The following is a 268490-nucleotide window of genomic DNA, read 5'->3' as shown; positions in this document are numbered from 1 at the left end:
AGGGCACTGTGCATACTTTCCGCACTCTGGACACACGACACCCTCATACTCATGTTCATACATCCACACTTACACACACACCGCATACTCTCCCAACTCCACACACTGTGCAGTCCCCATGTTCCACACACCTAGGGTCACACACGACTCCACACTCACGTTCACACACCCACATTCCTTACACATCCACACCCTATTCATAAAGGCAAACTCTGCACACACCCAAGTTCCACACATAAAGCTCTCCACACTCAGGTTTACACGCTCATACACATCTGCAGTCTGACACATACGTGCCCAATACTTTCCAAACTCCACGTACATTGTGCACACTCTGCGTATCCCACACAGACGGTTTCACACACACAACATTCTCCACATCACATTGCACATATACATTCCTTACACAATCTCTCTCTCTCTCTCTCTCTCTCTCTCTCTCTCTCTCTCTCTCTCTCACACACACACACACACACACACACGAAAAGAGCCTCATGATGCTTTGATCTTCATTAAAATACAAATGTTATAATGATGTAAATGAAGCACGAGAAAAAAAATTCACTTGCCATCCCACTGCTATTTCAAGTAGTTATTTTCATTTTAATTTTTGTCTTTCTCAGTGTTTTCTCTTTTCTAAATTTCTAAGAAGCTGAATTTATTTATTTATTTATTCCTTGTGGGGAAGAGACCTGGGAAACAAGTCTGGTTTTGTTTTTGAAACACCATCTTGCTATGTTGCTCAGGCTGCTCTGGAACTCTTGGGCTCAAGCAATCCTCCTGTTGCAGTCTCCCCAGCAGCTGGGATTACAGGAGCATATCACTAGGGAATAAGCCTTCAATATTTCAATGTCATTTTGGAGTACTGAAGGGTGGTTCATTTCCTAAGCCATACCGTTGGCTGCTCAGGGTTGGTTTGCAGGAATTAACAATGGGAGGGTCATGTATGTTTTGCTCAAAAATTTAAGTATAGAAAGCAATAATAAGCCTTTTAAGAAAACTCAAATGCTAAGGTGAAAAAGTGAATGTCTTATCTCCTCAAGCAATAGGAATCCACTTAGTTATTATCTCACTCGCCTGTTTGTGCCTCCTGCTTCCTAACTGAATTTGGAAGAAGTATTTAACATAAAAGTTTAAAAAATGCTCATGAAAATTGAAAGAGAAAAGGAATGGGAGGGGTAGGAAGAAGAGAGGGAAAGAGGAAATACTGGAGAATGATATTGGCCAAATAATATTGTTATGTGTGCATATGCCAAATATATAACAACAGATTCTACCATCATGTACAACTATAATGCATCAATAAAATATGTAGGGCTGGGGATGTGGCTCAAGCTGTAGCGAGCTCGCCTGGCATACGAGCGGCCCGGGTTCGATCCTCAGCACCACATACAAACAAAGATGTTGTGTCCACCAATAACTAAATAAATAAATAAATATTTAAAAAAAATAAAATATGTAAATTTAAAAATACTTATGAAGATAAAAAGTTTTAAAACTATGACAAATAAAACTTAATAATGAAAATGTGATGTTTATCCCCTAAATCGTATTACTTTGTGTTTAAAGCAATTTTAAAATAAAAACATCCTGAAATTTTGTAGGAAAGTTCAAGTTTTAAGTCAAGAAAGACTCAAAACTTTTCCCTTGGGTATCTATAGACAAGACAATTTTTAAGTTGCCATAAAACAATGTTACGTAAGACCAAGTATCAGAGGTTTTACTTTAGTAGTTTTGATAAACAAAAGGAAGAAGGGAAATAACTAATATTTTGAATGTTTTCTAGGTATCAGCTTTATTTTCTTATGAAAATCCTACAAGGTGAGTATTATATCCATTCCACAGATAAAAAGACTAAGATTCTGAGAGATGGAGTAATTTACTAATGACACATGAACCTAGACTTTTAATTAATTCTATCTGACTTCAAAGCCCTTTTCCTTTCTACTACCACATTTGCTGCTCAGAGTTGTTTTTGGCAGAGTCTCTGGCCAGGGTGGTGATAGGATTCTTGTCAGTCTCTGGAAAGACTGTGCCTAATCCACAGGCCCACACAACTGGCTGATGGGATTCTTGCCAGTCTCCAGGTGCCCAATACACCATCCCACAAACCCGGCTAAGCCTATCTAAATCAAAACAGCCCCCGAAACAGAACAAAACCTTCTTGGTCACAACTAGGCCACTCTTTCTAAAATGGCTCACTCTTCCAAAATTTAACTGTGACCACTAACAGGAAAGGAAATTTAAATGATCTACTTTCCATATCCAAATAATTCCTCCCACCTCCAGAGAGCCTCTCCCTCATCCTCTCCATATTGTCTGTTCGTCTCACTCCTAATGGCTCTCACCTCTCTTCTCTCTTCTGTCTGCCCTAAATCAAATCCAGACCAACCCCGGGGGCACTAATCCACAGCTGGAGCTCCCCTGTCTCCCCTCCACCCTCCCATCTCTCTCCAACTTAGCCAACCTCCTGCCGTAGACCACTCTGCACCACATCCCTCAGGCCTTGATTCCACAGGGTCTGATCTTGTCAACTTTCTTTCCCTTGTTTTTTTTTGGGGGGGGGTGGCGGGGGGGGGAGGAGTGTTCATTGATTGAACTCAGGGGCATTCGACCACTGAGCCACATCCCCAGCCCTATTTTGTATTTTATTTAGAGACAGGGTCTCACTGAGTTGCTTAGTGCTTTGCTTTTTGCTGAGGCTGGCTTTGAACTCGAAATCTTCCTGTCTCAGCGTCCTCAGCCGCTGGGATTACAGACGGGCACTACTGTGCCTGGCTACCTTCCCTTACTTTTGATTCCTCTAGCAGAGTTCAAATTTGTCAAGGCCAGACCCTGTGCCTTCTGTGTCTTTTATTTTCCTGAGGGTCTAGTTTCCAGTTGGAGATATGGTAGTGGTCAAAATTTAAGAACTCTGATTCAGTCAAAGACTGTGCTGTCCACTTCTACACAGTCAGAAGGTCCACCACTTCTGTACACAGACTCATACTACTGCTCAAATGCATGTGTTCATTTCAAATGAGGCCATGGTCATTATTACCTTCTGTTCACACTAGCACAGACCATAATGTGTTTGGCCTCAATTTTGCACTGTCCCAGTTAAGGCAGCCCTTGCTTTACCCAGAATTCTGAAGCAGGTCAAGCTGGTCTCCTGAGCCCTTCAACTAGCCTTATCCCAACTCAGAGTCCATCCTGGAATCTTATCTGTCTACATTCTGTGTCCACTTTCCCACCCCACATCTCTCAGTCTCTCCTTACCTGTTGGACTTTACCCTAGAGGAGGCTTCCTGCAGCAGAGAGAGCCAGTGCTGAGTAAGGACCCCATGACCATTGCTCCTTTCCTTCTCCCTATCCAAATGCCAGTCTTGCAGGAATCTACCATACTTTGCAAAGCTGGCATTATGGAGATGTGTTTAAGAGGGGTTGAAGGTGTCCCCTGCAAAGTTCATGTGTTGGAAACTTAATCCCCAGATTCATATGTTAATGGTATTTGGAGGTGAGATCTTTGGGAGGTAATTAGGATCAGATGAGGTCATGGGAGTGGAGTCCCCATGATGACATTAATATCATTATAAGAAGAGGAAGAAGGACCTGGGTTGGCACACTTGCCCTATCTTGCTATATGATGCCCCCTGCCGTGTTATGATGCAGCAAAAAAGCCCTCCCCAGATATTGAGCAGGTGTTGGTTCTAATGCTCTTGGATTTTCCAGCCTCCAGAACTATGAGCTAAATAAATTTCTATTTTTTACAAATTACTTGATCTCGGGTATTTTGTTATAGCAACAGAAAGCAGACTAAAAGGGGAGAACAGCAGTCTCTTGTTCTGTCCGAAGGTCTGTTGTCTAGGCTGGTGACAGTGCCTGGATTAGGTGTGGGCATCTGACAAATTATTCTTTCTGAGACATGAAAGGAAGTGTTCTCGGAGCTTCTGAGAAAAGTTTCCTTGCTTTTAAGATAAACACAGGCCCTTTGTGGATTCAACAATGCCTGGTTTTGCTGCAACCATTTTGTGACCAAGAGGGAAACTATGATGGCAGAGCAGATAGATAATGTCACTAAGGCCCTGTGTTGTCCAACCCCTGGATATCTTCTTGTTTAAGTCACTTGAAGTTTGTTTCTTTCTTAGTTTCCATTGGAAGTATTCTGATACAGGGTGAGAATGGCTGAACAAAGAATTGGGAACTTAATCCATGTGGACTAAGATCCACTATGTACTAACATTTGAATGTGTCCCTGAATTTCATTCTCATTCCAACCCTATGTAAAAGCTATGACTGATGATGAAGCAGACTCATAGTGGGTAAGAAACTTGTTTGTGACCACAGGGATTTGAACCCAGGCTAATCCAAGGGTGCCCCTGCAACTCCTACTGTGCTGTCTCACCAGCTTTGTATAAAAACATTTGTTGAATAAATATCAAAATGAACTTACTCATTCTGCATTTTACCGCCTTAGGATGACTGAAAATATCTACCAAGCCAGTGTCACCTGTTTCCTATCATCAGGAGTCGAAGTTTGAGCACTCCTACCCACTACGTCTTGGTATTGGGGTCACCAAGGAAAACAGCACAGTGAAACCCTGGAAGGAACATCACCTTACTCACAGAGAGAACAAGATCCGCTTCAGTGGTGGACAGTGACCCCCATGGCCAGAGGGTCCCTCCAAGGAGCCCATGCAGGGCAGTTGGTCTGCACACAGCCCTCTGTGCTGTAGCAGCAGGATCCTCTCCCCTTCCTGTGGGTACAGATAGAGTAGTGGGGTTGGCCAGGTGCCACATCACTACAGGGACAGACAATTCCCCTGTGAGGTGACAAGCCCGGCACAGGCTGTAAGGACTCTTTTTTCTTGGTAAGGAGGTGTCTCAGGCCTGTTCTCATGGGGCTGATTAGGGATGGAGACTCTGCAGCGTGAGGCTGCCTATTATAGTCTGGGTCTTGAATGTCATCCGAAGACTAATGTGTTGAAGGCTTGATCCCCAGGGCAGCAAGTCAGAGGTGGGGCTTTGGGGAAGTGATTGGCTCATGAAAGCTGCAGCTCTGATCTCATCAATGGATTAATCCATTGATAGGTTCGTAACTGAATGGACTATTGGCAGTGGTGGAAACCATAAGAGGTGGGGTGTAGTTGGAAGAAATATGTCCCTGGGGGCAGGCCCTGGAAGGAGATCTCTTGTCCCCAGCTCCTTCCTCTATCACTGCCTTCCGGTTGCTCCCAGGTGACTAGCTTTGCTCTGCTACATCCTTCCACCACGATGCTCTGCCTCACCACAGATACATACTAGGTCCAAAAGCAATGAATCAACTGACCATGGATGGAAACCTGTGAAGCAGTGTGAGTCAGAACAAATCTTTCCTTCATAAATGGATTTTTTCCAGGTGTTTTATTAGAGCTTTTTTGTTTTATTACACTTTTCCAACAGTGTCCCTCAGAATTAAATGGATTCCTGACAGGGTGCTAAAAGAAGGGGATGAACACTAAATCCAAGGGGCACCACAGAGATTTTGATCATTACCTTTTATAGGCAGCATCCCTATTTTGTTGTCTACTTGGTGAAAATTCCTAAGGTAGACATGTTAATCAAGTAAAATTTATAAATCCAGAATAATAGAAAGAAGAGAATAAAGCAGAAGATAAAAATGACCTATAATGCAACTTTTGTAGTTGCCCTTGGCTGAAATATACCCCCAATCTTTTTCTAAGCACATAACAACATAATTGGTATTATGTATTCTGTTTTTTTCTCCTCCTCCTCCTCCTCCTCTTTCTTCATTTTTACAAAACCTGATAATGTGAGCATTTCCCCTGGCATTAAAAATTCTTTGAAAATCATTTTAATGGTTGCATTTAAAATTCAGTACATTATAATTTATTCAGCCTTTCTCTTTTTAAAAGACCTTTAAGCTGATTTTTGTTTTTGCTATTAAAAATAAAACTAGAATAATTAGTCTATATTTAAATGTTATTCACATTTTTGATTATTCCTCTAGTGTATATTCTATAATCACCGTCAAAACATACGAACCTTGTGAAGACTCTTGATTCATATTTACAAATTGCTTTCCACAATTGCAAGGCACAGTCTTATACTTTCATCAGGGTGGGTTAAAATATTGTTTGGAGTTTTTCCAAATGTTTCCAATGACATTTTGTAGGCAGCTGTTTGTATGCACTTAGCATCCTATTTATCTGTTTGCTTATTTATACTCCTGACAAATAATATTTAAAGCCTCTTTTAAAAATAGAATAAAACAGGGAAAGAATAAAATAAGAAATACAGAAAAGGGGACAAAGAGAAGTTGATATTAGGAAAGATAACACAAAACTGGGAGTGAGGAGAACCAACATGGAGGCAGAAGAAACAGCAACAAGACTCCAGGCTTTGCGGCAGCTGCTAAGACAAAGAAGGGACTTGACCATTTTTGTGGCTCATGGGATCAAAATTCTCCAGTCACATGAGAAAAGTTCAACTATCACACAGAGAACTGAAACTTGGAGCAATTCACAGCCTCTCAATTATCTCTCTTTGTGGCAAACACATCAGTAAATTTCACAGAACTATTTTGGGAACATTTCTTTACTTAGGCCAACATCAAACGAATTCAGGAAACTCAAGATAGTGTAGGTATAGCACTGCTGGTCTGGCTTCCAGAAGAATGGATGCATAGATTCTTAGGTGTTTCCTGCTATGGTTTGAAGATTTATGTTCCTTCAAAATTTGAAATGTAATCCCAGTGCAATCATTTGAAAGGTGGGATCTTTTAGGAGGTAATTAGGTCAGAGGGTAGAGTCCTCATGAATGCCATCAGTGCCCTATAAAAGATCCCCAAAGGAGCTTGTTTGCCCTTTCCACCATATGAGAACATAGTGAGAAGATGCCACTTATGAACCAGAGAATGAGTCTTTACCAGAAGCTGAATCTGTTGATGTCTTGATTGCAGATGTCCCAGCCTCTACAATAATAAGAAATAAATTTCTATTGTTTATAACTCACCTGGTTTATAATACTTTGTTATATCTGCCCAAATGGATTGACAGAGTTCCCATTGAAGCATCAAGTGGATGAGTTTGAGGTTCATTCTTTAGCTGGTAACAGAATACCATTGGTTTAGGTGTGGAATTAATTCATGTAATTTATACAAACCATAGAACTGGGAATGGGATTGATCCTCTCTTATAAAATTTGAGTAGCCTGATATTAGCTAAAGTGGGAGACCCCCCACACCTAACCAAGAAGAAGAGCCCAGGACAAACCCAAGGCAGATGTCAGTGAGGCTTGGTGAAGATGAAATGCTTGACTAAAGGACATCAAGTGATCATTTGGTCAGAACTTTGCATCTGAGCTGGGTTCTGTCATAGGTTGGGTGGCCCCAGTAGCAATCCATCCTACGATGGAACTTGGACTTGTGGGATCTAGTCTGAGCAGGATCAGAGGGCACAAGCATGCACAAATCACCTCTACTCTTGCTGCACAGGGAATCCCTGAGGGCCACATAATGAAGAAGGGAAATCTCGAGCATGGCTTATGGTCCACCTGTCAAAATGAGGATACTCATATGGGTGAAAGCTGAAAATGCATGGTGGCCACACTATAATTCTACTCAGGGACAGCTTGACAAAGAGAACTTCGGGTAAACAACATGATCATCTACTTTCTAGGGAAAGGGAAATGGCCCAAGGTTAGACTATATGTGACTGAGAATATATGAGAATGGCTTGACTTGTGGTCATATCCCAGGAAAGAGAGAAGCTGGAGACTAGAGAGAAGAACTTCAGCATAGAGTCCTGTGGATGCACTTATAGGAGTGGGTTTTAAAGCATAAAGATCTTTGCACTGCACATTAATACTCAATGAAGACCACTTACTACAAGGGAGGCATTAAACCACCAGACCAAATGACTTACCTAGTTGATATCAACCAGCCTCTGTGATTGGCTTCCCCAATCCTGGGCACATGAGTGATCCAGTCATGGCAGCAGGGATGAAGGTCATGGACTGATCCAATAGCATGGATTTCACGGTCCAAGTCTGATCTAGCTACTGTGACTACTAAATGTTTTAACTGCCAAAGTCAGGGACCCATACTGAGTCTCCAGTCAGCTGGTCACTTGGTGGCAAGCTGATTACATTAGACACTTTCCTAGAGAGTAGAATCCAGCAAGTTATTTTGACAGGAATAGATACATATTCCATGTACGAATTTGTCATTCCCTCCTGTGGGAACTCAGCCAGCACCACTATTCAGGACCTTAGGGAATATTTGTTCTGCTAGCACAGAATCCAGGCATTATGTCAGAATAAGATACCCACTTTCCAGCACAGTGGGCTCATGGCCAGAGCATCAATAGGACCTATCTCATTACCAAAAGCTGACAACCACTAAAGAGTTGGAGTGACCTGTGGAAGGCATAGCTATAATATCAACTTGGAGAGAGATTTTATAAGCATGGGGAATCATCTTCCAGGATCCAATATATAGTTTAAATCAAAGATGTTTCTAGGGCATTATGTCAACATAGGAAGAATACATAGTTCTGCAGACTAGTAGGAAGCAGGGGTAATTCTACTTACTATTACTCTCAGTGATCCATTTGTGTTTCCTATCCCTGTAACTAAAGGCTCTGCTAGTTCAGAAGTCCTGGTTCCCAAAGGAAGAACACATCCCCTAAGGGATACAGCAATAGTGCTATTGAACTATAACCCATGGTTTCTTCCTGGCCACTTTGGGAATCTGTGTTCATGTAAAAAGTCACTATGGTTTGAATATGGTTTGTCTTCCCAAAACTCATGCTGTAATCTCCATTGGGAGGTATTAAGAGAATGGAAAATTAATTCAACTATGTCTAGAAGTGTGGTCTCTGAAAGGTGATTAGCATTAGATGAGGTCATAGGGTGGTGGGTACCATGATTGAATCCTCGTGGTTTTAGAAGAAGAAAGCAAGAGACCAGAAGAGACAAATATACACATGTGCTCCTGCCATTGCATCCACCATGAAGTAACACAACCAAGGAGGGGTGGGACCCTTGAAAGGGCATGTGCCATGTTGTTTAAACTTTCAGTGAGATAGATAGATAGATAGATAAGTGGATTAATACAGAAGGCGAATCTGCATCTGACCTTGATCACTTGAGGAGGTACGTTGCTGTTGCACACTGGAGTCAGTATGTATCTGTGTGGAGCTCTATTTGGATCCTCTATTAGGACTCCTTTCAGTAATCTCTTAACTATGATTGATGGTAATTGGACAAAGAAAGAAGCTCCATCCTGAGAAGCACATGGTAACCAGGGTCAGACCCCTCAGGGGTGGGAATCTGAGTCATTCTATCAATTAAGCCTTCAAGATGGGCAGAACTATAAGCTGGTAAGAAGAATTTGGAACAGATAGTGGAGGAGCAAGATCATGAGGATCCCTTGCAGCCCCAAGACCAGTAGCAGCAGCAAGTACTTCTTAGGGCCCTCAGGAAGAGGGGCCCCTTAGAATCCTGGAGGCGCTGCTCTTAGCACTTGTACGGAGTGGTCCTAAATGTGGAAGGGGATGAATTTGGCCGTATTGTCTTTTGAAGGAAATATCACTCAACCACATACATACTATTGGCAGGTAATTGCCAGATATTAGCCTCTTCTAGGATTACATAGACTCCTAAGTGTCACCTCACCCAAGGTCATGCTATCTTCTGAAGGCCCATATCTAACGACTGATTGACATGGAAGTATAAAGACCCAGCCTTCTTGCCCCTCCATACCCAACCCATTCTGAAGGGTCATTCTAATTCCAGATTGAAAGAATGAACAAGGCTTGTCATTGGAGCAAATGCCTGTTTATTGAGGAACAGCTCTGCATATTTATAGAACCAGGGATGGTTTGACAGTTGGCATGGGGTGCTTTTTGATTGGAGGGTAAGGATCAGGTGAGCCAGCAAGGCTAGTCTAATTGGTGGGTAGGATCAAGTGAGCCAGCAGGGCTATGATTTGTGGGTGAGGATCATGTGAGCCAGCAGGGCTCTGATTGGTGGGTAAGGATCATTTGAGCCAGCAGGACTCTGATTGATGGGTAAGGATCATGTGAGCCCTTTGGACGGCTCTTCTTGGGGGATGGGGAAGTTAGTCTTTGGAGCCTGGGCGACTCCCAACACAGATACCTACTGGGCTTTCATCTTCTGCAACGTCTTCCAATGCCCAATCCTGCCTCCTCGTCCTCTGTACAATATGAAGTGCAAAAACAAGCTTGAATAAATGAACTGCCTGCTAAACTATACATCAGAGTCTGTTTGCCAGGGAACCTATCCTACAGCAACTTCTTTCCAGTAACCAAACAAATGTCTCAAGTATAGGCCTGGCTGTGTACTAGATCCACATGTTTTAAGTGTTCTTTCATAGAAATGACTATTTAGAACCCTATGTGCATATGTGATTACATGACCTGTGTAACTCTATATCATGTCCAACCAGACAAATGAGAAGTTATACTCCATTTGTATATGATGTGTCAAAATGCATCCAACTATCATGCATAACTAATTAGAACATATAAAAAATATTTTAAAAAGAAAAAGAAATGACTGTTAGAATTGAATGCTTAAATAAACAATTTTTTATACATCAGAGCCTACCTCATGACTCTAATGAGATATTCAAAATAATTTTGGACATTTTAACTTCCTTAATAACAGAAATATATGCCCTTTGAGAGGGCCAAGGTGTCACAGAACCAGGAAAGCTAATTGTTCTGTACTGTGAGCCATAAGACTTGGGCACAGTGCTGTCACTGGGCTCCTGCACTGAAAGCGAGCATAACTCAGAAGCTATAGAGAACACCAAATCTTCAGACTGTGGTGTTAATTTTATGTGTCAATTTGGCTGGGAAACAGTAGACCGTTAATTGGCCAAATATTATTCTACATGTTTCTGTAAAGGTCTATCTTAAATGAGATTAACATTTAATTAAGTAGACTTTGAATAAAGCTGTTTATCCTCCATAATGTGGATGGGCCTCATTCAATCACATGAAGGTTTTAATAGAAAAAAAATATTGACATCCCCAGAAGAAGAGAGACTTCTGCCAGCAGACAGCCTTTCAACTTGAACTAAGACACTGACTTCCCTGGGTCTCTAGCCCGCTGCTTACCCTGCAGATTTTGGAACAATTGTGTGAGCCAATTCCTTAAAATAAGCCTCTCTCTATACACAAATTATTGTTTATGTTTCTCTGGAGCACTCAAATAGGCCCACACCATGAAACTTCTCAGAGTCAGCTGTTTTATGTTCAACTCAAGGAAGAGAAGAGCAGAGCTATTCTAAGTCACAAATGCCTGGCCTTCCCAACCCTGGATGAGATTCGCGTCTAAAACCATGATATTTGTCCTGAGCTGGAGCTAGCTGGCTGTGTTTCAGAGAGAACCGAGGAAAACTAGAACAACAGCAGCAGCAAGAACAATAACCAACCTCCCCTCCCTGCCCCCTGCCTCTGCCACCACAAAAACCAGAAGCCAAGCCAACCCACTGAAAAAACAAACAGAGTTTTGAAGCATATTGGTGCATCATTACTCTTAATTGAACAACAATTGCAATAGGACCTCCCAGTTTATCTTATTTGACAGAGAAATGAGAAGAGAGAATAAAGCAAAAAGAATTATGAAATATTATAATGCATATTTTAAAAGCATAATGTATAGATGGCTAACATCTATCCAAATTAATCCATCTGAGTTCGGATTCCCAGAATTTGCCATGGTTTCTGGCACATGACACACGGAATTGCTGAGTTGTTAAGAGCATATATTTGGAACTTACTTCCTGATCTTTGGAAAGCTTTTAAATTGGGCTATGTGAAGGTGATAAATTTTCAGGTCAAAATCATATAAAATTGCAATTTGTCCAGGTTGGAATTGGGCAAATATCAGTCATTTTATGATTTTCGCTAATATACAATCTCTTTAAATTTTGGTTCCCTTCTGCACAAAACGGAGATACTCTTTTAATATTCTGCATTGGATTGTTACGATTAATTTAGTGCATATAAAGTACATAGCATTGTACCTGACATGGTGATTTTTATTATTACTATCATTATTGTGCCAAAAATGTTAATTCAATGAATCAGTGCATCCATAAATGGGCAATAATGTTAAATTAACGCCATGCTTACTCTGCTGAAAATAATTACTAAAATTAAGAGTTTGATATTAAAGGATGGCACATTAGCTATTGATATCTTGTATCTACTTCGTAAGGTTTTTAAATTGGTAATCTTGGTGTATTTGTAATACTGCTGTTGATTCAGCTATTTTTTTCCTCTGATAACTAAATCCATTTCTCAAGAGACTCATCCTTTGACAATCTATTCTTCTCTATCATACCTTTGGAAAAGAATGTCCTTTGGTTAAACATTTTCTATGGCTCCTTGATTAATTGGCAACAGCTACATAAAGCCTCTGCTTACTTGTTGAAGTGATCACCCTTCTGTTAAGTGGGCATCAGAATGTTGCATCAGACAGGATACCCAGGTCTAGGGAATGCTGGTTCTGGCTTGATTTCAAATGAAAAATCCCACTGCTCTTTCTCCTTTTCCCCATGGAAGAAGAAGTTGGGTCTCTTTCACTCTTTGCCTTTTGATATGTCTAGTGATTTTGATTTTATTATTATTTTACTGGTTTTGATTTAACAAAATGTTAGATTTTTTTCTTCACTTTAGTGATGGGATGGTGGTGCTCCCTTTTGGAGAGATCAATGGCCTTTGGCACCGCTCAAACAAATGCATTGCCACTTAAAACACACAGCAATGAGCTGTGAGCTATACATGGCAGGATTTCTGGTGTAGAAATGCCAGCTCCAGGACTCTTCAGTCCCTGGGCTAGACGTCTAGATTTTGCCTGAAGTGTTTGATTTTCATTTGGATGTTTAGCATTATTGTGTAGCTCTCTCAGCTTCCTTGACTTCCAACATTTGTTTAAAGAGAGTCTGGGTTAATAGTTGAAAAGTACCCTATCACTAACTTGGCCCTTGAGAATCAAAGCATCTATTATGAATGGGCCCAGTAGAGGCGCTTCCCTATACAAAGCTTCCTTCAGCAGAATGCTGAAGACTCTAAGTACCCACAAAAGAGCATTATCATTTAATGTACCGGAAGCACTGACTGCTGTGCAGTTGAAATCTCAGTCCTCAGATTTTCCCAAGTTGGGGCAACATTTGTGGCACACAGAAACCCACAGACTCTGTTCTACAGCCTTTGCAAAGTTGACACTTGTTCCATCGAATCTTTAACCGAACAAAAGCCATTTAAAGACAAGTCAAAAATGCTGAATTCAGTCCTTAGGGAAAAGGAAACAGAAGATTCTCATGTTATAGAAATTCTCTCACAGTTTTCCATGGAAGCAAGGGTGGAGTTTAAATTTAATTTTATTTGTGACAAAAGCAGATTCCCTGCACCTATGGTTGAAGTGCAGAATATATTTTGGGCTTTATCTGGCAATTGAATCATGATGTATTGAAGTGTATCTTTAAAAATAGTATAAATCTCAAGCTTGGCAGGATCCTCATTTTTTTTTTTCAGTGAGGATTCTTTATGGCCTTTTCACAGCTTAGAGGTAAGAGGGCAGGTTAGAGTTATAGGAACCTCACTGGATCTGAACATCAAACTGTGAGCCACATGGGGGTCAGAAACTGTGTGCCTCATTGTCTTTGCAACCCTAAAGCCGAGCCCAGCATCTAGCACAGAGTAGGTACTCAGTGAATTATTTCTGAATGAAAGAACGACAGAATGAATGAATGCCTGCAGATTTTGGGGGGGACCCACAAGCCTCTCAGATATGGAATCAAAGCTTCTGGTATTCTCTTCTCCAATGAGATCTGGAGTCTCGATTTGTGTGGTTCTTCTTTTCTCCCAGATTCTAAGGCAGGTAGCCAGACTCTAGCTTGCAAGTGAGTCTGATGGGCAGACAACAATGGGGAACATTATTCTATTTTCACATGAGGCCCACTGCCTGGAAGAGCAGTTATGACAGCTTGAAGGAAGGCAGAGCCTTCTTCCCTCCCCCCTGCAAAAGACTCCCTATCACTAGTCTCCACTGCCCCAGCTGGGAGGTGCCTGAGGGTCCTGAAGTTTATTGCTAAGGGGCCACAACTCCATCTTTGTGTGTCTATATGTGTGCCTTAAATTAATGAATATTGGGCAGGGGGGAGTCTGGAATTTTCAAGTTGAACAGCAGAAATTTTGCTCCTATGGAATGTTCTCTCCCTACTCACTTCTTCCCCAGGGGTATACACCAAATTAACCTCAGACCACAGCCCTTCATGGGGCATGACTGGCTTTAATGTCTTCTATGTGGGTGTAGGATTCTCAGGTCCCCCAGAAAGTGGGCTGAGGCTGAAGAATGAATCATAACTAAATAGTGGGAGGGTGTAGAGGAGAGATCCAATCAGTTTCACTGGGGGGGGGGCAATGTCAGCAGAAGCTAGCTCACAGAGAAACCAGGATCCAACGTAGCTCCAGACAAAAGAGTTCTTGTTAACATCTGCCTTCAGTCTGGGGCCAGCATTATGAGATGACTACAGTGTGCCCATCAGGATGGGACTAATGCCTTGAGAGGTCCATAGGCAAGTCCTGCCAGTGAATGAGCTCAGCAGGTGGACTAGAGGACAGACCACTGGGGTTCACTCCTGGGACTAGTCAGGCTCTCTGAGAGAGCAGAGATCTGTGGAGCTCTGAGCAGAAATGTAGAGACCTGCAGGTTGGTGCAGCGCCCCACAGTGGCATGGGAACACAGTAGGGGTAGTTAAGGCAGACTTGCTGACTAGGGAGAGTTTCCAAAGGGATTCTTGAAGGCCCTCTGACATCGCAGGGTCCTGGCAAGGTAAAAACAAGGGCATCAGACATTAGCATCCACAGCATCTAGAAGCAGAAATGCAGTCACCAAAGACTGACAAGAGCAAGAAAACTTGCAGGTTCCGAGACACTGAGATCTTGGGTAGGCTCCTGGATGGAAATTCAGTTCCAATGGTTCAAGGCCTGTGTCAAGAACTGCACCTAAGTAGAATAACAGAGGTTTAGTTGGAAGTAAACTAAGTGTTGGCAATGCAGTTGGTTCTTCATCATTATCATTTCATTCAATAGTCTAGATCCCCAGAACTTGTTCATCTCATAATTAAAAGTTTATACCTTTTGACCAACATCTCTCCATATCCCATACCCACCCTTCCCAATCCCCTAGCCACCAGCAGTCTACTCTTTGTTTGTATATATTTGACTTTTTTGTTTTGTTTTGTTGGTACTGGGGATTGAACCCAGGGGTGCTTAACCACTGAGCCACATTCCCAGCCCCTTTTTATAAAAATATTTATTTTTTAGTTTTTTTTTTTAGGTGGACACAATATCTTTATTTTATTTTTATGTGGTGCTGAGGATTGAACTCAGTGCCTTGCGCATGCCAGGTGAGCGCGCTACCACTTGAGCCACAACCCCAGCCTATCCCAGCCCTTTTTATTTTATTTTATTTTTTATTTTGAGGCAGGTAAGTCGCTAAGTTGCTCAGGGTCTTGTTAAGTTATGATGCTCCTGCCTCAGCCTCCAGAGCTGCTGGAATTACAGGCATGTGCCACATGCCCAGCTATATTTGACTTTTAAAAGATTCTACTTATAAGTGAAATCACGCAGTATTTGTCGTTCTGTGTCTGGCTTATTTCACTTGGCACAATCTTTTCCAGGTTCATCCAATGTTGTTGCAAATGGCAGGATCTCTCTTTTTTAATGGCTGAATAGTATTCCATTCTGTGTATAGTATTTATTTATAAATATGATATATATATTTTTATATGTATATATGATGTATAAATATACATACCTATCTATATATCTCACATATTCTTTATTTGCTCATCCATTAGTGGGTATTTAGGTTCAAGAAACTGAAACTTGAAGAGCTTCAACAACTTACCCAAGTCACAGGGTCACATAGCCAGATGGGCAAACTGGGACTTTTGAACTCACACTTGTAATTCTACAGACTTTGGGCTTAACTGCTATTCTGCATGGTAGAAGCTTGGTCCAGCAAGCAAGAGCAGGGTGAAGGGAAAATGACAGTGACTGCCAATTGGTGGTAGGTCCAGTCCCCCAGCAGAGACTTTCACATACCTTACATCATTTAACCTGCACGCTACCCTTGTCCTCATTTTTACTTGAGATGAGAGATCTGAAGCATATGGAGACAAAGTGGCCTGCTGAAAAATCACGCAGGAATGAGGCAATAACCAAATGAATGAGGCTGGTGCACATGTCAGAGCAAAACCAGCAGCAAGACTGCCCAAGGCTGATGTGCCAAGGGGAAGGAAGAAACCTAAGAATTAAGGAGGTGATACTTGCTGTGCATTCAGGCCTCCTTAGTTCAAAAGCCGAGTTAATAAAGGTCCTCCAAGATAGGTTGTAGGGATTGTTTTCACCTGAAAAAAAACCAACAATGCATTTATTCTTTAAAATGAATGAATCATAGATTTAGTCTCTATATTGAGTTCATATTATTAAAACAACTACCGTGTCTCTGTGCGGAGGCAGCTAAATCAGCTAAATGGAGCAAGTGAAACCAAGTTTAACTTTAGCATATGTGTCATTTCTTTTGAGTTGTTTAAACTTGGGTACAATTACTCATCATGAGCCAAGAGAATTAGGCAGGTTATTTCATGTCCTTTAAAAAATATTACAAAACTCCACAATTTAAGAATATTTTATGTATATAGAGATGTGTAAATGGTCAAAATTTGACTTAGGTACTACTATTCATCAAGGAATAACCAATAAATGTTTGTAGAGTGCCAATTCTTTTTTTGTCGGGGGGAGGGTACTGGGGATTGAACTCAGGGGCACTCTGCCATTGAGCCAAATCTCCACATCTATTTTGTATTTTATTTAGAGACAGGGTCTCACTGAGTTGCTTGGCACCTCGTTTTTGCTAAGGCTGGCTTGGAGCTCACAATCCTCCCGTCTCAGCCTCCCAAGCTGCTGGGATTACAGATGTGTGCCCCCACACCTGGCTTGGAGTGCCAATCCTGGGTCTCTTGTTACATTATCCCTGAGACCTTAAGATCATCTAGTGAGACTGTTTAGATGAGTGTTTCTTTAAGTATCTGGGAAGAAAGACCAATACAATACATTCTGATCCATCATGGACATATATTTGGTAATATACAATATAACTAGGTTATGAGAAAAACGATCACATAGTTGGATGTCATGCCAATATGGAATTGCTAAAAAATGTTTATAAACACTGAATTTTCATTCCTTTCTTATTGCAGCTATGGTTGTGGGCTGGCACAGTTCCTGCAGCCCTTATTTAAACAAGGCAGGATCACTTCAGACCCATCTTAACAACTGAAAAACTACCTTTTGTTGCTTTTTCTTTCTACTTAAACTTTTGGCTTATCTTATCAGGAGACCTTTCCAGTCCCTGATAAATGATTTAAAGAACTGAACTCGAGGTAAACCATACTTGTTGCAATTTAGACGTCAGGGAGACATTCTTCCTTCAAAGACCAACCTAAAAAAAGGCCCCGGAAGAGTGAAAAGAGAAGATATGAAATGTAAGCCATAGCTGGGGGGAGGGGATGTGGCCAAGGTTATACTTGAAAGAAAGGATCACAAAGGGTTAAAACCCACTTTTAGAGGAAAATAGTGATTCTTATAAGATAGCCACAAATATAATATTTGGCTTGTGGAATTCACTTAGGTACAGACAGGATATCCATTTTTGAAGAATTGTCCTTCTTGGCACTGTTCTTGATGACTTGGCAGAAAGCTAATTCACAAGAACATATTTTTTTTTTTTAAAACTTGGAATGAAGTTAATGGAACATTTTGGCAAGAGCAAAAAACAGGGCATGAGACTCAAAAGATCAGATTTTACTTTTCCCTAGATACTTACCCCAGAGCAAAAGCCGGAAAAGAAAAAGAAAAAAATGATAATAATGAGAGATTAACTTAATCATCTTTTTAAAGGCACCACGGAGAAAAAAGTTCTAAATGCAAAAGTTAAATTCTAAAGTCTCAATATCCTTGAAATGTCTAGAAGCAAAATCTTTTTCCCCCAAATCAGGAAAAGTATCCTATCTTCCACTTCTAATGCTTTGTAACTCAAGGTACTTAAACATGGGACCCACAAATATTAGGGGGCATTTATTAATTCACTATGATGGTTAGGAAGCTGAATCAAGATTTTGAGGGTTTTGGTTGTCTACTGTTACACCAAAACCAGTGACTTAAAAAACATCATTTGTTTTATCTGAATTCAGCAATCTGGGCTGAGATCAGCTGGGCAGTTCTTCTGCTCGTCTTTTCTGAGGTCTCTCTTAGGTACTGCCCTCTAAGGCATTCAATGGAACTGTGACATTCGGGAAGTCTTTACTTCACATATTTTATGCATCTCACATGGTTGGACTTTCTTACACCTTAGAATCTGCGTTCAAAAGAGAAACAGCTTACTAAGCTCTGCTTGCTGAGCAGATGATCATACTTGCTGATGTCCCACTTGCTGAAGCAAGTCACATGACCCAGCCCAGACTCAGTGTAAGAAGCAATAACACAAGGGCATGAATTTTGAGAGGTGCAATTCATTGGGGTGCAACAATGTAACTGTGTATCATGCTAATGGAAAAAATGTAAAGGTTATAAAATGTAAATTCTATTTTTTATGAATAAGGCAGAATTAGGCTAACTAGAAAATCAGCTGATGTTCTAGAGTTTTATAGAATAGTATTTGGAGATGCTTTTAGTGGTTTGTGGACATATATAAACTCACCAGATTAGATGGGTCAAGCATAATGATAAACTCACAAGTATTTATTGAGTGCCTAGTAAGTCATTATCACTAGGCAAAGTGGTGTGCAAGATACATTTTACTTGAATTCAGCAATGGGGTTGGAGAATATCAATAGTAAAAATGATGTTGAAAATAATTTAAGATAGAATATAACTAATTGCTACATTTTTATCAATACAGGATGTAAATTAGTAAAGCATTTCAAACTTTTAATCATGGCTTATTCAGATTCAGCCTTCAACACATGGAGAGGTGGTCTTAGAACCCATTGAGAATCTAAATCTGAGCATGTGCACAGCTACCCTCTGGTTCTACTGGCCCTCCTCTTGGAGATGAAAGACACTGGCCCCATGAATGCAGAGATCAAGAGAAATCAACAGCTTCAAGAAAGTAATGAGATTTTCTCAAACCTGAGACCTTGTCCTTTGAGAAGGCAGGGCTCTTGAAAGTCAATTTGTCAGCTGGCTTCTTTGTCTTTCATAACTGATGGTCTGGCCACAGGGCATCGTTCAACGACATGGGGAGAGGCTGAGAGCTGCACATTGGTGAGGAATGGTTGGAAATGTAATGGCATGCGGAGCCACAGATCCTCCTGGATTCAGGGTACTGCAGTCCAGGGAAGAAAGAAGACTGTTTCTACTCCAGGCTCTGCTTCTGCTTTTATTCCATGAATATTTATTAGGTACCTACTTGTGTGCCAGACATTGTGCTAGATTACGGGGATACAAAATGAGTTAAACCTGTTGCCTGCTCATAGCCTAGTGAGTGGCAGATATCAGCACTGCAATAGAGGCATGAATATAGGCTGTGCCAGCTCAGTGATAGGAATGGCACTTAGGGTGAGTGGAGTGTTCACAATGGGGCCAGAGAAAGCCTCCTGCCTTAAGGTTTTCCAAAGAAACAGAACCAGTAGGATACATAGGGTAGACAGACAGACAGATACACCATTAGACAGATACAGAAGAGGGTTTATTACAATAATCAGCTCATGCAATTATGGAGGCCAAGAAGTCTCTCAATATGCAATCTGTAAGCTGGAGAATCAGGAAGGCAGGTGTGTAATTCAGTCCAAGTCTGAAGGTCTGAGAACCAGAGGATCTAACTGTGTGACTCTCAGTTCAAGGTGGAGGCCCCAGAATGGGGCAGGAGTGTGGTGATGGGGAGGTACTGGTTTCCATAAATCCCAGAGTCTGGATTCTGGAGGACTAGGAGCTCTGCTGTCTGTGGGTTGGTAAAGATGGATGTCCTAGCTCAAGGCATCTTTGTTCTGTCCTGGCCCTGGGTGTGGCAGAGGAGGACTGCCCCCATCGGTATGAATGGATCTTCTTTTTTCAGCTACTGATTGAAATGAATTTTTTTTTTTGAAAACACTCTCACAGACATGCCCACAAATGAAGTTTTAATGATGATCTGAGTACCTCTGACTCTAGTCCAATTGACACCAAAAATTAACCATCAAACCTGTCAAACATGGCCATTCCTAAATTAGATTTTGAAGAATACATTGGAGTGATACAGGGGGTTAAGTGGAGAAGGGCACTCCCAGAAGAAAGTGGGACTATGTGGAAGGTCATGGAGACACAGTGTGGCATGGGGGACATTTAGAAAAGCCTGGAGAAGAGGGTACAAGGCGGGCAAGTGCAGGGGCATAAAAGAAAGCCAAGGTCAACTGAGCCTACTGGACAGCACGGATAACACTGGACAGTATGGATAGCACTTTCAATAATGATGAAAACGTTCTATCATTTTTTTTTCTATTGAGTATGAGAAGCCATAACCACAGGACTACTTGAAATGTGATCAGATAAATTCAACTTTCAACTTAAGTGTAGATATCCAGATGTGCCTCTTGGCTGACATATTGGGTAAGCTGGCTCTAGAAAAATCTTAGTGGTGGCAGTGGGGAGTGTGAATTGGATGAAGGCAAGAAGGAGGGAGAAGACCTTGTAACAGTTCAAGTGTGAAATAATGTGGTCTTTAACTACTTTACCATGAGGATGAAGTTGGGCCTGACTTGAGAATTACTTAAGAAATAAAATGGGGGCAGGGGTTGTAGCTCAGCAGTAGAGCGCTCGCCTCCCACCTGCGAGATCTTGGGTTTGCTTCTCAGCACCACATAAAAATAAATAAGTGAAATAAAGGTATTGTGTCCAACTACAACTAAAAAAATAAATATTTTAAAAAAGAAATAAATGGACAGAATTTGGTGTCTTTTTTGACATGAGAAAGAAGGTCTGATCATAAGAAGAAGATGGGTGATCAAGAGTAGGGCCAAATAAGTATACTTAGGAGGAAGAGTTCCAATCTGGAGGCTTGAAAGCTAAGCAGTACAGCTTGAATTACTGGTGGGCAGTAAGCAGTCATGGAAACCACTTTTTTAAAAATTTCTTTCTTTTTTTGTTTTTTTTTTTTTAGTTATACATGATAGTAGAATGTATTTTAACATATTATATATAAATGGAATATAAGTTCCTATTCTTGTGGTTGTACATAATGTGCAGTTACACTGGTTGTATGTTCCTATATGAACAAAGGAAAGTAATGTCTGATTCATTCTATTGTCTTTCCTATTCTCATCCCCCTTCCTTCCCTTCATTCCTCTTTGTTGGATCCAATGAACTTCTATTCTTCACTCCACACCCCTTATTGTGTGTTAGCATCCAAATATCAGAGAGAACATTTGGCCTTTGATTTTTTGGGAATGGCTTATTTCTCTTAGCATGATATTCCCCAGCTCCATCCATTTACCTGCAAATGCCATAATTTCATTCTTCTTTAAGGCTGAGTAGTAGTCCATTGTGTATATATACCATATTTTCTTTATCCATTCATCTGCTGAAGGGCACCAAGGTTGGCTCCATAGCTTAGCTACTGTGAGTTGAGTTGCTATTAACACTGATGTTGCTATATCACTATAGTATGCTGATTTTAAGTCCTTTGGGTAAATGCCAAGGAGTGGGATTACTGGGTCAAATGATGGTTCCATTCCAAATGTTCTGAGGAATCTTCATACTGCTTTCTAGAGTGGTTGCACCAATTTGCAGTCCCACCAGCAATGTATGAGTGTACCTTTCCCCCCACATCCTCATCAACATTTATTATTACTTATATTTTTTTATAATTGTCATTCTGACTGGAGTGAGATGAAATCTCAGTGTAGTTCTAATTTGCATTTCTCTAATTGCCAGAGATGTTGAACATTTTTCATATATCTGTTGACTGATTGTATTTCTTCTTCTGTGAAATGTCTGTTCAGTTCCTCTGAGCATTTATTGATGGGATTATTTGTGTGTGTGTGTTAATTTTTTGATTTCTTTATATATCCTAGAGATTAGTGCTCTATCTGAGGTGTAAGTGGCAAAGATTTTCCCCAATTCTGTAGACTCTCTAGACTCTCTCTTCACATTCTTGATTGCTTCCTTTGCAGTGAAGAAGCTTTTTAGTTTGATACCATCCAATTTATTAATTCTTGATTTTACTTCTTGTGCTTTAGGAGTCTTGTTGAGGAATCTGGTTCCTAAGCCAACATGATAGAGAGTTGGGCCTACATTTTCTCTAGTAGGTGCAGGGTCTCTGGTCTAATGTCAAGGCAACATCTTGATTTGGCATCTTCTGCTGCTCTTCTATTAATATGCAAGATGGATTGTAAGGGAGACAGAATGGTCATAAATAGAGCAGCATAGAAGCTATGGCAATAATTTTGACCTGGATGAAAGTTAATTCAGGCTAATGATAATCAATGTCATTGAAACATAAGGCATTACGGAAAGAGTCAGAGAAACCCATGTTTCTATTCTGATAAGTGAAAGGGAAAAATTAATTGATGACTATTAAGCACTTATGAGTTAAGTACTATGCTAAATACTTTCACAAAAAACTTACCTCTGGGATACCTGAAAAATTGGTGATATTGCTGATAGAAATGGATTGGCCCAGAACAGGGCAAAGTCAGGCGAATTCCATTGCATATAATTTTAACATGAGTTCTATTCTAAGTGACGATCTACTTTTTCTGTGCATTTTTATTGAGGAGGTGAGAAAAGAGAATTAGAGATGTGTAGACTATAGGTTTTAAATAACAATACTACATCTAATTAGTTTATCTGACTGATAAACTATTTTAGGAGATTTCTTTTATAAAGGATAGTTTCAAGGCAATAGGCAAATGTTAATTTATTTGTTCCACATGAATAGCAGTAGCTAAAAGGAATTTATCCTTCAAGGTCAATAGGAAAATACTTCAAAGAATGTTAAGCTTAAAAGAGTGCAAATAGCAAGCAAAAACTCAACCAAACAAGTATTTAATGTTATCAGTTTAGCAAACTCAGGGAAACACAGTGCAATATTCCAACATAATTTAAAAATAAAAATGTTAAGGTACTTAGGTTTTGAGATGAAGGAACTGAAGATTTTCAAAAAAATTATGACCCATGCAACAATTTGATTTTAGGGCTTTGATTCACTTTTTTATTGATTATTGAACACTTCATTATGAGGGTCTTCTTTCTGTTTGCATATGTGCAAAAACAGTATAACAAAAGTTATTCAATTAGATGTATTAGCTAGGTACACTAACTACTTTAACAGATGATTTCCCAAATATGGGTAGATTAATTCAATGTAAGTCTATTTCTCATTATGTAACAGTCCAATACAGGCACAGGTCGGGTGAGGGGCAAACATCCATGTGGTGACTCAGAGATTCAGACTCTTTCATCTTGTGGGTCTGCCATCTCCTAGGGCCTCAGAATTCTTTGCTTCCGGGTAGGAGGAGATGAAGTATGAAGTAACACGAGAGGTTTTTAATGAATTGCTTCTGATCACTTTCCATTGGCTCAAAAAATATGGCCCCAGTTAGATGCAAGCGGAGCTGAGGAATTCAGTCTCAGGGGAGGCAGCCACTTCTCGGGAATAAGTCCACACTATGGAACTGCACACTGCTCCAGTCCTTGGCAGACATACCATGGACTCTGTCCCACTCCCATCTCCCCTCCTCTCTGAGGGCCATGTGTCATGGTGTACTATTTTTCAATTATTTTACATGTCTGCTGCAACCATGTCCTGGCTAGCTAACCATCCACTCCCAGAATGCCCTTTGGAACTGACTTTTAGAGAAAACACACTGAGTGAGATGAAGGAATAAGTGGTAAGTTCCACAATAATAGGTTTTTTTTACAAACTAGACTAAAAAAAGCACAGAGATGAGCAAGCTACTCTGCTTTCTTAAGAAGTGTTGATACAAGCGCCCTCATTTGTTCTGTGAACTTCTCAACATTAAGAGATGGTTTAGAGCATTAGGTGATGGGAGACATCCTTGATGATTATATGTGGCTTGCAAAGTTATCTCTTAGCCCTATGCTCTAGGACCCAAATGAAATTAATTCAACCTAAATTTTGACAAATATTGACCAACCTGCTACTCTGTATAAGGTACTTTTTGGTGATTTTTACATGATACAGAGAATAAAAACCCCTTGTGTCAGCCCCTGTCCTCAGAGTCTATAGCATTTGTTCTTAAATGGCTTGTGTCAGTTTTTTGTTACTGTGACAAAGTACCTGAGATAATCAACTTTAAAAAAAGGAAAGGTTTCAGAGGTTTTAGTCCATGGTCTCTTGGTCCTCTTGCTTTGGGTGTATGACAGTGAAATAAATCATGGGGGTGGGGGAAAACATGGCAGGGGAAGGCCTGTTCACCTCATGGCAGACTGGAAGCAAAGAGAGAGACATGAAGGGGTTGGGACCTCCACATCCCTTTCAAGGGCTCACCTCCAAGGACCGGACTTCCTTCTGCTAGACCTCACCTCCTAGAGGTTCCATGTCCTCCCAGTAACACCCTGGACAGGGAACTAAGCTTTTCACACATGGGCGTTTGGAGGATGCTCCAGTCCAAACTAAAGAAAGACCCTCTATTGGGCCTGCCTGGCAGATTCTTACTAAAACGCACGCCTCTGACGTGATGTGTTTCAGAACTAGAAACAAAGTACAGTGTGATGAACACTGGACGGTGATGTATTCTTACTCCGCTCATCCTGCTACCTAATGGAATTCAAATCCTTAAACTTAAGGCCACCAAGAAAACAGAAAAAGTGAAAATGATACCATAACACCTCTCCCAGGCTGCTTTCTAAGTTTTACTTAAAATCTCCACCAGAGTAATTCCTGACTTTATATCAAGAAAATAAAGACTCCATTCCCTAAATCCCCACTAAGCCAGAGCAAGACCGTTTGATTACTTACCAACTTATTTTTTACTCATCCATAAAGTGAGAATAATGGCTTCCACCCACTTACCTAGCAGGGTAGCTCTGGGCTGGTAGGAAAGAAAAGGTGCTATTACCTAGGTGTAGGCTTTCTTTTATCCTAGAATACTGCTTGTAGTAACACATTCCTAGGGCAGGAAGAAAGAATACCCCTTAATAACAATCGTATGAATAACAATCGTATGAACCTACTCTGCCCAACTGCAGGTTTCACACAAAGGCCAAACCCGAGTGTGTGAAGCAAGAGCTGGAAAGAAATTCATGCATTTGGAATGTGAATTGTTCAGAGAGTCTTTGGCAGAACCACCTACCAGGGAGTGCTCTAACAGGAGGTCCCATTGTCAAGGTTCCAACCGGAGCTGAAAGCTGCGTGCAGTGAGCCAAAACACTGGCTACAATCAGGCCGAGAATTCCACTCTGGTTTGGTTAACATTGAGGATTCTGAGCTCGGAAGGTGAATCAGACAAAGGCCACGCGTCGATTGAGTCTCTCACTCTTTCACAAGGAGCCCTTAGACCTGAGGCCGGGAGAGGGGAGGAAGAGGGAGGAGGCATACATAATCATAGGCAGGTACATGGCTGGATTCTGGAGACCATTTCATGGTTATGGGGACTTAAGTAAGTCCCTTAACCTGGTCTTCCTTATCTGTCAACAAATGATTTTAGATTTGTGTTTCCTGATGCCCAGGATTCTAGAGGAAATTCTAGAAAAGCTGCCTTAGAGTATGACAAATGGCCTAATATTGGGGTACACTTTCTTCAGCCTGAGCTGGAATAATTTTAGCTCAGCATGGTTGTGCTAATTATTTCATTCCAATCAAAAGCCTACATTTGGGCCAGGCGGAGTGGCACACACCTGTAATACCTGTGGCTCCAGAGGCTGAGGCAGGAGGTTCAAGAGTTCAAAGCCAGCCTCAGTAAAAGCGAGGTGCTAAGCAACTCACTGAGACCCTGTCTCTAAATAAAATACAAAATAGGATTGGGGATGTGGCTCAGTGGTCGAGTTCCCCTGAGTTCAATCCCTGGTAACCCTCCCACCTCTGCCCCAAACCCTACATTTTCAATTATGTAGATCTTTAATAACATGGAAAATATTTGTTAAAAAATACTGTTGAGGCTGGGGATGTAGCTCAATGGTAGAGCATGTGCCTTGCATGTATGAGGCCCTGAGTTCAATTCCTACTGGAAAAAAAAAAAAAGAAGAAGAAAAAGAAATACAGTTGGTGAAATTCTTTCAAAGCAGAAGGTCGTATACAATGGTGGGGTTCCAAAAGATGCTTTCCTTACCTATGGGGATTGCCATGAATCCAACCAATGAGACAGTAGAATTTACTCATTGTCTAGTTCCCTCTGGAGGCCACAGGTGTGTGGAATTATAAGTAGAAATGCCTTTCGTTTTCCTGTCTTGTGTGTGTTCTTTTCATTGCTATTTGTGATCCACACTTGCTCTTGGCCTAGAATGAGGTCATGGCTTTCTCTGTGAAGTGATGATGAATGAGGAAAACTTGAAACCTGCTTATTAAGTGATACCAAGGGCAATGGCAAGTCGCTGCAGTTTAACAATAGAATTTAAAGAAGCTTAGTAATAATAAACAGAACCCAGGGTTTCTGATCCCAGTTCATATTCCTAGAGGACGTGGGAAGTATTGGGGAAGGGGTGCAAAAAAGAGAAACCTATGCTTTGACTTAGAGGAGCATCAATTATGAGCATACAGTTAGGCAAATCACTGTATTAAAGGGACATTATTGAGTCCAATTATGCCCTTGCAAGACACTGAGTTTGTCACCCCTTGCATGTCTAGGTTCTTGACTCTAGGGAAATTCTTTTCAACAATAGCATGGCCAGTTGCATTTCTATCTTGAGATCTGAAGGACATAGCTAAGCATGAATCACTTCTCAAGTACTGGGAGGCCAGCCAACCCCAAATTCACTGGTGTTGGTGTGGGTTTGTTTACACCCAACTATGCATGTCAGTCCCATCCACCCCTCCTAGACCAAGTAAACCAATAGCTCCTCTGTGCTCAGAATCATCTGTGGTCTTCTCGTCACAGATGGGCCTCACTCAGCCATCACTTTCCTTCTGTTCTCTCAGAATCCTTCTGTTCTTCTTGGAACACAAACTGGGAATCAGGGATCCTGGGTCCATCAGGGAGTGGATGGGGGTGTGCACCTATGGTCCTAGCTACTTGGAAGACTGGGGTAGGAGGATCCTTTGAGCCCAGGCGTTTGAGGCCCACTTGGGTAACATAGGAAGACTCCATTTCTAAGGGGGGAAAAGAAAGAATGAAAATCCTGGGTCCACTGTTTTTCTTAACATACGAGTAAGTTACTTAATTCCTGTAAGCATTGTCTTTTTATGTTAGAACCTAACAGCTCCATCTTAAGAACACAAGTGTGCCTTACATTTATTGCTTTGGTGTTTAAAAGTACCTGCTCATACATACATTCATTTAAATTTCAAAATAACCTTTCTGTGCCCAACCCTGAACCCCCAATCCAAATCTCATTTTCATTATTCATATTTATATTTCTGGTACCCAGGACTGTGGAAGGTAGGTGCTGCCTGGATGTTTGTTTTACATACATAATCTTCTGAGAGATAATTTCCCTAACAAATATTCACTTTAGATATGTAGCTTTTATTCGATTATCTTTGAAGCTAGTCTCAGTGGGCAAACACACATCTACTTGGACAACACAAAGTTATTTTTAAACAGTAAGGACAAAATGAGATTAATGATATTACATATCCTCTGACTAGAGGATGTTTAAAAAAAAAACATAAAAAGAAAGAGTGTCATGGTACAATGCAATCAATTTCTATGCCATGCTGTTAGATATTGCCTTGTAGAGTAAAAGGTGATGTTGTGAGGACAAAGTCTTGATTTAAATTCATAGGTAGTCAGCTCTGCTGCTGTGGTTTCTGATACTATCAGAACATCTTTGCACCACGACCTCCCTGTGGGAAAGAGTTACTGGCCCAAATAAAGAACAGCGTCTTTAATTTAGCCTTTGCTTTCACATTTGCCTGTTAATAAAATAATTTTGGAAGCTGAGCCATTTGTTGACTGTTTTCCTTCAAATAATCCTGTGTCTAGAAGGACTTTAAAAAATACATAGAATCTATCTTTCTCGCTTAAAAATTTTTTTTTGTAGTTATAGATGGACAGAATGCCTTTATTTATTTGTTTATCTTTATGTGGTTCTAAGGATCGAACCCAGCACCTCACACATGCTAGGCAAGCGCTCTGCCACTGAACCACAACCCCAGCCCTCATTCTTACTTTTTGTTAATCATCTTTCATCTTCAACAGGGTAGGACCTTTAAAGGCAGTGCTGGGCATTCATTCAGTTGATTTACTAGAATTTTAAAAGTTCTTGTTGGGACAAAAATAATATAGCTTAATTATTAGAAAAGTTTTCAAATATAGGCAAGTAAAAAAAAAAGGAGCAAAAATACCCCCAATCCCCTTTCCCCATGCAGCTATCCTCTCTTGAACAACCTATTGAGTAGCTTTCAGACACACACACACACACACACACACACACACACACACATTCATATACACCAATATATATTTTGGTTCTGCAAAAATTTTTGTAATAGCTTTATTAACATATAACTTAAAGCCGGGCATAGAGACGCACTCCTGTAATCCCAGCCTCTTAGGAGCTAAGGCAAGAGGATTGTGAGTTCAAAGCTAGCCTCAGCAACTTGGTGAGACCCTATCTCTAAATAAAATATTAAATTGGGGCTGGGGATGCAGCTTAGTGGTTAAGCGCCCTGGGCTCAATCCCTGGTACCAACCAACCAACAAACATATAACTTATATACCATAAATTAATAAAGTACATGATTTAGTGGTTTTTAGTAAATTCACAGAGTTATACAACCATCACCACTAACTTCAGGATATTTCCATCACTCCAACAAGAAACCCAAGATTCATTAGCAGTCACTCCCTGTATAATATGTGGCCATTTGTGTCTAGCTTTTCTCAACTAATCAAATTTCAAGACTCATCTATATTTTAACATGTATCAGATGTCTATTCCTTTTTTATGGGTGACATATATCCCATTGTATGGATATACCACATTTTGTTTATTCATTCATCACTTGGTGAACATTGGTTATTTTTACTATCTGGCTGTTATGAGTAATTTGCTATGAACATCTATGAGGAAGTTTTCATGTAGATATATGTTCTTAGTTCTCTGGAATATGCACTTAGGATTGGAATATCTGGGTTACATGGTAATGTTATATCTGACTTTCTTAGGAACTGCCAATATGTTTTCCCAAGTGTATGCACCATTTTATATTCCTGCCAACAATGTATGAGAGTTCCAATTTTTCCGTGTTCTCACCAAATACTTGCTTTTATTTTTTTAAATAGCCATACTAGTTGGTAGAAATGGTATTTCCTTGTGGTTTTGATTTGCATTTCCCTGAAGACTAACAATGGAAAGAAATACTTATTGACCTTTTTAAATATCTTTTTTGAAGAAATGCCTGTTTAGATATTTTACCCATCATTTTTTAATGGTTGAGTTACAAGAGATTTTTATTCTAGATATAAGTCTTTTCTCAATACATGATTTGTACATACTTTGTCCTGTTCTTTAGGTTATCTTTCACTTTTGTGAGGTTGTCCTTCGAAACATGGACTTTTAAAAATTGACGGAGGTTTATTTTTTTTTTCTTTCTTGTACTTTTGATATATCTAAGCAATCACTGCCAACCTAGAGTCATGTTTTCCTCAAAGAGTTTTACAGGTTTAGCCCTTACATTTAGGGATTTGAGTTATTTGAGTTAACTTTTGCATATGGTGTGAGGTAAGGGCAACTTCTTTTGCATGTGAATATCCAGTTGTGCCAGCACCACTTATTAAAAAAATTCTGTTCTCATTGAATGGTCTTTGTACCCTGTTGAAAACCAAGTGATCATAAAGATAAGGGTTTATTTCTGGAATCTCAATTCTACTCCTTTGATCTATATGTTTATCCTTGAGCCAGCACCACACTGTCTTGATTATTGTCACTTTGTATTAAGTTTTGAAATCTGGAAGTATAAGTCCTTTGACATTTTTTTTTTCAAGATTGTTTTGACCATTCCAAGTCCCTTGCATTTCCACATGAATTTCAGGATGTGCTTGCTGATTCCTGGAAAAAGAAAAACAAAGTTGAGATTTTGATAGATATTATGCTGACTTTGTAGATTGCTTTGGGGGATATTGCCATTTTAACAATATTGTTTTCCAATCCATGAGCATTTATGGATGGTTCCCCAATTTACATTAGTTATAATTTTTCAACTTATCAATAATATATAGCAAAATTCAGCAGAAATTGTACTTCAAATATTGAATTAAATTTTTTTTTTCCTGGGCCTGCAATATGCAGTACCATATTCTCTTTAGATTCTGGTCAGGGCAGAAGTTGTAAATCACGACTTCCAATCAACCACATGATCACAAGGGTAAATTACCTATACTCTATAGTTTGCTGTGTTGCTAAACTATGGAAGTAGGAAAGTTAGGTATATTAAATGAATGCATTTTTGACTTAAGATATTTTCAACTTATGATGAGTTTATCAGGATGTAACTTCATTGTAAGTCAAGGGACATCTGTATTTTGGTCTTTTAAAGTATCTTTCAAAGATGTTTGTAGTTTTTATTTTACAAATATTACCATTTTTGGTTAAATTTATTTTAACAATTTTATTCTTTTTATTTTTTTATATATGTAATTGTTTTCTTAATTTTATTTTTTGGAGTGTTCATTGTTAGTTTCTAGAAATACATTTGATTTTTGTACATATATTATTGTATATCTATTCTGTTAAAATATTTTGAACACTTTTCTATGTCAAAAAATATACTTCTATGGGGGTTAGGTGTATATCTCAGTGGTAAGAGCATTTGCCTAGCATATGTGAGGCTCTGGTTTTGATCCCCAATACTGTGCAAAAAAAGATTTTATATATATATATATATATATATATATATGATTATATATGTACACATGTGCAAAAAAGATTATATATGTATGTGTGTTTATATTGATATTATACTTTTATAATATTATTTTATGGTTTTGTAATATTTCACCATGCAGATGTACCATCATTTACCAATTCCTTATTATTAAACATTTACCTAAATTCCTTATTATTAAGCATTTACCTAAATTCCTTATTATTAAGCATTTACCTAAATTCCTTATTATTAAACATTTACCTTTAAACTTAAAAAAAGTATAAACAACTCTGACAAATACTTGCCAATGAATCTTTGAAAATAGCCCCAATAATTTCCTGGATATAAATCTCTACAAGTCGAAATGTTAGGGCAAAATTGGAGTCATTTGCTAAGCACAGCAAAAAATTATACTTCTGAAAGCTGATAGATTTTACTTTTACAGTGTGTGACATTTGAGTCCATGGATTCTCTTCAACCATCAGTTTTTAAAAATCTTTACTAGTTTGATAAATAAAATATGAGTTTAATTGGTGCTTTGCTTGCATTTCAATTTCCAGAAAGGTCAAACTTTTAAAAACAAATATGTTTATTAGCTTTTTTAAAGTTTCTTTTTCTGTGAATTGCATTTAGGTCTCTTTAGACCTAAATGGTCAGCTTCTCTGTACTTGTTTTGTGTATATACTAAAGCCTTTAATCCTATGTCATTTATGGTATGCATTTTCTCCCTCTTTTGTTTTTTCATTTTTATTTAGTTAGCTTTTTGATGTACAAACATTTATTTCAGTTTTTATGGAGGTAACTTATTGGTCTTTATGGCTTTTCATTTCCATGTTATGCTCACAATTCTCTCCATTTTTTTTTTTTTGTGAAGAACACATGGAAGATTAAATGGACATATTTTGTCCTATAACATATCACAGGATTTAATAAATATACCAGTCATGTCTTTGCCCTTTATCTTAGTTCCTGTGAGCAGCAGTAACAAAATTTCCTACACTCCGTAGTCCATAAACAACAGAAATTTACTTCCCACAGTTCTGGAGGCTGATCAGTTTAAGATCAAGGTGCCAGTAGATATCCTGTCTGGTGACAGTTCATAGCAGTATCTTCCCTGTGTCCTCAGATGCTGGAAGCTGCCAACCAGCATCAACTCCAGTCTCTTTTGTAAAGTTCACCAGTTCACCAGAACCACCTTCATGGGCTAATCACCTCCTAAAGTCCTCACCTCTTAAAATTATCATTTTAGGGATTAGGATTTTGGGGGATACAGGAACACTCAGACCATAAAAGCTTGCAAATGTACCTTTTTTTTTAAAATAGTTGGACACAATGTCTTTATTTTACTTTATGTGGTGCTGAGGATGAACCCAGTGCCTCATGCATTGTAGGCCAGCACTCTTCCTTTGAGCCACAACCCCAGCTCCCCCCCCCCCCAACAAGTGTACTGTTTTATCCCTGGTTCTGGAGCCTTGCAGAGCAGCCCTTTCACAGCTGCCCTCTTCTTTCCTTCTGTTTTCAAAGCTCCAGTCTTACTTCCTCTGGACAAGTCCCCTGGTCATCCTGGCCCACAACAATGACACCTCCTCTAATTGCTTAGACGGCCTATGTGGACTTAGTTTCAGCAAGGTGGACTGCATACCGGACCAATCCTCAGCTCTGGGCAAGTACCCTTTGTCCTGAGGCCAGCGTGACAGCTCAGGTAACTTACGCTCAACTTCTCAAAAATTGAGCTGATGGGGCATCTAAAGGGTTTCCTTTAAGGTACCTTTCTGGCTCTCTAACCACAACTCGTATTATTGGCTATCCTTTAAATGTGTACATTCCACCACTCCTAATTCGGTGAGTTTCTTTAATCCCCGCTAGTATGTGGCTGTAGTGCCGGGGATTGGACGTGCACACTGTTGAAGAATGGACAGACTTGTCTGGGGACAACGTCTTCCATGAAAGTTCTGCAGGTGGTGGCGACTTCCTGCAAATCTCTTAGGTCAGGAGCCAGATTCACTGGCTTTGGCCCGAGATCGTGAGTATCTTGGAGAGCGATCTGATTTCTGCCCTGGCGCTGGGAAGGTCGGGCGGTTCTGGGGCCCCGGCTCGGGCTGCCTGGGTACTAGCCCGGGAACGCCTCTCCGGTTCCCCGCCCGCGAAGTTTGCCGTGCGCCGGGCGTCCTCAAGGACTACGCCTGCTGGCCCCAGGCTGGGCGCTGTCAGTTCCTGATCAGGCGGGTGCCCGCCCGGGCTGGTGCAGTTTCCAGAGCCGAAAAGCCACCCCCACGCCCGAGCTCCGCGCGTGGAACTAGGGGCGCGGCTCCGGCGCCGCCCACACCCGGGGCTGCTCTGGCTCCTCGCGCTGCAGGCTCCACGAGATACGCACGGAGAGTGGCGGCCGCCCGCACGGCTGTGCCACAGAGTCCCTTGGCGGGTGGCCCAGTCGGGAAGACCCCGCACCCCGGGATGGCGGCGGCCGCGCGGGCTCCAGACTGGACATCGCTGCCAGTCCTGCGGTCGCCACGGTCGCTGCTTGTGCTGGTGCTGGTTCTGCGGGTGCCGTCAGCCTGGAGTGCGACAGCTCGGGACCCCGCCGAGGAGCTCAGCCTGCATCCGCCCTACTTCAACCTGGCCGAGGCGGCGAAGATTTGGGCCACTGCTACCTGCGGGGAACGGGGACCCGGCGGAGGGCAGCCCCGGCCAGAGCTCTACTGCAAGTTGGTTGGGGGCCCCAACGTCCCGGGCAGAGGCCACACCATCCAGGTATGGTCCCGCAGAGAGCGGGGGTGGGGTGTGGGGCGCCAACTCCTTCCCCGAGGGGCCAGGCACCAGACCAAGGGATGGGTACTTTCCCCACTCGTGTTAGGTGACCCCATGCGACAGGGGAGTGTGCCCCAGCTCCGCACGTGCCAGGGACCCCGGAAGGTGGCATGGTGCCGCAGGAACGAGCCTGTGGGAGCATTGCCCTGGCAGCATGCCGCCCGAGGCGGGGACGGGCGAAGCGCGGAGATGAGTGAAGGCTGTGGTCAGGTTCCAGCTTGTAGAGGAGAAAGTCCGAAGCTGCGCTGTAGGGATGCAGCGACTGTCCATCACCCAGGTGGCACCCGGCCAGACGGTGAGAGCTCCAGGCTTCAAGGGCGCGCCTCTTGCCAGGCTCTTCATCTTCCTGAATTTATTACCAGGCGTTGGTGGAAGTTACCTTCTGTTGTGTAGTTCAAGAGAGAACTTTCAGGTTAAATCCATAGTATCACTCTGATGTCACTGAAAAGATTCATTCCCCCTCCACCACCCACCCCCAAGTGCCACCATTCAGTCATTGGGGCAAAGGAGATCTTCAGTGATCACACTTCCGCTGGGAACACCTGGTTGAAAAGATAGTGCAGCTGGTGCTTAAGTGAGCATCTTGTGGTGTGCCAGGCTCTGACGCCGAGCCTCCCAATCTGCTGGGAGGCGGCTCAGGAGAGGAGGCTAAGAAAAGTGCTCGCTTCCTGGGCAGGGCAGCAGCATTTGAATCCAGTCCTGGCTCCAAATCCTCTGTGCTAAGTAGAAATCGCCTACCTGTCCTGGGTAGGACTGCTGAGGATGGGGAGTTGCCATAAGAGGGAGTCATTTTGGAACTTGGGCTGGGAAATAGCAGGATTATCGTTGCGTGTCTAGTATGTTAGAGATTCTTTTGATGGTGCATATTCATAAATGACAAGTAGTTGAACACGCAGTGTTCTATATATATTGATTTATTTATAAATTATATGCATGTGTTTGCTATTAATATGCTGTGCACATTATAAAATATGTAGTAAGAGAAATTAAAAATGATTGATGAAAATCCCTTTTACCATTTTAATATAGTGTATATATTATAAAATATGCAAAAGAGAAACTGAAGGTAAAGTAACAATAATGAAAATACCTTAGATTTTTCTCTAACAGTCTTTGAATAATTTTGTCTTTTTAAATTATTTTGGGATGTGGATGATTATAGATATACAAATGAAATTAAGTATATAATTATTTTTGACATGTTTAGTTTAGCACTTATGATTCAACAATTCAGTTGATTTTATATTAATACTTGATTTTAGTGGCTGCATAACTGAAAAAAATACACTTAAAAATATGTAGATTTAAATGAAGAAGTGCATTGAACTACTGTATTCCAGAGCCAGCTACCTATTTTATGGAGTTCTGTGTAAAATGGATACATGGAGCCCTTGTTTAAAAATTATTTAAAAATTCAAGATGGTGACAGCAGAACATTAAACTAACAAGAGACCCTATAAGTGCAAACCCTTTGTGACTGCATAGATCGTCCGCTGTTCCAGATCCCTAAATCATTGCACTTATAGTTTTCCCTATCCTTCAATTATTCTAAAGTTTTTTTAAAAGTTGAAATTTGGTTAGTAACTATTTTCTTTTCAGTTTGTATTTGGGTACTTTCTACTAGCGAAAGTGCTGCGTTTTAATGGTTTAAACAATAGATTCAAAACTCACTGCAAGTTTTTTTTTTTTTGGAAAATATTAAAATATATTAGGGAAGTTTGTTTCCTTGTTTTCAAAAACATGAGTATTTTTAGAGTTATGCAGTTCTATCTTTTCAGTAACAAAAAATGAAAACATTTCTAAACATCTGTTCTTCAAAATGCCTTTTCCAAGGCATACATTTCCTTAAGTAGTGTCTACTTTTGTGCATTTTGTTAAAACAACACTTTTACTTTGAAGGAACAGAGTGAGGGCCTTCAGTATTCTTTAAATATCTATCAGGCAGTAAACTGCTGGCAGCCACTTGTTATTCCAGCAAAAGTCAGCAAATTCTGAAGTTTTGTGGAACCCCCCCCCCACGTAACTCTGTTTTCAGGTTAAAAGGTCTTTTAAGTATTCTGTCATGAGATAACTGGTAAGCCCACAGTTACTCCCCATTTCAAGATAGGTTTGTAACTTTTCTGCTATTTGAGGGAACAGAATTCATATGTCCACTTAACCATGCACATGTAAGCTGTGATATGTCATGGTCAGATGATAGCCTGGTGGCCTGCCTTTTCCTTCAGATATTTAGGACCATATATAACTTATGACCAGCTGACTTGGGAATCAGGTGGTGGCCTCTAAATCATTCTGTATGTTTCATATTAGAAAAAACTAGTTTAAAAAGTTTTTTTTTTTCCATTTCCAAGTAAAATAAGGATGAGAACCAGCTTTAGTATTTACTTCTTACAACTGTGCGCTAGATTGCCTGGAACAGGCAACTTTGAAAAAAATTGTGGGCTGGGGTTGTGGCTCAGTGGTAGAGTGCTCACCTAGCATGTGTGAGGCACTGGATTCGATATTCAGCACCACATAAAAATAAATAAACAAAGGTCTACAATATATATATTGATGCCTTTCTTCTCTTCACCTCTCTCTCTCTCTCTCTCTCTCTCTCTCTATATATATATATATATATATATATATATATATATATATATATATATATATTGTCCTAATTAGAGGTAGAGTAGAGGTGAAGAGAAGAAATGCATCATAGAGATCTCATAGGTTAGCATTACTGTTCTGGAGGCTAATGAAAATCACATTTGCTCTTCTAATTGGGTTTCTAGAGTAGGTCATTAAATATGGGCTCATGCTCCTAGATATAGTAGGAGGTAGCTTTCTGATGTCACCCAGCAGACAATGTCTCTGGGCAGGATGTAGCCTGAAGAAAGAAAATACTGTCTGGCATTATACCTTATTCTCCTCTGCAAATAAAGGTTAGGGGCCCTGCTGAACTGTACTTTCTGCTTTCACAAGTTGAGGCCTTGGTAAGGCTGACACAAGAGAAGCATGTTGGGGACAAGATAGGAAAGTTGAGTTCCAGAGGTGGGACTACTAGACACTCACTCTAGCCCAGAGTAGGCAAAAGCTAGTACAGATTTGCCTTTTGGAAAATTGAGAGGAGGAGGGAGACAGGTGGAGAAAAGGGATTATGATTAATGGTTGTGTCTAAGTGATGCTTGACCTCAATCTCCTTATGTGCAGCTCAAGATGGGAAACAGAAGAGTTAGCCAAAATCGTTCTATTTCTATGAGCTTTCTAAAAATAAATTTTGGGGGATAGCCAGGTCAAAAGGATTTTTCACAAAATGTAAAAAAAAAAAAAAAGAAAAGAAAAAAAGAAGGTCATGTCTTAGAACACTTGTGGTAGTGATCTCTTTCTCTCTCTCTCTCTGGTAAGACATATAACACCAATGTTGATACTTGAATGGTAGCTTGTATCAATAGGTAGGATGTTTTAAAAGTCTGCATCTTGTTTGTTGTGTGCAAAACATTCACTGTAGTTTCTCTGGAGGCAAGATTTATTTAAAAAGGTTTTATGTATTTGTTTCTGCTCAGACATTAAGGTTTTTGTGTCAGAGAGCTCTGTGATTTAGGGATTCTGTGTTCTTCATAACTGCACGCTCAGTGTTTATAATGGACATGAAATAGTGCAGGTGTTCAGAAAATGTTGACTGAAGGGATGATGGAAATGAACGTAAGTCAAAGAAGTTCATGGAAAAAGTAAACGTGAAAAATATACAAATGAATGCTATTCTGTTGAAAAGCAATTACAAATGAAACATGGTACACTTTGTGCTTTAGTTTTGAATGGTAACTTATCTATGGGATCTAATACGTGAGACATCTGACAGAGGTGATGATAAAATGGAAATGGAAGGCTGCATCAACAATGTCACCTAGAGTTAGGTAGCTGTGCTTATGCACACTGTACTTGTAAGGGATGAAACGCACGCATTTACCAAGCACATGATCTTTATTTTGTACACTGACACTTGGACCCATCCTTTATACATTTGTTTATGACACTGTGATTTGCATATGGGGCTGTGTATTTAGTCTGTATGATATTGACAGAGATATGAACACACCTGAGTTATGGCAGTGAGCGAGTGTACTTGCTGTCAGCCACAGAGAAGTTTCGGTTGTGTTTGTGTAACTTGGACTAATGGCCATAAACAGGAAAGCCAACTTCACTAAGGCTCTGTTTATAGGGCTATTGTGAAAGAAAATCATTTGTTAACTTCAACAAGGGCTTTTTCCTTTCACTGTGTAAAAATATTGAGCAAGGGCTGGGCAATCTAAGGCTTGTACTATGTCCACTGACATATTTGTAACAATTATTAATTTTAATTACTTAAAGATTTCAAATGAATCACTACAGTCCGAAATTTAAGGGCAAAGGATTCTTTTTAAAAATGATTTTATGTTCCATATTTGTGGAAATTAGCCTAAGTTTAGCATTGAAAGCTTATATACAAAACATATGAAGAAGACAAGCTTTTTTATCCATATTTTAAAATTGATGTGCTGTAGTTGTACATAATGGTAGGATTTGTTGTTACATATTCGTACGTGACACTATAATATAATGGGGCCAATTGCACTCCCCTGCACTTCCCTTCTCTCTCCCCTCCTCCCACTACTTGGTCCCTTTCCTCTATTCTATTGATCTCCCTTTGCTTTTCAAGTGTTTACCCCATCCCTCACCCCCACCTGTCTTTTCCTTTTTCCTCTCTAGAGTCCACACGTAAGAGAAAACAAACAACCCTTGACATTCTGAGTTTGGCTTATTTCACTTAACATAATGGTCTCATGTTCCATCTATTTTTTTTTTTGCACCACTATTATGGTGCCTTACCCATAATTTCTTCATGGCTGAATAAAACTCCATTGTGTATGTATACCACATTTTCCTTATCCATTCATCCCTTGATGAACACCTAGGTTGGTGCCATAATTTGGCTGTTGTGAATTGTGCTGTTTCAAATACACATCTATCACTATAGTATTTTGACTGTAATTCCTTAGGATAAATACCAGGAGGGTTATAGTGGGTCATATGGTGGTTCTACTCCTAGTCTGTTGAGGAAGCTTCATACTGATTTCCATAAGGGTTGTACTGATTTATAATCCCACAAATAGTATAAAATTATTCCTTTTCTCCCATATCCTCTCCAGAATTTATTATCATTTTATTCTTGATGGCTGCCATTCTGACTGGAGTGAGATACAATTTCAGTGTAGTTTTGATTTGTATTTCCCTAATTGCTAGGGATGTTGAACATCTTTTTCATACATTTGCTGACCCTTTATATTTCCTGGAGGAAACAAACTCACGTATTTTTTCTTGGAGAGCACAGTTCACTCACCAGCTAAGAGATAGGATTCCACCCAGCAGACTGGCTGCAGTTTAAATTTGTAACTCAGCAAATCACAGATTACTGGAGTATATACATTTTTAGAGTTGCTAATGAACAGTTGGAAGCTACAAATGTTCAATGCTTGAATTGAAAGAAATTTTTATATGACTACAATATGACAATTAAAAATAAATACACAAATAACCAAGAGTAGAGGAAAGGGATGGGGGAGGGAGGGCAAGGGGAAGGGGACAGTACTGGGGATTGCAATGGAGCAAACCGTGTTATATGCATTTGTGAATACACTACAATGAACCCCACTATCATGTGTAGCTGCAATGCACTAAAAATAAAAATTAAAAAAATTAGAAAAAAGGCAAATGCATTAAAGCAGTGAGTTTTTTAAAAAAAGATTTTACTTTATGCTCTGAATTACTGTTGTCTTTGAGAATATCTTTTTCTCTTCTTTCAACCTTTTTGTGTCTTAGAATCTAAAACAAGTCTCATAGACTCATTAACATTTGGATCACTTAAAAAAATCTTCTGCCAATTTCTGCCTTTAAATTGGTGATTTAAAAAGTCATCACTAATAAAGGATTTCTATCATTTTGCTATTGCTTTCTGTATGTTTTATTTATTACTTTTGTTTACTCAATTTTTCTATTATTATCCTCTTTTGTGTTTTGACTTTTCTATGGTACTGTTTTAATTCTACCTTCATTTCCTTTTTTGAATATTTTTTTAGGTATTTCTTAGTGATTATTCTGAAGATTAAAACTGGCACCCTAAATTTATAATAATTCAGTTTGAATTGATACCAACTTAACTTCAATAGCATCCAAAATATTGTACCTATACAGCCCTGTGCCTATTCTTTATGGTGTTATTGCACACTATGCCTTTCTGTATTCTTTTTTGTTGACAGAAGTTTATCATTATCTTCTTGTATATTTATCTTTTAAGTTATATAGGATAAAAAAAGAGAAAACAGATAACACAATAATACTGGCTTTTATATTTACTTATGCACTTACCTGTACTCCTGCTCTTTATTTCTTGTATGGCTTTGAGATATTGTCTAGTGTCTTCATTTTGGCTAAAAAGGCTCCATTTAGCATTTCTTGTAAGCCAAGTCTACTGCTACTAGCAATGAATTTCTCAAGTTTTTCTTTACTTGGGAATGTCTTGGTTTCTACTTCATATCTGAAGAATAGTTTTTTACTGGGAATAGAGTTTTCTTTTCTTTTCTTTTTTTTTTTTTTTGTACCAGGGATTGAGCCCATGGGCATTTAACCACTGAGCCACATTCCTAGACCTTCTAATATTTTATTCAGAGACAATACCTTGCTAAGTTACTTCAGGGGGTGGGGTAAGTTCTTGATTTATAGTTTTATTTTTTCCATCAGTACTTTAAATATGTCGTGTTACTGCTTTCTGATCTCCATGGTCTCTGATGAGAAAATGGTCATTAATCTAATTGAGGATTCCCATTATGTGATGAATTGCTTCTCTTTTGCCAATTTCAGTATTTACTCCTTTTGACAATTTGATTATAATGTGTCCTGGTATAGATCTCTTTGAGTTTATCCTACTTGGTGTTTGTAGAGTTTCCTGGATAGATTTATATCATCAGTTTGAGAGGTTTTCAGATGTTTTTTAAAATATTTTTTTCTTCTCTTTTTCTTTGTCCTCTCCTCTTGAGACTCCCCTAATGTGCATGTTGGTCTGCTTGATGACATTCCACAAATCTCTTAGGCTCTATATTTTTTCATTCATTTTGATTGTATAATCTTAATTTCCCATATATAAAACAGAACTAATATTAGTATCTATCTCATACATTTATTTAATGCTTATAAATGTTAATTCTTCTTGGGTAAGATTTCTAAAATTGTAAACTACAAAGATGAGTTGTTACAATAGTCAAATAAAATTTTTGAGTAAAATTCTTTGAATACATTACAGTATATACTGAATACATTTGGCAGGCCAAATAAGTTACAAAGACTTCGGGAGCCTTCCAAATTATAGCACTGTAAATTACTTTGGTTCATATTAGTAACTGGTTTAGATATTATTTGCTTATGTAGGGATATATTTTTATTAACTAAAGTAACATTTTGGGGAGAGGTTTTAATTTTTAATGTTAATTTAGGTGGCAGTAGTGTATTCTCCCAAGTCATAAATTTGTTTCTAGTTGTGATTGAGGCATTTATGAAACCTCAGTTCACTTGTGCTCAACATTCTGCATCCTTTTGTCCAGAGAGGAAACGATTTATTAAATGGTACCTGTGTGGTTAAAATCAATGGAGCTGGCTATAGTTGTGTACATGGCATCCTGACTTAGGAGGAGGGTGGGGGTTGAAATCCAGCCAGGGGGGATCGGGGAGGCCTACATCTGCTCAGAGGCAGAGAGCCTTTTTTTGCTTTGCAAGAAAGAGCTACCAGGACACTGATTAGATCCCTCATGCTAACAGAGTGGAAACTGCCCTGGGGAAAGTCAGTTCACTAAATTCCATGTGTCCCATTTTCTCAATGTCACAAACGTATTCCCTCAGTGGTTTCCTCATCCTACAAGGTCATAAACAACATGTTGAATTAATAGATAAATACTCACTAGAGAGAAGTGTGGATTTTAGGAGATTATTGGTGCACCATAACTATGAAAGGTAGGGAAGAAATCCATTTATCCATTTCTTTCAAGCTGTGGCTCATACCACACATACTGTAAAGGAAGGTACCAAATGAGGGGCGTGCAGAATGGTGAGTAGGGGAAGCAGCCTGATAATCAGGGTCTTGCTCCCCAGCTTAAGATAAGAATTTCATGTAACACATGCTTGGCATTGTCCTAAACCACTTTATGCACATTGAATTCTTAATCGTCAAAGCAATTTATGAATTTACAAGTGAGCTGCTTTAGTGTGCTCATTTTATGGATAAAGAAATTGAAGCACAGAAAAGTTAATTGATGTGCTTAAGACCACACAGATTCAAACCAGCTTCTCTGACTTGCAGTTTTTTCCTTACCCACTAGACCACCTGCCAGAGCTGAGTGAGCTACTCTACCTTCAAGTTCAAGCTAAACTTTCAGCCACCTTGCTAATTCCAGTCATCATCTTAAAACTGTTCATTTTCACATCTGTTTACATCTTAGATCATCAGCTCCCAGAGTGTGGGGCCAACTTCTTCCTGCTCCTGTCTGTTTCCCTGTGGCAGCCTGTCTTCATGGAGACTTCATGAAGAAATGTTCAGAGGGCAACACCAGGATGGAATTTTTCTCCCATAGCAACAAACAACCCGATGGAAGTGTTTGACAGCCCCACCCCCCTCAAAAAGAGTACCTGACTTTCAACATGCTGTCTTTTGGAAAACAGGAGTGGCCCTGATGTGTTGAATTTCAAAGCAGAGTTGTCTAACACAGGATCTAAGTCCAGTGCCCAGGAGAACAACCAGAAGCTGACAGAGGCAAGGAAGAGCCTTCCCCAAACAGGTTTCAGAAGGAGATTGGCTCTCCTTGGCATCTTGATTCCAGACTTCTTGTCTCTAAAACTGTGAGACAATAACTTTCTGTTTTCTAGTTTGTGCTACTTTGTATGGCAGTGCTGGAAAATTAATATAGCAACTTTTTAGCTTCAAATCACTTAGCCAGCAGTATTATTGACTGGTGTGTGAGTGTTATCCATGTATGGGAGAACAGAGGATGGAGGACAACAGGTGAGGCTCAGTGGGTGGTTCCCGGGTCTCTGTTTTTTTTGAGATTTTTGCAGTCTTGTTATCTCAAAATGTGGTGCATAAACAGAAGGAGGAGAGCTCTTTGCTGAACAAATACTTAGGGATCACCCATGTTAGCCGTCAGACTGACTCTGTTTAGGTGTGATCCTTGGAGTGCGGCCTGAATACCTTCTGGTCCCACTGGATGTGTGATGTTCTGCAAGGTTGATTTAGGTGATGTTAGGCTAGGGTCATCCTTTAAAGCCTCCTGGAAGCCAAAAGCATTGGATGTACTGCATTCCCTCTTCGTCATTTAGCATCTTAATGTTAGCAAAATTAACATAAAAACCGCCACAGTCAGCTCTTCTGTTCATTGCAGCACTATTAACAATAGCCAAGATATGGAGATAATATAAGTGCCTATAGACAAATGAAGGTAAAGATACTCTCTCTCTCTCTCTCTCTCTCTCACACACACACACACACACACACACACACACTGCAATGTTATTCTGCCTTAAAAAAAGAAAGGGAATCCTAACATTTGTCACAACACGACTGAGCCTGGAGGATGTTATGTTAAATAAAATAAGCCAGACATAGAAAGACAAATATTGCATGATTTCACTTATATGTAGAATCTAAAAATGTCAAAATGGAATAAGCTGGGAGTGATGACATGTGTCTGTGGTCCTGGCTACTTGGGAGACTGAGGTAGGATAATCAAGAGCTTGAGGCCAGCTAGACCTGTCTCAAAAAGAAAAGAGTGATATCAGTTCAGTGTCAGGGGATGAAGAGGTGGGGGCAAATGGGTATGTCAATCATGGGTACAGATGAATAAGTTCAGAGATCTAATGTACATCATGAGAACTACAGATAATAACATTGTATACTGTGTACTAGAAATGTGCAAAGAGAGATTTCAGCTGTCTTTGCCACACCTGAGCACATACAAAGGTAATGGTGTGAAGAGCTGTTAATTTGCTTGACTATAGTAATCATTTTACTATGTATATCAAAATCATGTTTTATGTCTCAAATATATTCAATAAAAGGAAAAAAATAGAAAAAGAGGAGAAAGAAAGGAAGTGCCAAGCCAGTACTGTATGTGGAAGGGAAAAGGCTGCCAGCCTTGTGCCTGGCTAACTGCAGGCAGGGTGGCTGGAGTGGGGGATACTGTATATCTGGGAGCAGTGAACCCACATTTTGCATATAGACCAGTTGGATGAGTCCATTATTACTAGTGAGGGCCCTGGGGGCTGCATCAGGGGAAGGGAAGGATGGGATTGTGAATTGAAAGGTCCAATTCCTTACATCCTGGAATAGGCTTTGCAGACACTAAATGTGACTGAGCATTTATGGGTGCATCAAAATGGTGGTGAATATTCTAAAAGTAGTTTAGATCACACAAAGTAGTTTGCATCGTGATTTGATGAGAAGGCAGAAATTTCACTAAATTTCTATTCTTACTCCTTCTCCTCTGGTTCCATAAAAAGGGCCAGGGGGGGGATGGTACCTCACTGTCAGTAATGCAACTCCCTCTGTCATCTGACCTTTGCCTGGTGATGAAACTCCATGGTGGGGTGAGGGGTAAGGAAATGGAACATGGGGGAGCCAACACCCCTCTCCTCTTTTCCTTCTTTCCTGCAATGTCACAGTGAGTGAATAGTCTTGATTGGTACTTTTAATTTAGCTCAAATGCTCTAATTGACCATGTTAGTAACCTGGAAGTTGGGTGGGGCTGGTAAAAAGTCTTTTGAGGTGATCCTTAAATTCTTACTGATGATAAAGAACTGTGCTATTTGGAGATTTGAGTGTATTTTCAGTTACTTGTGTATAATGCTCATTTGCTTCTGTGTGTAAGTATTGATTGACATCTACCATGTACCAGACATAGGGCTGGGGACAGTGGACTGAGAAAACAATTCAAAACAAGGCAGAAAAAATCCCTACCCTCTTTGAGCTAGCATTGCATGGGAGAGTGCAACCAATGAGTAACAAATAAAATGATTTTAAGGTTGTTACTGTGCTTGGGAGAGATTAAATAGGATTCTGTGATAAAAGTTAATAGGAGGTATTGCTGGTACAGAAGCCTGGGGATGAGAGGAAGTCAGCCTGTGAAGAGGTTGAGAAAGTGAGTTCTAGGCCGAGGCACCAGCAGGACTGAGGACCCTAGGGTGGGAAGGTATTTGGTGTGTTCTAGGAACTCAAAAAACCATGCAGTCCTGGTTGTTAAGTATGTTGAATGTTGTCCCTTAGTGAGACTTTGGTGGCCTTTCCAGGTTTTGAAAATATTGCATCTTTTTTTTGTGTGTGTGCATTGTATTCTTTTTATTATTATTCTTTTTATTTATATATGACAGCAGAAGGCATTACAATTCTTATTACACAAATAGAGCACAATTTTTCATATCTCTGTTTGTATACAAAGTATATTCACACCAATTCATGTCTTTAAACATGTACTTTGGATAATAATGATCATCACATTCCACCATCATTTCTAACCCCATACCTGTCTCTTGCCCTCCCACTCCTCTGCCCTATCTAGAGTTCCTCTATTCCTCCTATGCTCCCCCTCTCTACCCCACTATGAATCAGCTTCCTTATATCAGAGAAAACATTCAGCATTTGTGTTTTTGGGATTGACTAACTTTACTTTGCATTACCTTTTCTAACTCCATCCATTTACCTGCAAATGCCATGATTTTATTCTCTTTTATTGCTGAATAATATTCCATTGCCTTGAAAAAATTGAGGTGACTGATAAAACTGAAAAAGGATGAATGGAAGAGTTGAGAGAAGTGGGGCAATGGGAAAAGAAAGAAGGAAAGAGTGTAAGGATTTCATAGGGAGACTCAAATCATATCCCAGGGAACTAGAGAAAACCTGATTTTAGGAATGAATTGGATTGGGCACAGACTCTCTTTGGGGACAGTATCTGGCTTTTAGTAAGTCAGTAATTGATGGTGGAATGAATAAACTATCAGGGTAGACCCATTTTTATTAATCAGCTAGGCTTTGGGATAAACTTTTAAAAGAGAAAGTACTAGGGTTTGGGGCATTAAGTGGGCAAGCCTAGAAACCTCTTTTTTTTTTTTTGAGATTTTTAAAAACCAGAGCATTATAGTTATATATAGCAGCTGGGTTCAGTGTGACAAAATCATACATGCATGGAATCTGATTCCAGTCCTGCTCCCTCTCCTGCCCCCACCCTTGCTTTCTTTCCCCCCCATTCTCTTTCCCTATTACATTAATCTTCCTTTTGCTCACTTATTTACTTTTGATTGGTGTTTTCTAAATATACATAAAGGTGAAATTCCCTGTGGTATATTTACATATGTATATAAAATGATTTTGTTAAATTCATTCTGTATTTCCTCCCCTTTCCTATCCTTTCTCCCTCCCTCTAGAACTCCTTCTTCTCCACAGATCTTCCCTATATATTCATGATATCCAACTTCCCCACACTGCCTTCTTTCCTTTATTTGACTCTAGCTTCCACATATTAGAGAAAACATTTGACCCTCGATTTTCTAAGTTTGACTTATTTTACTTAGCATGATGTTCTCCAAGTCATACATTTTTTTTTTTGCAAAATAAAATTATTTATTTTTTCTTTCTGGTGGAGTAAAACTTCATTGTATATATGTACCATTTTCTCAATCTGTTCAACTATTGATGGGCATCTGAGCTGATTCCATAATTTGGCTACTGTGAATTGTGCTACTATAAACAATGAAGTGACTGATTTTAGTTCTTTTGAGTAAATATCAAAAAGTGAGGTAGATGGATCATCTACCTGGTTTTTAGAGGGTGGGTCTATTCCTGGTTTTTAGAGGACTCTCCATACTGCTTTTCAGAGTGGTTATACTAATTTGGAGTCCCACCAGCAGTGTATGAGTGTGTCTTAGGAACCTCTTTTTGAATGGAAGGGAACCATAATGAAGAAACAGTGTGTCCAGGAGAGTGACAGTCATTTTTTCTTTCCTCTCTGATTTGGCCTTGTTAAGCAAAGGGGGTCAGTACCTGAGAGGTCTCAGAAGCTAGTGAGATTCTCCAGGGAACAGCCGGAGTTGACCATGGGAGAGCAGTGTTGAGCATGAGTGGTACCTCCTGGCCAGATCTGGCCTGTGGTCAGAAGTGAGGTGCTGAGGCTGGAGTCTGGGGAGACCCCAAGGAATAAACAAGCAGATTTTCAACAGGGTAGAGAAAGTGAGTCTACATTAGATTAGACGGTGCTTTCTAACTGCTGAGTTAAGTGACACATGTATCAGCCCACGTAGCCTGTCCCAAGGCTAGAAATTATCACCAAATCACTAACTTGTATCTAAATAGTTCATGCTACTTTTATTTATTAATTAAAGCAAGAAGTATTAAGTTTTTTCAGATACAATTCTGTGATTATCTCAGTGAACAGCTGGCAAGGTCCTTGATCTTAGGGCAGTTATAATTCAATAAAGATGGGTTATGGTTTAGATATGAGATGTACCCCAAAAGTTCAGGTATGAGACAATGCAAGAAAATTTAAGATGAAATGATTGAGTTATGAGAACAACCTAATTAGTACATTAATCCACTTAAATGGATTAACTAGGTGGTAAAGGTAGGCACATAGGGTGTGGCTGGAGGAGGCTTGTCGCTGGATATGTGCCTTTGGGGGATATACTCCGTCCCTGGTAAGCATAGCTCTCTCTGCTTCCTGCTGACCATGTCCTGAGATGCTTTTCTCTTCTGCCATGATGTTCTGTCTCACCTGGGGCTCAGAGCAATGGAGCTGACTATCTATAGACCGAGACTTCTGAAACAGTGAGCACCAAATAAACTTTTCCTCCTCTAACATTGTTCTTGTCAGGTCTTTTAGTCACAGCAAAAAAAAAAAAAAAAAAAAAAAAAGTCTAAAACAAGACGATGATTGTAAAAACATAGATTCTTCAGCTAGTAGAGGGCAGCACTTCATCTGAAAGAGTTTTAGGGAAGATCTCTCTGAAAAGATAGGGATATCTGGGTGCAGTGTTTTCCTGGGATAGGGAACAGAAGGTGCAAAGGCTCCGGGGCAGGCAGGAGTGGCCTTGGAGAGATAGAGAAATGGCAAGAGAGTCAGTGTGCGGGGAGTGGAGCGTGAGGTGCAGGGATAGAAAGTGGGATGTAATTTCAAGCACCTTTGTTTCAATCCTGAGGAAGCAATCTGGTAGAAGGGAAGGACTGAGATGCAGGGGAGGCAGGAGGGGGAGGGGAGGGGAGAGGAGAAAAAAGGCTTATGATTGCAGATGCCTAGTCCTTTAGCAGGTAGGAGGGATGGGATTGAGTGTGTGTGTGTGTGTGTGTGTGTGTGTGTGTAAGTATGGGGACTTTGTATTGCAGATGACTTCTCCTTTGCAACAGCAGGGAGGACAGGTATATGGTATAGATGCAGAAAAGATTGTGGATTAGGAATAACAGACAGTTAAGCAAATCCATAAGGTGAGAGGAGGGACAATGAGCTTTAATAATGTATGAAATAATTTCTAGAAGAGTGAGGATGAATATAATGGAATAGTGTATCAATATAGAGAAAACCGGCTGGGGTTATGGCTCAGCAGTAGAGTGCATGCCTAGCACGTGCAAGGCTCTGAGCTCCATCCTCAGCACCACATAAAAATAAATTTTAAAAAAGGTATAAAAATATAGAGAAAACACAGCTCTCCATATCTATGGATGGAGAAGCCTAAATGCATCTTCCTTTACTGGATTCATGTCCAACTCACGTGTAGCTAGTGCCCAGTGTTCTCTGGTCACCTCCAATCTTCAGGGTGCCTGCAGATTCAGGTACAGCACTTGTACCACTAGACAGCTGTCGTAGTCAGCTTTTTCATCCCAGTGACCAAAAGAACTGACAAGAACAACATGGGGAGGGGGAGTTTATTTGAGGCTCACAATTTCCAAGGTTCAAGTCCATAGGTGGCCAACTCAATAGCTCTGGGCCCAAGATGAAGCAAATCATCATGACAGTAGCCTAACACACGACAACCATGGAAGAGAGAGAGAGAGAGAGAGAGAGAGAGAGAGAGCATTCTGCTCATTAGGCACAATATATGCCCAAAGGCTACTCCCAGTGACCTATTTTCTCCAGCCACACCCTACTTGCCTACAGTTACCGCCTGGTTAATCCATATCAGTGGATTAATCCACTGATCATGTTACTCCTTATAATCAAAGCGTTTCACCTCTGAAAATTCTTGCATTGTCTCACACATGAGCTTTTGGGGGATACCTCATGTCTAAACTATAACAACAGTTATTCCCCCTTCTTCCTTCTCTCTTCTGCCCACTCCCAGCACTTCCTCTTGAAGTCATCCCTCTCTGCATTCCTCTCTCAGTTCCACCATTTGGACAAATTGCTCCACCTCTTTGGGCCTGTCTCCTTAATTCTAAGAGTCTCATGATTGTCCCTACATGGTGGACTTGTCATGGCGATGAAGAGTGAGTACCTGTGAAGTGCAAGGTGCCGTGTCTGGTGTGTGTGGGTGTTGCCCTTTGTCATCACTGTCACTCAGGAAGCCACTCTGTGACTGCTGCCCTGTTCTTCACTATGGTGTGCCCTGTGGATGCCAGTCATCATCGCCCCTGTGGTTCTCAGTCTGTAGTGCATAGAGGAATCACTTGGGGTGGTTTAAAAATTCTGATTCCTGGATCCCACCAGAGATGCTGATTCAATAAGGTCAGGGCAGGGCCCAGGAATCAGCCTTTTCAACCAACACTGAATTGGTTTTAGTGGCAGTGTTGTCTTGTTCCTGGTGTGGAGCTTCATAGATGGCATCTCATTTAATTCTCACAAGGACAGCACAAGATCAGCAGGATTAGTCCATTTTAATAAAGAGAAACCAGAGCCTCAAAGGAGGCTATATACTTCCACTAACAGGCCACAGCTGTAATTGGTAAAGCCAGGACTTGAACCTCTGTCTATTCTACTCCAACATATCTTTGAAACAGGTTAGAAAGACCTTCCACCTCTGCCTAGAATTTTCCCTGGATGAACATAAGTTTTTAACTACATGCATCACGATTTTTCAGACATTTCCTTATCCTCTTTTAAAAATATTTTTCATACCTGGAACCAACTCTAAATTCTTTGATTTCTCTCTCTCAAATCCCTAACTCCAGGAACTTGGCCCAGGTAGATATGGATGCTCCACCCCCTGGTGTCATAAAGCCTGTGTGGAAGGTACAGCGCTGGATGCTTTCTGTGTTCTGTGCAGTTGGCACTCACCTCACTGTACTCAGACATTCTGGAAATTTACAAGATGTTTGTCTTAATCACTGTAACCAAGCCTGTGTGCTTTGGTACTTCTCAGAAGGGAGGATGCTCTGAACAGGATCTTTGCAAAGGAGCAATCTCCGTTTGACATTGGCGCACACAGAATGTTCTCCAATGCAGGGCTCCAGCTGGCTTAGGTTTGGGCACTTGAGACTCTGTAGCTTTCAGAACATTAGTGAGTGATGGCTAGCGCGCAGTGAGGTTCATGGCAGCCTGACTGTGGTGGTTCATAATGGGACTGTGGGTGGATGAGTGTGGTTCATTACTCATCTTGCCAGGATTTCTGTGGCTGCTATGGGGGCATCTAAACGATTGTCATCAAGGCTCTGTTTTTGGTTTTGATGGTAAGTTCTTTCCTCAACTGGGTCTCTTTTTACACATCTGGGAGTGGGTCAGGTATTCGGAAAATCATATGGCTATTCCAGGGCAGCCTCACACTCCATCCAAATCTAAGGCAGGTCTCCTTGATGGAGCTTACAGGCTAATGTGTCCAGGATGGAGTGTCTTGAACCATAAGTAATGTCACCAGATTCAAAGGCTGGTCCTGGTTCTAGCATGTCCTAGCTGTGTGGCTTGAGACACTTCACCTGTTTGAGACTTGGTTTGTTCATCGTTAAGTTTTGTGTACTTTGATATAAACCAGACAGGGTTGTGAAAATTAAGTTAAATATGGTCCACCTCTCCTGCATGCCCATACCCTCATGTTTATGTCAATTTAAATACCTTTTTGGAATGTGGGGGCTCAAGTAATCTCTCAGCCAATCCAACTATTAGTGTTTGTTTTTACTCCAGTATCAAATACAATGCACTCCAGATTGTGGGTAATTTGGATAAGTTGGATAAATGAATCAATGTTAAAGCAATAAAACAGAAGTTACCTTAAGGGACTGTTATAATCAATGCCTACTTTCTTAGACCAATACAGTGTTTGCACTGTGGATTCAGTTGCAAAGTATTGCATGAGAGAGAGGGCTTTTAGTTAAGGAGAATCATTAAAAATGTTATGAACTAGAAGAGACTATATTTTTCCATCCTTCTAAAAAAGTGGAGGTCACTCCCTGAGGGACAAACATGACTTACCCCTGGGACTACCACTTTTGGAGCTCAACTCTGTTTAGTTGTTTATTTGGACAGTCTTATCCCCTTTCTACCCTCTCCCATTACATTTTCTTTTTTTTATTTTTATTTTTTTAATTTATTACATAGATGACATTAGTGGAGAGCATTACATTCATAATTATCCATTTACAGCACAATTTTTCGTAACTCTGCATCCCATTACATTTTCTACTTCCTATATAACTGGACTAACAATATCCTCAGCATGATTCGAGTCCTTGTCCTGTTTATCTTTTGGTGTTGAATAGTTTCTGGTACAGATTAGATGATCAGAGCAGATTTGTTGCATGGTTGGATGAATAATTGTTCTCTCTCTCTTCCCTTCTCCTCTTCAACTTCTGTCAGTTTTGTCCTGCTTTTATTTATTTATGGCTATTTAAAAAACCATTGGGTCTCAGGTGCAGAATTGGATTAAGAATGTCATAGCTCTCAGGTTATGACATGCTCCTACTGTTGGTTTTTGCATAGCCTGCTCATATACATGGGTGTGTCTTTTACATAGTACAATAAGCATCCATGAACCACTACCAAAACCAAAACCAAAACCAGAGCCTTGATGTTAACATATGCCTAAGAATATAAAATTCCCCCCATTTTCTCCTTCTTATAATCGTGAATCTTTAATCATTCCTTTGCTTTCTTTTTAAATAGTTCAAAAGATCATATTTGTAAGTATTTCTTTAAATGTAAGTACTTTTCGTTTTGGTTGCTTTTATCTTTATAAAAAATATACCATGCTCTTTTTCACTTAAGTTATTGCTAAGATTCATATATATTATTTCATATTGTTGCATTATTTATTTATTTATTATTGTTCATATATTAACTCATTGTGTGAATATGCCACTGTCTATTCAGATACTCTCCTGTAGCTGAACAGTTAGTTAGTCCTAGAATTTTGCTTCTGTGAACAGTGCTGCTATGAATATTCTTGAAGATGATGCTGATAAACATGTGCAAGAATTTGTTTGGGGGTTGTGAAATTGTGGGTTGAATTTCTGCATTCAGGAAGTTGTGAATTTTTGATGTTAGGAGTAATACCAAAATATTTCCCAAAGTTTTTATACCAGTTACTTTCCTACTATGAATTTTGTAATATGCATATCACCAAACTTTAAATGTGGGCCTGATGATTGGGTATAAAATAGTATTGCACTGTGGTCGCCTGAAGTCCTAATGATGCTCATGGTAAACATATCTCCAAATATTTATTGCCTCTTCTGTGAAATATCTATTCTTCTTTTGGATCATTTTCTGATTGAACTGTTTATGATTCTCTTATTAATTTTAAAAAGTTTGGTGTATACTTCTGATGAGAATTCTTTGTTGATTTCATGTTCCCTGTTCAAATTTTGGTTCTTTGGAGTATTAAAAACCACCCCAAAACTTAGAGGCTAAAACAATAAAGGTTTTCCTTTCCACAAGTCTGTGGGTTGACTGGGCTCAGCTGGATGATTCTTCTGCTGCATGTAGTATCCGGTGGGGTAACTCATTCGTTATGTTCAGCCAGTGGCTGGAGTGGACTGAAAGGTCCAAGATGTGTCAGGTGTTTCTGTGCTCTTCCACCTGTCCTCTCTAGTGGGGTATGATTGGTTTTTGTTGCACCTTAGTGACTAAGGGGTAGTTGGTTGTCTCACCCAGAGGCTAGCTCCTGAGACGAAAGAAGCAGAACCTGCCAGCCCTCGTAAGGCCTATGCATGGATGTCCCAGAATAACACTTCTGCTAAAAGAAAGTAAATAACAAAGTCAATCTGGACTCAAGAGGAGAGAGTACCCTCCAGGGAAAATAGCCTTTCATCTTTTTGTAGTTGAAGTAGCCACCATATACAGAGAGAAAAGGAATTGCTAAGACATTGATTGGAACCACCATGGGGGATTATTGACCACTTCTATAGGGTGAATCTCTTCTACTTGTAACTTTTCACTTCTCTAAAGTACCTTCAATGAACCAAAATTCTTATTTTTGATATAGTTAATTTTATCTATGTATTCTTTTGTGTCTGAAGAAAACATCCCTTGCTCCAAGTTCTCAAGGATATTCATGATTTCCTCTAAGAGAATTTAATGTTTTATTTTTGACATTTGAGTTTTTAGTGCATCTGAAGTTGCTTTGTGTTTGTGACTTGGGTAGACATCCAATTTTATTAGATCTGGAGAGAATATATATGGGATAGAGAATATCCTTCCTTCTCCCAACAATTTCTATTTTTGCTCATTTTTTAATATGCTAAGATTTCTTAAGTGCAATGGACTCTTTTCTGGTGCTCTGCTCCATCCCAAAGATCTATTTTCTTATCTTTCCTTCCTTAATTACAATAGCTTCATAATAAGCCCTGATACCTTGAAGGGAAAATGTCTTAATCTCTCTCTGGACTCTCTTTTCAGCAATATCTGAACTTTTCTGGGTCCTTCACAGTTATATATACATTTTATAATTATCTTATTGTGTTTCAAGACAATAGGAAATGATGTTTTTTCCTTTAATTTTCTGGTTCTTTGTTGCTACTATGCAGCACATTCTAGAGCAGGCTGTGAGTTTAAGTTTGTTTCTCTGTCTTTATCTACGTGGGAGCAGAGTAGTTCAGTATGTGGAATCCTACCTTGGCTAAGCATGGTCCTTTGACCCAGTTAAAGTATATTCAACCTAGAAGAGAGGCGTAAGTTCAGCTTGTTTTTTTCCTTATTGGTGCATTGTAATTAATACATAACAGTGTGATTTGTTGTTAGGTTCAGTTTTTTAGATGGTAATTGGTAATACAATTCTTGCAAAAACAAACAAACAACAACAACAAAAAAGAAAAAAAGCCAGAATCAATATAATCTGTCTACAAAAAACAAGAAAGAAAGAGTAATTTTGTTAGGAATTAGAGTTTATAATACCAAACAGACATCACCCAAAGAAAATAGGTTCCAATTTACCTATTGAATGAATTGCTGACTTCTCAACTCTGTTCTTCATAGCCAGCCACCTCTCCCCATTAAACTGTCAAGCCTTGGACCAGCTGACCTCTGTGCCTTTGCTCATGCTGTTTCCTCCACCTGGAACACTTTCCCTCTTTGATGCTCACTGTCACTTTCCAAAACCCTTCCTATCCTCCCAGACAACTTAAGCACCATCTCTTCCACCCTGGGATATCTGTAGCCCTTGACCCCAACACTCTGTACTCTGCAGAGACACTTGCCGTACCCCACTTCCCTAATGGTTATTTATATACTTAGTACCTCCGCTGGGACCATGCACAGTGATCCTCTTTGTAACTCGGTGCCTCATACAGAATTGCAAAGAGTAGGATTTAAAGAGTGAAATGAATTTGTTGAAGTGGAAACATCTTTGCATTCCAGATACAGCAGGCTCTTCTTAAATTATTGTGCGGGGCAAGAAAAACATAACTGTAAAGGATGCAAGATAAATATAATTTATATCCTAGATGATGGCCAGGTGACATGGTTTAAGATTAAATAAAAGAGGGAGATTTCACCAAGAATATATTATGATAAACTCCAACAGCTGACATCAATAAGCTGTATGGAATGATCTTTTTTTTTAGTTAATTTTTTGCTAAATTGGTAAAAAAAAATTGCTTGAAAGTTTAAAGAAGGGTGTTTTGTTTTTCAGGGTCAGTTTTGTGACTATTGTAATTCTGAAGATTCCAGAAGAGCACATCCAGCCACCAATGCAATTGATGGATCCGAACGTTGGTGGCAAAGCCCTCCTCTGTCCTCAGGCACACAGTACAACAAAGTCAACCTCACGCTGGATCTGGGTCAGGTGAGTTTCGCTTTTGATTGGAACAGAAATATTAGATTGGTCACTGTTTCTGTGGTGATTTCTGACATGACAATAATTATCATAAGAAATGAACTTCAGTTTTAATTCACTAATCATTATTAAGCCTTTGACTTTAATATTTGCTTATAAATAAAGTCGTACAATATTTGTCCTTTTTGTGACTGGCTTATTCCACTTTTCCTAATCTTTCAAGTTTCATCCATGTAGAAGCCTGTGTCAGAATTTCCCCTGTTTCTAAGGCCAAATAACATTCTATTCTATGTATAGATCACATTTTGTTTATCCATTCATCCATTGATGGACACTTGGACTGCTTCCAACTTTTGACTATTGTGAGTCATGCTGCTATGAACTTGGGTGTGGCAGAGATATTTTTATAACATTTTCTTTCCTGGAAATCCTGGCGACGTGAACACTGACTACCATACTTTAGGACTTTGGCCAGCTGTCCATAAGGGAACCAGGCTTCAGGCCTGTCTTCCTCTAATAAGCTAAGAAGGTCTTCAGGATGGCTGCCCCTGGTGCATACATCCAGGATAATCAATCCCTTCTGCCTTGATTGTGGATTCTACTCTTGTGATTAGAGGCATTTTTGTGGCAAAGATGAAGGGATTTTGTGGATTCATTTAAAACCCAAGTCAGTTGATCAAAAAGGGGATTTTCTTGGGTGGATCTTTCTGATTAGGGGAATTCTAAGAAGGGACTGGGCCCTTCCTGCAGGAAGAGATTTGACCCATGCTAGCCTTGAAGGGCTAAGATGTCATGTTGTGAACTTACCATGGAGACACTATGTGGTAAGGACCTTATGGTGGCCCCTAGCCAACTACCAGCAAGGAAACAGGGACCTCAGTCCTCTAACCACAAGGAACTGAATTGTGCCAATATCACGTGGAAACTTAGAAGCAAGTCATTCCAGGCACCTTATTGCAGCCTTGACCTTGAGCAAAAATCTTGAGTGGAGAATCCAGTCATGCATGAATCTTACAGTGAAATAATACATATGTGTTGTTTAAGCCATTAAGTTTGTGGTAATTCCATTGTGTAGCAGTGCACTAAGAAGTTTTCTTGCACTTTCTTATTTCCTCTTTCAGACCAGGGAGCACCTCCCATTTGTTTCATCCTATCCTTTCAACAATTATTTATGTCCCAGGCAATGTTATAGGCATTTGATTTTATCAGGAAACAAGAGATGGAAATTTCTTCCCTCATGGCACTTATATTCCAGTGGGGGGGGGGAGCAGTCAATAAAAATAGACATAATAAGTCCATATAGTATATTTGACACTGTTAAGAGGTGTGGAAAAATTCAAAAGTAGAATAGGAGAAGGGGGTCACGAGTCCTAGGAACAACTGTAGTTTGTGGCTTATTGTGAAGGTGAGATTTAAGCATAGACTTGAAGCAGGTGAAGAAGTTAATTATGTAAATGTCTGCTGCTCAGAGAAGGGAACTCTGGGAACTTGTCTGGAACATACAAGGAACAGTTGGAGGAAAGAGTGGCTGGGGTAGAGTAAGGGGGTAAGGTGGTGGGAGAAGAGGTCAGAGAGAGAACGGGTGGGGCTGGGTAGTGTAGGACCCCATGGGAGATGGTGAGGACTTTGGCTTGGAAGTGAAGAGGGAGCCATAACAGGGATTCAAGCTCAAGAATGACATGGTCTGATTTGTTTCTAAAAGGATTTCTCTGTATGTCCTGTTGAGGATTGTGGCGGGGCATGTGTGGGAGCCAGTTAGGAGAGGACGTAGGAAGCCATGGAAAGATGGCGTGAGTGGCAGTGGAACTGGGTGGTTAGATCTCAGATACAGTTCAAAGATAAAACTGCCATGATTACATACTGTCTTTTATTTATTCTTGAAATTTTATATATATATTTTTTCATTTGCTTCAAGACTGTTTATAATTACTCACAGGATTGAAAGCCTACTCGTAGGAGGATTAAGAGAGAATGTAAGAAGAATTAAAGCATCTAACACCCAAATCCATTTTGAAGAGTCTTGCTGCAATGGGGGCGGGGGGAGGGAGAAGACTCATTTTAAAGTTAGGTCAAGAAAAGATTTATTGAGCAAGATTTATTTAGCTTTCTGAGGAAAAAGACTGATATTGTATGTAATAATATGTGAACTTGTCAGGTGCTTTCTATACTCATAGTAAAACTATATTAATGGTTAGGCTGTTCTTTTTGCTGGCTACTGTCATGCATAGAGTATAGTTCATATAACAAATGTTGTTTGAAAGAAATAAAAAAGGAAATGCACCCCATAGTCTGGAAGTTGAATGATACTAAACTTTCTTAGAAGAAGTGCACTATTTTCATTTTGATTGTGATGTAGAGATCTAGCTGTTTTAGTCTGTAGGTTGTGCTAAATTAGGCCTCTCCTGAGAATATTTTCATCATCAACTTATATCTGATGTAATTCAGAGAGATCATTCCTGGGTCAAAAGACTATAACCTGAATTTCAACTACAGCTGATAGCTAACTTCTAGCATTAATTCAGTAGATTTTGCCTATAATGATCTCGATTTACCCACTATCTCACTTTCTAACTGAGGACGTCTGTACTTAACAGGGAGTTTTAATTCACCAAAATGATTCATGCCGAACATACCCATGCCTGCTGGACTTACTTTTTTTTTCTTCCTTAAAGCTCTTTTTAAAAACCCTACTTTACCCAGCTATCAGAGAAGCTGAGGCAGGAGGGTCACAAGTTTGAGGCCAGCCGGGGTAACTTAACAAGACCCTGTATCAAAAAAGAAAGATAAAGATGGAGGGTAAGACTCGGGGTGCAGTTCATTCAATGCCCAGTATCACACACACTCAAAAAAATATCCTATGTTAGAAAGTACCCTTTGATGTACTGAAAAACAGCCAATTAAGACAATTAAATTAAGAAAACATCAACATAGGAATAATTTAGTAATTTTCTGGTTGCTGACAGACCTTAGCCATGGCATGAATATTCATGCTCTGCATCTACCCCCAACCCGTGTCCTGAGGCTGCTCTGAAGGTGGTGGGCAATGGGGTCCCGGAGTCACCCTGCCTCAGTCTGTGCCCGATGCACTCCTTACTCACTATGTGGTCTTCCACAATTGCTCTCGGCCTCAGTTTCCACATTTATAAAATGAGATGATTGTGTGTACCTCATAGAATTATTATGAGTTTTAAGTGAGTTAATGGCTTCATTTTAAAACATCTTTGAGGCAGTGGTACTTTTTTTTTTTTTTTTGGTACTGGCAATTGAAGTCAGGGGCACTCAACCACTGAGCCACATCCCCAGCCCTTTTGTATTTTATTTAGAGACAGGGTCTCCCTGAGTTGTTTAGGGACTCTCTAAGTTGCTGAGGCTGGCTTGAACTAGTGATCCTCCTGCCTCAGCCTCCTGAGCTACTGCAATTACAGGCATGTGCGACCATGCCCAGCTGGTAATTTTTATTTAATAAAATAAAGTGAGCTTCATCGAACACTTATTTTTAAGAAGAACAGACTAAACTTTTGTGCCTCTAGAAAATACAATACATAATACAATGGAAAATTCTCTAAAAAGTTTAGGAATGGGAAAAGCAATACCAATTAAGTCAGATTGAAGACATCTTTTCCTTCTTTATGTTGGAGCAACATGTATTTCAACAAACATGTTTTGTCTTGTAAGATTCATTTTTTATGCCCCAATTGGTAAGGTCTGTTTTCTTCCTTGTGCTGGAATTTACCATGAGAATGTTATTGTGAGGCTAGATTTCATGATTTCAGAAGAACATTAAGACCTAGACCTGGGGAAGTGTGCATTTTGATGCATGGTTGGGAAGTAAAATATAGATCATTAACTTCTGATGACTAAGTCACTTTTCTTCACCTATTGAGAATTAAATTGGACTTTGACATGCCTAGTCCATTTGTCAGCTTATGTTGTTGCTAAGGGTCAGTTTTATTTGTTTTCTTTTGAACTTGGTAGTTTTCATTGTTAGTTTTCTAAAACATCATCTTCAGGACTCAATCCTAAAGGGCAGTTTTGCCTTCACAAGGTGGCATGTGAAAAGTAAAGCCAGTGTGTTTTCTGGGATTGTTCACCTTCATTTGATGGCAATTGTTCATTAATTTCAGTATGTACAATAAGAACACAATGTCTTACTGGGCACGGTGATGTACACCTGTAATCCCAGAGGCAGGAGGATTGTGAGTTCAAAGCCATCCTCAGCAACTTAGTGAGACTCTGTCTCTAAATAAAATATAGAAAAGGGTTGGGGAGGTGGCTCAGTGGTGAAGCACCCTTGGGATCAATCCTTGTACAAAAAGAAAAAAAAAAGGAGAAAGAAAGAAAGAAAGAAAGAAAGAAAGAAAACAAAGTCTTAAAGGAAGCTTTCATATTATTTGGCCAAATAGAATGAGCTCATTCTTTACATGTAGAGTGAAATGTAGAGGTCTAGTTGTTAAAAGCAGAGTCTGGAATACAGGGACATTTGTTTCTTCCTGGACTCCTGGTGGCACATGCCCCAGTGAGACAGAAGGTGGAGTGACAGAATTAGATACACATCCTGGACTTCCTTCAGAATCCAAGTGATACCCTGTGGATCCCCTATATGCACTTTCCTGTTCCCTCTCCCAGGTGAGGTCTAAGGTCTACCTCCTGGTAGAGGTAGGTGTGGGGGCTCCTCATGGTACCCTGAAGTCAAGAGGGCTGGGAGGTTGAGAAGAGCTGTCTCTCAGGTAGGAATGAAGAGGGGAACCAGCACAGGAGCAAGACAGGAGCCATGGCAGAGCAGGCCCATCTTGTTGTCCAGTGAACGAAAAGATCACCTGGAGAATTCCAAGGCTTTCATGCAACTTGTAATGTCCTTAAGAATATGACTTGTAAGCTGTTAGTAGTGAAAACATACAAAGACAAAACAAACACCCTGTCCAAAAACCTAGAAAGGACTGGTGTTTGCTTCAGAGGTTTGTGGTGTGAAGAGAGAGGACCTGTCCCGCTTGGCTTCTGGGGAAGGAGGCCTGTCTGCCTGGGGCAGGTGGTGACTGCAGGAAGTAGCAGCTGAGACAGTCTTTTAGGCCTTCTTGAGCAGAGGCCTCCATCCCACAGCCCCCTGATCTTCCTCTGAGTGGGCAGCGATGGATTGTTCCTCTCCCATCTCACCCCAGGTATTCACCCATCTTAAACACCTGCCTGATTCCCTACTTCCTGCCTCAAGGCTCTTTCTGGGACCTGGGAGCTTTTTAAAGGTCTATATAGCACAGCTTGGAAAAGATCTGCATTTTATGCCCCCAGAGACAACCTTCATCCCACCAGGAATGGGAATTGGTGGAAAATACCCCCATTTTCCTTTCTGAAGGGCATTCTACATAATTTGTAATTCAGAGTATCACTAGTGAAATGAAGCTTTGGTAGTCCTGGTAGTAATTGTCTGATTAATACATCACTCATTGGCCTTTCCCTGTCTTTTATGTCCCTCACTCCCAGTTTGTGCTTCTTGAGGTCAACTCCTAAATAAACTACCTGCACACAAGTCTTTGTCCTGAGGCTTTAGAGAAGAACCAAAGTAAAACAGAAGAAAGGGGCTTGAGACCCACACAAGCAAACATTATGACAAAGTTATTTAGAATGCAACAGATAGAAAAAATGTTTATAAAGCTCTAAGATTAAGAGTGATAAAAGAGGGCTGGCACTGCAGCTCAATGGTAGAGCCAATGCATGTGTGAGGCCCTGGGTTTGATCCTCAGCACTACATTAAAAAAGAAAAATAAACAAATAAAGATATTGTGTCCATCTACAATAAAAAATTTTTAAAAAGAGTGATGAAAGAAATAACATTATAACAAAAAAAAAAAGGCCACAGGAAAAAAATTCTATTATTCTACCTTTCTTTTTTTTTTTTTCATGAATTTACCTTGAGCCACCCAGGGGCCAGATGTAAACACAGGATCCAACCATCTGAGAATGAATTTAATATGTGTAGATACCATCTAAGATTTTCTTTTCTTTTTGGTCTTTTTTCAACATTTATGAGACTCTGGTGGATGAATCAAAAACATTCTTTGTCGACCTCATCAGTTGTTCTGGCTCAGAAATGGAGGGAGGTCTGGGCTAGTTTCTGATTCTTCTTGGACTTGAGGACTTTGGAGATTAAATTGTTTGGTAGATGAGGTCACAAAGGAATCTGACTCAGCGGAGACCCTGGGTAGATAGGGTCCAATCCAGAAGGTGGATGACTTTTGGATTGTCATGACCCAATCTTTCTGGATTCCTCTGGAATTGCCTAGACTACAAGCTTCAGGAGGCCAGGGACTATGTCTTCTATTCTCACTCCTTCTTTGGCTCTCAACATCTTGCACAGTGCTTAGCATATGGTTGATGCTCAATAACTATTTACTGAGCTAATGTACAATGAACCAAGGGTAACTGAATTATCTGCAGTTGTCCCAGGGTACAGTGGCAATGAAAGCATATTGGCATGAGACCAAATCTCTTGATGGAACTGGACTAATTATACTTGTGTCTTTTGCAACACCTTCTAAGTATTTTGTAGCTATAACCAGATAGAGGATATAGATGATATTGAGGACACATTTTTTACTAACAAGTGTGCTATTAATGAGCATAATCATGAGACTCAACCCATGGAAGCAAATAATTTGTTAGTTGGTAGAAAATCAGATGCCAGTAAAATCTCCTGGACCACTGTGGGGGGTGGGCAGGGGGGATGCAGTTTTATCTTTTATGATCCTGTAGTAATCTGAAAATGTTAACTTGAAGGTCCCTTGCAGCAATTTATTAGGAAGAATCTCTTAATATGACATTTTCTCTTTATATTTAAAGCTGAGTAGATCTAGAGGAACAGACTGGAACTCCTGAGATGTTAAATTTTATTGCTCTCAATTGCTACCCCAAACAGCATTGATAATAGATAGGAGTCAGTAGATTCCAAGACCATTAAACACTATTATAGAAAATAATGTCTAGAAAATAATGTCTGACCTAAAAAGTGAACAATATGCTCTCTGTTCCTCCTGGCTCCTTTTCAGTATTTTCTTTTTCCAACTGATGTGTTTTACCACCACCTACTTATTTCCCCAAGCCATGAAACAGAGTCACCATTTATACCATGTATTATCTAAGATTGAAACAGATAAACTGGGACTCTTGGTGTCTGTGATGGTTAATTTTCGATCATCTTGGCTGAGGGCCATGGTGCCCAGATATTTAATAAAACATTCCTGATGTTGGAGTGAGCATCCCCTCCCCAAGAATAACATTTAAATTGGTAGATTAATAAAACAGATTGCCTTGACTAATATGGGTGGATCTCATCTAAAGAGTTGAAGGACTGAATAAAAAAAAAACACTGACCTTTCCCTAAGAAGGAAAGAATTCTGCAAGAGATGATCTTCAGATTTGAAGTGTAACATTGCCTCTTCTGGGTTCTCCAACCTGCTGACCCCTGCAAGCCTTGGTCTTGGCAGCTTCCATAATTGCGTGGGCCAATCCCTTAAACAATCTTTCTCTCATATATACGCACACATTCTATGAGTTATGTTTTTGTTTCTCTGGAGAACTTTGACTAACACAGTGGCTAAGCACAACATAATTTTATTTCATATTCTTTTTTTCCCTATTGGAAACAAAATATTTATTATTCATATCCCTTAGGATAAGTCTTTTTAAATTAATTTTTAATTTATATATTACAGTGGAATGCATTACAATTCTTATTACACATATAGAGCACAATTTTTCATATCTCTGGTTGTATATAAAGTATTTCACACTAATTCGTGTCTTTATACATGTACTTTGGATAATAATGTGCATCACATTCGACCATCATTTCTAACCCATGCCCCTCCCTACCCCTCCCACCCCTCTGCCCTATCTAGAGTTCATCTATTCCTCCCACGCTCCCTCTCCCTACCCTACTATGAATCAGTCTCCTTATATAAGAGAAAATATTTGGCATTTTTTTTTTTGGATTGGCTAACTTCATTTAGCATTATCTTCTCTAACTCCATCCATTTACCTGCAAATGCCAAGATTTTATTCTCTTTTATTGCTGAATAATATTCCATTGTTATATATGCCACGTTTCCCTTATCCATTCACCTCTTGAAGGGCATCTAGGTTGGTTCCACAGTTTAGCTATTGTGAATTGTGCTGCTCTAAACATTGATGTTGGCTGTATCCCTGTAGTATGCTGTTTTTAAGTCCTTTAAGGTATAGACCGAGGAGAGGAATAGCTGGGTCAAATGGTGGTTCCATTCCAAGAAATTTTCCAAGAAATCTCCATACTACTTTTCATATTGGCTGCACTAATTTGCAGTCCCACCAGCCCTAATCTCCATCATGTGGGATCAGGCCCCAACTTCCTTAATAAGACTCCTTTGGCGCAAGAATTAAAATCAAGAATCAATAAATGGGATGGACTCAAACTAAAAAATTTTCTTCTCAGCAAAAGAAACAGTCTGTGAGGTGAATAGAGAGCCTACATCTTGAATAGGGAGCAAATCTTTACCCCTCACACATCAGATAGAGCACTGATCTCTAGGGTATATAAAGAACTCAAAAAGCTAAGCACCAAAACAACAACAACAACAACAACAACAAAACCCACAAACCTCACAAACAAACAAAAAAAACCCCAAATAACCCAATCAACAAACGGGCCAAGGACCTGAACAGACACTTCTCAGAAGATGATATACAATCATTCAACAAATATATGAAAAAAAGATTCATCTCTAGCAATTAGAGAAATGTAAATCAAAACTACTCTAAGATTTTATCTCACTCCGGTCAGAATGGCAGCTATTATTTCGTATTCTCGAGACAGTCCGAACATAGCTGATCCTGCCCTGGAAGCTTCCTTTCAAATAATGGCTCAAAGACATATGCTCTTTCCATATTGTGGCTCTACCATCTTCCACATATGGTTTCCAAGGTGGTCCTGGGGTCATCTCCCAGCAGGCATGAGCAAAGACCATGGAGGATTATGGGCAAGTCTGGAATAGGCATATTCGTATTCTAAGAGTTTGTATTCTGTTGGCTAAAGGGTCCAGAGGCGGCTGGGAAATGTAGTGTAGCTGTTGCCCAGAAGAGGAGTCTCTTCTGTGGGTGCTCAGTGCTCCTGCCAGTTCTGAGAGCTGACTCCGCGCCTCTTCTAGGCCCTGTGTTCAGTGACATCAGTTTGGTTACTTGAAGGGCCATACTGGGTGCACTCCTATCACAGAAATCAGCCAATATTGCAAACCCAGGCTGCGTCCTTCTCAGAGTCGATTACCAGCATCTCTCTCACTTTTTTCCACATCCTTCTGTTTCCTTCTTCCCACTTACCATTTTTATTGTCATTATTTTTGTGTGCTGGGGATTGAGGCTATGGCCCCTCACATGCTAGGCAAGCATACTACCACTGAGCTGCCCCCTCAGACCCTTACTTATTGAGTTGATCATTCTGTCTTACTCCCTAATTCTTGGAATCTGGCTCCTTTCCATTGATGCTTCACTGCTCTAATTTGGAATAAAGCCCAAGTTTCTTAGCATGGCATGAGCTTCTCCAGAATCCAGCTGTTTTAAACCTCTTCTTGAGGTAGAGACCTGACTGCAAGAATCTAGTGCTGGTGGGGTTTTTTTTTTTGGCCTCTGGGGGTTATTCTGGTACTGTTCACAGCACCCCCCCCCCAGATGCCAGCTACCCTCCAAACTGTTCCTCTTTCCTCCAAGGCACCTGCTATGCTGGGGTGTAAAGGCAACATACACCATTCCTTAAGGCCAAGGGCTATGTGTACAATAGTCTTTTTAAATCCAGGGAGATGAAAAGTTCCAGAATTGTAGGATTTCCTCAAACACATTGAACTGAATAGAAAGATGAATCCCAACTGTTCTTTCCATATTATCCATTTGATGTTATGTCTTGCTGGGATCACAAACAACTCTGCTTTATTTTAAAGATCCCTAACATTTACATTTGTTGGTGTTCATAGAACTCACACCACAAATATAACAGCCATAACAGAAGACGAGTTAAATATGTTTCCTTCCAAAACACTCAGCCGGCTGCCGGCGGACAGCATGCATCCAAGCAACGGGAGGAAGGATAAAAGCTGGATTAGGAAGGAGCAACACTAGGAAGTGAAACATTTTCCTTCTGGAATTTTCTCCCACTCTCTAGACAGAGAAATCCGTGTGATGAAGGGATCAGTGGAGGTCACCATGACCCACTTGGTGACTCTTACCAGGTAACTCTGGGTTACACACAATTAGGATTCCAGGTAAAGTTGACAGAGGGATGTTTTTCGTCATGAAAAGTGACAGCCAGGGTTTGGCATCCCATGGAAAAGTGCAGCCTGTGGTGCAGAGGGAGGCATCAGCAGCTGCAGCTCATGGTCTGCTGAATCAGCCTGCATCTGATAGGTCTCTCACATAGCAAGACGGCCAACATGCAAATGGGATCATGGCCCATGCTGATGAGAGAAAAATAAACAAAAACAAAGTTCTTGGTGCCATTTAGAAAAGGCTAATCCTATTTCCATGTAGTTGAGAAGACTGGAGGGAGATGGCATGCCGGGGAGGGTCAGGAATTACACTGGGTGGGGAGTTGAAAAGGAAAGGTTGCCATCTTCTCAGGAAGGCCCTGGGCTGCTGCACCAACCTTTAGGCATAGGGGGATGGTCAGAGTGGGAAGGGGACTGAGGTACAGAGCAGAAGTGGTCATGGTCAGAGTACCCAGTGGTGGGCTTGGTAGTTGGGGAAGACTCACGGCCTACAGCTAGAGGCTCCTGTGGGCATATGTGAATGTTCTTTGAGCACCATAAAGAATAGACAAAAAAGGAATATTATAAGCATTCCTCCAAAGAATGGTCATTGGCCCCCTCCTCCGCCTTCCTAGGCTTCTGCTGAGTTTAAGCTCCTTTATATCTTTAAAGTGAGTGAAGTGTGTATAAATACATTCACACCACAGTTCTGGGGACTCAGTACTGATGTTACATCTTCCCAAATACTTGTATTCTAAAAGATTGCTATCTATCTTTGACATGCAACTACTATTTCTAGAAATTTCTCCTAAAGAACTATGAAGTGCTCAAGTGTTTAATGCAGGGTGTGCATCAGAAATCTCTTCGTAATGGCTCAAAATGGGAAACAATCTCATATCCAATGAAAGGGGATTGGTTCAGACCATGGATTAATAGGTGGCCTTTCAAATGATGCTATTGATGCTATAGACACAAAATATTTCCATGCAAGTTTCTGAAGAAAAAAAACAAAGCTACATGTAAGTATAAGCATATATAGTATGTTATGATCCTATGTTGTAGTTTTAAAAAAAATACTGTGCATGTAAGCAAAGTGCCAGGAAAAAGAGTATTTCTCTCTGGATGGCGGAATTACCAGCAATTTTTACTTTCTTCTATAAATTTCATTTAGATGGTTGGCTTTGGATTATTACCTAGTGTAAAACCAGCTCCACGACTCTTTAGCTGGGTGACATTGGACCCTCTAGCTAATCTCTCAGGGTCAGTTTCTTCATCTGAAATATGGGGATGAATCTAGTTCTAGCCTTGTAGGGGTCGTTTAGAGAAATTAACAAAATAACACAGGAAAGCTCTTAGAATAGCACCTCACACACTGTGAGAACTCCCTCTGCATTACCTATTACATCTGTATTTTCTGCAATGAGCAGGCATTATTGTACAGTTAGGAAAACAATAGAACTGTGTCCCTTCTGAGAAAAGGGAAGAGTTCAAGTGGACACAGGAACAATGATTCTTGGATTGAGGTACAAGCCTCCTTGGAGCTTTCCTGCTATTCTCCATCTCCCCCAATATTTGCTTCTGACTCTCAGGTCTCAGGATGGAGTTGGCGTGCATGAGATCTTAAGTGCCAACAGAATCAGAAATATAACCAGTAAATGGAAATTGAGTTTTTTTTAAAGTGCATATTTTTATTCCTTTGCAAATCTTGAAAGCTATTTTATATTTCTTCCCTTGTGAAACTTTCGTGATTTCAAGCATATTTTGGCTTTAAATCATGGCAGTTTTCCTATTACTATTAATGGCAAGCATATATAAAGAAAAACTGAATTCTGTGAATTCTTCACGATGGTTCTAACGAAAGCTTGAGTTAAATATGATGTCCCTGGGGAGTTGCTGGGCCCTGGTTGTCTCCTCTGCCTGCTGACTTCAGGGCACCAGCCCCATCCCGCACAGAGCTGTTGTTCCCTCATATACCTGGTGATCCAGAGCCTTCCTAGCCATTAACTATCTGCCTTCACTCTTTTCTTTCTGATGCCTATTCTTCTGTGATTCTCTTCTCTTTTGTGTTTTCACTTTCTACTTTCTCATTACACCACCTTTTCTAAGTACAACCCACCATTTTGCTCTTGGGGTCACTGCCAGCTTTGGGGAGGGGTGCTATGCTGTGTCCAGGTAGAGCAGTGGTGCTGAGCTATCAGGGTGCAAGACAGAGCTCCTGTGGGCACAGAGCTCCTGCCTGGACACTACAGCTGCACCACCATCCATGCACAGAGACCTAGCAGCACAGACAGTGTGGCATCGCACCTCCCCACCGCAGAGGGGCCAGGTTTCTGTCCCCTCCCCAGGCAACCTCAGCCACTCTAACTCACAGGGTTCCGCTGGGCAGTGCAGCCTGCAGATAAGGTGCTTTCTGTTTCTATGTCTAACTCAAGAGCAAGTTCCTGAGCTGTTTGCATTCCTCTCTACTCTCAAACCGGTAATGCAAACGTTCCATGGTTGAGGAATTCCAGATTCAGCCCGCCAGGTGTGACATACACTGTTCTGTGTGTTTTAAGCACTCTGAGCGATGAGATTGTGTGTTTACTTCATTGTTCCTTAACGCTGCAGAACAACTGGAATGGAACACTCAGTTCTCTCCCCTGCCTCTCACAATCCCCCTAGCTCTGCAGGCTCCCACCATCCCTGTTGCCACCTGCTATGGCCACACGTGTTGGGATCCCTCAGAGACATGGATAGAGAGGGCAAGTGGGGCCAAGAAACCCAAACCCGGAAATGCTATGTTCTGGCTTTTCCTTTAAGGTCAGTCTAAATCACCAGACCCAGGGGCAAAGGCAGCTGGGATTCTGACTAGTGTCCCTAGCAAAGGGTCTGAGGTGGGCTGAGCTGCTGGGACAGTCAGGATGACAGCAAGAAGGCAGTGCCCAAGCCAGCCAAGCTGAGGTAAGGTGCACTGGGAGCAGAGCTTAATCTTCTTGAGGTAGAGGAAGCCATCCAAGGAGATTGCTGAGGGCAGCTATTTTGTAAATTCCTGTGTTTCAGGGGAGGGTGTGTGCCCAAACTGCTGGAACTGGCTGTTTCTCAGCTGAGGCTCTGGGCAGGGCTGGGCCTGGAGGTGCCTGGTACAGCTGTCCCTCAGGATCAGCAGGAGATTGGTATGGATACCTGAATCCATGGAGGCTCAAGTCCCTCATATAAAATGGCATGATATTTGCGTGTAACCTAAGCACATTTTTTTCTATATTTTACATCCTCCCTAGATGACTTATGATACCTAATACAATGGAAGTGCTCTGTAAATAGTCGATATACTGCATTGTTTAGGGAATAATTACAAGGACGTCTGTACATGTTCAGTACACTTTTATTTTTTCAAGTATTTCTGATCCATGGTTGTTTGAAACTGCAGATGCAAAACCTATGAGAATAGAGGGCCAAATTTAGAACAGGTAAGTCCTTCCTGGGCCTCCTGGCTTGCACTTGTTAGTAAGTTGCTATGGTGATGACACAAGCCCTATAATTAAACTTGTTTTATTACTCTTCAAGCAAGCAACCCAGTCATCCCGGAACACTGTATTTTTTTCCCCTTACTTGACCCATTTCTTCTAGTCTGTGTGTTGCTGCTTCTCAATCCCCCAAGGTTATACAAACCACCATCCAACCCAAGGTGACCTTCATATCTCCATCTTTGAACCCGTGCTCATCTTTAGCCTGGGTGGCTCTGATCTTCTCTGTTCAAAGTGGACTTTCAGTCAGCTGCATTGTCATCCACTGGGAGCTTGTTAGAAATATAGAATTTTGGGTCCCAACCTGGACCTACTGGATCAGAATCTGCAATCTTAAGTCCATATACACATTGAGATTTGAGAAGTGCTGTTGTAGGCCAATACTTTTCAAACCATCTGTCACAAAAGACCATTTAAAAAAATTGTAATTAATACAGACTGATACCTTTGTAAAATACAATAAAAATGAATCTTAGAAAAATGAAAAAAATAAAGCTTCAAATACAGGCCTTATAAAAATTAGATTTGACAGGCATAAACTCACACTTTTAAATTATCATAAAGTTTTCTAAATGTTTATTCTCACTTTCTGAACTTTTGTCATTGTGGATGAATAACCAACGGTTCCTGGATTGGCACTGGTCCGTGGACCACACTTTGAGTAGTTGCTCCGGAGGCTATACTGTAACTTTTCTTCAAAGCCGTTAATGCCCATGTGTCCCATCCTGAAAAGTCAATCTGTCCTTTCTGTCGCTTCAAGTCTCTCCTCTGGCTCAGATTTGGTTGAGTAGTTCAAGATATGTTTGTTAATTATTTAAACTTTTAAGACCAAGACCCCTTGTGACCTAGATAGTCTCCCCTCTTTCAGTCACTCTTTGCCCATCTCCGCTCAGTGCCCAAGGCAGCTGACCTTCTTTGAAGCACTAGTAGTCCCCTACCGTCTCTGGCAGGGTTGGACCCCAGGGTGGTTAGTGCAGGTGCTGAGGATGGAGAGCTAGATTGGGGCATCTGTTCCCCTAGCTCCCTCTGGTGGACATGGATGCAGCCACCTTCTACTGAAGGTCCTGGCTCCAGCTCTGTCCTGGTTCTAGCATCTACATCTTCCTGCCTTTCCTGCCTGGGGTGGAAAGGTCCTCAGTTCTGATTCTGAGGTACTCTGCCATCACGAGAAGGCTTCCCTTCCCCTGCCCACTCCTTGGCAAACAATTGCTTTATTAAACATTCCTCAGGTCACTTCATTCTAGTAGGTTCTCTGTCTCTCACTGGGACGCTGTGTGACATCCAGAACTCCCATGTGCAAAGGATATTTTTCTACTGGTTGAAATTTGCCAAACACTCCCCAGTGGTCATCTCGGAAAAAATGAAAGGAAATTATTGAGGCAATGAATATACAGTTTTTAAAAAGTGCATCCAACGTGGGAGAATGTAAACGTGTGCATGGTCTGCGTATTTCATCTCTACCTGAAATTTTTCTTTTACTGCTTTTTTTTTTTGTTTTGGATTTTTGATAATTTTGTATTTCTGTTTTCTTTATATCCTCATACATTTCCCTAAATCCCTCCCCACCCTTTTCTTTCCCTTAGATAAAATGGGATGTAGAAAAATACAAGCAGCATATGGATAAAAATCATAAATACAACTGCTGGTTTCATTTTAGTCATATATTGTGTTTTGGCTTAGAATAAGCTGTCAAGACATACTTTACGATTATCCTAAGCCTGAAAATTTTGTGTATTCAAATAGAAATATTTACTTAATAGTATTAAAGATTTGTAAGTCATTTCAAGAAGTATGGTGCAATTTTATGGAAAATACTATCAAGCTCTATCTGCTGGCTGTGACTACTAGTTTTTCATTGTGCTTCTTTAAGTGATTGTCACAGAGCCATTCAACATTGAACAGAATGACTGAGCAGAAAAGGCTGTTCCAAGAGTATACCAGGGTTTAATTTTTCTTTTACAATCTATAATGGACAAAGATTCTTTTGCAATCTATAATGGACCTGCTTTAACTCAGCCATTTCCTTCTTAAACTGATTTGATTTTTTTCCCCAGAGCAAATACATCCTTTAATTATAAGACCTCATTTGCTATTGTACTATTTCATTTTACTAGACATTTGCTTTAGCTCCTTAACATTTCCAGTGACATTGGATAATTATGTGTGTTCATAGCTGAGCGGGTTTGTGTCTAAATATATAAAGATTCACCCCAAGCATTTGTACCATGACTCATACTATCTTGAGGCATCTTTTAAAAGACCCCTTCCCACCCACATTGTGCCTCTTTCTAGCTATTAATCTTCCTTTTGTTAAGAATTGTTTACCTACTATGTATGAGACCCTGGGTTTGATTCCCCAGCAACACAATAAAAAAAGTTGTTACTTACTTTGGAGGACAAATGGGCTTAGTAAAGCATTTCCTACACTAAAATTTCTTTTTAAAAATATATTTTTATTTTTATTTGACACTTAGTAACTATATTTCAATGGGGTACAGTGGGACATTTCAATACATGTAAAATTTCTTGCTCAAGGTATTATCTTCTACCAGATAGATTTGGGAGAAATAGATTGTATGTTGGCTTCCTAAAGATACTTTCTTTCTCCACAAACTGGTTTGTAGTTGTGGAATGGGGAACACATATACTCCACTCACTGGAAAAATATGACTAGCTTTTAATCTTATTTGTTTGTTTGCTTATTTATTTATTTATTTATACTGTGGATTGAACCTAAGGGTGTTTCACCACTGAGGTACATCCCAGCTCTTTTTATTTTTTATTTTATTTTAAAATTTTTTATTAGTTTTTATTTTGAGACAGGATCTGCCTAATGTGCTTAGAGCCTTGCCAAGTTGCTGAGACTGGCTTGAACTTGCAATTCACCTGCCTTAGCTTCCTGAGTTGCTGGGATTACAGGCATGTGCCACCATGCCCAGCAGGGTTTGGCAGCTGTTGGCATGGCATAATTTCAAGATGTAGAGTAGGCTTCCTAGAAACACCTTTAGCTAAGGATAAAGTAATTAAAAGGTTAATTCTTCAGAAGAGCAAATATATTTTCTTATAATTAACTGGAGACCAAGATCCCATAGGAGAAAGAACAGTGCTAGAAATGTGGCCTCTAATGGAAAAAAGGATGTGTATTAGGGGCTGGACAAGTGGTTTTTTAAATATGCATCTCAATCATCTGTTAGAACAATAGGAGGTTGCAGTGAGCCCATATATTCTGCATTTCTAAGATGTTCCCCTGTAATGCTGAGGTTGCTGGTCCATGGACCACGCTGAGTGGCCAGGAGCTAGAAGAAAGGCTCATCAGGAGATGTAGGCTGAGGCTGGGCAGTGGAGAAGAAGCGAGAACCTCGTGCAAGATGTGGTCCAGAAAGAGAAGTGAACAGAGCCTCCCAACTGGCCTTGAGAGTGGTAATGAACATCGTATCTGAGAGACACACTGTTCCTAAAGACTGGCAAAATCTCAATTCAAATAACTTTTTATTCCTCCTATTGGATCAATAAGTTAATTGGCTGGAAAATCAGTCTGTGTAGCAACTCTCAGCACTGGCAGAACCACCCAGGAGCAAAGTCTCCTTGAATTAAGGGCCTGCTGGGTGAGCAGGTTTTCAGCATCGAACTCCTCCGCATTGGCCTTGTCTGACCTTGTAGTGTCTGAGATGGCAGGAGAGCTAACTGCAAACAAGCACAGGCTTCGGAGTCAGATGTAGGTTTGAGTCCTTGCTTTGTTACCTACACACCGTGGAACTATAGACCTGTTATGCATGCATTTTCTCCAAACTTGAGTGTCTACATGGATAGATAGAGATTATAATAGCACTGATACAACTAGAATTGCTGGGAAGGCTAGAAAACATGCAAGCATTAGTACCTGGATCTTAACAGTTCTCAACAAATGCTAGTTTTTCTCTTCCTCTTTCATCTCCTTCTCACTTTCATTTAAATAATTCAGCTTTTTTTTTCAGGTGCCACCACGTCTCCTTCCACTTGCCACTGCAGCCACTTATGCAGATATCCTAGCTCTTGACCTTGTATTTCCTTAAGTCAGGAATCCAAGCAAATAGAGCTCCGGGTTTTGAGATTAGCCTGTAGCCCAGGGAGCAAAGCAGAGGATCCCTGGCTTTCTAGCTTAGTGAGCAGCATTTGGCTTCTGGAATTTCACATTCTTCTTGAGGAGTTATAAGCATGAATAAAAATTTGGATACATCCTGGTGAATGTAACCCCCATGGAGGTGTTAACAGTGTTTGGGATATCTTGGGAAGATTCACAAGAGACTTTTCATTTGTCTTTCATTTAAATAGGAGTTCGTTGGATGAATACTAGGCTCTGTTCATAGATTAGCCATCTCAGGTTTATCTAAGATTATGAGGTTTATCTGGGATGCAGGATTTTTTTGGTGCTAACCCTTGGACAGACCCAGGCAAACCAGAGTGGTGGGTCATTCCTATTATTCTGGCATGATCTAGATTCCTTGGTCATGAGTACCAATCACTGGTGCTTCCTGAAGACCTGAGTTCTGGAAGTTGATTTCCAGAACGAGAGCTTGGCAATCTGTATTTTAACATCTTAGTACTCTGCGGGTGCTCTACTCTACATTTAAGTTTGAGAGCAGAGAAGCACCATTTTCTCCAAGCTTCAATGCCTGTCAGGGATTGATCACATCTCTCAGCCACATTTATCTTTAAAGCCAGCATGGGGAGTGTGGAAGGAAAAAGGAAAACCTCAACACCTCTGAAACCCGAGCTTCTGCCAATGATTTCCAATTTGGCAGGGACTGTGGAGCCAAACTGCTCTGCAGTGGGTCCTCTAAGCACAGTGTGTCTGTGCCTTCAGCTCAGCAGGATGTTCAGTTCTGCTTTCAGGCTCAGGGTGTTCTGATCATCACCAAATCTCTGATGCCATGGGGCCCGCTTTGGTACCCAGTACATCATAGTCCCTTCCCTCGGCCTCAGTGTTGCTCCAGACAGTAAAGGCTCCGTCCATTTGTGTCCTTAAGTGAGGAGACATAGAGAAATTACCAGTCTTGATATACATGAGAGATACATACACATTGGTGAGATACACAATCACTGCTTTAAGCCATTGAGATTTTGGCATTGGTAGCCTGCCATGGTAGACAGAGCTGGTTCTAACCAAGTGTGACTCTCTAACTCCCCGCCAAGGGCTTAGTTGCAGAACCGAAGGCAGACACACAGAACTCCTCTTATTGATTCTCTGGAATAAAGGATACAAAAGTAAATATTTCCTTTTGGAATTTGCTGAACAGAAAATGAGATAGTAATTCCAACCAAACTACAGAGATGAGGTAGCCCCATGTGGCCATCCTTAAACTTTGTACCCCTGCACCAGAAGTTTCCAGAAGTGACCAGTTCTTCACTTGGCTTGTGAAAAGATGTTACCATTGCAAGCCAGGGAGAGAGTACAAGGTCAGAGAGAGGAGGCAGGACCCTGGAATCTGGGCCACCAGCAGGGGCAGAATCAAGTTGAACAAATGGGTATTTTATTTTATTTTATTTTTTATTTTTTTAATTTTTTTTATTGTTGGTCATTCAAAACATTACATAGTTCTTAATACATCATATTTCACAGTTTGATTCAAGTGGGTTATGAACTCCCAATTTTACCCCGTATACAGATTGCTGTATCACATCAGTTACCCTTCCATTGATTGACATATTGCCTTTCTAGTGTCTGATGTATTCTGCTGTCTGTCCTATTCTCTACTATCCCCCCTCCCCTCCCCTCCCCTCCCCTTAGATAATACAAATGGAAGAAATGGGTATTTTAAACCTCAGGAAGTTTCCCCAACTTTGAGGTTGATTTAGTCCCTGGGTGCCAGCACCTGGTTTGCAATTTGAGTGGAAGCCATGCTCTCTCTTTACAAATCAAGTAGCAAATATACCTACTTCATTTAGCCAGTAGGAATGAGTAAAATAAAAGAGAAATCTCAATTACTGAATGTCAAAATCACAAAGAAGGGACTGATTCCTCCCAGGGTGGAGTTTCTTGTGTGCATTTGCATTTATAAGACTTGCTCTAATCATGCCATCTTCTCTCCTCCCTGACAAGAGGGGGCTCCTGTGGCTGCCTGGAACCCTGAAGATGCTAATGGAGATTCTGAATGGTTCCCTGGGATTTTTGCCAAGTTACTTGTCCAGAACATGTGACAATTTATATTTTGTAATAACTAATGACTTTCCACTTGGTTTTGTATAATTTTATCTCCTTAGGAAGTGGTTGTTAAAGAATATTTGAGATTTGGGTGCCTATTCAAAGAGATGAACAGCTAACCTTACTTCTTAGCACATAGAATTCCCCACTGAGCTCCTTCTTGCTTTATGTTTGCATTTCTCCTTCATCTGAGACTCCTGCTCCGGTTCCCTTCCCCATTATGAATACTTGCTCTAATGTCCTTGCTGTTTCTCCTTAAACACACTTGTTCCTGGGAGAACTCACCTCCATGGAAGAGCACGTCCTGGGTGCCTGGCTCTGTGCCAAGTGTTCTACAGGAATCCACTCTTGCTCCTCACATGGACCCTTTGTGGTGCACGTTCACTGATATTTCCTTCCATGTGGAGAACACCTTGGTGGTGTCTCCTGTTCTTTTGGATGGTGAGCATGGAATCCAGAACTGAATGTCACAGCTCTGTTCTGAAGAGCAAACCCAGCCAAAGTTCTCTTCTGTGCTTCACCCTGTTACAGATACACTGGATATCTAAGGGGTGTCCACCACCAGTAGCTACAACCTGTGTCTTCTGATTAGCCTCACTAGAAATAAAGGGGACATCTTGCTTTTATCTACCCTGTTCCTTTGTCTCATTTCTTAATTGGTTAATAACCAGATAGGGAAGAGGGATGCATTTCATTGGACCTTCAAGAACTGCAATATTAAGTACTATTATCACATCTTTATATAGACCCAAAGAGATAAAGCAGCTCTCACAGCTTAATCTCTTAACAGATCACACACTTTGAAACTGAAGCCAGACATTCTGGCTCCAGATTCTACACTCAGCCATTACAATCACAGCTGATAAAATATGAAGTGTTGTTTTATGCATTTTTTTTCATTTATATAAATCTGCTGTCAGGGGATTTAGTTAGATATGTGTGTGTTCTGCACTTTATGTTATAGAAGCTCCGTCCATATTTCTGTGTACTCAACTATTTCCTTGCTTCTGACCCCTTCAGTATCGGTATTTATGTGGTCCTTAGTGAGATGCTCTTTTACATTGAAAGTATTAGAAGTAATTTCACATTTCAGTATTATCCTAGTTAATACAACATTGCCTTGGAGGAATTCATATACGGGTATAAATGGTGTGTACCAAAAGTTACATCAGATATTTACAACTTACATTGCATTTTTCCAAGAGAAAGATGTTAGGAATAAAAATTCTTTCCTTATCTTGTCCTATCTTATTATCTCCTAAGAGATACATCAAAAGCATGTAGTTCCTAGTGTAGCTATAATAGCTCGAATATTCCACATTTGCAGGATAGGATGGTATAAACCAATGCTGACTTTTAGAGGGGAATCTTCTTCTGTCTGGGACTGGGGAAAGATGGGTCCAAGGGCAGGCCCTTGTGTGGGGGTGGAGGGTGATAGAAATTTGTGATTCAACCCACACTAATACCAGAATGTCCTTTTCAGAATCCCTAACCATTCAGCAACAACAACTTCCTGAAGACCAAACTTCATCCCCAGAAAGGAATGGGGCTGGATTGCTTTTAGTGGGATGGTTCTTGCTGTATGGAGAGTGTTCTCCCCTCAGTCCCCTTCTCCATCAGGGGGCAGGGTGGGACTCTGCTGCTCCCATGCCCACTGGTGTCCTGGAGGTGATCCTCCCTGGGCTGCTGGCTCCAGTTTCCCTGTTTAACCTATACTTTCTATGGCAGGTCTGTCTGGCCACCCTTCCCACTTTCTTGGCTCCTGTTCTTCATGTTTCTTTTAGGGCAGGCCTCATTCCTCATGCCTAACTGAAAACCCAGAGCTGAATTTCAGGCAACAGATGCTCAGGGGAGTTCAACTGAACTTAGCTAAGGTCATCTGCCTCCTAATGATGCTGAGCTGGGCACAGACACAATCCTCCTGATGTCTATCAGGTGTGGAGTCTATGCAGGCTTCACTCCCCTGCCTGGCCACCTTCCTGCAGTCCATCCAGCTGTGACCTTTCACACCCTGAGCCTCCTTTTTTCTGGCAGGATCACCCTGTCCCACATGTTTGTTCAATCATGAAGCATGTCTGTGGGGGGTCTTTGCAGGATCCAGAACAATTGGGTGGGAACATTTGGAGCCCGGGGGGAGTTCTAATGTTCAGAGTTCAGATGGGAAGTGCCATCCTTAGGGGTTTGGCCACTTACCAGCATTGCCCTCATCCAAAGTGTGGGCCCTGGCCTGGCCTACAGCTACGTGTAGCCAAGGCACCCCTGCTGAGTTTATGAGTGGGCAGGATGAGCCAGCACACATCCTGGAGTCACAGGACCATGTGCACTCAAGACATGAGTACTTATTTCTCTTGCAAGGAGAGTTTGATAGGAGAAGCACGGTGCTTCATGAAGCATGGGACTCAGACCAGTAACGAGAGGAATAGAGAGGCCGAGACTTGAAGGTGAAATGGGAGTTAGCAGGCTCCAGGGGGCTGGGATCAGGCTTCAGTTAGGGTCTCATTTTGACTTAAGGAGGAATTGAGGCACCGCCAAGAGAGCTGTCCAGTAGATGGCCAGAAATATGGCCCTGAAGGTTATGTGAGAAGTTTGGGCTAGAGAGGAACTGGTGAGATTCAAATAGTGTGGAGGATGAGGGAACTGAACTCTGAGTGAGTTGGAGGAGATGAGGGGTGAGTCAGGGGAGAGAAGGGAACTGTGCCAGCACACAGCAACCCAAGAGTGTGTCACTGCGATGGGAGGGGAGGGTGGAGCTAGAAGAGGGCGTAGATGGAAGGCCAGGATGCCTCTTTGGGAAGGCAGAGACATTTAAAAGCTGGTGAGATGGATCCAACAGAAGGCAGGGGTGTGCGGAGGTGACTGAAGGTCTCTCCCTCCACTGGTCCAGAGGGAAGAAGAGGATGTGCAGATACCAATGTAGTCATGGATTTGGGAAAGTAGTTTTGATTTTACGAGTGAAAAAGGAAAAGTAGCCTTTGAAAATGGAAGGAGTGAGACGGTGGGTGGGGATTTGGGGAGCATAGAGAACCAGCCTCAGAAGCAAAGGAGGCTGCAGAGTCACATTAGAAGGCCCAGAGCCCATCCACAAGGACACTTAGTGCTGCTTGCTGCAACTTGTCCTGACCACAGAGACAACCCTTGGCCTGGACACTGGGTTCAGCATGCCTCTGTAGGGATCAGCCACTGTTCCCAGAAGCCAACAGTGTTGCCATCTCTGCTGATTCTAGTTAGAATCCTCCAGTCTCTGCCTTTTTGTGCAACTTGCTGTAGATGCAAAGTCTTGGAAGAAGACATCCAAGTCATTGAGCCTGGGTCATGTGCCCAGGTTACCTTCCCTGCCAAGGAAGCAGGAGAAGCTGGCACCTGCAGCTTCTAAAGTAGGAATTGCGTTCTGTTCCCAGCAAGAATCATATGGTGGTAAGGACTTTAAAAGTCACAAAAGGACAGGCAAACACCTGCAACAAGACCCCCTCTCCAGGCATCCTCTGGACAGCTGCTGAAAGTCCCTTTTGTTGGACTCCTGTACCCAGAGAGTAGCTCCCTACTTCTGGAACTGGGCTGAAATCTTTCTCAGGGTGCAAGCAGATGCTGCTGCAGATGTATGATCTCTTACCCTCATTCGGGCTAGTCATAGAGACAATCATTGAAGTGTTTTTTTCACTTTTTTTTTTAAAAGAGATAATTTTTTAATATTTATTTTTTAGTTTTCAGTGGACACAACGTCTTTATTTTATTTTTATGTGGTGTTGAGGATTGAACCAGCGCCCCACGCATGCCAGGCAAGTGCATTACCGCCTGAGCCACATCCCCAGCGCTTTTCTTCACTTTTTGAAACACCCCTTGAGAACTCACATACGAGGATATTTAGTGTTCAGAAAATAAAGGCAGCTTTTGGTTAGAGGGCACAGTCTAAGAAAAAGATTTAATCTGTAGCTCTGTTGATTTGAAATGATATTTCATTTGACAACTCATCCTCTAAGTGAATATGCTGACTAATAAATTGAATGTGCTAAACCAATAAAACCAAAGATGCTGAGCCAATTTAAATGCCCATCACTGTGCCCTTTGGATATGCACAACTGTATTCAAAAAGAGCTGAAGCATTGATCTTTCACTTCAGGTTCTTTTTTTAAAAAAAATATAATTTATTTATTTATATGTGGTGCTGAGGATCAAACCCAGTGCCTCACATATTCGAGGCAAGTGCCCAATCACTGAGCCACAACCCCAGCCCTCACTTCAGATTCCTTAGTATTTCCTTCATATGTTTAGGTGCTCTGGTGTCAGGTAGGTGCATAGATATTTGCAGTTATTTTATCCTTTTTGATTAATTGACCATTTCATCATTGTATAATGGTTACCAGAGACTGGGGAATGGGGAGATATTGGTCAGAATGTAGTGTTTCAGTCAAGAGGAATAGTATTTGAGGTGATGGCATTAATTAATTCAATAATTCCACCTTGTATTCATATAGAGTGGCTTAACATTGTATTCCGTAAATATATATAATTACCATTTATCAATATCCAATAAAGTAAATAGTTAAAAAGTCCTGGAGCAACTTGTCTTTTGTAAGGACATGGGAAACACAGCTGAAAGGATCATTTTAGCCAGAGATGCTGAACCTTAAGAAAGATGTAACAGAGGGGTACAGGAACAAATATAGCAAGTCAAATAGGGAAGGACTCTTAACAAATACAAACCAGAAATGCTAATATTCTTTAGATAGAAGCATATTGGCAAAGAGGAGGGGTCTGGAACATGATAGGGAGTGTGGACTTTTTAAGAAGAATAATAATCAATGTCATTTGGAATCTGATTTGGAACACATCATCATCACTGAGAAATATTTCATTGAAGCCACTTATAAAAATCAATATATTTTTAGGAGTTGTTAGGCTCCAAAATATAAATATAAATTCAAGGAGAATATAAATATAGATTCAAGGAGAATTTAGATAATTTGATCTAGCTATTAAAGTGGAGCTAAATATTTTTGCTTTGAAAGAAAATGACCATATAATTTCCCTTCTTTCATATATTTGTAAGAACATTCTTAAACTATTCATCAGTTCAAAGAGGAAATCAAATGTCATACCTAATTCTTTTTGTAAATCAGCAAAAAAGCATAAATAGAAAAAGTAAGGTTTTCTTAACAGGTTACAGATGCAAAAGTTCCCTGACAGTTGCGAGTAGCAATAGAAATTAGGATGAAATAAAAAAGTTAATTCTAAAATAGAGTTATGGGGGCTCTAAGGGAATTCAACTGCTTTTGAATCATCACCAAGTCTACTTGTAAATTATTGGTTGTGGATAAAAAGTTCTTGAGTAACAGTTTGGTTTCAAGTTCAACACCTTCAGTCTATTTAGGGAATATGATTATGCTTTATGTCATTAATCAACCCCCCAATTAAAAATTTATCAGTATAAAATCTAGATGTCTAGATGTAGATATTTCGCCTTTTTCCTGTTTTCCTCCACTTTTTCCCCCTTAAAATCTTTCATTAATATTATTTTCCAAGTTACTGTGATGGCCCAAATCTTAAGACTAAGCTATGGTTTAGAATTTACTTCTCAGGCTTTTGCAAATTTTTTTAATTTAAAAAATAAATTATTCCAATTGACACATAAAATTGACACTTTTATGGGGTACCATGTGAATTTTTTTTTGGGGGGGGGAACTGGGGATTGAACCCAGGGGTACCTAACCACTGAGCCACATCCCCAGCACTTTTTATATTTTATTTAGAGACAGGGCTTGCTGAGTTGCTTAGGGCCTTGCTGAGCTGGCTTTGAACTCCCAATCCTCCTGCCTCAGCCTTTGAACCGCTGGAATTACAGGCATGAGAGTTACAGGTGTGTGCCACTGTGACCAACTCCATGTGACGTTTTGATACATTAATACACTGTGTAATGTTCAAATTAGGATAAATATATGTATCTTTTCCTTTTTTTTTTTTTTGGTGGTGAAAACATTCAAAATCCTCTCCTCCAGCTCTTTGAAATATGCAGTACATAATTGTTACCCCTAGTGTGCAAGAGCATGGCAGAATGTATTTCTCTTATCTAACTATAACTTAGTTCATCTTGGGTTATTTTAAACAGGAAGTAAGAGACTTTTCTCTCACTTGGTTCCAGTTTCCACCCTAATCTTTGCCTCCTGCTGACTTGAACCTTGACCGCTTAGAAAGAGCCTGAGTCAGTTATTTAAATTCTGGGTGGTGGGATGAAGGGTAGAAATCCCCCCACAGTGGGAAGAGGACTGCCGAGAGAAAGGTTGTTGACACAAGACCCAGGAAGCCTGGGATGGTCAGAACCTTCTTACCTGGAAGGGCCAGGGGGTGGTTTCTCAGTTTCCATTTGCACCATAAGGAAGTTGGGGATGCAGAAGAGCAGTTAACAGGAAGTTGCCTTTAATTTTAAAGGGGCTCTGTTTCAATAGTAATATTTCTTAGGCATGAAATTGTTTGTGTGGGAGAAATGTCCCTATATTTGGGAGATACTTAAGGGTGAAGTGTCGTGACGTCTGTAACTTACTTTCAAAAAAAAAAAAGTGTGTGTGTATGCATGTGTTTGCACAAATGTGTAGGGAATAAACATGGCAAAATGTTCTTTGCCCTTTCCTATAGATTTATAAACTACTTAAAATAAAAAAGTTGGCCTAAGTAGAAAATGCTACTTTATTGATCAATATGCTTATTAAATTAGAAAGCTATTGACAGATTGATTTCACTTTCATTATAAATGAAGATATTTTGGGGGGGACATGTATGTAATGTGTAGTGAGATAAGAGGCTTATTTTGGATATAACTTTAAATTCATTCACGTAGGTTTTTGTGGTTTCACTTAACCCATTGTTGATTTCATTTCAATTTAGCATGCATTCAGCACCTACCCTGAGAATACAGAAATGATTAAGGCCAAAAGATGTCGCAGTTTAGTGGATGAAAACAAATACGTGTCATAGGGATGACAGGTGCTCTGTAAGAAGGAGAATATAAAATTTACATGAAATAGATTTTCCTTTTTTGTTTTTCAGATGGGGTCTTACTATGTTACCCCAGTTGATCTTGAACTCCTGGGCTCAGGTGATCCTCCTGCTTCAGCCTCCTGGGTAGCTGGAACTACAGGCATGTACCACTGTGCCTGGCCTAGTATTGTTCCTTATTCATTTAAGTATATTTTGTGATTATCTTATGTTATTATTTATGGGCAACTAAATCAAATCTGCAAGTGGTTAAGTGATGTGCTTGTCCTCACACAGCCAGTAGGTGGCAGGGCAGGGATTACCTCCCTCCAGGAGTTGATTCTACAACAACCTAGCTCAGGCATCTGGGCAGAAAGTTTTGGGGGTTCATCTCCATCTCTGTTTTTGGCAACTGGCATCTGCCTCTTGAAGTCAGTTGCAGCTACATAGCCTTAATTTTTTTTCATGCATTCATTTATACCATTTATGCAATCCCAGAAGACCCTGGAATGAATAAATGATGAACGGTCACAAGCTGTAATTTCAGAGGATTTAGAACATAGACTGGTAGAGAAATAAAGATCAGATGGTACTGTATTTTCTTACCTACTCCACCTGAAAGTTTTTTGAAGTCAAAGTCACAGACTATCTTTTATGATTATGAATCTGCTTATTAAAACATCATTTTAATAACGACTTTGAATTTCTACCTAAATAACCATCCACAAAATTCAAGCTGTCTTTAGTTTGTTAGAAAAGCACATGAAAAGAGGTGTGCATCTCAGATATATGCCCCCTTATCTTTGACCCCCAAACATTATTGCTTTGAAAACGTACGACTTTGCCTTTCTCTCTAGAGCAACTCCACAGCTTGGTGCTTTCTAGTTTCATGAAGAGCCCTCCTTTATATCGGTAAATCTCAAGCATCATTCATGTGCGCTTTGAAGTAGTCTCAGTGGCTAAAGAGTAAAAACATAAGTGCCTGATAGTAAGAAAGGCTTTTAACAGAAGGAGCTGTTAGAAGCCATATAAGCAGGAAGAATAGATGGGTTCCTGTCTGTTGGTTTAACATGCCTGAACCAGGGAGCGAGCACTCTTCAGAGATCATTCATTCTGGCTCACGGTAACATTTTTTTTTAAAAAATGTTTTTATTAGTGCATTATAGTTATATGTCATGGTGGGGTTCATTTTGACACAATCATACTGCATTGAATATAATTTACTCCAATTTGGTCCCCAGTACTTCCTTTTCTCCTTCCTCCCTCCCTCCTTCTGCTGCCCTTCCTCTCTCTACTGTCTGCCTTTTATTTATTTATTTTTAAACTGGTGCTTTATAGCTATACATGAAGGTGAAGTTCACTGTGATATGTCATATATGTACATGGGATAGTTTGGTCAATTTCATTCCATAGTTCCTCCCTTTTCCTGTCCCTCCTCCCCCCCCCCACCAATCTCCTTCTCTGCTCCATTGATTTTTCTTTTATGTTCATGGTGTCCCCCATTTTTCTTTATTTTGCTCTATTTCCACATTTGACCCTTGATTTTGCGTCTGTTTTATTTCATTTAGCATGATGTTCTTCATTTCCATTCATTTACCAGAAATATTCCGTGATTTAATTTTTTTTTTTGGTTTGGTACCAGGGGTTAAACTCAGAGGCACTCAACCTCTGAGCCACATCCCCAACCCTAATTTTTGTATTTTTTTTTTTTTAGAGACAGGGTCTCACTGAGTTACTTGGTGCCTCACTTTTGCTAAGGCTGGCTTTGAACTTGCGATCCTCCTGTCTCAGCCTCCTGAGCCACTGGGATTACAGGCGTGGGCCACTGAGCCCAGATAATTTAATTCTTTATAGTTGAGTGAAACTCCATTATATGTTTATAAAACATTTTCTTTATCCATTTATCTGTTGATGGATACCTGGACTGGTTCAGTAACTTGGCTCTGAAGAATTGTGCTGCTATAAACATTGATGTGGCTGCATCCCTGTAGTATGTATTTTTGTATATCAAGGAGTGAGATAACTGGGTCCTATGGTGGTTTCATTCCTAGTCTTTAGGGGAATCACCATACTGCTTTCCAAAATGGTTGTACAAATTTGCAGGCCCACATATAATGTGCGAGTGTACCTTTCCTTCCACATCCTGCCCAGCATTTATTATTCATACTTTTGATGATTGCCATTCTAACTGCAGTGAGATGAAATCTCAATGTAGTTTTGATTTGTATTTCACTGATTGCTAGGGATGTTGAATATTTTTTCATATATTTCTTCTTTTGAGAAACGTCTGTTTAATTCTTTGGCCTATTGATTGATTGGAATTTTTGATTTGGGGGTGTTAATCTTTTTGAGTTCTTTATGTATGCTGGTTATTTATCCCCTGTAGGAGGAGTAGCTGGTAATGATTTTTCTCACATTCTGGATGCTCACATTCTGTAGGCTCTCTCCACATGCTCTATTGTTCAGAAGCTTTTAAATTTGATGCTACCGTACTTATTGATTATTGCTTTTATTTCTTGAGATTCAGGGGTCCTATTAAGGAAGTTGGTGCCTGTGCCAATATGTTAAGAGTATTGACCTGACGTTTTGTGCAGTGTGAGATATAAGGATCTAGTTTCATTCTTTTACTTACATATATCCAATTTTTCCAGCACCATTTTTAAAAAAGGCTATCTTTTCTCTAACGTATGTTTTGGGCACCTTTGTTGAGTATCAGGTGACTGTATCTATGTGGGTTTGTCTCTCACTGCAACATTTTGAATATACAAGTCTCAGAGGGGATTTGCTGTAGAGCCAGAGCACTGGGTAAGAACCCACTGCAAATTACACTGCAATGGTGGTGGTAAATAAAAATGTACTGAGTGATGAGAGTTTTTACAAGGAGAAATTAATAAGAGGAAAAGCAATCAGGAAAAGAGGAGAGCAGTGGAGATGGGGCAGGGGAGAAGGAGCTATCACCCCACTCAACAGCTGTTGCCTCAGATCTCTCCAACACCTGGACCCAGGGGTTATAACACTCCTAGAAGATGCTCTAGATTATACTATTGGCTCTTTGTCCTGGACTTCTTGCCATTGCTTGCCAGAAGACTTCTCTGATATGTAGACTTGAGGTATAGACTTGGTAGACTTGAAGATGCTGTGTTGGTTGGCTGAAGTTCAAGGACATAATGGTTAAAGTATGTCAAAGATGGTGCTTCATGTGTATATTTGATGGATAAAGATTATGATTTTGGTTTTGAACATAATAAACTTGAGAAGTTGTACCCAGGTAGAAATGTCCAATAGGCAGTTAGAAAAAAAAAGATCTGCACCTTGGGACTGGGTTGTGGCTGGATGTGTTGCCTTAGGAATCAGCATCCTATAGAAATGGTTGAAGCTGTGGACAGATGAGAAGACTTTAATAATAATTATATCTCTTTTGCTTTGTCAGCTCTTCCATGTGGCCTATATTTTAATCAAATTTTCAAATTCTCCTCGCCCTGATCTTTGGGTCTTGGAAAGGTCTGTAGACTTTGGAAACACCTACTCACCATGGCAGTATTTTGCTCGTAAGTAATGAGTGGCTTTAATTATTTGCAACCAATCAGGACTATGGATTTACTTAGAAAATTAGTCTTGCAGTGTAGCTGGGTAGTGAATGGTCAATTTTAACCACTTAACTTATCCTCAGAATATCCCCATTTCTCAAGCATGTGTGTATGAATTCCAAGGATCCCACACACAGAGCTGAGTTCGTAACTCCTTTTATGATAACAGTTCTTGTCACTACTTTGGGGGGTACTTATTACTGAGCCAAAGAAGCTCTTTCCTCTTTATACAGAACTAGCAACTAAGTTCCATCTTTATGGATCTTGTATAGGGTATTATTTACCTTCTCTTCAAGAATGTCAGTGTCTCTGGACCCTATGACAAATTGAGGTGGGCAGGAATTTTCCCTTCAAGAGCATTGGGTTTTCCATGCAGCCTCCTTAAAGGACAAACTTGCCTTATGAAGCATGAAGCATGAGGAGTTAACACCACATCTCCAAACATTGCTCCTAAGAGTTTAGTGGCCTGAAATGGATTCGTAGTTTCTTTCATGAATTAAAAACTTCATTCTAAGCTTTTACCTAAAAGTCTAAGACTTCTCTAATTCTTTCTCTTTTCATGTATTTTCTTAAGGAAACAAAACTTCTTAAGCAATTTACCAAAAAATGATAATACTTAATTTTATAATATTAAATATTTTCTTCATAGATTCTAAAAGAGACTGTTTGGAACAATTTGGGCAGCAGGCAAATAAAGCTATCACCCGGGATGATGACGTACTCTGTATTACTGAATTTTCCCGCATTGTACCTTTGGAAAATGGTGAGGTAAGTAGATGTAGGAAGCTCTGAGAGGTGGGACTCAGAAATGAACACGAGGATGTCAAATATTTCATAATCATGAAAATTTGTACTTTCAAGTAGATCTAATATAGATTAAGATGGAAACCAGTAAGTACTTCAGACTTGGTGATACAGGAATCACATGAAGGACTCCTAGAATGAGTTGGGTTGGAAATTCTGTTTGGGGTCTTGAATTCTCCTGAAGGATTTGAGAATCAAGGCCCACAGGTCTAGTTAGAAAATGGGTCACTGGAAACCGGAGTAATGACCCCTTCCACCTCTTCACACATTATCCCCAATATGAGTGAGGAGATGAAGGGTAAGGGGCAGTGCTAAGCCCTGACCCCTTTTGGCAGGGTGGACATCATCTATTGGGGAGAAAAAATGCTGTCCCTTTAGAGGTTCTTTTGGTCCTTTTGTGAAATCAGCCTGGCTGTTGTTAAGGGAGGTAGGCAAACTGGTGGGGAAAATCAGAGACATCCATGATTATGGTGAGGCCACAATGAAAATGAACTGAGTTACAAATTAACTTCCACTAAGAGTGTCATTCTTCCTCTTTGTTAAGTAGAGAGCTCTTACTTGAGCAGCTATATCCAATGTCTTCCACTTGGTGAGAAGTTTATGTTTTGAATGGTGAGACATAGACTGCACCAGCTCAAGATTTAAAACAAAAACTAGGCTTTATACAGATTTCTTTTTTTTTTTTTTTTGGTCAGTTTTTCTAACCTCATTTAGACATTTAGATTACTTCAACTTTTATCTCTTTGCTAGAGGTTGACAAAGTTATTACCTTATAATTGTAGACTTAACATTAAATCTTTAATAGTTCATAGTGTTACAGTCCCACAACTATGCAGATAGAACAAAAGGTTTGAAAATGCAGTGATAACATCTCTGGAGAGCCCAAGTGTCAAGGACATAGTGCCAGAAGTTGGAAGGAAGAAGAGGGAGGGAAGATGCAATTAGCAAAGTTGCTCTTAGACATAAACAAGATCCAAGACCACCTACACGTATCTCATGGGGCCAAACAACCAAATGCTTTGGAGTGTGTTGTTTTTAGTCACGTGCGTTAAACGTTGATGAAAGGACTCTCCTCTCCTTATCTGTGTGGTTATTTTAGGTGGTGGTGTCCTTGATAAATGGTCGTCCAGGTGCAAAAAATTTTACTTTCTCCCACACCCTTCGGGAGTTCACTAAGGCAACAAACATCCGCTTGCGCTTTCTTCGAACCAACACCCTGCTTGGACATCTCATCTCCAAAGCACAGCGGGATCCAACTGTCACTCGGAGGGTAGGTAGTGTCTCGTAGGTGGCTACTTGGCTGCTTTTGTTTTGTTACTTTTTGTTTGTTTGTTTATGAAATTAATTGCCTTAAACACTTTTAAGTAACCTTTACAGCCAGTAATCATGTGGGCATGGGAGACGTTCTTGCCTGAAATCTTAGATATCATTAGGAGTTTGGCTGTTTGAAGAAAAATAGTTATATTCAAAGAAGATGAAAGGTCAGTCTGGTGTTTGTCTGGGTGGGCTAACTACTATTATAATCAATACTCCCCAAATCCCAGAGGTGTGCCAAAGCACTGGTTTGTTTTTTTGCTCATATTATAGTCCAATATGGTGGCATTGGTCCTACACAGTTGTTCAGGGCACCAGCTCTTCTTATCTAGAGGCAGAGCTATCCTGTAGGACCTCAGGGTCCTCCCCTGGATCCCTTGCCTCAGGGCAGCCAATAAGGGAAGAAAGGACATAGATAAAAGTCACCTAGCTCAGTTCCTAATCAGAGTCCTTTCCACTGGCAAGATCTGGTCATATAGCTCCATCTAGGGATTATATTATATATATTATATATATAATCTAAGTGGAGTAGAGAAGAACATAGATATCTGTGAGTATTGGTACTCTGCCATGTTGGATGTCCACCCTGAACATCTCTTGTCCTCAGGAGTCAGAATGGTACAGGAGCCAGTAGAATCACTCTCCTCCCACTCTCTGGTCTCCCACAGGTGCCTCCTATTGGCCAAATCCAACAGGAAGCCAGAGAGCAAGAGATCCAATGATTGCAGCCCATAATATTCAACTCCAGGGCAAAAGTCACCTGGAAAGGTGAATGTGAGATGCCCCGCACATCTTCTAAAGTTTGACTTTTTATGTTGGTAGAATCAATGACTGGAAAAGGAAGAGAAGAAAAAAGAAAGTTTTGCTCCCATTTTGAGAATTTTCCAGAAAGGCCAGACATATTGGGTATAGGTGGCCTGGCCTACCTTTTGCATTTTCTGCTCTCTTTGCTTTTTGAACCCACTGTGCAGATGGGGACTGTGCAGATGAGGACTGTATTTATCTAAGGATGAATATTTACAAAGGATTTCTGGCTCCAGCTCACCAGTTTTTCCCCTCCATAAATTGTCTTTTACAAGGTTGCAAGATTTGCACTCTTATCTGTGTATATATTACTTTTTAATTCGGCAAACACAGGGTTTTCCCATTAAGTAATTTTTTTTATGGAGCATGCCAAGTATAGAATATTGACACACCCCTCACCCAGTGTAAGATGCTTCTGTAATGGAGAAACGCCATGCCAACTGTCCTATCACATGGTCCTGTGTGCTGCAGACTGAGTGCTTCCTCTCTTGCTGTTGCTGCCCTTAACACATGTGGGAAGAGAAACTTCTGTGGTGGTCAGCATAGCCTCTGGGGTTAGCTTGTCATGGAAAGCCCTGGTAACCCTGACTTTATCCAATATCAACCAGGGGGCTGTTAATGCCTTCACACGTAAGTCAGAGGTTACTAGTAAACTTTGACACCTGAACAGTTTTTAATTAGGGAACCAGAAGAGAACCCCTATATCAAATTAATAGGGATCCTTAAGACTACTACACTTAACAACAACAAAGATACAAAGATCCTCTTGTCCTTGTGAATTCAAAGACTTCCTCACTGACAGGTAATTTTCTCACTGGATGCAAGGTTCAACGAGAAAGATTGTTTCAAGTGCCACACATTCCTCCCCAGTCCTGCTGTCTCCTGCCAAGTCTGGGGAGGAAGGAGCTGGCAGTAGGGACCAACTATTGTTGCTGGTGACAAGGCCTCCAACATCCTGGAGAGGTGCCTTGGCAATGAGGTGGCATATTTGCTTGGCCTAGTTTAGGGACCGATGCTCTGCTGAAGCTGGCTCTGCCTGGTCTTTGTGGAGCTTGAATCCCTCACTTTGACCAATTTGACCCTGAACTACCAAGACTCCAGCAACTGCCAGCAACTGCTGGCCCCTGGCAGCCTCAGGGCTGTGTCTGATCAATCTTTGTAAATACTCTCTTCTCTCCTGAAGCCTGGAATGGTAGTTTGCACATAATAGGTGCAACAGTTTTGGATATAAAATTTGTTTTGGGGAGAGAAAATGTTCATTATACAAAATCCAGATTTATCAACAAACAAATAAACTTGGAACCACTTAATCTTTTCCAGTAGTCTATAGGGTATGGATTCTTTTCAAAGACAATTTTCTTCCATGCATTTAAAGCACTTGATTTGTTTTTAAATGGACACATTCAGAAGTTTTAAAACTAAGAATGAGAAATGCATTCATTTGGTAAGACAAGTTATATACCAATGTGGCTTCTTTTTTTATGTGCTGAGGTAGGCTAGGAGAAGTGTGCAAGAGTAGTGGTAGAGCACTTGCCTGGCATGTGTGAGGCACTGGGTTCCATTCTCAGCACTGCATATAAATAAATAAAATAAAGCTCCATCGGCAACTAAGAAATGTTTAAGAAAAAGAGAAGTTGAACCAACACAGATATGGGATAAGTTTGGTAAGAAAACTTCATGTTTCTGTATAGTGAAACTGACCCATTCCATTTTCTGTACAGTATTATTACAGCATAAAGGATATCAGCATCGGTGGGCGGTGTGTTTGCAATGGCCACGCTGAAGTGTGCAATGCAAATAATCCTGAAAAACGGTAAGTACACGGGGCAGACTGTTTTTTGCCATGAATGAGTCTAATTGTTCCAGTGGATGTTTGCATCCCATTGACTATTTCTAGATTCTGCCCGCAACAAGAATGTTTCAGGTTCAATAGCCCTCTACTTCCTTCCACAGACCACCACTGGGCCCATAGCAGATGTCACTAATCGATCACAGTGCTCTCTGGATAATATGGGATGCATCCACTAAATCCCCAAACCCAAGAAGATGTCCCAAGCAGCCATTAGTTTTCTGCCCCCTACCCCACTACAATTTGATTTTTTACATTCATTTGGTTTTTGGTTTCTGCCATGTTGGACATTTTCTACCTCAAGATGGAATAGGCACAGAAAGCAAGAGCACACACTGGGCCCAGCTTACTGTGAACATACTCTCCATTCAGAAAATCTTGTACGACTGCCATTAAACAGGTGATGATTTAGTCCAATGGATTTCAGACCCACTCAAATTCTGCCAAGGAGCTTAATGATGAAAATTTGGTTCTAAATTATTTTCTTTCTAAATATGTTTAAATAATCCTCCTTTCTAGTTCAAATTATATTAGAAAAAAATTAGTTAAAATAAATGTCTTCTTTTGCGGGGAGTGAGGGAAGGTACCAAAAGGACTCATACCAAAAGTAATCAATGAGGGCTGATACCAAGAGTAACCTGGAGCAATAATGAATTTTGAGTATTAATTTGAAATACATTGTTCAAATATCTTAAATACTTAAATTTTATGGCCACTGTTTGACCGTAGTGGTCACAGAAATCCAGTAATAATTGGAGTCCTCTAGAATGAGGGTTCTAGATACAACCTAAGGAGCTCTATTGTTATTTTCATGGAATTTATCTTAGAACTTTCTCTTCTTCCTCTTCAGAAACAATTACCACTTTCATTTCCTATCTTTGCCAAACTACTTTTTTTCTCTGAAGACAATTTTTGTTGTTTTTGCTCTTTTATGCTACTTATTTAATTTGACAGTGTAGTTGGATTCTAGTCAGCAGTCTGTTTTTAATATGCAATCGTTTCTCCAGCCTTACAAGGGAAGGTTCACTGTGAACCATTCTGAACAGAGGTGATCCTAAATGCAAACCACAGGATTTACGCTTCCTTTCATGACCTACCTGGTGCAGTTGGGCAAGCCATTAATAATTGATAAAGTTGAAAAGAGAAGTAAGACTTCATTGTCACCTTGGGGTTACACATTTTCAAATTCTTTCTTTTTTAAATGATGCATTGCAAAATATACCATTCTTAAACCATCTTTAGGTGTGCCATTCAGTAGTGTTGAGTACATTCCCAGTGTTGTACAACCAGTCTCTACGACTCTTTTCGTCTTGCAAAACTGAAACTTGGTGTCCATTTTCAGAACTACCCATCTACCCTTCTGCCAGCTGTACTTTTGGTACCTCAAAGAAGTAGTATCATCTAGCATTTGTCTTTTTGTAACTGGTTTAGTTCACTTCACATGTTTTCAAGTTCACCCATCTTGAGCATGTGTCAAAATGTCCTTCCCTTTTCTGGCTAAAATAATATCTATTTATGTGTATTGACCACATTTTGTTTATCCGTTCACTCATAAATGGACACCTAGGTTGCGTCTATCTTTTGGAGATTGGGACTAAGTCTGTGCCAATATACATGTGCCCTATTTTTGCTTTTAAAAAACTGAGGTATATTTTGCATACAATAGGATGCATTATTTTTTTGTCAGCTTTTTTTGCTGCTGTGACCAAATGACTTGACACCAACAATTTTAGAGGAGGTAAAGTTTATTGGGCATTCAGATTTTCAGAGGTCTCGGTCCATAGATGACTGACTCCATTGCTCTGGGCCTGAGATGAGGCAAGACATCATGGTGGAAAGGTGTGGAAGAGGGAAGCAGCTCAGGCCATGACAATCAGGAAGCAGAGAGAGACTCTGCTCACCAGGGACAAAATATATACTCCCAAAGGCATACCCCAGGGACCTAGCCACACTCTACTTGTCTACAGTTACCACCCAGTTAATCCTCATCAATGGACTAACTCACTGGTTAGGTTAAGACCGTCATAACCCAACCATTTTCCCTCTGACTGTCCTTGTAGTGCAAAAACTCATGGATGAGCTTTTTGGGGGTTACCTCTTATCTAAACCATAACATGCATAGATCTGAAATGTTAAATGGTCAGCAATTGTACCTATTTGTGTTACCACCCCAAAAGGAATACCTGTAAAGGCTGGCCACTAAGCTGGTTGCTGGGTATAGTAATAATTCTCTGTTTGTACAATTCCCTGTGAGAGATGGATTTTACTTTTAGCCAGATCCAGGCTTATGTATCTTTAGGCCTCGCTTGGTGTTCGGGCAGAGTTGCCCCACTACCAGCTTGTGTGGTGTGCTGCGTGGAGCCCTTCTTCCTGACCAGCTGCAGACCCTAATGTTGCTGTCCCTCCTTCAGGGATCAAGGGGTGCTATCTGAAAGGGCCCATCCACTCAACAACCAACAATTAATTAGCAAGGACCTGTTTGTTAATGACTAATCTATCTGCACCATGTAATCTCCTGGATAGGAGGGCTCCAGGACACTAGGAGCCAGAGCAGATAAGTTTTGAGTTAGGGAGAGAAAGGTTCATTTAGTATCTCTGGGACAAAATGGTGCCCTGGGACAAAATGGTGCCATGTGAGAAAGTACTAGAAGCCACCAGGGAGGGGCTGATCTTCCTGCTTAGAAGAGCTGCCAAACCACGTTGACCCTGCCAGACCTGGAGGACTTCAGGACCCAGTGGTTAATGGCTCAAGTACCTCCCTGTGCCTTGGGGAAAGCTCAGTTCACCATCTGTCCACTCTGCCTTTTGTTTCTTTGCCTCCTGATTTGCTGCTGCCCAAAGGTTGACCTTGAACCAATACTGATGGAAACCACACCCATGAATAGGAACATATCTTATGGTGTGTATAAGGAGGCTCAATGACTTAGTAGAGGGAACCAAGGCTGCATAATAGGTAAAGTTAGTTGCTAACCAGGCAGAAGGTGGCTTTAACCAAGGATGTAGACCATGCCGACGTCATGCATGGACAGGCGGAAGGATTACACATTCAATTCTGAGCATCCTAGCAGTCAATTAAACAAGGGAAACCTGCTCACATTCCTATTTCACTATGATCACAATATAAAAAGCAATTATTCACTTAGGACAAACACGTTTGTAGACATTAGAACTAGATAATCTTCCCCTGGAGGTTGAGTAGAGAGATCATCATGAAACAGACTCTCTAATCAATACCATCTTTTTTTTTTTTTTTTTAGTTGTAGACATACATAATACCTTTATTTTTATTTATTTATTTTTATGGGGTGCTGAGGATTGAACCCAGTGCCTCACACATGTAGTGGTAGGCAAATGCTCTACCACTGAGCCATAATCCCAGCCCCTAAACACCATCGTTTTAAAATTTTTTTTAATTTGTTTTAATTAGTTATACATGATAGTAGAATGTACTTTGATACATTATATATATAATGCAGTATAGTTTCTCATTCTTCTGGTTATACATGATGTAAAATCCCTTAGTTGTATAGTTATATATGTACATAGGGTAATAATGTCTGATATATTTTACTATTCTTCCTACCCCCATATTCCCTCCCCTTCCTTCACTCCCCTCTACCTAATCTAAATTAACTCTATTCTTCCCTAGCTCCAACACCATTGCAAATTAGCATCCACATATCAGAGAGAACATTCTCCAGCTCTATCCATTTACCAGCAAATGCCATAATTTGATTCTTCTTTAAGGCTGAGTAATATTCCATCACATATATATATATCACGTATTTTTTTATCCATTCATCTGTTGAAGGGCACCTGGATTGGTTCCATAGTTTAGCCATTGTGAATTGAGCTGCTATAAACATTGATGTGGCTGCATCATTGTAATATGCTGATTTTAAGTCCTTTGGGTATAAACCAAGGAATGGGATAGCTGGGTCAAATGATGGTTCCATTCCAGGTTTTATGAGGAATCTCCAAACCTCTTTCCATAACGGTTGCACCAATTTTCATTTCTATGAGCAATGTATGAATGTACCTTTTCCCCCACATCCTTGCCAACACTTATTGTTTTTGTATTCTTTTTTTGGCTCTAATTAGTTATACATGACAGCAGAATGCATTTTGATTCAGTGTACATAGATGGAACACAACTTTTCATTTCTTTGGTTGTACACTGGGTAGCATTGCACCCTATGTGCAGTCATACATGTACCTAGGGTAATGGTGTCCATCTCATTCCACCATCTTTTCTATCTTCATGCTCCCCTGCCTCTCCACTCCCCTTTCCCCAAAGTTCCTCCATTCTCCCCATGCCTCATTCCCATTATGGATCTTCATCCACTTATCAGAGAAAACATTTAGCCTTTGGTTTTGGGATTGGCTTACTTTGTTTAGCATGATGTTCTCCAACTCCATCCATATACTAGCAAATGCCATAATTTTATTCTCTTTTAATGCTGAGTAATATTCCATTGTGTATAAATACCACAGTTTCTTTATCCGTTCATCTACTGAAGGGCATCTAGATTGGTTCCAACACCTTTAATAACAATTTAAAGACAATTTTTCTAAATAATCTTCTGCCTGGGCTGAGAGAGTAGTTGGGGGGTGCCATATAATTCAGACAGGTTCACATGCTTTTCTTTTTTTTCTTTTTATATTTTCTGTGCTCAATTTCAATTTCCCTATGAGTATAGCTGGACCATATGTTCTTCAAGCAACTTTACTAAATATTTTTCAACCCAGCATATGCCAAGTGTTTCATTGGCAATGAGGTGAAATTTCCTCTCTGACAAGATCCCATTTGGACTCCAGCTGTTATATGCCACCAGTTAAATCTACATCTGTGGCTTTCAGGCAGAGAAAGAGGATGACACTTCTGCTCTTAGGAGACACACCATCCCACCTGTCCAAGTCCTTTTGGGCAGTCCCCACAGGCCTAATCAAGAGCCTTCTTAGGCAACTATTTTGAATCTTCTTTCAAGTGCAGATGAACGGGAGCTCAAAGCTTGGAGTTCTGATGCAAACCAAGGCTATGACCTTGGTTTGGATTGAAATTTAAGACAGATGTGAGATTTTTCAGATTTTTCTAGCATCATCTCTTCTGAGTGATCTCAGCTCATGGTCTTGAGATGAGAGGGGACAGCCTGTGAGAGCAAAGGCCTTCGAGGTCTTTTTAATAGGTGCTTCCTGGTCAGTAAATCTCTGTGCATGATCACAGGTTGAGGGTGAGAGACTCGAGTGGACTTCTCACAGGACTCCTTGGCATATTGGTGAAGATGTGATAATGCATCCCAGGAATCTCAGCACTTGCTTGTTCACTTGTTCATTTATTGTGCCATGATATGATAGAGAAGAAAGAGTTGAGGCTTCAGAGTCAAATTTTGGTTTGAAATCTGATTCTCCACGTATCGCTGCTTGACCTTTGGCAAGCATCTTAATACCTCTGAACCTTAGTTTTATTATCTATAAAATGTAGATAACAAGCAGGTTATGGGGGGACTTGAAATCATGTATGCAGAGTGCTTCGTCCTCCTAATTACTCAGAGAATGGCCCATGGATGACCCCACAGCTCTGTTCATGTTTTGCACACAGGAACCACTGACCTTAATCAAAACTTTGCAATAACTGAGATATGCTTTGACCCCCCTGCCCAGGTTCCGGTGTGAATGCCAGCACCACACCTGTGGGGAGACCTGCAGTCACTGCTGTGTGGGCTACAATCAGAGGCGCTGGCAGCCGGCACTGTGGGAGCAGAACAATGAGTGTGAAGGTGGGTGTTGGGGTGGGACTGGGGAGCCATATCCTGCACATGGTCTTCCTGTCCTACCAGAAAACTGATGCTGTGTTCTTTTTTTCCCCTGAGCTCCTGAAGAGGCTGGGATCATGTCCGTTTTAGGGACTCAGGTCTGTTACTGCTTAATAGTCATCTCTTATCCTTGGGATAAATTCCAAGATCCCCTGAAACCAGGGATAGCATTGAACCCTATATGTACCATGTTTATATATATATATATATATGCCTCTGATAAAGTTTAATTTATAAATTAGGTCCAGTAAGATATCAATGATAATAACTAGTAATAAAATAAAAGTTATAACTTACTGAATTAAAATCACTAGCATCGCTACTATTGTGCTTTGGGGATATTATTAAGTAAAATAAGTTACTAGAACACAAGCATTGTGATGCCAAGACAGTTGATCTGATAACCAAGACAGCTTCTATGTGACTAATGGGCTGGTAGCATATACAGTGTGGATACTCTGTACAAGGGAATAATTCATGTCCCAGGCAGGATGGAGCCCGACAGCATGATATTACTATTACTTAAGTATTCTATTACTTAGAATGGCATGCCATTTAAAACTTATGAATTGTTAATTTCTGGAATTTTCCATTTAATGTTTTCATACCAAGTTTGACTGCAAGTAATCCAGACTGTGGAAAATGCAACTATAGATAATAGGTCACTCTATAATGAAAATCTCACAGACTGAAGGGAAAACTATCCTACTCTGAATTAAGGTAGAAATACGAGGAGACAAATTACAATAATAATAATCATTAATATGAATTATTATTCTTTCATATATGCCAAGACTGATCTGGCACCACTGAGAAAATGAAAATAAGAAAGTGTTCAGCCTATATAAACAGGGGAACTTTTTAAATTTCTAATTCCATCTTCTTCCCTAATATGTGTGTCTGGGAACTTGATAAAAACATTCAAATAATTAGAAAATTTGATCTGCGTGGAATGTAATGAAGATATATTCTAAATCTTGGCAATGATGAAAATCCTAAATGGAATTCTAACTACATTTTCTAATTATAGAAGTTTTATATATACTTCTTGTAGATATTTTGAAATTATTTAAAAGAAGAAGGAGGAGGAGGAGAAAAATCACCAAGAGTCGGGGGCAGTGGTGCACCTCTGTAATCCCAGTGGCTCAGAGACTGAGGCGGGAGGATCACAAGTTCAAAGCCAGCCTTAGCAATTTACTGATCTAATTACTTCCCAGGAATCCCAACTTTGACATATAAGACTTGGGAGACATTCCAGATCCAAACCATAGCAAGATCCAAGTTAGCAAGACCCTGTCTCGAAATAAAAAAGGTCTGGGATATGGCTCAGTGGTTAAGTGCCCTGGGTTCAATGCCTGGTACAAAAAAAAAATCAGTAACAGTACTAATCTCTGTGGATGAAGCTTAATTGGCATTTTGGTGCATCTTAATTTGTTTCAAGTACATATCTTAATTTTTAAAAGAGAAACCTCTCGTTTAATATCAAATGGAAGCAGCTATAAATTTCATAGTAGTCTATTACTGGTCTGTGTGTAAAAATCCCCCAAATTCTCCACTGTTTCCCTAGTGTTCCAGAATAGACTTTATTATACTCCAATGAGCACTGTTACTATGTGGGAATTTCTTAGACATCATATAGACGTCGTATAGTAATGATGGAATACTGACCTAGTGGGCTGTTTTTCAGCCTGCAACTGTCACGGCCATGCCATCGACTGTTACTATGACCCAGATGTTGAGCAGCAGCAAGCAAGCTTGAATACCCAAGGCATCTATGCAGGTGGCGGGGTCTGCATCGACTGCCAGGTAAGGCACTCTCTAAATCAAAGTGGGTGTGTCATGGTTGCAAACCAGCATTTGATAAGTTCTGATCCCCAAAAGATGTCAAGAAAGTGATTTGCAGTCAAAAGTATTTCCTAAGATTCTTTCTCCACTTTTGACCACAAAAGACCTTATTAGGTGGATATAACTTAGAGGTTGCACAGAAAATGCATGTTTACCCAAAGGTGTGTTTACCCAATATTGATTGGGTTTTGTATTTCAATTTAGTATGGACCATGGATCTAAAGAAAAGCAAAATCTAAAAAACTTCAAAGAAAAATAGAAGAAAAAAGTAGAAGAGAATATCTTTGTGATTCAGAGGATGAACAGACTTTTCTTAGGTCATAGAAAGCAATAACCATAAAAAATGAACAACTTGGATTTCATTAAAATTAAAACCTTTGCTCACAAAAGACACAATTAAGAAAATGAATAGGCAAGCTGCAGAGAGGGAGAATATATTCACAAAACATACTCTGACAAATGGTTTGTATATAAAGAACTCTTACACCTTAGTTATAAAAAAACAAATAACCTCCAAAATATGTAAAAGATTTAAACAACCTTTTCACTCAAGTAGGCATATGCATAGCCAATTAGAGGGCTGAAAATCATTAGTCATCAGAGAGATGCAAATCAAAATTACAATGGCTTACTACTGCATATGCACCTTGGTGGCAATTTTTTGGGGGGATGGGTTTACCGGGGATTGAACTCAGGAGCACTCAGCCACTGAGCCACATCCCCAGCCTGTTTTGTATTTTATTAGAGACAAGGTCTCACTGGAGTTGCTGAGTGCCTCACTGTTATTGAGGCTGGCTTTGAACTCTTGATCCTCCTGCCTCAGTCTCCAGAGCTGCTGGGATTACAGGTGTGCACTACTGTGCCTGGCTAGGATGGCAATTCTTAACAAGGCTAATAACACTAATTTTTGGTGAAATGTGCCTATCATGCAGTGCTGATATGAATGAAAAAACGGTACAACTCTTTTGGGGAAGGTTCTACCAATTAAAGACTGAACACACACCTCTCCCCTGACAAATTCTGCTCCTAAGCATTTATCTATAAGAAATAAAAATGTTTGTTTACACATAGTTGATAACTGCTTCATGCAACTACCCCCCTCCTTCCCCCACTGGAAATAGCCTACCTGTTCATCAACAGTAGAATGGATGAACAAATTCTAGCATATTCGTGCAATGGGACACTAAGGATTCATAGAGAAGAACAAACTTCTGATGCATGCAACCACACGTGAGAATCTTAGAAACACTGAGTGAAGGTCAACTTACTAAAAAGAGTACATATAGTGTGAGTATCCTTCAAATGAAAATTTTAAACACAAATTAATCAAGAGTGAAAAAGTGAGATTTATATTTGAGGAGAGGGTGATGGAGATTGACCGAGAAGGGACTTGGGGAACTTTATGGGATGATTGTTCTATGCCTAGATAAGGAACAGAATTTCACATTTGTGTGCCTTCTAATTTGATGGATGAACATGAAGATCTTTGTGCTTATTATATATGTTTCACACCCAAAGCCAGAAAGTATAAGCAAGGTTCTTAGGGGAAAGTGACTGGTATTTGTAACTTACTCTGAAGTGCATAAAATACGATGGATTAGTGGATGAAGAGAGGAGTAGGTAGATGGAGAATTAAGTGATAAGGCAAGTACAGTACAATAGTAATGGCATACTTCCGGTGGAAGGTATTTAAGTGTCCCCTGTAAAACTGGACATTTTTCCATAATAAAATGTTGAGGGAAAAGAGCAATGAAAGAAGACTGGAAGCACATTTTGAAATTGATTTATTTCTCTTTAGTGAAACCTTGATGTATTTAACAGAGATTGAAGAACACTAATGTTGTTTGAAATGATGCTGGAAGATATTTTATCTTCATTAACGGAAACAAAGCTTAACCTCTTTGGTAGACACCACTTTTTATCTAAGTCTTAAGCTTATTCCCCAGTTGTTTGTGTCTTTGATGTATTTGTTCTCACTATTTTTTTATATACCTTTATTTATTTATTCTTATGTGGTGCTGAGGATCGAACCCAGGGCCTTGCATGTGCTAGGTGAGCACGCTACGACTGAGCCACAACCCCAGCCCTTGGTCTCACTATTTACAAACTGTCTCCTTTACAAACAAACTCCACATGAAACTGAGAGATGGGCTTCAGAGAGCACACGGAGCAGAGCTGGCTATGTTGCCTCCTGCAAGGAGCCCTACAACATGTCAGAAAAGATTCTAAAAAAATACACCCTCCTTTTAGAATCCATAATAGCATGAACTTTAGAAAAGAGTGTCATCAACAGATCAGGAATTTCATGAGATTCCAAAAAGTTAGAAAGCAAAAACACATACTTGCAGGGATATACAGCTGGAAATGCTAGAATGACTTAGAGAGATCCGAGAGATGACAGATAGAAAAACATTGATTGTGGAGCAATAGTCAAACCTATCAAACATTACTGAAGTTCATAAAAGATGACCTTGATGGAGAGGCATGATGTGTTTCCAGACACTTAATATTATATATATATATATATATATATATATATATATATATATGTATATATACCATTTCTGTGAAACCAATCTATAAACTCAGTGTAATCACAGTAAGAATTCCAACAGAACTTTTATGAAGGTTGATAGACTGATTCTAAAGTTCTTATTGATCAAAGAATATATGAGAATAGTTTAGAAAAGATAAACAATTATGGGGAAATTAGTCTTCTGAGATGTTCAAAATATCATGAATCTGTATTAAGTATGACTCAATGCAGGAATAACTATTCCAATAAAACCTAATAGAAAATCTGGAAACAAAATTCATGTAGATATTTATCTAAGATGAAATGGCAGTTTTAATGGAAAGGAAAGATAAACATTATAAAAATGATGTTGGGACAGTTGGTTCTCATTTGGGGGCAAATTTAATTTTGTATTATGCACATACAGAGAGACTTGGGAGCCTTGACTGGGTATGGAGAAGGAGAGAGGTGCAGCTGGGCCAGTTGACTCGGTGAGCTCCAAGGTGACCAAGTTTGGTCATGTTTACAGTGGCACAATTCACAGGAGCCAAGTTACGGAACTAGCCAAGGGGTCTGTAAACAGATGAATGAATAAACAAAGTTGTGTGTGTGTGTGTGTGTGTGTGTGTGTGACACACAAATACACAGACACACACAATGCAGTTTTATTCATTCATAAAGCAGAATGAAACTCTGTCACTTGTGAAGTGGATGAACTGGAGAGTGTGATGTTAGGTGAAATAAGTTAGACTCAGAAAGTCAAGAGTGAGATGAGATTGGGTGAGCCAAAGGAGGAGGTAGGTGGGGGATGGGCTTCCTGCCCCCAGAGATTCCATCTTCACCTACTCCACTCTTCATCTTGGAGAGTTGAGATTTTTCTCCCCTTACGTTGTCATGCAAATTACATTTCAAGCATCCACTCTTTCAAGCAAGGCCCCCCCCCCACAGAACCTCTAATTTAGAAATTATGAAGTTACCCCTGTCCTTGATTCTTGACCTTCTGCAAACTCTAGACATTATTTCTTTCTCTCTTAGCCTTTTATTATTATTCTTTGTGTTTTAAAAATATAACTTCTCCCTGGCAGATGCTTTGTGGTAGAGGGGAAAGCTTAGACTGCCCTCCTCAGACAACAAACACTTTCTCATTTTCTACTCCAGTTGGAAAAAATTTGGCAGCCAAGCTTAACCAATGTTCTCTACGATAAGACACAACAGGAAGCAACAGAGTGGAGGGTTAATTGGCATTTGATGGAAAGAGAGGGTGGGCTGCAGCTGCTTCTTATTTGCCCATGATGTTTGTGCTTTTAAATGTTAAGCCAGAGAAGTGGCCAGCATGGGTTTTGACCTCAGCATTAAAGTGAATTCAGATTTTAGCCCACAGGACAAGGAGTAGTAATAAATAAAAGTCTGTAGTCAATAAAATCCTCTGAAACAGGGAAGAGAATAGAAAATGAGTCTTTGTTCTTCCCACTGTGTTTCTATGCAGACTTTTGTGTGCGTCAAAGTTTGTTATATTTGTTCCTGTTAATTTTCTATTGCCATTCCTTTCATTAATGAAAGAACACTGTCTTCTTAATCATTTCCAAATTAGAAGCAAAATTGAGCTAGACCCATGGTGTATAGTTCTTGGAAACTGATGATGTATGTTGGGTAATTTGATTTTGTGGCAATTATAAGGATGAACCACAAGCTAGAAAAGGCCGCCTGGTATTATACTTCAAAATAAGATCTGTGCATGAGACCCATGCCTACATTTTCCATTCACATCATAGAAAGGTCTGGGAAATGGTTTCATGACTAAAGCGCAGATAAAATTAGAATGACTAGAAACAGAGGTCTGTATGTATATGCTATTTTTTCCAAAAATGGGAAAAGGTATAAATTAACACATGACCTTTTATTCCTTCAGTTAAACCTAAAGGTAGTTTATTATCCATTCATCAGTTCTTCTGAATGAAGCCATGGGGCTAGTCCTTGAGGTTTTTTCTCACTCAAGTGTTGAGTGCTTTATTAAAGCAAATGATTTTTTTAGAGGGGAAAGGTTTGGTTGTCCGGTTCATGGAACTTTCCTCATTTCCTTTTCCATTGGGGGAAAAAAACTATTATTATTATTATTACGTTTAGAGCCAAGATTAAATCAAAGTGCTTTGGCAAATCTCAGAGACCCAAGATCAAGATCAATGTTTATGTTTTTAGTGACTTTAAAATTTCAATTGTATATGACAGAATTATTTCTCTTGGTAAATAGCACAAAATCAAGAGTACTGGGCTTTTCTAGTATCTTCTAAGTTTCTTTGGTTTCTTTCTAGCACAACACAGCTGGGGTGAACTGTGAAAAGTGTGCCAAGGGTTATTACCGCCCTTATGGGGTTCCAATCGATGCCCCCCATGGCTGCATCCGTAAGTTTTATTTCAACTCTGTGTATCTTGGCCTGTGTAGACTGCTGTTAAGGAAGTGGTCAGACTCAGTTCTGATGGGTTGACAATCTTCCTTCCCTCTCTCTTCATGTTATTGTTTTTACTCTTTTCCGGCAGTTACATAATCACTTCGAGCCCTGGAACTGATAGTATATTTTGTAAGATTAAGTAAAATGGTATTAAAAGTACTTAGGAAAATATTTAACATCTGGCCTGTCACCCTAGGCCTGCAATAAATGTTAGTGTCTCCATTTTCTTTTCTTTTTTTGTACCAAGGATTGAACCCAGAATTGCTTAACCACTGAGCAAAATCCCCAGCCCCTTATATCTTTTATTTTGAGACAGGATCTTGCTAAGTTGCTTAGGGCCTAGCTAAGTTGCTGAGAGTGGTCTTGAACTTGCGATTCTCCTGACTCAGCCTCCCAAGCTGCTGGGATTATAGGGATGCACCACTGCACCCAGGAGTCCCTCCATTTTTGACATATTTCTATGATCTCCAGGAATTTCAACTTTTGTCAGAAATTAACAGCAAAACAACATAGCAGTAATGTCATAAGAATTTAATAAATAGTCATAGTATTTAAAATTTCTGTGACTCATGGGGCACTTGCCCTACGCAAGGCACCGCCTAAATACTGTGCTGAGGTCTTATTTAATTATTATAACAAATTTAGTACATTGTGTCATTATTCTCATTTTTAGATATGAGGAAACCAAGCGATCTGGGTAGTTGAATATTTTGGTCTGGGTGACTCAGCCACCAACTGATAGATCCAGCATGTGGTTCATTTCTGCCTGGTACAACTATATCATGACACTTTTATTATACAGAAGAATGATGCTAGTTTTTCCTGGTGGAATTATTGGTTTGAGGTCAGATTATGGACTTTGCCCTCTAGGCACAACCTGTAGTCTATTTGACACTGTTCTTTTACATTGTCTAGTTGTCACAGTGGAGAATAATTCCAGTCTTGAAGTTGGTCTCTGTGCCTACCCACACTCCCAAATAAATTCAGTATATCATGAACATTTTGAGGACATTAAAGTCCATAGAAAAATCTTTGTTTCTCTCTAGGGCATTCTCTTTTTTTAAATATTTATTTATTTTTTTTAGTTTTCCGCAGACACAACATCTTTGTTTGTATGTGGTGCTGAGGATCGAACCCGGGCCACACGCATGCCAGGCGAGCTTGCTACCGCTTGAGCCAAATCCCCAGCCCTCTAGGGCATTCTTATGTGGGGACAAGTGCATGAAGTACTGCATACATGGCGTACATTAAGGGCATCTGAGTGGCAGGCCACTCCCCTCCTGCTAGGCTCGAGAGCAATAGGCCACTTGCCCCGTAGGCACAGCCCTGGACATGAGGCCATGTGTTGCAGTCCCTGCACTTGCTCCATGGCCCACTCCTCGATTGGTCGCTGCAAGGAAGATTAGCAGACATTGCATTGGTGGCTGCTGTAATCTGCTTAGCCACTGCCTGAGTATATATACATGGTAACTGTGCAATAAAACCAGACCTGCTTCCTGCTTGGTCTCCGGAGGTCTTAATTAGCAACTCTGCAGCTACACTCTCCTCTACCCTGTTCCATGGACCTCCTCGCTGGACGAGAGAGACCCCACGCATTCTTAGTTGTTAAACAAAAGTATTTATGCTTTCCTTCCTTCTTCCCTGTGTCCTGCAAAGCATGTCCATCTCTTGTCTTATGACCACAAAGAACAGGCATCACAAAGGAAAAGAGGACATTGCAAACGTAATTGCATTAGGAACCTCACTCTTAAAAACCACTATCCTAGATTTTTTCAAAGTCATCATTGAAGTGGTATTAGACGCTTACTATAAAGGACTCATAGGACACATCTGTCATAAACAAATCAGGAAAAGGACATCAGGACATGGACTCAGATGAGCTATGACAGTATTTTTTTCCGGGTCCAGTGTAACAACCTGCTGGATGAAGGGAAGCCCCAAGCAGTGGATTGTATTAAACCTCTTGTACTCCAACTGTGTCCTTTTGAAATGCAAGCTACTAATCATCTTTGTTAGCAAACTCTGCCTTCAGCATGCTATATCACTCCATCTAATACTAGAGATTATTGTGGGCATCATCTTGTGGCCACACACTATCTATCCATGTCTAGGCACCTACACTTGTGTGCACATCACAATTGGATACTGATGGCCACTTTGTGCTATTCATGGTTGGCTTATTGTGCCCAACAGACCTGCTAGAACCCACAGAAAAGCCCACCCAGCCAGTCCCCCTGATTGTGGTGTGTGCAGGCTTTGCCCCTTGCTCAGTGACCTGGGCAATGCTCAGTGGAATAACTGACTTCTTGAGAGCTTCTCAGTGTGGGTGCTCATGACAGCTGTTCTCAGATGGCCCATGATGTTGACTCAGTGAGAACCACCAATGAGGTCTGAAGTGGGACATAGACTGTGCCCTTTCAAGGGTAACTCTAGACCACTGACCACATGCGAAACATTGCTGGGAGCTATCGAGACATACTTGCAATATGAAGTGCAGTGAAGGACTGATCCTCTGGAATCTGTTATTTCTCTTAGCTTGCAGCTGTAACCCTGAGCATGCAGATGACTGTGAGCAGGGCTCAGGCCACTGTCATTGCAAACCAAATTTCCATGGAGACTACTGTGAGAAGTGTGCCGCTGGTTACTATAACTTCCCATTTTGCTTGAGTGAGTACCTGGAGAGGCCAGCCTTTCTGGCCCATTGCTGGCCTTTGTGCAGTAACACCTGTGGGTAGTGGGATGGGCCGGGGAGAGGGACAGAAATGGAGCCAGGTAGATTGTATTTACGTGAAAGTGTTCCCCAAGGTTTGGAACATAAGCTTTATAATTCTAGTCCTATTTGACTCTAAGATATTATAATATGGCAACAGACACAGCCATTTCAGTAGGTCAAATATTGGGAACTTCAACTTAGTATTAATCCTTGTGTATGACTTTTCTTGTTAAATCTAGAAGATATGTCATGAGCTTCCAGATGTTCGTTTGCATATAGTATGTGTCATATTTTGGGAGCCAGGGAGTTGTAGTTCCTCTTTACTGCTATAGAACAGGCCATTTATCAGGGCACCTACCTCCACCCTGCAGCATCTTTATGAGAAAAGACATCAGAAATTCTGTAGACCATGAAGAAGAGGAGTATGAAATGGGCTATGCAAACTGTGACAGAGTATCTGTTCTGTTTGTTTGCAACAATGCAAAAATCTGCACTTTTCAATTTGAACAAAGAAACACTATCTCAAGAAGAGCCCCCACCCCCACACCATTAGTTGTAACTCCATCCCTGTGACTCCTGTGGATCTGACACAGGAAAAGTTTACTGAAGCATGGGGCAGGACACATGAAGGAAGTGACTCTAGGTTTCAGTTAATACCTGCTGTCCCAGGACAGTTATTAAAATAGCACCCACTTTCACTGTGGAGATTATCCTAGTTTGGATGATAAAATATATTTAAAGGAAACAAAGTCTTAAGTCTAAATAAAATGGTCCCACATCAGGAGCTTATCAATTTACAGTCTGATTATTGAATAGAAGCAGGGTAGAAATTTCCCTGGTCTTTAATGGAAAGAAAAAAAGGGAGAAGGAGAAATCTGAATCACTTTTATGGTCTAAACAAGATTCCAGGGCAAGAAATTTGAAAGAAAACATTTAAAAAAAAAGCTAGTCTCAATCTTACTTTAAAATAACCACTAAAAAAAGAAAAGAAAAGCCACACTTGTCCCTGTTTAGTCTGAGACTGAACTATTATGAGCACAAAACATCTATCTCTGTTCTTTAATCTACAAATGAGAATGTCTGATCAGGGAAGTTTCAGTCACCAGGCACATGTAAACTAGAGCAGTATTGCCTTTCTTCAAATTCATTTTTATGAGTTACTTTCACTAAGTGAGACAGGGCTTCTTCCTACTTAGCACAACTTAATGTTTTACTTTACTATCCCCTTAATCATTCTTTATGTATTTTATAGGAATCCCTGCTTCTCCTGTTTCTACTCCAAGTCTAGAAGATCCAGAAGCTGGAAATATAGAAGGCAAGTAACCTCTCCTTTGATTTAACATCAATAAAAATGGTATGCTTTATTATCTTTTCCAACTTCCTCTGCACTCCACCAAGCCCAAGTTCAGGTCAGCGACCTTGTCCTAATCGACCTGCTCCCTACCTACCACTCTCTACTGCATCCTGTCTTTGGCTGTGGCACTGCCTGATTAAGGAAATGGAACAGGGCTTGGATTAGATATTACTAGCTTGCTCAGTGCTATACTTATTTGGGTTCTCCAAAAGCAGATCCTGACAAGGGAATTGAGTGTAAGTCGTTTATTTTGGGAGATGATCCCAGGAAATACTAGGAAGGGTGTAGGTCAGGGAGTGGAGGGAACCATTGTAAAGGTGCATTAGTCAGCAAGGGTAGTGGTGGCATCTGGAGTGTCATCCCTCTAAATAACTCCAGGAGACAAAGTGCTACCTCCTCAGGTCAATCCCTGTGAAGCAGTCTGCAGCCAGTAGGGGCCTGCCTTGGGCACTTAGAGAAGGCCTGCAGGAAGGCTGGGGAGCCTCTACAGCTAGGAAAAAGCCCCTAGTCTGAGAGTAGCAGGAATGTACAGTACAGAGATGAGGACCCAGAAATTGTGGTGCTATATCTACCTGATTACTTGTTCTGCAAGTATTTTGAGATGCCCAACATTGTGCAAAGCATCAATTTGGCTGCTGGGGATTTAACAGTAAAAAGGAAAAAAAAAAAATCCAGTTTTCCTGGAGTGAATACACACACACACACACACACACACACACACACACACACACACAGGATTGGAGTCAAGGGTGCTGTTTTTTCTTGTTTTTAGTACTGGCAATTGAACCCAGCGGCACTTCACCACTGAGCCACATCCCCATCCATTTTTTTATATTTTATTAGAGACCAGGATCTTGCTGAGTTGCTTAGGGCCATGCTAAGGCTGACTTTGAACTCATGATACTCTTGCCTCAGCCTCCCAAGTCACTGGGATTATAGGCATGTGTCATTGTGCCCTGCAAGGATGCTGTGGTTTTTTTTTTTTTTTTTTTGAAACAGGGTCTCACTGAGTTGCCTATGGCCTTACTAAGTTGCTGAGGCTGGCCTTAAACTTGTGGTCCTCCTACCTCAACTTTCTGAGTCATTGGGATTATAGGCATGTACCACAGTGCTCTCTCTCTCTCTCTCTCTCTCTCTATATATATATATATATATATATACACACACACACACACTAGTGTGTGTGTGACTACAAAACAAAATATCTAATATATTTGACTGTCATATTCAGAGTTGTGTCCTACACAAGGGTGCTGCTTTTAACGGGGAGCCATTTGCACCATAGATATAAACTAATTCATAATGAGCAGATTGCAGGCCTCTAGGCTTGGTTCTGCAGCTGTGGCCATTTCCTGCACTAATCCTTAGTGGCACCCAGGGGCCCACCTCATTCAGGACATACTTGTACCAATGTAGGGGCACACTACACACAGCCCACCTCTGTGCCCCATCTGAGTCATACTCAGCTCACCCCCTGAGTTTGCCTCTCCACCCAGGGCACCTGTAGAGTCCTGGTGTTGCTCATCTCATCAGGGACAAGGTGGTGTTGTTCCTCTCTCAGAAATAAGGTCAAGGGCAAGGAGTAAGGATGAGACTGAGGACTTGGGGGGAGGAGGGAGAAGGTGTGAGAGTCATCCTGGAGTAAGGGGACATAAATGGGCTTGGGAAATGTCATAGGGTTGTTGGGTGGCACTTGAGTGAGGATTCACAGGAGCTCTGTTATAATGTGAGTCTGGGCCAAATGTAGTGGTGGATGTTCATAATTTTAGTAACTCGAGAGGCTGAGGAAGGAGGATTGCAAGTTTGAGGTCAGCCTCAGCAACTTAAAGAAATTTTCAGCAACTTAAATCCTTTACAATTTGGCAAGACCTCATCTCTAAATTTAAAAATAAAATAAGATAAAAAGAGGCTGGGAATGTAGCTCAGTGGTAGAGCACCTGTGGGTTCAATTCCCAGTAGGAAAAAAATATTGAGTCCCCTTTACTTTCCTCCTCTTATTCTCTAGTTCTTACCCTACCCATAACCGACTCCTGTGATCATACCATGGGGCTATGTGTTATTGACGGGGTGCTGTCTTACATTGTCCATATGCCATCATGAGACGCCTGCTAAGCACTTCCAGACAGCAGCTATGCTTGACTTGGTTTGTAATTCCTGTCTGTACAGACAGACTTAGGTATCCTTCCCATGGTGGGAATCAGCACACGTTTCCTTCAGTGTTTGTAAATTGACTAGAATGGAACTTAATGTTTGAGCCTTGATTACAACACACACTCCTGTTTTTCTTCCACAAGAATGTTGTGGGTGTCCTTTTTATAGTCTATTTACAGTACTCCCACTGATATTCAGTTTCTTCCTTTTCCCAAGTAGACTGGCAGTGACTTCAGGAAAAGAAATTTCAGTGAACTTGAAGGGAAATTCGGATGTTTATTTAAAAATATTAGGGCAGCCTTGGAATACAGCCTGGAGAAAGAGAAGCTTCAGTTAGTGCAATCAGGTCCGTGTGGGAATTTGAACACTCATACCCACTTCAGTGTCGTCTTCTATTAATACATTAAGAAAACACACATTTGTGGACCTAACTTCTGGCAATGAGTATCAGAGGCTCAAATTTGTAAACTGCCAGGAGATGCATAGCACTGGGTAATACTCCTGAGAATTTTAATTCTTTAAGGCCCATTGAAGATTTTATGTCCTGGAACATCATGGCTTTTAAGCAGGAGCTGTTTTAGAATGCTTTGCTTTTCAAAATATAAATTCCTGTCTGTCACCTGAGATCTTAATCTAAATTTCCAGGAGTGAAGCCCAGGCTTGTATTTTGAGCACAGTTTCCAGATGATTCGGATGCCTGCTTCTTTTTAATAACTGCTGCTCTAGTTAGCAGAAATTCCTATTTTAGTGGTCAGCAAGCTTTAGAATGAAAGGTCAGACAGTAAAGATTTTTGGCTTTGTGGTCCTTATAGATTCTGTCTCGAGGTCCCCAGCTGCTCAACCACAGGCAACATACAAATGAATGAGCTTGGCTGTGTGCCAATAAAACTTTATTTACTAAAACAAAGACAGATTTGGCCCTTGAGCCAAAATATACAGATCCCAGGGTTACATCAGAATCTCTGGGTGTGGAATTCCATACCCAAGCAGTGGTATTTTATCAGGAAATTCTAATGGGCAATCAAGATTGAGACTACTGATCTAGTAACTTGATCCTCCACATCCATGGATTCTGTATCTGCAGATTAACCAAGTGCAGATTGAAAATATTTTTAAAGTGTCTGTACCGAACAATGTACAAATTGTTTTCTTATTATTATTCCCTAAGTGGTACAGAACAGCAAATATTTATACAGCATTTACATTGCATTAGATATTTAAAATTAATCTAGAGAGGATTTGAAATACATGGAAGGATGTGCATAGGTTATTTTAAATGTTATAAATACTTGTCATTGTGTATAAGGGACTAGCACATCTTCAGATTCTGGTATCCTCAGGTGGTGTGTATGGTTTGGATGTAAGGCATTCTCCAAAAGCTGACATGGGAGACAATGCAAGGTTTGGAGGAGAAATGATTGGGTTATAGCCTTAGCCCAATCAGTGAATTAATCCCTGATGGGATTAAGTGAGTGGTAACTGGAGGCAGGTGGGGTGTGGCTGGAGGAAGTGGTTCATGGTGGGGACATGACTATGGGGTATATATTTTGTATCTGGAGAGTGGAGTTTTTCTCTCTCTGAATCCTGGTCACTATATGTGAGCTGCTTCCCTCTGCCACACTCTTCCGCCATGATGTTCAGCCTCACCTAGAGCCCCTGGGGAGTCGAGCTGGCTGTTTATTGATTGAGACCTCTTAAACCATGAACTCCTTAATAAGCCTTTCCTCCTTTACAGTTAGTCTGGTCAGATCCTTTAGTCACAGCAGCTTCCTAAAATATGGTGGAAGAAGGGGCACCCTGGATCTAATCCCAGCCATGAGAAGCTGAAACAAATGAGGAGGTCAGTTTTGCAGATGGGAATGTGTTCAGATAACTCACTACATTTCATGACTTTGTATATCATGAGAATTTTCCAGAACAAATGATCAGTTATTTCCATCTCAGAGTTATTCTTAGGAAGTCAACCTATAGCAAACACATCTTCAAGGGTTCCTTTTGGAATTAACAAAAAGAATGGGTGCCCAAAGCATAATCTCTAGAGGGACCCTAACCTATGGGTTTGTGTACACTCTTCTCTTCCAAGTCCAAAGAGCAGGGGTAAGCATAGCCAGTGGTGGTGATAGAATGACCGGGTGCTCCTTTGTCAAGGAAATTGAGGCAAATGGGGCTGATCATATGAACAGTGTGTTTGGCCTAAAGACATGGCTCCCAGTTTGATTATTGAATGAGGTTTCTTCATAAAGATTTTAAAAAGGTTTGGATTCCCCCAGTCACTTTGTAAGGATGGGCCGTTGCCATCACCAAAGTTCTGAGGTCAGAGTGGTTGGGGTTAAGGGGTGTGCTAAACAAGGGAAACCCCAAAGAGCTTGGGGCGATGATCTCTGGGGCCTGTTCTCCTGGCAATGCCTTCCCCAGGCTGAGCATCTCTCTGACCAACAGAGAGGGGATGTCACTCTTGGCTTGGAGACCTGCCAGATAAGGCTTAAGAGATGCATAAACTAATCCTGAGAGCTCAGTTTGGAAGCTTTTCCACTAAAATAGAATTTTACTGAGAATTGCAGAATTAACTATTTAGTGTAGTCTTCATTTATTACACTTTGATAAAGGCCTGCTCTGCAGTAGGCCCCGAGCAGGCGGCTCCCTGTTATGCAGTCCCAGCTCCTCAGTAGCTCCCAGGGGTAGACATGGACAGGTAGACAGAAGAACAGGAGCTAAGAGCAGTACTGGGAAGAACAGGAAGCTGTGGGCATGCAGGAGAGGTAGCTGGGAAGCCAGACGGTGGAAGGAAGGGAGGGAGAGAGAGGGGCAGGCTTCCCCAGAGCAGGAGAAGAATTCTGAGCCGTGTCTTGGAGCACAAAGAGCCATTAGCCAGGCAGAGAGACAGAGTGGCAGGGAAGAGAAGGCATAGGGATAGGAGAGGGGATGGCAGGCTGAATCGTGGGAAGCGGGGACAAGTTCAAGGGAAGGACATCTATGGGGTTAGGATGAGCTGCCAGGCTCAGATATGCGGGCTTGTGAGGCACAGCTGTGCCTTGTCTAAGGGATGCCATCACTTCTGAAGACGTTGCAGATTTGCATATTTATAACAATGGTTTCATTTCCTTTTTCTAATGTGCATGAAGATGCTACATGGGTTGCCTGGAAAATTTGGAAGGAGTTACGGTGTCACACATGTGAAGAACTTTTGATTGTGTCTTGAGGTGGCATTGGGTCGCCTTAGAGGGTCTTAAAACTGGGAAGTGATCTGAAAAGTTTCATGGGTTTGAAAGATCACTCTTGACACACCATGAAGAATGAATGAAAAGGCTGAGATAGGATGCCCTCCGTCGGCCTCCTTAGGAGGATCTCAAAATTACCCAGGCAAACAAGGTTGAGGTCCTGAACTCTGGCAGGAGGGGAATATTCAAGGGACTCTCCTGAGATGGGGTCCCTGAGACTTAGTGATGAGATATGTGCAGTTCTTTGTGGTTCGGTTATAAATCAAGATTCTTGGAACCTCAGCACCAAGGTCAAGTCCAGACTTCTCACAGAATCCCTAAGCTTGGTTTAACACCAGACTGATTCATGGTAAAATGTCCTCTTTCCTTGTGGCATTCTTGGCGGACAGGGGTGGGTGTTGTGACCTTGTATGGTCGCTGTGAGGGACAGCTCATGCCAGCCTGGGTTCAAGGCTTCTCTTGTTTTGAATGTGTCCAGGTCATTTCTATAAGACAATGACCCTCTCCTCCTCTTTGTTTTGTTACTCATCTTTTATCTGAAAGCTTAAAAGTTTAGGGCAAAGGAAAAGAGGAGGGATTTAGCTAACTTTTTACCTTATCTATTATTTTAACCTTTATAGAAAATCTCTCAAAAACACATCAAACTCCCTCCCTTGATAAATAGGCTAAACCCCAATATTTGAGCCTCTCCTGATCCTACTCAGGAGAGCATGTTGCACATTTAAATGCTAATGTCATTGATAGAAATCTAACTGTTGTCAATATGAGATTGGCTTAAATACATATAACAATCTAGGAAGTCCCCTGAAAGTGGGTTTTAAAATTATCCATTTGTGACAGGCACAGTGGCACACACCTGCAATTCCAGGGACTCTGGAGGCTGAGTCAGGAGGATTGCAAATTGGAGGTCAGTTGGGTAATTTAGCAAGACCCTGTCTCAGAATAAAAAATTAAAAGGGCTGGGTATGGTGGTGCATGCCTGTAATCCCAGCAGCTCAAGAGACTGGGGCAGGAGGACTGCCAAGTTCAAGGCCAGTCTCAGCAATTTATCGAGGCTCTAAGCAACTTGACAAGACTCAAGTCTCAAAAAATAAAAAGGGCTAGGGATGCTGCTCAGTGGTAGTACGTCCCTGGGTTAAATCTCAGGTACTGAAAGGAAAAAAAAATCGGTTTTGTATTCTTAGTATAATAGAAGGCAGGCTTTGGAATTAGCCAGACCTGGATTCAAGTCCTAATTCTGTCCTCCTGGTTGTGTGACCCCAAGGCAAGTTAAATACTCTTTATGAGGCTCTTTTTATTGAATTCTAAATGCATACCTATCTTACAGGATTCTTGCTTGACTTTATAACTAATATATTTATAGTAAAATCAAGCAAGAGGCCTTTTTCTTTTCTTTCTTTCTTTTTTTTTGGTACTGGAGTTTAAGTTGCTGAGGCTGGTCTTATAATCCTCCTGTCCCAGCCTCTCCAAGTCTCTGGGATTACATGTGTGACAGCCATGCCTGGGAACAGGCCTCTGTTTTTGAGAAATATTTATTTATTGAGACATATAATGCAATGGGACTAGGGTCCATGGTACCAGGCTGGGTCTCTCCCATGATAGTGTCAGGATGCCCAGAAGGTGAGAATGGAAACTTCAAGGTATGTGTTGACCTACGATCAGAAGTCACAGGATAGAACTTTTGCCTCATTCTTTCGGCCAAAGAAAGCCACAAGTCAATCAGTGATTTCCAAAGCCAAAGTGTGATAAAAGGAGAACATAAGATAAAGAATAAGGAGAAAAAAATGTGGGAGTCTGTTTATATATACAGACAGCCTCAGGGAGACCTTCTGAGGAGTTGACATAGGAACTGACACTTGAGAGGTGACAAAGAGCTATTGTGTCAAGAGGCAGGGAAGGGGCATACCAGGCAGAGGGAATAAACTGAGCAAAGGTCCTGAGGCAGGAAAGTGCTTGAATGGGACATTGAAGAAGTGTGGATGCTACAAAGACCTTGTGTCTGGAGCACTGAGTTAGACAGTCTGTGGGAAGCCACCGAAGCTACATCTGGCCTGGAATAGGAATCGGAAGGTGGAAGGTATATATATATATTTAATTCCCAATTGCCATTAGATGAGAATCTATTAAATTGGTATCTCTGACTTTTCCTGAATATTTATTTCCCTTTAAGATGTTGTCTTCTGGATTAAGAATATTTATAAACCATAGATTATTCATAACCTGTGTTTCCACAACAGAAGTCTGGAGGGAGGGAGAAATTAGCCAAGGCAGGGAGGGGGGTGGCCCCCTCTGAATGTCTCTTGTCCTTTGCAGGGTGTGACTGTAACTTGGAAGGTGTTCTCCCTGAAATATGCGATGACCTCGGAAGGTGTCTGTGCCGTCCCGGGGTCGAGGGCCCCCGGTGTGACACCTGCCGCTCTGGTTCCTACTGGTTCCCTATTTGCCAAGGTAAGTGAGCAGAACCCAGTGGACTCTCAGGCCTCCAAACAAAATCCCTCCTGAGAAAAGTCAGAGCTTCTTTCTGGCAGAGTTGCGTGACCTGCACTTTAATAACTGAGCCCCTGGCTGACCCAGGAATGCTCCCTGGGCCTGTCCTGCTGGGACCTCGTCACCTCCCCTCTCTTGTCTTTCCAATGCTACTCTTGCTCCCTGTTCTGGGGCTAAGCGCTGTAGATTCAGGTTCTGGTTCTGGGGAGGAAGTGGTGTCTGAACAGGGTCTGGGAACCTGTCAGGTAGGTGGGAGAAGGAAGTGGGGCATTCCAGGGAGAAGGCCTAGAATATGCAGACTGCAGACATGGCAGACCATAAACCCCTTCCTCACGTGTTTTGTACCCTTGTGGATCCTCCCTAGTAAGAGTCACTAGGGGCAGGGTGGAAGGAGGAGGTGTCTGGCCTGGCCGTTAGAGCATAACAGGTGTGCAGCAAATGTGCGGATGAACGAAGGAAGAGATGGATTTGCCCCATTTCTCTCCTGCCTCCTCCTCTCCATCTGCCACTTGCTTCCCCTGATGGCCAGGGTTGTAGGGAAGGAAAGAGAAAGAAGAGAAGAGCATTAGTCAGGGCTCAGGGCAGGAGAATGACATTGTGGCATTTGCCAGTAAATGGACGGAACTTGAGGCCATCATGCTAAGTGAAATAAACCAATTCCAAAAAACCAAAGGCTGAATATTCTCTCTGATATACTCCAGGTATTATGAACAGAAAGGGACTTCCTGTAGGTAAGAGGTCACTAAACTGAGTCACTGAGACTGGAGTAGCCGGCTGTAGGCTGGACTCCTTGGGAGATCTCAGGGGAATGGCCAGGACGGTTGAGGCACCATACAAAGGTCAGGAAGCTACCAGAATCCTGGGCAAAGGCCTTGACCCCAGAGGGGAGGTGGATACCAACAGGGCCAGCCCTGCTGCTCACCCCAAATAGAAAATCAAACAGAGAAAGCGGCAGTGAAGCAGGAAGGGGCCTTTATTCTCAGGGTAGCACCGGGAAGGCAGGTCTCAGGGCTGACTTTGGGGTGTCAGCAATAGTTTTGTGGGTAATAGGGAAGAGACAGGCAAGAGTGGAGGGGGTGTGCAGAGCTGGCCATCTTGGTGAGGTCATGATCTGGTTGATCATTATCCTGGAACTGGTCATGCGGCATCTTATTGGAAATAAGGAAGGTGCCTGGGCTCAGGGGGAAGTTTTGGTTTTTTGTCACTAGATGTTTATCTATTGGGTTCATGATCCTGGAATTTAACATAAGCCAAGGGAAAGAATAACTCAGAAAAGAACAGGTCAGAGGGAGCCAGACAACATGGAGTTAGTTATGTTCATGATCAGGCCCTGCTTTGGGAAGACCATACTGCTGCTGCCTCCACAGCCATCTCTCTCTCTTTCTCTTACACTCTCTCTCTCTCAAATATTTTTTGTAATTGTAGATGGATACAATACCTTTATTTTATTTATTTATTTTTATGTGGTGCCGAGGATCAAACCCAAGGCCTCACATGTGCTAGGCAGGTGCTCTACCACTGAGCCACAACCCCAGCCCCCCACCCCAGCTCTTTTTATTTGTTCTTTTTAGATATACATGATATACACGACAGTAGAGAGTATTTTGACACATTCTACATACGTGGAATATAACTTTCCATTCTTGTGGTTGTACATGATGTGGAGTTACACTGTATTCATATATGAACATAGGAAAGTGATGTCCGATTCATTCTACTGTCTTTCCCAATCCCATTCTCCCTCCCTTCCCTTCATTCCCCTTTGTCTAATCTAATGAATTTCTATTCTTCCTTCCCTGCCCCTTTATTGTGTGTTAGCATCCACGTATCAGAGAGAACATTTGGCCTTTGGTTTTTGGGGATTGTCTTATTTCACTTAGCATGAGAATCTCCAGTTCCATACATTTACTGGCAAATGCCATAATGTCATTTATCTTTAAGGCTGAGTAATATTCCATTGTGTATATATACCACATTTTCTTGAAGCACACTTGGGTTGATTCTATAGTTTAGCTATTATGAGTTGAGCTGTTATGATCATCAATATGTGCCTGCATCAATATGTGGCTGCATCACTGTAGTATGCTGATTTTAACTTCTTTGGATATAAACTGTGCAGTGGGATAACTGGGTCAAATGGTGGTTGCATTCCAAGTTTTCTAAGGAATCTCCATACTATTTTCCAAAGTGATTACATCAATTTGCAGTCCTACCAGCAATTTCTTGGTACTCAGGAAATCAGAGACAGGGTATAGCAACAGAAATGTTCACAAGCAGTAGGAAGGCGGCCTCCTTCTTACTTCCCATTCTTTAATTTATTAAAACATTTTTTTTTTGCAGTGTGGCAAGCATGCATACTACGCAAACACTCTTCCACTGAGCTCCACCCAGTCCTTATGCAAATATTTCTAATTTTCAAAACTCAATTAGCATCCAGAGCCCAACTCCAGGAAAAATCTGTGGAGTGCTGCTTTTAGCTTTCCAGCCTCTGAACACAGGAGAAGGGTAGAATGGGTAACAGGCTCTCTCATTGGCTAGATCAGCCACACTGTGGATGAATGGGGACAGAGCAGGAAAAGCCCTCCCCTAAGCAGCAGGATCCAGTTGTGATGAGCAAGGGTCACACTAGCTATCAACTTGGACAAGTTATCTGACACCTCTGTTCCTCAGTTCCTAATACTAGCGCCCACCTCATAACAATGTTGTGAGGGTCGCATATGTACTGACATGCAAAGCTCTCAGAATCTAGGAAGTCCAAATGCATATGTTGTTATTATTCTTTTACCAGCTGCTGCTGCTCCCATCGCCCCACTTCATCCTTTTCACAGTACTGATCCCAGATCCCAGTTCATCTCCCTCTTGCTTCTGTCTGAATGCCATACTCTAGACCCTTCCTTCCTCTCCTGATCTCCTGGGATGCCCATTTCATGGGCCTCTCTCCTTTGCTCTCATTTCTCTGGAGCCACAGGAGATCTCAGCCATCCTTACCCAGATGCTGGGTCACCTGGAAGGTGGGGAGACAGTAAGGGAAGGAAGAGAGTATCTTTTCTCTCTCTGTCTTGACACTGCACAGAACTGCAGTGTTGGAAACTAGAATTCCCAGGGCATCTCCTGTGGAAACGTCAGCCTGGGTCATGCTCACGTTAAAATTGTTTGAGATATGATACAGGTAGACTCTGTACCAAACTGGCTCTATGGTCTGGGTTAGTAATTGTCCTTGTACATATTATTTTTGTGGAAAGATATCCCAAATAATGAAGTTGGGGAAGGCTTGCATTGCAAACACTGAGAGTCTCATGGACAAAATGAAGACCTAGCAAGAAGGAAGTGGGGAAGCCTTCCCTTTCAGATGTCCGCTGCAGGCCAACTTTAAAGGGACTTATGTTTGGGGCAGGCAAGATCATGAGTAGTGAAGACCAGCTTTATTTGATGAAAGCAGAGGGGAGGGGGAGGGGAGGGGGAGGGGAGGAGGAGGCAGCTCATTTCTTTCTCCTCTGTCAAATTTTAACAATGAGTGTATCACAGATAAGATGCTTTTTATTTTTTCTTCCCAATTATATCTTAAATGTAAACTCTTTGGGGGAAAGGAGTGGACAAGAGTATCTCATGTTAATTTTGTACATAATCTGCTGCATTCATATTATTCTTATTTAGCTGCCATATTTTTAGCAAAAGCAAAATATTCTGTGAATATTTCCTCAGGAGTTTTTATTTTTCCTTCTCTGTGCCAGCCACTGTTCCAGACTCATCTGGTAGAAAGAATTACAAATATTCCAACTAAGTCATTCATACGGGCAAGGCAGTTATACTGTATTGTCATGTGTATGGATACAAAGGGAAACAATAATACAACATTTTAAGAATGCTTTTTTCCCATGTTTCTTCACTACCAAAACTAATTAATTATAAGGCAGGTAGAAAATACTAGGGTAGATTCAAGATACAGCAGAAGCGAGGTGGGATTTCCAGAATGAAACTCAGTGGGTACTTTCTTCAGCAAAACAAAAAGTTAACTGGTAAAGGTCTTTTTTTAAAAAAAAATCATTTTAAGTCTCCATAAGTTGTCCTAAGAGCATATGGCAAATGAAGAAAAAATATTGAAAACTGAATATTAACAGCAAGAACCTGTGCCATTTGAGCCATGGTCCACTCCATTACTCACCTGCCCCACCCCAGCTCCATTCTGGAGAAGCTCCAGGGCATATATGGCCAAGAAGAAGGGGACTGTCTTTCTCCAGTCTTCATTTGAGGCTGTGGTTTCATTCTGGGAGGCCCAGGCTGCTGCTGTTTCTTATCCCTGTGCAGAAGTTGTATTCCAGGTAGGCTCAGCAGAGGGAGCCAGGTCTCCTTCTTCCCTACCAACCTCCATCCCCTTGGAGGCTCTGGAGGCTGAGAATACTGAGGTGCCAATCACTCCCATCCCAGCTGGCTCAGAGAATGAAGGTTCCATGCTGGGAAGGTCAAGCTGAGAAATCAGTTACACCACCAGCAGCTGCCACCTCCTCCCGTGCCCACCTTGTAGAAGAGAGATGTCATTCCTCCCACCTCCAATTCCGAGGGACAGTGATTCTACCCAGAAACAAAGATAGGTCAGAAGGACAAAGAGCTCTGCAGATTTGACTGAGGGAATTGATTATTTTAAACATGGCTGAGAACTTCATACCCAAGGGTGTTGTAGAAAATAACTAAGAACTTGGTGTACAACAATTAAGAGGAGGTTGGTAGCTCTGATGCAAGTGAAACAGCAGAGCAGCCAGAAGGGTAATAAAGATAATCAGAGAGAGCTACAGCCAAGAAGAACCTTCCTGATTTCAGATGATTTTGGAGGTGCTAAGCTACCACACAATCAGAGGAAGACAGGGGCAGATTCAAAAACATTCCCAAACTACACACAAACCCATCAACCCAGGTTAGAGTTCCCTGGCATCAGGGGCTTAAGCCCATCCTCTGACCAAACACTGAGCCAAAAGAGCTACTTTGTCACAGTGGCGACTCCTAAGGAGTTAGGTTTAAAAATAATTCAGCCATCCCTGGCCATCTACAAGACTAAATGCATGCCCCAAACAATGCCATCCCAGCAGTGATCAAGAGGGGAATATGAGGGCAGGAAGCAACCTCTCTGAATGCCAAGCCATAACACACAGTCAAACTGTGTGTTAAACTGACCAAGGGAGTTTAAGCACAATCTTTAATCAATAAATGGCTTCAATCAGTAGACAAGCCAGAAAATAAAAACAAGAGTGAAACAATCTGGCTAGGAACATCAATGGCTGAACTTTGCAGGAGAAATAGGACATGGCAGAATTAGATCATCCATGTCACTAAACAAATAAACAGTCAAGCAGCAAGTGATAATAGCATAATCCTGGTGGAGATAGTAAATCAGTAGCTGGAGTTGCTGCAATTTTTTAGAAAATGTATGTTCAAAGAAATGGGGAAGTATGGCCCATAGATAGAGGAAGAAAGCAGTCAATAGAAACTGCTCTTGGATTAGGACTTAATGGACAGACGTCAAAGCAGCTAGTACAAATCTGTGTAAAGAACTAAAGGGAATGATTCTTAATGAATTAGAGGAAGGCATGAGGACAATGTATCAACAAATAGAAAATATCAATAAAGAGTAAAAGTTATTTAAAAGAACCAAATGAAAATTCTGGAGTTGAAAAGCATAATAACTGAAATGAAAAATTCACTAAAGGGACTCAATAGTTTATTTGAGCTGGTGGATGAAAGAACTGACAACCTTAATGACAGATTGGTAGCTGGGCATGGTGCCGCATGCCTATAATCCCAGTGGTGTGGTAGGCTGAGGCAGGAGGACTCAAGTTCAAAGTCAGCTTCAGCAATTTAACAAGGCTTTAAGTAACACAGCAAGACCCTGTATCTAAATAAAATATTAAAAAGGCTTGGGTTATGGCTCAGTGGTTAAAGTTCCCCTGGGTCCAATTGCCAGTACCAAAAATAAAAGAAAGAAAGATAGGTTGATAGAGGTTAGATGATCTGAAAAACAGAAAAAAAGTGTGAAGATAATTAATAGAATTACAGGACATTAAGTGCACTAACATACCTATAATGGGAGTACCATAAGGAATGGAAAGAGAAAGAAGATAGAAAAATAGCCAAAGAAATAATGGCTGTAACTCCTCCGATTTAATGAAAAACAATTTCTATACCTCAGAAGCTCAATGAATTGCAAACAGGGTAAATACAAAGGGATCCACACCCAGACAAAAATAAGAACCAAGCAGTAAGATACCTAACTCCAGTTGCCTCTGTAAAGTAAAAAGGCATCCCCACAAAGAGGAGTCACATGGCCTTGAAATTTAGTGCTCTGATTGGCCAAGTCTTCTTACTTCCATGGAGGTAGGAATGGGGGCAAGTGGGAGAACATATTCCCTATGGCAAAATCAGGATGCCACAGCTTAGGGAGGCTGGCAAAACTGTGTCCAGTTCTCAGCTCTCTACAAAGACTTAGTCCTTATAGATCCTATGAGAGATTAGGAAACTCTCTGAGATTTAATTGTAGCATTTTGCTTTTTAAGAAGCTAACACTTTACATGGAAAGCTTTTCAGTGATTTGTTAAAAATAGGAATTTATCTTTGGGTAGAGTTCATTTGGACCTCTGCTTCTGTTATGGTTTGGATGTGAGGTGCCCCCCCCAAAACTCACATGTGAGACAATACAAGAGGGTTCAGGGGGGAAATGATTGGGTTATGAGGGCCTTAAACTAATCAGCAAATTAATCTCTGATGGGATTAACTGAGTGGTAACTGGAGGCAGGTGGGGTGTGGCTAGAGGAGGTAGGCATTGGGAACATGGCTTTGGGGGTACATATTTGTATCTGGTGAGTGGAGTCTCTCTTTCTGCTTTCTGATCATCATGTGAGCTGCTTCCCTCTGCCACACTCTTCCACCATGATGCTCAGCCTCATCTCGAGCCCCAGGGAATGGAGCCAGCTATTTATGGACTGAGATCTCTGAAACTGTGAGCCCCTGAATAAACTTTTCCCCCTCTACAATGGTGCTGGTTGGGTCTTTTAGTCACAGCAGTGAAAAAGCTGACTGAAACAACTTCCAAAGGTCCCCCAGGGCCTTCGGACCTCACTGGAAGGTTCAAAGTGGTAAGGCTCGCCCACTCGAGAAGAAGGCTGGGGACCACCAGGAAGCACTGTCTGTCCCTGTCATGAATGTTTGTGGTCAGCCTCTGCTGGATCCTGTTTGTGGCTCAAAAAATCATGGTCCCAATGGAGGGAAAGAGGGACAAGTAACTCATGTGCTCAATTACCTTCTCCACCATTTTGTTTTACAGTTCCTCACTTCCATTTAGAAGGAGTAGATGAGGGAGGAGGAAAGCACTGTTTTGGTTTTGTCATTCAAGCTAGAACAGGGGAAGCAGTTGGCCTGGGGTCCTGACTTTGTGGAGGATGAACACATACTAATGCATGCCCTGCTGCAGAGAAGACTGCCAGTGCTGAAGAGCCATTTTCTGAGCCCAGTAGGAAATGATGTACCATTGCCTTATTCCTAAATGGGTGTCCAGGTGTACCCTACTGTTTGTAGCTTCAGGTTTGAACCATTCTGATAAGAATTTGGGGTAACCGAAATTCTGCCTGTGCTAGTCTTCCTTCTCTTGTGTTTCTTTTTCTTTTTTTCTGACAGCTTTTGCAATTTTTTTTTTCTTTTTAAAGAGGGAGTGGATAGCTTAATCAGTGAATTTCAGAAGAAAGTCAATGTGGTTCAAAATGCTACATCAGATAGCTCAGTATATTCTAGTCCAAAATTGTTCTTATGGGTTTCAGCTTTATTGCTTTAATTTTTTTCAAAACCTTCTTTAAAGGGAATTTTAAAACGCTTCTAAGCTGTTCTTGCCAACTGCAGACCTGGATTTATGGTTTGCCTTAAATTAATTGACTCCAGACTTTTCTAAGTACAATGGCATATTCTTCCCTTAGAAAACTCTTATATGTTGCCAGTGAGAAGTCTAGCCTCCTTCCCCCTGGTTGGAATAGTCTCACAAGTCAGGCAAACCAGCCAAGGGACAAGGACAAAGGTACCTAGCCGATGGCAAAGGGTGCTGGGGGAGGTTTCTGGCCTAAGATGCTCCTAGGAGAGCCTCCCACCATCTCCGGAGGGAAAATACCATGTGGTTGGTTGGGGGAGTAGTCTGAAGCCAAATTTTGTACAATTTTGCCTTGAACTGGCCCTTCCCTTTGAAATTTTGTTTTTATCTAAGAGAATACTGACATGGTTGGTTGGAAAGGCTTAGGATTTGCTATAGATTTAATTTCTCCAGTTCTCAGATCCAAAGAAGAGGGTTTGTAATATTTATTGTGGGACTAATTGCTGGTTTTGTGGCTTTGACTAATAAGGTGCTAACCTGCTTTCCAACCAGAAGGAAAAACTCCAAAAATCTTAGGCAATACAATCATCCCTTGAACAATAAGGAGCTCTGTGCAACTTTTAATTTGCATGTTTTCTAGGTAGTGTTGTCTCACTCTTTGAGTTTATTACTCAAGGTGAACAGGATGACATTACTCATATAATACCTGTTTCACAGTAACATGGCGAGACTCAATGCGATAACACATATCAAGAACAGATTCAGGTCAGAGCCTGTAAAAGGATCTTAGTGGTTGCTCATGCTCTCCTTGAACAAACGTCTCCTGGCATGCAGTATGGATCAGGACTGGGCTTGGTGCTGGGAGACATTGGGGAGCATAGCAGACAAGAGTTCTGTCCCTTTGAACTTTTGTTGTTATATATAGGTAGAATATCCCTAATCCAAAAATCCAAAATTCAAAATACTCCAAACTAGAAATTTTCATGAGTGCCAGCATGATGCCACAAGTAGAAAATGCCACACCTGGCCTCATGTGACATGTCACAGTCAAAACACAGGTGTACTAAAAGTATTGTAGAAAGTTACCATGAGGCTTTGCATGTCAGGTGTATATGAAACAGAAATGACTTTTATGTTTAGACTTGGGTCCTGTTTCTAATATATCTCATTATGTATGTGCAAATATTCCAACATCTGAAATCCAAAATACTTCTTGACCCAAGTATTTCAGATAAGGGAAATTCACCCTGCATTATTATTATTATTATTATTATTATTATTATTATTATTTACACTCCTTGGGAGAGAAAATGTCTGAGGGCCCAAACAATGAGGAGTCGATGGGGAAGAAGTAAACTATCCCAGGAACTCCAAAAGACCTGGACCAAGACAAAGAACAGAATTAAAATATTTAAAAAGTCTTATAGTCTTATAGTATTTCCAAGACTGAGAAAAGCACTGCCAGTATTGGAGTTTGGGTTTGAGGTTTGGAAGCCTTCCCTGACAGCTGGACTGAAATGGGAAGCCAGATGCCAAGTTGAGTAATCCACCATTTTAATAAAATAAGGTACGTGCTTTTAGGGTCAAGTCTTTGTTTTCACTTCCAGAGTGTAACTGCCTCTCCTGAGGCTCCCTGGAAAATCCCTGTGGCCCTAAGGTCCAGTATCTGTGCTGTCCCATCATGCTACAGAGCTGTAGCTACTGCAAACGAGGCAGGTACCCTTCCTGCCTTCCATGTACATTCAGTTTCCTTAGGGCAGAGATAGCAGAAGGAAGTATCCAGGGTTCTCCAGAGAAACAAAATCAATAGGGTATGAGTGTGTGTGTGTGGAGAGAGAGAGAGAGAGAGAGAGAGAGAGAGAGAGAGAGAGAGAGAGAGAGAGATTGAGATTTTAAGGAATTGGCTCATGCCAGGGTAGGGGCTGGCAGGTCTGAAATCTGCAGGCTTGCAGGCTGGAGACCTATAGTCAGAACACAGTCTGGAAACAGAATTCCTCCTTTTCCTTCTTAGAGGGATATCAGCTTCTTTTCTCTTAAGGATTTCAGCTGATTGGATGGGGCTCTCCCATCCAATGATGAAGGGGTAAGCTGCTTACTCAGTTTCCTGGTTTAAATGTCCATCTCATTTGAAATGGACCTTCCCAACAGCACCTCAATAGCTGCTTGACCAACCAATTGGGCACCATAGCCTAGCCAAGTGGACATGTAAAATTAACCAACACAATTCACCACCATCCCCAACCATCTTGGCACCCATACACATCTCCTTAAACCAAATTTAATCTCTGAGGAAAGATAACAAGGGCCTGAGGTTGTGGCTTAGTGGTAGTGCACTTGCCTCACATGTGTGGGGCACTGGGTTTGATCCTCAGCACCACATAAATAAATAAAATAAAGGTACTGTGTCCATCTACAACTAAAAATTAAAATAAAAGAGTATAATGAGGTCATAATTCTGCCTAACATGATAGAACTATCTAGCTTACAACTGGAAACACAGCAACCCCTTCCTCAGAAGAGAATGTAAAGTCCTTGGGTGATGTTCACACTTCTTCTTGCTATCCTGTAACTTAAATACTATAGCACAAAGTCTATACATCTAACATTATATGGCAAGAGGATGAGAGAGGGAAAAAAAAACAAGATACTCGTTTCATGTACATGTGAATACATACAACACAACAAAGAAATACTCGTTACACTTATGTCCCCATGTTTGTGATGGGTCCCCTGGTCATAACTGGTATCTTCTTTCAGTATGCATTACCTATTTTCTTTGCCCTCAGCTAGCACCTCTGGTGGTCATTATGGAGTGACCCAAATCTTCACTTCTAAAGGGTCTAGACCATCAGCAGTCTTGCCTCAATGGGAAGACTTTGGACTTTTTCATTGATCTCAATAACAGGGCATGGTGATACTACATACCAGGAAGGATTTCTTCCTTGTATTACAGACATGTTCTTCCTTACCTCCTTTGTGGAAGGGCGGTTCCATTTTCCCTTGATTATCAGAGGAACATAATTACTCCCATCTTTGTTGATTCAGAGACATGAGGAACCCAGAGTGGCCAGGGGGCAGTTTTAACTTTTACTTCAATGAAATCATTGCACCACCTCTCTCCAGTGGAAACATTACTCCCTCTGGAAGAAAGACCTTTAGACCAGCAGAGCATAAAAAATATCAGGGACGAGAGACAAAACTTTTGCTAGTGGGATACTAGGGGTAGTGGTGACTGGTGCCACTCCTGTTTCCACCCTTTGATTCCTGACCCACAGATTCAGGATGTGGAAAAGATAGCACCATATATTGGGTGCTGATTCAGAACATAAGCTGCTTCTAGAGAACCTTACGAGGACAGATCCAAGGGCTTCCATCTGGTCATATCCATCTTAATAACCCCCACTCCACAGGTCAGTGAACCAATGGAAAGATTTTGCTAGTGAGTAGTTTATGCTAGTTGTAAATTCCAAAATGGGGGGGGGGGGACCACAGGACAGATGCAGGGATCCTGAACCCACTATGAGGAAGACCTAATCTAAAACTCTGTTGATCACTCAACCTCTATAAGTCCCTAAATAGAAGGCTACAATTATATTGGCGGGTCTCATAGAATTAGTGACAGTTCATAGCCAGTGTCCAGTAATCCCTGAAAGTTATGCATATTTCCTTTTCCTCAGTGCACACTCATCCTGGCAAGAAGTCATAGTCCCATTGAGGAAGACTGGGAGATAGATTAACAAATTAAGTTTTTGATAATGTAGAGAAGTCCTTCCTCAAAGGGCTTCAGCCTCTCCTTTATTCAAGGAGTCTGAATCTGGAAACTGGGTCAAATCTAGGAATTGATTGAGGGGGCATGACTCTCTGTTTTTATGTTTCAAGTTAGACTTCTACTTGACCTAGAACTCTTCCATTTACACAGATTAATGCCGCAGTCTGGCTGGGCACAAAATCAGGAGCCCTCACACCTTGTAGATTCAAACAGCAACTCTTTATTCTCAAACTGTCACCAGCACTCTACACACACGTTCTGGGGAAATCCATGTTCTGGGCAAAATCCTCGTTCTCCACCAGGCTCTGAATCCCAAATACTCTCCGAATCCCGCGAGAACTCAATGGGAACTCAAGGAGCTGCTCGCCTGAGGCAGCAGGATACGCCCTATTCCCAGCAGGGTACACCTTAAACCTGGAACCGCCCTAAACCCAAGGAACGGGATATTCCCTATTCCCAGCAGGGTACACCTTAAACCTGGAACCGCCCTAAACCCAAGGAACGGGATATTCCCTAATCCCAGCAGGATACACCCTAAACCTGGATCCGCCCTGGTCCTTGAGCAAGGTCACCTTACATGCAATGTCACTGCAAATGACCTGGGTCCAATATGGAGAGTCCTTCCTCTAAGCAACATGGGGTAGGCTGACAAAGAAATTGCCACGCATCATTCCTACTTGGCAATGGCTCTCAGCAGATTAAGACTCTAAATGACTTCCTATCAATTTCACGTCTAGGAACACCATGATTAACTAGCCAGCACCCTCCAACACTGTGAGTCAGGCGATACTGATTTGCTGTTTTGACTGTGTTGTCCATTAGTTATGCCCATCTTGCTTTTGGTGGTTGGGTGCTACCATTTGGCCCTGCTATTCCAGGGTCCCCATTGTATTTAAGTTTTCTAATTCAATAGTAACAGCTCCTATATCTTTAGTATCTATTTCACACATATTCTTCATAAGTCTGGTTTTTGGTGGGGCAGGGGGTGTACCAGGGGTTGAATTCAGGGGCACTCAGCCACTGAGCCACACCCCCAGCCCCTTTTGTATTTTTATATAGAGACAGGGTCTCAGTGAGTTGCTTAGCGCCTTGCCATTGCTAAAGCTGGCTTTGAACTTGTGATCCTCCTGCCTCAGCCTCCAGAGCCGATGGGATTATCAGTGTGTGCCACCATGCCCAGCCATATTTAAACTTGAAAAATCACAAATCGTTTTGGAGTGTAGCACGCCTCTTATGGGTCACACTTTGTACCTCCCGTGCAGCACTTGCTGGGGCTTGAATCTTGTTGTCAGTCTAGAAGGAAAGAGAGGTGGCAGGGCAGGTACAGAGGAAAGCCCTCAGTGTCTTGCAAGTCAACAATCTCAAGAAAACTATACTTTTTATAGGGAAAGCAGATCCACTCAGATGCCAATGGAGTGACTACTTCTACTGGCAAACAAGACTCATGGAATTTAGGGGTTTGGGGTCCTCTCTTCATCATGATCTTCCCATATGTCTCCAAACCAATTTTTCAGAACCCCATTCCTTCTCAATTGTGCCCGTTTTTAATGGCACATATTCTGCAACATTGGCAATTTGATTGGCCTTGTGATTCAGCCACCCACAAGATGAAAACTCTGGGTTTGGTTTTCAGCAGTCTCAGCCCTGAGGCTATAAGAGATAAGTAAGGGCTTCTTCTGGGAAAGACATAGAAAATTTCAAGTCATTTATACTCTGCCCTATCCAAACATTCCAATTCTAGAACTCCTTCCCTTTTCTTTCTGAACTTTGTACAGTAAAATTAGGAACAATTAGCCAACTTCATTATACTCATTAGTTTGACAAAAATGTTCTAAGTAAGCAAATACATAGTCACTCAGAAATTTGCCTCCTATAAACTTGCCTCCTATAAGCTTTGATAAGGAGCATGCAATAATGATATTTATATGTATCTCTATTGCCACATCAAGTCACGGACTTCTAGTCCTCTTGCCACTGCTAAAAATAAAGCCATCAGTGCCTCTAAATCTAATCATATTGGAAAACTAATTTTCTACAAACCCCCAAACCAACTCAGAGAACTCATTCTTAAGATTCTGTTCCTTTAGAAACATTCTTCTTAATGCCAAAAATCTGTTTTCTAAAGAGACAGAACCAATAGGGCATGTGTGTGGGGTGGAGAGTTGATCGATTTCAAGACTTGTCTCACACAACTGTGGGGATCTTAAGTTCAAAATCTGCAGGGGAGGCACGCAGGGAAGAGTTCATTTTGCAACTCAAATCTGAAGGCTGTATGTAGGCAGAATTCCTTTTTGAGGTTCATCAATCTTTTTTTTCTTAAGGCCTTCAATTGATTGTATAAGGCCCACCTGCATTATGGAATATAGTTTGCTTTACTCAAGAACCTACTGATTTAAATGTTAATTAATTCATTTAAAAAATATCTTTGTGGCACCTCTAGACTAGTGTTTGATCAAACATCTAGGTACCAACCACAGCCTACCTAGTCAAAGTGACTTACAGAATTTAACCAGCACAAAGTCCAAGAGCATTTGCTCAGAAACTTGCCGCTAGAAGGGGCTTAATCTCTGCAGACAGGCTTAGTGGGGCCACAGTGTCATAAGAGAACACTTCCAGTCTTTGTTCTGTTGTCTTTCAACATCTGCTAGAGTAGCATTTGGCATGTTTCTCACATTTAGTTTCTCGTGGGGTAGGGCACTTCATACTATGTCAGTAATTCTCCAGCTCTTTGAGATCAGGGAATATGTATTTTTGTATTTACCTCCACCATAGCACCTAGCCATGATGTCATCAAATGTGGTAGGTTGCCAATCAATACCTGCTGGTTGGATGGATATAAAATAGGGTGGGATGATGGTAAATTCCCTGAATCTGCCACTAATCATGTCGCTCTGAACAAATCATACAGCCTGTTGAGTTCTCAGGTAATTTGTGGAGGATAAAACTAGCTCCGTTCCCCTCCATTAGTGAGATTTTATTTTATGATTCCAATGAAAACAGTGGCAAACTCTGTTTTTAATTATTATTATTATTACTAAAAAGCACTTTCAGGGTAAATCACCACATACAGGCTGAATTAAGTCCTGTCAAACAATGAAAACAGCATGGTCTTGTCCCCACAAAGGGTGCAGTGCTCCAAGGCTTGGTCATGTGGGGCTTTTCACATCCCAAGGGTACCTATAAATAAAACATCAGAAGAGAGACTTTACTATATAGTTCTTTTCTTTCCCAAAGTCTCAATTAGTATGGAATTCTTGAGAACTGGCAAAAAGGTGGTCATTGTTTTTAAACTGCATGTTCTGGTCATAAATTTGGATGTCAGAAATACTTATTCATTGCCTGCCATTAGTTCAATGTGGAATAGTGTAAGGAACATTCCCACGTGCACTGGGGGAGTTTGTTATTTAGAGCAACATCAGTAAGAGCAAACACTGGGTACTTCTTCTTTGCCAAACATCATGCTCAGGGCTTCTTGTACCTCATTTCTGATGATTCTTTAATGACCTCATCAGGTAGGTTCTATATCAGTTTACAGGAGAGGAAGCTGAGGCTTTAAAAGACTAAATAACTTGCTAATGACTGTACAGCTATTAAGTGGTGTTTAAGTCAGTTTTTTTTGTTTTTGTTTTTTTTTTTTTTTTTGCTGCTGTGACTAAAAGATCTGACCAGAATAATTTTAAAGAAGGAAAAGTTTATTTCAGGGATCATGGTTTTAGAGGTCTCAGTCCATACAAGGCTGACTCCATTCCTTGGGGCTCCAAGTGAGGCAGGACATCATGGCGGAAGAGTGTAGCAGAAGGAAGCAGCTCACATGGTGATCAGAAAGCAGAGAAAGAGAAAGAGAGACTCCACCCTCCATATACAAAATATATACCCCATAGCCATGCCCCCAATGAACCACTTCTTCTAGCCACACCCTGCCTGCCTCTAGCCACCATCCAGTTAATCCCATCAGGGATTGATTCACTGATTAGTTTAAAGCTATAACCCAATCATCCTAATCATTTCTCCTCCACATCTTCTTGCATTGTCTCACATGTGAGTTTTTTGGGGACACCATGTCTAAACCATAACAAGTGGCACAGCTGGTATTTGGATCCAGATGTGTCTCACCCCAGAGGTAGAAGCCCTTTGCTACAGACTACTTTGGTGACTCTGAGAGTGCCACTTAACTTCTGATCTTCACCATGTTGTGGTGAAATGCAATGTGATGATCTTTCCAGTGCCTTCCATTCTTAAGATGTGGCTGAAGAAGTTAGCTGGGTTGTATCCTCTGGGCATACCAATCCAGGAGCAGGGTGCTCACAGTTCTAATGGGAGTGACACTCAACAACTCCAGCCCTGCAGGGTTCAGTGGGAAAGGAGCCAAGAGGGGAGTGGCCAGAATCTGTCCTCTCCACCTATAAGTGTGTATTCACCCCCTTTGCCACAGATGATGGTAACAGGTTGAAGCCGGGCAAAGAATACTGGGATGCCTTTTCCATCCATTCCCACTCCCGATGTGTAACATTTTTCCTTGATTATTGAACTCCACTAGACCTTGAGAAAATAGATATGAAGAGAGGAGGGCAAAGGAAAACAGGGTTCAGTTATAGGCTGGTCTGGGTTGGAGTGGTTTGCACTCAGTTCCCAGTAGAATGTAGAGTGGATCCTTCAGTGAGTCTCATCTCCCATCAGCTGTCCCTGTCATTCTTCTCTTATGAACACCATTGCTGTGTGTGAGAAGCATCCCCCAAACCCTCGCCAGTCACCAGCCAATCTGGCTGAATACAAAATTATAACAATAGAATCTAGTGTTTCCTGAGTGGTCACTGTGAGAGTAGGTATCCCAGCTCTTTCTAGTATTCATTAATACTTACAACGATTGTATCAAGTAGATGCTAGTGTCAGTCCTATTTATGGGAAGGGAAACTGAAGTTTATATCAGTTGAGTATCTAGTTCCAGGTTCTAGGTCTAGTAAGAGATGGAGCTGGAACTTGCATTTGTGTCTTTGTGGCCCCACCCCAGGGGTCTGATCTGGGATGCTGTGAAATCCTCTGGCTAAAAAAGTTCAGAGGAGAAGGTCAGAGGAGAGGCAGCCCCTTCCACAGCCCAGACCCTGAGTCTGACTGATTTCTTTTCCTCCAGCCTGCCAGTGCTCAGCCCTTGGATCCTACCCAACGCCTTGCCACCCGGTGACTGGACAGTGTGAATGCTTGCCAGGGATAACAGGACAGCGGTGTGACAGATGTCTCTCAGGAGCCTATGACTTCCCCTACTGTCAAGGTAGAGAAGCCAGCAGAATGCTGGAGAGTCGGTTCCTCTCTGTGTGTGAAGCCAACCTCCCAGAGAAGCTGCAACCATCCGTGGTCACCCCGACACATTTGACCCAATCTGCCCCAGTTCAAGTCCATTGAAAACACATATCTCACATATTCACCTAGGCATCATTATTCACAAAGGATTGTTTGTTTCTAACTAAAAAATAATTTAAATTCTCATGTAATATATATCTGGGTTTTTAAATTACATGTCAATTCTCTGTGTATATCAGTGTGGAAAAGCATCTTCTTTGAGCGTAACCTAGCGATCTTGGCCCCTGTGCCCAGGCAGAGTAAGGCTGGCTCTCCTTACTGACTCTCAGCACTGATGGGAGGCACTGGGGTCTTTCCACCAGGCCACTTGCTGAGGGCTGGGTGAGGCCTGGGCCGTGCTTCTGCCCTTGCTCCTTTCCTGCCTCTGATCCCCGGAGGGACTGTCATCACACTTCAGCATTGGCACGAAGGGAGGGACCTGGGGTGCCCTGAAGCCCATGCAGTCAGGAAAGAGTGAGTCAAGGAGCAGATGGAAATCTGAGAATGAAAGTGAGTTGGGTGTGATATGTGGCAGAAGGGGCAGAAATGAGTTGCCTGTGTCCTTCCCAAGCTCCCTGGTGAGGGAGCCTCCAGTGTGGGCCAGGAGCTCCTGGTGATTTCAAAGGTCTCTTGCTCTGTTAAAAGAGGGACTTGTGCTGGGTACACTGGCACACGCCAATAATCCCAATGACTCAGGAGGCTGAGGGAGGAGGATGGAAAGTTCAAGGCAAGCCTCAGCAACTAAGTGAAGCCCTCAGCAGCTTTGTGAGACCCTGTTTCAAAATGTAAAACAAAACAAACAAAAATGGGCTAGGAATGTAGCTCAGCTGCAAAGCACTCTTGGGTTAAATCCTTAGTACTGGGAAAAAAGAGGGGGAGAGAGAGAGAGAGAGAGAGAGAGAGAGAGAGAGAGAGAGAGAGAGAGAGAGAGAGAGACTTGTGAGGCTGACCCAGGAGACCCAGATTTTCCACCGGGAGAACGTGGTTTCCTCGGATCCCTTTGTGCTTTTCATAACCCCTTGGAGCCGTGGTGCTCAGAGCCTACTGGTATAGGCTGTAGCACAGACTTCATTGCCTAGAACCTTCCTCACCAGAATCCTCAAGACCAGGTTTTCCTGAGGGTGGAAATTTCAGGTACCAGCCAGAGGGGCTGCTCTTGCCTGGGAAGGCCCGAGGGTCCTCGGAAGGAAAGGGAATCCCAGAGTAGGATGTGCCTGTATGATGTGTCAAAATACATTCTACTGTCATGAATAACTAAGTAGAACAAACTTTTAGAAGACCTTTAATGCAGGTGGGAAACAAGGGGGCTTGATAATTGAAGAATTAACACTTGGTTAACCAAAGGACAAACTTATGAATAAATCCTGTAACAAGTGACCATCTCTTGGTATAATATTGCCCTCTTCTGGACAATTATAGATGTGCTTAAAATTTTATTCCCCCCGGTTTCTTCCATCAAGTAGCAACGAAATTTTGTTAGTGGGCAAGGAATAGAGTTGTTCAGTGACAAAGGGGGCACTTTGGGATCAAGGATCGTGAACATTATTCAGGAAGACTCCCTTTGCCTTGCACTTATCAAAAACATACATACAGGTGTGCTATTTTAAAAAACAAGCAGAACTTTTAAAGCTTGAAGCATGGAAACCATTAACTGTCAGACATTTAAAACATCTCTAAATCATATGCAGGTTCCAGTGGTGCTTGTGACCCAGCTGGTACCATCGACTCCAGCTTGGTAAGTAGAGGATGTGTATAAAGTTGGCAGCTCTTATTATTCTGATTCTTACTCAAGACTAACCATGTGGGAGCTTCCTGAAATTAAAAGTAAATTGAAATAAGGCACACGTTGCTTAAAGAGGTCGGTGTTCTTTTTTCAAAATGCCTATGATTTTGTGGGTTTTTTCTCCAGTAACAAATATAGTTTAATTAATTTTTTTATTCTGGAGTCTTTGAGCTTAACCTTTATTGTCAGATACTCTGATGGTGTTGCCACTATGGAGTCCTGCCAAGGCTCCTTCAGTAGCCAAGGACAAATTAAATAAAACAGGCTATGCACAAAGTAATCCCCATTTCCTTTTTAGTATTCTAAGCACATAGTGTGGTGTTCTGAAGTTTTCTAGGGTCTTTAGAAATGATCTCTCTTCTTGATCTTATGACCTAGAGATGTGACTTCAGGCATTAGATGGACAGAGGGACAGATGTTTTGTCCTCCTTACAATGAGGCTTGACATCTCTCTCTCTCTCTCTCTCTCTCTCTCTCTATATATATATATATATATATATATATATATATATATATATATATATATATATATTAGTTATACTTGGACACAATACTTTACTTTGTTTATTTATTTTTATGTGGTGCTGAGGATTGAACTCAGTGCCTCACATGGGCGAGGCAAGTGCTCTGCCACTGAGCCACAACCCCAGCCCCAGGCAGTGAATCTTAAATTTTATAAAAGCATTCTTAGTAAAATACCATTCTTTACTGATTCCCAGCATCATGCATATTCAGATACGTTTCCATGTAAATTTGTATTCCACACGGTAACAGCATCAGCAGACACTGGGAATATTACAAGAAAGACATTTATTTTTTTCTCTCGGTACTTTCCTGATTTCTTTTTAATAGCAAATGTGGATTATATGTGTAACAAGTAAATGAACTTTACAAAAAGCAATTAGCCTGTTGAAATTAACCCAGTGCTGTTGTTCCCCCTGGATACAATTAATTTACTTTTCATGGCCATATTGTATTTCTGTGACAAGCCTTTACCCAGAACACTGTTTTGAAAACAGGTTTTAATTCCAAGATGTCAAATGTTAGTTTGATTTGCATTTTAAGGGGTATTGCCAATGCAAGCTTCATGTGGAAAGTCCTACTTGTAGTATCTGCAAACCATTATATTGGAATCTGGCCAGAGAAAATCCCAGTGGATGTTCAGGTAAAGTATTTATACACCATCACTTCTTATTTTGTAACTTCCTCTTAATTTTCTCTGTTTCAATAAATAAACTCACAAAAAGCCATTTATTGAAGCAATTTGGTTTGTCCAAAATCCTGTGTAATTTTGTGTGTGTGTTATTCGGTGCCTTGTTCTGATTTATAGATTTATTAGTCACCTATGCACCCCTACTGTGCAGTGTTTGATGTCTTCCCCTGACACTTTTGGCAGAAATTCTGTCATTTTCAAAAATTTCAGCGAGGGATTTTCATCCTGTTTCCATATGTATTTTATTGTCTGTAACAGCAACTTCTTGATAAATATTTTTTTTACCTCTTTGTTTCTATGATTCACTCTTTCTGGCTTAATTTTATTATAATTTTATACATGTATTGAAACCAGGATAACAAGTTGAACATAGCAGGTTAAATGTACTAAATTAGGCGAATCTCTCTCTTTTTATTTTTTATTGTGTTGGGGATCTAACCTAGGGCCTCACATCTGTTAGGCAAATGCATTACCATGAGCTACATCCTCAGCCCTGAATATCTCTGGTTTTTTTTTTTTTTTGGTGCTGGGGAGTGAACCTGGGGGCACTTCATCGCTGAGCTACATCCCCAGCCCTTTAACACATTTTTTATTCTGAGACAGGGTCACAGGGTCTCACTAAGTTGCTTAGGGCTTCACTAAATTGCTGAGGCTGGCTTCGAACTTGCGATCCTGTCTCAGGGTCCCAAGCTACTGGGGTTACCGGTGTGTACCACCACACTCGGCTGTATATCTTTTTTTGAGATGGGGTCTCCCTATGTTACCCTGGCTGGCTTTGAATTTATGATCCTCCTGCTCCAGCCTCCACAGTAACTGGGATTACAGGTATGCATCACTGTACCTGCTGAAGTGAGTGTCTTTAAATAGAGTACATTTTCATGCAAGTACATCAACAATGACCTTGACATTCAAATCCCATGAGGTTGCAGTTTTGTCTTGGAGTAGCCATAAACTAACCATCCTCCTAGATGGATCGTGTTTGTTGGTCTGTTCTGCTAGCCTCAGAAAGCCATCCAATTTTAGGCCTCAGCAGTGCAATCGGTATCGATGCTGAAGGGTGCAGGAAAGTCTACCTGTAGGTGTTGTATTGCAGAAGTGAAATGTGCCCAGAGCCAGGGAGCTGTCTTTTGGATGACCCTTGGTTTCAGGACACTTTCTTATCTCTACAGAGTGCCAGTGCCACGAGGCAGGAACAGTGAGTGGAGTTGGAGAGTGTGGACAGGTAATGTGGGCAGGTATTGTGGGCTGGTTTTCATAGACCAACGGGATGTGGAGCAATTGATTGAGGAGTTCCTGGGGAGCATGTTAGTACTTCTCCAGGCGTGCCGTTCATGGTCATCTTTTTCTTGCTGCTTATTGTACAATGAGCCATTTTTCAGTCTTGAAGATGAAATCTATAACGGTATCAAATTTTGTCATCTGGCTCATTGTTCTACAGGGAGACGGTGACTGTCACTGCAAGGTCCGTGTGAGTGGTGATGCCTGTGATACTTGTGAAGACGGATATTTCGCTTTGGAAAAGAGAAATTACTTTGGGTGTCAAGGTAGTACCTACATCCAGGGTGTCCTGAGAAGAGCAAAGCGTTCAAGGACACAGACTATCAGAATAACCTTTCTCCTATGTTCGCTGTCTTCAGGCTGATTTTCTGGGATGTGCTTAAATACTCTGTCTGGGGCATTGGGCCAAATATTTGGTTGATACTAGTCATAAATTGCAAATGGGGCTGTTTCCACTTCTTTTCTATCGTACACTGTTAAAAGAAATATACCTGGAATGGGAAGATATCTGTTAATGTTATAAATAACATCAAGACTTAGTGACTTTAAAACTGTTCTTTGTATTATCAGAAAAGCCAGACTTTTGGAGATAGGGTTGTATTAAATAACGAAATCACAGCAACAGTTGGTCCCTTGAAGTTTACCCTTGAATGTCTCACGTGGCCCCTTCTTAGTTTATACCTTATTTACAATAGTACTGTTTCCAAATCTAGTTCAGCTCTTGGTCTATCACTAGCTTCACATTGGGCATCTGTGTTCCAACTGGCCTGTGGTCATGCACCTCCAACTTAGAAGCGGACTTTTGGAGGGACAGGCCATTGCCACTAGGAAGACTCCTGCCTATTTCAAACCCTTGCCAGATACAAGGTGTGATTGGAAGAGAGGTGGTGCTGTAACCCTGAGATTTTTAGTGTTCCTTTCTTGTAGATGGAGGGAAGTGTTCAGTATGGGGATGGTATGATGGTAACCACAGCTGTTTCCTGACTTCCAGGGTGTCAGTGTGACATTGGCGGGACACTCACGTCTGTGTGCAGCGGGCACTCTGGAACATGCCAATGCCGAGAGCATGTGGTGGGGAAGGCGTGCCAGAGGTGAGTCTTCCGGAGGTTTCCTCCTGTGTTCATGTGATGGGAAGCTAAGACCTCCCCATCTGTACTGCCACTGTAGCCAAGAGCAAAGGAGTCCTAGGAATCAAAAGTAGATGAAAAAGCTGTACAATATAATTCAAAATCTGGACATTTGTCTATGAGATAAGTAAAATAGGAGATAATGATGCCCATAAAAACCTATTCCATTTTGTAAGCCAGGGAACACCTGCATGTCAGAGTTTCCAGATTCGAAGTGGACAGGTGCAGAAGGACAGGGGGGCATGAGGAATCGAGAAGCATGGGGTATGTTCACCTGGGTGAACCCCCATGGACAAGTCATGGCATGGAGGAACCAAGCAGAGAGCCAGCTCCAGTTCTTGAAAGAGAGAGGGAATAAGGGGCAGATGGCACATGCCCGGGTTCCTGGACCACTGGCATTTAGTTTCTGCTGCTCCCTCAGAGTCATTAGGGAGTGAGCGGCCAGATCAGGTGTGTCACAACCAGAGGGTAAGAAAACTTCCAGAGTGGGGAAGAGGGCTTCATCTCATGCAGAAGTAAGTTAAAATGAACTAAGAGCAGCAAAGCAACATGGAGATTGAGACCCAGAGGGGGCCATACAAGTAGCAGCTTATTGTCACCCCATCTGCTGTTTATAGATCACACACACACACACACACACACATGCAGGTGTGCATGTGCACACACACACAAATATATATAAAACATGATCCATTCGTAATCATTTCTCAGTGGAGGGAGGGAAAATTTAAGTGTAAATATTCTGACTTTTAATCATGTGCTGGAAACTCTGGGAAATGCACAGAAAACCAGACACCTTCTTTACTAATTGCACCACGGACAGATTAATTTTTAAAATCTTGTATGTAGTTACAGTGATTTGTATCTAGTATTTGTATCTCATTGTTTTCAACACTTGGATTCTAAAGGTCAGGATCACCATGCTGTGCTTTTTCAGTCTTCCTAGTTGGCTCTCCCTGCTGGGCCTTGTAGAAGGTCCAGGAGAAAGAATACATCTGTAAATTTGTTTTCCTGAAGCCAGTAGGGCATGTGAAGGACCAGAAGCGATTTGTGATTTTCTGTAATGTAAATGTGTTCTGTTTTGCTCCTTTTCACCCTTATGTTTACAAAATGAGTTTTTCCCTACTCTAGCAAATGTTTTTTCTTCTTCCGTCTATGTAGGTAGAATAATATAATGCAACCAAATAATATAATGCAACCAAATAAAAATTGAATTACCCAACCATAGGGAAAAATATCAACCTTTTGCATTTTAGCATATATTTTTCATATTTTGCATTTGTACATACACACATATGCACATATGTATATGTGTATACACCTCGAAATTTAGAATATGTCCTTTGATATAGTGGCAAATGACAACTGAAATGAAGGGTGGTCAACCCCATGTATATGGCATATCAGCTTTTCTCCTGCCTGGCAAATCTTGTGACCTTTTGTATTATGTCCTCCCAAATGTTAGTTTGTGATTTTTTTCTGAGCATTTTTAGGTTTGTGTGTAAGTTTGAAAAGTATTTACATTCAGTTTGTTTTCTAAATAATTTTATTATAAATTTAATAAACTTTCATTGTAGAACGTAAATGTTTCTGATAGTAAAAAGGCAAAGAAAAGAATCTTCATTTTACCACCCAGAGATAATCCTTTTTAGTACTTTTAGTATATTTTTTCTAGATTTTGTTTATGAATGAAATTTAGTTTTATTTTTTCATGATGAATATTTGTCATGATATTATTAACAAATTATCTGTTAATTTCACATAATATCACAAATATTTCTTTTAGCATTAAATTGTCCTCAAAATATTAATGGTTATATATTTCATAAAATCCTTATTTCCTAATTTTTTGTACATTCACATTTCTAAGTTTTCATTGTTTTAAACATTTTAATATTAATCCTTTGGTAGTGTATATATAAAGTCATTCTTTAGAATAGATACCTTGAAATAAGATTATTGGGTCAATGGATATGAAAACTTTTAAGGTTCTCTATAAATTCACCTCAGAAATATAAGCATTCCTTTTTTCCCCCTTTCTTTCTTGCTTTTTTTTTGTTGTTGTTGTTTTGAACAGGAGATTGAACCTGGGGTTACTCTTCCACTGAGCTGTATCTGCAGCCTTTGTTATTTTTTTATTTTGAGATAGGGTCTTGCTAAAATTGCTTAGGGCTTTGCTAAGTTGCTGAGGTTGGCCTTGAACTTGTGATCCTCCTGCCTCAGACTTCCTAATTGCTGAGATTACAGGCATGCACCACCATGCCCAACAAGTGCTTCTAATTCTACTTAAAGTAGAGGATCAGAGCCTTTTATTTTTTTCCTTTGACTAATTGACTAATTATAATTGGTTTTTATGGCTTTAAAACCACTAGCTGCTATTAGCTTGTGACTGGATTGGCAAAATTTATCATTTGAAAGAACTTCAAGTAGTTTGAAGTGCCACACAGCATTGGTATTTTTTTTAAAATAGTTTTTAGTTGTTGATAGACCTTTATTTATTTATATGTGGTGCTGAGAATCGAACCCAGTGCCTCACACATGCCTTGGGATATTTTTGATCCTCCTCTGTGTCTGACACAACAGGACTCTTTAAAGGAAACCCTTAATTAGTTAGCACCACCCATATAGTGATGTCATGCAAGATTCTCATTACTTGTAATATAGTTTCAGAAAAAAACAAGTCAGAAAAGTCATTCTAATGATCAAAAGTGTACATAGAGAAACTTCTTTGACTTGTAAACTAGCATATGAAACATTTTATATCCTGTTCACCACTCTATCTATGTATGGTGCACAGCAACAGGGCCTGGCACATAGATATTTATGTGAATGTTTTCATTGATAAAACAGTATTTTAGATAAAAGAGTGAGGGTCCACTCTCATTTGCCTTTATTTAATGCACTTTGTCAACTTTGCGGAGTTCATTTAGCAGTAATTATTGGAGTGAAGAATATTCAGATGGTCAATGAACCTAACTTGCTGCATCTACATTTTATTCCTTTAAAAGGCCTGAAAATAACTACTATTTCCCAAATTTGCATCATATGAAGTATGAGATTGAGGATGGCACTGTACCTAATGGAAGAGACCTTCGGTTTGGATTTGATCCCCTGGCATTTCCTGGGTTTAGCTGGAGAGGATATGCCCAGATGACCTCAGTACAGGTAGGCAGCCAGTAGGCCACAGCTTCACGGCAGGGTGGCAACACTCTCCAGGGGCCATTGAAAGTGAACTGTCCCCAGAGTGGATTCCAGGATTCTTTTTCTCCAGAGGCTGGGTTGGAGTCTCAATTAAGGTTAGGCTTGGGTTTGGGGTAAGGTGAAGTTTTAGCTGATAAATATACGTGTGGATTCCAAAGGTCATTGCTACTTTCATTTGGTCACCAATCAGAAAATGAAGAAATGAATAAAAATGGTGCTCATCTCTGGACACTTTTCACAAGAAGAAGGAAGTTTCTAAAATGACATTAGCTATATTATCACAAAAGGGACATTTTCTTTAGAGCCATTTGTGTGAAAATAAAATAAGTTAGTTTAAATAATTCTAATATAGTTAGTGTCACTAATTTTTTTATTGATCATTTTTAAATACAAATTACCCTGGGAATAGAAACTAAAAATAAATGATGAGTTTTAGTTAGTGCTATTTAATTATTCTTTCCCTTACTTCTCATTTGTTTCATTCTTCTCTATTTTATCCATCCTTCTTTACATTAGAGTAAGGATGATTATATGTTGTTTACCTTTATACCCTTATGCAATATTTACAACAAAAAATCCTGTAGAGTCATTAAGTAGTTTTGACCTCAGAATTTCTCCTGGAGGTTGATCCCTTTGAGCTGTGTCTTGGTAGAGAAATTCACAATAAGAGGAAGTCTGATGACCATGGAAGCTCAACACTTTCCTGAGAAGATTCAGGTCTGGAATACTCCATAGAGAAACTGAGATAGGCTCGTAGTTTTCCTGATTCTAATGTGCTTTTTGCCTGGTCAAATTCCCCCCAGCCAATCTGCCTTTCCCAAATAACACCTAGAACCTTAGAACACCTCACTTTCTTCCCCTTCTGCCCAAATACAGAAATTCAGTTTCCTTAATGCTCTGATCTCATTTCATTATCAAAAAATGTTGGATTCTATAAAGTCAGAGTAGCATGTCAATGACTGACCAAGAGCCCAATCAAGGTATAGACCCTCTCACAGGTGAAAAAAAGTTTGGTTGACCCAAATAAATGAATTTCTAAGGATAGATTTTTCTGAGTCTTTTTGGTCAGAGGACATTGGTGGTGTCCTTGAGTGACCTCTTTGCTTATTTATCTCCCAACTTGAAACTAACACTGAAAGATGAATACAGTCAAATTCTGAGGACCATCAGGTATTCCTGACTGTGGGTCACATGTAGCTCCATAGCTCCTGTATCCAGGGCCAGTGATCCTACCCTAAGTCAGTCTGTTGTCACCAGATTCTCACTTAACATATTTGCCCTGCATTGCAACCAAAGATGCTGGGAAAGAGACCAAAAGAACCGGATTTGAGATTTTCCACACTTCATGAACTTTCCTTAGACCACAGTGGATCTGAACATGTCTATGGTTCCAAATTAAAATTGCATGGGTTCTGCAATGCTTAGAGTATTGTACGAGTCTCAGGGCTTGGAAACCACTGGGTCCTCCTTCAGGTGGAAAATCCAACGTTTCTCCTTGGATAAGGGCTTGAGATAAAACTTCATAAGACATAATAGGCATAGTTTAGTGACATCCAGATTTTATCACTAATGGGTTTGGGGTCTTTAACCTTTCCCCAGCCACCATTGGTTTCTGTGACCATTTAGATTTTCTCTATGTGGAATGGGTCCTAGAGTAGTCTCTTATGGGGGGGCAGGGTGTGAAATAATACACTTTCCTTTTCTTCTCTTCTGCCCTTTCATTTTTCCCAGCCAGTGGTGGTTGTCTCCGTCACCATGGCTTTCTTAAATTAGTCCATCTAATCCTTCGCTCTGTCTGCCTGATCACAAAAAGGTCAAAAGAGGATCTCAGTGGCTGAGAGAGCATACTGTCACTGTAAGTGATTTTAATTCATTGTTAGGCTCGATTGTTTCCACATAGTTCCTTGGTCCTTGTTGAGTGAGCGTGAACATACACGTGTGTGTGTGTGCGTGTGTGTGTGTGTGTGTGTGTGTGTGTTGTATATAAGTTCAATAGTGAAACTCAAATAGAATGAAGTCATTGGTTGGCTAGCATTTCTTTTAACCTGTTTTCTGTGCTTCATGGCTTTTTGATCTTTTTCAGAATGAAGTAAGGGTGATGTTGGACGTGGGGAAGTCAAATCTCTCCTTGTTTCACATTATTCTGAGATATGTAAACCCTGGAACTGAAGCCGTTTCTGGCCATATAACCATTTATCCATCTTGGGTGAAGTCAGGTGGGTAAAATTCTAAGTCTCTTTTCAATAATAAAGAAAAATGATCAAAAAATTATTTTCTCCAATTTTCCCAAAGGTAATCCTTCTTAGAAAACATTACACCTAGTAAGTGGTTGGATTGGATAGTTCTCTGGATGCTCTTTGTTACCTTCTCATTCTCTAAAGTTCCTGATTATTTAACTTCTTCTGTTAAATTATCATTAACTGTGACTTTAAAAATGATATAGCAACCTTTGTACCATGGCTGATCCAATGTGTCATGATACCTTCACTGAGCAAAGCTGATTTTATAGCTCATTCATGGTACAGCAGGTATCACCTTTTTGGTGTTATTTAGGGGAGCTTGGCCTCTTGCTCTTAATTCTCTCATTGTTTCAAGCAAACCACATAGTTCAAGGAGAAGTGGGTGAGGATAGGAATTTTTAAGATGAAGGCTGTGAAGCACAGATCCCAACAGAACTCCAGGAAGAATCTGAAAATTCTCCTTCAGAGGGACAGGAGAGGAGAATACAGCCTTACCCACAGCTAAGGACAAGGCCTGGGAGTGTGTCCTATAAAGAACCAGGGCTTTTATTGTTCTTGGAAACAGATTCCAGGGAGCATTTGAAGTCTCATAAAGACACAAAATGGCACCCAATGATATCTAATTTAGGATCAAGATGTGAGCATCCAGGTTCAGCATCCATAGCAGAATTGGAATGGGTGGGAAGAAATGATGTCATGCCCCAGTCATGTCAGTCAAGATTGTAGGGATGGAGGTTGGTTAACTAATACCCAGTAGGCAGAACTGATAAGAATTTTGTGGACTGAGGAGGCAACAAAGCTGAGAGGTTGAGTAAATTGCCTGAGTGCACAGCTGGACTTTGTAGACAAAGTCTTCAGATTCCAAACTCTTGCTAATAGAACCCTTGGGTGACAATGCCATCAGCAGTCTGCCCTCTGTTAACTTATATGTACAGTCAGAATACTTTTTGGTTTGTTGTCTCATCCTCTGGGGTGATTCTCCCCAAGTCTGAGTCAGGAGCTCAGCGATGTATTCCCAGGGTTACATGTTCCTTTCCCAAAACAGCACTGTTCACCCTGTACCATGTTCTCTTGTTTTATCATCTCTATCCCTCAAATTCCCCATCCTCACCATTAGGGAGTAAAGACCATGTGACTGTGTTCACTGCCTTGTCCCCAGAACTCAGTTCCAGGCACATAGATGTCTGTAGAATGAGAGTGAATGCAAGGATTTGGAGCAAACATTTCTTCTCAAGAAAAAAGTCTCATTTGGATTCACATGCAAGTCTTGTTTGTTTCTGAGCCATCTGCAGAAGGTTCTCTGTTTAATGCAGAGGAAAAATGTTGCACCCTGAAAATAAATAGAAGGCCCAAAATTTTCATAACAAAATGAATGTATGTTCATTAATAAAAATAAAAATCTCATATAAAAAAGAAAAATAACTTGTCAGTGTAATATAATAAGCATATATTATAAAAAAGGAATATTCATCAGCAGCTTACAGAAGCTAATATTCTTATTTTATAAATATACAAAATTACATTTCCAGCATAGGCAACCACTGCTAACATCTTATCAATATCTTTCTGGTCTATTTTTGTACATATGCATATATACAAATTAAAAAAAAAGTAAGAGTAGTAAATCTGATCAGTATTCATGATCAGTAAACCATCTTAAACTTTTTCAGATATAAACTGAGTACTTGAAACTGAACTATCTAAAGTCTTAACACTAGCTGCTAGAAAGATGTCTGCAACAGTTCTTCGAATTTCTGGTAGGTGCTGCTCAAAGCAAAGAGATCACCTTCCTGCTAAGCAAGGAGCCAGCTTTCGTCACCATCCCTGGAAAAGGCATTGCAGACCCGTTCTCATTGACACCGGGGACATGGATTGCTTGTATCAAGGCAGAAGGAGTCCTCTTGGTAAGACAGAGTTCTGAATGAATGGGGATCTCTTGAGGGATGTTCCCCCACTTGAGATGGTCTCATCCAACACTATGACCCAATGAGATTGCTGAGAACCTGTCAAATTATCCATATCTTGAAGCCTGGAGATTTATTCCTGAAGAGCTGGTTAGCAGAATTTATTCTGAGTGGGCTTCATTTGGCACACTTATTAGAACATGCTCTTCTTCCCATTTGGTAGGACAAGCTGTGGGTCAGTCCATTCTCTTGAGTCACCAAGAATTGTGAAACATTTTTTCTGAACCTTTTTTTCTGCAAGGAGCAGAAAGCCATCTGACATGATCTGCGTTGGGTGTTCTCTGCTGAAGGCAGCCAGCCTCTCAAGGGAGCATCTTATCAATGGACAGCTTATTGCTAATTTTTGGATTTATAAATGACTTAGAAGAGACAGTAAAATTTCTTCTGCAGTTTGAAAAATACCAATGTTCACACTGAAACACCCCCTGTGTAAAGAACACCCCCAGAGTTATTTATGGGTCTTGGTGAGTCAGGGTAAGGAACAGGAAGTTGCTATAGAGAGGTTAACCAGGAATTTCATCTGGTTGTTAATTTAGCTAGTATGTTTAGTTATTTTATCATCAAGATAGGGCTCCCAGAAAAATGAGTAACTGTCTTTTGGGTCTTTGCTAGGATTACCTGGTGCTGCTCCCCAGAGACTACTTTGAAGCTTCAGCGTTGCAGCTGCCTGTCACAGAACCATGTGCCCACACAGGATCTCCCCAGGAAAAGTTAGTATGGGGCAGAAGGTGCAACTGCAGCATGACTGGATCTTCTAAATTAGGAGCCTTTAACACAAGAGTTCATGATAGTCCTCAAGATCACAAGTGCAGCTGAATGTTCTGGATAATGAGTTAATTGTGCTGTTCCTTCTCTGTCTTATTTGTGTCCTTCAAGTAAGAATCACAAAGCACTTTTTGCACACTGAAGCTTTTTTTTTATGAGTGGCTACCACCCTGTAGCAGGTAGAAGTGTTGCTGCATGCCTACATTTTAACCTCAAGGTCATGCACTGGGTAAGGGTAAGAGCTTAAAAATAGAATCCAAATGGACTTTTGTTTCTTCCCTTCCTGGTGCAGATGAAAAGTCCTCAGTTCTGGTAGTAGACACTTACTAAGAGTCTGTTAAAGGGATGATACATGAATGAGTGAGGTGGATTGAATGACTCAGAGTCCTCAGGGATGTACACTGATATTTGGTTTCATGTTCTCGGTGGTAACTAACGTATTTTGCTGTTGTTGAAGTTGCTTGCTTTACCAGCATTTGCCAGTGACCAGGTTCCCCTGCACCCTGGCTTGCAAGGCCAGGCACTTCCTGCTTGATGGCCAGTCGAGACCCTTGGCAGTGAGGCAGCCCACCGCAGCACATCCAGTCATGGTGGACCTCAGCGGGAGAGAGGTGGGGGAAGCCTCTTATTTATTGTCAACGCTAATACTGTATCCCTATCTGTGTCTGTTGAAAATGCTTCACCACAGTTACTTCTCAAGTTCTAGAGAAACTGGAAGAATTTCTCAGGGGTGTTAATCAGCATCTGCTGAGTTCTCTGATTTTGGTTGGGTCTGGATGGCACCTTACACTGAGCTTTGTTAAGATTGCTCTATGAGCACTTTCTAGACAAGGCAGGGGACATGGGTAACTATAGAATCCTTTCTTTTTGGTTCCCTAGAGGAGGCATCTTATTCTACCTGACTCAGGGCGATATCTCTGATGTCAAAGAAAGACGACACTCAACCTAAAAGCTCTCCATTAGCTTCATAGCTTACCCTAAAAGGACACAACACCCACTCACCATCCAACCCCGTAGGCTAAGCAATTTGGAACAGCTGAATTCCTGGATCTCAGAATCCGGAACTGCTGCACCCCAAGACAGCTACTCATAGCTCAGGGGACATGTTACTACAGGTCTTGGCGTTACTTTTCTTCAAGGAGTTCTTTGAGCCTCATAGCCAAATATAAGAATATATTTATTTAATATGCGAGTTAAAAGTACAGTACATCAGCAATAATAAGAAAATACAACACCTCAAATTGAAGACACTGAAAACAGCCTCCTCTGCTACGTTTTTATTATTTTCTAGAACATTCTCTGTTTTGTACCTGTGAAGAAAATGTTCGTTTGGTGCATTCGATATATAGAATGAAAATATCTGTGGCCTTAGTTCTCTCCCTGAGCATTTAGATGGGTACATTTTTTAAATCAACAATAATACTAACATTTTGATAGTAACAGCTAAAGGTATTAAATATATTTCTTAAATATAGTTTTTTGTTTTATTTTTTAGAATTTTTATTTTACAAAATAATATTTATGTATGTTGTATCAAGTAAACAATATAAGTAAGTATAAAGAAAAACTAAATGATCTTTCCTCTTCTCTATTCTAAAATTTATTTTACTGCATCCCTTCTTTCTGTACTGTATCTCTACACACACACACACACATACACACACTCACTCACACACACAGCTGTCCATTGACATACACATTTATGAAAATGCATAGACACAAAAATACAGATTCGCATAGGTGTATGTGCTTGCGTGTCTATTTGTGTATGTGTTCCCCAGACAACAGGGTGGTGTAGCTGAGAAGGGCCAGCCTCCAGCAAGGGATGCTGAAGACTCATCAGAAGGTGTTCTTACCTGTGATAGAGCCCAGAGCCACAGCACTGACCTTTTCAGCAGAATCACTTTGGTTTGATGCATAAAACGAAGTCCAGAGCTGTCCAGTTTTATTGAAAATTTCTGTTTACGGTTTTATCTGAATGCCTCCAGATCTGCAATACCTTCTAATTCCATGTGACTATAAACAATCAAATTAATAAGCTTAAATATAATTAAAAATAGCTTGTTATTGAATTATTATAGTTATTGTCTAGTTATTGAATTATTTCATTAAAGTCTGTGTAAGGGTAGAGACCATGTTTGCTTTGTTCCCCATGGTATGTCCACCATCTGGCCAGTAAACCTGGCCTAGAATATACATTTAATACTTGTGGACCACATCATTTGAATCCCCATTTTAACATCAGAGTTGTTAGGTTTCTGCACAAACAATAGATTTGATAAACCCACCTACTATGTCTTTATCCTAAAACATTGTAACTAGGAGAGGGCAGTTTTTGCCATGATACCATTTTGATACTGGTTCCATTCAAATTTCCCTTTTTAAAAATAAGTAACTGATAACAACAGTAAGCATAAAGATTTTGTTTGTCATTGTAACGTCTTTTATCTGAGTTTCTCAAAACCTTCATTTGCCATCAAATGTATTTTAAACTCTTCCAACAGATCTTTCAAAAATCAATCCATAGAACTCAGAATGGGAAGCATATTAGAAATTTATAGTAGAGTACTATGATAGAACTTGCAGCCAATGATAACCTCTGGGAGAAAACCTGAAGAGTCATTGACCCATGTGTGTTTTATAGTGGAGAGAAGACAGAAAAGCTTTCATCTGGAGATGCCCAGGGGAGAGAAGCCAGTAATGACCTCTCCACCTGTACCATTGGTAGTGCCGTACGTCACTGTGTAATAGAGCCAAGAATGGTGTGGATAATCCACGTAGTTCCCTGAGGGAATCTTTCTGTTATTTAAGTGGTGGAAAAATCACCACAGAAAATAGCATTTATGTGGTTCAGAACTTTTCAGAAAGAGCAGTCAATGTGAATTTCCTGAAGGCAAGGAGAAGGAGGACCATTTCAATTAAGTGTGGTATAACTCAACTGGGTTTGAACGAATGAACTAAGGTGGGTTACGCTGCTAAGGAATATAATTCTAATACTGGGTTAGGCATGAAATATGACCACATACTTCACACAAGCAATTCTATTTTGAGGAATCTTATAAAAATATCATCATGGAATTTTATATATATATATATATATATATTAAATACATATATAAATTCCATATATATAAATTCATAAATATATATAAATTCCCTATATACACACATATATATTATATATAAAATATATACACACATATACATATATATATTTCCCTTATATTTGTATGTATATGTGTGTATGTGTATATATCCATATATATGAAAATTAAAGACAAGTGTTCATCCATAGGGGATTAAATATTTTTATAGTTATACACTAGAGTTGTAGGTAACTGTTAGAAAAATGAAGTATATTTTTATATGCTGAAAAAGACATATGAAGTATTGTTGAGTAACAAGTCATAGTGAAACAAGTCATAGCAAAAAGCAATAATCACAGCTATAATCATCAATGTTTATGTGCTGCTTAGGACATGCGACATATAGTTCTAAGAGCTCTGCATATATTAATTCATTTAATCCTCAAAACCATCTTAAGAGGTAGGTACTGTTATTACCCTCATTTTGCACAGAAGGGTACTGACACGTAAGATGTCAAGTAAAAAACCCTAGATCACACATCTGGGAGCAATCTGATTTCAGACTCCATGCTCCTATCCAATAGTTGAGATCAGGGGAGCACAACTTTTCTGTAAAGAGCCAGATAGTATTTATTCCTCGACTTTGCAGGCCACGTGGTTTGTGTTATTATAGTTCAAGAACATCCTTGATTGCCTACCATGACCACAGTTGTTGTTGTTGCTGTTTAAAGTGTGTGTGCACATCCAGGCATAGAAAATGGTTTGAAAATATGAGAACTAAGCTATCAGTTGTCATTGTCATGAGGTACCAAGCTATCAACAGAGGTGGGAGAGATGTGTCACTTTTATGTTATTTTCACTGTGATAATTTAAATTCTTTGTAAAATAACAGCTAAAAAGCTTCAAGGCATATATCCATTCCTCATACCCTTCGTTGGTAATCTGTTTTACTTCAATTTTGGGAGTGCCTTTGACTGTGAGAAATGGGAGCTAAACCACTACAGGGTGGAAGAAGTAGACACCCCTACGCAAGATTTGGAGGATAAACATACACGATGCTGCTTTAGATTTGAAATTCATGTAAACAACTATTCATTGCTTATCTGGACTTCAGATTTAATGGGGCATCAAGTATATTTTTTCCCATATCCACCCTTAGAGCCAGATCCGTACTAGGCTGACATGTAGAAGTGTCTGCTTGGTGTTTTCTCTATTTTCATCATCATGTATGTAAATATGTTCATGTGTGTGTTCTACATCTGGATGATGCTCTGTTTGGCCTCTCTGGCAGGTGGAACTGCATCTGCAGCTGCATGTCCCACAGGTCGGCCAGTACGTGGTCATGGTTGAATATGTCACAGAAGCAGACCAGCTGTTTACAGTTGACGTGAACATGAAGAGCCCTGGGGGGCCTGTTTTGGCAGGCCAGGTGACCATATATAGCTGCAAGTACAGGTAATTAGCCCCCGCCCCCACCCCAGGAATTCCCCCTTGTTCCCAGGGAATAAATATGCCTGAGAAACTTTGATTTGCATTTGTGTTGGAACCTTGTTTTCTTTCTGAAGCAAATCTTGAAAACAAGCCAGGGACTAGTTAGATGATCCAGCTTCATCTGTAGCATGCCCAGTGAGAGTCCTCTCTGAAGGCAGTGAATTGAAAATATTTCATTTTCTTAAAAAGCTACATGCTCTCCTTGGCAATCTGGTTCAGAATCACATGAAGCTGCATGGCCTCTTTTCGTGATTCCTTGTCGCTCTTAGTGTGGTACAATGAACTCAGTGTTCTCACCTCAAAGGCCGCCAAGTGCATGTGTACATAGCACGAGGAAAGAGACTCATTCTCTATACTATTAGGAAGTACACACCTGCGTTCACAATACACCTTCAGAACTGGGGGTAGTTAATGTTTCATGATTAACAGATGAAAAAAAAAATTAACAAAGGACATTTAAAATTTGCCTTGGTGAAGGTCTTCTTGTCCAAAACATTAATTGACACGAGCTTATTAAAAATGGTTTTCGTTGCATAATATTCCAAGAACATGCTTTGATGAAAGAATCAGCACAAGAGGCTTTCCACATGAGATTAATTGTATAATAAATGGTACTGGAAGTCAGCTGGAGTTTCTTGAAGCAGCAGGCGGAGAACTGCAGAAAACCCAAGGCCCTGCTCAAGGCCCTGAACATTGGGTTACCCTTACTTTAATGTCGTTTTTTTGCCAAGCCCAAGATGACCTGAGTAGTTGGACATTTTCCCTGATGTGGAAATGGAAGAACTTAGGCAAAAAGTAACTTCTGGAAATTTAGAAGGGAAACTTTTACACAATTCAATGAAATGGCTATTCTCAGCAACATTAGAAATGCAGCTGTAAAAAGAAACCAAAAAATATAATTTTATCATTATTATTATTATTACTATTACTATTATTTGTAGTTGTTGGGGAAGGAAGACGGCCTCTTTTATGCATGCTAGGTGTTCCACCACTGGGCTGCACCCGTATTTCTATATTTGGATTTTTAACAGGACCATGAGATGGGCCTTCAAAAGAGTTCCCCAGAATGTTCTGTCATTATTTGGAAATATGAGTTGCATCTTTAGGTGACATCAGTACCAGCACAGTATGCACCCCTAGAGGGGTGGGTCACCAAGTCACCTGAGTCCTGGGGACCGCTGGCCATAGAACTGGGGCAGAGCTTCTCCACATCTTGTCCATCCAAGCCCACCCTCCAGTTTAGCTCTCTCCACTCCTTCCACCTCCCATGTCACAGGGCTTGATTCCAGTTTTGTAGGATCCAAAGTGGAGATGGCTCAGAAACAGGAGGAATTATTCATATGATGCTGGTGACTCTGAATCATTTCAGAAGAGCTCTGAGAATACCTACGCCCAGGATAAGAGGGGTTTAAAACCAAAGAAAGAACACCATCCCAGCATTCCATGAGCATTGTCTGAATGGGTTATTGAGGAAATCATTAAACAATAATTTAATAAAGGATAAAGCTAAAGCTAAATTTCAATGAATCACTTCATATATTTAACTCCCAGGATTATGCTTGAATCCAAAAGAAATATTTTAATTTATACACACACACACACACACACACACACACACACAAACACACACGCGAAATTATTAAGTTCCTAATATATGCACAAACTCTGCTTTTTTTTTTTTTGGTATGTTTTATCTCATTTTAATCCTCACCTAAAAAGTCATTGCCTAAATTATTTCAAATATTAATCAGAGGTGGTCATTCTGTCTTAATAGGTTACTAGTTTTATATTTTATTTACAAGCAGAGAAGTTGCAGCAGAGTATGAAATCTGAAACATTACTCAAAAAAGACTTCCTGTCTGAGTTTAACCATTGGAATTATGTGGCCATTTAAATATTTCCAAACTCTGCAGCTCACCTGATGAGATAGAGGGAAGGGGCATCAGGGATAGAAATGAGGAAGAAAGAAAGAGAAGGAACAGATTGAGTCTCCAAGGCAAAGTCTGGTTTCTCCAATGTTGAGGAAGGTCTACCACGCTTACTGACTGCGAGTGGCATGGTCATGAGTGGGTAACTTGAACTTCAAATGCTCCCAAGAATATTGGTAAAATTCCAAGAAGACTATGTGTTAGAGATCTGCTATCACTGCCGGAGAGTTCTTTTTCCCTATGATTAAACCAAGCATTCATCAAGCCATGTGGGAAAGGTAAGCAGGGCCCTTAGCCCTGAGAGGTACAGCATACAGTGGAAAGATTGTTTTTCCATAGAGATTTTGGGCTGTGTCTTAGTCCATTTGTGCTACTATAACAGAATATCACAGACTGGATAATTTATGAAGAAGTTTATTTCTCACAGTTCTGAAGTCTGGGAAGTCCAAGATCATGGTGCCTGAATCCAATGAGAACCTTTGTGCTATGTCTTCCTATGGTGGAAGGTAGAAGAGCTAGAGTACACATGTGCATGCAAGAGTCCACTTTATAATGAAACCACTCCTCTGATAACACCGTTCATATACTCATGAGGGCAGAGCACCTATGTTGTGTCCTACTCTCTTAAAGGTCACAATGGCAATTAAATTTCAACATGAATTTTACAGGGGACATTCAACTTTCAAATGCAGATTGCATTACTCTGCAACTTGTTATGCAGGAAAAATTTACTATTGTTCATCTAGTTATGAAGGGGGGAAACTGAAGAGCAATTTCTATGGGGATGTGCACAGTGAGGGAGACTCCAGGGGCTGCAAATTAGAGAGGGGAGCTAGGCTAAGAAAACTTTTGTTTCCTTTTGCAGTGTTCTCTGCCGGAGCATTGTGATTGATAGCATGAGCCGCATTGCTGTGTATGAGCTATTGACAGATGCAGACCTTCAGCTCAAGGTGCACAAGGCCCGATTCCTTCTGGTATGCTTCTGTTTTGCCCATTGAACTTTTAGAAGCATTTTGTTGCTATCGATATATTTTTTAAAGCTTATTAAAATTTTGGCTACAGTTTCATTACATCTATAAAATTAACCTGTGAAGAATTGCCAGCTTAATATTTATTCTTCCCATCTAGACCCTGACTTGCTTCTTTATTTATTTGAGCCATTTTTATATCGCCCAATAAAGTTTAGTCATCAAATTCAAACACATCTCACAAAATCCCATTTCATTAATTTTTATTCTTTGTTATCAAGAATGAAATATTCTTCGTCATTATATTTCCTACTTTATTTTTATTGCCAGAGTACAGGAATGCCATTGGTTATTGTTTATTTATTTTCCCATTTTACTATCCTATTACCTCTTATTTATAGTTTTTGGCAAAGTCTATCAGAAAGTTAAAGTTTTTATCAGCTAGTTTTTTTTTTAAAAAAAACAAAAACTTCTTTTTCAGAAAAAGCATTATTTAGTTAATTGGATATATAAGCTTAAGAGTTAAACTATGAAATGGAGCCAAGGAAATAACCTTCCTGTCCAATCTTGTAATGGTACACCTTCAATATTAAGAGATCCTGGGGTCTGTGCAGGAAGAGATGGCCAGATTCACAATAGGTGTCTCAGGGAATTTAAGATATTTTAAGCATGAAGCAACTTCCTGTTACTGCTGATATGAAGCATATATCAAACCCTGGGAAATGCCAGGCTAGACTGTACAAATGCACTTTAAATATCTATGTCAGTATTAAAAACTTTGAACTTAAGAGTAGTTGAAATTTGATTTTAAAAAATTATTATTATAAAATTACAACCCTCTTTTTTAAAAAAAAAATCATAACAATCCAAGCAAATCAAACCTCTTTATCTTTAGAAATGACCATGAGGCTGACTCTTCATCTTTTAATCATAGGTTTTGCCCTTTTTGATTTTTCTTTGTTTTCTGTGCTAGGGATGTAAATGTCTCACTAAGCAAGCACTCTACCACTGAGCCATGTCCCCAGTCCCGTGTACCTCTTTCGAAATAGCCTGCTGTCATTCAGGTTCAAGGCTGACTAGAATAGCAGGTGCATGAGGACAGAGGCAGTCTATCTTGGTCTTGTAGGACCCCCTGTCTTAATGATGTTCAGTAAAAACTTTTGTTGTTACTGAATAGGTTTGCAATCCAGCTGATAATACAATTTTGTTTTTTAAAATATACTGGTACATTAATGATTGAGTTTCTTGTATCACTCAAAAACTACCTCTGCAGATAGATCCTTCAGCAAAGTCCAAGTATACCTGAGATTCAGGTCATTTTTTTTTATCAAGAAGGGTTATTTCTACCAAGAACAGCTCTCTGAATAGCAATACAGCTCTCTGGTCACGCACCACATTGCCCGCTTCCTGTTAGTGAGTCTCAAGAGCCAGCACAATCTTGTCCAATCTTGTAATGGTACATCTAGAGAGGAGAGAAAAAAAAAGAAACAAGACAAAACTTCCAAAACAGGCATCAAAGGTCACTGAAAAAGTTTTTCTTTTTTGTAACTTTTACATGATTTTTTCAGTTTTATTTATTTTTCCAACAGCAATTTAGTCAGTAGTGTATAACACTAAAAAAGGATGTTACCACTGGTGTCACCATTTTGAATTTTCCATTGTATGACTGCATAGTATTATTTACTACTTTAATGACTATAATTTTTCTGAATGAATGTTATGATTTGGCCATACCACTGTTTTGCTGGTAACCATGGGTACCTTTTCACATTGTATTTGCTCAACAGCATCAGATTTGTCTCATACCCATTGAAGAATTCTCAGCTGAATACGTGAGGCCTCAAGTCCACTGTATTGCCAGCTACGGGCCACTGGTTAATCAAAGGTAATGTGTTTTCTTCCTTTGTTTCTTACTGATATCTAAAGGATATTGTGATGCTTGTAAGGCTGAAACTCTATACACATTGAATATCCCTTATCCAAAATGCTTGGAACCAGAAGTGTTTCAAATTCCAGCTTTTTTTTAAAAAAATGGAATATTTTCATATATATGAGATACATCAGGGGGATGGGACCCAAGTCTAAACACAAAATTCATTTATATGTCATGCATAGAATATACACATAGCCGGAGGGTAATGTCTTATAGCATTCTTATTTTACCTGAGTTTGGACTGTGACCTGTCTCATGATGACAGGTGTGGAATTTTCCACTTGTGGCATCAGGTCAGTGTTCAAAAAGTGTTGGATTTGCAACCTTTGAAATTTTGGATTAGGGATGCTCAACCTGTCCTTCAGAAGTGATCGTAAGCTCAGGTGTGGAAGTCTGGTGATGGATGTTAAAAAGAGAAAAGCCAGCAAAATTATTTTTCTCAGCTGTCATTTTTTTTTCCAGAATTCCATGACACCAGGAGGCTGACACAGCGGTACCAGGGGAAATAGTTAAACCTGGCCCTGGAGGGCAGGTCCCTGTGTTCTATTCTGAGCCCTCATTTTGCTTCAATCCTTTAATCTCTGTGTCTGAGGCTCTGTATTCACAAAACCACAAAAATAATGAGCTATCTCACAGCTATGTTATCAGAATTAGCTCATGCTTATTGGGGTTTTCGTAGGCTTGCTTTGCTGTAGACTCAAAAATAATTAATTTATAGACACAGTCATTTGCCTTGTGTGTGTGGTTACGACTGTAAAAATGGCCAACCCAGTGCAGATCTGGCTGTGCCTAAAAGAAATACGTATTTGCTTCTCTTTTTGTTAGGTGGACATTTATAAAAAAGAGATGAATAATATTGTATTGGTTGCATTTTAATTCTGAAGGAAAAGGATGTTTCAGTAATTTTCTGTTTCACTTATTTTACTTCAAAATAGAGGTCTGCTTTCTGTTTACACTAGTTGTATTAAGCAGGCAGCTGGAATATACTTGGCCAATAGACTTTACTGAGTATCACTATATAAAGATTTCCAGTGGGCTGGGCTGTAGGTCAGTGGTAGAGCACCTGTCTAGCATGTGTGAAGCCCAGGAATCCCCAGCGCTGCAAAAATAAAAATTAAATAGAAATTTAAAAATAAAAAGATGTCTATAATCTTATGGTTTCCCTGACATGAGAACCCTTCAATAGTTCACTCAGTCCTGTATTCAAAGTCTTGTCTCTTTGCTCCATGGACAGCTCTGCAGGTTTTTTGATAATTGTTAAGTAAGATTTTTATTTTATTTATTTATTTTTTGTGGTGCTGAGGATTGAATCCAGTGCCTCACACATGCTAGGCAAGTGCTCTACCACTGAGCCAAAACCCTAGAACTGTGAAATAACATTTTTGAATATTGTATTTTTCAGTGCCACCTGTGTCTCCCTGACCCATGAGACTCCTCCCACAGCCTTAATTTTGGATGTCCCCAGTGGGAGACCATTTTCTCTCCTGCCCCAGGAGAATTCTCCTTCTGCAAATGTCATACCTGGAATTACCTTACAGGCCCCACAGGTAAGACTCACATCTAGTGTGCTGTGTCTAGACCAGTGTTTCTTAAAGTGTGGATCCTAATCAGCAGCATCCATGAAACCTGGGAGATGGTTGGAAAAGCATATTCACCGGCCCCACCCCAGACTTCCTGAATCAGAAGCCCTGGGGGCAGGGCTCAGTAATCTGTATTTTAACATACTCTCCAGGTGCACTTTTTTTTTCACATAAACTATATAATCACAGGACTTTAAAAGTTCTGGAGTATGGAATACCCTTAACACTCTGGTATTATTATGTTCTTATAATCCCAAGGATGGTCTCTGTCCGTTCAAATAGCAGAAGGTTTGGAAATTAACAGGACCTCAGAGATAAAATTGAATAAGATTCCAGATGGGAAAGGTAGCCAAATAATAGCTAAGAGAAATGGGTTGAAATCAAATTGATCTAGTTCTAGTCCTGGTTTGTTCATTAAATTAGTGAATCATTAAATTAGCGACTTCCTACGAGTTAGTTACTCTCTCTTAGTTATAACTTTTGTCTTGAAAAACGAGGATAATCTTTTATTGCTATTGTGTTGTTGTTGCTGCATTTTTTTTGAGAGTTAAAAGATTATTATGCACCAAGTACAGCTTTTCTGGAGAGAGCAGGGCTCACACTCATGATTAAGCAAAAGGAGGAGTGTGGTTCTGGATTTTGTTGTGGTTGATGGGAGTGGGGAACACAGTCCAGGTCCCAAGAGCTGGAATTTGTGTGGTTTGGACTTTTCACCCATGCCAAGGGAGGGGCCCTTGGGTTTTCTTATCAACTTGTCCAGGTGTGCGGTAAAAGGAGTTGAAAGCTGTCAGTAGTCAAACATCAAAGATGGAGTCAGACTCCTTATTACCCAGGTATTCTGAGTAGGTGCTGTTTTGAACATACTCCTGCAGCCTTTTAGCAAAAGTATTATAGGTACTAGCTGAGAATGCAACTTCTGGGTTATGTTTTTGACATTGGCAAATACTGACAAACAGTTTTTCAATGTAATTTACCAAATTACACCCCCTCCAACAAAATGTATGGTTATATCACAGTTGTTTGTCCATTCTGTAGGTAGAGATGCTTGGTTTGTGTCCAGTTTTGATATTTGCAAATAAAGCTGCTGCAAACATGCATGTGAAGGTTTCTTTGGGAATACACCTTGTCATTTCGCTTGGGTAAATACCTAGGTCATTTTTGGTTTTTAAACTGTTCTAGTCCGTTTTCTGTGGCTACCATGAAGTACCTGAGTTTGGGTAATTTATAATGAGAAGAGGTTGCTTTAGCTTTTGGTTCTGGAGGCTGGGAAGTTCAAGGTTCTTGTGGCCACATCTGGCAAGGGTCTTGTCCTGCGACATCACATGGCAGAAGATACCACATGGTGGGTACATGTGTGAAGTGACAAGTGAGCACCTGTAGAAGAGAAGAGGGGACAAAGGGGGCAGGTACTTTATGGGAACCCATTCTCGTAGTTACTCAGCCCATCCTGGGAGGGCAAGAGCTCACTTCTGGGAGAGGGCATTTATGTGTTTATGGGGACTCTGTCCCTATAATATAAGTACCTCCTCTTAGGCTCTACCCCCCAACACAGTCATACGGAGGAATTGAATCTCCACCTGAGTTTTGGTGAGGACAAACCATACTCGTATGATAACAACTTCTAAATATTCTAATCTTTTGTAGCTCTTCAGCTTAAGGGTTTCTCACTGGGAGATTTTATTACCCTCATTTTTCTCCCTTTTAGAGCCAAGTGACCCTGAGAGGACTCATACCACACCTGGGCCGGTATGTTTTTGTCATCCATTTTTATCAAGCAGCGCACCCAACGTTTCCTGTCCAGGTGTTTGTGGATGGAGGGCGACCGAGGTCAGGTGAGCACCATGAGCAGGTCCATGAGCAGGTGTGCCTGGCATTGTCCCTGCGGTCACATGACGGGAGCTCCTCTCTCCTTGCCCAGGTTCCTTCCGTGCCTCCTTTTGTCCCCATGTGCTGGGCTGCCGGGATCAAGTGATCAGTGAAGGCCAGGTTGAGTTTGACATCTCAGAGCCTGAGGTGGCTGTGACTGTGAAGGTTCCGGAAGGAAAGTCCTTAACATTGGTGCGTTCTGCTTGTCCCTCGACTTCCTCGTCCTGTGGCTTCTCTGGCCGACTGGTTCACGGCAACGGTTGTTCCAAGGAGTTGAAGCCATGTTTATAGAATTATCATTTTATAGCTTTGACCCAAAAGAGAAAGAAAAACATGTGACAATTAAAATCAAGGAAAATGGGGATGACCAAAAGCAAAGTGCTCATATTCACCATCACTGCCCACTCCTCATCTGACCAATCTCTCGCCCAAGCATTTTATACTTCTTGCTTCTTTTGACCTCTGTTGCTGCTTTCTCCCCATTTTATGTCTCTTTCCTTCATAATCCCCTGATAGTTCTCTGTCCTTCTCGTTTCTATATGTTGGCGTTCCCTCAGGTTCAATGCTAAGCCTCCTTGGATCTTTACTCTTTGGATGACATCATTAGAGCCTGTTTATTCCAGTCTTAGCTGTAATACCCCCATCTCTCAATGCACCCACAGTCTATCCTGAACTCCACGCCTAATGTGTGATCATCTGCCAGAGATCTCAGGAGCCTGTCGCACTTGGCCTGCTACCTGCACAGCTCCGGCTTCTCCTACCCTGTTCATTACCTCTAATGATGGTCCCCATGATCCCCCCAGTGCTCAGATGGGATGACTCCCCCTTCTGCATCTGCTCTGAGCCATAACTTGGCACTCTGCCATGTCTCTTGGTCCTATCCCTTCTATTCTAGTCCCAGGTTGACAATCTGTTCTCTCACTCAGACTGGCCAGAACTTCCTGCCATGGTCTCCCTTCTGGGTTCCCCTCCCTCCAGTCCCTCCTCCCCTCTCCTGGCTGAAGTGGATCTGATCATGCTGAGACTCAGCCACCTTTTCGGGAGTCCTCACCTCCGATAGCCTACAGTGCACATGCTTCACTCCGGTGACCAGGGCCCTCCCGACCTCCTCCTAACTCATCTTTCCTCCATCTCTCCCACTATTCCTCTCTTCTACGCTTCCCCCTCCATTCCCCCCACCACATTCTCTGGCCAACCTCTCCATTCACAAGCTCCCAGACATGTCATTTACTCTCACGCCACTAGGCTCTCTCACACTGTCCCCTTTTCTAGAATTTTCTACTTACTTCTGTGCCTGGAAAAATCCCATTGACCCATTAGCCTGGCTCTGATGTAGTCGTTTTCTCTGCCATCCTTCCAGAGAAGCAGGAAATGCTTCGTTTCCCAGGCTCTGCTCTGTGTGGCGCTCTATGCTCAGGCCTCCTGACCGCTCTCTGAGGATGCTATTGTCCCAGGGCACAGAGAAGACTAACTATATTCATTTTGTTTTATTTATTTTTTAAGTTTGTTGAGTTAGATGTGCTGTGTAGACTTAGATTGATTATTTGGAGAATCCGTTATTAAAAATCAGAGAAATTTAAAAATTGACCTTAAAAAAAAGGTGAGAGGGAGTAGATTGAGTGTGCATTTAAAATTTACATTCTTTTGTTCCTGTGGGGAATACCAAGAAAATGTGTGTTTGGCTATTGCTGTATCGATTTCATATCCCTGTGCCTAGAACATTGCTTGGCACATACTATTTGCAAGTATGTATTGAGTTGGTAAATACAAGAACAGTAGGCAGTCTGAAAGCTCTAAGCTGGTGAGTTGTTGATTAAGGATGTTTGCAGTTTCTCACAGCATTTGTTAAAGAATAGTCTGAGTCATACTTTTAAAGACTTGGGCTATGATTTTTCACTCTGTAGTACTAAGTAAACTTCTGGGGCAAGCCCAGAAGGTTCTACATTGATTAATAGGCTCCACATGGGTTCTGACACTTCATTTTGCTTACCTTTAAAATTTGGAAAACAACAATCCCTGGAGATCCAGGGGAATCCCAGGCATGGATCACATGAAGCCCTGGCCATGTTAACTGATCGGACTCCCCCCAAGTTCCCCTGATCCAACTGGCACTCGGCTGGTGCTCCCCTGAACAGACGTACCAAGTCAATGTTTTCTATGTAGCAATGTGGATTGAGCCATTAACCCTGATTTGGGTTTGATCTTTTGATTCTTTTTTTCATAAATCCTGCATCATTAGGACTTGGGTTTAACAGTCAGGGATATAATCTTAGTGAAGAGCTAGAGTTGTGTCACGTTGTTGCAAATCCAAACATACGTTGATGGGTTTCTTTTAGGTCCGAGTTCTAGTGGTGCCTGCAGAGAATTACGACTATCAAATACTTAACAAAAAATCGGTGGACAAGTCCTTTGAGTTTATCACCAATTGTGGAGGAAACAGTTTTTATATTGAGTAAGTGTCACCATGGCCAGGCTTGGGAATGCATGGGGTATGCTATGCCCACAACCCAGAACCAAATGAGATCCAAGGAGAGGCTAGTCCTGGATCTTCCTCCACCACCCAAGTGAGTCTCAGGACCTAGTAGAGTGATGCTTTTCCTCTGCACCCACAGTCCTGGGACAGACCTCTCCATGTATCATCTGGGCAGCGTGGCCAGATGGAACTCAGCAGAGGTCCACCCTCCCAGCTGGGATCTGAGGCTGCTTAGCAGTATCTCTTCCTCTTTTGCAGCTTCCCGTCTACCACTGCAGAGTCCTAAAAGATAACCACACATTGCCCTCCACTAAGCAGATGTCAGCCCTGATCCCCTCCTATCTGCCCAAATGGGGAGCATACAGAGATGCAGCCTCCCTTCCCAGTCCTCTTATATCCCTGAATACTGAGAACAAGGACAGCCAAGTATGAGGTCTTCCATGGGCCCCAGTACCTACCTGTAGGTTTCCTGAAGGACCCATGAGCTCCCAGAGGCTCTGAAGAGGCATGTCTCCTAGACAGCAATAATAAAAGCCAAGGCTCTGGCCAGGCACAGTGGCACATGCCTGTAATCCCAGTGGCTCAGGAAGCTGAGGCAGGAGGATCAAAAGTTCAAAGCCAGCCTCAGTAAATTAGCAAGACCCTAAGCAACTTAGTGAGACCCTGTCTCTAAATAAAATACAAAATAGCACTTGGGATGTGGTTCGGTGGTCAGCTGCCCCTGAGTTCAATCCCTGGTACCCGCCCCCCCCCGGGGGCGGGGGGAAGCAAAGACTCTGAAGCCAAACAGCTGTGGTCTTGAATGGCTGCTTGGCTGCTCCACATCTTTCGGCCTTAGGAATGTTGCTTAACTTCTAGGAGATTCAGTCATCTTATCTGTGAAATGGGGCTGAGACCTAATTGGTTGGGTGATTGTGAGTTCAATGAGATATAACTAAAGCTTCTAGAAGCAACATTCAATACATGGTGATTGCCTTCCTCCTTATTATCTATCGGTTTTATCATTGTATTTTTAAAAATACCGGCTTTATTAAGATATAACTCACAGGCCACAGTGTTCATCCTATAGGTGTATTTTCACCCTGTGACTCCAGCTACCCAGAGTTCCCACTGACCATTCCAGTGGCATCCTCTCTTGGACTGGATGGTTGGGGAAAAGAGTAGTTGTTAGCAGCTGAGATTTCTCAGTCTCAGAGCCCAGAGCACCCACCCCCACCCCCACCCCCAAGGATACTGTTGGGAGGAGCAGATGGGAAAGGGAAGTCTGGGATATTTCCAGGCACATGTCCCAGGATGTCAGCAATAAGTTGTTTCTGTTTTCTCAGTCCCCAGACAGCCTCCAGATTCTGTAAGAATTCTGCCAGGTCCTTGGTGGCCTTTTACCATAATGGCGCTCTGCCTTGTGAATGTGACCCTGCTGGGGCCATCAGCCACCACTGCAACCCTGAGGGCGGGCAGTGCCCGTGCAGGCCCAACATCATCGGGCGGCAGTGTACCCGCTGTGCAACTGGCCACTATGGATTCCCACAATGCAAGCGTAAGTGAGCGATTCCAGACCTCCAAGGCCTTCTCTGGTTCCCAGGGGATGCTTATCCAGGGAAGGGCTTCTCCAATACCACTGTGCCAGAGACTCACCTCAAGGGTTTATGAAATGCAAACCTGGGCCTGAGACTCTGCACTTGCAGTAGGCACCCATCTGATTCCCATTCCCCTGGGCCACAGTGAGTAGCAAGTTCTAGAAGACAAATATTGGTGATCCCCATGCCATGTGACCTATGCACTTGGCAAGCAGCTGACTACAGACTTATATGTCAGAATCTTGGGCAGCTAAATCCCTTCCTTGTAGAAGCCCCTTCGGTTTTTATGGCCTAATTGAAACTCACTTGAGATAGGAGAACCAGGGTCATACCTATGACTAGGTGCTACTTGCAGGATAAGAAACCCTTGAGCTTTTGTCTAAGAACCATCTGTGATCTGAGGCAGAGGTAACCCATGTCATGTGGTGGCAAATGCACCCTACAGAGACCATCCTTTCCCTAAATAAGCAAGAAATGATATAGCTGCATCCATTGGCCCGGACCTTGGTCTCTGGGCCTGCAGTGCACTGGGAGGCCATGGAGCCTGTGAGCAGCCCCTACTTGCTTATTTCTAGAACTTTCTGATGAACAGCAGTTCTATAAAAGAACAGCACATGACAGCAGTTTGGTGGGCTCCTTGGAGGATCTAGCTTGGAACCAGTTAGTCCAGCTATGTCTCATTCAGGGTCCACACACTGTATCTGCCAGGAGTATTTGGTATGTTGGTTTTGGCCCCAAGAAATGGGACTTTCAGATCCACTGAGGTCAATGATTTCTTAATGAATGGGAGGAAAAACAATTCTGAGTCCCTTAGAAACTTCTGGAAATCCTGGCAGTTGGTGCAGTCCAGCTGGAGGTTGGGCAGTGCCTAATCCTAATACCACATCTCTCTATCCCCTGGTCAGAGTGCAACTGTGGCAGGCGGCTTTGTGAAGAGGCGACGGGGCAGTGCCTCTGCCCTCCCCGCACTGTCAGACCCCAGTGTGAGGCCTGCGAGCTGCATTCCTTCAGCTTCCACCCCCTAGCCGGTTGCGAAGGCTGCAACTGCTCTAAGAGGGGCATCATTGGGGATGCTGCCCCAGATTGCGATAAGGACAGTGGACAATGCAGGTGAGCTATATACTACTGTATCAGTGCTGTCATGGAAGGTAAGCCACCATCTGTCCACATACTGGTCATTATTATTTCCCATTTCCCCACCTGTTCAAGGAGTGCTCTATGTTGACCTCAGGATGGAGCATCCCCGCCAGATAGGATTACAGTGGGCAGATTGATAGGTCTCTGCAGGTTTGGGGTAACCAGGCAGAACCTGGATGCTGGATCACCCAGAAGCAGCCTTGCCCATTTACTCTAGCATGCTGTCACTGCAGGGTTGTGCTCTGTGGGGACCATGGTATAAAAGGTGGGGAAGCACTATGTATATATGATGGAGTTATAAGTGTCTTGTGTTGTGATTCTGTGTGATGAGCACCTCTCTATTTGTATTTTGGTTTACGTTCCAACCCTCATCCTAGCATTAGCTGGCAGCATTATCATGAACAATGCAAGACACAAAGTCTGAACTCCTTGGACGATTGTCTGCGCTTAGAAGCTGAGGCCTCTTCAGCAGGGCTTGGTTGGGAGTGGGAGGGAGAAAAGCTGGGAGGTGGCTACCTTTGGGGACACCTATACAGCCCCATACACAATAGCTAAGAAATGGTGGCAAACTTCTATTCATGCAGAAGCTAAGAGACTTAATGCTCAGTGGGCCAGGCTCTGCATTAGAAGGTAGAGATGGGTGTCACACAATCCCAGGTGACGAACCTTATCTCAATAGTGCCGGACAGTGGCTACAGGATGAAGAATAGAATCCAGTCTGCTAGAAGAGGCTGGTAAGAATTAGGTCAGGGGTTGTATGGAAAGAAAATAACGCCAGAGCTTCCAGGGTCCATGCCAGCATGGCTAAGTAGGAGAAGACATAAGATTCACCATCCATCCAGTAACCCCAAACATGTGGATTTGAGTGTGAGAACCAGGAGGGTTTGTAGCTGCTGATGGAATATCTCAGTGACAGCTTGTGGGTAGCTGTATTAGTTTCCTGTGGCTGCTGTAACAACAGAACACAGACTGGATGGCTTAAAACGATAGCAGTTTACTCTCACAGTGTTGAAGAGTAGAAGTCTGTAATCAAGAATGTTAGCAGAGTTGGTTCCTTCTGAGCCTCTGAGGGAGGATCTGTTCCAGGCCTTTGTCTTAGCTTCTGGTATTTCTAGCAATCAGAGTTCCTTTTCTTGTTGCTGCATCACTTCAGTCTCCCCTGTCACCACATGCTATTCTCTCTGTTCCTCTGTCTCAAATAGAGCTCTACTCTGTGTACATGTCTGTTCTCTTGCTTTCCTATAAGAACTTCAGTTGTATTGGCTTAGGACCCACCTTCCTTCAGAATAACTACATCTCGATTGCATCTTCAAAGACCTTATTTCCAAATAAAATCACCATCTCAGGTACCAGGAGTAGACCTTGGACGCATCTTTGGAGGGGACACAATTCAACTTTCTATTGCAGCAATGTTGACTTATCCTAAAGAAACAATCTTTTAACTGTTGCCGCAGGCTGCCAACTTCTTTAGGCTGCTGGGGCCTTGTAAGGAAGCCGAGAGGAAACCTGAGTCACGGATCATTCCATGATCCAGGTGTGAGTCCTCCCTGCGTCAACCCAGTCACTCCACAACCACGTATGGCCCTGGGGAGGATACCTTTGCTTAATCACAGGAAGCAAAGGAACCAAGAAAGGGATGGAGCAGCAGTTTTCAGGAAGAAGAAATACAGGAGAACTAGTGGGGAGAGGGTTTTAAAAGGGAACAGTTGCTGCAAACAGAAACCTCACCCAGTTCTCAATACTGCTGCCGTGGGATTGGGGGTGAAGAGGACAGTGCTTTATTTAAAAAAAAAAAAATCAGTTAAGGCAGCAGGAGATGATGAATGGATTTGCCACACTACTATACAAAAAAAAATATTTGAAGAACTTTTAATAAACCCTCCCTAGCCAATGATAGTTTAATAGACTAGAAGATTGCTACCTCATATTGTTCTGCCCACACTCAGTAACATCAACAGAAATGGGACCTTATTAACCCATGTCACACTTAAACCAACTGTGAAATTGTTTACTTTGACATTGCCAAAGAGACTGAAGTCACATAATGGGATTACATATCTACCATGATCAAAGCGGATTTATCCTAAAGGGTCCTGGACACATGATTAAAAAACAAACAAATGTAAAATTTCAGTGTGTTGCAGTAGTGCAAATTACACAAATTTCCCATGATAGTTCCAGTGTTAATGCTGAAAAGGCTTTTGATTGCTTAAAAGATTATTTCTTTATAAAACAGTGGTGGAAAAATTACCTGCCCTCCTGAAAATTTCCTGATGTAAATGAAGAATATGTTTAGAGAGACCTAAAGCTCATGTAAAAGAATGATCAGAGATATCTGGCATTTGCAACAAAAAGAAAAACACATCATTTCCCAATTATTCCCAATGCTCTTGCAGTAGTATAGATTTTCACAAATTAAAAAGCTCAAAAATTGAATTTTTAAATTGTATTTACCAGCTTGAAGATTTTAAAGCTTATCATACTCACTAAAAGAAAATTAAACTGTTATAGATATTAATCTACTTTAAAATGAATTGCAAAAATAATTCTAGCAATCCACAATACTCAATCTTTATTAAAAGTGATATTGTAATTTTTAGAGATAACTGGGAATAAATTCAGCTGGAACCTTAAAACTGAGTTCTCAACCTGCCTTTGTCACAGATGTCCTAGGCAAGTCACTTTGCCTTCCTGGGCCTCAGTTTCCTAACAGGAAGTTTGATAAAATCATTTAAATTCTGATCCTGTTTCTTCTTCAAAGTCTAATTGAATCAAGGCAATATTGTAATAATTGTATTGTGTAAATACCAAAATGACTTATTTTGGCCCACCTTGTTAGAACAAGATCATAAGGATGCTTTAATCTGGGCTGGAGTTGTGGCTCAGTGGTGGAGTGTTTGCCTAACATGCATGAGGCACTGGGTTCGATCCCCAATACCACATAAAAATAAACAAACAAATAAATAAAAGTATTGTGTCCGTGAACAACTAAAAAAATACATTTAAAAAAAGATACTTAGATTGATCAAAATTCCATTTTTATAGTAACACAAATGCATATACATACATATATATTTAATCAATTATAACAGCAAAGAAAAAGTATTTTTGCACCTCCTTTTAATAGTGGAAGATGTATGCCATCAAATCTTTGGACTAGGATATCCTCAGAAGATTTTGCCAACTGGTGATAGATACAAGAAGCTAGGATTGATGCTGTAGCAAATCTTCCTGATGATGACCCCTTTCAAGTTACTTTAAGATGGATTAAAGGGCTGGGGATATAGCTCAGTTGGTAGAGAGGTTGCCTCACATACACAAGGTCCTAGGTTCAATCCCCAGCACCATGGGGAAAAAAAGGAAGAAAAGATGGACTCAAGGAGACAGTACTTCCAGGCTTCCACTTAAGCTACGTGTCCCACATGCCTTTCCATACACCCTAGCCAGTCCTCACAGATTTACCAAACATTGGTATGAGATGAGTAGAATCCTAGGAAGGGCCACACAGGAATTCTTGAGACAGATGTGCTTCTGGCCAGGCCTGACAGTGTGGAGAGGCGGGTCCTCAGGTGAACCTCATAGAATAAAAGGAAGGATCAGCACTGGGCCCTGGTAGGGCTCAAAGATGGGGCTCAAAGTTCTCACCCCACTCCCGCTGTCGTTCTTCATCTTCTGCAACAGCGGCATCTCCTCTTTTCTCTTGAATCATCCATTTATGACTGTTTCACCCACTCTGGTTTCTCCCTCTGCCCTCAGATCAAGGCGCTGGGTGGGGTGCAGTTGCAGGAGGCTGCATCCGGCTTCTGGGTGACCTCCGTCAAACCACACCTCTGCTCTCTGCTTTAGTTCTTTTGTGAGATAGGGATACTCGAGTTACCTACCCTAAAGGTATTTAGAGCATTCAGTGTCCTATGCCACCCTTCTATTTGTAGAACAGTGCCTGACCCCTGCGGAACACCCAGTATTAGCTGTTGTTATTGGCCAAGGTCACGGTTATCTGCCTTTCTTCCCCTGTGCTTTGTTCCCCTGAGATCCCATCCATCCCCCTGTCTTCAGTCACCCCCCCACTCCTTCATGAGCCCTCAATCCACATTCCAGTCCTGATCTTGATGGGTCTTTTATCCCATCTTCATGGCAAATCAGTCCAGCCTGGATTCACTTACTGGCTTGATTAGGTAGCCTTGGACAAGTCTCCTAAACTCTGTGGGTTCCTCTCTTTTCACATGTATAATGAAAGTTTATTTGGAGGAACTTGAACTCTCAGATTCTTCAACTCTGACCCTACATCTGACACCTGTGTCATTGTCATGGCTTTAAAGCCATTTTACCTTTTGGATTTAAAAAAAAAAGGAAATTCTACTTAATGACAATAGCTTCTTCCTAGTCCTCAAAGCCTGAAATCCAAGTATTGTCTTAGAATAATCCACTTTCCCCACAGCTAATCAAGTGTCAACATCTGACAAGGAATACATTATCCCCCTTCTTTCCATGGCTGTCCCTGTTTCTGCTACTCTTTTCTGGCTCCTCTTAAATATAAGCAGAATATGCTAAATGCACAATTTTACTAGGATTTTGATCCTAGTTAATTCTGGCCCCTTAATTTTGTCACTAAACCATGGTACCTTTAGTCTATAAAACTTGAGACAATGTTGATAAATACCTATATTTATAAATTATCTTATTGATGTGTAATTTTTTTGCTTTCAGTGTCTATTTTTAATTTTTTATTGACATATAATAATATGTACATTATATAATAATGTACATACTTAAGAGCACAATTTGATCTTTCAATTCATGTATAATGATCACATCAGGGTAATTACCCTAAAAATTATCTAAAAATTTTTATCATTTCTTTATCATTTATCATCTCTCCATGTTATTGCATATGACAGAATCGCATCTTTTTAAATATCTGAACAGTATCCCATTGTGTATATGCACCACATTTTCTTTATCCATTCACCCACTGAAGGATCCTTGGGTTGATTCCATATCTAGGCTGTTGTGAATAGTGCTGACATGAACATTGGGGTGCAGAAAAAGTCTCTTTGACATACTAATTTCATTTCTTTTGGTTATATACCCAGCACTGGGATTGCTAGATCATATAGTTCCATTTTTAATTTTTTGGCAAGCCTCCAAACTGTTTTCCATAATGGCTATCCCAATTGTGTATGTATTAAATTCCATTTTGTCCAACATGAACATGTTTTATTAGCCAAAGTGTATCTCATACTCCATTTTGGGCCCTGTGCTTCATGTGGAAGGCATACCTGTCTATGGTGTGCTGGGGGAACCTGCACTAATAAAAAATGGCAGTGTGGTATGGTCAGTGCCATACTGTGTGCAAGATGCTGTGAAGTCTCAGGGCTCTGTGTGGCATCCTTTGATGACATCACTGTTGGCTGAACTGGCCATTGTCTAAATACTTTTTGCATATATTCAGTTCTCCAGTTATAAAATGCCTCTGTCTTCCTCTTCTGCTACTCTCAAATTATACTTGTCCTTCAATGATTTTGTGTTAAAATAACAAACTCAAACAAGGTGGGAAGCCTTCTATAGGTCTGTGAAGACAACCTCATCATTATGCCTTCAGTAAGTTTAATGCTTAGTCATCCAATCTCACAGAGTTACTGAACTCTCCACGGCTCTAGGTTCTCCATCCTTGGTGAAAATGTGCCAAAGTCAGGGCTAACTTATTCAACTCTGTCCCCTCCTTCCCATGTCCCCTGACACAGAGATGTGTATGCAGAAAACTTCTATGATCCTTGAATGAATAAATGAATAAGATTTAAACTGGAGTTTGGTGTTAGATAATATAAAGGAACCTGCAGTACTTAATAACAGAAGGATGGAGTTCACCCCGACACATCTGGGCCTGGTTTTCTATGAAATGCTGCAAACACCCACGCATACGCAGATGTTGTTACATAATGTTTGGCCAGGAGCCCATCGCCTTGGAGATGACTCCGTTGATCTGCATCCCCAGAGCTGCTGTTCTGCACCTTCAGGCAGCAGCAACTAATGGAATCTTCTGGCTTTTTTAGTTCAGGCAGCTCCTTGGGTAGCAAAGAGTCTCCCTGGGGAAATGTGTGAGGTCAGACTGACATTAGGACATTTAAAAAGGTGTTCAGCCAGACTTTAAACAGGAAGTTTCCTTTTTCTTCCCTGTTGTCATGGCACCACCAGAAATTCCTTGGGTTGCTTATTTTTGTATAGGATTCCTAAGTCAGTGATCTAAACGTTGCATTATTCAGGAATGTAGATTTTATAGTCTTCCTGTCCCTGGCCTCTCAGCACCAACTGGGCTATCCAGGACCAGTTCCAAGGCCACTACTCGAATCACTGCTCCTCATTTTGCATTTCCTCTCCCTGTCTTACAATCTCAGCTGCCACTTAGATACTGAGTGAGGCTCAGAGCTGGGTCCTTTATGACCAACTGTCACAAACCCTCACATCCCACTCTCCAATTTATCACATCAGCTCATCATTTATTTCATGCTGAAATAAATAGGCAGACAGAGAATGATTTTGTGTCACTTCTGCCTTGCCTGCACAGACAGCTTCCACAGCCACTATATCATACTCCTGTTCCTTTCTTTTCCAGAAGAGTAAACACATAAAAAACAGATTTCCCTCTGTATGTCCTTATCTTCAAGGTCCAGGCACAGGTCACTCACTTAGGGACACTCAATCACATCTAGTATATGACCAAAGGCAGTTAGTGTTTGAGTTGTTTAATTGGTACCAGGATTTAGTTAGTGTACCCTTGGGCTAGAAGCTCAGCATGTTTGCTAAAGAAATGTACCAAACCTTGGGACAAGATGTCCAGTTCATGACACTTCATGGCAATACTATTCCTTGGTGCATGGTGTCTTTTTCTTCACTTCCAGACCAAAAGAAGTAGGGTTCACTTAGCTTCTGTCAGGTCACCTCCAAAGTCCCTCTTCTAATATATGGTTCCTTGTTCTGTTGCTGTTTACTTGGGAGGGTCATTTATCTTCTTTTTCTATCTCTAGGCTGCCAGAGTTCTTGTGTACAACACGCAGTGTCTCTCCAGAAACAGGACATCATCTGTAATTTTTCTGTTGAACCATCTGATTGCATTTAGTCTGAGACTCATAAGAGAATAGGTCTGATCAACCTGGGACCCAGGAACCCTCTGGTAGTGAATGCAAAGTGTATTTGTGTGTGTGTGTGTGTGTGTGTGTGTGTGTGTGTGTGTGTTATAAGGACTTCTCTGACAAGATGGCCAGTAGCTTATCCAGCTTCCCAGAAGGACCCCGAAACCCCTCCCACAATCCACTGAACTGCATGGTTCCTTGGAGAAGAACATTTACACACTTTCCTACATGGCCCTCGGTGTGGTTCCCACTTTATACCTAGATTGCTCTGGGTGTAGTTTTGAGGTTACTGTCTTCCTTACGAGAGAGTTTCTGCAGTATCAGGTAGGAAAGGGGGTTAGAGGAATGATGGAGCTGGAAGAACTGACCTGACATTTGACCTGTCAACAGGTCTTGCAGGTAAAGCTGATTTAGTCTTTGCAGGTGCACCAGGTGGATAAAGGGCGCATATCTGGTCTCCATTGCCAATGTCATCACAAGAATAATCATAGCGATACTGTGTATATGCAGGGTATGGTTTTAAGGGCTTTGCATATGTCATCTTGTGTGATGCTCACAACAGTCCCATGAAGCAGGCATTAATATCTCCATCTTTATAGATGAGAAAACATGAATTGTGTACAGATGAATCTATTTGAAGTCCCATATCCAGGAAGCAGTAGAGTTGGAATTCAAACCTAGGTTGCCTGGTTCCAAGTTTATATTCTTAATTGAGTACAAAATGCTTTATCTAGTTATAAGCAGATATTGCCAGAGGCAGTGGAGCTTAGCTGCGGAACACAGGGAGCTACTGAGCTAAGGGAGACTCATACTGCAGCCCTGCTTCCTCTCCCTGCCCCACATGGTGGGCTCCTCAGGCTGTATTTACAGGGCACTGGTCTTCTCCCCTGCTTCCCTTTTCTTGTCTACCCTGTGCATTATTTGCATGTGCTGCCAATGGATGATGGATGACTTGGAGCTCCCTGGAGAACTTTTTGATGAACTCTGGCGCTTACAGTCCCCTGCCTTCTGATCTTCCCCCAATGCCTATCCTGACCATCCTCCTCTCTGCTCAGCTTGTGCCCTTGACCCTTCTCCCCCACCCAACCAGGGTCCCAGGATCCATTCCAATACCAAGCTAGAAACTTGGGAATTCTCTTTGCCTTTTCCTTTTTCTTCTTCTCTCATTCATAACATTACAAGTCCCAACAATCTCACCCCAAAATAGCTTAGGATTTCATCCCTCATCTATCCTCAATGTCTCTGCCTGAGGTCAGACCCCTTGCTTCTCTTCTGACTCAACAGTCTTCTGCTGGAATCCGTCTCTCCAATTCCATCCTTCAGGAAAGTCCAACCACACTCTTTCCTCCTTACTACCTCTTCATATTTTGCATGAATTTTTTCTTCACAGCAATTGTTCAATAACTTGCAAAGACAATATTTATATCATATGTCACATCTGCATCAGAACCAGTCTGCCTTCAGGGCAGAAGCCTCAGTACTATGCTGTGCCCCTCCTTGGCATGACTGAGCTCCCACCCACCTCTGCAGACTCACGGTCCAGCATTCCCTGCTCCAGCTTCTAGCCCAGCAGCATCACATTTGTGTTCCCTGCATACACTGTGTGGTCCCCCCAGGCCTTCTCCCCTTCCCATTGGTCTGGAGCACCTGCCTCACCCTGCTACCCTGCAACACTGACCATTAAGGCTCAGCCCAGGAGTGATCTTCCCCAGGGAGACTTGTTATGCTCCTGGGTTGGAGCCTTTGCAGCTCCCCTGAACCTTGTTTGGATTTTCTGTGTGTGTATTGTTCTCATTTCCACTCACAGGCTATCTGTGGGGGCCCTCCAGGCTTAGTGCTCATGTCTGTCCTTGTACCTCCAGCACCAAGCCTGACCCAGGGGGCACCACCCTATGATCATCTTCACCTGCCTGCCTTCTGTAAGTGCCTTTCACCTGCTCCTCTCTGCTCTGCTCTGCTTTTCTTTTTTTAAACAAGAGGCACGGATCCTTGCTTTATTCACATAGTAATATCCAACATCAGGGATTGTGTGTGTCTAGGTACAGAGAAGGGAAAACAGGGTCATAAACAATAGTTGGGCTCATCATGGCAGTGATGTCAGCTTACCCATCAGGTGGTCCCCTCAGGACCTTACTTGGTTGAGGGACGGTTCCCTCTACCACTACCCAGCCAACGTGCTTTGCCAACACTGGCCTTTGCTTTAAAATTAAGGGTCACAGGGACTAAAAGCAACATGGTCAAGACACTCAGGGCCAAAGGACTGCTCTGAGGCCACTCAGTATGAACAGTGTGACAACAAGAAATCCAGCACTATGTATGCCTTTTCCTTAGCAGGTTGGGACAAGGCAGATCACAGCAGAGACCCACGAGACAGCCTTCTCCCTTTGGGTCACTGGAGAAACCCTTCTAGTTAAGTCCTCAGGAGGCAGAACTGGAGGTACCAGAAACACCATACAAGCAGCAGCACCTCTTGGTTTCTCCTGGTCACATTCAAATGTTCCTATAGTAGAGAAAATAGAAAAGCTTTTGTGGTCGGCCTTTTTCAGACCCAGAACACTGAGTGGGGGATGGAGGGTAGGAGCTTCCTTTAGCATCCCCATTTGGACTCAGAGGAGTTGTCTCTACTGAGCATACCACTCTCCTTCCTTGCCAACACAGATGCCCAGCTAATATTAATGTGCCAGTTACAAGAGACAATGATGGGCCGAGAAGGAAGAAAATTCTAAGGGAGGGTGCCTAGCCCTTGGTGTTTCCCTTATATGGTAAAGCTGGAGGAGAACCTGGCAGTGAGATAGCAGCCACAATCCTCACGTAAGGGAAATAACTGGAATTTTACAGTCATTCCCTGGACATTGGAAATAAGCAGCTACTTGTCCCAGATCTCATGCTCCAACCACCCTCTCATGGGACACCACGTGAACATTAGCCATGAATCTCAAGAGAAGCTGGGAAGGAAAATGGTTCCCCAGCTGAAGCACCTGCCAGAATCCCATTTCTCAGCACAAAGATGCAGAGAGTGCTTCAGAGCCCGGCCACCAACTATTTTGTTGTTTTGTTTTTGTTGGATTCACCAAGCACTTTTTTTTATATATCTAAAAAGAAAACTCGAAGGACACACCAAATTGAAAGCATCACTGTTATGATAACTTTATCTTGCCTCTTACAGAAGTCTATGAACGATTTTTCAAAAAGCGCCTCCTCACCCCATCATGTTTTTCTGACAGTTGTTAAAGTAGAACACGAGTATGTCAACAGCTTGAGCATCGGCATTCTGGAAGGATTTCAGATCAACCAACCACTCACCAAAGAAATTGGCAGTTTTTCAATGTTGTTTTTAGTACAATGGTATATCCACTCGGATGGAAAACCTGTCCAGCCAAATTTCCATAATGCGCTTTGCAAAATCAATGGTGCCTTTTGTCTGCTCCTCTCTGCTCTGCTTTGTAGATAAGCACTCCGTGGGCAGTGATTTTGTCTATGTTACTAACTTCATACAGCAACGGCTCTGCACAGGGCAGGTGGACCCTTTAGGATGGTGCGTAGAAAGATGGTGAGGAATTTCATTTTCGTTTACTTTGGGTACAGGTGCAAGCCCAGGATCACCGGGCGGCAGTGTGACCAATGTACTTCTGGGTTCTACCATTTTCCTGAGTGTGTTCCCTGCAATTGCAACAGAGATGGGACTGAGCCAGGAGTGTGTGACCCGGGGACTGGGGCTTGCCTCTGCAAGGTAAGACAGTCGGCACGATGCCAGGGATGCCCAGAGTCAGGAAAAGTTCTTCATGTTGACTCAGCATATAAAAATGGGAGAAAAATGAGACTGACTCATAATAGAGTTCCATAGTTTGTGTAGCTTTTTGTGGTCTCACTTCATGGAAATAGAAAGGAGACCTCCCTCATCCTTTGGAGAGGCCACAGACACCTTTAAGCATCTGATGATGGGTACACGCTCTCCAAAAAAATCATCGCAAATTTCTGTCTGCAATGTCAAGAGGTTCATAGGTTCCCAAAGCCTGTCCCTGTCTCCTGCCTCCTAAGACATCTTCTCTGGATCCATGGATGTTCCCAACATCGATGGGCAATTGTGTCCACGTGGTGGTGAGGGGGGTGAATTGGTGTCACAATGCTGTGGGTCCTTGTAGTGCCATTTCTCTACCTTCAGGATATGAAGGGGCATCTTATGAATTCTCTCTTCCATTTGCACGTTTTATAGAAGTTTAACCAAAGTGCTGTGACAGCTTAGTGATGACATATCTCTGAGTATTTTGTTAACATCCACATTCTAACATCTCGTGTTGGTATTTAATTTGTGCAAGCAGCTGATTGCAATCAGGGAACCTTTAGAAGGAATGATGTTCCTCTTGTTTCCTGTCAACAGGCAAATGTGGAAGGTACGGAATGTAACACGTGTCGAGAAGGATCCTTCTATCTGGATCCAGCCAATCCCAAGGGTTGCACCAGCTGCTTCTGTTTTGGAGTGACCAGTCATTGTCACAGTACACATAAGCAAAGAGCTAAGGTATGCAAAGAATTAGAGTCTTTGGGTTTTTATTTAGTACTTCTGAATGAAAAAAGAAATAAATTGGTGTAAAGTGTTGTGGAACTTTTTGCTTTTTGATTGGTGAGAATGCTCACTGTTGTACTTGCTGTTTCTTGGCCTGCACTGATCATGTTCCTAGGATGGTTTCCCAAAGTATCAGGTGTCTGATCAAATGTCACATGCTCACCATTTGCTGTTACTCTCTATGTTCTTACCCTTGTTTTCTCCATGGCTTTTATCAGTCATTGATATATCATGCATTTCATTTGAATATTTTGTTATCTGTTTTCCTCCACCATTAGAATGTGAATTCCTTTATACACCCTCAAAGGCCACAGCAGGATCTAAAATGTAATAGATGCCTTGTAAATACTTACAAAATGGATGGAGTTTGTTGTATTAATTAGCTTTCTAACACTATAACAAAATACCTGAGACAATCAACTTAAGAAGGGGAAAGTTTTATTTTGTTTCATACCTTTGCAAGTGTCAGTTCATAGTTGGTTCATTCTATTGGTGAAGCAGTTCAACATGGTGGGAATGAATAGTGGAGCAAAGCTGTTCACCTCAGGGTAGTGGGAATCAAAAGAATGGAAGAGGAAGGGGCCGGGGCCTCAATATGTCCTTCAAGGACACCCCCAATGACCTAACTTCCTTCCACTGAACCCCACATCTTATAGGTTTTGCCACTCACTAGCACTCTGCTGGGGATCAAACCTTTAATACATACTCAAATTATGTTTTTATGTATATGCCACTATGAAACCCACCATTCTGTATAATCAATATGCATAATAAAAAATGATGCAAACCATAGTCATTATTTTTCCCCTTAAAGAAAATCCTGTTTCTATACTCACAACAATTCTAACATCAAATGTGTGGAATTTTTCCCACATCAAGCAATTCTCCAATTTTCTATCCAAATACCAACTGGATGTTTTACAATCTAAATTTCATTCTAACACTATCTACCTGAGTAGTGTCAGACTCCACAGGTTAAAGGTTTAGTCCTTCAAGTCTATCCCTGCTTCAAATGCCAATTGCAAATTCTAGGCCTCTGGTATTTTTGACTGACATGGCTACAAATCAGGGGTTCCCACAATTCCCTCCTCAATTTTGATAACTTGCTATAATGCCTAACAGAACTTAGGGAAGCATTTTACTTATTATTACTAGTTTATTATAAAGGATATGATAAGGTATACAGATGAACAGCCAGATGAAGAGGTGTATAAGGAGTTGTCTAGAAGAGTCCCAAGCACAAGAGTTTCTGTTACCATGGAGTTGAGGTGTGATACCCTCCCAGCACCCAAGAACTCTCTAAAAATGTCATTTAGGGGTTTTATGAAGATTCTATTATGTTGGCTTAGTTGATTAAATCATTAGCCATTGGTAATCAACTCAGCCCCTCCCAAGAAGTCAGTTGGGTAGGGCTGACAGTTTCAACCTCTAATCATACTATGGTGCTTCTGGCCACCAGCCGCCATCTTGAAGCTATCTAGTGGTCCCATCATCAGTTATCGCATTAGCATGACTCTCTTGTCACTCATGAGAGCTGGTGGTCTTAGAAGCTCCAGTGTCAGGAAATGAGAACTAATACCAAATATCAGACAAAAGATGATCCAATCACTCCCTACCACCTGAAAAATTATGACTTTTAGGAGCACCATGCCAGGAACCAGGAACAAAGACCAAATAGATATATTTCATGACAGTACAACATCACATCCTTCTTTGTCTTTTCTTCTTATTTTCCTTTCTCTTTTCTTCTTCCTGTTTTACTTTCCTTCTCACCTATTTTATCACATCTTTTCTTTGACCACTTTCTAAATTAACTTCATAAAACAGCTTCTGTTGTTTTCCATTTTTCCATGAACCAATAGCCTAATGCTTGCTTGCTTTGTGTGAGAAATATCTTATATACAACAAAGATTTAAAGGAAGATTATTCTATATATTTTACTGCTTGCCTCCTACAAAGGAGTGCAGACTTATAATTGGAAAAAAAATTAGTTTGTAAATCTGCCCTGGTCTTCTCTCCTTACCCCCGAGGGAAGCAGAAGGCATTTTTTTCTAATCTATGCCTTGTCAATTCTTTCTATTTGCTTCTCTCAAAATGGAACCAGCTTCTTTTGTGACCAGGAGAATATTTCATTTTGATGACCCTTTGGCAAAGAAATAATGACAGCAACACATTTGTCTCCATAGAACTTGCCTATTAAATGTGCCCATAGTTCTAATTATTATTCATATACTTATTATTTATGATTCAAACATTCATTGACCAAATACTAAATGTCAAGAACTTAGGATGTGTGCTGGGATACAAGGATAAGTCCTGCATATGCATGGTCACTGCCCTCCGAGAACTCCTAGTCACAATGGGTCTGATGGGAGCAGTGGTGGGTGAGGGCTCCAACGTCAGAGTCTTAGGGAGGGCAAGCTCATGGTCAGACACTTGGGTGCGGGTACAGCTCAGTGTATAAAATAAAAAAATAAAAATTAAAAAGAGGGGACACATAAAGGAAGCCTCTTGAGCTAGGTGACTATCCTGTGGCTCCTTCTATGACACATAATGCAGCCATCCCCCAAGAGGTCACAGCCTCACATTTCCATGCCCTGCTTTTGTGTTCCAGTTTGTGGATATGATGGGATGGCACTTGGAGACAGCAGATCGAGTGGATGTCCCTGTTTCATTCAACCCAGGTAGCAACAGTGTCGTGGCAGATCTCCAGGAGCTGCCCTCAAGAGTGCACAGTGCATCTTGGATCGCGCCTCCGTCTTACCTGGGGGACAAGGTAACAATGGCCTGATGTTCTTCTGAGCCCTCTATGGGCCTCCTCTATCACTGCATGACCATCATCTACTGGGGGTCTGGAAGGAAGCATCAGGAAGAAGTTCAGGTTAAGAAATAACCTGATAAATATATAAATTTTAGAAATAAGGTCAATCAATCATGAAGAAGACCCTATGTAAGGGGCAAAGTGCCTCTTGTGACCTGCATGCACAAGCTCCCAAGCGAAGAAAATCATAATGCATATTTTTTCCCTCTATTTTTTACTTACTGTCAAAGGATTTTTCCTCCAGGGAAAGATATAACCATTTAAATAATATCTGTTGCACATAGGACAGGTACATCTTTAAGTGCCAATGCTGAAGATTCTTTGTTTTAGAGCAGAAGAAAGGCTTCTTGTCAGAAAAACAAAAGCTGAGAAGTGACTCAGAAGCTTATTAAAAGAAGTGCAGAATCCGTGGCAGCTCAACTTCATAAGCAGAATCACATGCATTTAGTTACATGATCCTTGGGGAGCTTATAAATGAGCTGTTATTCCTTTACTGCATAAATTATTATTCCACAGCCTGGCCAACTCTGCTTATTTTATGAGGATAGAAACACAGGCCCCATGTGGATATATCACCTGGTGATATTATTTCAAGTTTTGCAAGGATAGAAACTTTGAGAAGGGGTGAGGTGATCATCTCACATTAAGAATAACTTAATATTAGGATCTTGTTGGTCTAGGGTTTCTAATTCTGTCTTCCAGTTAAAGGACTAAGGATTTCATATCTTGAGTGTGAAATGTTGCTTCTCTGGTGAGACCCACTTCTCCTGCATTCAGTATTGCTCTTCACTTCTCTGTGGTTAGCCTATGTGTTGGTTATCCCTTACTGTGAAACACACTACACCAACACTTGGCAGTTAAAAGCAACAATTATATTGCATGGTTTCTGTGGATTAAGGACCTAGGACATGATGGCCCAGGGTCTCTTCTGAGGTTGTGGTCCAGGTGTTAGCCAGGGCTGCAGTCATCTGGGACTGAAGGATTCATTTCCAAGTTTATTCACATGGTTGTTAGCACGGCTTCTGTTCCTTGCTGGCTGTTGGCCGGAGGCCTCAGTTCCTCATGACATGAAACCCTCTTGAGAGTCTATGTTACATGGTAGCTGGCTTTCCCCCAGAGCAGTTGATGAGACAGACAGACAAAGAGAATATATGATAGAACTCAAGACTGAAGCCTCAATTCTTTATAACCTAATCTTAGAAAGGACATAGTCCCACTTCTGCCTTATTCTGATCATTAGCTCCTTAGAATTGAGTCACTAAGTCCAGGCCACACTCAAGGGGAAGGGAATTAAGTTTAGCTTCCTAGATAGAGGAGTCTCAAAGAATTTGTGCACATAATTTTAAAACCACCTCAGCCCATCAGAAAGGCAATACTTAATCTCAGTAAGGTGATTCAAGATGTCATAGGAATACCTCCCAACTCTCAGAACACAACTTTGTGAGGCTTTGTCAAACCATAGATCTTAGGGAAAACTGTGGATTGGGATCTCCAAAAAGCCCTATTTCTCCCCTGCTTTCTGTTGTTTGCATTTTCCTGAGTATTTTGTTCTGTTAAGCTGAAGTGACGTTGCCTCTGATTCCCATCCTTCCTTCTTGATTGGTGTTTACCTCAAGGTCAGAAGCATCAGCACAAAAGTGAAGTGACTGTCAGAGAACTATAACCATTCACTGTTACGTTGCCACCATGTACATACTGCTTACCCAGCACCAAGAGACAGTTCATGTCCCTAACACAGTTGTTGATCATGTCGTCTGTACCCAGTATACTTCATAATAACTTGGGAAATATTCACCATCTGTTTTCAGGGGGCTTTTTTAAAATGTATTTTTAGAGGTTCACATTGTGACTGATAGATATTATTCAAGTCTCTTGGTTAAATAAGAAACCAGTGGCCTAGATTTCCTAGAATTGCTGTAGATTAAATAAATATTTTGATTTCGTAGTCATCTAGGAAAAAAAAGATTTGTGTCAACTATTATTTTTCCTTAAAAAGATCATGTTCATGCTAGACAGTTTAAATGATATCAAAAATGGTGTTCAGTAGAAGGTTAAAATATCATCCTCAGGGCTGGAGTTGTGGCTCAGTGGTAGAGCACTGGCCTAGCATGTGTGAGGCGCTGGTTCTATCCTCAGCACCACATAAAAATGAATAACTATTGTATCCAACTACAATGTATAAAATAGCATCCCTAATCCCACTCTCTAGATGCCATTCTTGGTTGTATATTTTTCCTGATGTCAAGGGCCTTATATGTGGGTTAATATTGGCATCATCTCTTTTAACACTATGCTGTTACTTCATTCTAGGTTTCTTCATATGGTGGCTTCCTCACTTATCAAGTCAAGTCATTTGGCTTACCTGGTGACATGGTTCTTCTGGAAAAAAAGCCAGATGTGCAGCTCACTGTAGGTATCAGAACACAACTCAAGTAGCAGAAACAGTGGTTGCAGTTTGTGCTGAGCTAAATTGAGGACATCTTGATGTGTGGCCTATGAAAAGTTTGGATACAGTTGTTTCCAATGTGTGGGAGAAAGGGAAAAGGATACTGTATCCTCTGACCAAATGCCCACCCACCCACCCACCCACACTCCCAAAGCATTTAACTGTGTTTCAACCTTGTTTCTCACAAGTAACTGTTTCATGTTGTATGTTTTTGTGCTTCTGTCTTTGATTTAGTTTCACTAACGTTTTTGAGCTCTTGTCACATGCACTGCTGGGCTCTGTAAAGGATGAGTAACCCTGTCCTCTAAAAAGGGGGAAATTGGATAAATAGGCAAATGATTTAATCCACGGAGCAGTAAGTGTTTAAGAATAAACAAGGCTGTATTGGAGCTGGAGGCTGAGTCCAGGTGGAAGTTTATCTAGGCTGAGAGGCCTGCAGAGGGCTTCATGGAACAGATTCCTTTTGAGCCAAGTCCTTAAGAATGGATACAAGAGGAGAAATGCCTCTCCAGGAGAAAGAACTCAGGGAAACCCAGGTGTATGGGGCAGAGCAGGGCGGGAGGCGGTGCTCAAGGGAGACCAGTCCAACTTGGCTGTCTTGTCAGTGGGTGTGAATTATTGAAAACAAACCAGGAAGGGTAGGGAGGGTGCTTACTGATATGCTATGAAGTTAACTTGATATAGATAGTGGGGGGCTACTTTGGCTTTTGGGGAAGTAGCATCCACACTCTATGTGCCTGGTACACAATTGAGACCAGCAATCTGGAAAATTCCTTGAGGCAAGGTGATGTCATATCCTACTTTGCATCCTCTACATTGTAGGATGCTACCTCAAATGCAGATATCGGGGGTCCATAGCCTGAAGGTGGCCTCATTTCTGGTTTATATGCTCCTGATTAAATTCAATGCAACTGCAACTTCCTGAAGGGTTTTCTCATGTCAGTTACTACCAACAGGGTTGTTTCACAGTTTCGCACAGCTCAGCTGAGGGCTTCCCATGCTGAGTAGATATTTATGTTGGGGCATGGTCAACCTATGTTTTATTTTTAGTCATAAGAAAATATATTGAAATGTTTCAAAAACCCCAAGGAACCTTTGCAGGTCATCTTGAAAATAAAGTAGGAAAGATTTTCAAGTCATAGCCTAAGGAGAAATAGCTACCCAATAAAAATATTATTGCAGCATGCTGTGTTTCAGTTTCATGGTTTAGTAGGGCATCTCAGCTCAGGCTATCAGTGTACTTATTTTTAGTGCCGGAGTTGATTATGCAAACGGTTGGAACTCACTGAGAGGTAATGACCAAAATTTCTCCTTAATTTTACCTTTAAACTTGAAAAATGGTTTAGGCTCATGAAACATTTACTCCCCTGCTTTGTTCTAAACCACTATAATTAAGAGCCTTTCGGGCATGTTTCTTAGATTAAGGCTTTAAATGATTTGTGATTCTAGATAATTCTCTTCTTTCTGAAACCCCAGTCCTCATGAATGGAACGCCTTCAGATTTGGAGGTCCCACAGCATAGTTGGCTATTCTGTGTGTGTGCTTGAGGTAGGGTTGCTGATGGGAGGTGCCCATCATCCCATTCTGCTCTATTAAAAGCCCCCTAAGAGCCAGTGAAATGGTTCAGGGGTGAAGGCTGAGAGTGAGCAAGGCTGGATCCCACAGGACAAAGGTTACAAGCTAATTCCTCCCTCCACACACCAGCTGTGTGGTTCCAGGCCTAGGCAAGCTTCACAGCTGGGCTCTGCCAACCCTTGCTTTCTCCCTCCCACTCCAGTCACCCACTCACCAAAGCACTTTCCTGCTACCACAATCTGGCACTATAAGCAGTGATAAAAACAGCACCACATGCATTTACTGCAAAGCAGGATATTTTTTAAAAAATTGTTTCCATCTTTTTAAGTCATTTTTCAGTTAAGCCAATTTTCTTAATTTTCTACATGTGAAAATCACTGTATTAGCTGTTATTCTGTTTCCATGTTGTTAATCCTTTTACCTGAACTATGTTTTAGAGTTGAGTCTTTCAAATAATGTAGATTCATAGATATTTGTTTTTACATAAATTGTAAATCTTGAAACATCCTAACCAAGGACTGGTACTTTCATGTATTTCTTTCAACAGGGTCAGCACATGTCCATCATCCATGAGGAGTCAAGTGACCCCCGGCCAGATCGACTGTATCATGGGAGAGTGCAGATGGTTGAGGTAAAGGAAAAGCACCTATTCAATGGCTCTTTTTTGGTGAGGCAGGGGGTACCAGGGATTGAACTCAGGGGCACTCAAACACTGAGCCACATCCTAGGCCTATTTTGTATTTTAGAGACAGAGTCTCAATGAGTTGCTTAGCACCTCACTTTTTGCTGGGGCTGGCTTTGAACTCGAAATCCTCCTGCCTCAGGCTTTTGAGCCACTGGAATTACAGGTGTGCACCACTGAGCTCGGTGCCTATTCAATGGTTCTTAATAATCCTGTTTGGTTTGTGTTCTAATTGTTTCAGCCAATCATAATTTTTTATTTAAGAATTTTAGCATCTAAGTTATGTTTGTGTAGATCCAGTTTATATATATTCAAAATACAAATCATATAAAATATAATGTATATAACATAGATTTTGTTATTTATTTATTATTTATGTTTATTTATGTATACTCTATGTTCATAAATTTTTGTTTATGTAGATATAAGTTTATATACTCAAGACACAAAATTATATAAAATATAATTCATATGCTTTAAAATATAATTTATTTGATGTTCATATTGCTTTGTGTGTACCACCTTTATGGCCCTTTAACATACTCTCTCTCTCATTTCACAGTTAATTAATCTTGTTTTATAAACCCTGTGAGCTTGTAAAGGCTACAACATAGCTCCCTCATCTGTAAGTCTCATTCTTAAGTCTCCCTTAGTGCTTGGAACCTGGTCAGCATCCAACAAATTCTTGGTGTGGATGGGTAGAAAAGCCCTGAAAATGTCTTACATCAAGAGAAATAAAAATAATAGTCAAATAAAGCCTCACCAGATCATTAAATATTTTATTACACCTACTTGATCATAACTATTTCTTAAAAAATATTGTTCCATATATATTATTAAGTATATGTTCAATACCTCAAGATGACATTTTTTTTGAGTTCCTTGAACTCAGGCATATTTCAACATTTCTGTACAGGTACATTTGTAGAACATTGTCTTTATTTGACATGACTAGAGCTTTCCCCCTAGAAATGTTATTGAAAACATTCAGAGGCAGTTTTATTCTTACTTTATCACTACCTGAAGTGGTTGGGGCAATCAGTAAGTTAATCACAAAGCTTAAAATAAAAATGCCTAGGAATGAGATGTCCATAGGGGCTTTGAAAAGCTCCAACATAAACTGGGGATGTGGGAGGCTATACTTGCTCAAGGCTGTGTACACATTCAGGTATGTGAACACGCGGAGGAAAAACCTAAGAAGGCCCTACAGTTCTCACTTCTGGCTGACCTTGAGGGACTATGAAAGCAGGAAGTGAAGGCTAAGGTAGAGTTATCATCGGCCTGGTTGAGAGTCAAACGGGTTCCCCAATATGTGCACAAAACCACTTTGAAAAGATTAGGAGGCTTTTTGACTCCAGCCATTTAAGAAAATCTCTGCGGATTATTAGCTGATCATCAGGCTAATAAAGCAGAGACTTTAGTGGTCATTTACAAGAAATACAGACTTTACAGGATTAGTTCATAAAACAAACAAATAATAATAGTAAATCCTAGGGAGTGGAGCAAATATGATTTCCAGAGCTGCCACATTATATTATTTTAAATGTCCAGCTTTCAGCAAAAAAATTGGGGATATGTGAAGAAACAAGAAAATATAGTCCATAAAAAGGGGAGTTAATGGAAAAGCGATAAATAACACTTTTACTGAGGAAGACAAAGACATTCGACTCATGGAGAAAGACTTTAAATCAGCATTTAAACATGCTCAGAGAACTAAAAGACACCGTGTCTAAAGAAGTAAAAGAAAATCTGAAAACAATATCCCACAAATAGAGAATATAAAGGAAGAAATAGAAATTATAAGAAAGAATTTCTGGAGTTGAAGAATTTAGTCATCAAAATGAAGAATTCACTAGAAAGGGTTGCTGTGGACTGAATCATGTCCTTGTGCCTTCTGTTGAGGCCCTAACCTCCAGGGTGGCTGTGTTTGGAGTAGGGCAGTAATTAAGGTTAAATGAGATAAAAAGGTGACGCTCTAGTAGGATTAGTGTCCTCCTAAGAAGAGACACCAGCAAGCTCACTCTTTCCCCCATGTGACCCAGTGAGAAGATAATCACCTGCAAGTCAAGAAGAGAGTCTCACCAGGTGCCAAAGCAACTCAGCCAGCACCTTGATCCACAGCTTCCAGCCTCCCGAACTGTGAGGAAATCAATTCCTTGTGTTTAAGTCACCCCGTTTATGGTACTTTGTATATCAGCCCAGGTTGATGAAGACAAAGGCTCAGAAACAAATGTAATCGTGCAGAAGGAAAAAAATCAGCAAAATTAAAGAGGGTCAAGTAAGATTATTCAATCTGAGAAATAGAATGAGGAAAAATAAACAGACTTGAAACAACGATGGATACCGTCCAGTGTATGAACACGTGCAAAATGGGGATACGAGAAAGAGAGGGGAGAGCAAAAGGGAAAGAAAAAATATTTGAAGGAGTAATTGTTGAAAACTTCCCCCAACCACATCAATAGACTTAAAAATAAGAACCATATGATCATCTCAATAGATGCAGAAAAAGCATTCGACAAAGTACAGCATCCCTTTATGTTCAAAACGCTAGAAAAATTAGGGATAACAGGATCATACCTCAACATTGTAAAAGCAATCTATGATAAGCCACAGGCCAGCATCATTCTGAATGGAGAAAAATTGAAGGCATTCCCTCTAAGATCTGGTACAAGACAGGGATGCCCTCTCTCACCACTTCTGTTCAACATAGTCCTCGAAACACTGGCCAGAGCAATTAGGCAGACGAAATAAATTAAAGGCATAAAAATAGGAAAAGAAGAACTTAAATTATCACTTTTTGCAGATGATATGATTCTATACCTAGCAGACCCAAAAGGGTCTACAAAGAAGCTATTAGAGCTAATAAATGAATTCAGCAAAGTGGCAGGATATAAGATCAACACGCATAAATCAAAGGCATTCCTGTATATCAGCGACAAATCCTCTGAAACGGAAATGAGGACAACTACTCCATTCACAATATCCCCCCAAAAAATAAAATACTTGGGAATCAACCTAACAAAAGAGGTGAAAGATTTATACAATGAAAATTACAGAACCCTAAAGAAAGACATAGAAGAAGACCTTAGAAGATGGAAAAACATACCCTGCTCATGGATAGGCAGAACTAACATCATCAAAATGGCGATATTACCAAAAGTTCTCTATAAGTTCAATGCAATGCCAATCAAAATCCCAACAGCATATCTTGTAGAAATTGATAAAAGAATCATGAAATTCATATGGAATAATAAAAGACCCAGAATAGCAAAAACAATACTAAGCAGGAAGTGTGAATCAGGTGGTATAGCGATACCAGACTTCAAACTATACTACAGAGCAATAGTAACAAAAACAGCATGGTACTGGTACCAAAACAGGCGGGTGGACCAATGGTACAGAATAGAGGACACAGTAACCAATCCACAAAACTACAACTATCTTATATTTGATAAAGGGGCTAAAAGCATGCAATGGAGGAAGGATAGCATCTTCAACAAATGGTGCTGGGAAAACTGGAAATCCATTTGCACCAAAATGAATCTGAATCCCTATCTCTCGCCGTGCACAAAAGTTAACTCAAAATGGATCAAGGAGCTTGATATTAAATCAGAGACATGGCATCTGATAGAAGAAAAAGTTGGTTATGATCTACACGCTGTGGGATCGGGCTCCAAATTCCTCAATAGGACACCCATAGCGCTAGAGTTAACAAATAGAATCAACAGATGGGACTTACTCAAACTAAAAAGTTTTTTCTCAGCAAAAGAAACAATAAGAGAGATAAACAGGGAGCCTACATCCTGGGAACAAATCTTTACTCCACACACTTCAGATAGAGCCCTAATAACCAGAATATACAAAGAACTCAAAAAATTAGACAATAAGATAACAAATAACCCAATCAATAAATGGGCCAAGGACCTGAACAGACACTTCTCAGAGGAGGACATACAATCAATCAACAAGTACATGAAAAAATGCTCACCATCTCTAGCAGTCAGAGAAATGCAAATCAAAACTACCCTAAGATACCATCTCACTCCAGTAAGACTGGCAGCCATTAGGAAGTCAAACAACAATAAGTGCTGGAGAGGATGCGGGGAAAAGGGCACTCTTGTTCATTGCTGGTGGGACTGCAAATTGGTGCAGCCAATTTGGAAAGCAGTATGGAGATTTCTCGGAAAGCTGGGAATGGAACCACCATTTGACCCAGCTATTCCCCTTCTCGGTCTATTCCCTAAAGCCCTAACAAGAGCATGCTACAGGGACACTGCTACATCGATGTTCATAGCAGCTCAATTCACGATAGCAAGACTGTGGAACCAGCCTAGATGCCCTTCAATAGATGAATGGATAAAAAAAAATGTGGCATTTATACACTATGGAGTATTACTCTGCATTAAAAAATGACAAAATCATAGAATTTGGAGGGAAATGGATGGCATTAGAGCAGATTATGCTAAGTGAAGCTAGTCAATCTTTAAAAAACAAATACCAAATGACTCCTTTGATATAAGGGGTGTAAACAAGGACAGGGTAGGGACGAAGAGCTTGAGAAGAATATTTACAGTAAACAGGGATGAGAGGTGGGAGGGAAAGGGAGTAAGAAGGGAAATGGCATGGAAATGGAAGGCGATCCTCAGGGTTATACAAAATGTCATATAAGAGGAAAGGAGGGGTAAGACAAGAGAATACAAATGGAAGAAATGATTTACAGTAGAAGGGGTAGAGAGAGAAAAGGGGAGGGGAGGGGAGGGGAGGGGAGGGGGGATAGTAGACAATAGGACAGACAGCAGAATACATCAGACACTAGAAAGGCAATATGTCAATCAATGGAAGGGAAACTGATGTGATACAGCAATTTGTATACGGGGTAAAAGCGGGAGTTCATAATCCACTTGAATCAAACCGTGTAATATGATGTATTAAGAACTATGTAATGTTATGAACGACCAATAATAAAAAAAAAAGAAAATTTTAAACTATAGTAAATGATTGTAATGAACATTTGACTTAAGAAGAATGATCATAAACACACATGCATAATTTTATATTAAATATAAAGAATTTAGGTCAAATGAATTTCTGCTCACATTCTGTCTTGTACCTACAAAATCTGAAGAATGTACCCTCCTGAATTTAATTAAAATTCCATAAGAGAAAATTCAACCTTATTCTGTCAATTTCCCTATCTCATTATATGAGAGTAAGGAAAATAATCTGTAATCTGTTCCTCTTAAATATTAAGTTTTTGATTTTTGTTTAAAAAACAAAAAAACCCTGTCCTCCCTGCATGCTTCCAAATAAATTTCAGCAGGAGAAAAAAAAAAAAAAAGAAAACTTCCCCCAGTTTATTGAAATCATTAATACATACATCCAAAAAGCTCAATAAATCTCCGCATAGGACTAATGCCAGAGATCCACACAGAGACATACCACGGTGAAGATGCTGAAAGACAGAGGCAGAAAACCTTGAGAGTAGTGGTTCATCACATTCAAATGGTCCTCAATAAGATAAATAGCTAACTCATCGGAAGGCAGTGGCAAACATGTTCAAAGTGCTGAAAGAAACACATCATCAATAAAGAATTATGTATCCAGCAAAATGTCCTTCAAAAAAGAAGGAAAAATGAAGACATTCATGTGTGTGTGTGTGTGTGTTCATATATATGTATGTATATATATATATATATATATAAATATTCATTCATATATGTGTGTGTATATATGTATTGCTAACCAACTTTGCTGATAAGAGATGCCAAAGGAATTCCTTTGGACTGAAATGAATGGACACTAAATAGAAACTCAAAAATCCACATGAAGAACTAGATCATTGTTAAAAGTCAACCACAGAGGTAAATATAAAGGACCTTCTAACTCTTGTTTGTCATTTTCTTCTCTCCTGTCTGATTTAAAAGACAACTGCATATAGCAATAATTATAAATGTTTGTTGATGGGCATATAATGTATAAATATGTCATTTATATGACAATAATAACCCAAAGGAGCAGAGAGGAAATGAAGGTAATAGAAGGAAAGTTTTGGTGGACTATTGACATTAAGTTGGTATTTACATAAATTCTCCAGCATGGGTAGATCTATAGAGACAGGGTAGAGATTAGTGTTTGGGAGGGGGTGAGAATGGGTATTAACTAAAAATGGGCATATGGATTCTTTGGAGGATGATAACATATCCTAAAATTACATTATGGTAATGGTTGTACAATTCTGTGAACTTACTAAAATTATACACCTAAAATAAGAGAATATTATTGTATACAGATTATACTCCAAGCTGTTAAAACCATCCATTAAAATTATTTAAGTATTATATTTATATTAATAATAATAGCTACCATTGATTGAATGCTAGGCACTGTGTGGAACATTTTATACACATTATATTTAATTTAATGTTCATGACAGCTTTGAGATATTAGGTATTACTGTGCTCATTTAAGAGATGTAGAAAGGCAATATGTCAATCAATGGAAGGGTAACTGATGTGATACAGCAATTTGTATACGGGGTAAAAGCGGGAGTTCATAATCCACTTGAATCAAACCATGTAATATGATGTATTAAGAACTATGTAATGTTATGAACGACCAATTAAAAAAAAAAAAAAGAGATGTAGAAACTGAGTTCAAAGGAGACAACAGAATATAAAGATCAAAAGTGAAAGCTTTTGCATGAAAAGATGCTCAGCATCATTAATCATTAGAGAAATTCAAATCAAAACCATAGTGAGACACCACCTCACCCTCATTAGTATGATTATTATTAAAACAATAACAGCAGTATAAATAAATAAATAACAAGTGTTGGCAAGGATATGGAGAAATTGAGACCCTTTTGCACTGTATGTAGGAATGTAAAATTGTGCATCTGCTGTGGAAAACAACATGGAGGTTCCTAAAAATGTTTATATAGAATTATCACATGGTTCAGCAATGTTGCTTCTGGGTGTATATCTAAAAGAATTGCTAACAGGATCTTGCAGAGATATTTGGGGACCTACATTCCTTGCAGCATTATCCACAAGCAATGGAAATGACCTAGATGCCTATCAATGGATGAAGAGATAAATAAAATGCAGTATACACTTTAAACAGGAGGACACCCTATCGTGTGCTACATGTGGGTGAACCTTGAGGACAGTGCACTAAGTGAGATAAACCAGTCACACAATGACAACTACTATGTGATTCCACTGATGGAGTTATCAAAAGTCTTCCAACTCTTGGAATGGTGGTTGCCAGGGGCTGAAGGAGGGGCAGAGGGGGCTGGTTTAGTGGGTCTAGAGTTTCCATTTTGCGAGAAGAGCAAGTGCTAGTGGTTCATCATGTGGCGTTGTGCTTATAGCTCACATTACTGCACTGTGCACTTAGAAATGATAAGCTAATAAATTTCATGTGATGTGTTTTTACAACAATAAAAACAAAATGAGTATGTGCAAGATTGTACTGTCACCATTATGTCATTTAATGACTGCCTTTCCTCTATCTTTCTCAGTCACTTTTTATTTGCCCAGACAAATGTGCATTTTAAAAGAAAGCATAGCACGGGCACATGACATATCATTTTAGTGCTCTCGGTTCCCCACCCTTCTTTCCCTCCATCTTGTGTTTCTCTCCCTTCCTGGGAGTAACCCAAGACATCTGCTTCTGAATGTAAATGTCCCAGGAGGGACTTCCCCATCTGAGTTGATTGGATTTTCCATCTGCCTCCTGGATATCCTCCTTTGCATTTGTTCTGGGGTCTGCCTCTGAACTCCCTGGCAGGGAGACTGCCTAAATGAGCCCCTGCCTCTCCATTTTCCCCTTACAGGGAAACTTCAGACACGCCAGTAGCAGAGCCCCAGTGTCCAGGGAAGAGCTGATGACGGTCCTGTCTAGACTCCAGGGGCTGCACATCCGGGGCCTCCACTTCACCGAGACACAGAGGCTCACCCTGGGTGAGGTGGGCCTGGAGGAGGCCTCCGACACAGGAAGTGGACGCAGAGCACACGAAGTGGAGATGTGTACCTGTCCCCCTGACTATATGGGTGACTCATGTCAGGTAGGAAAATTTCCCACCCACAGCATTCCCCTGGGGCAGCAACTGTGGCTGGCTAATTTTTGGCTCCTGTCCTACACCACGGGATGGTTTGAGACACTTTGTCCAATGTCCAAGCTTCTGCTGGGCTAGAGCTTATGTCTTACCTAGACTACCTCCAGGAAATAAATATGAAAAAGATAGGCATGGGACACCACAGGCGTCCAGTGGATGCAGAGATCAGAAGCAGGAAGGAGCCCACTGGTCAGCATCCCCATACTTGAATCTCTGCTCCCCATGAGCTGACCCAGGGTGCTTTCACCTTTTTCTAACTCACTTCCTCCCTCCCATCACCTCCTGGTCTGCAGGATGAGTAAAATTCCAGAGAATTTCCCAGATTCTTTGAGAAGAAATCTTGCTCCAATTTTCTAGTTCTCCGCAGGTCTTCATTCTTTAAGGTCCTGTCAACCCGAATTGTCCTCCAGTAACTAAAATGTACCCCCCAAAATGGGATTATTTAATACCTTACACTATAAATGTGCTTTTTCCCCAAAGGGAAAGCTCCAGATTAGTACAATGAGCAGGAAACATTGAACTTCACCATTCTCTGTAGTCTATATTCCGAATGTGAGTGGCAAAATTCTTCACTTTCTTTCCTGGACCTTTGAGAGCAGAAAACCCAAAGGTGATCTGCACATAAGAGTTCTGCTTTTTAAACTTGGAAATATCTTCCTGCTATGGTTTTCTGTCCTGGTCTTGTGACTTTTAGCCCATAGACCGCCTCCATTCATCGCCCTCTCGTCCATCTCTTTTCTAGCCCCATTAAAATAGATAGCCCTAGGAAAAGAGGGGAACCTGGATTACCACCCTCCTGCTCAGGGTGTGTTCTTTGCGGTGACTCAGCCTGTGATTTATGGCTGTTCTAATCGTCTAGTGCCGTCTGCGGGGCGAGGTGGGTAGAAGGTGATGCCTGCCCCACCTCACAGGAATTACAGAGCGGTGCGCTTCCCTGCAGGACTGTTATGTGCGCTCTGGCACAGGCTGACTCATGTGTGAAGTTTAAAGGTGGGGCCCCTGCCGCAGACAGCCTTCCTTACCTGAGTCAGGCAGGCCTGGGCACTGAGCAGGAAGGGCAGGTATAAGAGGAAGAGGTAGAGATTTGTGCGCAGTGCAGCCAGCAGGACTCCCGGGACCAGGATGCCCCCCGCAGTGAGGCGGCCAGCCTGGAGCACCGGATGGCTGTGGATCTTTGGGGCAGCCCTCGGGCAGTGTCTGGGATACAATTCACAGCAACAAAGGGTAGCATTTCTTCAGCCTCCAGGTCAAAGTCATCTGCAAACAAGTTATGTGGAGTTTAGACCCAGCCAGGTAATGTCCCTTTTAAGTTTTGATTTGGGATGGGGAGGGGTTCCCAGCTTTATGACATTTTAAGTTAGGGTGATTAAGAAGTAAATGGGTGGGTTGGGGGAGGGGCTGGTGGCCTCCACTGCTTTGACAGGCAGTGTTTATTACAGTACCTGACAGATTGCTCTCCTGAGCTATTAACCACAAACTCCATAAACATCAGCCCACCTGGAAATGCCTGAGATAGTTAAGGGCTTGAATACTTGTGGCTGTTAATAGACTATGAAACTTGGTGCCCTGGAGAAACTCAACCCTCGGGACAAACAGAATCCATTACCTATAGCTTTCCAAATTCTACCTTCAGGAAGATTTACCCACAAAGTAAAATGCGACAAAAAGTGAAATCCATGTCTAAGAAGACTAATCAAAGTTTGCATAATATCTAACAGGCATGCTTCGATTTGCCAGGAGTGAGGCATACATAAACTCTGCTCTTTATTTAAACTTCCTGGATATTATGTACACCTACAGAAATAGATCCTATGACTGCTAAAACAGCCTTGGAACCTGGGTAGGGGCTCGATCTTATCATTTACAGCATAAAAGTTTACTGGAAAACCTATCTTGAAAAATTATCACTTTGTAAAGGTTAACTAGTTACCAAACCCCTTTATTTTTATTTAGAGCTAAGGGCCCAATACAATCTGAATGCTTGAATTAAATTTTATGTAGAATCTGAGTTTGCTTGTTTTCTAGAGGGGGGACGTGATGACATTTCAGTAATGCTCCAAGAGTCATATGACATATAACTCTTGCAGACTGTTTTTCTGCTTCTAATCAAAAGCAAATTAAGATGAGTGATTTAATTTTAATCAAGAGAGATTAGCCTTTCTCAAAGCATGTTTAATTAAGGCTTTTACTCAAGTACATCGATACAAACTAACCACATCTATTTGTTGATTTAAATAATTTGTTCTTTACCAAATACAATTATTTTTTAGGTAGGCAATGTGATATGTCGTGATAACTGTAGGTGCATGTTGTAGATAGGATCACGCCATCGATGGCTGAATTTTGTTCAGATGTATTTATCCGTTGTGCTCTCAGCAAAAGAACATTCCTTTCATACTTTGATTCTCCTTTAGACAAGTCTGTTCATATAGCATACAAAGAAATCTAACTTTTTTCCAATGTGTTCTTTTGCCTAAACATAGTTACCAATAGTTTAAAGGAACATCATATTGGAAATTCTGACCTGTTGTTGTGTATGATCGATCAGTTGTCATTGGTAATGTGGGAAGGTACTCTAGGCAGCAACAGTGGGGTTCCACCCTGGGGAGTGTCCATGGGGTGACTTCTTCTTCTCCTCCATTTATCCAGGCAGAGACTTTCATGGTTACAGATGAAACATTCATTTCAAGATTTGTGTTGATCATGACTTCAGAATTTGATGGACATAAGTGCTGTTTAAAGAAAATTAGATGAAAGACGCCCCTTTATTTTAAAATATTAACTTTTTTCACTGATGCTTTAAAGATAGGGCATATAGGAGACCAGCATTACAAACTAGGGTCAATGTCTGACTTTGTGATTAGCTCTGCTAAAATTAAAATAATGTCTGTAGTCCTCTTTAAAGACAGAAATTTAAGTGATTTCTGACTGAAGGGATGAAAAGGGAAATGAAGTCTTCCCAGTTAGAACTGGCATGTGCCCTGGATAGCAACTGTCCTCTTTCTTCATATTGATTAAGCACTTTGTTTGAAAAACAAGGTTGTAGCCCTGGATACTATCAGGATAACAAAGGCTCACTTACCAGATGGTGTATTCCCTGCAATTGCAACCAGGATCATTGCTTTTTTTTTTTTTTTTAAATTTATTGGAGGCTTTTTTAACTAGAATCAGTTCATGAAAAACTATAATTATTTTTATTTAGATGAAAAATAACAACTAGTATTATTACTCAGGAAGGAGACCATATACTGGAGATAGAAATAATCAAAGCAATATTGAACAAACCTGAGGAGACTCTCTCAGGCAGGGTCTTAGTGTGTTCACCATGGACCAAATATTGGTGAATAGTCCTGTATGAAAATTCATGCACCTCGCCTCCCCTGGGGTTCCCTGTTGTCCACAGATGAATAAGAGGCAGTGAGGTGATTCCAATAATTTGGCCATTATTGTGCAAACCCCATTGAAGACTCTACCTCACCTCAATCTTCCTCCTTCTCTGTTGCTCTTTCCATCAGCCCAAACCCATGATTTGAGAGGGTCTCAGCTACTCTTAGCTTTCGTCCCCAGAAGAACCCAGAAAAACCACAGTCCTGATCCCCTTTACCCATCCATGCCTCCACCCATCCTTAAAACAAACAGGAAGTGGCTCTGGAGGCTGAGGCAGGAGGATCACAAGTTCAAAGCCAGCGTCAGCGTCAGCAAAAGCAAGGCACTAAGCAAATCAGCAAAAGCAAGGCACTAAGTCTCTAAATAAGATACAAAATAGGGCTGGGGATGTGGCTCAGCGTTTGAGTGCCCCTGAGTTCAATCCCGGTACCCAAAAAACCAAACAGGAAGCAGGAGAAGAGGACCCCACTTCCACCCCTTCCCTCTCTCTGAGTTCCCTGCCATGCATCTCACACACCCACTGTGGCATGGAAAAAGAACATGACCTGACAAAAAAAAGCAGGTGGACCAGGCTAGTGGTTGAAATTAGAAATGCACACACTGACTAAAGGAAAGAAAAGGGAAATGAAGTCTTCTCAGTTAGAATTGTCATGTGCTTTGGATAGTAATTGTTCTCTTTCTTTGTATTGATTAAACACTTTTTTTGAAAAATAGGGTTGTAGCCCTGGTTACTATCGGGATAACAAAGGCTCGCTTACTGGACGGTGTGTTCCCTGCAATTGCAATGGACATTCAAATCGATGCCAGGATGGCTCCGGCATATGTATTGTGAGTAAATTGATAGTCTGATGCTATCTGCAGGCAATCTGTTTCTCCTCTTTCCCTCCTTCGGTGCCCTGAGACATCAGCGTCATCTCTTACCACACCCTAAGTAGAGGTTGCTATGACCATGTAGGAGGCTCCAGCGCCGTCAGGCTGAGTTATGTATATTTCATTTTACTTTTTCCTTCATCTTAACATGCAGTATCAGAAGAAAACAGCTGTCTGAACGGTTCCATTACACCTTGGTTTCTACATCTCTGCCTCATTAAATTATATTAGAAGGTGGACCTGGGGACTTAGCTCTTGCCAGCATATAATGTCAGAGCTGTGTTACCTTGAGCCCCAGTTCTGTTGGGGAGGGAGGAAGTTGCAAGAGGAGGACTGGCTACTGTCAGGTGGGCAGTAACTCAAGAAAGCACTCAGGGGAGAAGGAAATGCTGAGGAACGCTTATGGCTCACGCTCAATCAGTCAAAGAACCCTCCACCATTGCCAAGACAAAGTGGGCTTATGGGAACGGTGGGTAAGTGCAGGGTGTGTGGGAAAGGAAAGTACCATCTCACTTCCCTTTCCCCTCAGCCTCCTCAGGGCGTGCATTTGACTTCTTTTCTCAAGGCTCCAGATTCTCTTGATTATCCACTGAAAATGAACTTCTTTCGGAATGTTTTATAAAATCCTCCTACATAAAATTGATTTCATAGGAATTTTTTTTTTCCTTTTTCACCCTAAAGCTGAATCTTCTTTATTCTGCTTCCTTCCTCCCTTTGATCAAAGCTCTGCTGCCCAGTAGCCAGGACCTTCCCCATCAAGGGAAGGAGAGAACATCCTCACTCCAGGAATACAGAGGGCCCCAGTAGTGCTGTATATTTGAGGCTCCCCTCTGCTGCCATGGACTTCCTTTAATTCAACTACTGTGTGTTTCCACTGCTCAGAGTTCCTAGACTGTATTGAGCCAGCTCAGCACGTCCCAGGGAGCTGCTTCCTCTGCAAGATGGGACAGGCCAGAACAGGAAAGTGTTGTGAAGGGCTGCCTGATAGAATATTGTGTTGGATTGTAACCTTATAAGTTCAAAAAGAAGAAAAGACACTGAGAAAGGTTGTTTTCCAGCTCCTAAGCCTTCCTTTATAACAGTTTATGTAGGATTCTATAGGTTGTGTGTAACACAAGTGAATGCCTCAATTAAAAATAAATATTTATCTTATCACTGAGCCATTGCAAGATGTCAAGTCCACATTATAAAAGTTGCCAAAGAACAAAGAGTTTTCTCTACAGTCGATTTGCCCCATGAAAGGAGAACCTATAAGAATCATAATTCATATTTTAATCAAATAAGATTTTTTTCTCCATTTCCTATCTTTGTCACCCTGTCTTCACTTGTCTCCAATAACCACATGGCCCCTAAAGACTATTCATTCAGGAAATCCCTACTGAGTATTTGCTAATGTGATAGACACTGAGCCAAATGCCAGAGTTAAAAACCATCAGAGACAATCCCTACTCTCAAGAGGCTTGCTGTGTAGTGCGCATGTAGTACATATGCTATGCATATAAATGCATATGTGAACACACACATGCACACATGGAGCTCTTGTCTGCATTCAACGAACTGCTCAATGGCAAGTACTAAGTACTGATTCTACTCCAAAATATGCCTTTACATGGAAAGCCAAGAATGCATCTTGCATTCTCAAAGGCACAGTGATGCAGAGACCAAGGACCTTTCAATATTAAAAGGTCTTTCAGGCTGATTCTGCTGCAAATTGACCTTGGTCTCTCAAGGTTCAAAATAAATCTCTAAAATCAGGGATAATTCACACATAAGTTTGCAGGACTGATCAAGACAGCTTCCAGGGAATCCAACATCAACTCTTAGCATGGGGATTTGAAACATTCTTATGGGAATTCATTAAGTAGCATGGCTCTGACCCACTTCCAGGAACCTCTTTTCCTCACCCCTGGGGAGGATCAGCAGTCAGAGTGTTTTGAGCAGGATATAGATGCCCTCAAGTGCAATTCTTGTTTCTCCAGTGTTTTCTGTCTTGGAGCTAAGTAGGCATAGGACTAAACTACATCTATCCAGGCATGTTCTTTAACATTGTGATGTGCATTAAAAAGAAAGAAAAACTAGAGTTGAAATGTAAATAATTAGCTCAAAATTATGATTCATGAGTGGGTCAGGACAGCTGAGCCAAAAAAAAAAAAAAAAGGCAAAGGCAATCATTTATGTCCTCATTTGACACTGGGACAGTGCTTCTCTGTGGAGTAGGGTGGATTTGCTTCCAACGGAAAGAAGAAACTGCAGTGAGATTTGGGGAAGGAAGGAAGGATTCCAGAAAGGGTGAGCTTTCTGGTGATGATCACATGTGAATAGCATCCTATTTTCCAAAACACTAATCTCCTGTGTTTATAGCACAGTTCTACATCTAGAACAACAACAACAACAAAAAACTATTTAACATTCTTTTGTTCATTTCAAAAGACATAATAATTGTACATACTTATGGGGGGCAATGTGATATTTTGATACAGGCATTCAACATGGAAAGCCCAAATCAGGTAATTAGCATATCAAACACCTCAAACATTTATCATTTTCTTGTGTTAGGAATATTCAAAATCCTCTCTCCTAGCTGTTTTGAAATATACCATAAAGGATGGTTGACTGGGTCATCCTTCAGGCTTGTAGAAAACAAAAGAACTTGTTCCTCCTATCTAACAGCTTGTATAATTCCCATTTACTCAAAGGTTCACAAAGGGTGGATTTGCTAAATCTGGACAAAACGATGACATTCAGGATCGCAGGGCAGTCTTTCTCTCCCATTGCAAACAAGTTCAGTCCTCTCATGATATGTGTGTATTTTGGTTTTCCCAGCTGAGCTTCAGATATTATTTAAAAACTCACACCTATTACAGTTTCCTGCTCAAGTGCTACTTCTGCATGTAGACATAGAGAGGTGAAATATACATAAGAAAAAATTTTAAATTATACTCATCCAGATCATTTAATTAATACAAAAAAGTCTGAATTGCCTAATTTCCAGGGCAAGGGGAATTTTCCCGTATGTTTTTGTGCATTTAGATCTTTATTATTAGGGCAAAGCCAACAAAAGTTACACTGGATTAAAAATTCCACAAAACAAATTCCACACAATCCATTAGGGTTTAGGTCAATAGTTCACTTGCAAAATTCTATCACAACACTATACAGAAGATCAACTTATTACACATTAACCTTGACATGAGGTTAATTGAATTTGCATTATGTAAGTAAAAAGCTTAGAAATAATTTCTTGCTTCTTTGGGACTTGAGTGCTTCCTCCAAATCCCATGCAACTTTTTTAAAAATTATTTTCACAAATTCCATGTGTTTAAAACATTTAAATTTCATTGCTCTTCAATGTATCAATGTTAAGTGCATTTGAAATAAAAATGAAGTTGATCTTCATAGAAGCAAATTTTTTTTTTTAAATTTTCTTTCTTCCTTTTGTGGTGCTTGGGATTGGACCTAGGGCCTCGTGCATACTAGGCAAACACCCTACACCAAGCTGCATACCTAGCTTCACAGGAGCAATCTAAAGGGAAAAGGGAAGAAAATCTACATTTCCCCAGGGTCAAATACTTTGTTTTTTTTTTTTTAATTCTCCCAACACCTTTGGAAATTGGCATTATTCTAACTATACATTTTAATCGAATTAAAATTGTATTTAGTGACACATCAGGGAATTGATTTTTTAAAAAGAACAGTAAAGTGTAGAGAAATGAAGGAAATTATCAGAGTGGGATTTGAACCTAGCTGGTCTCTCTCCACTACATCATGCCTCCAAATAACTTATAGAAGTCACCTGTACCTTTGTGTGTGTGTGGCACCAACAGTGATTAGATAGGAAGAACACGCGGTTAGCTGAACTGATATCACTGTAGAGTCAGAGGACTTAAGTTATAATTGTGTAAGATTATAATGACCTTAAAACTAATAAATGTAATAGACTGCTCTTCATTGTCCTGTTCATCTGTCCCAAGAACTGTCAGCATAATACGGCTGGAGATCACTGTGAACGCTGCAAGGAGGGTCACTATGGGAACGCTGTCCATGGATCCTGTAGGGTCTGTCCGTGTCCTCATACCAACAGGTACTGTAGAAGCTTGGAATTAACCTTAGTGACAGGAAGTGGTCTAGTGGTTGCCTGGAACTGGGGGTGAGGAGGAGAGATGGGAGGAAAGGAAAGAGACTGCTGTGGTTTCTTTTGGGGGTGATGAAATATCCTTAGCTTAACTGTGGTGATGGTTCTACAATTCTATAACTGTCCCAGGCCACTGAATTGTGCAACTCACATGGACGAATTGTATGGTATGTAAATGTTCATTCTGCTTTGTTCTCTATGCATTTGATAGCCCTTCGGCCTGACCTTTTTCTCAATAAAGCTGTTATATTTAAAAAATGAACACATTCAACAAGCAAGTGAAATAAAAACCAAGGGAGGGAATCACTAAGGAAGCCTTGAGTTATTGAGTAGGTACTGGAATGATGGGGTGAAGTAAGCAAAGTAGTATCTTAGCCATGAGGTCCCCAGGGGAAGCCCCTAGGAAGCTGTGCTTACAGACAGGAGGAGCAGAAATGCAGTGCAAGAAGAATGTATCCAATCAGGCCCTTTGGCCCATCACACTATATGCCAATCACTGAACTGACAAGTTTTGCAAAAGAAATAGTTTATTCATGAGGCGGTCAAGTGCAGAGACAGAAGAGCCAGTCTTAAATTCATCTTCCTAAGAGTAGAATTTAGGAATATTTATAGGATAAAGAAGAAGGGTGATTTACAGCAGGGGGAAAGGTGATTGAGGTGAGGGAAAGCAAAGTAATCAGTGGTCTGTATGTGCATAATCAATCTCCGAAGTTCTTCAGAGGACACATGTTCAGAAAATGGCAGCGTTAGCCTAATCTGAGGGTAGAGAATTTTGGTCCCTTGACGTCAGAGAAGTCATTTAAAGAGGACACTTGCATGGGTCCCAGTGAAGAGTTGGCGGTTTCAACAAAAGCAGCCTTCCAGTCCCTGGCAAGTAACCTAGGCAACCATTATCATCAAGATCCACCCATCAGAGGCATTATCTATAGCAGAGCTAGTGGGAGACTAATAATATATTGCTCAGCTGCATGACCTCCAGATGAGTGGTTTTAAAAGTGAGCTGAAAGGAATTAACTAAAAGTAAGTGGAGCTGGAGGGTTTAATTAGGTTTTCTCTCAGTTCCAAGAGGGCTGGAGATGAGGCTGGAGGGTCAGCTGGGTCTCAGGTCCTGTTGAACCTGGCAGGCTTCAGCCAACATCTAGGTTTTATCATTAGTGTGATAGAAGACTTGGGACAGTTCTGACCCCCTGAGTGAGGTTCTGAGTGTCATTCAGGAGGCCAACAATCTATGTAGGTAGAGACACCATTTTCTTTTTATGGTTATCCATGTTCTGCTTGGGTTTGGCACCTGGTCATCTTCTTGCTCCTCCTGTGTTCACCCTGGGGTCCAAGCAAAGAAGAACATAACAGACAAGGAAGCAAAGCACGAGTCAGTTTGAAAATCAAGAAACTGGTAAAGTAACCCAGAGTCCACAGGCTCAGAAATAAGAAGGGGCCATAAAGTGGATTGATATCAGACAAATTGTCCAAGACTTCACATCTCTAGAAGTCACGTGGCCAAGTGTGTATTTCTGGAGATCTGTCTTTGCAATGTTCACTCCACTTTGCTATCCATGTATTTGATACCTTTTCAGCCTGCCCAGTCCTGCAGGTTTATTTGTACAGGGATCTGTCACTCCGCTTGCCCAGACTTGCTTGAACAGAAGCTGGCAGGAGTATAAAGTGGCAAGCTTGCACCAGCTGTTTGGGGAAACCTTTTTATTTTTGGTTGCAAAGCATGTTTTTCCCATAAAGGTCAGCTTCTTGCTCTGTCGGAGTTGGAGTAACATGTAGTTCCTTGGGTTTATCAGTAAAGCTATGTTTTCATGGAATTCTCCTTCTGGCAACAGCAATACTGTTTAAAAACTCCGAACTGTCCCTGTAGAGGTGTCTGAGTCCATCTAATAGGACAACAGAGGCTTCCCAACTATGAATTCTCTTATCAGCAAATGATAAGCAAAGCAATTTCCCCCCAGATTTATGTCAGTGTAATGTTCAATGAACAGCATAGATAGTTTGCAATTTTTAATTTTTTAAAAAATTTCAAGTTTTTTGGTACTGAGGATTGAACCCAGGGGCTACGTAACCACTGAGCCACATTCCCAACCCTTTTTGTATTTTTAAAATTTTGAAGTAGGAACTTGCTAAATTGCTTAGGGCTCACTAAATTGCTGAGGCTGGCTTTGAACTTGTGATCTTCATGCCCCAATCTCACGAACCACTGGGATTATAGGTATACGGACACTGCACCCAGCCGACAATCACAATTTTACATGATCTCTTTTGGGACAGGGGGGCTTATTTTCAAATATATATCAGTTTAGAGCTAAAATAAGAAGAATCCAAATTTTATGGCTTGATTTGAAAGTTGCAAATAACTGAACCCACAAAAATACCAAGTAGGGTTGAGCTGGCTCTGTGCTCCTCTCTGGGCAGCCCCCCACCCTGGGGCCTGACTTCCCCCCTGCCACCTCCGCCCTAGCCATGTGCTAAATACAAAATAAACTAGAATAAGCAAGGAGACATTTTTCAAAAAAGAATAGAACTCTTCTTTTTTTTAATCCCCCTGCCTAGACTTGTTGTACTGCTTCCTTGTTATTCCTGGAAAAAATGTTGTTGTAATCATCTCTTCCAGAGTGAGTTACTCTGTTTTGTCCCAAGAGAAAGAATGCACCTCTCCAATCAGAAAAAAAAAAAAAAATGGGTGCCTTTCAGTTCTTATCCCCTGCAGTTTGTCCAGTGTTAGCTGACATAATTCATCCTGAGCGCCACCAGTCTAGAGGGGCAAAGCTTTCTTCAAGGGAAATTTTTGTTGATGCAGTGGGTTTCAGTGTTCACTTGATACAGTCTGCCCTTTGTGGTAAAAGAGAATTCAGCACGAAGCCCGAGGGATCATGTTTTCACGGTGGCCTGTCTCTTTCTTCCTCTGAAGTTTTGCCACTGGCTGTGTTGTGAGCGGGGCCAACGTGAGGTGCGCCTGCAAACCCGGCTACGCAGGAGCACGGTGCGAGAGGTGGGTGTCCCTCTCCTTGCCCCTCCTTTCCCAGCCACCTGCAGATGGGGACCTGGCAGCTGGCCAGTGTGTGCTGCTGGCACAGAACAGGGATGCGGGCTGGGCTTGGGGCAACAGTGTGACTGTTCCTTTTCCAAGGGCTGGAAACAAGTTCTCTTGGGGAAGACACGAGACTGTTCCTGTAATCAGTCATTGAAGCTCCTCCCTTCTTGCTTTGTACATGGTTCAGAAATCTGAGAATGAGGCACAACAGGTACACATACCCACAAGTAGCCCTATGGGGCCCCAAGGCATGGCCTGTGTACCCCAACTCCCACACTCATCCCTCATGCCCCTCCCTCCCCCACCTCTAATACTCCCCCCCACATGTACCCCTACATACAGCTACCTCTCCCACAAATATCTCTACATACCCTCTCTCTCCTAACCCCTAGGGTCCTCCTGTTTCTGGACGTGATCTGACATATTCTACCCCACTCCATATCCCTACTTGCTCCTCCCCCGTACATCTTATATTTCCTTCCAAACCTTACATTCTCCTAACCCCATAAACTTATTCCTGCATATTCCTACCCCCTCACGTGTGCACATCTCTACACACCCCCATCTTCATATCCTTACTTACCTGTACACAGATATAACTTTATATATTCATGCATACACACATATCTCCACAACTCTAGATATCCCTAGACACACACACACACACACACACACACACACACACACATACACCCTATCCTCACACTATATTTTGAACACTCTGAGAACAGTCTGTCACTTGTTCAGTTTTGAATCCCTGGTTCCTAACATGGTACTGGTCACATAATAGGTGTTCAAATAATGCCTATGAAACAAGAGAATAAAGGCAAGGAAGGGAAAAGTGTAAACTGAATTCTGAAGGGCAGTAGAGCTACACTGGTTATTCATTAACTGATGTTCATGATTAGCTTCTATACATCAGGCACTGCATGGGTCAACATGTAAGACAAAAATTTCCCAGGTTTCAAATAACCTTAAATATCCTACTATCCTGTCTCTCAATAAGCCAAGGGCCTTGTTGCATCAAATATAGGTAGGGTTTGGTTACTCTCCAGAACTATTTTCAGTGTGAGATGTTCATGCTAGGACAGGCACAAGGAACTAGACCAGCTGGGGGAGTGGCAGGTGCCCATCCTGTCTCCAGAAATGTGTTCATTGCCTGAAATAGGCACCAGACCTTCCCACCACTTTTCCTTCTCTCATGCTCACGCTGTCCAATCCTCCTACTCTTTTACCAAGTTCTTGCAGTTGAATTCATGAAACCTAATGCGTATGTGGAAAATTTCCATAGGCACATGGATTTATTTCTGTACTCTGGTTCTTGTGCCCTATCATTGCTGTATTGTTCCTGAAAGTATAAAATGCCTTTGAATATTCGGTTGAGTAAGGTTCCCCTGTAACTTTCATCTAAATTTTGTTCCTTGGTCATTCTGGCTTATTAGTTTTCTAGCTAAGGTTGGGAAGAGTTGGACCAAATTAAAAAATAAAATGCAAGAAAATTAATTCCACCAGATTTCATAGTAGGGCATAGCCACTGTAGACTGGGGTTGTTGGAAATGTTTTGTGAACAGGGTGGGACTTGGGTAAACCTAAGGGATGATTGGAACCACTGGAGCACAAAATAGAGGTAGGAAGTTGGAGAAGTGCAAGAAAGCCCAAGAAGAGGAAGATCTCTGCTTCATGTGGAAGGTGGGCCTGCCTGATCATGGAGTTACCGAGTAACAGCTCAGGACACCATTCTGTAGTAATTTGGGTGTCTGTAGCTAAGTGTCTTTCATTTTCTATTTTCCATTTCAGCCTAAGGAACCTTTCTCAAATTGGCCTTAAATTCATTCATTCTTTCAATGTCAACATGCATGGAGTTCCTAGAATCTGCTGAGCACCATGTTAAACCCTAGAGACACATTAGCAAACAGAGAGTGGATCCCCCAGGGCTCTAAGGCCACGGGTGGACAGACATGAAAATAAGCACAAGGTCACTGGGCCAAGTTGGATTGCAATTGAAGGGGCATCCAACCAACCCTGATGGGTGAGGAAGGAAGGGGGCAGCTGTAAAGATACCGGAAGGATGGATGGGTTGGGGTCTGGGCAGGTATTCTGAGCCCCATGATTTAAAAGCTATAAGCTCACACCTAGGAGAGGCTTTCTAATTTAATCCTCCTTATGGTTCTCCACAAACAGTGAAACAGAAAACAGCAACTTTCTTGATGAGGCATCTATTTATTTGGCAGGCAGCTGATGTGAAGAGAAATTTTTAATTAACAGTTCTCCTCTCGGCTTATGTTTGTTACCTTGAATGTCTCCAGAAAGCAAGCTGTTGTTTCTTAAAAAATTTAAGAACTTTTTCACAGGTAAATGCCAGGTTGATGTCAACATTTTTCGATTGTTAAACATTGATTGGGTTTCCAGGCATCGTGACTGGCACTAGTCATTAAGTATGAAGCCACTGTGGAAAAGGTTTTCTAGCTCACACCGTGCTTATCTGCCTCTTTTCCCTTGACTACATAGAGCTTGGATTATAAATATGTCCTCGGCACTTTATTTACTGCACCCAAGTCATCAGTGAAATCAGGAACTTTCACTTTAATCCATTATGTTTGGCCAAAAAAAAAGAGAACCAACTATATTTCTCACAATCAGTTGTTAATGCTCTGAAGAAATAAGGAAGAAATGGAATCAAACTTCCTGAATATTTATATGATTTTAATATAAGATGCTTTGTGCTTTCGTGTCTATTACATGGAACGTTTAGATATAAGTAGGACAAAGTATTTTAGAACATAGATGTCCCGCATAACATGGTTTGTTGGGCAAAATATGTAAAAAAAAAATAAAGCCCAATTATTAGTATTTTACCATCCTGCTTAGTAGACTCAGACAAGCCACCTCAGCCTAGCTGTCCTCTTGATAATTAGGGAATATGGGAGTTTTCTGATTCCTGTCTACTTTCTGACACCAAATAATCCCAGATGGCACCAATTATAAAATGAATATTACATCATGTCTTACAATCTTAGCTACCTTTTATTGTGTCTGTTATGTGCATTATACTAGCTTCTTTACTACATTTTTTTCTTATATCCAATTACCGAAGTAGGTATTCTAAGTCTAATAATTTGTTCAATAAATATTTATTTGACTTCTAATATCTGCCAGGCACTACTCCAAGTACTAGGAATTTATGAATGGGCAAAACAGCCTAAAACAAACAAACAAATCAACAAAACATACACCATGTCTTCATGGAGTTTATGTTTTCCTGGGGATAATTGATGAAGAAACTGAAGCTCAAAGAATTATGGCAACAGCACAAGATCACAGTAGTAAGTGGTGGGGGCAGAGTCCAGCCAGATCTTCCTCAACCCAAACCCATGTGCTTTGCATTAAATTGTAGGTGTATTCATTGGTAAAGGACATTGAAATTGCCTAACAATTTTTAGTGCAAAGCTTAAATTTTGTAAAAAGAGTTACCATATTTCTTTGATTCTAACAATTCCATTGACGATAAGACACTATATATCAATTTGGGTATGACAGGGTGGGAAGTGGAATTTTGCCAAATGGAAATATTTTAATTGACATCTCAGTGCCAGAAACATTAACATGTATTTATTTTACTTTTTAAAAAATATACTCTAAGAATGAAGGACTTATGATCTTTAAACTTGTACTTATCACTAAATTATCTAGAATAATAATGGTTCAAGATCAGAAGCAGCAGCAATAATCACTCTCAGTGGCTTGAGCTCTTTATATACCCCACTGCAGCAATGGGTGCAAGTATGAATTATGCAGCCTTGAAATAATACATTAGAAAATAAGAAGAAAGTCTTTCTTTGCAGAATTTTGAAATTTATGAGTCTTACTTTAAAATTGTTGCTAGGAAGAAATTAGTTTTTAGTTAAGCAATATTTAATTGTGTGTTATCTTTAGGAATATAACTCTTCCATAAAATTCAGTCATCCCTGATTTACATATTGATCAAACCATTTGCTTCAGTGTACATTCTGCTCATCTGCCATTAGGCTATCTGGATATTTGGGGATTTGGTAGTTCTGGGAGCAAGAAAGGAGGGAAGGAGCAATCGCTCAACAGCCTCATTCAAGGGATAAATATCCCTATACTGAGAAACATTCATTTATTCTTGCAAATATATGTCACCATTCCTTCTGTAGGGCTACAGTATCCCAAACAGAGAGTTAGATATAAGAAAATTAGGTGGGATAAATGATGAGTTGTTGGAGTGTTTCTCATTCTTTCTCTATTTTCTGTAGATGTGCACCAGGATATTTTGGGAATCCCCAGAAGTTTGGAGGTAGCTGCCGACCATGCAATTGTAACAGCAATGGCCAGTTACATTCTTGTGACCCCCTAACTGGAGGTAAGCTTAGTGCACATCTCTGCTAATCTGCATTTGTAAAATTGATATAAAATAAAAAATATAAGGACCCAAGCACAAATTTTTAGGACGTATAATACACAATTCCAGCTAACAAATTGTCCCCTTGTTTCAATAACCTGGCAATTATACCTGGAAATGCTTAGGTATCTTTTATAGGTTTATTGAGTAACTTACTTCTATCAGGGTTTTTAAGAGTAAATTATGTTTAAAACCCAAGCAATTATAGATAAAAATCACTTTGGACTCTGGCAATTTGCTGAGCTGTCTCTTTGACACTGTAGGGTTGTCTTAAACATTAGGATTCTTTGTGTGGATCTGAAGGCATCAAAATACTCTTTCTCTTATAGCTACTCATATTCTGGGATGTGTACAGGCAACTGGGGTGGATTCTACACACCAAGAAAAAGAGTTAATGGGAGTTAGTATGAATTCATTAAGAGCAAAACAGAACAAAAAGGAAGAGTTATTCACTTCCTTCTTTTAAAAATATTAATATGATTTATTAGGAAAATACCATTGGTGTAGTGTAATACCACTTATACAAAATCTCTCATCTTTTAGTTGTGGGTAAGTTGAAGAACTAAGCCCTGGATGTGTGGGTTAGGTCTAATCAAGTAACCATAACCAAAGGAATGCAGAGGAAATGGATTAATGCCAGTCTAGAATAGGGTATTTATTGCCATGTCTCAGTACTTCATTTTTTACTCCATCTTGCTGAACATTTTTTACTTGTATGGAAATATAGCAGGCATGTCTACCCAGTTACCAGATGACATGAAGTGGTAAGGATAGCAAATGCCTCTATGATATTTTTAGAATACAAAAGGGCCATGTTTTGGAAAATTTCTAGCTTTAATTTTTGCTGTAGTGAAATTTGATTATCTTTCAGAGGGAAGTGAGAGAGCATTTCATATATGAATTCATGGCATGGGAAAAAGAGTAGAAGTGAAGGGTGAAGAAGGTCCAAGGATGATCACAGGGCTTTCCTCAAATGTAGTTAAGAACCTCAAACAAAGCTCAGCTCATATGTGCAGTCATTGGCAGTGTGACCCAATAACATTGTGTGCTTATCTCTGTCAAACTGTTTTGTCATTTGCCAATCCCAGGGGACCATTAGGCCACAGGACAGCAGGGATTTTTGTCCTGATGGCTCTATATTTCCTGTACCACAGCACACAGCAAATGTTCAAAGATGCTCAGTGAATGTGCAATATGCTTGAATGATTTTAGAAGAAGCGTCAACATGTAGAGAACTATCCACTGAAGAAAGCCTTAACACTAACAATTAGGAATTTTAATCCAATAAGAAAGGCATGGTCCTCTATAGAGGTGGCCCTTTGTAGACAAGAAATGGAATTATAGTATAATCAAGGAGGCGACCAAAGAAGTTCTTGCACAGCCCTGCTGGGAGATGAAATTGCTCCATGAGCAATGGCATGGGTGAGGGTGGGAAAAGGAAGGGCCAGTGATGTTGTGTGGTTGGATGGCTAAAATCTTCTCAAACTAACTTTTCTGAAAACCAAGTTAAAAAGCAGGTGGAAGATTAAGTTTAATGGTAATGATTTCTTTTTCTCTTTTCCTGATTTCAGACTGCATCAACCAAGAACCCAAAGATAGTGGCCCTGCAGAAGAATGTGACGGTGAGAAAAGAAAGCCCTTCCCTTTCCAGGTTGTGGGGCTTAAGATATGAGCCCCAGGCTGGGACACAGGGTTTTAAGGTGGAGAAAGCAAAAGTGGGAGGAGATGGAGAAGGACAGTAGAAGGTCAAATCCAGCTTTTGTCAGCCACTCACTGATGACCTTCAGCAAGCCACCTTACTTCTTCTAGCCTTGGTTTCATTACTCGTAGAATGGACATGACTAGACCTACTTCATATAGCTAGTGGGGGAAATGCTTATAAATCCCTTATCACAATATTTATGGCATGGGGAAAAGCGTAGAAGTAGATAACCTTCTTAAGAAATAAATAACCTCAATAGTCTCATATCAATTTTTAAAAATTAAATGAAAACTATACGTTATTACATATAAATGAAACTCCATAAATGAAAACTATATGTTATTATTTTTTTCACATTCCAAAGAATCAACATGTTGCATAGACTCACCATTTTTATTTAAAATGTTCAGGTGTATAGGGCTCAGCTGATTTTGGGATCTATATCCCTCCCTGAGAAGGCCAGGGTTGTGACTTCTGCCTGTGATGACCGTGATGACCTATGTGCTTATGGGTCCAGCCCTTACATTCTCTTTGCCTTCCCTTGGCTCTAGCCCCAGCACTTTTACCTTTGATTATGGTCCCTGCAGATTGTGACAGCTGTGTTATGACGCTCCTGAATGACCTGGCCACCATGGGTGAGGAGCTCCGTCTGGCCAAGTCTCAGCTACAAGGCCTGAGTGCCAGTGCCAGCACCCTGGAGCAGATTCGGCACGTGGAGACCCAAGCCAAGGACTTGAGGGTAAATCCCCTGGGGGACCTAGAGTACATACTCTGTGAATATATCTGGGTCTCTAGTAGCCACAGGAATTGGAACTTAAAATTTGCAGATGCTCAAATCTTTGATGTAAAGTGGCATAATATTTGCTTATAACCTACACACAACTCCCTGTATATTTTAAATCATCTCTAGATTACTTATAATACCTAATACCCTGTAAAAGCCATGTAAATTGCTGCTATACTATATTGTGTAAGGAAAAATGGCAGGAAAAATGTCTGTACTTGTTCAGCACACACAGTTTTTTAAAAACATTTTTTTGATACGTGATTGAATCTGCAGGTGAGAACCTGCAGATATGGAGAGCTGACTACAGAGGAGGCCTGGATGAATATCCTCAGGCAGGAAAGGGGGAGGGATTGACTCCAGTTTAAGAATCAAGGGGCTCCTGTCTTCCTCTGATTCAATGAAGATAAGATTTTCACCTGTGGAAAGTGCTTGTGAACACACAAGCCTAACACTTCTAAGTGTACACTCTTTACTTAACTGAATTTTCATGGTGATTTTTTTCTCACAGAGCCTTTTAACTCAAGTGTGTTTCATTCAAAAGACTTAGACACAGGGCTGTAAAATAAGCATAATTCTGCTTTAAATGTTTTATAGAGTTTTCCAGAAAAGCCATGTGAGTCTAACGTTTGCTTTGTTGGAAGTTTTAAAAAAACATAATTTTAATTTTTAAAAATAGATAAGAGACTATTGAGTTTATCTATTTCTTCTTAAATAATATTTGGTAATCTAAGTCTTTCAAATAATGTGCCTTTTTATCTAAATGAAGAAATGTAGTTACATAAAATTGTTCATAATATTCTTTTACTATTCTTTAAATGGTGCAAAATCTCTAGCACTGACCTTTCATTTTTCCTGATATTTGATAATTTGTGTCTTATCTCTTTCTCTGAATTATTTTGGGAGGTTTATCAGCTTTATTGATTTTTCTATTTTATTGGTTTTCTTCACTGTTTTTCTGTTTTCAACTTCATTATTTTCTGTTCTTATCCATATTGTTTCCATTTTTCTTGCTGGCTTTGGCATATTTTGCTATTCATTTTCTAGTTTCCTAGTTGAAAGCTTATTTTACTGATTCAAAACATTTTTTTTAAATTTTGTTTTGGTAGTTGTAGATGGACTGCATGCCTTTATTTTATTTGTTTATTTTTATGCGGTGCTGAGGATCAAATCCGGTGCCTCATGCAAGCGCTTTACCACTGAATTATATCATAACCTTTTTTGCTGAAAACACAAATATTTGAGGCTATAAAATCTTGCACTCAGTGTTGCTTTTGCTGTGTTTCACAGATTTTGAAATGTTGTGTTTTCATTCTTGTTCAATTCAAAAGATTTTCTAATTTCCCTTGTGACATAGCTGTAACCCAGGAGTGTGTTGTTTAACTTGCAAATTGGAAAATTCTCCAGAGAACTTTCTATTATTAATTTCTAATTAACTCTGTTGTGGTCAGAGAGCAAACTACATATGATTTCAATTATTTTAAATATGCTGAGGTTTGATTCTTAGCTCTGAAGATCATATTCAGATCTTTGTGCACTTGGAAAGAAGGGGGCTGGAAGAGTATCCTTAGAAATAATGGGGCCTAAAGTGCCCCACAGAGTCAGAGTCAGGTTCTCTGAGGAAACCTGTAGCCTACTCTGTCCATGAATGAAGAATGAAAGAACACCACCATAAAACAGCCCAGAGCTTGTTGTTGGGCAATGACTATAAGAAGGAAGGAAAGCTATAGGAATCATAGCATTTTGGTCAGACCAGACAAATCCACAAAGTTGGGTCTACGCTGGAATGACATCCTCAGTGTCACCATAATGCTCATGTCCTGAATTCCAACATAAGGCCTGGTCCTGGACTGGGGGGATCCAACATGGGGATGGTGATAATTATAAGATCACTAGACAGGATGTGGGGAATGCAGAGAGTGAGGCAACTCCCCATGAACCTGTGACCATTTCAAACAACCTTATTAACAACAGAAAAATGCACAACCGAAGCAATCGTCAAGAGTTGGATGCACTATGTACCAATGAAAATAATAGGATAACCAGAAAATTACTTTGAGGAATAGTATCCAATGCAAGGAACAAGAAATTAGGAAATTTGAGGGGGTGGGTAATCACCAGAAATGAAACAAGGAGAGGTAGAGATAAATACATCCCATTGAAATTCATGGAAATGGAAAAAAAACTCATTGAAGTAAAATAATGCAGTAGATGAAATAAACTCGAGACTAGACACTGAAATAGGCTTTGGGGAAAGTTTAATAAATGCTTTTAGAGTAAGGGCTGATTGTAGTGGCTATAGCAGAGTATATATAGCAAGAAGTAATTCTAGAAAAATGGCTCTTTTCATCCCTTCAGGGTAATTTTAGTCCATGGTTTATAGGCTTAATATAGTGGAGAAAGAAAAAAAATAGCCTTTATGTTATGAGAAAAACAGAGGAAGCTACACGAATTGCTTTGATTTCCTTGATACAGCCCTGTACTGCTTCAACTTTCTGTATGCCAACTATGTGCCGGGGTCTATGCTAGGTGCTTTGCTCAAGTCTTACAATATCCCTATTGGGGAAATAGTACTAGTTTCATTTAACAGACACAGAGAAGCTAAATAACTTGCCTAAAACCACATATCTAGAACACAGAGGTTCTAGAAGAAACCAGATGAAGACCAAATTCTAATGACTACTCTTTATCCACTTACCTCTTATCCGGGTATTCTACCAACATTTATGCAGTCATGTTACTTTTCCCACTATAAAATTAAAACAGAACTATCTTCTTGCCACGTCACATAAACTCTGTGACAATTCAGTAAGAGTATGAACTAACATTTTTGAATGCTCATATGTACATTACATATTAGAATATATTAACTCACTTGTCACCATAACCCACCCTGAAGTTTCATATCACATTTCACAATTTGCTGATGAAAGGGATTAAGCTTGATGGGGCTCATCTACTAAGTGGGTAGACTGAGGGTTTGGATGGATTATGGTTAAGAATGGGTTCTTTTACCCAACACTGGCTCCAAATACAAATGGAGGCAATCCGATCATTGTTTTCTTGTCAATTTTTTCAAGATATTACTTCCCCCTCCCAAACTGAAAATAATCACTACTCTTTTCTGTGCAGAAATGTTACCTTTAAAAGTAATGAGGCAATTTTGTACTATGTCAAGGATGAGAGACCGGCCTTTGTAGCCTGAAGCAATCATGGTCAGCTATACAGCCGTGGACAAGTCACCCAACTTCCTTAAGCTTCAATTTTCTCATTTATCATTTTAAAATATTCAACTGCGTGAGCTCTGTAATTCCCCTACAGCTCTGATATATTGGAGTCTTTGAATCTAATGAGTCTTTCAATAAAGTAGCCATATGCATTACCTTTAGTACTATAAGGTTAAGCATAGATTTTTTTAACAATGCATATAAATCTGAAAATCAATACATCAGATGAGCAGTATTACTCTGATTTCTATAAGGTCAGGTCATTCATTCAACCAAAGTGTCTGTTGTCTCCATGTTTTTAAATTTGCTTCTGCTTGGATCTTAAATGTCCCCCAAAGGCCTCTATGTTGAAGGCTTGTTCCCTGGAATAGTGTTCTTGGGAGGCAATAGAAACTTTAGGAGATGGTCTAGTGAGAGGTTTTCTTGACCCTAGGGGCTTGCCCGGGAAGGGGACAGTGGGACCCTCAGCTCCATTCCCTTCCTCTCTCACTTCCTGGTAGCCAGGAGGCGAAAAGTTTTGTGTCACCCAGTGCTTCTACTGTGATGCACTGAGTCACCACAGGCCTAAAGCAAAGGGGCTGGAAACCTCTAAAATTGTGAGACAAGATGAACACTTTACTCTTTGTAAGTTGATTATCTCAGGTATTTGTTAGACTGATGGGGAGCTAACTGGGAAAGCAACTTTATTTCAGAGCCATGTCACAATTGACATCAGAAGATGGATTTTTTTTTTTTCATGGAATCTGTTTCAAAGAACCACATTATTTTTCTTTAGAACTGCCGTTGTTCTTATTCAATGAGTGTCTTCATTACCATGTTCACCAGGTTGATAGGATGTAGCCTCAATTTCTACTCCAAAGTGAGATTAGCTTGGTGTGTTGCTTTCAGAATCAGTTGCTCAAGTATCGTTCTACGGTTTCAAATCATGGATCAAAAATGGATGCCCTGGAAAAAGAGCTGAGTAACTTGAATCCTGAATTCGAAACTTTGCAAGAAAAGGTAATGTATGCAGTAGATCAATTACCCTAGTCCTTTTTTCCCCTTCCTAGATATCTTCATTTTTTTTCTTTCCCTATCAATTCAATTTGTGGCTAACCAATTTATTTTTCATATAGGCTCGAATAAATTCCAGGAAAGCACAAACATTATATAACAATGTTGATCGGACGATCCAAAGTGCAGAAGACCTGAACACAAAGATTAAAAATGTCATCCGGAATGTGCACAGTAAGAAAAATCACTTGATTAATCAATTAACTGTGGGGTTTTTGTTTGTTTGTTTGTTTTGTTACATAATCTTTGTTATTCACTGAAAGAATTTCCTTTGGCGAGTTCAACATTATGAAAAAGTCCTATGGTGGCATGAAAAAAAAAAAAACTAATATGAAACCTCTATGAAAGCTTCTGCCTTTTTAAAAAAGAAGCAGTCTACTGGAGCCCAGAATTCCCAGTTTAATAAACTACTCGATATTTTCCAGTTCTCCTCAAGCAGATCTCTGGGACAGGTGGAGATGGAAACTACTTGCCTTTGGGCGACTTCTCCAGAGAGTTGGCAGAAGCCCATCGCATGATGAGGGAACTGCGGGACCGAAACTTTGCAAAGCACCTGAGAGAGGCAGAAGCTGAAAAAAGAGCCGCCCAGCTCTGTAAGGACCTGCCCCAATTCTTGCATCCTGTCCATTCTAACTGGCTTGAAATACAAAGTGCAAAATACAGATTGGATAGAGCTACTGGTTATAGGTGGAAGGTCTCATTTCAGTGAGTGTGACTGTAAGAGTATCTATCACATGATGGGATTAGGGGCACACACCCCCCCCAACCTGGAAGAGTGTTTCAGCTTTTATGACACTGTGACCAAAAGACCTGACAAGAACAATTTTAGAGGATGAAAGGGGCTCATTATTTCAGAGATCTCAGTCCAGAGAGGGCCAGCTCCATTGCTCTGGGCCCAAGTGAGGTAAGACATCATGGCAGATGATAGAGGAAGGCATGTCACCAAGAAGCAAAGGGAGACTCCCCTCATGATGGACAAAATGTATACCCCAAAGGCATACCCACAAAGACCCACATCCTCCAGTCACACCCTACCTGCCTTCAATCACCACTTAGTTAATCCCTAATGGAGGATTAATGCACTAATTAGGTTAAGGCTCTCATAACCGAGTCCTTTCACATCTAAGTTTTCTTGCATTGCTCATAATGAGCTTTTGGGAACACCTCATATCTAAACCATAACAGAGACCAAGAGACTTTTCTTCAAGTGACTATGAATCTATACATCTTACCATGGTATAGAAAAAAAAAGTGCTTCTAGAAGTTAGATATTCAGACCTCCTTTTTCCTTTTAACTGCATATTCATTTTTTAAATGTTTCTGTACCTCTTTCCAATTTTCTCATTGTATCATTTTTGATATTGAATTGTTGAGTCACAAATCCATATTAGCTGTTATATCAAAAAGCAATTACTGTTATATCAAAATCAATAGAAAAGGACAGCCTTGAAATTAACTGAATATTATCTAACAGTTTTGCCTAGAGAAAATGCCTCAAAACTAAGCTGTTAACTTGGCACATATATTTTTTTTCAAGTAAGGATATTTATTCTTTAGTAAAGTGAGGCATCTGTGGTTAATGTGCAGACAGTAGCAGTTTTCTTGTAGCAAGGATATTGTTCAAATGCAATCTTAGTCATGGCTTTTAACTGTTAAGGTGGCAGTTTTAACAGTGAAAGAAGTGTGCGCTTTATACTCTGCCACTTTGGTTCAAGTCGTAATTCTGATTGGTTTTGTAACCATGGGTTGACCCCCTAACTTCTAGAGGCTCCATTTCCTTATCAATAACATGAGAACAATAATTATTATTTTCATGTGTTATAGAAGCTAAAAGATGCAATGCATGCAATGTATGCAGGAGGCGTCATAAATGGCAGTTTCCTTTCCCCTTCCTTCCAAAGTTCAAGGAGATTCACAAAATGAACAGGAGTTCAGTTCTCCTTCTGCAGTCTTTATAACCTAGCTTCAGTATGCTCTTCTCTCAAGTGGGAAACATAAAGTGATGTATTACAGTGTTGGACCAGAAAAGGCGGCAAGCCCTGAAGCAGGAGAACAATGGACTTGTAAAGAACATACGAAATTCTTTAAGTGATTATGAAGCCAAACTCCATGACCTGCGTGCTGTGCTACAGGAGGCAGCCGCCCAGACGAAGCAGGCCACTGATCTCAACCAAGACAATGAGCGAGCTTTGGGAACCTTTAAGGTGAGCTCACAGTTGGAACGTGCAGGCTTTCATCATGGTCAAGACAAGGGAGCAGGATATTTGTATTAAACAAGTGGCATGGCTAGGGCCCTGGCTGCTTATATCACCTCAGACCCTGCCTGGTCAAGTGGGAATTGGGCATTGAATTCTAGATAGGGAAGAGGGGTGGGAGGGCAAAGGAGGGGACAGGAGATTCGCAAGGGCGGTGGAATGTGATGGACATCACCATCCAAAGTACATGTATAAAGACTCGAATTGGGTTGTCAATATACTTTATATATAAACAGAGATATGAAAACAGAGATGTGTGGTATATATGTGTAATAAGAATTGTAATGCAAAATTTAAAAAAACAAAGTACATGTATAAAGGCATGAATTGGCTTGAACATACTCTATATGCAAAGATATGAAAAATTATACTCTATATGTGTAATAAGAATTGAAATGTATTCCACTGTCGTGTATTCAAAAAAATAAAATCAATAAAACTAAAAACAAATAAACAAATAAATAAATACAAAACCAGTCAATTCCACTCCTCAGCTACCAGAAAAGATTCTGGACTTCAGTCACAGGCTAAGCCTTTCAAACTGCCTCAACCCTTCCCCTGGCTGAAAGAGTGTTGGAGGAATAATGATGCCAAGAAGATGATAAATTAATCATGTTAGAGTTAATGAAGTATACTTTGTTTCCAATGACATGATTTGTCAGATAGGTAAGCATCATCATCTCCAGCAAAGGCATTTAAGTTATTCCAAGCTTCATAGGATACAAGTTAAGAACAGGCTGCAAACAGAAGCTACAGTGACAGAATTTAGAGCTCAAGAATTCATACCTTGCATTTTTAATAGTGAGCCTTATACAACGAACAACAACCAAAATGTAGGATCAGAGTCAAATTACATCAGACTGAACCCCAAAGTGATGTCTTGTGCATGGCCTCATGCTCAGCTCCCACTGCTTCCCCTCCTCTGTCTGAATCCCTGACTGTGCCTGGCAGGGAGCAGACTCCAGCTGCATGGCTGTTTGACCTTGGGCCACCTTTTGGCCTGGCCTGCTGAGATCCTGTGTCATCTCTCATTCAAGCACCTGTTACATTTTCGCTGGGACTGGCAGACAGTGTGCTGGTTAGTCCTTGATTTATTGAGTTAAAATCTCTCATTCTGTTCCCCAAATTTAGAACTTAGTAATATTTTCACCTCACTGGTCAAGTTGACCCAGGGTAGAAATCTTTGACAGTGTTAGCGCTTGTTTCCTTAGCAGATAGTGGGAGGAAACTATGGCAACAAGATGACACTGAGGAGAGAACCCATGTCCCATCACTTTGTAGTTGCATAGACCAACCTCAGGTTCAAGAAAACATTCTGACTCTGAATTGCTTATATGCTGTTGTCCAATAAATCCATCTGTGCTTTCTGATGATGTGTCTTGGAGTTCAAGCAGATGTTCTTTTTATCCTCTCCAGAATCAAGTGAAAGAAATTGATTTGCTGAAGAGTGATTTCACAAAGCTCCTGTCTACTGCAGACTCTTCCTTGCTTCAGACCAACACTGTACTACAGCAGATGGACAAAAAACAGAAGGTAGAGGAGACTGCTAATTCTCTAGAAAAAATCTAGAAACATTTAAGTTATATTATTGGGGGACTGATCTATTTTTTTTCTTGGACGTGTGTCTTTTAGGTGGAAGCAAATAGCCCCAAAAGTTATCAGTGTTTCTCCTTTGGGCCAGGGGTACAAATGATGTGTCTTATCAAAGTCCATCTGTTTTACCTAATTTGTCTGCAAGGAGCAAGTCACTTTTATGATAAAAACAACAACAATTTGAAATGGTGTTTCTTAAATATCAAGCATATCTTTATTAATAGAATGCATTTGAGACTTGATAAAAGATTGACAAAATTTCTTAGCAGCCTAATGGGCATTTTGAAAGTGCCATTTATAACAACTATTTCCATGTCATAAAATCCTTTGGTTTCATAGAACTTTACCTTGATGATGACATTGTACTTTTATAAACTTACTAAAGAGGTTGCCCACTAAAAATAAAATGCTCGAGATGATGGTAAGACATGGAGGGATATTGTCAATACTCCTATCTGAAGTAACCAAGGATTAATTGGTATGCTAAATGGGCTTAGAAGGGGTTGGGGATGTGGCTCAAGCGGTAGCGCGCTCGCCTGGCATGCGTGCGGCATGGGTTCGATCCTCAGCACCACATACCAACAAAGATGTTGTGTCCGCTGAGAACTAAAAAATAGATATTAAAAATTCTCTCTCTCTCTCTCTCTCTCTCTCTCTCTCTCTCTCTCTCTCTCTCCTCTCTCACTCTCTCTTTAAAAAAAATAAATGGGCTTAGAAAATATAATTTCACATGGGAAACATCATTTGTGACAGAGTTTGAGAAAATGGTATATATGGCCTTTGCTTGAATTTATACTGTCTTTATTTACTTGGAAAAAAATAGGAATATGAAAAATTAGTTTCTACTTTAAATGCAAGAAGACAGGAACTAAGTGACAAAGTGAGAGAACTCTCCAGATCAGCGAGCAAGACATCCCTGGTAGTGGAGGCAGAAAAGCATGCACAGTCTTTACAAGAACTGGCCAAGCAGCTGGAAGAGTAAGTGGATGGAGAGATCCAAACCCTAGGGGCTGGTTAAGTGCCAAGTGAGGCCCTTCATGAGCTAGCAAGGGGCCCAGAATATGAGAGAGAGTGGAGTCCTGGCTGAGGCCCTTCCAGGACCCACAGCCCAGGTCAGAACCAGACCCACAATGAAGAGTGGATTCCCAGCCATGACCTGAGGGTGGAGCTGCAGAGGCCACCACATCTGGTGTCCACTTGCCTAAAGAAATGGGAAGACTGGAGGGGATGGCAGCCCTTACATCAAACCTGTTAGAGAACCTAACCTGCTCGACCTTTTTGCAGGATCAAAAGAAATGCCAGTGGGGATGAGCTGGTACGCCGTGCTGTGGACGCTGCCACCGCCTACGAGAACATCCTCAATGCCATCAATGCAGCAGAGGACGCTGCCAACAAGGCCACCAGTGCCTCTGAGTCAGCCCTCCAGGTGGGCATCTGTGCCAGTAGCTTGTGTAGATTTGATCTGGAGGCAATACGTTTTCTTATTCTCATTCTCTGTGTATGGAGGGATATTGAAAAGCATTATTGCAAATCAGAACTTTTATATAGAATACACTTAAACTCACTCTATTCATGGGCCATTTCTCTATTTATTTGACAATTTGATGTCTGTAGTGCACTTTAAAACTATTTGTAAGTCCAGATAGAAATTACAACCATTATTGACTGTGAATGTAAACAAGTAGTATATTCTGCTTGCCAGGTATACCTTTATCCTGTGATTAAATATTAGCATTTGCCAAAAAGAGACTTTGTAAACAATTTGACCACTGTTTTCTACCAGTGATTTGGTTTTACATCTGGGTATGTCTGTGGAGTTTTGTGAGATCTAACCTGTATCATATAATATTCAGAAAAAAAACAAAGGACAAAAATATTAAATATCAGAGTCAGAAGAACAGGCCTTCATGGCAAGTTAAAGATTTAGGTTTCAAAATGTGAAAGCCTGAATTAAATTCTCCCTTTGATTATTAGAAGGGGTACAAGTGACAGCAGGCAACTATCTCACCATCTGCCAGTATGGGAAGATGGGTCCACCTCCCTGAGCCCTGGATGTCTACCTAGAACCAAACCATCTCTTTTTTAGGGAATAGTATACTTCTAGGCCCCTTCTCCCCTTCAGACTTTACCTTTTAAAGATTAAAGAGCTTGAAGACTATGGTGAAACTCTTCCTTCATATTTCCTAAGGTGTAGCGTATGGTTAAGACTGATAAATGCTTTGCTTGCAGACAGTGATAAAGGAAAATCTTCCCGGAAAAGCTAAGACCCTGAGTTCTGACAGTGATAAGCTGCTGCACAAAGCCAAGTTAACACAGAAGGAGCTACAGCAAGGTATTGGGGACCTGGGGGTGGCAGGGATAGTCAGGGGTTTAAGATGACCTTTGGGACCAGGAGAGGCAGCCTTGGAAACAAATGTTCTTTCTGAATTTCAGTGTCAACACAGAAGATACCGAATTTGTGATTTATTTTTCAATATCATGTATCAACCCCCAAACTCTAAATATCCCCCATCCATCATCTATGAAATTAACTACAGTCTATTAATCATAAAAAAGTCTTGTGGTGATAGACCCTGAGTGGAGACTCTTAATTTAATCAATTTTGTGACCATGGCATTGGGAACCCACATTCCAGATCATTCATTCCAGGTCATTGATGCAATTGTTTTCAAATTTCTTCCTTTCTCTCTCTCTCTCTCTCTCTCTCTCTCTCTCTCTCTCTCTCTCTCTCTCTCTCTCTTCTCTCTCTTTCTTTCTCTCTCTTTTCTTCTTTCTTTTTTTCACAGAAAGTTGAATCCAGAGTGCTCTACTACTGAGCTACAACCATAGCTCTTTAATTTTTTTTTTTTACTTTCTTAAATTTTGCTTTATTTTGAGGCACAGTCTCATACCTGATTACTGTTTCATAATTTCTGAAGTCCTAAAATCTTAACAATCAAAAGATCAAAAGTACCCCAAAAGCCACTATGGCTCTGAAGCATGAGAAGTTTTTAAGCGTAAATTTTATCTTTGGAAATTTTTTCACTTAATTTAATTTAATTTTGTTTAAAAAGAATGAAACTGTTTTAAACTCACCAAACTCCTGTGTTCTAAAAATTCTGTCTTTTGAATTTCTCTGGTCTCTTGCGGGCATTTAAGGCTAAGTAGAAATCTGAGCCCACAGTCCTCACTTAGTTCTTTGTTCTTTACGATGGATTAGACAATGCCTTTGTAAATTTATTTATTAAGAATTTTTTAAAAATTAAATATATGAAAAATAAAATACAGAAAAAATATGTACTAATAAACACACATTTGCCTAGCCATTTTTAAGAATTAAAATTTCATGGCATGACACCTGCTCTCTTTATGAAATTTGAGCTTAGAGGTAGGATTGGTGAGGTTTGTTTGTTTTTTGCAGTGCTGGAGATCAAACCCAGGACCTCTCACATACTAAGCACGCACTTCATCACTGGGCTACATTCCCAGTCCAAGATCAATGTTTTAAATAGGTTTGAATGCTAATAACTACACTGCTTAAAAAAAAAGTAGTCCCAGAATCATAATGTGAGTCATATATCATCAGTATGATTTTAAAGCATATTTTAAAATATACAGCAATATTTGAAATTGGTCAGGTTGGAAATGAACAGGAACAAACAATGTCTACTTTGTGTTCTTTAGATGACGCATGCTCTCTCTCAAAAAAAAAAGCCCTTCTTGTCCTCCAACTGAAGAGCATTCTTTCTGCATTATTCATTTGTTCATTCATACATTCACTCATTCAACAAATATGTGCTAATATGAATCTCCAGCTAGCGCCAGACTCTGTGCCCTGTGCTGGTACTTAGCATCAAATAAGACAGATACTCCCTTCACGAAGCAGAGTCTTCTGGTCCCAGTGGAGTAGTTCAGCCCTCTCCTGAGTTATTCAGCTTCTCTCTTTCTTCATGCATTTCTAAGGAGTCTGTCACCACAAGGCTCTGATGCTCTTGTGGTGTCTGTAACCAGAGGGTCCCAGAGCTGTCAGTCTAGGCCATGTGCAGCGGGCATCTTTGGAATGAACCCCAAGGCACAAGTCTGCCCAATATCTCCCTGATGTGAGCTATCTCAGAGGTCACAAATATCAATAAAGGATCAGAGCTCATAGAGTGATTGCCTCTTGCTGTTTATTTTCTTCTAGAAATCAATCCAGCTCTCAACAACCTACAGCAAACCCTGAATGTGGTGACGGTTCAGAAAAAACTGATAGACACCAATCTCACTACTGTCCGTGACGACCTTCGTGGGATACAGAGAGGTCATCATCTCCCTGGACTACTGTACTCGGTTTCTTTTGTTGAATGTTTTAAATTCTTACACCTCCCTATCTGTGTGTGCATTAGGTGACATCGATGGCATGATTAGCGGTGCAAAGGGCCTGGTCAGAAAGGCTGACGACATCACAAGTGAGGTTCTGGATGGGCTTAACCCCATTCAGACAGACTTGGAAAGAATTAAGGATACTTATGGGAGCACACAGAGTGCAGACTTCAACCAGGCTCTGAGTGATGCACATAACTCAGGTACCAGGCTTTCTTGGGTCAGGTGTATTAGCCATTTTCTGCATTGTTGTGGGTCTTGGTACATCTCAGTTCTTCCCTGGTAAAGTCTGATCTTAAATGAAAATATTTGAAAATAGTTTAACATCATACATTCAAATAGTATAGATATTCTATTAGAAAGACCAGGCACGCTGTTTTTCCTTTTTTAATCCATTGACAGTGCTATTAATTTTCTTTTTTTTTTTAAAATAGAGTGATCAGTTCCTGAATCATGAGGTATTTAATTATGATTGATATTAAGGATTAGAAAACAAATTTTTTTCTTGTAGTGAGCAAGGAAAAGGATATGATACTTATATTGAAGAATAAAATCTATGATGCATTTGGAAAGAGATCATCTGACTATGATCCATCCTGTTCAACATCAAGCCTAAGCTTGGCACTTACCAAATGTTGTCTGTTAAGAACATCTGTATTTAACCTTTTCTCAATGCACAATTTAAAATTTCTGTTTTCTCATCTCACCAACAGTAAAGAAATTAACTAAGAAACTTCCAGATCTTTTGAGCAAGATTGAAAGTATCAACCAACAACTGTTACCCTTGGGAAACATCTCTGACAATATGGACCGAATTCGGGAACTAATTCAGCAGGCCAGAGATGCTGCAAATAAGGTGCCGTGTCCTCACTTTGTCATAGCGAAGGCTAATTCTTTGATATATTAGTTATCACATTCATCAAGAAAGGAAAGGCGTTAATTTATTCGAGAATTGATTGTCTTTCTCACCCTAATTATTTGGTAGATTGAAATATAAAGGTTCATTTCCCACTCTTACCTTCAGAAGTGCATATGACCTTCATCCTCTACATTTTCTGATCTATCAGGGACTTGAAGCAGTTTCTTCCCACTGAGTTGATGCAGGCAGGAAGGATATTCTTCCAGACCTAACTTGTTAAACTATTATTGCAAGTTCAGGTGAGGGTTCAATTATCAGAATGTGGCAGTATAATACTGCACAGAACCTTACTCTCTTGTAACTTGAAAAGTGGAGAATCTATCTTTGTTGAGGATGGAAGACAGGATTATAGCAGTTTTCTATCACTGGAGGACTGATCGATCAGCCTTTCTTATTTTCACCTGACATTATTTGCTTGAATGCCTGACATTCCTCTTATAATTTATATTGTCCCCAAACAATGTACAGTAATCCTCCCTTAACATGGAAGATACATTTCAAGAGCACTGCCCACCCTCTGGCCAAGGATGCCTGAGACTATTTTTTTCTACTTATTGATACCTATGATAAAGTTTTATTTATAGACTAGACATGGTAAGAGATTAATAGCAATAACTAATTATAAAATCGAGCCATTATAACAATATAATAAAAGGTATGTAAATTTTTTTCTCTCAAAATAACATTATACTGTACTCACCTTTTTTCTTATGTTGATATGAGATAATACAATGCTTACATAATGAGATGAAGTGAGGTTAATAGTGTAGGCATCATGATATAGCATTAGGGTTCTACGTAAGGGTTACTTAGATAGCATAACAGTCCATTCAGTGACCAAGACAACTACTAAGTGGGTATCGGGCAGGTAGAATATAGAGTGTGGATACTCTGGACAAAAAAAATAATTCACATTCTGGACAGAATTAAGTGTGATAACATAAGATTTTACCACTTTACTCAGAGTGGTGTCCTCTGTGAAACTTATGAATTAGTTATTTCTGGAATTTTCCATTTAATAATTTTGGACCACAAAAAAAAAAAGATTTTGACTATGAGTAATTGAAACCTTGGAAAACAAGGCCTTGTGTGAGAGGGAATTATTGTAAAGAAAGTCTTTGTATTTCAAAACAAGTCCTTGTATTTTGCAATACAATCCTAGCCAGCTTCTTGTGAGATGTTTGGGAAAGAAGGTCAATGCAGAATACCACCGTCCTGGAGGCACCGTGGTTGATTTCTAGACTTAATATTACTTTTTTATTTTCAGCCTCAGCAACTGCTCTTTCTTTCAGGAAAGAGAAATAATCCCAACAGAGAACCTTTAGCAAAAGAGGAAGTTTTGAAGAAACTACCCTTTTTAATTCCTGTGCATGCCTTGCAAAAACCAAAAGGAAAAGAATGTGTCTGTAGCTTTTGTCCTTATGAGTTGATTCACTAGTTTATTTAACAAGACTTGCAGTGTATTATAGCACAGTGGTTAAAAACTGGTGAATGAAGCCAGATTGTCTTGTTCAGTCACTTATGAACTGTGAGGCCTTGAGCAAGTCACTTCACCTCTTCTGTGCCTCAGTTTCTTCATCTGTGGAGTAGGGTCAATAACAGTACCAACCTCAAGAGACTGTTAGAGTCAAATGAGCTAATGTAGAACAGTTCCTGGCAGATAGTAAGTAGCCTTGGTGGAAAATAATATTTAAAAAAGTAAGGCAGTGCTTTTGGGTACCTGATGTGCACTGGTACTCCCTTGGGTATGAGGACACAGAAATAACTAAGTCATTGTCCTGAACTCAGGCTGCCCACCAACCACTGTAAATGGTTTCTTAGACTTTGCTAAGAATAGAGTTGTGTTTATGTCTTAGCAAGTCCCAATTCTACCTCAAGGGGCTCAGAGTGGTACTAATGGATAGCACTAACAGACATGTATTAGAATATTCATTGCAGCAATTTTTCATGATAATTATTTTTTTGAGAAAAGCTGAAAGTTTGAAATAGTAACTGTGAACAAGCTGGAGCAATGCATTATTAGCACAGATAAATCTACAAACCTAGTGCCCAGCAAAGAAAGCAAATTGTAAAGGATGTGTACAGGCAGATACCATTTGTGTAAAATATTTAACACATGAAAAATAAGACTAGTTAGAGTGAGTAGATAAATGTATATGTAAAAAATATTTAAAATGCATAAAAATTTGTATGTAACTAAATTCCGAGTAGTGGTGACCTCTGAGAAGGGAGAGAGTAGAACAGGGACAGTTATATCCCTTATGTTTTATTTCTTAAGGTGGTATAAAAATACAGGCATATTCTCTGTACCCCACCCCATCCCCACCTCTTTTTTAACACATAAAATATATTCCCAACGTACAAAAGTATTGGTCCATGTCCGATTGGAGGGGGAAAAAAGGCCCTTCACCACAGAGATTCTAAAAGGCACTATTTTTAGAGCCTTAATGCATGCATTCATGCACTTTTAAAGACTGAATGCCTGTAATAAATGCAACCATAACATGTAATATGTTCATGGGAATTCATTCCTTAAAAATGCATTTAAAAAATATTTTTGCTGTATTATAGATCTTTCTACATAGGCAGACATCACGCCAAGTGCTTCTATGAACTGACAATAATCATAAATTAATTTCTGTATAAAATTAATCCAGAGTTGGAATACTACCACAATGAATACTTATTAATATTAATATCAGGGAGAGCATGAATACCCTATTATCTGGCTCCTCAAACAGCTTCCTGAGTTGTAACTTGGGTCCAGGAGATGTCCATACTCCCTGTTTTTTATCAGAGCTGTTCGGGATGGGTGATAAATAGGGCCAACAACAAAGACAGTGAGAACACCACTGTCTTTGCAGCAGAACATTTGACACCTGACCATTCCTCATAGGTTGCAGTCCCCATGAGATTCAACGGTAAATCTGGTGTTGAAGTCCGACTTCCAAATGACCTGGAAGATTTGAAAGGATACACATCTCTCTCTTTGTTTCTTCAAAGACCTGACTCAAGAGAAAATGGGGGGACTGAGAATATGTTTGTGATGTACCTCGGAAATAAAGATGTAAGTATTGCTTGTATGATTCTTTTGTTTTTATAGCTGAATGTTTTGGGAGGTGTGTATTTTGGAGACTACATCCCTGCCATTAGCGTATCATAGGAAATCCCCCTAAGACATCAAAAAATCCCACCACGGCTACTCCTCACCACACCTCCCTGCCTTGGGGACAGCCACTTGAGATGTCCATCCATCATGGATTATTAGCTGCTGATGGATCAAGTGGCCTTACTTGGTTGACTCAGGCTGTGGACACGTGTGTGTACCTGTGAGCACATGCACATGTGAGTGGGGAGGATCGGCATCCTCTCTCCACACTGCCAGGGCATCAAGATCAAGACTTCATGGAAATCAACTTTAGCTCCTTCTCACAGAAGCATGACCCTATTATATTCCTCAGAAGGCCCAGCCACAGACCCTTCCTCAAGTCTGCAGGGTGGGAATCATCCATGGATGAGAATGGAAGTGAAACAAAGCCTTTCTTGCCTAATAAGAAATGCAGGTGCCCCACCTTTTTATCATCCCAATTCACTAACCTTACCATTGTAGGAATTTTGAATGGTTGGTGTTGGATTCTTAAAATCAACAGTACTATTAATTACACTTTCATGCTTCAAAATGTTGGCACTTTATTTGTAGTCACCTTATGACATGACTTTTTGCTTTGTATTATCAAAAAATGCACATTACTTTATGCCTTCAACAATTTACTCCATATGCAGTCAGACCTTCATCTCCATGGGTTCCACATCTATGGATTCAACCAACCATGGATCAAAAATGTCCAGAGAAGAATAAATTGCATCTGCTGGGCATGATGGTGCATGCCTATAATCCCAGTGGCTTGGGAGGCTGAGGCAGGAGGATTACGAGTTCAAAGCTAGCCTCAGCAAAAGCAAGGTGCTAAGCAACTCGATGAAACCCTGTCTCTGAAGAAAATACAAAATAGGGCTGGGAATGTGGCTCAGTGGCTGAGTGCCCCTGAGTTCAATCCCTGGTGCCCCCAAACAGATAGATAGGTAGATAGATAGATAGATAGATAGATAGGAAGCATCTGGACTAACATGTATAGATATTTTTCTTGTTGTTCCCTCTATGATACAATTTAAGAACTATTTATATAATGTTTACATTAAATAAAGTATTATAAGTAATGTAGAGACAATTTAATGTCTTTGGGAAGATGTGCATAAGTTATACGCAAATACTATGCCATTTGATATATGAGACTTGAGAATTTGCAGATTTGGGTATCTTTGGGGGTCCTAGAACCAATCCTCCCTGAAAACAGAGGGAGACTGCACTTATTATCTACCACACCTTGTGTTTATGATAATCAAAAATTTATTTCTTGAATGTACTAAATGACAGTGTACATTTTTAAATGGTTACAATGGCTTTATAACATTTTATATTATGTATACTTCACTACAATTTTTAAAGATTTACTTCTTCCTCAACATGCTCATGTTCTAAGAAAGAGGAAAGATATGTACATAGCTGACATGGCAAAATAGAGGTATCGCAGAAGAAACAGTCACAAAGGTTAAGAGGGTATGGCTTGCACTAACAGAACAAAAATGGCCTCTCTCTCTAAAATCTAAAATCTAATGGATGTCTGAGTCCTTATCTGGTCTATCTGTATGGAGGAATTATGGAAATAAAGGCACTATAACATGAGCAAAGATGGCCCAGACATTATTAATTAAATTAATTGGTTTTTAAGAGGATGTGCCTCATTTATTCTGTCTGCCTAAGGCTCAATGCGTAAAACCCATTAATTTATGAAGTAAAACTCTGGAGATCTTCTTGGGATGGAAAGTTGAGAAAACATAAGTGTTTGAAGGGTTCTGAGGTGGCCTTTATGTCCCAGGCCTCCAAGGACTACATTGGCATGGCAATTGTGGATGGCCAGCTCACATGTGTGTACAACCTGGGAGAAAGAGAGGCAGAGCTCCAGGTGGATCAGACCTTGACCGAGAGTGAGTCCCAGGAGGCTGTAATGGACCGGGTGAAATTTCAGAGGTACAAATTGGATTTGATATTGCTCTTTGTGAACCTGACCTACATTCCCCAAACTCTTCATTTACCTGTGTTGACAAACGCTATTTTTTGTATGTTGGCTTTCAATTCTTTAATTTTTCTTATAACTTTATTATCTAATTTTAAACAGAATTTATCAGTTTGCAAGGCTTAATTACACCAAAGAGGCCACCTCCAATAAACCCAAAGCATCCCAATTCCATGACATGGATAGTGGAAGTAGCAACACACTCCTTAATTTGGATCCTGAAAATGTTGTGTTTTATGTTGGAGGTTATCCACCTGGTTTTAAAGTAAGTATAAATGTTATTTCCCTGAATGAAAACATAAATTTAAAATAACATAATGATTCATCTCTATTTTAATTAATTACCTTATAATGGATTTGACTGTGTCTAGTGATAATAACTAACACTAATTGAGTACTTCCTCTGTATACTCTTCTAACCTTAAGTATATTAATTTAAGTAAACATCATTTTCATTAGCATTTGACAGATGAGGAAACTGAAGCAAAGAGGTTTAGTAACTTGTCCATGATTATACAACTATTCAAAAGCAAAGCCAGGTCATCAAGCTCCAGGGCCCACATTCTTAACCCTTACGTAATGTTGACTGTTCAAAGTGATAGACTTATACTATTTTTTTTGTTAGCCTTATTACTTTCCTTTGTTCAATCAGTGGAAGATTTTGTTTTGTTTGTTTCATTTTCAGCTTCCCAGTAGACTGAGATTCCCTCCATACAAAGGATGTATTGAATTAGATGACCTCAATGAAAATGTTCTGAGTTTATACAACTTCAAAAAAACTTTCAATCTCAACACAACTGAGGTGGAGCCTTGTAGAAGGTAAATGAAATCTAGAAGTCAGTGTCTGTGTAACTGGGTGGGTAACCTGCAGTACATTTACAAGCTGTTGATGTTGTTTGCTGCTTTGGGTCAGTAGTTCTTAAATTATGCATGCAACACTGCCAGTCCATCCTGAAAATCTCATACTGTCAGTCTTTTCCAAATTGTATAAAACATTAGATTGATAGAGTTTTCTCAATTTTTTAAAAAGAACAAAATCTTTCTTAAATTTTTGATGTCTCATACCACAAGATGATACCTGTTTTGGACACAAAATTTCATATTTACTTTAAATTTTAAAAAACAGTGATATGCAAAGTGGGTGACTTTGTAGGTACAGTGCTGACTGAACTTTTTTGAGAATTGCTGCTTTGAGCTTCTAACCATTCTTACAATTAAAAGGACTTAGAATAGTCAGGGGTGGTGGCATACGCCTGTAAGCCCAGCAGCTGGGGAGGCTGAAGCCGGAGGATCGAAAGTTCAAAGCCAGCCTCAGCAATTAGTGAGGCGCTAAGTAACTCACTGAGGCCCTGCCTCTAAATAAAATACAAAAAAGGGCTAGGGATGTGGCTCAGTTGTTGAGTGCCCCTGAGTTCAATCCTTGGTAGCCCCCCTCCCCCCAAAAAAAGTCTTGGAAGAGTCCAAAGAGCTAGGTCAAGCATTTATTGCTCAGAATAAGGTTATATTTCAAATGAGTACTTTTCAACATTTCAAGAGCTTCAGCTTGTAGGCCACTTCCTTGTGAGCAGGCATTTCCAAAAAGGATTCTTGAATATTACCTTTTTTGATATAAGGGGATAAGAGCATATCCAGGAGAAAATTTTGGCTCTTTTAACATTTTAAATGTATTCCCTCTTCTTTAATAAAATCATGACGTCTAGATTGCATATTCTTTGTCCTAGTTTTCAGATGGCAGCATCTCCTATCAGTAGCATGCTCCCATTCAATTGTCTTTGTCAGTTTTATTATTATTATTATTATTATTATTTTGCTTAATACAATTTAGTCTTTTTATTATTCTTTATTTCTCTTCCACAGTAGTATTTTTATTTTTGTTTATTTATTTTTAGTTTTATTGATTTTATTTTTTTAAATAATGACAGCAGAATGCATGACCATTCTTATGAACACCCTTGCTGCAGTGGTCTAACTTTTAATGATTGCTGTTGACAGGAGAAAGGAAGAGTCAGACAAAAACTATTTTGAAGGTACAGGCTATGCTCGAGTTCCAACTCAACCTAACGCTCCCATCCCAACCTTCGGACAGACCATTCAGACCACCGTGGATAGAGGTCTGCTGTTCTTTGCAGAAAACCAGGTAATATATAAACATCCGGAACCTACCAAAATATCCATTCTGTGTTGCAATTTGCAGATGACTGGGTTATTTATAAACAACCAAGTAAGTAGATCTGAAAACAATGTGCAAAGGTGGCCTGCCTCCTCTCTCTTGGCCAATTGCTTCTTTCTATTGGTTGCTGGCAGGGTGGAATGGTGAGTGTTGATGAGGAAGAGTAATCAGAAATTTGAGACCATAATGCAAAATGGGGACGAAAAATATCTCCCATTCAATTGTCTTTGTCAGTATTATTATTATTATTATTATTTTGCTTAATACAATTTAGTCTTTTTATTATTCTTTTTTTTCTCTTCAACATTGGTCTTTCTATTTTTTATTTATTTGTCTTTAGTTTTATTGATTTTATTTTTTTAAATACATGACAGTGGAATGCATTACCATTCTTATTACGCATATAGAGTACAATTTTTCATATCTTTGCATATAGAGTATGTTCAAAATTATTTTTAAATTTATATTTTACAGTGCTGGGGATTGAACCCAGAGCCTTGCACATGTTAGGTGAACACTTAACTACTGAGACAGGATCTTCCTAAGTTGCTGAGGCTGGCCTTGAACTTGGGATCCTCCTGCCTCAGTTTCCTAAGTAGCTGAGAGTACAGGCATGTACCATAGAGCCTGGCTTGGGTATTGGTTTTGTTCTTTGAAAAATACTGCTTGCCTAATAATCTACTTATCGTGCCATAGAACAAGTGCAGACCTCCTGGGGTCTCTGGGATCCAGATGACTGATGTGACCTCCTGCTATTCCATCTTGCTGTGCCTCTTGCCAGGCTGCCTGGGGTGTCTCTTTACCAGTCTAATTCTTGACTTCTCAAGACATGGAACATTCAAGCAGCTGAGATTCCTGAGGACCATTCCTTCTTTTTCATTGGTTCTTTTTAGTTACACATGAAAAAAGAATTCATTTTGGTATAATTATACAAGCATGAAATACTTAAATTCATTATGTCAGAGAAATCCAAAGGCACACTCAACAAATGATCATCAGTGCCACCTGCTGGTCCAGGGAAAGTAGGTGGGTTTGCTCTGGCTCCCATGTAGCCACCCTGGGTCTTACAGTGAATTGCTCCTGCGAATAGGAGCTCCTGTAGCTGCTCTCCCAGGTAGTATTTTGGAAGAAATGTGGATCAAACCATGGGCTCTCTAGTCTGAGAATATGGAGTGGATATGGAGTTTGAGATTTTACCAGCCCCTTCTACCTGCAGGGTAGGGACACAGACCTGGCCCAGCTCTCCTCTCTGGGGTTGGTCTGGACCCTTCAGGAGATTCTGAGGCTGAGCTAGTTCTGATGAGTCAGGAAGGTCCTAACCAGCCTGAAGGATGCTATGAGGTGAGAAGTTGCCCAATGCCTTCAGTGTTTTCTGAAACAAGGTCTTCTTTCTTGAGGTTGAATATTTCTTTCTCAAAATGCTTGGGACCAGAAGTGTTTCAGATTTGGGATTTTTTTTTTCAGACTACAGAATATTTGCAGACACAGAATGAAATATCTTGAGGATGGGACCCAAGTTTAAACAAGAAATTCATGTATGTTATACGCATAGCCTGAAGATAACTTTATACAATACTTTTAAAAATTTTGTGCATGAAACAAAATTTGTATACATTAAACCATCAGCTTAGTGGCATCACGTGGGTGCTCAAAAAATAATTTTTTTTTTTAGGTTTTGAAGAATTTCATGTTTGGATGCTCAAACTGTACTACATTTTGAACTTCTTAAAGACTAAGAACCAGAAATAGTATATATGTTAGAAGAAAACTTACATAATGTCATTGTGTAAGAAGTGATGCAGAGCTGCTATTAAGCAGGATGGTTCCTTCCTCTCTGGGTGCTGCTGTTACTCTTTTTAGTGGATTGATAAACTCTAACCTGACTCTCAACAATAAAGGCTTAGGATCTAGAAAAGGACCAATTTTCTTTTCAGATGAAGACTCTGGCCTTGGGCTTCAAAGGAACAGTTTTTTATTGTTAGGGGACTGGGTAAGAGCAAAGCCTGGAGCTCTGAGTCAGAAATTCCTCTGCTTCTCTGACCACAGAGGAAATAGCTGCCTTTGGTGCATGCCTTGCTCCATGACAGAGAGGCAATAATGTCAAGACAGACATGGTTCCTGTCCTCTAGAGGGGATGTCCGGTGTCACACAAAGCATGCTATTAATAGGTCCTTAGTCTGTTCCAATTGCAAGGAGCTGTATAGAGGGAAAATGAGGCTGACAGCATTAAAGACTTTCTTGAGCAGAGGATGCTTTGACAGAGACCCAGAACGACAAGTAGAAACTGGTATTTGGGGGACAGGGCAATGCAGGATCTGGCAGAGGTAGGGACACAAAGAAGGCCTAGGGGTGAGAAGGCCAGGAGCGCCCGGGGATGGAAGGGTGACCTGTGTGGTTGTGACTTGGAGAGCAAGAGGGAGTGCTAAGGAATGAAGGGAAGAGATGCTCAGCCCTGCAGTATCTGCCAGGGCATCAGGAATGTGTCTGAAAACAAAGGAAAGTAAGGTTCTTGCACTGGCACATTCAGAAGGCTACTCTTGCTGCCGAGTGGAAGTGATTTGAAGGGACACAGGGAAACTAGCAGGCTATTGCTATGCAGCTGAGCTAAAGAAATTGTGGCTGGGACCAGGGGGATGATGTGAGAAACTTAATGGAAGAATTCAGAAGATTTGATTGGATGGGAGAGAAAGACCAGGAATGACTCTGAAGGGTATGGCTTTCTTACCAAGATGATGATGATGATGATGATGATGATGATGATGAGTGAGAGAGAGCAGGGGAGATGTGCACAGGATGAAGAAAAAAAAGACAGGTTCAGCTTGGCAGTATATGGGAGGCATGTAGATGATCATAAGTTCTTCTGAGGATATTTTGAATTTGAAGTATCATTAGTCATGCAAGCACTAACTAGGGGATCAGACATACAGACATGGCCCCAAAGGGACATGTCTAGGCTGGAGAGAAGCATCTGGGCTTCATGAGCACAGCCGAGCTGGAACCATAGGAGCAATCGTGAGCATCAAGGCAGAGGGAGTGGTGTGAGGGAAAGAAGGAGTCCCATGCCGGAGCCTTGCAGGACCCAGACACTGAAATAGGGAATAGAGGGGAGGAGGCAGCAAAGTGACCAAGACATAGGAGTAAATCAGAAAACAGGTGGTGGAAAATATCTGGGAATTTTTCTTTCTCTGAAAGGTAGTGCTCATGTTTTCAAATTACTATAATGTTCTCTATCCTTTCAGTTTCCATGCTCTTTGTGGATGGGCTACGGATGGGCATGAAACAAAATCATGATAATCACTACCATGTTTTGTGTCCATCCTGAGTGCCAGGCATGATGCTCTCATCACCACCCACAGCAGTGAACCATCACACCCACCCGGTGATGGCTGTTAACAGCACTGCTACTCCTCTTAACTCAGGAGACAGTTGGAGCTGAGAACAGTTTTTGATCAAGAATAACTTGATTCCCAGGGCCTTGGTCCTTCTTCACCCAGATCACCTGGTAATCTGTATCATTTCCATTCTCCAGGATCGCTTCATATCCCTAAATATAGAAGACGGCAACCTCATGGTGAGATACAAGCTGAATTCAGAGCCACCCAAAGAAAAAGGAATCAGGGATACCATCAACAATGGAAAAGATCATCTGGTATGACCTTCGAGTCTGTTTACATGAATTTTTAAATGTCTATAGACCTTTAAAATTGATTCATTGTTGGTGGGACTGCAAATTGGTGCAGCCAATTTGGAAAGCAGTATGGAGATTTCTTGGAAAGCTGGGAATGGAACCACCATTTGACCCAGCTATTCCCCTTCTCGGTCTATTCCCTAAAGACCTAAAAAGAGCATGCTACAGGGACACTGCTACATCGATGTTCATAGCAGCACAATTCACAATAGCAAGACTGTGGAAGCAACCTAGATGCCCTTCATTAGACGAATGGATAAAAAAAATGTGGCATTTATACACAATGGAGTATTACTCTGCATTAAAAAATGACAAAATCATAGAATTTGGAGGGAAATGGATGGCATTAGAGCAGATTATGCTAAGTGAAGCTAGCCAATCCCTAAAAAACAAATACCAAATGTCTTCTTTGATATAAGGAGAGTAACTAAGAACAGAGTAGGGAAGAAGAGCATGAGAAGAAGACTAACATTAAACAGGGATGAGAGGTGGGAGGGAAAGGGAGAGAGAAGGGAAATTGCATGTAAATGGAAGGAGACCCTCAGGGTTATACAAAATTACATACAAGAGGAAATGAGGGGAAAGGGAAAAATAATACAAGGGGGAGAAATGAATTACAGTAGAGGGGGTAGAGAGAGAAGAGGGGAAGGGAGGGGAGGGGAGGGGGGAGAGTAGAGGTTAGGAAAGGCAGCAGAATACAACAGACACTAGTATGGCAATATGTAAATCAATGGAAGTGTAACTGATGTGATTCTGCAATCTGTATATGGGGTAAAAATGGGAGTTCATAACCCACTTGAATCAAAGTGTGAAATATGATATATCAAGAACTATGTAATGTTTTGAACAACCAACAATAAAAAAAAGAAAAAAAATTGATTCAATGCCAACAAAAACAAAAACAAACCCCTTTTATTACCAGACTGACTTATTTTATTAACTGAGGGACACATTCTTTATAAAATTTGAACATTTAGGCACAGAATAGATAAGATATATCACATATATAAACCATGATTAATTTCACATAAAAATATTTCTATTAAAATATTTTCATATCAGATTTTTTTTAACCCCAAACTGCTACTGCAATCTTTGTACCAGGTGTATAAATGAATCTGAAGAAGAGTAAAGATTGAATGTCTCTGGGCCATTCATGTGAATAGGATTCTTTTCTTTCCCATTGCTTTCTGACTTACCTCATTTATTTCAGATTCTGATCAAAATTGGAAGAGTCCAAAAAGTTATGCGGATAAATGTGGATAATCAAAACATTAAAATCGAGGGGGAAATATTTGATTTCAGCACATATTATCTTGGAGGAATTCCAATTGCAATCAGGGAAAGGTAAGATCATATGTTTTGATTTGTTTTGTTTAAAAAAAAAAAAAGGATCACCTTTTATAGTGGTAATGAATGCCATCAAAAACCCTGGTCTACCTTGTTTAATTCTAGCCACAGTTAACTTTTCAGTACAAACAGTATAGTTCACAGATTGCAGATATTGAATAATGAAAATGGCTGTTCAAAAAGGGGAAACTTTGTGTTGTCCCCATTATCATCCCTGGGAGGCGAGAAACCACAAAGAACATGCTGCCTACAAGTAGAATGAGGCCAGTAAAGGTAACAAGGAGAGGGTAGGTGTCCCCTGGCCTGATGAGTAGTATCAAGCCCTGAAAGCTGAGGTTGCCACCTTTAGGAAGTCTCTTGAAGAATCTAGACACAGTGTCTTTTTCCCATCTGCATTTCCAGCCCCCTGCATGCTACAAGCATGGAATAGGTTCACGACTCATCCTTGGATGAATGAACCCATGGATGAATTAAATGCATTCCATACAGGCTGTAAAACTTAATCTGAAATCCACCAGTTTGAGGATGCACTCAGAAACCATTTTTATATTCTTTTAATTTGTTTGTAATGTACCAAAGGCTTTTAGATCACTGACATTAACATGTTAGATGAAAATATCCTAGAAGGTTTTGTAAAGCCTCATGATCAAGCTACAATAATCCCAGAATGTTTGATTGTGATCATTTTTATACGTGTGATTCTTTTTTTTTTGTACCAGGGATTGAATCCTGGGGCGCTTAACCACTGAGCCACATCCCCAACCCTTTTTATTTTTCATTTTGAGACAACCTCACAATTTAGTGAGCAATTTAGCTTAAGGCCTTGCCAAGTTGCTGTGCCTGGCTTTGAACTTGTGATCTTCCTGTCTCAGCCTCCTGAGCTGCTGGAATTACAGGCATGCACTACTATGCCTAGCCCTACATGTGATTCTTCAGATTGGAAAGCTCAACCTTAGTAGTTTGGGAGTGAATGCCTTTAAACTCGGTGGCCCTTGCAGATCATGGTCTATAACACCTGAATTTTGCAAACGAAGAAACTGAGTCAAAGAGATGATATTAATATTGAATAGTAATATTAAATAGTAATATGGTCATGAACAACCAGTTATGAATTGCCAGTGACCTTGATATTATTCAACTAAGTGTAATAAGAGACTACTTTAGGTAGTCAGCACTTCAGAGTACATTTGAGAGTTATTGTTTATTTGTTCATTACACAAGTGTTTTTGAGGCCTAGTGTGCATCAGGGATGTGACAGGTGTTGGAGAGCTCTCAAGAAGAGAGGAAGTGAGATGGTCATTATAGTCAAGTATGGCACATGCTATGAGAGTGCACATGGGCCTCAAGGCCACACCACAGGGGATCTTGCCAATCATGGTAGGAGCTATTGGAAAGACTTCAGCAGCAAAAGGGCATGATCTCTTTGGGGTTTTCAGTATCTCACTCTAGCGCAAGGCAGAGATCAGATTAGGGAAGAGGAAGAACAGAAGCAGGCAGAGAAGTTGGAAGAGTAGATAGAGTATTATCAGAGGTGAGAGATGAGGGTGGCCTGATCCAGGGGAAAGGGTAATAGCAATGCAGGTGAGGAAGAGGGAGCAGGTCCCAGAAGTAGCCCTTAATAGTTGCCAAGGCAGAGCTAGGAAAGGAGGAAAGTGATACCTGGTTTTTGGTTGAACATGTGGGTGGATAAAGGCACCAGATCACAAGTCTGAAACAGCCTGAGCTCAGAAGCCAGACACAGCCAGGTGGAAAGGCACAGAAGCAGGTGGCAAGAATGGCCTGGAACTCCAGAGAGAAAACAGGCTGGAGCCAGGGTGACTGATGTTCAGGGACAGGTGGTCATTTAGATTATGGAGACAGGTGTGCTGCCCAGAGCCAGAGACAGGAGGAATTCTCCAGGGAAGACAATAAGAAAACCATTAGTAGGAGGTTTGCATTTGTGTGTTACTAGCAGAAGGTCCCTGGTCAGTGGCATTGGCACCAGCCAATCCAGGCCCACTAGGGTGGAGGGCAGGACCACAAGAGCAGTTCCAGTTTAGGATCTGCCACCGAAGAGTGGTGTGACCTTGGGTTAAGTCAACACTCAATCTTTCTTTGCCTTTTTATGTCTCTCCACTAAGAAAATATATACACAGATATTAAATGCCTATACATGTAGACAGACATATAGGATTCTCCTAGTAATTGGTCTGAGAATGTTGCAAACAAACAAAAAGGCTACTTCCTTTTTCTGGCTAGTATATTCCAGTTTCCAATCAAAATTAAAAAAAAAAAATGGGAAATGCAGGAAATAGAGGCAAGTCTAAAGATTTCTCTGGACTTTTACACTTTTGAAAGTAAAATACTGGGCTGGAGACACAGCTCAGTTGGTAGAGTGCTTGCTTCGCATGCACCAGGCCCTGGGTTTAATCCCCAGAAACACACACTCACTCACACACACACACACACACACACACACACACACACGAAAGAAAGTAAGAAAAAAAAAAAGAAAGAAAATACTAAGCAATATTCAGCTGTTTCTGGGTTGCTTCATCCCTAAGTGAGGCCATTAGTGATCTAGTGAATCCTCAAACTGCTCTCTGACATGGGTTTCTGGAGGTGGGTGGACACAGAGGAATTCCACCCATAACCCACAGCCAAGCTGCGTAGAGGCAACCAGGCAGCTCTTCCCAAGGAGGGAGGTGTCTGATGCCTGGCATACATGGAAGGCCCCTGTGGACATCTGAGTATCCAAACCTGTCATGGGGCAAAACACACTAGCAGTAGGCAGGTTTGCTCCAGGGATTTTGTGGGTGTTTTGCGTCTCCGTCTCTTCCTGTGATTTATCTTCTGGAAATGGGAACCCATGTCTTGGAATATTTAAGATTCTAATCAGAAATCACAGCCTGTAACTCCCATCTGCTTCCCAGGAGAAGAGCAGAACATCCCTGATAATACCAGTAGGTCTGACACCAAAAAGGAACTTTTTCCTGGGAACTTATATCACTGCATTACAGAGTGTGATTATAAAATGTGAAAATAACTTGAAAAGTGAAAAACTGATCAGGGATCCGCTGAACATTTACTAAGTACCCCACTCTGAGTTTAGGATTATATTTTTTTTCTTATCGCTCTCTGAAATCTGCCTACAGCAGCCATGGATCTAGATAAGCTTTGTGGACAGATTGGCCCAGAGTATGCATACACATGTGCCCCAGTGCGGGAATCCTTAACACACTAACATGTACCCTGCATTCACATTCCTCTAGCAAGTATGTTCAGACCCTGCACTGTGGAGTAAACACAGAAGTTTAGGCCTTCAGATAGCCCAGGAGAGAATTTCATAATACATCAAAATATGTATAAAGAGACCAGCTCCAAGAATTTCCTCCTCTTCTGGGCCAAAAAGCCATCTTTACAAAATAATTAAGCTCATGCTGCCATACCAGTGAGAATTTGTTTCTGCTTTTTCCTTTTAATGAAATTTAATTTTATGTGTGTTCCATGCAGCTCCACTGTTCATAATGAATTGGATTAAAATGAATGCAGACACCTTTTCATTTAGAAAAGTGAGCAGCCCTAGGGACTTATAATGAAATCTTCGGCTTTTCTTAGTATACCATTTGTTTTAGAAATATAAACATTTGTCTGGGCTTCAATCAGTTCACATGTGTTAATGCTTCATGTAAATTCAGCTCCAAACACATCCAGAAGTCAAATCAGAGGGGAAATGCCCAGGCGTTACACAGGAAGGTGTTGTAGAAATGGCTGTCATAATAATGATGATAGTATGGTAATATGGGGGTGGTCACTAGCCCCCACCATCTCACTGTGCACCAACCATTGTTGGAATGTGTTACACATATTAACTTATATAAACTCAGGACAACTCTATGAAGCATTAACATGATCCTATTATACAGATATGGAAACAGAGGCACAAAGAAGTCAAATTGCCTGCTCAAACAGCAGGGATAGCCCTCATCTCTAGAGAGCACTATTGTGCCTTTGGAACACCTGAGGGTTCATAGCCATGTGCCACCACTGTCTGAAGCTTTTCCCCTACACTAGCTGGCTTAATTCTCACAGTAACCCCTGGCCTACTGTCACACATGGTAAGGATAGTTAAGGGGTGGATACATCCTGGAACCCAGGTGACACCATTGGTTCAGCCTAGCAATGGTTAAACCACATCACACTTTCCATAATTGAATCGAACCAAAAAGTAACCCTTGACTTCTTCCAGGTTCATAGTGGCTCACTTAAGAGTGGACAGGAAAAAAAAGAACAAAAGTTTTTCTAGAGCATTTGTGGGTTCTTATATGTTATTTACAAGTTTCTTAACACATTTATATAAGTTAACATAATAAGTATATATTAGCTTATTAATATACTTTCCATCTACCATGCAATGCCAAGACTCTGGGGAGTGGAGGGTGGAGATTTCTAGATATTGGGTATATTTTGTCTCTGTCCATTTTGGGGACAGTGGACATTCTTCTGTTAACATTATTGGATTTTTAAAGTGAAGAATGAAGACTCACTCAATGAATGAAGGAGGTAGATTATTCCAGCATCATAAAATAAGCAACATTATAGAAATCCTGGGAATGCATGATAGGAATCCCATGAGCACAGAGAGCCATAAAATGTATGGAACTTGTTTATGGATGAGAAATGCTGGACAGCAAGTGTTTCAGCTTTGACTCTCAGGTGAGCCTGACACGATCCTATTCTGTATCCTCCATCAGGTTTAACATTTCTACACCAGCTTTCCGAGGCTGCATGAAAAATCTGAAGAAAACCAGTGGTGTCGTTCGGTTGAATGATACTGTGGGAGTCACCAAAAAGTGCTCCGAGGACTGGAAGGTAAGTGGAGGTTCAGAACCTTGCAACAGAGTGCAGAGTGCATCCCAGCTGACCCATCTCCTGAACTTTGGACTTTTTTCTGTCCTATACTTTCACCAATACCGGCGAACTGGTCCCCCTGCACTGCCCATGTACTCGCAAGATACAGAGCCTCTTCCAACTTGCATATTAAATTTGTAGCAAAGTAAGAATATCAGCAATAGGTGCAAATCCTTACAGATGATTGGTAACTTATTAGGCAGAAGAGAAAACTCAAGTTTCTTTCTGAGTTACATAAATCACCTTCATCAGTTCCAGTAAAGTGATAGAGGGCAAGGTACTGTATTTCAACCATGAAATGTTGATAGCACCAATAATTTATTCCACATTTGTATTTTAGCTTGTGCGATCTGCCTCATTCTCCAGAGGAGGGCAAATGAGTTTTACCAATTTGGACTTCCCCTTGCCGGACCACTTCCAGGCCTCATTTGGATTTCAGACCTTTCAACCCAGTGGTGTATTGTTGAATCATCAGACCCGGGTAAGAAATAGTCCCTAATATTGAACAAGGTTTAAACTTGACTCAAAGTTTGGTGTCAAAAACAACAGAGTTTTGTTTTGTTTTGGTACCAGAAATTGAACTCAGGAGCACTTGACCACTAGGCCACATCCCCAGTCTGATTTTGTATTTTATTTAGAGACAGGATCTCACTGAGTTGCTTAGCACCCCACTATTACTGAGGCTGACTTTGAACTCATGATCTCCTGTCTCAGCCTCTGGGATAACAGGCGTGTGCCACTGTGCCCAGCTACTGAGATGTTTTGAAGGTAGAATTATAAGGCATTTTATCTCTCATCATGGCAAATGCTATTGTATAGTTCAATCGTGGGGTAGGTCCTAAAAGAAATCAGGCTTAGGACATACCCAGTAATTTGCAGATCTGAATTTGTGGTTATCCCTGAATTCACTTTCATTATCTTAAAACTTTTCTTTAGTAGTGCATTATAAAGCTATACAGAATAGTGGGGTTGGCTTTGACATATTCATAAATGCATATAACATAGTTTTCTCCATTTCAATCCCCAGTATATCTTCTTTCCATCACCCCCTCATTTTCATTCTTTACAGATATATTTTGTGATTTAAAATGAATTATAACTATTATAAATAACAATGTGGCTAAATTTTAAATCTAAGTTTAAAAAAAAATCCAGATTTATCTCATTACTTTTTTATTACACAAAGGCTAGCTCTTTAGGGACCTTTCTTTGCAGCAACTGGTTGAACCCTATTTATATCCAGAGATGGAGGAAAAGAGGGTCCTTTGCTCCCTCCCCATGTACAACAGAGCCTTAGAAATTCTCTTCAGCTAGGAGGTGCCCTCTGCAGCTCAAGAGGATTTTGCTGGGGTGGCCATGTGGGTGTAGGAGTCTGCGAGTCAACACTCACAGACTCCACAAAATTCACTTGCAGAATGAGTGGAATTTTTAAATAGAATACTGTCATTCTTGATTTGTTTCTTTAGGATTGTCCAGTATAATATAATATATATCTAGCATCTGTTGAGAAGGTGGGAGGTAGTGGACTGACTCTGAGGCTACCTAGTATTAGGAATACCACTCCTCTCTTGGTAACTTGCTCTCTCTCTCTCTCTCTTTCTCTCTCTCTCTCTCTCTCTCTCTCTCTCTCTCTCTCTCTCTTTCTCTCTCTCTCTCTCTCTCTCTCTCTCTCTCTCTCTCTATATATATATATATATATATATATATATATATATATAAAAGCATGTGCCAACATTTGACAGTACGGGGTGACTTCCATCAAAGCAGGAGGTCTTGGCCTAGCTCTTTTGACAACTAATACTTGCTTCCTCTGCCATGTGTAGGAGCACCTAGTACACAATACAGAAAATGGTCAAAAGCAGGTGGAAGAATAGAGTTAGTGAATGATTACATTAATCCTGGATAATAGAGGAATCTTAGAAATATCTTAGGGACATTGCCTTCAATTCTGTAATGGGTTAACTAAGAAATACATAGAAAGTAGCATTCTTTGAACCAATTCAAAATGAGTACTGCCAACTGAAAAAAAAAAAAGGCAGCACAGCAGGGTGCAGGAGAACATGCCTGTAATCCCAGCAGTTTGGGAGACTGAGGCAAGAGGATCACAAGTTCAAAGCCAGCCTCAGCAACTTTACAAGGCCCTAAGCAACTTAATGAGACTCGGTCTCAAAACAAAACATGAAAAGAGCTGGGGATGTGGTTCAGTGGTTAAGCATTCCGGGTTCAATCCCTGGTCCCCCTGCCTTAAGCGGGGGAAAAACAGACTGAAAGCTCACTGAAGAATCACATCTTGCTGAGTCCCATGAAAATTTATACTTGGTAGAATATAATATGAATAAAATTGGAATGACAGCTGCTGAAATTGCACATTTTTTTTTATTTAATAACTGACCAAAAGACAGAAATCATCTTGCCAAAAATTTTCAACTGAAGAATTTGTCATGGGAATTTTTGCTTCCTAGAAATAATGACCAGATAATAAAAAATTCATAATAACCAAAGAAAAGAAAACATTTTTATAATGTTTATGGAGGAAAAATCATTCTTGGAAATTACTGTATCACTTACCATTGATTAAAGAAGTTTCAATGTTACTATAAAATGGCTCATTGTATTTCATACCTCCAAAGAGTCAGAGTAGAATGGATCAACCTGAGAAAGAAATATTGTTGAACTTAATGATCAATAATTAGCTTATTTCCTATTTTAAAAATTGACAAATCAACTCTTTGCTATGAAAAACATTCAGAAAAGAATTGATGGAAATAACTTCAGCAAATAAAAGTAAAAATAGAAAAATTTAGAAATGATGTAACTATTTTGTATAACTGATAGAGAAATCAAATTGGTTTGGTGAATGTAATAAGTCCAAAACAAAATGATTTTGACGAATTCATCAGAGTTGAATTAATTTGCTTAAGATCTTTATATTCATAAACATGGAGTCAAAATATTCAAAAAGTAATCTTTAGATTTAAATGACTGTGTCAAAACATCTGGGTCAAAACATCCTAACTGTTTTGCACATGGCTTGAGTCATAAATTCAGTATTTATTCGTTCATATTCCTTGAATACAAATTAATTGCTTTCTTCTATAATGATTTCAGACAAGTAACCTTCAGGTCACTCTGGAAGATGGTCACATTGAATTGAGTACCAGGGACAGCAACGGCCCAATTTTTAAATCTCCAGAGATATATATGGATGGCTTACTGCATTATGTATCTGTAATAAGTGACCGAGCAGGGTGAGTGGGATGATATTTCTACTAAAAGTGCTGAGAGTTCTACTTTATTTAGTTTCATTAAATTTTCTGGTGCCTTTTTGCAAAATATTTATTCTTAATACAAATGTGATTTGACTAATAAGTCTTGGCCTCCTTCCTTGTTCCATATCAATTTCCTCATTCACAAAATAGATCAATAGTCAGATAGATAAATTAACTGTGGCGCATTTAAAATGAAATACTATACAGCAATAAAAAGAAAGATCTAGAACTATATCTAATGACATGAATGAACCTAATGTTGAGCAAAAGAAGTCACACATCAAAGAGTTCATCCCCTGTGATTTTATTTACATGAAGTCCAAAAAATAGGCCAAATTAATTTATCATGTCAAAATTCAGGATACTGATTATTCTTGGAGAAGGAGGGAAGCTGGAGAGAAAAAAAAGGAACACAAAATCTATTTTGTTTCTTTTTTTGGGTGCCGTTATATTGGTGTATTCATGTCTCAGAAATCTATTGAGTTGAACATTTATGTTATGTGCACTTTCTCTATATGTACAATGTCTAATTAAAAATGTAATGTGAAAAATATAGATATGAAAAAAATTTAATGTTCTTTAAAAAGTCTGGCTAGTTCTTTTAAGTAATAGTGATTGAGTCTAGGTTAAAACAGCAACTTGACCAAGATGGCAGAGTGGTGTTTTTTTTTTTCCCTAGTTGTTCTTATATTTGTTTTGCTTTCCTCCTCTTCTAGCCTTCGACTTCTCATTGATGACCAGCCTCTGAGAAGAAACCAAAGGCTACCAGGCTTTTCAGCTTCTCAGCAATCTCTCCGCCTGGGTGGGAGTTATTTCGAGGGTTGTATCAATAATGTTTTTATCCAGAGGTGGGTGATCTTTTCTCCATGTGTAACTTCTGAAGACAGCCTGCCTGTGTGAAGGGTATCTCATTGATCCAGTTAGCAAAGTCAGATCGATCAACATGCTGTACCAGCCTCTCACTCCGCAGACTCCCAAAGTACCCTCTTTGGCAAGAGACGTCCATGAACAAGCCAACCCACTAAAAAGCTCCTGACTTCAGCCTCCCTTTAGAAGGGCAGCTTTGGCATATAACCTTGGAAAAGGTCTAACTAAAATTAGCTTTCAGATTATGGTCCTGAAAAAATATTCACCCTGAAGTTTTATTTCATTTTAATCAAGATGGAGTAATTAGATATAATCAGTTCACCATGGTTTTCAAGCCAAGGAATTGCATGGACCAGTGTGGTAATAGGAAATGAAACCACCACGGCGTTGAACATGACTTTTAGTAGAAAGAATAGAGCTTAGTGCTTCTATGCATGCTAGCATTTAACTGTTTCCTGAAATTTTTAATAATTGGATTTAGATAAAAGGCAAAATCCTCTCCAAGGCAGAGAGAAGTCCTCCTGGTGTTGGCCATGCATCTTGGACTGGAACTTGTAGGCTGCCATGATGGTACTACCTCCCCTCCCACCACTCACCAGGCACCAACCTCCTTGGCTAGGATCAGGCTCAGAGCTCTCAATCTCCATCTGTTTGACGTAACATCTTCCTTGAACAGGAAGTGGGAGTGATGGAGAAGACAGGAAGGGGGTTAGTCTTTCGGCTGTCATAAGTCTCAGGCAGCAAACATGGGATAAAGCAGATCTGCTGTGATACTCTCCTACTCGAACATAGTCAGATGCATCCTTCCATAAACTCAGAGGTTTGCTGGTGTTTGCCCTCATTTTGTATCAGCCGGTGCCCATCTTTTCCCTCTCTGCATATTTGATTTTCACATTTCTCTCTATGACACGAATTCCCAAGAAAGAACTAGTATTCTAGCCCTGCCACAAGTCCAAGTAATAAAAGTTTCTTGAGCCCTTCTGCTGGCCTGTGGATGTGACATACAGGCAGGTGATGGAAGTTGACCTAGGTAGCGAGAATGCTATTTTTATGAGGCACTCTCTGGACCAGTGGGTCTTCCTCCATGAGTGACAGTTTGACAGCAGCTTTCACTTCTGCCCTCCTTCCAGGTTATCCGAGAGTCCTGAAGTCCTGGATTTGGCCAGTAAATCTACCAAGAGAGACGTGTCCCTGGGAGGCTGCAGTTTAAACAAACCACCTTTTCTAATGTTGCTCAAAGGTTCCACGAGGTTTAACAAGGCCAAGACTTTTAATATCAACCAGGTAAGTGTCAAAGCCTCACCCTGAGTTTGACTTCTCCCCATAGGATGCTCCTCCGCCTGCCTGGTGGGAGAGAGTGGGCCAGGGGATGAGCAGTCACTGGGTCCATGTTGGGCAGTGGCTCCATGAAGCAGCACTGGTAGCCACTGATGGCTGAATTGCACCAAATGACAAAGCGGGTTTTATTTTTAGCCTTTATTTTGTTTCTTGATAAAAATTTGGCATTGTTTGCAGTCAGAGAACAAATAGAAATATAACCAAAGGCAACGGGTTCGCCCTTGATAAATGCAAAGCCTGGAGATAGAAGAGGGCAGAGAGGTTGATTACTTACACCTGAGGGTTGTTATCAGCAGTGTTTTTATCCTGAGGTGGGTGATCTTTTCTCGGTGTGAAACTGATAAGGACAGCCAGCCTGTCACAAGTACAGAGAGCACACTGGGGTTCATTCTCAAAGCAGTGCCTCTGCACCAACAAAGAAAACAAAGGGCTTGTACTGGAAAGACTCTAATCACATGCAGAGGCAGGTGCACTTCTGAGCATGCTCAGTTGGAAGTCATGCATCTTCATATGTCACATGTTCAAAAATGACTGATAGGAACACTCATCCCCTGGGTGGAGGTTTTAACATTATATTGAGATTATAATGAACAATGTTCACTCTAGGTTACCTGGAAGAGGGCCTGTGAGGCCTTGGCTGGTTTAAACCAGTTCCTTGTGGTTTTCTCTGGAGGGCTTCAACGGAAACATAACAAACAAACAAAAAGCTTGAAAGGAATACTAATAGTCATCTGAAGGGGCAGCAGCTCCCCTGTCCAATATAGATGATTGCCCCTAAAACTAACTGCATAGCTGCTAACAGAACTTGAATTTGAGTTTCTTTTTTTTTTTCTGTAGCTGATGTCATGCTCTTTTGACACTTGAGCTGAGTCTATAGCAGTCCAATGATTTTCTTTAGAACATAAGGTCCACACCACTTCTCTTGCCCTCAGATATTACCTCTGCCCTAGTGCAATTCCTGAGGTAAGGTATACACATGCACCCAGGCCTCGCTGAAGCCAATAATATGCATTATCAACTGCATGTTAGAAACACCCAAGGAACTTTAAAACCCCAATGTTCAGGCTACATCTGACCCAATTAAGTCAGAGGCCCTTTGACTGGGCCAGCAAATCATAAGTTTATAAACTCCTCAGGTAATTCTAATGTGCAGTGCTGAGAAAGATTGAAAGGAAATGCCATTCTTGGTGTAGAGGAATGAAAATATGGTCATGAATTGAACACAGGTCAGGATTTAAGGAATTCCTCGCCCTGCCTGAGGTCAGCAGTGTGACCTCCCCAGGCCTGAGGTCACAGTTAACCCCAAATACCTCTGATCTATCTTCAGGCATTACAATAGCACTCCAAGTACACTTTCATACTAAATCCTTAACCTTTTGTGGTAAGTACTATTAATAGGCACATCTTACAGAAAAGGATGCTGTGTTTTAGACAGGCGAGCAATTGTTGGCCCATATTCCCCCAGGTAGAATGTGGAGATACAATTCCAACCCAGGAGCCCATGCTGTCTTGAGAGCAATCTGCCCTTGTTCAACACACTTTTCACTTGATGTCAACCACACGCTGCTCATCTACCAATATTTCCTTGCTCTACAATAATTCGGGGACATGAGAACAGATAATACATAAGAAGAAGTGTTTCCTGCTATTAAGAAGAAATGCATTTCTTAAATTCCAAAGGGTTGTCATTTTACTGCTGTGAGAAGAATAGTTTTAGAATTGCCTTCTCAGAAGTTAAGTCATGTATTCATTTTTTTTTTTTATTGTAAGGCTGATAGCTACTGAGATACAAAATTAGCATAGTGATGGTAGGACTGGAAAGGAGATGGATTCCAAAGCTATTTAGAAGATATAATATATTGAAATGAGATAATAATTGGATTTGAGAGACCAGGGAAAGACAGGAGAATTCCTTGTCAGCCAATCTGAATTGTTGGGTAGATGGAGATGCCACTGAGAGCCACAGAGACAGGAGGATAAGTATTTGGAGAGAAGGAGGGGAGGGATAGTTTGTTTATATTGAGTGACAGGTGTCTTCAGGACATCCAGGTGGATTGGGGGGCTGGTGGGAACCATCAGTGTCTCTGGGTGGAACTGGGGCTATTGCCATGGGAGATACCAGTGAATACATTATTTAATTTTCTCTCTGCTCCAGGCAAGCTCTAGGGTAGATAGAAGAAGATCGTTCTGCTTCCAATAGCAGAGCAAATGCAACATAAATTAATAGTTATGTCATAGACCTTGGAGTCAGACTTCCTGAGTTTGCATGGGGCCTTTCCACTGACTAGGTGTGTGACCTTGAATTGTGTAACCTCTCTATGGCTCTCTTTGTCCCATTGTAAATGAAGACAAATAGTGAGAATATCTCATGAGGTTGGCGTGACAATTAAATGAGAAAATAAATACAAAACCCTTAGAAAAGTGCCTTCCCTGTAGCATGCAATACACATTAGTTATTATTACTGTGTATGATAAGAGGAACCTAAATGAGAGGGATGTGACATGCTATAGGAGTGGCGCAACAGGAATTTTCCTGTTATAGAAATCAGGGGGATCTTTCTGGAGGATGTGACCCAGGAGCTGGAGATATGTGGAGCATGAGTTGTGTTTAGATTCATGAATATTTGTGCAGCATGAGCTGAAGCCCAAAGTTGGGAGGCAGGATGTGGGCGGCACTCACATGTACCAGACACTTTGCAAGCATCCTCTGTGATGCTCTCAAGGCTTCATGTTGTCTCTTTCAGCTTGCACCACAGCCCTCTGAGGGCAAAATAAAACACCAACTTCATGGGCCAGGAAATTGAGTTCAGAAATGCTTAAAAAAAATCTTGCCCCAGAATACACAGTCAGTAAATAGTAGAGTCAAAATCTCCAATAATATGCTTTTCAGGCCTCTCCAGGCTGGAAAAGCTTGGTGAACAGTGGGAAATTTAATGGAGAAAGGAAACTGGAGAGAGATAACTGGAATCACACACTAGCATCTGATCAGGGAAGCTTAGTATGTCCCTTGAATGTTCTTCAAGAGTCAATGCAAAGCCATTGAAAGAAGTGTTTTAAGCTACTTTAAAAAGTAAAGATTGTTAAACTGGCAGCAGGTTTGGGGATGATTTGATGTAGGAAAATTCTAAAGACAAGGGGTCAAATTGGCAAGCTACTGCAATAGTCCTGGCAAGAGCGTCAGGGCTGACTTTAAGGGCAGAGGCACTAGAAATGAAAAGGAAAAGTGGAGACAAAAATGTGTCACAGAGAGGCAGAGTAAGATGTGAAGACAGTGCACGAAAGAGGCAAAGGAGGCAGGTGTTCATGATGACCAAGATTTTGAGCCTGGGTTCCCTGAAGGACAAAGAGGATTTATCAAAACTGATCTTGATGATTCTGTGACTGCTGAAGAAACACAGGACAGACTTACACATGGGTCACCTCTGATGAAAATGAGGCCAGGATGTGGTCCCCCTGCCCTTCTGTGTCTTCTCTCAGTCCTTTCACCTGTCCTGCTGCAAAAGCCCAAGTGAATGGTGAAGAAGGGGTTGGCAGGCTTATGGATCCATGGAGGCCTTGTGCTGCTGTCTCAGGGGACACCATGGTTCTTCTGATAGTCCATTCTGTCTCCTCCTGTCACTCAGAGGGGCCCTGGATACCTGGGGTTCCCAGGTCCAGCAGCTTTCTGCAAAGTGGCCAGAACTGTAGAGGATGGGAGTAATGTGCATCCTCCCTAAAGACAAAGCCAAAAAATGGGGGGGAGTGTTTTTTAAAAAGGGGGGTGTTTGGGGCTGGGGATGTGGCTCAAGCAGAAGCACGCTCCTCTGGCATGTGTAGGGCACTGGGTCCGATCCTTAGCACCACATAAAAATAAAATAAAGATGTTATGTCCACCAAAAACTAAAAAATAAATATTAAAAAATTCTCTCTCTCTCTCTCTCTCTCTCTCTCTCTTTCTTTCTCTTTAAAAAAAGGGGGGGTGTTTAGATTCTCTACAACTTTGTCTCCCCAAAGAATGAGCTCTTCCTCCTTCTTGGAGGCCTCCCTTGGACACCGATGGGCGGATCTGGCTGTGGTGGGGTTAAGGAGCTGAGAATGCATGCTGACTCTCCATTCTGTCTCCTCCTGTCACTCAGAGGCTCACAGAAGGTTTCTCAGTGGGAAATTCCATCCCATGGGATTATTTGCTGCCTCTTCGACTTTTTCATTGAATCCATTCCTTAGAATAGAGTGAAAACTGAACAAGGCACTTGGCAAGATTAGCTTCTTCCCTCTTTCCCCTGATAACTAGCTGCCCTAATTTTTTGCTCCTCTCCCATGCAGCTGTTGCAAGACACACCAGTGGCATCCCCGAGGAGCATGGAGGTGTGGAAAGATGTGAAGTCTTGCCCACTACCTCTCAAGACCAAGACCAATCAAGGAGCCCTCCAGTTTGGGGACAGTCCTTCCAGTCACTTGCTATTCAAGCTTCCCCAAGAGTTGCTGAAACCCAGGTATCTTTGAATTTTCCTGCTCCAGTGCCAACTCAGAACCCAACTGCAATTTTACCCCAGGGAAGTCTAGCTGTATGACACCGTGCACCTGTCACTGATGAAGGTGGCCCTACCAGTTTTGTAAAGAGAGGTGCTAGCCTACACAGGACAGGGAGCGTGATTGCCTTCCATGTGCTCTTCCTCACAGCTGGATTGCAAATGTGACAGTGTGCTGCTCAGGGCCTGAAACAATCAGCTCAGCTCCGGTTTAGAATTGACAGTGTTCTAAAAATAAGGCTGATATTTTTTTCCAAAGCTGCTATTTATTTCAATGACAAATCACCTTTCTTCCCTTGCATTCTGTAGTGAAAGGAAAATCATTCTTTTAGGTAGTCTCGGTGCCAGAGAGATCATTTTTAGAGAATGCATCTAGACTTTCTATGCTAACAAGTTGCATCGTTTTGGAGGAGGAGGAGGAGAGATATGAATCATGTCAGTACAAAGTAGAAAAACAAGGTTTGTCATTTTCAGGTGATTTGAAGGAGACATAAAGAAAAGAGTGTCAACCATTTCTTCAAGAGTATTCTACAGAGGGAGCATTGTCCAGGGGTCAGAAAGACCTGGGATTGAACTTGTGGCTTGCAATCCCTGCTTGGCCACACACTGGCCAGCTCCATTCCTCTGAGTCAGAATGCCAAGATGGGGTTAGGTGGACAAGAGTTTTATTGTGGGAAAGCTTGTGAAAGATGACCAGGAGGGGACAGATGCAGGCAGGTGAGGGGACAACCTGTAGCTGGAGGGTCCTAAAGACATTTTCGAAGGAAGAGGTACAGGGAGGAGGGTTGAGTAGAAGGACCTCATACAATAGTGCAGTTCTGAGAAGTCAGCCATGGGCCCCCCAAGGACAGACCACCCCTGAGAAGGGCTCAGTGTCATGCCTAAGAGGCCTGCTCTAGTATATGACCTCACTCAGTCCTTGGCTGAAAACAGCCTGTGTGCTGCTGCAGATCCTAGGGTGTGACAGCTGGGGGCTACCAGCACACTGCCCCACAGCAGTTCTCACGAAGGGAGCACATCTTTGTGGCCACCATAAAGTCTAACTTTTCTAAGTGTAAGCTTTCTCTCCATGTCTGGCTCACATGTGTATCTCTGGACCTCAGTTTTCTCATCAGTTAAATGGGGCTGATGCTGCTTTCCTTGCAGCAAGGAGCAGGTAATGGCCTGGAATGAAGCAGGCCCTGGGAACCCCTTTCAGTGAACCATGAACCCCATTCATGGGCGTTGCTCACAGGCAGCTGGGTGTGAAGGCCCGACAGGCCTTGCAATGCCGGTGTTCTTACCGGGAGAGCCTGTGCAGGTGGCTCCAGATCTTCAGTTGCTTCAGGAAAAGTCTAAGGATCCCTCATTTACCAAATCTGTGCAAGTGAAAGACTAAAACAGAGGGAGTGGGGTTTATCTCTCAGTTTACCTCTCCCCTGGTGACTTCTCAGTTGGGATGCCCCACTGCCCTGCCCTCTTGGTCAAAATGACCTCAGTGACATCCATCTCTCTCAAAGAAACAGTAGCTGCACGTACTTTCCCAGCCATCCACTGTGGCTTCTCCACCAGCTCTGTCCTCTGTAGCTCCCGTCCCCTGCAGCTCCCGTCCCCTGCATCTTCTCCCTTAGCACATTTAGTGGGATGAGTTACAAGCCGCTTCTTCTGATTCAAGCCCAGTACCTTTGCATCCAATACTCAGTTACCCATCCTAAGTGGAAACGGTAACATTTTAAAAGGCAAAGTGAAGATCTTTAGCAAATAGAATTTTTAAGTTATTTTAGTCTCAAATATTATAACAGTCGGATTACATTTTCAGGGAGTCACAAGATTTATTACATTCTGCTATTCTCATTCTGATTTTCATCCCGGCAGGCAGTGTTTTGATTCTCCTTTAAAACCGGTCCCATTATTATAAAATGTTGTTTAGATTCTCCTCCCTTCCTTCAGCCATGAGGATTCATAGCTACAATATCATAGATTGGGATTTGGATCTACTGCTGCCTTTTTGGAGTGTTAGTTAGTCTTTTCTGAAAGAAAATTGCTTTAAAAAAACAGTGCTAGGAAACAAATGTCAAGTCTGATTACCAAGCCCACATATGCAAAGTACTTTACATTCTGGAGCAAGTTCCAGCCTCCTCCTTAAAATTGGCAAATTGGCCAAGCCTCATTCCCCAACCCTCCGCACTGGCACACAGACACCAGGAGAAACACTGAGCGGTGTTACCATCTGGGTGGTTTAATTTAACAAATATGGGTTGCTTTTTCATTTTGAAGAATGTTGCCCTCTAGGAAACTTGATAATCTGAAGAATAAATGTGCATCTGAGCCTCGCAGTATTAAAAAGCAAAGAGAACTAATAGTGTACTTTTTCCTTCCACTTTCAAGATCTGCCTCCAGATTTTCCATTTACTATTTAACCCAATTTAGTTTTTATTAAGTGCCTACTGTTTACTAGGCTCTGGGGAAGCAGCTGTGAGCAGAACCAACCTCGTTTCTGCCCTGTGTACCTAGACGTTAACCACAGTGAATGAGTGTTTTAGTTTGCTTTTCATTGCTGTGACCAAAATAACTGACAAGAACTATTTAGAGAAGGAAAAGTTTATTTTGGCTTATGAGGTTCAGATGATGGATGGCTGACACCATAGCTCTGGGCCCAGGGTGAGGCAGAGCATCATGGTGGAAGAGCTTGGCCAAGAAAGGCAGCTCAGGACATGATAGTGGGGAAGCAGAAAATGCTGTACTCACTAGGGAGAAAATATAAACCCCAAAGTCACACCCTCAGTGACCTACTTTCTCCAGTCACACCCTGTCTCTCTACATTTACCACCATACCACTGGATTAATCCGCTGATGAGGTTACAGCTCTCATAATCTAATCATTTCACCTCTGAACATTCTTGCACTGTCTCACACATGAGTTTTGGGGGGTCACCCACATCTAAGCCATAACAACAGGTGATGATACCCATGCCTTCATCACATTTATCATGCTGTACTTTTATGAACCCCTCTCAGTGTACCATGTACCATAAACAACTCAAGGAATGGAACATCCATGACTGCATTCCTAGAGCCCAGCATAATCCTTATACATGCTACATACTCATTAAATATTGTTGGATAGAGAGACAGTTGTGAGTTTTCATAGAAAATAAAACTTGCTTAGCCAGATAGGCAATAATAAGGAACCCTCATGCAAATAAGCATTAACTTTTGACTCTGCTTTGACTCCATGGTATTTGCCTGATTCCGTTTCCATCATGGGTGAGCAATAAGGGTCAGAAAAGTGTGGGGTGGGAAGAGAAGGTGACTTTGTACCTCTGTGCCTTTTTGTTCAATATATCTTACAGAAACAAATGCTTATCTAATGTTTGAATCACATCCTTGTCATCAAGCTGTCCCCTGTTCCTCCTACACTTCCCATGAATATACACAAAATAGGATGCATGTTCATTGGGTTTAAAGAGTTTAGGTTCCTTAGGCCAGTCACACAGAGAGAAGTACTGTGTGATTGCATTTAACTGGGGGACCTAGAGCAATCAAATACACTGAGACAGGAAAGTAGAACGTTGCTTGCCAAGGCTAGGTAGAGAGGCAAACAGGGGACAATTGTTGAATGGGTGGACATTTTCAGTTTTGGAAGATGAAAAAGCATTCTGGAAATTGACTGTATATCATTATGAATATTCTTAACACTACTGAACAATATGCTTAAAGTGGTTAAGATTGTTCATTTTATATTATGTAAATTTTACCCTAATTTTCTTAATATATATATATATTCTTTGAAGTTCAGGCGTGTTCTTTCTTGCCACATGCTAGGATTTATACCATCAGCTAAATTTGCCACAGAAGTGCCTCATTATTCCCCCAAAGTGGTAAAGAACTTGTACCAAAAAAAACTATTCATAGTTGGATTAGAATGTCTTCTGAAAGTTCCCAGAGAGACAGTTCAGTTAGTGTGTATCTCACTTTTGTTGTTGTTGTTGTTGTTGTTGTTGTTGTTGTTGTTGTAGCAGCCCTGGGAATCAAACCCAGGGTCTCATACATGGCACCTCACTCACAAATGGGAGTATCAGTGCTTGCTTCCCACCCACTTTCCCAGATCAGAGAAGCTGAGAAATATTAAAAACCTCTGTTTTTCTTCATTGCCTGTTGCTCTTTTCCCATAGATCTCAGTTTGCTGTGGACATGCAGACAATGTCCGCCAAAGGGCTGGTGTTTTACACGGGCACCAGGAACTCCTTCATGGCTCTTTACCTATCAAAAGGACGCCTGGTCTTTGCATTGGGAGCAGAAGGGAAAAAACTGAGGCTCAAGAGCAAAGAGAAATACAATGACGGGAAGTGGCACACGGTAAGAGCTGGGGCTGCACTACTGCAGGTCGAGCATGCCCCCAAATCCAGAATGTGTCAGAATCCTAGACTTTTAAAACACCAACTTGGAAAATGGAAAATTCCACACCTCATCTCTTGTGATGGATCACAATCAAAACACAGCCACACTAAAAGTAATTGTATCAAATTTCAGGGTATAGGTATAAGGTACATATGGAACATAAACAAATTTTGTGTTTAGAGTTGGGTCCCATTCCCAAGATATCTCATTATGTTATGTGCCTATTCCAAAATCTGAAAAAAAAAATCTGAAATCTGTAACAAGCATTTTAGATAAGGGACATTCCACTGAACCTCTAGTTGTGCAATTCACCATGCAAGTAGCCAAAAACATAAATCCCAACATTCTTCTCAGGCACTAAGGCATAGGCATAGGGAGAGCTAGTGTGGTTGGAGGCCCTGAGCATCTGCCTCTTTGGACTGGAGACTGCTGCAAGTGTCTTGTGTGTGTGACACCCTATGTGCCAGGGTGCACTTGACCCACTGTTCTTCAGTCCCTGCCACACCATCCTGGGCTGCATCACTCCCCTGGCCTGCTTCCACCCCTGCTTCCTGGTCCATTGCTGTCCTCCAGGGCCAACTTCCAGGCTGCTAGACCTCTTTCTGGTCCTGGAACTGCCTTCCCCATAGCACAGTTATGCAGATCTACATCTCCCACCTTCCTTCCAAAGAAGAAGAATTTTTTTAAAAGAGAAGATCCACACCCTAGAATCCCAGTTTTGGCTCAAAGGCATCCCAGATGTCAAAAAGATACAGTAGAAATGCATAAGGGAACTTTTTATTTTTTTTCCTAATAAGGAAACTGGTACTCAGAAAACTCAAGTGACCTGACTTGAGTCAAGTGAATGACTTTCACATGGTGATTCCACAAATGTTTCATGAGCTGCTCTCTTGGAGCATGTAAACAAAAATATCCTCAACTTCATGTCAGAAACTGGTGTCTTGAGAAAATACCAAAGCAAGGTTGGGAAATGACAAGGCAGGGTGGGGGGCTATCTTATATCTCAGGTCAGGTAGACAGGAAAGGCCTCCAGCAGGGAGTGGTCTTCATATGGAATTATGGGAAACAGCAGAGGGAACAGCAAATAGGAAGGCCTTGAGTTGGAAGTTAGCTCAGTGAGCAAATCACAAAGCAGTAGGGTTGGAGAAGGAGGCAAGGCCCCATCATTTAAGTCTTGAAAACCAAATTAAGGACTTTGGATTTTATTCCAAGGGTCTCTGACATTTTTGAAGAGACTAAAGCTAGTGAAGAAGCATAATTACTTGAATAGATTTATGTTTTGTTTTTGTTAAAAAAACCTCTGTTTAGTTGAAGAAACTACAGGAGGGTAAGAGTAGAAGTGGGGGCCAGATGGATGTGATTGCCTTTGCCTAGAGAGGCTGAGGTGGAGGTGGAAAGAGGTGGGGTCTGCATATGTTCTGAAGGCAGAGCAAGAGGGCTGGTTGGGGGATTGCATGAGGGGAGGATCTGGGCCAGCAGCTGGGTCAACAGCAAGTCATTTCCTGAGATGGAGAAGCTAGAGAGGAGGTGGATGTGGCCAGAGAGGTAGCTGTTTAGGGCCAGAGAAGACCAGGAGCTCTATTGTAAGTACCTTGCAGGCAGTGTCCAATCACACACTGTACCAGGTGTGTCTACAGAGGGTAGAGGGGTGTTAATGAAAGTCTCAGAGCCGTGAGATGCAGAATCCATGACTTGTAGCAAAGAGTTGAAAACACTTGCCCCTCTTAGCAGAAGAAAAGTGGTTTTCACTTGCTCTGGAGCCCTGCCTAAGGGGGTGGTGGTGACTTCCACTCCTCAGCTCTATCAAACTGCTCCTTCTCTTGGTTGCAAAGATATTTGTTGGTTTTTATGCCTTTGGTTGTTCATCTTTTGTTTAAGTTTCCAAATCTCATTTTTGAGTATTATTTAGCTCACCTTTTTAGCTCAGTGTATTCAACTTCTAATATATTCTCACAAAACCATGGTGATGATCATAAACAGGAAAAAAACATCTGATTTTTAAAAGCTAGCTGAAAGTTAGAAAAACTTTTTTAAAAAATTTCCTGTAACCAGTAATAAAATACCGCATCAATTGTCAGAGGTAAAGATTTGATTCATTTATTCTCTTTCCTCCAAAGGTGGCATTTGGGCAAGATGGTGGAAAGGGGCGCTTGGTTGTAGATGGGCTGAGGGCCCAAGAGGGGAGTTTGCCTGGAAATTTCACTGTTGGCACCAGGGAACAGATTTACCTGGGATCATCTCCATCAGGGAAGCCAAAGGTAACTGTAAATTTAAAATAATTCACTGTGTATCAGAACCATTATGATTACATGAGATATTTAAGAATTTCAAAAATGACTTTTTATATCTAATATTCACAACCAAAGGGAAGGTGCCCACTCCTCCCCACACTGAAGCTTTGCTTTTTAAGGTGCAGGTTGAGACACAGACCCCAAGAAATTGAATATGGAACTTTGGTGTGGCTATATACACATGAGTCTCAGCTTCTAGGAAAACAGGTTTAAGGTCGTGGACCTAAAGAGATTTTGAATTAAGATAATGTATTCCAGGCTAATTTGTGCCACCTTCACTGTCCTTGCTGAACTTAGGCAAAGGATTTACTTCATGGTTTGCTCTCTCGTAATTTGTTATTGAATTTTAATGTGTTTTTAATGGGGTCTTTCTCTCTCTCTCAGAAATGGAAACCCAGTATCTTTTGCCATAAAGAGTAGGTAGCCATAAAAACAGATATGCAAAATAAAACAGAATTGGAAAAGTCTAACTGGATATAATGGTCTATACCCTCTTCATTGGGAGAAATAGGAGCTTGCCAAGTGATCAAGGGCTGTTTAAGATATATTAGCACAACGCTGAAATGTGTCCCTTGTCCTCACCAGTGGGCTAAAAGGAGCATTGCCAAAGGAAGAGGGCAGAGGTGTAGCTCATGGTAGAGAGCCTGCTTGCACACACAAAAAGGGAAATTCCAGAAAAATTTAACTGACTCAACATTTACTCGAATGCTGTTCAGTGTTTGAAATAACAGACTATCTAAAAAACCCAACTTGGGAATGCTGACTGAGGACAGTCAGGACTCCCTGTGTCTGCAGGGAAGAGAGGCTCTCCTCTGGGTTTCTCGGATTCTAAGGCTCTCTCAGCCCAGGGCCAGTTGTGGGCATGCCCTCCCCATGCCTCTCTCCTCCCTCCTGGCCAGAGGGCAAATTGCACCTGTGATACCTGGGAAGGCCTGGTGCATCCTTCTCTTCTCCCAGAGTTCCTTTTTCTCCTACAGAGTTAAGTAAAATGGTCAATAACTCAGGCCTAGGAACTATTTTCCACCTAAATGTAACTTTTACTCCTTTCCTTAAGAGCCTATGGCACCTTGTGGTGTGTTTGCTTTTGGTGAGACTGGGAGGGGCCAAGTTCAAACGTGAACTTGGAAAGGGACATAATATCTAATATCCTATTAGGTCTTTATCAGCTTGGACACTAGAGCTCAGGCTGACCTAGCCAAAGCCAAGGTGTCTCCACAGGGTACAGCCTGCCCACTTGCATTTTGGCCAGGGCTTAGGTACAGGCCAGAACCCCAACAACCAAGAAAGCATTATCTTAATTTATTACATTCAGTAACTTTTACATGTATATCATAATATAAAACATGTATATTGCAATGCAATATATGTATACAATATAATCTGTAATATGTAACATATTCAGTGCTAAAGAGGATCCTGAATACTAATGTTTACTGTTTTCTAACCTTTGTATATATTTGTCTCTCAGAGAAATCACAGGAATGAGTAGTTATTCAAGGCCAAAATTTGGGCATTCTTTTGACCTGAATAGATTCTCTTAAAGTCACCTTCTCTTAATCACACCTGGCTTCCCAACATTTGGGCAAATGTGGCACCCATTGAAAATATTTTTATAGGGAAGGTTTATTTTGTGACCCTCCTACAACCTGAGGGTATAAACCTTTGTTTTAGTCCTCTTCAGTATCTTTCCAAGAGCGGTGCTTCTGAACACCAGAACTGTACTCAGTCCTTAGGGATTCAGTGGCAGGTTACAGCCCATCCTGGGGAGTCTGCACTTGGTCTCAGACACAGGTGTTCCATTGTCACGTGACAACATAACAAATCTTAAGAAACTAACAACTTTATAAAAAAAAAAAAGAAACTAAAAACTTCACGAGGAGGCCAATCAGCAGCTTACAGTTGTCACTGGTACCACATGCATCTCTAATATCACCTCTCTTATGTCTAGACTCCAGGGTTCTAAAAGCATTTATTGTAGAAGGGAGGTAAGTGATTTTATTCAATGATTCTTAAACTTTTTTTAGAATTTTATGAATATTTTGAGAATTTTCCTAATCCTTATGGTCCTTCTCCCCAGAAAAATGAGAACATCTGGTACCAGAGGTTACAAATCCTAAAAAGCCCATCTGTGGGCCCAGGTGAGGAGCCCCAGTTCCAGGCCAGCTTCAGGCAGGCAAGGAGTTCCCCACCAGCCCACTGATGATGCACACGGCGTCTTATTTTAACTCCAGCATTCGTGATTTGTCAGAAGGACACTGAACCTAACGGTGTAGCTGTTTTGCACTTTATTATTTTTGGAACATTCTGGCCTCGTTTTTCAATCAGCTGCCCTGCATTAAGCTAGCACATTGGCTCATAAACCCAAAGAAGTGGTTTTATACCTACAAAGAGTCGAGGAGCTCTGTTGAACGGTGGGGTGGAAATTTCCCCCTGTTGTGGCTCAGTCTGGATGGACCAGGGTCAGGTGGATCCTCCTCCTCCTTCTTCTTCCAGCACAAGCTGGAAGCCTTCACTGCCTCTCCCTCCTACACACCCTGCTTGGTTTGGTGACACCTTCAAACTCGGACCACACACCACACATGTGGTGTGCAGGTTTTTCTTGATACTGTGGGCAGGAAGCCAAATGGCACAGGAAGGCCCACCTGACTTTTTCAGACGGAAGTGCCCTTCACGTTGGCCACCCCTGCATTTCTGAGAGTTGTAATAATGAATTCTTTCTTTTCTGCTTGGTTGCAGAGCCTCCCCCAAAACAGCTTTGTGGGATGCCTGAGGAACTTTCAGTTGGATTTAACACCCTTGGATTCCCCTTCCGCGAGCTTTGGGGTGTCTCCTTGCTTGGGAGGCTCTTTAGAGAAAGGCATTTATTTCTCCCAAGGAGGAGGTCACATCATCCTAGGTAAGAAGCAGTTTAGTAGAGTTCAAGTCTTGAGAACCATTTTTATTCTTTAATTATGATGTTTTAACTGTTATTTTTTTTTAAAGCTAATTCTGTGTTGTTGGGGCCAGAATTTAAGCTTGTTTTCAGCATCCGCCCCAGAAGTCTTACTGGAATCCTAATCCACATCGGAAGTCAGCCAGGACAGCACTTAAGTGTTTATATGGAGGCAGGAAAGGTAGGTGGCAGTTTGATAATATGGGAAGGGTCGATGGCAACCAGATTTCATTTCTGGAGATCATGGTAGGTGAAGTTATGGGAGAAGGTGGAGCTTATATTTAAGAGATCTTATATTTAAAAGACCTGGCTTTGAGGCTGCCTTACTATTTTCCATTACCAAGGAATTCGTCATCATGTTATCTCATCTTTATTTTCAAAACTGGGAAAACTCTAACAAGTTGGGCTAAATTCCAGATACACCACTTAGTCGTAGGGCCCTGGGGAAGTTGCTTAAGCTCTTCAGCTCACTTGCAGCATCTATAAAATGTGGACAATAATTCTTATTTCCTGGGGTTGCCATGTACCCCATAAATGTCTATTTTCCCTTTTTCTCTTCACCCTCATCACATTTCTACTTTTATTCAGAAGTGTAGGCCCTGAATCAACAGGGGATGTCCTCCTACCGGCTGTCTACACCATGGGACACCTGTGCCCATGGTCCTCTGCCCATGGAATCTGTTCTGCATCCAATTTTATTTTCTACACAATTCCAGTCCTCTGCTCCCCACAACCAAGCTGGTCTCTGGATCCCACTCTGGCTATCCTTTGGGTTTTCATGGATTCCTTCCTCAGTTTATGTTTTTGCTGTCTCTCCCCTCATCACTCCCAGTTGGATTTAACGCTTTTGGATTCCCCTTCTGCAAGCTTTGGGGTATCTCCTTGCTTGGGAGGCTCTTTAGAGAAAGGCATTTATTTCTCAACCACCCAGCAAGCCTCCTTCCTTCTCAGAGAAGTCTCTTGAAAATATTCTTCCAGGAAGCCTTTCATAATCTTCAAGTCAAAGAGTGCTGCTATGCCATTTTCTTTCATCTCTGTTCTTCCACAGCTTTGTGGGAAAAGTGCCAGAAGAGAATAAAATGGACCAAACTCCTAGATCAGTGTGTGTGTGTGTGTGTGTGTGTGTGTGTGTGTGTGTGTGTGTTTAGTGCTGCAGATTGAACCACTAAGCAAGTTTTTTACATGCTAAGCAAGTACTTTACCACTGAGCCACATCTCCAGCCCCTGGAACAATTTAGCATTGAGACTGAATAGATCTCCAGTTGCCCAAAGGAACAAGCAATTACCCATCTTTGGGTAGATGAAACAAGGCTTGATTTTCAGAGGAAGGGTTGGAGAAGGTGTCCAGCGGGAGTTTGTGGATAGGAAATAATCTCAAGAAAACAAAATCAAGACCCAATGACCTTCATGCCATCAGTGACATTGTTGACCTCAAGAGCTGCCTGTGAATAGATGGCTGCATTTAACTAAAGGCAAATTAAATGTGAATTATTTACAACGACACATACTCTAGTCCTCTCATTTCATTCACTTTAATTCAACCCTTGAAAGATCTTGAAGGACCGCTGACTGGGAAGGTGGGATTCTGCACAAGACATTTTGAGTGCCTGATGCCAAACATATATATGCCCAGCACAAAAGCAAACTGTTGGCTTGTTTTATGTCTCAGATGAGACTCTCTAGCTGTAATGCGTTCATGGGGTTATTATTATTATCTGGCCCTTGCAGCAGAGGATAGGACTCCACCAGCATTTTTGCCTTCCAATTTCCCATGATCTTCTCAACAGATTCACTGTCACGTGTTAACTGTTAAGGAGGATGGTTAGTGTTCATCAGTAACCTTTGAGTAGGGTTGATGGGGATAGGGTTTGGATTGGGAGAGAACAAACAGCTCATCACCATTGCCAGCAAGGTCGAGCTGGGTAGGATTTGCAGCTTGCTTGCCTGGGAGGGATGCAGCAGAGGGATTTCCAGGAGCCTTTGACCCCATCACCAGGTACAGGAATTGGGAACCACCATTCAACACACTTGTAGGGCTGTCTGCATGGCCAGGCTTAGGGAAGGGAAGGGAAGGGAAAGAGGGCAGGGGAAAGTTGACTCATCTATCTTTTGGAAGGAAATAGCAACATGCATGTGTGTTCCAGGTCACTGCCTCTATGGCCAGCGAAGCAGGTGGGACCTTGACATCAGTCACACCAAAGCAGTCTCTTTGTGATGGACAGTGGCACTCAGTGGCAGGTATGTCATCCAAAAGCCTATTGTTCATGTATTAAAACACTCTGTTTACTTCTGAATTGAATAGCTCAAAGGTAGCTTCAGTCCATTCATCCATAGTACATGACCGAGGTCCACCCACTGAGGTTAACATGTCCATTCTCAACCCCAACTGTGTTAAAATAGTTCAAGGCTGCTGCCTCCAGCTCTCCATAACAGTCTTAATTTTTTTTTCAAGGTAATCTAACATTGTGGTTCAGATTGAGACTCTGAAGTCAGTTCAATCTCAGGCCTATCCTTTACCCTAGGTGACCTTGAGGAAGATAAGCTACTTAAGTGCTCTTTATATTCAGTTTCCTCACTGTAAGATTGAGATAAAAATGGTGCATGCCTCCTGGGTTGTGAACATGAAATGGGAAAATGTGTGTAAAGTACTTGGCCTACTTGTCTAATGCAGAGTGTGCTGCTTTTACTATTATATTATTAAAGCTCCTTGTAGTATTATTTTTTTAAACAATCATTTAATGTTAATGCAAACTACTTAGACAAACCAAAGGTAAAGAGCAGCCCGATCCTCTCAAATAGAATCTGTTATTTCATTAATAACCTGTGGATATGCGTTCAGAGATATGTAAACCTGAATTGGCTAGAATGCCTTTTGTGAAAGGTGAGGTTTTCCTGACTACTCGGAAAGCTAACTATATTGCAATTCGCTCAGATTGTCAACATGGGAGGAATTTGGTATCAAGAGTCAAAATTGTGTAGCTATCTTTGGTGTCAGTTTTCAGAAATCAGTGCCTTCGTAAAAAGTAGCTGAGATCAGTAGAAAGCAATGAAGTAAACCTGACTTCTGGAGACAGGGGACCAGGGTTTGAATTCCAGATCTCTAAACCAGGCCTTCTACTCAGGTCATAGAGAGTCACAGTCTCATATCTGGGAGTGATAATGTCTTCCATGTAGATTCATCTTAAGAATTAACGTTGCCTGGTATTAAGAAGTTAGTTGAATTTATCCCAAACCTGACAGAAGGCCTACACACAGTGGCCCCAGGGGTCCTATGGGGATGAATTTAAAATCAAGCCCATGGTGACACAATCATGTAGGTGTTAAGCAGTGGGAAGGGCTCTCATGTGACAGACCCAACCATTTTTTCTTTCCTTTCCAGTCACCATCAAACAACACATCTTGCACCTAGAACTGGACACAGACAACAGCTACACAGCCGGACAGCTTACCTTACTGCCTGACAGCTCCCAAGAGACGCTCCACATTGGAGGTGTCCCAGGTAACTCTGGCTCTGATTTCTTCTACACCCACATTACCCCATGTCAGCTCTTAACATTCTCTTCTTAACCCAATATATATCATGCCCAGCAGATGGGTAATTAACAGGGCAGGCTTTGGCTGGCTGGTGGAGATGGTGAGGCTCCGAACTCTAGCATGTACTAACAATAGGGGCATATTTCAGGGCAGTCCAGGTGACATTACTGCTGCATCCCCTTGACCAAGCCTATAATTTATAAGCCTCTCTTAAGAGGTTACATTAACCCAGAAACCTGATATAAGCAAAGAAATAGGAAAGGGGCTGAAAAAACATGTCTCTCTTCCCTGAGCATTTAGTTTTACTGCTAAATCATGAGGCTTTCTGGGGACAGAATGGGAGGATCAGGTGGGCAGGGAGGGAATCGAGTTCAAGGCTGGAATTTTGCCTGGAAAGAGCCTTTTCATTCTTTATAGTTTTATGGCCTTCCACATAGTCTGGTTGTTAATTTTATAGGCCTTTCATGACCCATAAAAAGCAGCAGAGTTCAGAGTTATTATCTATTGATTGGGGCTGTGGAATCTCCTCTGAAGAATTTGAGTAGCCTCACTGCCAATGTATCGCAGCAGGTGCAGAGTCAGACGTCAGCTTAAAGAGGGGGAAATGTCTGGGTGGGATGAGACCAGGGGTCCCTTCAGCTTTTTCTAATAAGATTCTCTTGCAAAACTCAGGGTGCATTCGTCTGACACTCTGAACTATCCACTGACTCCATCTTGCTTTTCTCTTTCAGCCAGTTTGCAGACACTGAAACTCCCAGTGTGGAAATCATTTTTTGGCTGTCTGAAGAATATACAAGTCAACCACATCCCTGTTCCTGTTTCTGAAGCCACAGAAGTCCAGGGGTCTGTCAGTCTGAATGGCTGCCCTGACCATTAACCTCAGGCTTCCACCCAGCAAGGAAACTCACCTTCAAAAGCACTGTGGGAGGACCTGATGTGCCTCTCTACCCATTCAAGGTCATTCAAGGTGACTCAAGACACCATTAGGACAAGTTTGATAGCAGATCTAATTTTGAATTCCAACCACATAGACCCATCATTTGGGCATTTACTCCTAACTATGTATTTTATACCAAAAAAAAAGTCTTGAAGAAGATAAATTGTTATTCAAGCATATACATGTTTTGGCAATATTATTTTCTACTACAAATTAAATGTCTTTTAAAGAACACCCTCCACACACACACAAACAACACACTTGTTTAAAACATAAATCTCTTTAGAACACTTTAAAAACATGAAACTTTTACATATGTTAAATGGTTATAATTTATGAGGTTAAATAAATTCAGTGTACTCTTCACATTATGATGCTTTATTAATGTAGAACCAGGGCTTGATGGTCATTGCTAACTGTGTTAATTTCTTAACACATATACAATGTGCTACCTACAACATGGTTTTCTTCAGTTATCAAGCACATTCTGGGAGATTCTGTGTGCTCAGTGTGTGAACTACAGTGAGGTATAAGAAGTAATTCCTGCCCTTCAGGAATATGCAATTCAATTGGGGGAAATAAGATCTTTATAAAATAGTAAGTCACAAATAGATCTACTGAGCTCACTTATTAGTGAAGCCCATGGGTCCCCCAATCCTTACCTTCCCTGGTTCACTACCAACCAAGTTAGATTATGGTTATCAATTCCTTGATGGCACAAACCATCTAGTAGGAGAGCTGAGATGGATATATGTACCATAACTGCCACTTGGTATGTCAAGTTAATAGAAATACATGGGAAGGAGAAATCACTTCTAGTTTTATTGAAAATTACTAGATGATGTACTAGACCAATATTTGTTAAGGAAAGCACTACTTTGCCTAACAAAGAAGACTATGAAAACATTTCTGTGTCTTTAACATTGTATCTCTGTTCATTAGGAGGAAAACATTGATTCTAAGAATTGGGTAGGATAATCCTATAGGATGTCCTTATAGATATGTGCCCTCTATCTGGGAATTGAGTCACATTCTTTTATAACTATGTTTCTGTGGTCTTATGGGTATGCTTTCTAATAACTGAATATGTACAAAACTGGAATGTTCTTCTGGAGAGGTAGCCAAGACCCACTGTAGGGAGGTTGAGTGGTTTACCTTAGAGACTCTCTGTTGAGTGAGAGGCTGAATTACATGACTAAGTCACATGCTTTCTGAAAACACCAATTTTCAAATGAAAAATTCCCCAGGCAATTAACCATCCAGGAACCAAGTCAGCAGGAAGATTGTCCATTTTACCTATCTTTGACAGGTCTTTGCGGAACCTAAACTTCTCTCTTCTGGGTTCCTGGTTTTAGTCTCACTGGATGTACGGGGTTATTCAATCATACTCGTTATTGGTTAGAACCTCCTAGATTCATCACAAAGGGGCAGTTGTTCTCCACTGACTCACCCCATGGCTTCCCCTCCATTCTATAATAACAAGAAGAACCACCCCCCGTCTGCATTTGCTGACTAGAATGCCAGCCACCAGAAAGCACAGAGTCCCTGATGAATTATGGTTGAGAAAATGCGAATTCCCCGGGCAGCTCTTCTCCACTTGTAAATGTGTTCTGCTCTTAAAGAGAAGAACCAGTTTGAAGATTTTTTTTTTTTTTTGGTAAAGTTCCATATGTTATCACTGTCATCTTCTTTTTGGTTTATACGCTTGCACTGATTGGGCTGACCTTGGGGTGAGAGGCTAAGTAGGGACAGTGGTATCATGGATCAACAACTCTTTCCCACAGTCACTATTGTTTCCTACTATGGTTTGGATATTGTCTAATTGTTTATTACCCAAAGGTCCATTATTTTAAAGGCTCAGGTGAGGGTCTTGGGAGGTGCTGCAGACCTTTATGCGGTAAGTTCCTAGTGGGAGGTCCTTAGATCATTGGGGTAGACCCTTGAAAGGGTTGTGGGAGCCCACATTTATCCCCCCTCCCCCACCCCTCCTCTTCATTTTTAATCTCCATATTAATCCCTTGTCTGATGAATAGTTTGAACATATTTTCTCCTATTCTGCAGGTTTTCTCTTCACTCTGTTTATTGTTTCGTTTGCAAAAGTCACTTAGTCTGATAAAATCCCATCTGTCTACTTTTGCTTTTGTTGCCATTGCTTTTAGGGTCTTATCTTTAAAAAAAATGCCCTATATTGATGTATTGAGTGTTTCCTCAGTGTTTTCTTCTAGCAGTTTTATAATTTCAGGTTTTTTACATCTAGATCTTTGACCCATTTTGAGTTAATTTTTTTTTGATATGGTGAGAGATAAGAGTCTAATTTCATTATTCTGCCTTTGGACATTCAGTTTTCCCAGCACCATTTATTAAAAGGAGTGTTCTTTGTCAAAAGTACTATAGAGGCATGGATCTATTTCTGAGTTCTCCATTCTGTTCCATGGGTCTGTGTGTTGGCTTTTATATCAGTACCATACTCTTTTTGTTACTGTAGCTCTGTGGTATGGTTTGAGGTCAGGTATTGTGATGTTCTCGGCTTTATTCTTTTTGCCTATAATTACTTTGACTATTTGTGCTTCTGTCTCTCTCTTTTTCTTTCTTTTAACATGGCTGATACTGGTAAGAGCAATGGTGGAAAGTGACAAAAGTCTTATTTTTCTAGTTTCCCCATTTGCCCAACAATATAACTTAATCCACAGGCATAGAAATTCTGGAACCACATCTTCATATTTGAGAATAAAAAACAGAAACAAAATTAGAGTATTCTTGTTCATTATTTTTCAGGATGAGGAACAATTATTCTCCCAAAGCAGAGGGCAAACTTCTGAGATGATGAATACCACTTACTGGAAATGCTTTTTCTGTTCTTTGCTCATAAAGGTTCCCGTGACCCCAGAATGTAAAGAGTACCTTTTCACTGCCAGAAGTTTCGATTCCCCATGAATTTTGAATGTGCGGTTCATTTCACTCTACACTGTCTTCAATAAAAAGAGAATTGGGAGTTTCGGAGAATAAAGGACCGGAACTTTTCACCGCACTTGAGACTTCATGAATGCACATTGATAGCACAGCACATACCTAATGATTAATCCATCCCTTGCTCAAAAGGCTTTTGCTAATTTATCAGTAATTCTGATTGCATCATACTCAGGGGGCATGCATTCCTGGACAGTCACAATGGAGCTTTGTATGCAGTGATAAATGTCAGTGTGGTGTCTTGGCAAAAGGCAAATTTCAGGAGGTAGTTGCTGTTCCTGCGGGGACTCTGAGTCCTCAGAAATTGAATCTATATTCTGGAAAATAAGTGACCCAATTTATCTAGCATTCAACTGCAGTGCTGTCAACAGAAAATAATATTAATATCCATGTTTTCCTAAGAAGGGCAATGTCCTTGGTGAGGGGAACCTGTGGCAGGCTGAAGTGCATTCTGGGTCACTTCCTGGGCCAAAGATTAGCTGTTGCTGTGACAGTTCCTGACAAGTTCAACTCCCAGTAGGGTTTGTCTTCTATTCCTTAGTTCCACATAATCCATTTAATCCTACTGTCCTACAATAAGAGGAAATCAGACACACACATACACACACACACACACACACACTACAGAGAAGAACTATGGCTCTTAGAAGTCTCTTGCTCCTAAGCTACTCCTGCTGTCTTGGGCCTACAGTTTCACCTGAGGTTTAAGTATGCAGGCTCTTTTTTGTGAGGTTTAGAATATTCTAGAAGTTAGAAGAACAGACATTAACTCCCTTACTTTTCAAGTCATCTCTCAGAGTTAAATGAGATGATAGATGTAAAAATGTGATGAGAATATCACATTCTACTTCATGGAATAGAAGTGTCAAAAGTTAAATGCTTCTTTCAGCATTAGTTATTTCTAGGAAGTATTTGGAAATTCAACTATTCAAAAGAATAAAAGCCAAAGACTTAATAAGGATCTTTCCTATTCTGATTTGGACTGATGTTTGTCACTTTTCCTGATTTGTCCTTGTAAGGAAACAGAAAAGGAAGAAAATTTCCCTCTGTGTTATGTAGCTGTTGTATAGCATGGCTATGTACATAAGGAAAGTATTTTTCCAATTAAGAAGGAACCTCTGCAGTAAAAGCATTTGTTTGAGACTTTTCTTGGCTGGCAAAGTCAGCTCTGCCCACCTGTGTAGTAGGTGAGCTGCAGGGAGCATTAACTTCCAGGTGCATTCTCCAACAGTGATTCATGGGAGTTGGTGTCCAGTTCCCACACTCCCAGTGTATTAATCAGGGTTCTCTAGAAGAACTGAATCAATAGGTGGTATGATTATAAAAGGGGATTTATTAGATTGGCTTAGGTAACCAGAAGCTGGATAGTCTACATTGGCCATCTGCAGGCTGGAGAGCTGGAGGAACCAGTAGCTTCGCAGTTCAAGAGGCTAAAGCCTCAGAACAAGAGGAATCAGCCATGTACCCCAGACTAAGACTGAAGGCTTCTGGAAACTCCCTGGAGAATCACTAGCAGAGTCCACTTTAGAATAGTGAAGGAGCAAGAGTCTGATATCCTCAGGTGATACGGCAGCAATCAAGAACATGTTCAAGAAGAATGGAGCTTGCATCTGCTGCTGCTTCCTTGTTCTTCCAACTTTTATTCCATCCAAGCCTACCACCCAACCCATTGGATGGTGCTGCCCACACATGGGGAGGGTCTCCACTTCAGTTCAATATCCCACATGCCAA

At 40.8% G+C, this 268490-nt stretch overlaps 1 protein-coding gene across 6 annotated transcripts; it reads left to right on the top strand.

The window, feature by feature from the left end:
* Nucleotides 1-33379: 33379 nt before the first annotated feature.
* Nucleotides 33380-264023, top strand: Lama3 (laminin subunit alpha 3). Of its 6 annotated transcripts, none has more exons than XM_026388027.2 (75): nucleotides 33380-33798; nucleotides 54949-55101; nucleotides 85429-85546; nucleotides 86235-86353; nucleotides 87489-87659; nucleotides 90229-90320; nucleotides 96018-96133; nucleotides 97857-97975; nucleotides 102839-102929; nucleotides 105512-105643; nucleotides 106942-107004; nucleotides 114726-114860; nucleotides 131637-131774; nucleotides 133531-133577; nucleotides 134691-134790; nucleotides 136008-136060; nucleotides 136277-136382; nucleotides 137108-137207; nucleotides 140252-140408; nucleotides 142528-142660; nucleotides 144446-144588; nucleotides 145261-145358; nucleotides 145871-146024; nucleotides 149791-149954; nucleotides 152784-152892; nucleotides 154674-154771; nucleotides 156222-156366; nucleotides 158105-158231; nucleotides 158318-158457; nucleotides 160602-160717; nucleotides 162064-162275; nucleotides 163221-163425; nucleotides 174168-174312; nucleotides 174961-175101; nucleotides 177761-177922; nucleotides 180278-180376; nucleotides 182536-182619; nucleotides 190508-190738; nucleotides 194891-195004; nucleotides 199018-199127; nucleotides 202090-202170; nucleotides 206487-206593; nucleotides 208204-208254; nucleotides 208922-209073; nucleotides 213234-213344; nucleotides 213461-213572; nucleotides 213824-213991; nucleotides 215412-215602; nucleotides 217070-217186; nucleotides 218070-218224; nucleotides 218531-218672; nucleotides 219476-219578; nucleotides 221409-221525; nucleotides 221611-221790; nucleotides 222301-222443; nucleotides 225403-225573; nucleotides 227441-227592; nucleotides 227741-227903; nucleotides 228324-228457; nucleotides 229631-229775; nucleotides 233338-233457; nucleotides 234710-234843; nucleotides 239580-239697; nucleotides 240077-240217; nucleotides 242845-242984; nucleotides 243722-243853; nucleotides 245003-245156; nucleotides 249513-249682; nucleotides 253873-254056; nucleotides 256216-256356; nucleotides 259126-259285; nucleotides 259372-259502; nucleotides 261466-261559; nucleotides 262701-262820; nucleotides 263587-264023. In XM_026388027.2, the coding sequence occupies exons 1-75, from the start codon at nucleotides 33502-33504 to the stop codon at nucleotides 263730-263732; spliced, it is 10017 nt and encodes a 3338-aa protein (XP_026243812.2). In that variant the 5' UTR covers nucleotides 33380-33501; the 3' UTR covers nucleotides 263733-264023. The 6 variants fall into 6 exon arrangements, with proteins under 6 accessions (XP_026243812.2, XP_026243811.2, XP_026243813.2 ...); XM_026388026.2 differs by having other exon boundaries at nucleotides 213824-214050; nucleotides 215444-215602; XM_026388028.2 differs by lacking the exon at nucleotides 213824-213991.
* Nucleotides 264024-268490: the final 4467 nt, after the last annotated feature.

This window comes from Urocitellus parryii, chromosome 13 (genome assembly GCF_045843805.1).
Source record: "Urocitellus parryii isolate mUroPar1 chromosome 13, mUroPar1.hap1, whole genome shotgun sequence".
Lineage (NCBI taxonomy): Eukaryota > Metazoa > Chordata > Mammalia > Rodentia > Sciuridae > Urocitellus > Urocitellus parryii.
Note: the sequence above shows the minus strand (reverse complement) of the source record. Positions and strands in the feature narration are given on the sequence as shown.

Excerpts from the sequence above, each read along its gene's own strand:
- Lama3 (XM_026388026.2), top strand. The coding sequence starts at position 33,502 with ATGGCGGCGGCCGCGCGGGCTCCAGACTGGACATCGCTGCCAGTCCTG. Across the intron at positions 146,025-149,790 it reads TGGACCTCAGCGGGAGAGAG|GTGGAACTGCATCTGCAGCT; the intron begins GTGGGGGAAGCC and ends CCTCTCTGGCAG. Across the intron at positions 208,255-208,921 it reads CCCTGCAGAAGAATGTGACG|ATTGTGACAGCTGTGTTATG; the intron begins GTGAGAAAAGAA and ends TGGTCCCTGCAG.